The sequence below is a fragment of the Puma concolor genome, chromosome B4, assembly GCF_028749965.1.
Source record: "Puma concolor isolate L17-30 chromosome B4, mPumCon1.1.hap2, whole genome shotgun sequence".
Taxonomy (NCBI): Eukaryota; Metazoa; Chordata; class Mammalia; order Carnivora; family Felidae; genus Puma; species Puma concolor.
This window is the reverse complement of record NC_141673.1, coordinates 129674558-129918350: the sequence shown is the minus strand read 5'-3', so window position 1 is coordinate 129918350 and position 243793 is coordinate 129674558. Positions and strand designations below refer to the sequence as shown.

Below are 243793 nucleotides of genomic sequence, written 5' to 3'. Positions count from 1 at the left end.
GACCTTAGAGAGAAAACACTTCATTTCTCCTTATACCAGTAAATGTAAGCCTGGTAGTTGTATTCCAATACTTTTTAGCTGCAATTAGCATTTTAAACGTTCTCAAACACTTTAATTGCCCTCTGCTTTTTTCACATCTATTACTATTTACTCGAAGAAACAAGCAAGCGTAGAGTGGTTCGATGAAATGGAGTTAATGGCCTCAAAACTACCCCCTTGGGAAACTGCCTGGTTATTCCAAGAATGCAGCTGTAGCTCGAGTCGTGTTTGTAACCCATCTTCTGCACTGCCCTTTAGAACTCATGGTTTACCCTTGGATGTAGAAAATCTTCACTGCCCTGAGTACATTTCATTTTCAAAATAGAGTCTAATACAGCTGGGTAATCAAACTGAGTAATAACTCGGGGCTGGAAAAAAAAAAAAGGCACAGAGAGACTGGAATCTCCAAACTATTTTAACTAATAGTGCAGTATAATCAAGCGTACAGTTTCCCAAAGTCACTTTTGGAGGATAACATTAACCTAGTTAAATAAGCGGAATAATTTCATGGTCACACCTCAGATATGTTATATGTACTAGCTCATGGCATTAAAAAATGGCCCTTGCCAAAATACACCTCCCACTGTTCTACCAGGCTACTTAGAATTCAGAATACTTTGACCTGATGGACAGCTAGCTGCTGCTAAAATACCACATATTTTATACAAAAAGTAGCATGATCCCTTACCATGAATTTGTTTGACACAATGAATTGTCAGCCAGACTGATGCAAGACAGAGGACATAACTGATGGGGGCAGCGGGGGGGGGGGGGGGGGTCAAAGAGGAAAGTCACCAAAGGAAGACCCTAAAGCCACCTTCTACTGAAGGTGAACACAGCAACCCCCCTTCGGTTCCAGATATCCACCTCCAACAGATCAGACAAACACAGCTGCGTGGTCCAAGCGCGTGGTGATTTTTATTAAGAATAACTTTGGTTCTAAGAATTCCACCCTCAGTTCTGTAATACTTTCCATTAAAAACAATTATACAAGAGCAAATACAAAAAATATTAAATTATGAAAACAAATCCATTAAGGCTCCCTTTATATATATTATATACACTCAAACAAGTCAAGATTTTTCAGAGTAGAAGAATAAAGTCAACTGTTGCAGCTTAGAAAGCAATACTACTTTACTACCAGGAGACTATAAAACACTGAACTATTTTAAGAAAACCAGAGTGGAAAAATGGAGCCATTTCTGTCAAAAAGTGGCTCAAAGCACAAAACTGCCCGGATGTTCAGGAGTCCTAAGGGTTCGGACCGCACAGTATTAACGTGTGGAGGGGAGACTGGCACCCTTTTAAACTCAGGCCTGTGAGCTGAGCTGAGCTGATGGCTTCAGGGAGCTTCTCGACCTGTACATCCCACTGTTTGGTCATAAGACATCACCTCACGCTATTTACAAGTCTTCTGGCCAGACCTTGTACCACTCGCTACACGTAACTGTGCAGACTGGTGAGTGAGACCGGGAGGGAGATGCTTTTGTCCTTTTTCTTCCCAGTGAAGAACGAATTCTAGGTAAGTTCTAGGAACAGAATCGGTCCTTCTGAAGGAGTCTGTTGGGGACCCTTGAGCATTCTATCGAGTGGCAGAATTACTTCAGAGACGCAGGACTTAAGATCCAACATCCAGTTAGGTGAAAGGCTATGAGCTAGTCCTGAATCTTCATCCTGCAAATCTCATCATTAGTCCATATACACAAAGACAGCACTCCAGTCAGCGTGCAATCAGAAATGTACCTTCAAGAGGATCACGTGACATACCTTCTTCTCTCAAAAAGAAAGAGGATGGAAAAAAAAAAAGTTACCATTCCATCCTTCAAAAGTAGACTATGACAGAGCAACATTTTATCTTCAGCATCTCATGTTTCGTTCAAATAATACCCACTGGTGAGAAATCACCCACTGCAGGTGTGGTCGACATGTCCTCTAACTGGCAGTATGTGCTGTCTCTGTGTTTACCTTCATCTTGTTCACATGAGGACTGAGTATGAGCCTGTCAACTATGAAAACTAAAGCATTCCCACAGAAAGCTAATTTCTACTATGCTTATTAGGATTAAAAGCTTGGGATCCAGTTTTCTATGAGCCTTTAAAGGAGAGGACCCTGCAATGTAGAAATTACTGGCTGAATCATCTGGATGGAGAACATACTGAATCCACATGAATTCTTCCAGATCACCCCCAGTAAAATGGACCAGCGGTAATAAAACGTACTTTGCGTAAGGATTTCGCTGTTGTCCGCCTGGGACTCACTTACGATAGCAAGCTAGCTGGTGTGCGGAGGCTGGGCGGCCTCTCCCTTCACCTCAGCGTTTCCTGAGGTGCATACAGTGGTCATCATCGCTGACAGAGCAGCGAAAGAGTCTTTCTTCACCGGGAAAAAAACAAAAACAAAAACAAAAACAAGGCAAAGCAGTATGTGATCCTTGATCCGAAATTTCCAAAACTGGGAATTCTAATGACATCCAAAATGTACAGATGCTATCAACCTTCCACCTAGGCCTCCTGGAGACCGATCTACATTTGTTTCACATTAGAATACCCAGACAAGTCCTCCTTGCCTGGCTCCCAATGGGAGCTTCCCCCACACTGTTCTCAAAGATTTGGAGCCTCTATGTTTGACACTGAAGTTGGGTTATATGGAACTAGTTTTTATACTCCAAAGGAGCAGAAGGATTGTTTCATATAAAGGGACTAGGCTCGGCAAGAAATTCAAACACAAAACAAAACAAGATCCTAATAGTTATCAAAGCAAGAATTGGATTTATACAATGTGCCTTCTCTGAACTGGACTGTCACTATGGAGCATTCTAGTATCAGAGAACCAAAAGCAATTAAAATAAGATCAAGACGGACCTTTACGTGTTTTTTGTTTCCGTATGTTTTACATGTAACTTGTTTGCGTATTTTTAGGTATTTTTGTTTCCATGTTTTTAAACCTTCTCACCCTATTTCTGAATCTTAATGCCAACAAAGGTAACAGCTGTGCTCAACATTAACATCAACATTCTCAGGTGTCAACCTAACACGGGTGACAGTAGGACTACACAAGACAATTCTGGATTCTCAACAGAGAATTTACAAATATAAGATGTAACAGATCAATGCCTTTCTATGTGATCTAAATTATCTAGCAGATACCTAAAGGAAAAAACAAAACACGTTTTGTTTTTTTGTTTTAGATTTTAGAAGGAGAAAGGCCCTCTGCCCCACTAAACTTGGACTGAAAGAAAAACCAAGTAGTGCAATTCTGAAGAATTTATTCCAGTGTCCTCTTTCTTTTTTGCTGTTGTGGTTTTCTTTTTGTTTTTTTTTAAGTCTTTGAACACAGGTTCACTTATCCCAACTTAAGTGCTGGTCAACGTCCTTCATTTGGCGAATAGAAATCAACTGTCACAGGTCATTTATCCACCCAGATTGTAGGAAAACCAAAACCAAATCCTTTTTAAAGTAACAATTCTCTGCTGGCTGGGGTTCTCTCCAGGGGCTTCTGCCCTGAGCTTAAGTGCTGCGGAGACACCTGCACACGGCCTCCCCGTGTGGTGTGCTGGGCGCGCGGTCTCTGTGGCCCAGGCCTACGACTCCTGCGCTTGGGCCACTTCTTGGCCTGTTCTCCTGAGATTGCCTTTAACCTTCACAAACTCTGGGGTGTTTTCTTGTTCTTCTTGCAATTTCTGCTTCTCAAGTTCATGCTAAATGAAATTCAGAAACAGGAAAATTATTTACAAAATGAGAGGCTTTTCGAAACACCACTCCTCTTTCCAAAGTCCCTAACACCTTCATTTCCCAGTGGAGGAAATTCTCTCCCAGTCTCCACCTTAGGTGTATGTATGTACGGACATGTGCAGGCCCTGGGGTCATCCTGTGAGGGAGCAGCAGCCCCCCCGGGTGGTACTACCAGCAAAACCAAAACCAAAAACCCAAAAATCAAGGCTACGGAAACAGGATCCCGAGACCAATGTGCAGTTGGTTGGTGAGGCTGAATCTCACTCAATTGCTTGAGCTCCCCAGTGCTCTGCTGTGAGTTCAGTGATATTGCCCAGTTTGGGCTTTGCCTCCTGAATCCTTGTCTTTACCTCATTTGAATGTATTTTATGTAGCCCATTAGCTGACATTCTGTCTCATAGTTTCCTTTTGTGAAATCAGCATTTACATCTGACATGTCTGGCAAATTTTGCTTGTTCCAACATTCTTATTTCTCAGGACAGAAGAGATAACTCTTGAGAGGAGTCAACCAGAGAAAGTCATATACTGCATGATCTCCCTTATTTGTGCAATCTAGAGAAACCAAAACTGTAAACGCAGAGAGTAAAATGGCGGCTAGCAGGGGCTGGGGAAACAGGAGAGATATTGGTTAAGGGTAGGAACTTGCAACCAGTAGAGAAGTAATACACAGCACAGCACAGTAATTATAGCCACCAAAACTACACTATAAACATAAACAAACAAAAGTACACTATGAACAGAAACATGCTAAGTGACTAGACCTTTAGTTCCCAACGCTGAAATGATAATTACGTGATATGACAGGCGCTAGCTAACACTTCAGTGGCAAACACACCGCAATATAAAAGCACCAAGTCAGCACGCAGTACACCTTAAACTCACATGATACTGAATGTCAGATGGATCTGAATAAAGGAAAAAGACAACTTCCATCTCACTCTCACCTGCTCCAGCTTCTGCTGCCGTTTTAATAGTTCTATTTCCAAGTCAGATTTCTTCTTTTGTGCTTCTTCTTCTTTCTGCTTTATTACTTGATCTCGTTTTCTCTTTTCCATCACCTTTTGCAGTTCTGGCTTATTCTGAGGGGCAAGACCCCTGCATAAATAAGTAAATAAATAACAAAATTAGAAAGTCTTAATCTTAAAAACAAAAACAAAAGAAAGTTTTAATCTAATGGGCACATCCTTCATCAACAGAAATTTACAGCGTCAGCCACAGAAAAGGGGTCTACTGAATTGGCAGCATCACTATGATGCCTACTAGCTGCTAGTCAGCACAGCTCGTGTCAGAAATTCACGAGCATGGAAGAAAGACAAGAACAACTTCCAAGAGTAACGCAAAATGCATTCATTCAATAAAAATGGACTGAGCACCTACTGTGTGCCAGATACTAGGCTACGTAAAGGGTAGTGAGGATGGTTTGGAGGGGGGAAGGTCAGAATAGCAGGCTCATTCAATGGGTATTATGATCGCTTATGATGCTGATGGAGACGGAGAAGATGGAGATGAAGATGGTGGAGAAGACAGTGATGGAGAAGATGGAGATGACAGAGAAGAGGAGGACAGGAATGACACAAGATGAGGAAGGTGGAGATGGAGATGATGGGGATGGAGATGACAGAGGAGAACAGAGATGATGGAGATAGATAAAGATGGTGAAGATGGAGATACCCAGAATATGAGGTGCCTCCACCTGAAGTTTTAGGGAAACCTTCCCAAGATGGAGCCCCCGATCCCACATACTAAATATAGCCTTGAATCGAGTGCCTGCGTGGCTCAGTTGGTTACGCATCCGACCCTTGGTTTCACCTCAGGTCACGATCTCATGGTTCGTGAGATTGAGCCCTCCGTCGGGCTCTGTGCTGACAGCACGGAGTCTGCTTGGGATTCTCTCCCCCTCTCTCTCTCAAAATAAATATTAAATACACACACACACACACACATACATATTGCCTAGAGTTAGGCTAGCACAGAAATGTAAACAGCAAAGTGGCCCTGGACCCCTCTTCCAAAATTCTCAAATTTGTCATAGGGCTCTTGTATGCCAGAAGGCACGTCTAAGATTTCATCACTGCTGGGGGGGCAGAGAATTCTGATCCCTTGACTCCTAGTGCTCCATACAGTAGAACTGCTTCAGATGTGTAGTTTACTACTGATGATGCACGGAAATCAGGCTTCAGGGAAATTTTACTTTTCTAAGAGATAAATCAGGCTGCCTTCTTTGCAGATGGGGAGAAACAAAAGCAAAACTTAGACCATTTCCTAGCAACCCTGCACCCAAAATGTTTGGGGTAAGTCAAGGACATTTCCTTAGGTGGAACTTCTATGTTTAACTGTCAGCTAGGACATTGCTGGTTTCTATTTTTCTACCATTTCCTTAAGATTTCTTCAGTCCAGGCTTTCCACGGTGCTGGCTCAGTCAGCCTATCTCCTTCTGTCTTCCTTCTCTCTTTAGCAAGTCTCCACTAGCTCTCAAGTAATCTCAACTTGATACTAACATTTACTAAGAGCATTTAAAATAAAAATGAAACAAACCACAGAACAGGAAGAACATCATCAATTTCAGGCAGCACAGGGTGGAAGTGATGGTGGGCGTATTCACTCTCACGCATCCACACACATGCACATTTGACCTGTCAGTGACCCAGGCTTTTCTGGGCAGCAGGAAGGGCCCTACTGAATCAACTCAGGACTGAGATGGGCCCATGCACCTTCCCACGCACCTTCTGGTCCTGCTGATGGTGACTGCTAGTCTGTAATTCAGGAATGTCTACCTTGGTGGTGGTTCTCTAAACTATTTCAATCAACCAATGTGTCTGTCTCAGCATCTGGGAGTCATCTGAGTAACTGTTAAATCAAATAACAATTTCCCAAGTGTGGGCTCTGGCTGCAAGAAACTCGTCAACACACTCCTCTCAATGTCTTTCAAGTTCACACTGTTTCATCTGTAAACAAATCTTCAATATCACACTTCTTCATTTATCTAACTATAATTTTTTAAGATTCTGGCATCTCCCCTATCTCCATTTTTTTAATCACAAATGTTTCAAAGTTGTTTACAGAGTAAAGATCAGTATATGCCATCACTACAGACAAAGGATGCATAGTCAAAATAACATGTATCCTCACTTTCCCAATTTTCATTAGCAGAACTTTTAGTAAAAAAGAAGAATGAAAAACATTAAATTCAGCCAAAAAAAAAAAAAAAAAGAAACAAAGGAAAGGAGATGAGTTACTTCTGTGATTTAATTAGTGTGTTTTGCAGTTACTAAGATCTTATGATGGGGGCACCTGGGTGGCTCAGTCGGTTGAGCGTCCGACTGTTGGTTTCAGCGCAGGTCATGGTCTCACGGTTTTGTGGATTTGAGCCCCTCATCAGTCTCCTTGCTGACAGTGCGGAGCCTGCTTGGGGTTCTCTCTCTCCCTCTCTCTCTCTGCCCCTACCCGACTCACGCTATTTCTGTCTCTCTCAAAATAAATAAATTTAAAAATAAAGATTAAAAAAAAAAAAAGATCTTACGGTGTCGACAGAAGTATCGAGGAACTATTCTGGAAGTTAAATATGAAGTGTAATAAAAACTACTTATGGTACTTTGCTCACAATAAATGTAAGTGGCACCTGAGCATAAGAAAATTTGTTTGTAAATAATCTGAGTAAAGACCCACTCAGTTCCATGACTATTAAAAAGCTTCAGTAGGATACCACAGACAGAATTAAGGGACTTAAATTTTAGGATTAAGAATTTAGCTATCTACATGATTTAAATTTCAAAAATTTTCCTTTCCTTTTATTTCACTGGCAAAATTAACCTCAATGGTTATTAAATTCTTCTGGATTATGCAAAGGATGCTCAACAACTTTGATGTATGAACACTAAGCTGGCATTCCGCTGCAGCCTATAAATGGGTTTAACTAACATCCAGTATTCATTTTCTAGTCAAAGACTTTACACAATGGAGACAGTAAGATAAAATATTTAGCCACAGAAAGCTCAGGGAAATGGTGCTTATCTGATAAATGTTCTGCACTTACAGCAGTCAAAAAGTCATGCAAATTTAGTTAATATTTTATCACAGAAGATCACTTCACTTTCTGTGCTGAATGGAAAGTCAAGCACTGCCCATATGATTCTGAGTTGAAAACTGGATCAGCCTGTAGAGAGTGCCCAGAGACAAAAACAAGCCACTCCAAATCTCATGGACTACAGTGTCATTCTTTGCATGCTAACAGCTGATTTCTCTTTAATCACTTCTGACAGATACAATTAACAAGAACTTTCAATTCCTCTATGATTGACAGGTGCTTAAGTCCTGATGGCTTTGAACCACTCAACACCAACAGTTATTTCTGGGTCTAGTTCCTGTGACTATAATGTGACAGAGGGCACCCAAGACAGTTTTTTAAATTCGTAAGTGCTCTTTGCAAAAACAAAACAAACAAAAAAAAAGGTAGGTAACATATACACCCATATATGTAAAAGTAAAAGCACACCTAAACTCCCTGTTAAGCAAATCTTGGGAGCACCGCATACACTGTATTCCATGTGGTTAGAATTGTACAGAGTAGAGTCCTTGCCCCACGGACCATTTCCCATTCTTACACCCACAGATAACTAAGACTTTGGTCTGTCCTCTTCCATACTTTCTATGGCCTCCTCCTCATTCTTCTGAACATGTGCCTAAGATGTCATGGTACAGAAGTGCCATCATTTTCCCACTCCCCTGACAAACATTTAGGTTGTTTCCAATTGCTCCCTATTAAAAGCAATGCAGCAATGAACTTCCTTATACATGTATACCTGCCCTTTTATAGAACTATTTCTGTTGGCTAGATGCAAAAAAGTACAACTGCTGGCTGACCAGCACATTTTACGTTTCAGTGGGTATTTCCAAACTGCCCTCCTCCAAGAGAGGCTCCAACAATTTATCTTTCTACCACTAGCGATGAAATGTACAGACGACTTTTGAAGGCACATTTCACATTTCACATAAACCACTGAATACATCAAGGGGCAGACTGGAAGGGTCTATATTCATTCACTCCACCCCCACCCCAGACACATAAAACCCATAAAGGTGAAATTCCCTCTCTCCTCACCTGGGAGAGCACAGAGCCAGAGGCAACGGCTGGCTCAAACACTAACGGAACAGCTCTCCTCCCCACCCAGCCAAATATCTCCTGGCCGAATTTTTTTCTTAGGGTGGAAGGGGAGGGTTGCATTTGGATTTCAAGTCCTTGATCTTTAAATCTTGGAATCTTCTGGTTTGACCTGTCTTTATCTACATTTTTGGCTTGAGTCATTTCTACCTGCATGGATTCTAAATGCAAATACTCCTAACTCAACTTCCCATATTTTTTGCCACGTGGTACAGCAACAAGTATCTACTGAGGAACTATCTGTCCAGCAAAGCATATAAAATGAACTAAAATCACAGGAAACGAAATTGCTGACTGGAAGGTACAAGCCAAAGAACCAATTTTAAAATTTTTTTTTTTCAACGTTTTTATTTATTTTTTTTGGGACAGAGAGAGACAGAGCATGAACGGGGGAGGGGCAGAGAGAGAGGGAGACACAGAATCGGAAACAGGCTCCAGGCTCCGAGCCATAAGCCCAGAGCCCGACGCGGGGCTCGAACTCCCGGACCGCGAGATCGTGACCTGGCCGAAGTCGGACGCTTAACCGACTGCGCCACCCAGGCGCCCCCAAAGAACCAATTTTAGAGATGTGTTTAGGTGATTGGATATTCTTATATCTGTGGCCAAAAGTACTTTGTAGAGAAGATAGAATCTAAGTTATATAAGAAATATCCCTATATTTTTAAGACCTCTCAAGCACTTTTTTTTTTACATTTTTATGTTTGAGAGAGAGAGCCTGAGTGGGGGGGGGGGGGGGGAGCAAAGAGAGGCGAGCAGGGATGGGGGAACAGGGGATCTGAAGCGGGCTCTGCGCTTCAATCCCTACATTTTACAGCATCAAGACTGCTGTGGGGCTCAAACTCATGAACCGTGAGATCATGACCTGACTGAAGTCAGATGCTCAATCGACTGAGCCACCCAGGTGTCCCGAACACTCATCTTTCAACTACAAAAAGTAATTTCTCTTGAAATCTGCCAACTACAAAAAATAATGCCTCTTGAAATCTGCCTTTAAGCCACTGGGAACACCTACAGAACCTGAGAAGCTGACCAAAGGTCTTCATAATCAGACCTAATGGCAGACTGTAACCAGATCAAAATTTAAAAACTCTTAATCTAAAACTGATCTAGGTCCAAAAGACAGTAAGTAGAGGAGAATTATATCCTTGACAGGGTGTAGGTTTCAGAGTATTTACGAGTATCTACGAGTATTTGTTTTCCTAAACAGTGAATCTGCTTTTATCTTATGATCTCTAAAATGTAACCTGAAAAACTCTGTGAACCAAATGCTCCCGGGTTTTGAGCCAAATTTATGCCTAAGTAGAGCAAAGGTACAGGGCTCCATGGAATGCTTGCTTTGCGTTGATCTCATTTCTGTCTCCCTTTGTTTTCTCCACTTTTTATTCTGAGTGATACTATTACTCTATTTGGTTTATCTGTATGAATTGCTTTTTATTCTATGTTTATTCTCTGGGTTTTCTTGTATTTATATGTCAAATTAGGGTAACCCCAAGATAACACACACTGGGTTACTGGAAAGATCACTGGTTAAGATAAAATATGGGAAGGTCCTTTACAAATTGTAGAAAAGGAAGCAGACTTTCATTATGATTCAAGCCAAAAACCAAGTACAATTATCCTTTAACCAAATATATATATTATCCGTCTGAAACTTCCTATCATTTGGCACAAAAATTTCTTGATTTTCTAAATTTAGAAATTTTATTTCTAAATAAAAACCCCAGAGTCTCTAGTAAGTATATATGATAGAAGATGAATCAGAGAAGAAACTGCTTGAGACATTTTCACTCCACAAACCAACTGTATTTCTAATGTGAGGACCCCACCAAACTAAGATCTTATGTTCAAAAACCTGAAAACATAGGATGAGATACATGCATTGGATTTTGAAACCCACCTTCCTGCCTTTTCGGTTTCTTTTCCCCTTTCTTGATATACTTCAAAAGCCAGGCCACAGCCCTTCAGAGAAAAGGGGGAAGAAGCAATGGGAATTTTCAGAAGATGCTACATGGGAGGTGGAATATGGATGGGACTAACTGAACATTTATTTTTTAAATTTATTTATTTTTAATGTTTGTTTTTGAGAGAGAGAGAGAGAGAGAGTGGGGGAGGAGGAGAGAGGGAGAGAGACACAGAATCCAAAGCAGGTTCCAGGCTCTGAGCTGTCAGCACAGGGCTCCACTCAGGGCTGAAACTCATGAACCACGAGCTAGATCATGACCTGAACCGAAATTGGACGTTCACCCAACTGAGCCACCCAGGCGCCCCGAATTGAGCATTTGTTATACCCCAGTCATTTTAACAGGTATTCACACATGTTATTATTTAATTTTTTTTTTAAGTAGGCTCCATGCCAAGCATGGAGCCCATCGTGGGGCTTCAACTCACGATCCTAAGATCAAGACCTGAGCTAAGATCAAGAGTCAGACATTCAACCGACTGAGTCACCCAGGCGCCCTTATTTATTTTGTTTTTATTAGATGTTTTTATTTATTTTTGAGAGAGAGAGAGAGAGAGAGCGTGCGTGAGCATGATCAGTGGAAGGGCAGAGAGAAAGAGAGACACAGGATCCAAAGCAGGCTCCAGGCTCTGAGCTGTGAGCACAGAGCTGGACACAGGGCTCAAACTCACAAACCATGAGATCAAGACCTGAGCTGAAGTGGGACAATCAACCAACTGAGCCACCCAGGTGCCCCATCCCCTATTTATTTTTTGTAAGAAGGATATTTTTATCCCCGATTTCATAGATGAAGAAATGTGTATCAGGAAGGGGGACCTTGTCCAAGGTCATAAAGGTAAGTCAAGTTAAATGGCAAACCAGTATTGAGATGATTTCCCTCTAACCTCAGAGCAACATCCTCTCTACACCATGGTACTTGAGGGAACACCAGCATTCTCCCAAATTACTTGAGCTGGGCCTGGCTAAAGAGTCAGCTGTGTAAACAAGGAAAAGAAATCATGGGCCAGAGAAAGTCAGACAGAAGGAAGGTCTATTTTCACAGAAAATGACTATTCTAGAAAATTTGGAACCAGAATCGATTGTACAAACCTATACGTTTTAGATATAACCCAGGGTACTAAGTACATTTTTGTGGAATAATTTGTAGGCTATAATTCAGGGAACAAGTCTGCCAATTTTGGTTTTACCTTTGCCTCTCTTCTGACTTGGAGCCTTTTCATAGATACAATAGAAGAACAAAACCAAACCAAATAAAACAAAAACAGCTTGGGCCAGAATGTCTCTTACTAGAGATCAACCAAGTCCCCTCCTCCCACTTTACAGATAAGGCAACTGAGGACCAAGAGGTAAAAGATGATCAGAAAATCACTCAGTGGCAACGGCTACTCTTTTGGAGTACATTAAACTTTCGATCTTTGTACCAAAATGCAGGCATCATTTCCCAGGTAAGACTGCCTTCAAACTCTGTGGTCTATTTAGGAACGTACAGTTCTGCTTTGCTTTGGGCATGATATCAATTCTACATATTTTTTCTTTTATGTGACAAAGATGGTTAGAAGCTAAGCACTTATTCAAAAAGGATCAAACGTGCATTCAGTTTAATCAGCATGAATCTAACAGCATACTGGGGCACGTGAATAATGCGTGGCAGGGGTGCACTAGGGAAGGAGAACTGCTGCCAACATCTCTTCACATTTTTTTATTTTTATTTTTAAATTAGGCCTTCCTGCTAAAATATGACCCGGCTGCTTAACTTGGTCTGTATATCCTTCAGTTCAATGGGTACCTTAGTAAGGCTGAGTAAAGAGTGGGGCAATGAATGACCCATAAGGTCCCACAGTTAAGATCAAAAGTTTCATTCTGAAGATCCAAGAAGAGCTCCAAAGGAAGCTTAAAGGCTCTTAAATAAAGTAAGTAATTCTGTGTCCTAATAAATAAAAATAATTTTGTATCCTTGGCTCTCCCAGTCAACCTGCCCTGCCCAGAATCACTTAAAAAGCAAACTATACCAACCCAACATCCAAATTTTTTATAGCACACATGGAGCAAACTGTCTACAAAGAAGATAAAAGGTAAATGTTTTCTCTCTTCCAAAAAAATAATAAATGCCCCAAATGTAAGGGGCAAATTCAGAATTTTTACAAATCTAACAAATAAGGTATTCCTCTTCAACTTAGGATACTCTTTTATCCGTGATCGATCCCCTCACATCCAAATTCTAAAGCAGGTGTCTATTTTCAAAGAGGACACAGTTCTGCAGAATGCAGAGTCATTCCAGCAGATGATGGGACTTTATGGGGGGGGAGAGGGGGTGCCCTGGCTCAAGGACACCAGAAGGAACAAGGCAGCCTTAAAAACCATCAGGAAAGGTAAACATCTCTGAAGCTTAAGTCCCCAAAGGAAAATTCTGCTCAAGAAACCACCGTACCTTTTTTGATTCATGAGAAGTTCCCTGTGAAGATCCTGATGGTTGCGGGATGTTTTGACAGGATTGACTAGTTTCTGAGGCCTAATTAGCTCCGGATTGTCATCTTCCACATAGTCTGGCTCAGCCATGATGTTTCTCGGAATGAGATAGGTGTCCTTGAAGTCACTGTCCTCAGACGGGCCGTCTGAAAGAGAAAGGTGACACGGTCTCTGGTCTTTCCTGCTGAGGTGTGCCATCCCCCAGGGCCCCACTTCACTGCTTCACTGAAAAGTCCTCTGAAGCTTCGAGAAAGCAGGACGCAGAGAAAAAGAGACACAACAATGGCCGTGGTTTTCCGGGTGACTAAAGCAAAGGGGACCCACGATCTGACTCTGGTCACTACTGCTCACACTTTAAGTTTCAGGTCACACAGGATGCTTCCTGCCAACATGTCAAAAGACCAACTTAACCCCATAACAAGCACCTGGACACCTGACCGGGATCCTTCATTGCTTCTTTCAGCCCCCTCCCCCCACCCCCGCAATGAATGTGCACCAGTAAGGGGCAGACCCATGACACCCATCAATGTTGTGAGGCTTCTAGAGCACAGAGCACTGCTTCTGATGTTGCCACTGGCCGGGGTCTTCTCTCCCCTTACATGAGCACCCAGCTCACATTGTCCTCCACTCCCTACTCAAACGTCACCTTCTCAGTGAGGTCTGACCTCTCCCTACCCTACTTAAACCCAACCCGGCCCCCAGTTCTTCCCTGCTGTCAGTCCTGTGAGTTGGCTTCTTGGTTACTGGCTCTCGAAAGCAAATGCTCCCGAGGGCGAGAATTTTGTCTTACCTACCCCCTCTCCAGCTGCCCTACAACAGTGCCAGAAAAAAAGGAAGTGACAAGAAGGGAAGACAAAGGGAGAATACTTCGCGGCAAGAACGCGTCTGTATAGGTTTTTGGCGGGGAAGGCAGGCAGTCACTGGAGCACAGCGCAACAACTCCATGGAATGCCTGGGCAGAGTCCCACGGCCTTTCTGGGCTCAGACTCCTGATCAGTAAAGCAAAAGGAACAGAGGACAATCCCCAGGGTCCCTTCCCCCCCCCCCCCCCCACCGCCCCCACCCCGTGTTCAATTCTAGTCATTCATTCTATGATTTAAGTGTGTGTCCCCCCATAAGAGATGCTCAGGACACAGGTCTCCCCCACACACGCCCCTGTAGCTACGCAGGGGCAGTGTGTGGTGCACAGTGGGCAGTCCACAAACATTCATGATATTTAATGAGACAGAAGAACAAACTCAGCGAGGGCAAGAGCTGGGAGGAAGAAGGCTGGCTGGGCATCAGGCTGGAAGCTGATGGGTCCAGCCGGCAGGCACTCCATTGCTGTGGACCCCTAGGCACTTTTGGTGTTGACCTCAATCCTGCTCCCCTGCCCCCAAAACAAATCTGTCCAGTATTTCAAGATAATTAACATGCCATTTCATGCTTCCCTGTCCCTGTATGATGACTTTATTTCCCAAACCAAAAATGAGATACAGAGTCTGACTATGGCACAGTATTTGACACTGGGCCTTCCCTCAAAGTCCAGAGAACATGCTTACTAATTCTCTGGCCAGTTTGACGCCTCTGGACGGAACAGCGACCACAGAACAGGCCAAGGTTGGGGGAAGACCCGCACGTGCATGGGCTCACACCCAAAACGGCCACCTTCCCCCACCTCTCCAGGGACACGGAGAGAACGATCCCCTCCACGCGTCCTGGCCCAGCAGTGGTGCAGATGTACTTCCACCATGACACAGAGGAGCCGGGGGTTTCTGCCTATTCTCCCCACGAGTCAGAACCGCTTCTTTTACGGCTCTAAATCCCCAGGCCCAGCAAAGTGCCTGGCACATGGCAGAAGCTGAATAAATGTTAACTGAATCAAATCTGGTCTAAACTCAAAAAGTGGAGAGGTCTTCCAGGGATAAGCTCCTCGACGGAAGACAAGTTCCATCTTTATTTCTGCCCATGACATCAACCCACCGAGCAAACATGCAGTAAAAGCACGTATATTCACACAAGCGGGTGGGATGAAGGGAGGAGAGAACACACGGTGTTGTTTCCATGGACTCTGGGCACAGGAGTGAAGGGGTAAGCAGTGGAAAAAATAAAGATGTGTTTTCAACTAAAAATTTTAAAACAAAAACAAAAACTGGATCCAGTTGCAGTCAGTCACAAGCAGGAGTTTTGCTCTCAAGGTCATGAAGATGCTTTCCCAGATCCTGAACTATTCCAAACCACTGGTGTGTTCTTCCACACCCAAGGGGAAAAGATGTTCCAAGCAGCAGTCAGCAATCACCCAGGGCCCGGACGTGACCATATGTGAGCCTAGCAACAACCCAACGAACAGAAGAACTAGAATCTTCACTTTGCAAACAATAAAACGGGGAAACAAAAAGTAACTTGTTCATGCTAATATTACTAGTAATGGGAAGCTCAAACTAAAATGAATGTCTCTGGTCTCAAACCTGTTCTCTCTACCAAATTTGCTATTTTTTTTTTTTTAATTTTTTTTTTTCAACGTTTATTTTATTTTTGGGACAGAGAGAGACAGAGCATGAACGGGGGAGGGGCAGAGAGAGAGGGAGACACAGAATCGGAAACAGGCTCCAGGCTCTGAGCCACCAGCCCAGAGCCCGACGCGGGGCTCGAACCCACGGACCGCGAGATCATGACCTGGCTGAAGTCGGACGCTCAACCGACTGCGCCACCCAGGCGCCCCAAATTTGCTATTTTTATAGCAAAATCTCTTGAAGATTAATGTGAAAATCCAAAGAATAAAGAAATCAGCTAAAATAGAAAAACTGTGGATGCACTATTTGTTTATATATTTTAGGTTTAACGGCATAACTGAGGCTCAGAATTACTGAACACTGAGATGTGCGTAACAACTTATGCCAAATATTCCTTGAACGCTATTGACATGGATCCTTTAAATCAGAATGCCTGCAACCGCACTGACTGGAGAATTACAAACCTTGACCGTGGCGAGTCAGCAAGCCCATCATGGCCAGCCTGGCTTTAATACGCTGCCCCACACCAAAGTGTGCTCTTTGATATGTGAAAGGCACCATACACACCTCTGTGTGGCCCCAGAGGTCTTTCCATTCCCATTAATGAGCAGACAAGAAGGCCTACAGGATCCCATAAAAGGATCTGTTTCTCTGCTCCAAACCATGGATAATCTCCATGACACTGAATCAAAACAGGTCACAGCCTCCTAAGGTCAGTATTGAAAGGGCGGGCCTACGCCGGCCGACTCCATCTTGTTCTGTGTCCTTCACCTTGACCACACCTCCTCCCCTTGAGTAAACTCCCCCTCACCTGCCTAACAGGACTCGGACCCTTCCCCAGGACCCTTCCCCAGCCAATCGGCTGAGGCCATAGCCATTACCTCACCAACTGCCCCCAGGCCCCAATAAAACCTTTGTCCTTTTGAAACGCTCTCTCTCCCTGGTATCTCACCGCTGCCTCGGTGCAGGTAGGGGATTGAGCTCGAGCTAGCTCGAATAAAGGCTCTTTGCTTTTGCATCGGACTCGGCTCCATAGTGGTCTTTGGGGGATCACGAATTCTGGGCATAACAAGTATCACCTGGGGGAAGGGGAGCCCTGTGGATGTGGGGCAAAGCAAAGAACTCATGCAAAGGCCACAAGGCACGAGTGTGCCTGGGGGGTGTGAGGAGCTGCAAAGAAGCCAGCGGGGCTGGAGGAATGAGTGTCGGTGAGGACAGAGAGGTGACTCAGGCAGGGAGGGGTCACGTGTCATGGGGAACGTGAGGGCCACTGTAAGGACTCTTGGCCTTTACTCTGGAGACAGCAGAAAAGACATTCAGGATTTCGAGCAGAGAAGTGACCAGACCTGACTCCTATTTTTTACATCTTGATTTTGTTTTGTTTTTTTCCGTCTATAATTATTTTTTTTATTTTTTTTTAACGTTTATTCATTTTTGAGACAGAGACAGAGCATGAATGGGGGAGGGGCAGAGAGAGAGGGAGACACAGAATCGGAGGCAGGATCCAGGCTCCGAGCCATCAGCCCAGAGCCTGACGCGGGGCTCGAATTCACGGACTCATGGACCGCGAGATCTTGACCTGAGCTGAAGTCGGACGCTCAACCGACTGAGCCACCCAGGTGCCCCTATAATTATTTTTTTAAATGTAATTTATTGTCAAATCGGCTAACATACAATGTGTACAGTGTGCTCTTGGTTTAGGGGGTAGATTCCCGTGATTCATCGCTTACATACAACAACACCCAGTGCTCATCCCAACAAGTGCCCTCCTCAATGCCCATCACCTTTTTCCCCCTCTTCCCACCCCAAATCAACCCTCAGTTTGTTCTCTGTATTTAAGAGTCTCTTATGGTTATTTTCTTTTTTTTACAATTATTTATTTTTGAGAGGCAGAGACAGTGTGAGCAGGGGAGGGGCAGAGAGAAAGGGAGACACAGAATCAGAAGCAGGCTCCAGGCTCTGAGCAGTCAGCACAAAGCCCGATGCGGGGCTCAAACCCATGAACCGTGAGATTGTGACTTGAGCCGAAGTCAGATGCTTAACTGACTGAGCCACCCAGGCGCCCTAGAAGTCTCATGGTTTTAAAAGACCACTGTAGTTACTGAGTTTAAAACAGCAACAGCAGGCAGGGAAAAAACTGGGCAGAAACAGTGATATGGGTGACACATGGGTGACACATGGGTTAGACCAGGATGGTTGCAGCACAGGTCAGACGGGTCAGGATAGGTGCTGACTGGAAAGCCTCTGAGGTTTCCTGAAGGACTGGACAAGAGTCACGAAAGGCATGGGAGAAGCACGGGGGACTCCAAGGTCCCTGGCCTAAGCTACAAAAGGGTCGGCGCCATCATGCAGGGGTGCTGGGAGTGGAGGTGGACATGCAGAGTCTGATGTACCTGCTGGACAGACGTCTAGGTGATGACAGCAAAAAGGCGAAGGCAATCAGTGCTCAAACCCTGGCTGACTCTTTCCTTTGCCTCACTGGTTTGACCTCCATGGTCTCTCACTTGCCACCACCACCCCCCCCCGCCCCGCCTCCCCAGGCCCCCCTCCCTCTGCCCTCCTTTCTCACAATTCCTGCAAGCAAAGGCAAACAAACAGGGTGCTCACTCCCAGTCTCTCCTGGATGTCGGTGCCAGGGTACAAGCACATCTTGGGTCTTGATGCCAAGATAGAGGTAGAGCTTTCAGTGTGCAGAATGGGAAAGGCTTCGGTTCTGAATCTAGGAAACAAGCTCTAGCTTGGAATTTTCTTTGGATTCCTCTCTAGGTTTAGTATCTGGGAAGTGCTGCTTCTCCCAGGGGACCAGGCAGGAAGGCGGGCCTCAGCCTGTCCCCGCCTGGATTGAAGCAGACACACTGCTGCACACGAAGGTGCAGATGCTCCCCTTCAAACCCTTTCTCACTGGTTTGCCCTTCTGCACAACTGGGGCCAGAACAGGAGACACGAGGCGCCTCAGCCTCAGTCAAGTGTGACCTGAGGCCTGCCTGTGGACCAGGCTAAAGGAGTCCTTGTGGCCCCTTACGGAGTAGACCCTGCCGGGGTCTGGGAAAAGGTCACTTAGTAGGGTGAGCCCTGGGGATGAACCAGCAGGGAGCAACCTCTGTTAACCTCTAGTACTCATGGCAGTGGCGGTGGCCACTGAAGGATCTGGCGTCTGCATTCTGGCCACTTCTCAGTGACTTTCCACCCTCGAGCCATGACCAACACATGGAACGTAAATGACCTTCTTCAACTTTCTTCCCTCTGTCAACCATCTTCCTAATCGCTACTAAGTCAATGGCACTGGAAATGCCCATCGGATCCTAAAGGAACTCTTTCATTTCACGGATCCTATCCACCAATTAAACTGAAATGGAGGGTGCCTGGGTGGCTCAGTTGGTTAAGCGCCGATGCTCAGTTCCAGCTCAGGTCACGATTTCATGGTTTGTGAGGTCAAGCCCCGCATAGGACTTTGTGCTGACAGTGCAGAGCCTGCTTGGGATTCTTTCTCTCCCTCTGTCTCTGCCCCTCCTCTGCTCACTCACTATCAAAATAAATAACTTCAAAAAAAATTTAAGCTGAAATGAACACTTACTGCCCCCAAATGTTCACATTTCCTTGCCTTCCTCACCAGCATGCCTTTGCCAGCACCATTCTCTCCAGCAGAGATGCTGATCCTCTTCAAGTACCTACTCCTGAACTGCTGTAAAGCCAAATTTCACTCAACCTTTCAGATCCAGATAAATGTCAAATTTTCCAGGCTACCGTTCCTAATCCCCCAGTTGCGACTAAACTCCCTGACTTCTCAACCCCATAGGAATTTTCTCTGTTCCCTTTCCCTAACAGTCACCAATCCCCACCTTCTATTACAGCAATGTGTACATAATCGTCATCCCTTCACTGCAAAGACCACATCTGGTCTATGTTCACATTCCTCACACTCCCTGGACAGGGTCAATAAATAGTAGTCAAATGAAGTAACTACCAGTAGAGGGAGCCCCTGAGCTGTCCAAAGTCCTAGCAACAAGTTGTGTGTGCAGCGCAGAAAGTGGAGTTGGGAGGTCAGGGTTTCCTCCCTGAGCATCAGGTAATCCTGAAGCCTGACAGACAAAGAGGATGAGACAGAACTGTCTGGAAGGAAAAGTACTTTGTGCATCGACATTATTACTACACGACACATTCTTCATGAAGAATAACACGAAGATATTTTTGTCATACTCCCCTGATCAAATAAACTGATTTGTATTTTTTTTTAATTTCAATTCAATAAAGGAAAACTAGTGTTGGCTCAGTGTAGGAGAAATAAAACTGGCTTGAGATCCTGGATAAAACTTAACTTTCCTGACCCTCCGTTCTCCCATCTGTTCAAGTGAGTGTTGTAAGAATTGGTTGAAATGTAGATTTATTTAAGTACTCCATACAATCTCTGGCATGTCTATGGAAATTCAATAAATAGAAGCTATTATTAGATAAACTGTGTGACCAACACCACTAACACAGTTTATTGAGAGGTCTGAGAAACCTTACATACAAAACTCTACCTCTTTAGGCCTTGGTTTCTTTAAAAACATAGGAGTTCAACTAAATGACCCACAGCCCTTCTCACTGGTAACATCCAGTAATTCTAAGACCCATTCATGCTACAAACATTAAGAACCTTCCAAAAAGGGGCACCTGGGTGGCTCAGTGGGTTGGGCATCTGACTTTGGCTCGGGTCATGATCTCATGATTCGTGAGTTTAAGCCCGGCTTTGGGCTCTGAGCTGACAGCACGGAGCCTGGAGCCTGCTGCAGATTCTCTGGCTCCCTCTCTCTCTCTGGCCCTTCTCCACTTGCATGTTCTCTCTCAAAAATAAATAAATGACCATTTAAAAAAAAAAAAAAACCTTCTGAAAAGTGTAAAAAGGTCTATCCCACCTTCAAGGTGCTACATGGAGCTGTGAATGGCTTAGCCAGAGGGCAGGGTAGAGCAAGACATAGGCCCCAATAGCAAGGTCCTTTTATGCCACTCAGAGACCAAGGCAGCACTGAAATACCTTAACAAGTTGAGTAATAGAGAGCTGCATTTTAGACTGACCCTAATACTAAATACATCTTAGAGATTTGAAAGCAAACCTAAAAACTCTGCCTTGGACCAGGAGGAGACGGTGGCATCATCTGGTACCCAAAGTCATTCGACAAGAACCCAGAAGACCCCCAAGGCCACAAGCCCAAACACGGTGCACTGAAAAATACCACCTGATGAGAATTCTGCTTTAACTTCTGGAAATCCACAAACAGAAGTCATTATTAAACTCTACTATCCCAGGAGACAAGAAAATACCAACATTAGAGATGGATTTTGAGTCCTGGCTTTGTTGTCCCGATCAAAAAGGTTCACTCTGGGCCCACTTCATGCCTATTCGCAGGCATTCTGTGTTGACTGCTTTCCAGAGGTAAATAACCATTCCCACAGAAACACGTCACAAGTGGATTAATAAAAAATATTTATTGCATCTGAATTTTCTCCTCACACCGTTTTTGGAGTCAGCAGTTTTATCTACTATTTCTACATCAGAAAGATAAAATTTAAAACCTAATCCCATGAGATTTAAAAACCACATTTAGAAATTATGCTAAATTTCATGTTTACCTTAATATTTAAAATCATATTCTACCTAGAAGCACTAATAATTGAAGCCTTTTTGAAAACAACACCCGAAACATGGCAATGTGTGCAGGTATACTATAGGCTACAGGTGTCCTGTGACCAATCAAAGTGAAACAAGTAAACTTCTGAATTGCTACAACTACTTCCGGCAAGTTAGAAGTAATTCCAAAGCACTCTTGAGGAGCAATTGTTTCCCAGGCTGACTTTAAGAGATTCTAGCAACCCTCTAACAATACTCTGAAAGAGCCCGATCACTTAAGATAGCCCGATCACTTAAGATAGCCCGATCACTTAAGATAGCAGGCAGGCCAGCCCCAGGCCTAGGTCACCTGGCAATGGAAAGCCTGCCCTCAGTACCCACTAATCCCAGGAGGGAGGCAGGCTGTAAAGAGGAAGCTGAGAGAGCAGTGAGTAGTTAAGACAAGAACTGTTCCCCAACAGCCAAGGGTTTCAACGACAAACTCCTGACCTGCCTGGAACCTACAAATTCATCAGGGACAGTGACACCATCTGGCACCTGAAGGCATTAGACAAGAGCCCAGGGGACCTCTGTGGCCACAAACCTAAACTAAGGCTTAGAAATGGCGCCCAACCAGAGCGGTCTGCACACAGAAATGTCACTTTTTCACCTCTGCCTGGCCCCACGACTGCCGCCACTTCAAACTCTCGATCAAGTCGCTGCAAATACGCTGCTGTACAAACGCCAAATGGTGACGCCCTTGGGAAAATACCAAACTCATTTTCTCATCAGTTTTTTCATCCCCTAAAAATGTATTTTTATAAAAAAGGCACATATTTTATATTTAGAACATGGGAAAGGAGGCAAGAAACATGGGGAAGACGGAACCCAGGCCATTATCAAAGCTAAGCTGGTCTGGCTGAGGCGAGACCAACCAGAAGGTGGCGACGGCTCCACAAATAACTAGATGTCCGTCTTCCTAACAACCACCAGGAGAGCAGGGAGGCCTCACCCCTGACCCCCAACACTGTTAAAAGTGCAGAGATATGCCACGAAAGCAATCCACTCTGGGGTCCCTATGGATCTCCCCAGAAGGTGTACATTAAGCTTCTCCCCATCATTTAATTCTGGATGAGGCCCTATGAGGTAGGAGTTATTATTCCCTATGGCCTACAAAGGAGGCTCAGACAGCTTCAAGAACATGGGTTCCAGATCGTACTGACTGGGTCTAAATTCTAGATTTCTCATTTACTGTGTCTTTGGGCAGGTTACCTCACCAGTTAAAGAAAAAAAAAAAAAAACAAGAATGGCAGATTATCTCGTAGGGTTGTTAGGAAGGGTAAATGAGAAACGTATACCAAATACAGTGACTAGAAATCATAAATCTTCAGCAGATGTCATCTGATATTAGCGCCATCACTGGCAATATATAACAATGAGTAATAATAACATTGTTATTCCTGCACTGGGTCACACAGTTACTACAGGACAGGACTAGGATTTGAACTTGGGTCTGCCTGATTCCAAAGGGATGCTCTTTGAGCAGTCCATTCTTCTGGATTGGGATAATGGGAAGGAAGACTTAAGTTTCGCTTTTAACAGGATGATGATCTCTACCTCTTGAAAAGATTTTAGAAGCCTTTTAACATCACAGCTTTACAACCCCAAACAGAAGACATCTTGCAGAAAACTGCATTCAAGTGAGGAAAGAAGTCAGGAAAGACACATGTTCTTTCAAACACAAAGGTTTTTCGAAGAATGTTCGCAGCAGTGCTATACTTAATAGCTCCACACAGGAAGTGATCCAAATGTCCATTATCAGGAGGATGGATAAACAAACTGGGCACACTGATACACTGGAATACTACTCAGCAATGGGAATGAATGGACGACAAGGTTGAATCTCACAAATGTAACTCTGAGCAAAAGAAGCCAGACACAAGAGTCCATACTTCATTATTCCACATACATTATTCCACATACATAATGTCCAAAAACAGGCAAAACCAATCTTTGGTGTTAGATATCAGGGAGTGAAGGGAATACGACTTTCGGAGTGCTGATAATGTTCTGTTTCCTGATATAGGTTCTGGTTATACAGGTTTGTCCACTTGGAAAATGCACCACTCACTACATCTTTACGGCCTATGTCCTTCTCTGTTTATACATCACACCACGTTAAATACTGTACATATCAAATAGCTATTAAAATTACTATCTAGGAGATTATTTGGTTGCTGCTATGTTATTAGAATTTTGTCATTTCATCCATTTTAAACCTTGTTCAATCCTTGAGAAATAATACAGTATAATGGAAAAGAAAACCAGGCTTGAAGACCACCCATCCTGGATTAGAATCCTGGTTACATCATCTACCAGTTATGTGATTTTTGTTACTTAACCTGGGTCTTGATCTCCTCAACTGTGAATCAGAGCTCACATACCTACATTTGCAGAGCAGTTGTAAGCATTAAAAGAAAACTTCTGGAAAACATCCACCACACACAGTACCTGCCCCTGCGGCATAGGCTCAATAAATTAGACAGCTCAATAGTTCCAACAAATTAATTCATTAATCTACCTCTTCATTAACTAATGTTCTATTTAAGTGAAAATGGATGGCCATATGCCACAGGTATACTAGCTGAGACAAAATTTAATGGATAAACCCAATCTTGGTCTCTGCTCACCTTCTCGATTTGGACTCATGTGACAGAGAGGGATGTGGGAGGGGGGCAGATTGGAGGGGGTGATGAAGATCCCTGATAGACAAGGCCAAAGCACAGAGTGGAGCCTGCAGCTTGAGCCTGCCAATGCCTTGAAAATCTTGATAATTTCCCAATTACTACGCTTCAGTCTTATCTGCAGAACTGGATGGCCATTTCTCTCCAACTTCTCAGTAACCTGTTGCAAATAACTATTCTGAACATAGAGCAATTATATGAATATAAGGGGTCTCCAAAAACATAACATTTCCTAACTCGGCCCAATATAGAGTTTAAGTCTTCAAACATCAAGACAACTTTACTTATGTTCACAATCTGCTTAACCTCCCGTGGCCCTTCAGGTAAGACTTGAATCCTGCACATTCCCTCCCTCTACCTTGAGGGCAGATTCTAGAATTCCCTGCTGCCCTCTGGTACTACCCTAATTGTGTGAGGAGTGAATGGTGGGAGGGAGAAATCTCCTCAGCCCTGGCCAACAGAAGCATTCATCTGAAAGAAAAGAGAGTGGCAACCGGGTGACCGGCATCACCATCGTGGGCAATGACACGCAGCACAGCTGCATGACGGCAGCCCACACCACAGGGCATGTCCCAGCCTGCTTAGTCCTCTCTGAAGCCCCCAATAGCACAGAATGGTTTCTCAACCAAACAAGCACAAGAAGATGGTGAGGCTCAAGCTCTCATCCAGAGATATTTCAAACTGAGATGGGGGGTCTCCTTCTGGGCTGCTATCAAGAGGGTGGACTGTGCCAGGGGGTCGGTCAGACGTTCTTTCAGATAGGAGGTCCTATGCTCCGACCCTCAGGTCTGTCCACAAGGACAGTGATCCATGAGGCAGCCAAGCACAAAAAGCTACCAGTGGATCACTAACACTAACAGATCACAGAAAACAAATTCCGTGCACTGTGTTCCTATTTGCATAGCAGCCAGTGCACACGGTTCTCCTCAGGCCTCCTGGCTCCTCACCCACTCCATGGAATTCAAAGCTGTTGTCCATGTCCTCCTCGATGTGAAAGCCAGCCCTTGGACGACCCTCCCCTGACCCTCCCTACCTGTCTGCCCAAGCGTCCTCTTCCCTCCCACTCTCTCAGTGCCCACTGTTCTACAGAACAGGTCCCTAGCTCTATACTCTTGGCTCTGGTGACCCAACATGCCCTTGGCCTTTCTGCTATATGAGCCATTTCTGAAGGGTATACGAAGATTCTTCCTTTCTTCCCAAGCTCCAGCTCAAAAGTTTCAACTGCCAACTGGATACTTCACATCTGAAGCAAACATGTGTCAAGTTGAGCTCAACCTCGCTGGCTGGTTTAATAAGTGCCCCCTTTGGGCCAGATAAGAATAGAACACTAAACAGGACAGAGCCAACCCCTTATATTCTGGCGGAAATCCTCCGTGGCAAATTGGGAGTCGAAATTTTTGTTTTCAATAGCAACAGAGAGGACGCCACACACACCTGTCTCCCACTGTCAGAAATAATCCTGTGGCTGTCCCTTAACTTCCTAACTTCACCATAGGCCAGCCAGTTTTCAAACCGACGTTATCTCTGAAATGTCCTATACCTCAGCCTTGATAGGGAATCAACCAGTCAGTGTTTCTTTCTCATAATAAACGTCTTTGAGACCGTCACCCACTGCCCCTGCTATAGTCCTAGTTCACGCTTTCCTCCCCTCGTCTCCGAATCAAGCAGCTGGCCCTTCACCGGCCTCCACTCCTCCCGATCACTCTTCCCACTGCACCCCAGCCAAATCCGATGCACTATTTCATCAGATCAAGAACCGCCAGGCCAATTATCACTGCCACATCAGGATAAAGTCTTAACTTTCCACCTAGTTCCCAAGGTTCCCTACAATCTGGTCCTCAATCACCCTTGCAAACTTGTGGCTCCTCTCCAACACAAAGCCTCTACTCTGGCAAACCAGTCCACACAAAACCTGCACACATTCCCATCTCCACCTCTGTTCCTCATTTCCTCTCAGGTAAAATTCCCTCCTCAAGACCAATGAAAAGTCCTTGCAAAGACCCAGCTCAAAGCTTGCCTCGCCAAAAATCTTCCCACTGCCACTTCTCAGGAGCCCTCTTCCTCTCGTCTGCACCGATGTGGGCAATTCTGCTCGCTGACCCCTTACCCCACGAATCTGACACTTACCATGAATTAATTTTTCCTACGTATCCATGTTGTCTCCTTCAAGAACAGATGAGTGTCCTTTGGCAGGGAAGAGACCTTTGACTGACTTAAATCATCCCCACAGCTCTAGCACGGTGCCTCAAACATAAGCCACAGGAAGGAGAGTCAGACACACGGGGACTACATGATGCAAAAGAACCAGAAGAAAGCTGGGGCCGCTAACTCCTTGTGACTTTGGCTGTGGACCATGCAGGCAACAGATCTGTGTTTACTCCCTATTGTGTGCCCAGCACCATGCCTGTGTCACCCATGGCCACTCCATAAAAGTGGACTGAATGATGGGGGAAAACACCGAAGGGTGAGAGTATCCAAATTAAGTAGCTCCTTTCCCGAAGCTTTTCCTGACTCCTCATGAGAATTCCCTCTCTTCTGGCCCAACAGGACACTGTTCCTACTTCTCTGAGGCTACTTACGTCTACTTCTATTAAAACTGTATTTGAAGTTTTCTTCCCCTCACATTAAGCTCACAAAGGGGAAACCTGACTTTTACTTATTTCTCATCTTCAGAAACATCTCTGTGTGCTTTCCATATATCGTTCAACTAAAATCGGCCAGATGATATGCAGCAAGTACAGAGCTCAGATTTACAAAAAAGGGGCAAAAACAGAGGGTGGAGGGGAGGCCAACCCTTACTTTAAACAAATTCTCTGTCCTCATCTTATGTTGAAGGAGCACAGAATGAGTTAGAGTGAAGTCTCTTCTCTCAATAAAGATCAGTACAGGGAACCAAATGTCCAGCAGACATTTTCCTAACCCAGAAGATTATCCTCCCTCTTGAACAAGACGACCCAATAAAATGCTCACTAAAAGCCCACGACATCAAATGCTGTGTGTAAAAAATGAGTCTTTTGCCACAGAAAGCTAACTCAAATCGTTGTCTGGTGAGAAATAAATATTAATACATCGGCTTGCATAAATATTCCCAAAAAGCAATTAGTATTTCATTAATATGCAGCCCATTAATCTGCACAAACCTCTAAGCAACTGAAATGCTGTCCAATTAACAGATTTCTTTAATAATTAATTACCTTAAAGTCATTGGCCTTAAAATTGCCTTAGACAGATAAATTACACTTATCAAGTAACATTTGATACATGACCATTAAGTGACTCAGAGCTTCTCTCTCTCCTACATAAAGCAGCTTGATGAGATCTGAAGTTCAAGGACCCTGCTTTTACCAGAGAAGACTCCTCTGTGGTCTAACAGTGTCACCCAGTGGTAGAAGGCACAGCTTGTGTTCACAGCAGCTGTTGTTTTTAAAAAGAAGCATTTGACACATGTGTTTACTAAAGGGGATAAAAGAAAACCACTGTTTTGAATTGCACAAAGAAAACTAGTTATGTGTAAATCCTGGAAAACATGGAACTGGTACAGAGAGCTACCCTACAGCCAAGGTTACTTTGAAGCCCTCAGGGACCATACAACACTGTTCAGATCTGAAGAGAGGCACAAGTGAAGTTCCCTGACTCAGGGGCAGTGCACGTTTGACTCTAAATCAGTTCAGTCCTGGGGCTGAGCAACAGGACCGCAGTCACCAACCCCCACCCCGCCATCTGCTTTATTGTCTACCCTTCAGCCACTTCAGTTCTCAAAAACAGATCTTCCAGAACAAGGAAAGAACCAGCCAATTCTGTTCCAACGCTGACTATCTGATTTTAAATACTTATGAGGTGAAGTTTAATTGAAAATAATAAATTATTTAACTTCCTTATCTGTAAAAAGAGAAGGCTGGACCAGATGACCCTTGAGATCCCTTACTAGTTCTAACATTCTGATAATACGGAAGAGTTCGGCTTATCGGTTGCTCTAAACCACAGGAGCTTAGAGCCAAGAGCTGCAGAGGTTGGCCCCATCATTACAGCCAGATGGACATGAGAAGCTGCTCCTGTGATATTCCTCACGTACCCCACTTTGGCCTCCACTCTGGCTCACCCTTGTTCCTCAGAACCATGCACTTCTCCACATGCAATCCACAGTGAGTAGGTTTTCTGCTAGTGATACTGAATTTCCCCGGATGCAGCCACCTTCACCCCAAGTGCGCCTATAAGAGTCTCAACTGCCTGGCCCAGGGCTAGAGAGGTCCACATAGGAATGGAGCATGGGCCAGACTTTATTAGACCAAAACTCCAAATCGGGCGGGGGGGGGGGGGGGGAGCTCTGAAATATCATGGTGAAGAAAGAGACCTATACCATACAGGATAAATAAAAATGAAAAACTATTCCTCTTTGCATAAAGTCTCCTATATCAAGTACGTATTGTACCATAAATGAATAAATTCAAGTCTTGACCCCTAAAAACAACAGTGGAATCATGCCACAGTTGACCTTACTCCCCCTACCAGCTAGTTTCTCTTGACACGTCTTTGTCTTCTCTATAAATCCACAGATAATTCTTCTTGCTTATTCTCACCAAATCCCAAATACCTGTGACTTTTATAAAGTTATTAACAGCTTTTTCTCCTCATTCCCCTACATTTAGAAAACCAGCATCTACTCTCATGGACCACTTGTAAGAAGATAAACTTGTGCTGCTGAAGAAGCAGCCTTTCTGAAGAATTTGTTGGCAGTCTGTGGCAAAAGGCTTTAACACAAAGACACCATGGAACCTGATAATTTCACTTCTAAAAATTTACTCCAAGATAATAATCAGAGATGTAGACAAGAATGTATAAGAATATTTATCTATGATCTATGATAGCAAAACAAACAAACAAACCAACCAACCTTGAAACCACCTGGGACACCTGAATGGTTCAGTTGGTTAAGCATTTGACTCTTGATTTCAGCTCAGGTCATGATCTCTCAGTTGGTGAGATTAAAGCCCCTCATCGGGCTCAGAGCCCACTTGAGATTCTCTCCCTCCCTCTCTCTCTGTCCCTCCCCCCACTCACTGGTGCTCTCGCTCTCTCTCAAAATAAAGAAATCAACTTAAAAATGAAACTACTTAAATATCTAATAATGGGATAATGGACTTAACGGACTTAAACATCGTATTTTTAGAATACACAATAAAATTGGAAATATTCACAATATATCAAATAGGAAAAAAATACCAGGCTCCAAAACAGTATGTCCCCTCTTTTCTAGTATGCCCGTCTGCGTGTACAAGAGCTACTCAAAGTGTAGTGCAAGGATCAGATGTATCAGCACCACCAGGGAACTTGCTAAATGCAAATGCCCAGCCTTTGAGAGACTAAATCAGGACAGCTGCAGGCAGGCCCAGCAGTCTATGCTTTCCTGCTCACTATGTGCCACACAACCTTTGGGGTAAGATACTGAAATTCCCCCTGTCGGAGGGACGGAGACACTGAGGCGCACCGAAGCTAGCTAATTCACCTAAGGCTAAAAGGCTAGTAAGTGGAAGCATCACACAGCTACCTCCAGAGTCCATGCTTTTGAACCACTTTGCTCTAGTGCCTCCCCAGGTGAACTCATACTTGGAAGTGTGCACAGTGCTCTTTCCCTTAAATTAACAGCCTGATGCAGCCCACCTATTGGTTTTTCTTCTTCGTTGTGTTTTAGCACTTCTGTTACAAAAAGCTCCTGACCGGAGTGGGGGTGTTTTGACACCATCACTGGCACCTCCATTAACATACCTCGTGGTGAGCACCTGCCTGACACCTTTGAAGGCTATAAAAAGATCTCTACATTAAATACCAGCCCACAATGGCAGAAACCTCAATGCCCACCAGCGACAGCCAACGCTGACCATGATACAGACTAAATATAGAAGGCCCTTCTGTTACCACGTGGCAATCCCATACACACGCTTTACAAACCACGTGGTTTACCATTTACAAAATTATGCAACTTTTGATCAATTTCTTTTTCTCTTCTGGCTTCCGCGTTATTTCAAAATTCACACATAACACATTTTTGTATTACGCTATCTTATATTCACAAAATTCAAATTTGAAAAAAAAATGCTACCAGATTTTATTCCCAAACTGCAAGTTTCTAAATAAAAGAGACCTCCCTCAGCACTTTTATTGTGTATTATTTTCTAAGGAAGAAACACCTCAGTCGTTCATTTCAGGAAACTACAAAGGGAACGGACTGGGAAGATGGTTGATTTAGGCCTCATCACTCCTGAGAGGAAGGAAACTACACAGAACAGAAAAAATGTCCAGCTGGACTAGTTTTCAAAGTCCTCAAATATTCCTGTCTTCAAGAGCTGAATAATAGTTTCATAAAATTTATGACTTGGACCAACTAACCAAGTATTTTCAAAAGAGAAGACTATCTTTAAAAGGACTTAGTGACAAAAACTTTAAAGGAGCACGAGAGACCATTTTTCCAACTTCCTCATTACTAACAGATAAGGAAACTGAGGCCCAGGAAAATAAAATGGCTTGGCGAAGCTCACAGAGAAAGGGGCAATGCCTGGGCCAGAACCAGTATCTGACTGGTCCACACTCTGTGTTCCACATTGGCTCTCTCACTTCTGACGACTCTACTCAACTTTCTCAGTTCATTTTCTACATTTTCTACTGATTTGGCACAATCACTAATACCACCATGAACACTACCTCTTGATCAATAACTGGATAGCATCGTTAAAGATGGTATGTTTAAATTGCAAGTATGCTTTAATAACGGCACCAAGACTCTACCTCCTTTGGTATCCTGCCAGATTTCAAAAAAGTACAAATTCACTGTGGTGATTTAAAAAAAAAAATCCTCTCAAGGTAGGAGAAAACTATGTCTGCCCCCCCCCTTTTTTTGACCTGATACATTAGCGGTGAACTACAACGTAAACAACAACAACCACCAGTGACTGCTCAGACGCAGTAACTTCGGACATCCCCTTTAGACCCCCATTTACCTTCCCATCCTCTGTCAAATCCCACCCTTCGTCAACTATCAGGATTTAGGATAAAATTTTTTAAAAAACTACTGGAGAAGTGAAAATCTGCCCTACTGACAACTGGAGAAACAAAAGACCAACCTTATAAGCCGTCCCCAATACTGCCACCAGAACGTAAAATATGCTCAGAATGGAACACAGGCCCACAATGCCACCAGAAACACGACAAGACATCCCTCTTACCTCACTAAGAGGTGGGACTGCTAACTTTTTCCTAAGTGACAGCTCTCAGTCCACATTCACGTGCTGCCTCCTATGTGAGGGTTGTCGGTACACCCCATCACTGAACTGTGCCTGCTTCCTGACCACATCCAACCCAGGTCTGGCCCCATTCCCCAATTCCGCCTTCAAAACATGCAGCTCAAGCACAAACCCAACTCTGCTTTCCAAGAGAATCCCAACATTCTTCGGGACCACATTTGTCTACATCAGCGAGTTAAATGAACCCACTTTGACGGGACCATACCTAATCCTGGTGGTTGCTGGCTCATGGGATTCAACACGCTTTTGTCTTAATAAGTTACAGTAACAAGTGGTAGAGGAAAAAGAACCTGAAATAAAAGGCCCACAAACCTATAAATCCCGACATCACTCTTCTGGGTCTGCTTCCTTACTGATAAAATGACAGCCGTAATCCTACCATTTTCATCTCCAACTTTTCATCTCCAGTCGGCCACATTTCGGCCACATGTGCGTCCAACAGATTTGTTTCTATGGGAGAACGTGCCCTGGCTTCCGATCACTCACCTTCCCCTTTCGCTGATAGAGTTTGTCTGGAGAACTTCATTTTTCACCTTTAAAAATAAGGGGGCGGGGAGAGAGAACTTCGGGCCAAAAATAATCGTTACAATGACGTGTTTTTCTGAATGGTTAGAATGTTCCACAATTATAAGAATGTAAGTGGACTTTTATTCGATTCCTGCTTCCACAAGGAAAACGGGGCACGTCTCCCGTCTGGTTCTTGGGAGGATCGTCTGGCTCGAACTAAGCCCCCGAGAGCAGCTATGCACGTGGCCCAGTTACTTTGAATTAAAGCCTGTTTTCCCACTTGCTCCTCTTCAGGTTACCTCCTGGGCTTTCCGCGAACAACATCAGCCGGTCTTGTTACGGAAGCCACCACAACCAAGACCTTCGGGAATAGTAAAGCACCTGTTGTCAGCAGGGCCGGGGCCGGGTTTCCTCCCGTGTACTTCCCCCCGTCCCTCCTACGCGTGGGCCTCGCCTCAGGCCCCGAGGAGAGGGAGGGGGCCGCGGTCGCCGCCGTCTGGAGCTCGCAGCCGGCGGGGGACACAGGCACACGCCGCAAAGGCAGTGTGGTACGTACACCTGGAGGGCGAGGGGCGCACGCACGTCTCGGAGGCAGGGTCTTCCTAACACCACTTCCTTCCGACTCCAGGTTCTCTCTGAGGGCTACGCGCACATCAGTGAGGACCCTCTGGGGCACACGGGATGCCGCCTGACTAAAAGCGGCTGAAACCACGGGCGCTCATCTGTAACTCACACAGGAACCTGGCGTCAGATGCTCGGGGCTGCTCCGACGCTCAGTGGCGTCATCGGGGACCCGGGCTCTCACTGTGGCGCTCCGCCTCGGCAGCCCCAGACGGCAGCTCCAGGAGGAGACGCGGCTGGGTAAGCCTCCCGCTCAGAAGTCTCCCCCGCCGTCGGGGAGGGGTCACTCCCAGAAGCCCCTGGGGATCTCCCTGCTCCTGATTGGCCAGAACGAGGTCATGTGATCACCAGAGACAACGGAAACTGGGAAAACGGCAAGACGGCATTGCGGAGGGGGGAGGGGAGCACGAGGTCTGTCGCATGAACAGTCAATTCTGTCACACACAAGACTGTTATGGGCTGAATGTGTCCCCTCCCCCCCCCATATTCATATGGTGAAGCCCTATCCCCCAGGATAATGGCACCTGAAGGCAGGGCCTCCGTGAGGTCATGAGGGTGGGACCCCATGATGACATTAGCATCCTTGTGAGAGAAAGAAACACCAGATCTCGCTCTTCCTCCACCGTGTGAGGGCAGTGAGAAGGCAGCCGTCTGCAAGCCAGGAAGAGAGTCCCCATCAGGAACCAAGTCGGCCAGCACCCGATCTTGGACCTGCAGCCTCCAGAACCGTGAGAGACACGTCTGTCCTTTATGAAACCCGGACTGTGGTATTTTGTTATGGCAGCCGGAGCGAACACATCCTGACAAGAGGCTCGCTGGCCCCTCTGGGGGAGGTCACTCGTGGGCTCCAAAGCTGAAAGGGAAACCACAGCAACGCTAATTTCTTAGAAGTGTGTAGCCCTCACAGCATCAGGAGTAAAAGCTGCAATAAGCAACAAAGACAGGAGACTTCTTAACGGAAACCCTTTTATCCTTAGCTTTTCCCCCTACATAAAACCTCCCTTTTTAAACTGGGGGGCAGCGGGGGTTGGGGGGAAGTTTGGCAAGGGTTCAAATGTAAACACATTAGTAGTGGGTGTGGGCCCTGGAGCAAGGGAGTAGACTACTCTGCCTCCTAGCTTGCTCTGCTTGAACTCTGCGGATTAATTCAGTTCCCTCCGGAAGCTTGTCATTCTAAGACCCCAGCCCTTACCGTTTCCCAAGGCTGTGGCGGAGTCACAGGAAAACAGAACACGGTGTCCCCAGCTCCAGAAAGCATCTTACTTCCCACAAGCCACTACTTCGGTCACCCCATCTCACAGGCACACAGCATCTCCCACGGGGCTACTCCAAAGCCATGACTATCTCTGCCTACAGTTAACAGGCAGAGGAAAGCTTTCAAAGTGAGAATGGGGAAAAAATCAGAGCAACCTCCTTGGCAAACCAGGAACACAGGAAAATGAAAGCCTAAAAACAAGTGGCCAGCATTTACACGAGCAGACCTTAGGTGCCGCAATGTCTAAAAAGTGTAACGGCCTTTAGTCTTACTGGAATAGGAAGGAGGCTCACTGTTTTGTTTTAATGATTATATTTATTTTTGAGAGAGACAGAGACAGAACGTAAGGGGGGTGGGGGGCAGAGAAAGAGGGAGATACAGAATCCAAAGCGGGTTCCAGGCTCTGAGCTATCACCACAGAGCCCGAAGCGGGGCTTGAACCCATGAACCGGGAGATCATGACCTGAACTGAAGTCGGATGCCCAACAGACGGAGCCACCCAAGCTCCCCAGAGGCTGTTTTACAAAATATTCAAGATTTCAATAATGCATGTATTTCAGGAGTAGAGGCCTTAGAGAAATAATCACTTAATTTTAGTAGTGAGAAAAAGATACTTAAGTCATAATCCAGATCCTAAAGAACTTGAGAGAGTCCATTCATCATTCAAACACAATGCTTTTTTTTTTTTTTTTAATTTTTTTTTTCAACATTTATTTATTTTTGGGACAGAGAGAGACAGAGCATGAACGGGGGAGGGGCAGAGAGAGAGGGAGACACAGAATCGGAAACAGGCTCCAGGCTCTGAGCCATCAGCCCAGAGCCCGACGCGGGGCTCGAACTCACGGACCGCGAGATCGTGACCTGGCTGAAGTCGGATGCTTAACCGACTGCGCCACCCAGGTGCCCCTAAACACAATGCTTTTAAGGCCAATTTATAACTACTGCAATAGTCTCCTATTTACTTCGTAGTGTCTACCCTCAAGTAAATTCTCAAGGTAAATCACACCTTCTTCCCCCGCATGCAACTATGCAAAACTCAAACCACTTACCACTGTCTACACCGCCCCCCCACCCAGCCCCCAAGTACTACTATATCCTCCACTCACTCTGGCATTTCAGTCAAATCTATTACTACCTAATAATACCACAGTCAAATGGTGTCTTCCCCAACCCTGCCATACCGTCAAGCTACTTAAATCCTACAGCTGCAATACTGATTAAGAAAAAAAACAGGACAGGCTGGTAACAGTAAATGCTCTGCCCAACACTAGTTTCACATAAGATGGAGAACTCTGCTTCTCTCTCCCTGAAGTTGCCCAGGTTTTAAATGTTTTCCTTTCTCTCGTTGCAAGAGGATTCATTACTCAAGAACTCAGCATCCAGAAACCTCCCACCAGTTCTCAGAGCCCCTGTCAAGAACTTCAGAACTTGATTTGAACAGTATCTGTTTTTAAATCCACACGAATAGTAGCTACTGTAATTTAGTTCAATGAGAAGGGCAAGGACAAATGACATATCATCACATTCACAATGAAAACCTGTCCTTTACTTACAGCTGGTTATAAAGGAAATCATTCATTGCTTCCAGAAGAACAATTATAAAATCATTATCAAGAAACTACAGATGTATCACGATAGCTTAACTTCCCTTATGCCTTGGGGGGGGGGGGGGGGGCGGTAAAAACTTACCTGAAAAGCTTAATAAGGATAGGACAGCTTTACCTACTTAGATTAAGTATTCAAAGTTGAGTATACTAAAGGACCATGAAAAATGAGGTAATTTTTTCAAAATTTCTGCAAGGCAATTCAGGGTTCAAAATCTGGAAATAAATACTCTTTATAAAGTTTGTAATCTTACAAATGTCAAAATGAACACGATTCCAAGTTTTTGGGACCAAAATAGCTAAGATTTCAAATTCAGTTTATAATACAAAATCTGCAAACACAATGGTACGTGTGACATATTAGGAAGGACACTAATGACCTTATTTTCCTAATTTTATCCATGAATCTTCAGAAATGAAGTCATAAACCTCATTTGCTCTTTATAAAATGTATTAGTACTAGGGACGCCTGGCTGGCTCAGTCAGTTAAGCATCCAACTATTGATTTCAGCTCAGGTCATGATCTCATGGTTTGTGAGATCAAGCTCCGTGTTGGGCTCTGAGCTGACAGTAAGGAGCCTGCTTGGAATTCTCTCCCTCCCCCCCCTCTCTAACCCCTCCCCCTCTTCTCTCTCTCAAAATAAATAAACATTTAAAAAAAAACGTTTTGGGGCACTTGGGTGGCTCAGTCAGTTAATATGTAACTCTTGATATCGGCTTAGGTCATGATCTCGGGGTCCATGAGATGGAGCCCCACATCAGGCTCTGTACTGACAGGCTCCCTCTCTCTCTCTGCCCCTCCCCTACTCACTCTCTCTCTCTCAAAATAAACTTTAAAAAATAAAGAAATTTTTAAGAAAGTTTAAATAAAATATATTAGTTCTAGAAAAGATCTGTTACCATTCTTAAATTTCTTTACATCTGATAGCAATATACAAAAACCAATGTTAAAGATAGTTATAAGCATTTTCCTTCTATGTACTATCAGACTTGCTCTAAAGTTAATAAACTTTCTAAACTACCTCAAATCAATGGCTTTCAAACTTCTGTCTGTAATCCTCTTTACAGAGTAACCCAATAAACACCCGCACTAAAATCAGCTCAAGTAGAAGTTTCCAGAAGCAATACACTGCCTTTGCTATATGCTGTACACTCTGATGTTTTCACTGTTTTATTTTTTTGTAATGCTGGTTGTGACCGACTAAATTGACTTCATGACCCACTAATGGACACAGCTTGAGAAATCCTGCCCTGACTCATTTATGTGAACTTGCTACAATAATTTAGCGGCCCTCTCAAGACCAGAGAAGGCATCTGAAAATGTAAATTGGATGAGCTGCTGTATGCCAACTGTCATCATCCCTTCCAAATAGAAAACACTTAAAATCCATTACCTTTTCAAAATTTTATTTGGAAGAGTATTACTGATACTAGAGTCATCACCTCTCTTCTGCCTAATCTTTATCCTGACTCCAGTCACTAAAGAACAACTTCACATCCTTCTAGCTGTGTGTGAATGAGTAAAGGAAGACAAACTAAAGATTACTTAGAGAATTCTATCTGTTCCTGGTTAGGTAAGTCTTTTTCCCTGCTTATGACAGAACATGGGCAATAGAGGAAGTATTGTATTTTCTCAACTTTCTAAAATATTTTTAAAAAGCAGTTTCAGGGACACCTGGGGGGCTCAGTCAGCTGAGCTTCTGACTTCGGCTCGGGTCATGATCTTGCAGTTCATGAGTTCGAGTCCCACATGGGCTCACTGCTGTCAGCACAGAGCCCGCCTTGGATCTGGATCCTCTGTCCCCTTCGCTGCCCCTCCCCTGCTTGTGCACGCTCTCTCTCTCTCACAAATAAATAATAAAACACTAAAATTAATTAATAAAATAAAAAGCAGTTTCAATAATTTCTCTACCCACAAATAAAATTACATAGTACATCAATACTTTAATGTCATTTGCCTATTTTTTAAAAATGACAGTGTAACTCAGATAATATGTTTCTTAATACCAAAACAGTAATTCTATTTGCATAATCTCTTAAGAGGCAGAACAAAATTCTACACAGGGAGCTAAAGTCAACAATGAGTAAGAGGAAGGGCTGCAGTCCCGGGGACCCAGAACCAAACAAAGGCCATTTAGCCCCACCACAGAGGAAACGGGTGAGAAAATGTAAGGGAGAAACTAGAATTGATCTATTTCTCGTCCCGGTCAAAGATGGAAAGGCAACAGTAAGGGCAGTAGGGAACAGCAGAAGGAGGTTAAGCTCTAGAGTCTGAGAAGCTCAAACCAGCTCTACCACACATTAGCTGTGTGACCTTAGTTCAACAATAAAAACACTTAAAATAATTGCTCAATAAATATTAACAGTGGGCGGGGCACAGTCCTAAATGTGCACACCCACCAACTCACTGAATTTTCACAACAAAACTCTGAGGCAGGTTCGGAGGACGAGAGAGAAACTAGGAAACTTGCCGACGCTCATACAGTGAGTCATGGTAAGGCCAGAATTCAAACACAGCCCAACTCATCCCAAAACCTCCGTGGGGGTTGCCTTCTGAGCTCCAGGTTTCCTTATCTTTCCCTCTCAGGGATTAACACCTCCTGCCTGTCAGATAAGGACCCATCACCACCAAGATCCAGTGACACAGCTGCCCCAGCACAAGGCACAGGGTGTCTCACGCAAGCCGACTTCACCTGTTCAGAGTTACAAACTTTATCTCTTTTTCTTCTACCCTCTCACTGCCCCACCCCCTCAGACACACCTCCCCCACAAATACCTTTCACTGACCTTAGGAAATATGTACTGGAGGGTGGAGCAACGTAACCTGGATCATGAGTATATTTACTGAAGGAAAGAAGGCGGGGGTATCTAACGTTTATAAGACGAGCAAAGTTGTCAGGCTTAATTCAGAGCCAAGACAGTGACAGGCTGGAAGCCACAGAGGCTGGGACTCAGACAGCATGGCAGGAGTGTGCTGGAACAATCCTCCGGGTTATGCTCATTTTACCACGGACAGCATGAAGGCAGGAGGGAGCCTAGGCGGGTAGTGCCGGTGTGGAATGGACTAGGCCAGTTGTGGCTGGGGGATCTGGCAGAAATAAAAGGGCAGGGCCTCAGATATGCCAGGAATTCTGCTGAGGGCAATAAACCACCACACAATGCAAAGCAGGATTGCATTAACATTGGTTTTGGAAACAGGAAGTACCCGTACCAAGTAGCTAGTAAGTGTCGACAGAATTTTTCAAAATTGGGTTACCTTCTCCTTTCTTTCCACGTTAGTTGGCAAATGCCCTCCCCTCCAGTTCTTCGCACAAAAAAGGTGGGTAAACAGAGGCACTGACAGGCTGTTCAAAGGACATAACCACAGTACTACCGTCAAGTTAATTTAACCAAGTTGTTGAAAGACAGGCCAATGATACACCATCACCCGATTACTGAAATCAGACCATTTTTAAAAGTAAATATAGAGTAACTGTGTAGGTATGTATGCTCCTATGGTATAACAAGTCAGCTACAAACGTCACGCTCAATTTGTTGTTGTAGCGACAGCAGACAATGCCTGCTCAGACTACGAGTTAGCATTTTACCTCTTTGTTTCACCGTATACTTCTATCACTATTATAAAAACCAACTTCTGAGAATTAAGATATCACCAGTTTGTCAAACCAAAGGGAAATACAACCAACAGTGTCACCTGGAAAAAAAGCACCCAGAACCCTAAATGACATAAATTGAATTTATGAATGTTCAGAAAACAAGACATTGTTACTATAAAACTATTTAATAATCTCAAGAGATAAAAAGTTTGTTTTCAGACTTTGGCAAAAAATTAACCATGAAACTAACTGCCAGATTAAATAATATTATCTAAAAAAAGTAGTTTACTAATACACCTATTATTTTAAGGAAATGAAGGACTGATTACACTGTGAGCTTAGAATCATTAATGTCACTCCTACTGAAGTTATAATTTAATGCCTGATTATAAGATAAACATACAAAGTATCCCAGATTTTGTCTTTAATCTTTTATTTTGCCTCTTGTGCTTATTTTAAGATAAGTTCTATTTCCACCTCATTAGCAAGAAACAAACTTTGTTTTCTCTTAAAATGGTTCACTGCAGAGACAGAAATATTCGACTCCGTGACTTGGGATAATTGTGTATTATTTCCTTACTAAATCTGTCATTGCCCCTTTTCCCTACAATTAACTAAACATCACAGGTCCAAGAGCACAGGTCCAAACCTCAGAAATGCCAGGGCCTGTTCCTCGGTCTGCCATCCCTTAGGCTCCATGCATTCAGAAAATGTTCGTGCCCCTCAGGATCAGTTTCATCACCTATGAGCCCCGAACCAAGAGATCAGAGGTTCTGGGGCAGTCTGATCTAAACCTGAGACTTTTACACACACACACACACACACACACACACACACACACACACACACACGATGCAATGCAATGCACTGGGCAACACAGTCAGCCTCCATGAGACAGACTTTTCAAAGCCACACACATTCCCCTATCCCCCCCAAAATAGGAAACGTGAGAAATCTGCTATTTATCTATCTGCAGCTATAATACAAACAGGGTGACTCCTAAAAGACCTATGACCCATAAGGAATGCATACCACAGCCTGGCTATGAAATGCAGCCCCTCATTGCCACCTTGGGGTTTTCAATAGTCTGAGGTGATCAGGCAGCAAGAGAAAGTAAACTGCAGTAAAAGAACATTACATTCCTTTCTCACTACTCAAGGGCGGGGGTGAGGGGCACTATTTGATTAATAACCATTACTTCAAATGGCCTTCCAAAGAGCCCTTCCCTGTCATCAGAATTGATGTGAAAGTCAGTTATTTGATCTCAGAGATCTACAATAAAGTAGTCCGTGGTGACTCCTCCCAAAAGCACAGAAGATCTACAGGTGCTGATCACAGAGTTTCTGAATTGTTCCTGGCTCCGCCAGGATGCTCTGACTGAAAAAGGAAATACACCAGTCAGCACTCAGCCTGCCAGGTATCAGCCGGGTCACAATATTCTCATCTGTCACAGCCCTGACTGACGAGAGTTCTCCTCTTGACACAACAAAGCTGTGCAGAACCTCCAGCTTGATTAGCGACTCACTGTGTGTTCCTCTGGACTGCAGTCTGTAGGGTACGTGTGGGCCACGGCCACCGGCCTGGCTGTACTGGCAGCAGTGCAATTTCAGGGTAAAATCGGAGAAGGCCATCCCGGCACTGCCACTTGTCAGACACACCCAGATACCAACATTTCTGTGGCTAAAAAAGTAGCACCAAGAGGTTTATTATTAAAAAGAAAAACGCCAGAGCAGGAAGCCTGCACCAAGAATTGACTTTCTTCCCAAGTGTTATCCTAAAATGTAAATTAGGTCAGGTCACTGCACAATAGCTTCTCGGAACCCCTGGCAGCGGCCCCCCACTCCCCCCCTGACTGGACCAGGGACTGCTTCTCACCACACCCCAGGCTCCAAACTCACCTCGCTCCCTGCGCTCCAGCCACACTGGCCATCCTTTAACTCTTACCTGGCTGAGTCTTTGCACAGGCCATCACCCCACCCAACAGCATTTCCTCCCAACCCATCCCACCTTCTCCCCACACTGGCTCATTCTCACCCTTTTAACCTCTACCCAAACCTTTCCAGATCACCCCATCTAACCAGGGTTCCTCCACCATCAGTCCCTGTCCTGAGCTCGGGTCCCACCTCTCGCAGTCTGGAACTGTTTATCTAGTGCTGGACACAGGTTACTCGATCATCTCCCCTCCAGATACAGAGCCACCAGAGGGCCAGGGCCATTTCTCTTGTACACCACTGTATCTCCAGGGCTTAGAATATACTAAATGCTCAACCATCATTTCTTAAACTAATTCAGTATCTCAATAAATTTTGCATGGAGAAAAGATGCAACCCAGAAACCTTTTTATTTGTCCTTAATTGGTCATGATGAAGAAAAAAAAACTGTAGTCACTGGTATTGGGCTAAATTAACTTCTCTATTTCTCTCTACTAAATACCCACCCTTGGTTGGGTCTGTGCTCTCCTGCAATGTCTTGATTCAAATGGGATCTAAAAAAAATCATTTGAAATGGGTAGTAGAAACTGTATTATCAGTGATGGTTTGGTTCTCAGGTAATCCACAGAAATACTCCTACTACTAACATTTATTCAGTCCTTACTACGTTCCAGGCACCGTTCAAACACCGTGTATTTCATCTCATGTAACCTCCAAGACAGTTCCATGAGGGAGGTATTTTCACGTCCACTGACAGAGTAGGAACTGAGGCACAGAGACTTAGCAACTAGCTCAAGGTCATGCAACAGGAAGAGGTGGGTCAGCCCAGTGGGGGGTGCGGCCAGAGCCTTGGCTTCTTCAGTACCACAGCCGGCTTCTTTCCCTCCTAGAGAAGTCCACTCCCAGGGGAAAGAGACCAGGCAGTGCTGTCTCTTCTCATTTTGGAACCAGGCCATTATTTGCTAAGTTTTTAGGGAAAAAAGACAATTCATCTTTTGACCCACTCGGCCTCAGTCCAGCTAATTCTGTCCTAATTCTTCCAGCTTGCTTTCCTCCTATTCCTCAGCATCTCCCACTTCCCTGAACCCCCCATTCATGCATCTCTACCACTTTGCCATTCATCACACAGTCCGGAACTATTTTCCAACCCAGCCTACGACAAGTGTGTGAGCGTCTAAGTGTGCCCACGCACACGATCAAACATGCAAACCTCTTACATGCAGATGCAAACCTCTTTCTAAACTCCAATTTGCTCTCTCTAGCTTTCAGAAGTCAGAAGGTAGTAAGTTACCTGAACTATTTCAGCCTGAGATATCAAAGATAAAATAACTCCTTGACCTTCCTAGAGATCCTAAAATGTGTAACTTATAAAAAGCTACTTGTTCACAAAGTACAGTCTGAATTAATACACAGCCTGAACATGACCAAAATCAGGTGGAAATTTCAAGAAGTGTCCAGGATGATAATTAAATGATTAAATGAAGCAGGCCACTGGCAACAGTACACCTGACTGCGATTTTCCTATCTACAGTCCTCCTTTTCTGAACTCAAGAGTCCAAGTTGCTCACAGGTATACTTGTGGGGAGAACAGCGGGGGGACTAGAAAACTGGGTATGGGAGGGGCACTGGGCAGGGAGATTGTACATTCAGTGTTTGGAGCTGGAGACCACCTACATTTTGCTGCTGAATTTTTAAAAACCCTTCAACACCTTAATAGTATGTTGTGCCAGGTATAATAAAAGTATGCCCAAAGAGCTTCAATTCTTAAGCTGCCAAGAGCTAAATGTGAAAGGCAGCCCAAAGTAGCAGATGAAGATGTAAGGGAAAAAAACACTTCAACCACTGAGTTGTACAGCTCCAACTAAAGAGCAGCAAAATAACACATTCCTCAACAGGACATGCTGATTCTGCTTATTTACATGTGAACCCACTGGATTGACTTAACCTCCATTTCCCTTCAAACACTCCACAGCTGTGATTTACAAACCTGGCTTGCACATCGGAATCACCTGTGGCACTTCAAAAACAATACCAGGGTCTAGCTCTGGTCGAGAACCATGAAAGGAGGGTCAACCATGATCAGCCACACCCAGAACAGGGTCTGGGCTAGAACACGACCATGTATAGGGGAAAGGCTGGTAAGGGCGGCAAGAACCATTTTGTCCACTCGTCTCCTCTCCCTCCATCCCCAAGACCAGCCACCTGAACCAACCATCCATCCATCTACCCTTCCGTGAGCACCTCTTGTGCCAGCACTGAGTACCAGGGACACGTGGCAGACAACATTGGCAGACCTGCCCTCAAGGAGCTTCCATTCTAGTGAAACCACAGCATGGAGATTTAAGTTACCCCTTTAAAAGGAGGGTGGGGGGCAGCTGAAAAGGTCCCTCCAAGCAATTTCAATCCGTCTTACTGAACTTAAGTCCCTTAAGGCCACAGCTTCTCATTCAGTCCTCAGAACTAAGTTTTCTGTTGCGTTATGCTCTGCTTCAACTGGCACGACCCAACACACTGCTCTACTCAAAGGCTGGATCCAGGTAATCAAACCCTATTTCCTCAGTGCCCCTATGTGCCCCACATCCTCAGAGAGGGTGACTGGAATGTCCCAAAGTCAAGTTTGTCCAGTCAACATTCTGGGTCTTGTATTTCCTCGTTTCTTCACTGCCTATCAGGCTTGGGGGATACAAAGGATATACATGAGGGGCGTCTGGGTGGTTCAGTTCCTTAAACATCTCACTCTTGATTTCGGCTCAGGTCATCATCTCACAATTTGTGAGTTTGAGCCCCACATCAGGCTCTATGCTGACAGCGTGGAGACTGGGTCTCTCTCTCCCTCTCTCTCTCTGCCCCTCCCCCCCTCACTCTCTAAATAAACTTGTAAAAAAAGAAATATTATTTTTTTTTAATTTTTTAATGTTTATTTTTGAGAGAGAGAGAGAGAGAGAGAGAGAGAGTGAGTTAGTTCAAGCAGGGGAGGGGCAAAGAGAGGGGGAGACACAGAATCCAAAGCAGGCTCCAGGCTCTGAGCTGTCTGCACAGAGCCTGACGTGGGGCTCAAACCCACAAACCGCAAGATCATGACCTGAGCTGAAGTCTGGCACTTAACCGACCGAGTCACCCAGGCGCCCCTAAAAGAAATATTATCTAAAAAAGAAAAACAAAGGATACACAAGAGTCCCTTTTAAAAGTCTTTTGGTAAAAACTAAAGACACATTAATATCACATACTGATTCAGAACTAAACTGTGTAAACAGCAGGGAACACAGATTAGTCAGAGGGTGAGCACCCCACTGAAGCAAGCCCTGAAAGAAGGGTTTGGCCAGGCAGGGTCAGCAACGACCAAGCAGGTATTTTAAGGGACACCAGGGGACCCAGAGGCAAGAGAAATAATGGCAATAGCAGCCTGACCAAATTGAGGAGGACTCACCAGGTAAATAAATGGCAGGAAAGAAGGCTACATCGGTACGAGGACGAGTTTAACAAAGAGCTCTGAATCCAGATGTGGTTTACCTCTGACACTGTACGACCATTGTAGCAGGTCCCTGAGAAGGAGAAAGGCACTGATGGAAACTGTTTTTGTCACTAACTCTCCGATTTAGCCCAACATCACACCAGTTACTTTCAACAAGAACCTCATCAAAGTTGTTCATAACACTAGCATTAAAAAGCAAGTCAAAGTATTTACTCCAGAGTCCAAATATGTAAAAATTAAAAAATCAAACTGCTTCCCACCAATCTCTCAGGCTTTTTCGTGCTCCCATTTGCACTATCTACAGAGCACACTGGTGTTCTGGAAGCCACTGACAGACACGAGTATAAACAACTATCTGGCCACTCACATCTAATTTTGTTCCAGAACATGTGACCATCAACTGCCTGTCCGGGATGGTGTTTGGCACAGTTTGAATCAAGGTATAACACAGCAAGCCTTTCATCCCCTGTCTTTCAAAAGACATATGACATCAGGAAATTAAATGCAATCTGTTTATAGTAGCCCATGACAGAGAATCTGGTGAATTCCTTCTTCCCTTAACTCATCAAGTATTTATTTCATGCCTGTTAAATGCCAGACACTATTCTAAACAATGTGGAAGTAGTAACAGAGGAAACAAAGCCCCCGCCCTCATGAAACCCACATGAGGCGGGGCGGGCAAGCAAATAGAAATAGAGTAAAACCCTGGTTTGCAAGCCTAATTCATCGGGAAACATGCTTGTAATCCAAAGCACTTGAATATCAAGGTGAATTTCAAGAACCACCCGCTCAATTGTGATCCTGTGACATTTGCCATCAGGTACTACTCGTATTACAAGACGTCACTTTTTTATCAAATTAAAATTTATTAGAAATGTTTGCTTGTCTGGCAGAACGCTTGCAGCACAAGTTACCTGCATCACAAGGTTTTACCATATATGTATTTATCAAGGAGTAAGTAAGGACTAGGGAAAGCAAACACAGGGAAGGAAACAGAATGAAAGGCTGGGCTATTTGGGATATTCAGGGAAGATTTCATTAAGGAAAGAACAGACACCTGAGTGGTATTTGAGCAACTATCTGAATGAAGTTGCTGTGTAGGGAGAGATCCACTCCAGGGAGAGCCACCAGCATGAGCAAAAGCTGAGACTAGACACCAAGGGGGCCTGGGTGGCTGCAGCACAGGGAGCCAGCAGGAGGGAAGATGGAAAAGTGGTCAGGAACAGGATTTTGGCATCGATACCAAAGGCAGGCAAGGGTAAAACACCCCTGCAGTTCATGAAGTTTATGATTACGGTAATACAGTAATAACAACACTCCTCCTTCCTTACTTAGCCTGCAAATTCTTCTAAGCCCGCTCTATTACACAAAAGATGATGACAGATCTGAGAAATAAATGCAGTGCAAACAGCGGTTTCAATAACAACATGAAGAAATCACTACCTATATCTGGAGTGCATTCCCTAGCCTCCCAAATGTTCAACTCATAAAATATGATGGATATTAGAAGATTTCCAAATTTAATGATGACTTTAACCATTAAGGATGCCCCCGAGTAGAATATTCTCGACTGTTTTAGGCAGAGGAGAGAATGGCCTTTTAATGTAAAACAATATTAGAATAGGCACTAGTTTCCCATCACAGTTTACACTTTAAAGTGGGCTATGCCTTAGTAAACAGCCCTGGAGAGATTGCAAACACTGCAAGACGTCACCAGCACATTAACTAAAGCCACAGACCTGTATGCTCAGCTGGAAATATCAAAGGGATGTTCTCATCTTTAAGATGATAAGTGGAGGATGCAAAACTGCTAATTTCCTTCTTCGTGGATGCACCGTAGCTTCTGTAGACATCTAATAATCACTTAATTATATCATAAGGAACATAAACAAAGAAATGCCAACAGGATGCCAACATAAAACAAAGAAATGTCCTCCATTTTCAGAAAAAGAGACCCATCAGCAGATTTGGATTCCTGTCCACACACTGAGGACAAAAGCCTTAAAGCAGCAATATTTTTGGACAATACAACATCAGGGACATAATAGCGAGCAAACATCCTTTCTAAATCCATGGGTAAGCAGGGAACTAATCCCCAGATGTGGGCTGCCCTTTGCATTTCTCTGAAGCCACTTCAACTTCCAGCCATAAAACCGTAAAGAGAAAAAAGCCACACTCACCTCACTGACAAACTACTCAGAGGCAGTAAATGAGAGGTTAATTACACGCTGATTTCCAGGATATTTCTCAACTATGACAGTAGCTTTATCACCTAGTACAAGATCCTTTTGCCAATTTACCTAGATAAGAAACAGGATTTGCCTGAGGTGTGACAGAAATGAGGAAAAGCAAATTATGTCCCTGCTATAAAATTCAGCAATTAATACTTTCCTTGAATAATTCTTGAAAACAGTTTCTTTAATACATCAATTAATTGCCACTAAACTAAAAAGTTAAATTCCTGAGGCTTAAAATAGCCACAGAAAGGTTACATCAGTTCTGTTAAATAAACAAAAACTTGAGAGGAAGAAATGATCTTGCTATCACTCCAACTATACATATTGGGGTTCTTGTAACAGGTGGTCCAGGGATGAGGAAAATCATTTAATAGATACATTTATTCTTTATTAAAAAAAAAAAAACAACAACAACAAACCCTGGGGCACCTGTGTGGCTCAATCAGTTAAGTGTCTGACTTCTGCTCAGGTTACGATCTCGCCATTTGTGGGTTCGAGCCCCACACTGGGCTCTGTGCTGACAGCTCAGAGCCTGGGGCCTGCTTCAGATTCTGTGTCTCCCTCTCTCTCTGCCCTTCTCCCATTTGTGCTCTCTCAAAAACAAACATTAAAAAAAATTTTTTTAAGAAAAAAAAGGCCTTAATTTTTTCCCTGATTTTAGAAGCAATGTGCTGATTGTAGAAAATTTGGAAAATACATAAAAGTATAAAGAAAATCATCCATGAATGCATCAGGACACATTCCCATATTTTGCTATTTTCCTTTCAATTAGTACAACACACACCTCTTCAAAATTAGGATCATACTGAGTAGACAATTTATTACATTTAAAAGCATTTCATCTGTGATAAAATACTTTTTAAATATAGTTGCATAATATTTCATTATACAGATGTGTTGTAACTGACTTAATTATACCTCTTCTGTCTATTCAGAATGCAAGATGAACTACTGAATTGTAAAGTAACAAACCGGGAAAAGATCTATGTTATGGTTTCAGAACCTACATTGTACCTAACCTTTAAAAAACCACCACTAGTCATATATTAATGAAGTATCAAAGAATATCCATAGTTATCCGAAAAGGTTATTTCAATGCTCCTACCTTTCCCAGTTTGTTAGATATAATGAGGGTATTGCTATTTTTGTCATTTTAAGTACATTTTTTATTTTTTTGAGTTTTAATTTCTAACACAGTAAGAATCAATAGACATTACAACAGAAAAAGTTCTTTGGGGTCCTCAAATACTTTTTAACAGCATAAAGGAGTCCTGAGATCAAAGAGCTTAAAAATCCTGGGCTGTAGAATGAAGGCTCTCTTTAACAAATACACCCATGTACTATTTTGTTTGTGTGTGACTGATTTCTGCTTAAATGAGATTGCTCCAAGGCTTTTGAGAAATTCATCCTATCTGCATTGGGTGGAATTCTTCCTCTCCTGGCCCACATTTAGTCTCTAAAAAACTAGGCTCCCAGATACTTAATATATTTCAGCATTCTATTGCCAAACACTTTCTTCAAGCAGATACAGCAAGGAAAACAGGACCCCAGAAAGTCAGAGATGTAAGATCTCTAACGACAATTACCTCTCCCTTGCTGGTTAAACACAATAAGACAAAAAACTATCAAAATACATCTGGGTAAGAGCAGAGTGATTCAGATGATGGTATCTGACACACACTGTTTTTACTTCCTCTTATCAAAATTACACAGGCAATTCTGTGAATTCCACAGACCAAATTATACACACATACACCCTTCCACCTATCAGTGCCCAGAACTCAAGGGAAATAAGAAAACATGCACTTAGTTCCTGTTACAATGTTACTTTCTAATCAACAATCCAAAGCCCCAAAAACGATTACAGCACGATAGATATTCCTTATATTCAAGCACTGCAAGGCTACTATGCCACTGTCTTGTGTTTTTTTTTGTTTGTTTGTTTTTTGGTTTTTTTGAGAGTGAGTGAGAAAGAGAGAGAGAATGCACACATGCATGCATGGGAGAGGCAAAAGAAAAGAATCTCAAGCAGGCTCCACACCCCGCATGGGGCCCAGCACAGGGCTTGATCTCACAACAGACTGTGAGATCTTTTTTTTCTTTAATGTTTTTTTAGATTTATTTTTGAAGGAGAGAGAGAGAGACAGAGCATGAGCGGGGAAGGAGCAGAGAGGGAGACACAGAATTCAAAGCAGGCTCCAGGCTCTATGCTGTCAGCACAGAGCCCGATGCGGGGCTCTAACCCACGAACCACGAGATCATGACCTGAGCTGAAGTCAGACGCTCAATCGACTAAGCCACCCAGGTGCCCCTGTGAGATCTTGACCTGAGCCAGAATCAAGAGGTGGGGGCTTAACGACCGAAGCCACCCAGGCGCCCTGTCCTGTTTTTCTGTAACATTCAGTTTCTACAAAGAAACAAAATGATCACACTTTATTTTTTTTAACTTTCTTTTTAGAAAAAGAGAGCAGAGGGAGGGAGAGGGGGGAGGGAAGGAGAGAGGGAGATGAGGAGAGAGAGAGGGAGAGAGAGGGAGAGAGAGAATTCTAAGCAGGTTCCATGCCCAGTGTGGAGCCCCACACGGTGCTCAATCTCACAACGGTGAGATGGTGATCTGAGCAGAAAGCAAGAGTCAGGTGCTTAACCTACTGAGCCACCCAGACACTCCAAAATGATCACACTTTAAAAAATCAGATTGAAAATTTTAAATACTCTTTCATTATTAGAATATGTATTTGTAGCAGGTGCCCAGCACACTTCAACACCAAGGTTAAAGCAGTGAACAAACGAAGTTCCTACTCTCATGAGGTTTACATGCTAATGGGGGAAGCAGACACTTAACTAAGGAAGCAGCAGCAATGAACTACATTGGGTAGTAACAGAGGAAGCCCAGGAAACCCTGAGGCAACAGGCTGCAGATGTCGAGAAGACCTTCGGGATGAAATCAGTCCCGGTGGCCAACCCTTCATGGACATGTGGTAGCACAGATCTTAAGAAGTTTAAGATTAATCAGAAAAACAAAGAAGGAGCTCAAGGGCAGGGATTTATATAGAATGAAATCAAAACTCACCTGGGGAGACAACGAGGCCAGCCACCAAAATGGAGAAACAAGCTTGGTGGATCAGAGAAAACAGGAGTTTTAGACATGCTGCACTTTTGACGCCCATAAAACATGCAAGTGAATGTGTAAAGGAGGCACTGGCGTAAGTGCTTGAGCTCGAGAGTCACAAACAGGCTAGATACACGGACTTGGGAGCCAAAAATCTACAGGATGGGTGAAGAGGAGCCTGCAAAAGAGACCGAAGGGGAGTATCCAGGAAGAGCAGGGAATCCAGGGCTCAGGGCTCAGAGATAGGCGACTACTGCACAGAGGAACACGTTCTCAGCCGTGGTAAACTGTGTTCAGCAAGAACTGCTGAGCGGTCCATCGAGAGCACAAGCAAGCACCCTCTGAACTCAGCAATAGGGAGGATGACTTTCCTTCAAGGCTGGCTTCGCGAGCATGCACCTGGGACGTGGTTTCATGCTTTGCTGCCACCATCTTGAAATTCTTAATAATTTTTAAACAAGGAACCCTGCATTCTCATTTTACAATAAACTCAGCACACTATGTAGCAAATTCTGCCTGAGAGCAGTTTCAGTAAAGTGGTGGAGATAAGGGGGGGAAAAAAAAAGGAATACAGTAGTGTGAGGAGTGAATGGGAATGAGCAAATTGAGACATGAGGCATGTGGTGGAGAGACCAAGGAGGCCCCCATGAACCTCATCCCCCACCTCTCATCCCTAGTACAACCCCTTCCCTCTGAGTGGAAGTAGGACCTGTGACTCACTTCCACCCAACAGGATATGGCAAAAGTGACAGGATTATCACTCCCATGATTATTACATCTTGCTGGAGTCTCTCTCTTACCAGCTGTCAGGAGCTGCCATGAAGTAAGTGGAACCCCATGGACCATGAAGTACAGGGACCTCTAGGAAAAGAGGGCAACTTAAGTCCCATGACTGCAAAGAAATGAATTCTGCCAATAACTCCGTGAGCTTAGAAGCAATTCTTCCCCAGGTGAGCCTCGGATGAGACCACAGCCCTGTACACCCATGGACCGCAGCCTGAAGCACAGAACTCAGATATGCTAGGCCTGGATTCCTGACCCACAGAAATGGTGAGATAATAAATGCATGTCATTTTAAGCCACTACATTTATGATAATTTGTCATCCAGCAGTAGATAACAAAGTACAAACCTGAAAGGAGAATATCCTCTCCAGACGTTTCATCAAAGGGAAGGAGACAGAAAGTAGCAGCCAAAGTGCAGGGCACCAGGGAAGGTATGGGTTTCACGGTGTCCGTTGTATTCTGTTTTTAAGATGGGAAAGACGTGAGCATTGGCAAATCCTTATGATAAAGAAACACCAGGGCAGAGGTGGAAACAGGAGGTGGGAGAGGGTGGTGGGAGAGAAACTGATTTTCAGGAAGTGAGGGGGATACTTCTTGCACCATCAACAGAAAAATAAGAAAGGATCCAAGAATGGGCAGATTTGCAGAGGGGCAGTGGGAAGAAGAGGGCACAGCCTGGAAATGACCATTTTATTAGTGGTGGAAGGATGGTCTGCTGACAGCGAGGGACAAGCAGGGATGTAGCTGACTATAAAATTGGACATTTGCATGTTGAGAAGGTTGGACAGAGTCACCGTGGAGAGCAGGAGTGCTGAGGAGGAAAACATTTAATTTCCTAGCAGGGCTAAGTCCCTGGTGAAGGTGGGGACCAGGATCTTACAGTGGCATCTGTGACGTGGTCTGGCAGAAACTGGCAGTCCAGGCACAGACATGGGGACAGTGAGCTGCCCGATCCTCCAGGGTTGGGATGTGCCCTCACAGCAGGCAGAAGGGAAAAGGGGATTTGGTGTACTGAGAAGGGCACCGTGAAACGTTGGCCGTGGAGTCAGAAACCAGAGGCACCGTGACTGACACTGAGGGTGGGAGCAGGACAAGGTGCTCGCAATGGACCCAGAAGGGCAAATATCTGACGTCACCTGGGACAGCCCATCAGAGGAACTGGATTGGAGGTTCTGGAGGCTACAAATTTCAGACCCAAAGCAGCTCACCGTGTTAGCAAGATCTCGGACAGTGACTCTTTGAGGGTGATCCACCCGTTCCAGTTTGAGCATTGAAAGTCCCGTGTCTGGGGAATCTAGGATGGTTCTATAACTGAAAGTGATCCCTGAAGAAAGCCCCAGCCCCCAGTCCCAGGCAAATGAGGCCTGCTGGTCACCCACCTTGGCGGCCACTGGGATCAACTGATGAGCTCACACAACTCCTGAAGGCTGGAGCAGGAGACTGCCGCCCAGGGGCCAAAACTCTGGAGCTAGGACTAGTAAATGACTGCACAGACGGCAGGAGATGATCACTAACCATAGCAAGCCCAGAAGGCCAAGGAGTGAGAGAGGAAGGATGTGAAAGCAGCCACGAGGAGCCAGGGCGCTATCTGGGTGTGGCAGAAGGTGCCATCTGTGCCCACCAGGGCACAGACAGCAGCAAACTCCAAGAGCCGGGTTCCATTAGGACCAGGAGGTGAAGACTTCTGGAGGATAAGCAGGCTGATGATGGAGCAGGAGTCACAGCATGAGGCAAGTGCAAAAATCTAGGGTAAGAAGGGGAAGCACAGGACAGTCCTCAGAGGAAAGTCCCTGGAGTTCCAGGGCTACAGGAGCCCACGGAGGTAACTGCAGGGAGAGAGGGAATAGGGTGGGAGGTAACCCCGTGTGGGGTGTGGGGTGGCTGCTGGTGACATACTAAATGGCACTCCAAAGGAGCTGGTGTCCCATGAAGTCTGTGGGACACAAGCACAGGTGTACTTTAACACAATGAGACTGCTATGTGGTACATACACATTTATCCTGAAGAAAAGAAATTAGGAATTTTCTAAGCTCCACCATGGGTTCCTCTGGTCCTTATCTAAAAGTCCTTTCTGCTTGGGACTCAATACTCAGATGTCTGTTTCACAAATAATCATTTTTTTCTGATATTCAAACCTTCACCCAACCCTGAGATTCTCCTTTTTTTTTTTTAATTTTTTTTTTCAACGTTTCTTTATTCCTGGGACAGAGAGAGACAGAGCATGAACAGGGGAGGGGCAGAGAGAGAGGGAGACACAGAATCGGAAACAGGCTCCAGGCTCTGAGCCATCAGCCCAGAGCCCGACGCGGGGCTCGAACTCACGGACCGCGAGATCGTGACCTGGCTGAAGTCGGACGCCCAACCGACTGCGCCACCCAGGCGCCCCCGCTGAGATTCTCCTTAAACCTCTCACATTTCACTAATAACTTGTATGTTACCTGAATCCACAAAATCCTCATGGATTTAACTGATATGGAGGCCAATAACTAATACAGAAACCGAGTACAGAATCTATTTCTTGACAATCAAGTGCCAAAGTTATCACATCACCGTGGAACAGAGAAGGAGAGAATATGTGCTATGTTGTGCTGTGTCACAGGGAGTTGTGTTTTCTGGCGTGTGTGTGTGTGTGTGTGTGTGTGTGTGTTTATGCACATGTGCAAGCATGCATAGGTATTAAGAGTATATACCATCTGGAGATTTAAGTCCTGTAGAAGCTCGGAAAGACTCAATAATAGAACAGTTTCAACAAAACCTTTTTAGCCTTATTTACAAAAATATATATGCAGAAAAACTTCCTCAACTGAAGAACAGTTCGAGTACTTCTATTCAGTCTAACCTTGCTCTCAAGTTCTGGAGAAGACAGAGTTCAGCCAGGCCTTGGGTGGGGCGGGAGAACTAACCAAACAGAAAAGCACAGTGAGCTCACAAGTGCCAGGAGACCCGATGGTTACTCAACAGGTTGGGCCTGGGAAGGAAACCGAGGGCCCTTTGCCACCCCTCCCCCAGCCCACAAACAAGCTCTCTCTCCCCGTCCTCTCGTTAATTCAAGACCAGGCTTCACGAAGGAAAATGGGCCCCTGTTCTCATAGGGTAGCCTACGAGCCCCAGCACAGCCCCAGCACAGCCCCCACCACGCAGGCTGGTTAAGCCAGAACTCCTCAAAAACCAGCACACAGACCCTGAAACAGAAACTCCCACCAACCAGGTTCATTTCCTACAAAGGCAGTTACCAACAAATAAATATTTCTAAATTAGTTTCATTACTACAGAAAGAGAATTCTTTTATAAAGTAAAGCTTTCAAAAGTTAAGCCAGAACATATAAAATTTAATTTATATATAAATAAATGTGAATGTGAACAAGGAAGATAGGAACCCTATGTTAATAAGGGTAACTCATATTTTTTTTTCTCCAATGAAAAGACATTGCAAATGCACCTACCAAAAAACCAAAAACCAAAAAACAAAACCCAAACCCAAAAAAACCCAAAAGCCAGTATAGGAAGGAGACAGATCTATTGGTCTCTATCAACATTACACTGTCACCAAATATTTGTGCCAGGCAGCAGTGTGGTGCGGGAATAGGTAGCAAGACAAGTCAAAGCCACTGTGAAAATACTACACCACGATGAAGGAGAGCATTTACATCCCTTGTCGTCTTAGACAGGTATTGACAGAGACTGAACGGTTTCATGATGGACACCCAAGAACCCATCTTTCGTGATCCCACCAAGGAACAAGAAGCAAATTCAACTCGGAGCCTGTCAGAGCGGTTTGCTGTTCCTGCACACGTGTGTTTTTTCTATCCACAACTACTAGGGAGAAGGGGAAAGCAATGAGCAAAACAATTTCAAATCAAGTGCTATTTAGCTAAAATGAAATACTTCAAAATACTTATCCATCCTATAATGCCCATGGAATAGTGGCATTTTTACCAGAAGTGCGTATCTTCCAAAAAATTCCACAATTTAATCATCGGGGTCCCAAACATTGAATAGAGGATGAATAAATACATGGGGATAAAACATACTGGACACACGAAAGTTATTTTTAAAAGGTAAAGGACAACTCATCCAGAGTATGACAGAGATGGTTGGGCATTTGAAGAAATCTTCAGGGGGGAAAAACAGCCTCTTACAGAACGCTCTCCCTGGCAAAGACATGATGTCCAAAAACTGTAACAAGATGTCACTTTTTATTTAGCCTCGTATCATACAGGTCTGATGTTCTGTTAAACCCACAAGTTCAAGTTCACACATTTGAAAGACTAGATTATTCAGTGACCCATGGGAAGATCTCAACATTTATTCCTACCTCAGATACACATTTTCTTGTTTAGGCTTATTCATGATCATCCAAAGTTTTAATGCTTTTTAAAAAATTTTTTAATGTTTATTTCTTTTTGAGAGACAGAAAGAAACAGAGTGCAAGTTGGGGAGGGGCAGAGAGAGAGGAGACAGAATCCGAAGCAGGCTCTAGGCTCTGGGCTGCCAGCACAGAGCCCCACGCGGGGCTTGAACTCATGAGCTATGAGATCATGACCTGAGCCGAAGTCGGATGCTCAACCGACTGAGCCACCCAGGAGCCCCCCCACACCCCCCACCCGATCATTCAAAGTTTAAAAAAAAAAACCCAACCTTTAGTAAGATAAAGTTTACCCAAGAAATTGCACTACACTTGTCACCTACTCAAGGCACAAGCAACAATAGGTTACTGAAAACAAACAGGTTACTGAGAATGAATGCTAAACTCTGGATATTTGCAGGCTCCTCACTCAAGGCAACAGATAAAAAGATCCAGGCAAGAATGCACCTCCCAATAGCAGTGGTGCCTTGGAGAGGGAAGGAAAAGTCCCCCAAACAAGAATTTACCACCACCACTTGCCCCTCCCCAAGAAGCTTTTTTTCTGAAAATCAAAACAGACAAAGTTCAACTTCAAAGGGAGATGTTGTAGCAAGTCCAGAAGGCGGGAAAGTTGGCATATCCATCTCTGTGTGCAAATGAATGACCTCATGAGGCATAGAAACGAGCAAACAATGCAAAACAAACTGTTCCAACTCTGGTACCAGTTACTGACCTTCCAGACCAATGGAACATGCTGTCTCTGGCAGCACAAGCAGAATGTGCATAAGAGAGCAGCTACTCTGCTTGAAAGCAAATACCTTCTACACACATTCACTGAAATCTAATAACAAAAGCAAACACTTCCACCTATGCATCAGCGCCCTCTTTAAGTGGTGTGACAATACACATATATAAACAAGTCAAATGCATGGGGGTCTCCCCACGCCTGCATGTGCACCGTTCCCTGCCCAACACTCACACACCCTAACCATGCTCAGTCACCTTTCCAACTCAGTCACCCTCCCCAACTACAAGAGGTTAGGCTTTAATATTCATTGTAATGCCACCACCAATACCTATAGCATGAAGGCTTTAAGGCAACTAAAACTTGAGCTCCTAAGGATCATAATTCATGACATATGGTCTACTTGCGAAATGTGTTGGGAATTTTCTATTGTGGGGGAAATGTTTAACACAATGAAAAACTACAACCAGAGGAAGAAGGGCCTTGAGCTCTGGTCCCAATTCTGTCCAACTACCTGTGTGAAACTCTGGGCAAGGAATGGTCTACCTCTCTAAACCAGAGACATTTCCTTCTAGGTCTAGATTGTTATTAAATTATTAGGAAATATCAAATCTAGACCAAGGCACAGGGTGCGAAATTACCATTGGGGAGGCACACATGAGACATATTTAGTGAGCTAACTTCAGTGCTGGCCCACAGTACACTTGCTCCCCAATCAAGCTTGACACAGCAGTGACACAGAAAGAACCTGAGAGGCAGTACAGAAGGAGGCTCCATGGAAAACCCTGAAAACTGTTTACAAACCATGCTGCTTGGCTCACATGTGATTCACGAGCATTCCTTCCAAATGTATCACTGTGGACATGAGTCAGTCAGCTCTTCCTGCTCCTTCTTTCTATCTGCCCCTCCCACAGCACAGGAAACATGGCGCACCTCCCCACCTGCGAAGTGTCATAAGACCTGATACTTAAGATTTCAGGTCTATTCCACCTGTGAAAAAACATGGACAACCAACAGGGTTTAGTAAACCACACACACGTTTCGCCAAACCATACTGATCCCTAATACGGTACATATTTCCTATGGTGTTTTATGTTATAATAGTACTGATTGTGACCCGCGGTATAAAATAAGAGATCCATCAAAAATAGATATGTAAACAATATGTGTATAGACATACATAGTGGGATATTACTCAGCCTTTAAAAAGAATGAAATTCTGGGGCGCCTGGATGGTTCAGTTGGTTAAGCGTCCAACTCTTGATTTTGGCTCAGATCATGGTCTCACAGTTCCTGACATGGAGCCCCGCATCAGGCTCTGCACTGATAGCACGGGGCCTGCTTGGGATTCTTTCTTTCTCAAAATAAATAAGGAAGGAAGGAAGGAAATTCTGACACCTGTTACAACAGGAATGAACAATGATGATAGTATGTTGACTGAAATAAGGCAGACACACAAAGATGAATACCATATCATTCCATTTATATGAGGTATCTACAAAAATCAAATTTAGAGAGACAGAAAGTAGAATGGGGGTTGCCAGGGCTGGGGATGAGAGAGAACAGGGAGTTACTGTTTTGTTTAATGAGTACAGAATTTCCATTTGGGAAGATGAGAAAGTTCTGGAGAGGTATAGTCATGATGTCTGCACAACAATGTGAATGCACTGGGGCATCTGGGTGGCTCAGTCAGTTAAGTGTCCGGCTCCTAGTTTCGGCTCAAGTCATGATCTCATGGTTTGTGAGTTCAAGCTCTGCATCTGGCTCTGCACGGACGGTGTGGAGCCTGCTTGGGATTCTTTCTCCCTCTCTCTCTCTGCTCCTCCCCCACTCATTCTCTCTCTCTCTCTCTCTCTCTCTCTCTCAAAATAAATAAACATAAAAAGTTTTTTAATGTGAATGTACTAAATGGCATTGAACCATATGCTTAAAAATGGTTAAGATCGTGTGTCAACTATACTCAAAATTAAAAAACCATTTAAAAAATGACAAATTTTATGTTATGTTAGCACAATAAAAAACAAAGCTGAGAGTCAACAGCTGAGAAACTCCCCTAAAAAATGAAAGTCTTCTATATGACATGGTATTAATGAAACTGGAACAACTAGGAAAAATATTTCCAGTAGTATTCTGTAGCATTCGTGTGAGATAGTAAAAAATACACGTATTAGTCTCTGCCCCGACTTCCTGACACAGAGTTCCAAAAATCTAGCACTAGAAGAATCTCTCATTCTAGGAGTTGGTCTTTGACCCCACTGAACGGGGCTCTGAAACCAGGGTAAATTCCTAAGTGGTAAGAGCAATGGAGGCATCTTTTGTCCTACTGAGGCAACTCTGGGTGTACTCCTGATGGGGGCTGGTCACCAGAAAGACCAACCCATGATCAGAAACTTGGAATATTCAGCCCCAGCCCTCAGTTCTCAGAAAGTTAATAATTGATCATGCCTCCATGAGGAAGCCTCCATAAAAATTCCCAGCATTCGGGGCTCAAAGAGCTTCTGGGCTGGTGAATACACCCATACACCGGGGGGTGATGCACCTTGAATCTATGAGACAGAAGCTCCTGCACTCAGGCCCCTCCTAGACCTTGCCCTATGTATTTCTTCATCTGGGTTTTCATCTGGATCCTCCGCCATATCCTTCAATAAACTGGTAACCAAGTGTTTCCCTGAGTTCTGTGAGCCATTCTAACACATAATCAAATCCGAGGGGGAGGAGGTCACGGGAACCTCTAATGTGTGGCCAAGCAGGGCAGAAGTTGGAGGTAACCTGGGAACCAAATACTTGCAGCTGGTGTCTGAAGCGGGGTGGTGGCCGTCACGTGGGACCACATACAGGCAGAGAACGTCAGAACTGAGTTAAATTGCAGGACACACAGCTGAGGTCACTGAGAAACGCTTAGTGGGGAAAACCCCCCACACACCTGGTGTCACAAGTGGTGAGCGTGGCAGTCGTGTGTCAGAGTAAAGGAGAACCACAGGAGGAGAGACTGGGCAGTTTTGTTTTTCTTTACAGCTAGAATCCTAACGCTGCAATCAACATATACTACTGAGTCTTAGTTTGCTCCAACTATAAAACAGGAACAGGGATGTTTATTAATAAATTAAAGTCACAATGCCCCCAAAAAAATGTTTGTTGATGAAAAAGTTGAGAACACTGTGAAAATTTAGTTAAGAATAGACATTATCAGGGGCGCCTGGGTGGCTCAGTCGGTTAAGCGGCCGACTTCGGCTCAGGTCATGATCTCGCGGTCCGTGAGTTCGAGCCCCGCGTCGGGCTCTGTGCTGACAGCTCAGAGCCTGGAGCCTGTTTCAGATTCTGTGTCTCCCTCTCGCTGACCCTCCCCTGTTCATGCTCTGTCTCTCTCTGTCTCAAAAATAAATAAAACGTTAAAAAATTAAAAAAAAAAAAAAAAGAATAGACATTATCAGATCACTAGGAAAAGGGGATGTTATTGGAAAATTTAGAAAAATCTTCCCAAAGTATTCTGGGGTTAATATGTGTCACTGCTATTAAAAAGTAGGAAAAAGAATAAACACCGATTTCAAGCAGGAGCTCAAAAAGTGTATAATCATCCAAGGCTCTCTTTGATCAAAAAATTATTTCTTTTTAAAAACTCTTTTTATCTCAAAGACATGCTGACTGATACCACAGTGTCTGCCCCTGCTTTTTTTTTTAAAGTTGAGAGCTGAGGATTTCAGCTCTCAAAAAATGGTAGCAGGGGCCGTGTTCTCTTACCCTGATTTCACACCCAGTGTCCTCAAATGCCAAGTCCTTTAAACTCAGATCTATAAAGCTATATTTATGACAACACACATCCACAGAGGCAACTCTGGATAAGCAGGCCCAACGTCTTTTCCACAAATGTAAATGAACATATGCACTTACAATCCACAATTTTCTATTCACATATAACTCCAATGTTAAAGACATTTTTTCTCCCAATAACCATCTTTGGGCGACTAATGTTTTTATGGCTGCAGGCCAGGAGATACAAGGAGTTAAATTAAGTTTTATTAAAGGTATGAGCATTAACACCAGTAAGAATGGTGGCCCCTTTCCTCAGTTCTTCCCAAATGGCCTCAGTCCTAGAGCTGGCACCTATTTCTGTGCTTACACAGGGCGTCACAGGGGTCTCCATCTTTAGGTCCAAGTACAGGAAAGTACAAAGCCCTTTTCCAATCAGGCAAGCTCAATAAGCAAAATGGTGCCAACTTCACTTGCAACGAATGAGCAACTACTTTGTCTAACCTATTTGTTAAACCCAAGCATGGGCCTAGCCTCCCTAACAGATGTAAGCTCCCCAAGGGTAAATATCCTGCATACCGATCTGTGCCCGGGACACTGGGTCTTCCATTAGGAGTTTAATAAACCTAAGTTACTACATTTCCACAAACTCAATCCATTTTTATTTATCTTTCCTCACCTTGCCAAATCTCTCTAAGTGATATTCTCAAGGTTAGAAATATACAGAAGAGGGGTGCCTGGGTTACTCAGGCAGTTAAGCATCGGACTCTGGATTTCGGCTCAGGTCATAATGTCACAGGTTCGTAGACTCGAGCCGTACGTCAGGCTCCGCGCTTAGGATTCTCTCTCTCCCTTTTTTATCCCTCTCTATCTCAAAATAAATAAGTAAACATGTTTAAAAAAAGAAATATAGGGGCGCCTGGGTGGCGCAGTCGGTTAAGTGTCCGACTTCAGCCAGGTCACGATCTCGCGGTCCGTGAGTTCGAGCCCCGCGTCAGGCTCTGGGCTGATGGCTCGGAGCCTGGAGCCTGTTTCTGATTCTGTGTCTCCCTCTCTCTCTGCCCCTCCCCCGTTCATGCTCTGTCTCTCTCTGTCCCAAAAATAAATAAACGTTGAAAAAAAAAATTTTTTTTTTAAAAATAAAAAAAAAAAAAAAAAAAAAAAGAAATATACAGAAGAAAAGCATACAATAAACAAGTTCCTTCCCTATCAGGGGCACACATTTCCTTCTAAGATGCTGAAATAATACTACCAGCTTATAAATATGACCGGTCTTTACTCGGGGAAGAAAAATCCATCTCAAACATGAAAAGAGATGGGATCTTGGCAAACTGTTCACTTTTTGCTCCTTGCTATAAAGTCAATAATAGGATTCTTTATTTAGGATCTATAGTCAGTCCACTATCAGGAAGCAAGTAAGGGCCACTGATAAGGCTAGAAAACAAACCACACCTCAGTCACCAGAACAAAGCGTAGGGAGTTCCTGTTCAGTCAAAGACAAACATGACAATTTTGGAAGAGATTAAGATGAGGGAGAGGCAGAAGAGAAGTAGGCACATCATGCCTGACTAATCATTGATAACTAACAGTGACACAATCAAATGTCAACTCACAGAAGGCAGTGATTTGATTCACCTGCAATTTACCAACCATCCAAAATCCCTCTTCCAATCACTCTCTCCACAAAATAGACCATGTTTTTGTTCAAACGTGCACTAAAAAGGACAGCCCTGTTCACAAATCTTAAGACTTTACCAAAATTATAACAAAGCAAAAAAACAAAACAACAACAACAAACCCCACATTCACTTGCTATTAACTTCTACAGACATCTCGGAAAAACCCTGGAACCAGACACCAGGAAAGGACACCCACTCATTAAGTTATGCATTAAGCTCAAGTCAGTAAATAAACTGATTTTCTAAGAGAAAAGATATTTCCTTAATGGTTTATGAAACAGTTACCAAAGTGACACACCGATTTTGAAAACTAATTTATTAGAACGTAAGCTTCTAAGAACATAAGCAAAAGTAGGTTTTGCTATTTAAGCATCACTTCTCAACATCCACAGCAACTGACGTTAAGTCTCTAAACACAGAAAGGCACAGAGTTACTGAATAAATGGACTCCAATCTGTTGGAAACAGCAATGCTTAAAGAAACTGTATTTTAATATTCAGAAGCCAGTTATCTGTTTTCCCTATTACAGTGCAGATTCCTTCTGAAGCCTTCTACTGCAAAGTAACCAAAATCTTACCAGATTTAGAATACACCAGATAAAACCCATGAAAGATTCACCTCCAAACCCTACTCATGACTTACAAGTTCCTACCTCCCTGCCCAGCTGGCAAACGACCCTAAAATTGCTTCCCTGAGCTTATCAGCCGAACAAATGGAAACTCTAAGCGAACACAGAACTTTCCGTCAGTAGCACCACCCAAGCAAAAACACACAGAGGCAACAGAATCTCAAAACCAGGTTGACTACTCAATACCTGGGATGAGACACGGATAAAATCGTTTTGTCATCCCCCAGTTCTTCTTTCCAAAGAGATGGGGTACCTCAAAATAAATCATGTGTGCAACCAAATACATGGAATTTAAAAGTCAAGGCCACACTACAGAAGAAACAGCTAAAGTGTGAGCAATGAGCAACAGTGTAAACAGCATCCCCTGCTCATTTACCCACAAATAAAAGCCCACGGAACACATGGCTATTTTCAATTTAAAAACATGCAAACTGTTAAAGGCCAAAGCCATAGGATTATGCTTGGCCTTTAATTCACTGGCCTTTCATTCATTTTAATTTACCAAAAGGAAATGCTAATGTGATCCTCATACTTGGCCTCCCAAGACCCTGACTTCATACCAAAATGGAACTTAAAATAATGCATTCTGCAGAATTTTCTTCCCAAATATTTCCTTCCTTACTGAGAAGACAAACGATTTAGTTATACTCGAGGACTAAAACCTAAGGAACTCTTATCCCGTGTTGCTTGGGCAGTAGAGAAGGCTTAGGCATCGCCTCTAGTGGGAGAACACCTGGGGTTACAGCAAACCAAGAACAAAGCAGAGTCCTTGTTGCTGGAAACACCCGTTTCACGCACTTCATCTTCTACTGGGGGTACAGGGGGAGGGGAAAGACAGGCAAGAAGCAAAGGAGCTTATAAGGTATCCGCAGTGAGTCTGGTCAAGTGTTAGGAAAACGAATAAAGCAGGGTAAGAGGGTGCAGGTCAGGGGGCCGATTTTATAAGGGGTGATGGAGAGGCCTCTCAGTATCTGGGATGAGCTTTCCAGAGAGAGGATCTGGAGATCCCCACACACCCTGGGCAAGCGTGTGCTTGGCCTGTTTAGGAAAAACAGAAAAGAGGCCAATGTGGCTGGAGCGAGGGGAGGAGGAAAGCGGTTGGAAACTGGGTCAGGGAGGTGGCAGGAGCCAGACCAGCTTCTGATGCACTCCAACACTTGGAGAAATGGCTGATTCAGGAATCAGAGTTCTACACCACCAAACGCGGTGGAAATCAAGTCCTTACAGCGACCCCCCCTGCCCCAGCGTTATAAAGCCCCTGGGAGGTTCCAGGGACCATCTCACTTCAGCTGCACCTGCGGGTGTCCACGCCCATAATAGCTGTGGAACCAATGCCCAGTTCCTGTAAGAAGACACAAAGTAGGGCGCTCAGGATTAATGCTGGAGATTGTGCAGGCTGCTCGCCCAGGTGGGCAGTTTCAGATTTGGCATACTGACCACACACTGCTCGTGACAACCACTGAAACTCCAGGTTATGATGCATTAGAATAAAATCCAGTCTTCAGTCGCAAAGTACATCATCATCATCCCACTTGCCACAGGTTACCAAAGAGATCGGCTTTTCTGGGGCACTGCCGATCTCAAATACTCTTTGCCGTCGTCCCCAGAAACGCATGCCTCGTTCTCAATTTACCCTGGACATCATTAGCGAATAGACAGTGGCCTGGTAACAGTTCTTCTAAAAACAAAACCAGAATGGTGAGGCAGGCGTCATTAATAACATACCCACGTTTTTCAACCTTCGCCTGAGTGCTGGCTGTAGGCAGGCACACTATTAATGTGCTCGTTGTTATTTCTGTAAAACTCGATCAAGTGTACACTATTATCCCCATTTTACTGACAGAGCTGTAACCTGAAGACCCGGAAGGTGGGCCCAAGCACTCTGATCCCAGAAGATGCCAAATCACACTGCTTCTCTTTAAGGAACTGGACAGTGAAAAATTAAACATTTGACAAAAGTTACCCAGGGAGAGAGGGGAAGACATAGCCTTCCCCATTTGGCTAAAAAGACAACCTGTGCCTTAAGATCCAGAGTCAGGACTCTTTAGGGAGATATATGTAACCCAGAGCTAAGCATACAGGAGAAAGAATCTGCTCATTAATGACAAGTGACATGACATGCAGAAAACCACAGTACGGACCGCAGGACTCCAAAAACAGGATGTAAGCTCACCTTTCTGGGCAGACAGCCACCCACCCACCGGCTGCCCTCCTTTTACGTTTCAGTATTCTTTCATCCGGGGAAGATCGCAAGCTGGCTGTGTGTGGCTCTCCGTTTGTTTTACAAGGGGCCACGGAAGTTGTGGCCTGACACGCCACCCCACCCCAAGTCACAGGGTGAGGGGGGCTGGAGGAAGTAGAAGAGGCTCGGCCAAGCTGCCAACCTGCATGCTGAGTTGCCAACACCAGCCGCCAGGAAGAAAGGGGAAACGTTCGTGAAGGAAGTGAAGCAACAGAAGCAAAGGGCAGGCAAACCCACAACCGTACATTGTCCACTCACCGGGAGGGCCCTCTGTGTTCCAACGTGGATGGGACAGTCCTCAGGGTACCACTGGGCCCGGGGACACAGAACAACGTACAAGACAGTCCTTTCCCCCAAAAGGATCTGCTGTAAGGGGTGGTGGTGGTGATGGTGATGGGCGGGGGGAGGGATGTTTCTAGGGTAGTTCTTAGGAGGGAGGGTTTCAGCTCCGGAAATGTGTGACTAAAATGATATAAAACAGGATGTAAATGGAGGTCTTTTAAAAGGAACTTCTTGCTCCGCACTGGCAGTGCAGAGCCTGCTTGAGATTCTCTGTCTCCCTCTCTCTCTGCCTCTCCCCTGCTCACTATCTCTCTCTCTCTCAAAATAAATAAATATTAAAGAAAATAATAAAGGAACTCCTAGCACTCTGAGTCTGAAACAGGGGCCGAGCACTCCTCGTGTGTTTTATAGTGTGAACGGCATGACTGAAGCCAGCCCAGCCCCATCTACACGCCTGAACCCCATGGGCCCTTCAGTGTCTGACTCGCAACGGCAGAATTTAAGCAGCAGCACTCTGGAGGCCAAGATTAGGATGAGAGGGGCCCCAAACTCAGAGTTCCCAATCAGGCACGGAAACATGCAATCCGTGAGCAGCGGACCTCACAGAAATCCAAAGGAGGAAAAGCACCTGCCAGTAGGGACAATGTGCAGGAGAGCTCTGCCTTCTCACCCTGGGGCGCCCCAGTGCGCGGAACCTTTCACTCCGTTCCATCATAAACGAAGCAGTCTCAAACAGGACGACGTGCTGTGTGATGCCAGCACCCACATCAAATGGTGCTTCTGGAACTTCAAGAAGGAACAGCGACTCTTTTGGGGAATGGAGCTCTTAGCAGAAGGGACAGAGAACCCGTGCCAAAGGGAACAAGAGACACACACAGGTACGTTATCAACAGTACCCAGATGGCACTGAGTCCTGCTCCCCCCTGCCATTGCTGCACACCCCAACTGCCAGGCAGCCAAGACTTCCTAAGACCCTTCTAATCAGGCTGAGTAGTAAAAGGAGGCCAAGCGTCCTTGCCTCTCTCACTCCTTTCTGCCTCTCACTAGTCGCAGGCATTAGGTGGAGCTGAGGCACTGCAGGAGCCCCAGGGAAAGCACAGCCCCCCAAGGAGGTCCAGGCAAAGAGGTGCGATGATGGTGCCACTAGGTGTGACCGGATTACAGGGAACAGCTCGTGGACTGCTGCCAAAACAGTCACTGAAAAAAACATAAACCCAGAGAGAAAAGAACGCTGAAAACCGTAATGCAGGATGTTCTTTGGAATCCAAATAATAAGCAGACAAAGAGACGGGAGCCAAGCTCCTCCAATGAGGCAGGAAGCCGTGGGCTAACCAGAGAACCTCATGTCAGTCAACCCCTTAATGGGGACCTTTGCTCAAACACACAACAAACACTTACCTGCAGCCATGGACATGTACCTAGGAAGCTAAATTATTTGTCAATGATACCAGGTCATTTTGGAGTCCGGAGGAAGGCTCTACTAATAATTATACACGACACAAAAGACACAAACCAAGCTTATCCCAGACAAAACAGAAGGTACCTCATCCCTGTGTATGAACCCGGTGGGCTGCTCTCTCCTGCCATTAATCACTAACCCTGGACCCCTCACCCAGCAGTCAGTCCCTGCGCTCACAGGAGCCCATGACCCACAAACGAACCAGGCAAGGACCTCCACTGGGCATCACTGCCAACTCCAGGTTACTGGTGACCTACTGACCTGATTTTCTCCTCTGCCGGCTGACGTTCCCAGCCCACTCACCACGTCCTCCTTACTTCCACTTTGCAGGCTGCACCACTGAAATCGTACCTTCACTGCAGAACACATCCTGGTTTCTAAGAACTTTGCCTGTCCACAGATTCTAAACCTCTGTTCAGCTTGGCCGTTGCTCTGGGCTGAATGTTTATATCTCCCCAAAATTCCTATGTTGAAGCCCTAAAGTCCACTGTGATGGTATCTGGAGGTGGGGCCTCTGGGAGGCGTTTAGGTCACGAGAGTGAAGCCCTTGTGAATGGGATTAGTGCCTTTATAAGAAGAGACGAGAAATGACCTCTCTCACCGCCATGTGACGGCCATCCGTCTTGCATATGTGCAAACCAGGAAGAGGGCCCTCACCAGACACCATATGTCTCAGCACCTCGATCTTGGACTTCCCGCCTCCAGAATTGTGAGAAATACATGTCCACTGTTTATGCCACCCAGTCTATGGTATTTGTGTAGCCCGAGCTGACTAACACAGCCATATCCATACCTTCAGGTCCAGTGTTCTCTCTTCCACTCTCCAGTTAGGGCCCAGAGTCCAGCCTTGGCCCTTCACCCCCAACTTCCTAAGCCATCTCTCTGTTCTACCAGCACTTATAAAACTGGCTCAGCACTTCAGGTACAGAAGGCCCAGGATGATGGTACAGGTGAAGTGGGCACTCACCCCAAACCTTGGGCAAACTCTAGTGGAGTCCGATGGGACTGAATATTTTGTTCCACTGCGTGAGTGAAAACAATCACGTATAAGGTCATATCCAGACACCGGCTTGGGGGGAGCACACAAAGGAAGAACACTACCATTTGTGAATACCTACACGCAGGCATGGTGCCAGGGGCTTTACCTGCATTCCCTGCCTAATAGTCACATTGTAGAGATGAGAAAACTGGAGTTCACAGAGGTCAAGGAACTTACTACACTACACCAGGCCTACCTAAAATAAGCCTCATGTTCTTTCTAGTATGCCAGTGTTTGAATAAATGATAACCAACACTTTTTAAAATTTTTTATAATGTTTACTATTTTTGAGAGAGACAGAGTCCGAACAGGGGAGGGGCAGAGACAGAAGGAGACAGAGAATCTGAAGCAGGCTCCAGGCTCTGAGTTGTCAGCACAGAGCCCTACATGGGGCTCAAACTCACGAGCTATGAGATCATGACTTGAGCCAAAGTCGGACGCTTAACAGACTAAGCCACCCAGGTGCCCCAATGATAACCAACACTTTACAAAGCCTTGCAGGGAAGTAATGTGAACAGCATCTTTCCACAATCATGGAAAGAACTCATAAACTTGTTCCTAGAGAACTACATTCTCATATATTTACTTACAAAAATACATTCTTACATATTTATTCATTTAGAAAAAAATCATTAATTTATTCACTCCTAGGAAGTTGTTGCACTCAAAGTCAAAATGGGAACTGCCAAGAGTCCACAATAGTTGTCATACATTCAAACGAACTCCTAGGCTTTTGTTGGGGTCACAAATAACTAGTTTAATATCTCTAAGATTTTATATTAGTATGAACAAGCACTAAGAACCAACACATCAATAAAAAAGACAGTTTCTTAGGATGACAGAATTGTGAGTTGGTTTTTTTCCCTCTAACATTCTTTTTCTGCAATAAAATCGTCACCCTCCCCCCAGCAACTAGGAAATTTTGGTTTTGGTTTATATTCTTCTGTGGTGGCAACTGCCAGCACAGGCAGTAGGTAGGGCGAGGCAAGGCGAGGGAGAGCGAAGGAAGCCACACTGAATTGGGGATCAAGGGAAGAGAGTTCTAGTCCTTCACAGGCACTAAGGAGCTGTGAGACGCTAGTCTACTCAGCACCGGTGAGCTTCAGCTGCCCCGTGAGAGCTCCGTGTTCTGTGAGGCCTGAGCCTCCCCCAGTCAATCCTGTGACTACTGGAAACACTTTAGCAGGGGCTGGTGACTAGAGCCACACACTTCCGAGAAGATGGTGGGTGTGTATTTAAAGAGGATTTTCAAGGGAAACATCTATGAGTAAAAACTCATTTGTCTCCATTTAAAGAGTCGTGTTTATCTACATGAGGTTCGTAGAGGGAATATCTAACGTTTTACAATTATTCTGAAGAGGCTATAAATAGGCAGGATGTGAAGTTAGTCAGCTATGCACTAGGGCTCACCAAGAAGCACATGTATGCAACATGTTCCGGACTATTTGTAAGCTGTTTTGTTTCTGGCACAAATGGAGAAAGAAGGAAAAAAAAAGTCTTGGTAGATCCAATCATTACAGATTTCAGCTGTACAAATCAAACAGGAAGCTCACGAAGAATGCAATTTAGAAGCATTTAAATCAAACAAAACAAAAAAATCCCTATTCTGGGCATATATATGGACAGCTGCAAAGCCAACTGTGTTTTTGTTTTACTGCAAATTGTTTAAAGTCACCAACAAAGCAGAGTACAAGAGACATCCAAGGGGACATGTCCCCGGTCATTAGCAGTGTCTCCACATTCCCCCTCCCTGCGTACTCAGTTAACACAGACCAACTGGTCTAATGAACACCCCTGTGGCACCCACACCAGGCTCTTCGGGAACAGTGTGGACAGAGAAAAAGGTGAATCTTTCATTCATTAGAAGCAAGAGGCTAATGCTCAGAAAACCCAACATGGAAGAGGAGGAGCTGGAGAGGGCGAGCCTCTCAGCCCAGAAACTGCTGCTTCCCAGACCCCACCACCAGCCAGTGCCTCGGAGATGTTTTCAAGCAGTTAAAGGATGAGGGGCAATCTGTTGTGAGTAATGATCAAAGGAATTATGTCTTTAAGGCTGTGGGTTGGCACAGGGCATTTATCAAAAGAAAAAAGCCACCCGTTCAAACCTACCTAGGTATCTCTTAAGTCCTAAACAATCTATCACCTAAGAGCTCACCATGCTAAGAAGCCAAGCAGAACTACTTGCTAAATAAACATATTAATTACTTAAATACTTATTACGGCAAGTGCATCACTTTCCATTGGCCATATTTGCAATAAATTAGAGCTTATAGATTTTTAATGTAAATTTTTAGAGTATGTGGAAGGCTCTAGAACGGTAATGTTTATGGGCCATAAGGAATAAGGCATCCCTTTAGTAAAGAATAATGGTTTAAAAAATAATCATAAACAGGAAGGAAGGAAGGAAGGAAGGAAGGAAGGAAGGAAGGAAGGAAGGAAGGAAGGAAGGAAGGAAGAAAAGAAAGAAGGGGTGAAGAAAGGCGGTGCCACAGGTAGCTAGTACACATTCTCTGGAGCAAGCATATAAGAGTTTCATGTGATCTTGGATTAGTTACTCAAGGTCTCTAGATCCCAGCGTCCTCCTCAGTAAAATAGAGTCATGAGATGAGGATCAAAAGAGTGACACACATAAAGCATTTAGCATGTGCACAAGAAACACTGAGTATTACTGACTGTCATTCTGGACTGAGCTCAGTTCCGTCTCCACCCATAATGAGCTGTGTGGTCTGAGGCAAGCTAGTTTTCATGGCTGAGTATCAGATTATTCACTAACAAAGGAGGAGTCTGGGTTAGATGATCTCTTGATCTCCATGGCTTCTCCAAGCTCAAACCCTTTCTGACAACGTGATGTGGTTAACAACTTCAAACTCTTTTAGGCTTCTGGTACCCACACCTTTCTTTTAGGATTTATCGTTCACAGCCATGACTTGATTGATACCAAGTGTGTGGTCATAAACACAACTGCACAGTGTGAGACTGTGACTTATGGGAACCCCAGAACCTGCTTCGTGACGATCCCTCTCACAAGTGGTTTCCAGGAACACACAGTGGCAAAAAAGGAATACGTGGCAAAAGAATCCACGTGTTGCCCTTCCAGTGGCTTTCAAATGAGGCTGTCCCCAAATCAGAATGCTGGTATAGTGTGTCTGCTGTGTCCTGGCAGCGATGGAGCATATGTAAATTAAATTCATTTGCCATAACGACCCTCCTTTCAAAGGAGCTCTCAATTACTTCCTGTTGGAAACACTGCAAGAATCTATCCCTTCTGAGCCTAACAATGAAGTCAAAAAGTTGCCACTAAATCTACTTCTCTTAAATCAGGGTGGAAGAGAAACTAAACTAATTCAGATTTATCATTCTCCTCCCGCTGTTTTAAACTCATCAATGACTTACCTTTTCTAAGGAAAGATGGGGCTTAAATGTCCTTACACGTCAGGAGATTTAAAGTGACTATTCAGAAGGATAATCTGCCATGGTGTGCACCATCACATGGAATTCGATCACAAACCCACGTTATCAGCTCCTAATTTAGGCGGCGGCCAGGCACCCAAGTTATGTAAGCAACAGGACAGGATTTAATGCTGCTGCTAACTAAGCAAAACTTACAATAAAATTAACCTGACGCAGTAGCATTCATAAAAGATTGTGCAAAAGGCAATTCGCTCTAAAGATAAGAAGTATTCACGCACAATACCTGGATGAAGCCAGACCAATTTTGCTTCTCTATTAATCCTCTAGATGTCCCTAAGCTGCATCAACATGGCTGGCTTTCCCTGATCCCTGGCCAGTGTAAATTCCCTATCCCTCTCACTAACCATGTTCATGAAGAAAGAAGAATCAACAAACTCTCATGAAATACGTGATTTGGGTAAGAGTCCTCAACAGGGACTAACAGACATTAGGGGAAAGGACGAAGTGGAAATTCACAGTGGAAGGATCAAGTAGTCACCCCGTGAACACAGTGACCCGCCACGGTATCACCGAAAGGGAGACAGCCGTTTTCCTGAGATGGTGCAACGTGAAATACACAACCCCACCAACAAACTGACCCTACCCAAATAACTGGACATGAATCTAATCCAGCTCGAGGGCTAATTTCCGGTGTACAGACCTACAGAGACGAGTGGAACAGGTTTAATGTTCCAAGTCCAGAATGTGGGCCACTCTCCAAGACAACTGACCTGATTCTTCAACAAATCAATAGCTTAGGGAGAGAAGGGTGGGGCAGAAGAGCTCTCCAGAGTTAAAAAGCTTCAGGATGCTCACAATCAAATGCAAGTGTGGGCTCTGTTCTGAACCCAGTTTGAAGAAACCTACTGTAGAAGACATGTTTAAGTTAACAGGTGGACAGCTACCCTAGGGAGTTGGGAATTCTACAGGTCCCTGGGCTTCCACCACCCTTTGCCGTCTGATGCTTCTGGAACTGCATGTTCAGGCGCCCCGCGATGAAAGGGCACATCGGCAGAAAGTAGGGTACGGATGGCTGGGCCCCACCAGGTCCTGTACAGGAAGAGGAAACTCTCAGGTAGGAAGACTCACAAGATTCACAGTTGGTAGAACAAGAGGCAGTTCCTGGGGTTACCCAAAGAAGAAGTTTACAGGTTCTTCTAGTTAACAATTTTTGCCAATAGGTTTCCAACAGCCCCCAGCTTCATCTGAAACCCATTCATGTAAAAAGCATAAAGTCACTGCTCTGAGCAGGAAAATTAGCATTCGAAGCAAGTTACCTGTGTACTGGGAGAAAACATAGGACCAACACCCAAGTGGCAAACTCCCTGTTGCAGTCTTGAGCGGTCCTCTACCTACCGCCTTGACTCCCTGGAGAGTTCTGTCGCGTTTCTTTTGGCTTCTCGCCTTTCTTTGTTTCAATATATCTGATGGAAAGGCACCTGGGTGGCTCAGTCCAATTCTTGGTTTCTGCTCAGGTCATGATCTCACAGATTCGTGAGATCAAGCCCCAAGTTAGTCTCCACGCTCACAGCACAGAGCCTGCTTGGGAATCTCTCTCCCCCTCCCTCGCTCTCTGCCCCTCCCCCACTTGCTCACTCTCTTTCAAAATAAATAAACTCTATAAATAAATAAATAAATAAATAAATAAATAAATAAATAAATCTATTGGAGGTATAACTTACATAATGTAAAGGGCACACAGCTCCATCAATTTTTACTCCCTGAAATTTTAATTTTATTTGATTGGCCTTTCCGATATAACATCCCCTCTCCTCGAGACTAGTAGGGCCAGTCAGAAGCAAGCCTGGAATGGAAGAACAAACAGGTCAGGGCCTGTTTACAACTCCCAAGCCCCGCACGCTGGTGGCCTCCACAGCTGACGAGTGCTGTCCGGCCAGCCAAACAGTGAGCGCGAGCCAACGGTGATGGCAACTGAAGATGCGGCTTCTTTACTGCCACCTGTGAGTCTCTAACTCTGTCCCCAAACCCCACTTTCCCAAAGCTTCCAGCTCAAGGCACAGGGCTTTTCACCTGCGGCTCCGCGGAACCCCTCCCAATGGGTGCAGAACACTGGCCGTCCCCTTTTGCCAGTTCCAAACACCTGCCATTTCACCACTTAATCTTCTTTTAAAACACAGCAGACGCCCCTGTGGTTCTAACCCTATGGAGACTTTTAAAGATCAGAGGGAAATCTTTTCAGATCCAAATGTAGTATCATTGTTTCACTCTTTAAAACCATGTGTTCTAAAATAAAGAGCAGATTTTATGTTTGCTATTTTGAACTTAGTAAACAGGGACCATAATTAAAAATCCCTAAAAAATGAAAGGTACTACACTTTCCCACAGTTAGTTTAACGATGCCGTGATCCCATTTTAGAAAGTAAGGAAGCTACGGGGCCAGTAAAAAGTGTCTCCCCAGAAACGAAGGGCAGAATCCTGGTGTAAAGTTAGTCCTTATGCCAAAGAGGTTATCACTCATGATGGCTAAAATTATATAACCAGCTCCTACCAAGCTCCTTGACAATCTAGGGGAAAAAAAAAAAAAAAAAGATAAACAGAAAAACACATAGGAGGTGTTTAAAACAGTTTGAAAATTTTCAGGATATTAGGGATACACAAAGAATTCTTCAATAGGGAATATGAAATCCTCCAATACTAATTATATGTGAACAGGGAAAAATACTGTTTAAATACAGATTTTGTTACAAAGAGGGGAAAATGTATTAATGTATAATATAATTATATAAACATCTTGAAAAATGCATGATGCCTAATTAAATTACATCCATTAATAAGGCAGTAGCCTGGGGACAGTTTGTACAAAAATGGCATTTCTGGTAAACATAATATTTAAAATACTACTCAAATACACAAGCTCTAATGACATAATTATGTGTTTTTAATTTGGTGCCATCCTTACATTATGCCTAGAAGAAAGCAACTTCACAAATGAATCACTTTAAGACGCTATAGTTTCCATATGGCAATGCCAAAATAAAAATGCAGAGCAGATATTCTCCTTAAAGCTATAGTTTTGGATTTACCTGGCAAGTACACTACCCCCACTGGGATCCCAAACCCCTTCTGAGCCTAGAAAGTCAAAAGTGTTACAACAGAGTCCAGGGAAAACAGACGCAGTTCTGCAGACAGAAGCCCCGAGTTTGATCATCGTAACCTTGGGCAAGCTTTTAAATCTCTCTGTGCTTTAGTGTCTCATTTGTCAAACACGAATAATGCTACTTGCCTCACAGAATCACTTAGAAGATCACAGAAGACCATGAACACCACCACGCCCAGCGTAACAGTAAATGCTCAGTAAATGCCAGCTATTCCGATTTTCATCATCTTCTCAAGGCCCATCTCCGTGGAAATCATTCTCATCAGCAAAAAGCACCTCTTTCTGACAAAGGCAAAAAACACTCCTCAAAAGCAGATGCGTTGTGCAACAGTGGGTGAGCTGCAAACACATTCTGTTAAAATATACAAAGCAGGACACAACGGGCCGCATATTGTGTGATTTCTTATGTGTGGATGAAATTTCTACAAAAGCGAAATTTTAGAGACAGAAGAAAGATGAGCGGCTGCCGAAGACTGGGGATGGGAACAGGAATGGACTGCAGAATCCATTTAAAAAAAAAATTTTTTTTAATGCTTATTTATTTTTGAGAGAGAGAGAGAGAGAGAGAGAGAGAGACAGAGCATGAGCAGGGGAGGGGCAGAGAGAGAGAAGGAGACACAGAATCTGAAGCAGGCTCCAGGCTCTGAGCTGCCAGCACAGAGCCCAGTGTGGGGCTTGAACTCATGGGCTGCGAGATCACGACCAGAGCCGAAGTTGGACACCTAAATGACTGAGCCACCCAGCTGCCCTTGGACTGCAGAATCTAAAACGGGTCTGGGGTGATAGTTGTTCAAGCACATAAACTACACACTATAAAACTGCACACTGACAATGGGTGAATTGTGTGAATGTAAATTATATCTCAATAAAGCTACACTACCATAAAATAAAAGAGGTGTGTTTCCAAAAAGTTTGCACAGGCATTTCATACCACTCCGTGATAACAGCAAATTCAGGTATTTTACAGAACATAGCAAAAACAGGTCAGAATGCAAGCCTGGCAGGATCAGACTTGGATCACAATCTTGACCCAGCTTCCTTCCGGGGCAAACTTTTCACTTCTCTAAGCCTCAGTTTCCACATCTGTGAAATGGGAACCTAAAAGGATTACTTTCAGAGGCTGCTGTGAGCATTGCATCATCCTCCCTTCCCCTCTGCCCCCACCCCCAGGGTTTTGCATATCAATAAATGGAGTCACCCTTTGTACAGTTGCTGAGGCTAAAAGTGTGGATGTTATTGAAGATTCCTTTCCCTCTTGAATATTAGCTCCAATCCATTAGTGAGTCTTGATGGTTCCATCTTTTTTTTTTTTAAGTAGGCTTCACGCCCAGTGCAGGGACCAACTCCCTGAGTTGAAGAACCCACCAGCTATAGAGCATGCAAACTTGACCTCACCCACAAGACAGCTCTAAGAGGTAGTCAAGTGTGACTGCCTCCATTTTACAGATGAAAAGCAAATAAATGACCTGCTCAGAAACTGTACTAATTAGTGGGGAGCTTGCGCTTAGGATTCTGATTTTTTTTTTTAATTTTTAAAAATTTATTTACTTTGAGAGAGATAAAGAGAGGGAACAGGGGAGGAGGGACAGAGAGGGAGGGAGGGAGGGAGAATCCCAAGCAGGCTCTGCACTGTCAGTGTGGAGTCCAATGTGGGGGTGGAACTCATGAACCCATGAGATCATGACCTGAGCCGAAATCAAGACTCCGGCCGCTTAACCAGAGCCATCCAGGCACCCCTAGGATTCTGAACATTTTAAAAATCTAGGTCTCTCTCTCTCCAACACACTACACTATTCTGTGTGTCCATTAAAAAAAAGGAAGAAAAATAAGAAATCTGACCACAGCATTAGCTATTTTAAATGAAATTAAGTTATAAGGGAAAAGAATATTATAAAGAACGTCTTTCTACATAGACATATCCACCATGACATTCTTAACTTCCTCCAGGACATGGGAATTTTAATTCATCCACATTAGACATTCATAAACAACTTCTGATTATTTACACTGCAGGAGTTTATAACACAACTCACTGTACAGTTTCATAGACTCATCAGCATACAGCAGGCCCAGGTGCCTGGATAAAATGTTAAGTTTTAACCTTAACTCTTATGGAGTGTGCTCTCCGTTTGTTATGTTAATAATGACTCAGAAAGGTATATACCAGAGTCACAGCCCTCTCTCCTATACACTTCATTATGACAAACCTTGTGTCCAAAAATAGAATAAAACATGTCATTTCTAATATCAGAGCCAGGTTATCTTTACCAGGAGCCAGGTAAGGACAGGTGAGGAGAAAAGGGAGAAGGAAGTCCCTCCCCCTTCCCTACGGGTCCCTCATCTTGGCACCACTGTGGGGGGGGGGGGAGCAGAAGGGGGGTGTCCCGCATCTTGGCACCACGGCCACGGAGTTACTAAAAATCAGAATTATAAGACTGCAGGCAATGGCACAACAGCCTCCAGTCACGTGTCGGGAACCATGACCCTCTGGGGCTTCATGACCTTGCATTTGCCCCTGCCGTGCCAGGAGGTACGTCTTACTAAGTTCATGTCACACATTGAGAATACCAGAGCTCCTAAGGGTTCTGTAACTTGCTGTAGGTCACAAAGCTGGGGCCTGGATTCTAACTCGGACATGTCTGGCTTTAAAGCTCCAAACCTCTCCCCTACCCCACATTAAGAAATGCACCCCACTTCCCAGTCCCCCCTCCAGCCCAGGGCCAGGAGTGAGCAGGGTGGTCCCCGCAGAAACTTCGGAGCAACACAAGCTGGCACTGACAACAGCAAAGATCATCAAGAACCCTCCAAATCACATGTACCTACAACCAGCCAGGAAGCAGACAGCTGGTCTCTAACCCGCATTTTCTCATTCTTGTTTTCTGAGGAGACATCACAACACGTCTTCAACCCAGAAAGTTGCCTAGGCTGGGCATCCCCCCTATTTAAGACCTCTGGTTCTAACGACGGAGTTTATGATTCAGTAGCACAAGCAGGAAAAGCACTGTGGGCAGCCCAGAGGCCCCTGCTGTTTCACGGACTCTACAGGAGGGTTTTCTTCGCACCGCAGAAGCCCAAGACTTTGCTACATTGCTGTCACCAAACCACGCCTCCCTCCTCTTCCCCACCTACACATCACCACAGAGCATAGGCGATGGCTACTGCTTTCCAAGTGCTATGCGCCCACTGCTTCCCCCTAAATGAAATCTTTAGAACAGCTAAGGTGTTCACCTAGTTTTATTTTATTTTTAATATTTTTAAATTTATTTTGAGAGAGTACACATGCGCACACGGGTGGGGGAGGGGCAGAGAGAGCCTATCTCTCCAGGCTCCACACTGTCAGCACAGACAGGGCTTGAACCCATGAACCGTGAGATCATGACCCAAGCCGAGGCGAGATCAAGAGTCCAACTCTTAACCGACTGAGCCACCCAGGCGCCCCATGCGTTCACCTAGTTTTAAAGCAACATTCCTTTCTCTGAACCTCTCCCCTCCGTTTTCCCTCCTAGAGCTCACCAGAGTTTGGAAAACATTCTTAAGTCTTCCCACAAGTTCCCCACAAACCCCATCTTATCTTCTCATCTGGAACAGAACTTCTGGTCACCACAGTCATAGTCAGTGCCCCTCCCCCCTCCCCGCATGACACTAGCCCTCAGCTCCTGGGAATCCCTCAGGTCAGGACCCCATGTCCCCAAACTGGTTTCTTGAGGTTCACCTCCAACAAGAACATGGGGACAACACCATCCTTTCCCCGTTTCTCCTGGATCAGGGCCACAAAGTGCCCCGACCCCTCAGCCACACTCCAGACAAAAATGAAAGGTCCTCCTCCTGGGTTCAGCCCCCACCCCTACCACCCTGCTCTTAAACTGCTCAGCCCTCAGCAAAGCACCCTCACTACCCTCCCATGCCTCTCCCCAGCCTTCGCCTTGAGTTAGCAACACGACCCCTCAGCCTTGGCCAGGATTTAGTCTTTCTTTCGGAGACACCTTAATTCACCAAGAGCTACTTTCCCCTCACAGCCCTTAACATGACTGTCATTAAACCATGTCTGTGTAATGTTGTGCAATTCTTTAAACAGCGTCCTCACCCGTCGCGCCATGAGGACAGGGACCGCATCCACTGTCAACTACAATACACCCAGTGCGAGGCCAGAGCTGGCACAGAAGAGGCTCTAAGTAAATGTCTGTTATGTGAAGGAGTGAATGAAAAGCAAAGCTTCCCCCACCAGCCTTAGAAACAGCCCCTCGCAGATTTGCCAAGGCTAAATGGCAACCTACCCCAGCTTGCCAAATTATTTCTTTTACTAATGGGAAATGAAATCAGAAAGCTTCAACTCCTTTTCAGCCGAGTGTCCTAAGTATTGAGCATAAGGAAAACTTCAGATGGATAAGGCCCGGCACTTCCTGCACCAGAAAGGAAAAGGGGAGAAAAATGATTTGCTTTCACAAAGGAAAAGCAAAAAGGCCAAGATAAGACAAGGAAATTATACAAGAAAATGAAGCCTCATCGGGTCATTTGAGAACCACGTGGCCTTGGGCTGTGGTTCACACAGACTTCTCATTGGCACCGAAGCTTTCTCAACACAGATGCCCAAAGTGAGATGTGAAATAGGCCAGTGTCCACAACTACTTTCTCTAGACTTCAAGAGGGGTGGCCACCCCCCAACATATCTGGGGACTTCCACAAATGCCTGAAATCTAGATCTTACTGAACCAAATTTCCTGATCCATTTTTAACAACATTCTGCACAGAGAATCCTGGAAGGAGGAAGGTGCAGACCGGACGTTAACAAGAACACTAAGCCACAACAGGACTCTACTGTAGACGTTCTTTTCAGAGAAAAGTCTTCTACCCTGAAACCACTCCCACAGAAAACCAGTATAAATCTTTTCCATAAATTCTTTCACTTGTGACATTTTAAACAATTAAGAAATCAAAGAAATGAATGAATAAGAGCACCCATCCTACCACAGTTCAGGAACAGGATTTCCCATAGCACTTCCCTAAAACATAAACCAAGTCTACTTTTAAACATCCCCAAGAATGGTTTCTGCAGTCCACAGGGGCAAGAGGCTGGCCGTCACAAACAGCCATAGCAAGCCCTTAACACTGGACCACTCCCAAATTTTACGCCCCTCCCGGCCCCACCCCCAGAAACGTTATTGAAAAAGAACAAAGCTACTCAACTCTGACCTCTAGTCCTGCTGGGTTTACGTTGCGTTTACAGTGCTTATGTAGTCTAAGGCCACAGGAGGGTTGAAAAATAATATCTAGAATTCTGAAATGTCCTATTTGAGTTTCTTTTGACTTCTGTACGTGGAAAGGCCCCATTATTTCTGAAGGAACGCTGATCATTACAGCAGACAACGTACTTCTCCCGATAAACTTCACACCTTGACTTACAGGTCACTACTGAGCTGCAAAAGCTCCCTCTAAAGCATGTGTGCAGATAAAGGAGCCCCAAGTTAGAACAGGAACAAAGAATGCACCTGATAGTTCATAGCCACAACTTCCTTCTCGTAAGTTCTTCTAACTTCGAAAAGGACTGCATCATCCTCACGATCAATCTACTTCTAAACAGTTGTCTCCAAGACCTCTTTTTACTTTGCATGGAGTAATGAAGATGTCCAGAAACTTTCCAAGTGGAAATTGTAGAAATGAAATGTCCGAAAACTTTACAAGTGGTAAACAGAAGTACGTAATAACAAAAGCATTCAGTGCCAAATCTGTGGTTGAACAATGTGTTGTTTTTTGGCTTTTTTTTACAGAACACATGCACTCAAAACCACTCACTACTCACAGGGAAATCCTTTTTTTTACTTTCTCAAGGCAAAGTCTTTCTGAAGCAAACCTATATCTGGCTATAAAACCTCTATCATTCCTTGTTCTACAAAAAAGGTGTCCTTCCATCAACATTTCTTATGAAATCAGAGAATTTTACTTTTTAAATATTTTAAAAGCTGAAATATCTTTTTTTAAAATAGTCAAACCAAAACTAGTCCTGAAACCTGAATAACACAGTCCCTAAAACTTTTCTGTCAGTTCATTCTTCCAAATTAAGTGGAAACTACCTTGTTTTTCCTATTTCTTCCCTCCCCCCTTCTGTACAGGTGGTTTCTTGTAAGGCTATAAGAAAATATATTTCAGACAACTTGTTGGTATTAATTCTGTGTGAAAGTGGCTAACCACTATTGTAGACTATGGATATATTTCAATCTGATGTGACTGGTAAGGATTAAGAATCAGTAACTCATTTATTCTCTCTCTCTCTCTCTCTCTCTCTCTCTCTCTCACACACACACACACACACACACACACACACACACACCATGGCTGCCAAGCCATAAATCAAGCTAAAATCCCTTCATCCTCAGGGTGTGTTTGGGCAGTAGACATAAGTGACCTTCTTTTCTGTTTTTTTTTTTTTCAATTTTATAATAAACGTACACAATTCTATACTTGAAAGTTTTCAACTTGAAACTACTAAGAAATCTCCAGACAACCATCCCAGATACTATTTCAACTTAAAGCAACTTGGATAACTAAGATCTCCAAAGTCATGGCCAGGGCAACGTGGTCAGGGGAGAAAACAAACACCCCCGTTGGTGAGAAATCCTCAGGTTAAAGAATGTAAAGTCTAACAAGCATCCCGTTTTTCTGTATTTCCCTTTAATATCATACTCAAATCACAGAACTTTGCTCTACCGTCACTGACTTAAGTCTTTCTGAGGAAGGAAGGGTATGGTATCTTGCCGCTCAGAGTAAGATCTGCAATTTATACCCTCAACAGGATTCCTCTTCATATTTCAGAAGTGGCTCTTACCATCCCCTACACAGCGTGTCAAAACTTGGCCACACATATCCATGCGATCCCCGAGGCACCCGAAGATGCTTAGCGAGATACTATGGGAACCAAATTTCTAGGACTTCATGGGTGCAGACGCCGCCCAAGATACATACCGGGTTGACCGGATGAGTAGCAACGGAAAGGAGTCAAAAATGGAAAAGTTACTTGCAGACTGTTTGGAAACAGTGCGACAGTCACCTTTAAAGCAACGGGGCAACCCCCACCCCCCTCGGCCCCTCCTTTGTCTGCCCAGGCACAGGCTCGCTCGGGCCCCGGAGCCCGCTCCGGCCACCCCGAGCGCGCCCGCGCAGCGAGGGGCAACCGGGCGCCGAGGGCTCGGCATCTGGCCGCGCGCGGCGCACCCGGTGGGCAGCGCATCCCGCTCCAGGCAGGGTCTCTCCATTTTCAGGGCCGAGGAGGCAACAATAAGCCGAGCCGAGCGGCCGCCTGGGCTCCCCTTCCTCGCGGCGCCCCCCGCCTCCCCCAGCACCCCTCGGGCGGGGGGGCACGGCACCGGGCCCTGCCACGCCCCAGCCCTGCACCCCAGGCCCTCACCGAGCACGGCGCGGGGCGACCGGGGCTCCCCGCACGCCCACCGCCCTGCGCGTCGTCCTCTCGCGCACGCACGGACCCCCGCCCCACCGCGCGCGCCGCTCTCACGGCCGGCCGCGGGGAGGGAAAGCCGGCGGCCCCTTCCGCCCTGGGGTTCCCCCGGGCCGGGGGTCGGGGAAGGGCGGGCGGCCGCGCAGTCTCCCCGGAGCGCACCCGCCTCCCCCGAGCTCCCAGTCTTTGTGTGCAAAGTAAGTGCGGGAGGCGAACCTACCTCGGCGCGCTCACAAAGGCGCGCGGCTCCCTCCCCGGCGCTCGCTCCGGGCGGCCGCGGCGGCGCCCAGCGACCCTGCAGCTCAGAGCGGCCCCGAGGCGGCGCGGGCGGCGGCTCTGACGACGGCGGCAGCGGCGGCCAGTCCAGCGCTGGGCGGCTCTTTCACACCCCGCGGCCCCGCGGCTCCGAATTAAGCGGCGGGGCGGGGCGGGGGCGGGGCGCGACTGCGGAAGCCCCGCCCAGACCCCGCCCCGCCGCGCTGGCTGCGGGCTCAGCGCTTGGGACCGCCGCGGCCCGAGGGGAGTGCGCCACGCCAGGCGGGGAGCTCGGAGAAAGTCTGGGGATTTGGTTCCGGGAGGTTTTCCTTCTGTTGTTCTAGTTTGATTGGCTTCAGAAACTTGGAAAGAGGAGAGGGAATGTTGGGAGAAAAAAAACTAAGTGTCACCAGATGAGAGAGAGAGAAATGGGAAATCGAAGGTGGCGGGAGCACGTTCCCGGAGCCCACAATTAAAGATCTCTCTCTCCCCCACCTCTCTCTGTCTCGGTCTCTCCCCTGAACTACTCGGCTCTCGGCTCGTGGGTGTCTGGCATCTGTCTTCACTCCACGCTTGTGAGGTTTAGCGAGACTGTCCCTATTGAAATCCTACAAATATGTCACAGAAGAAATCAGGGAGGAAACGGGTTTAATTGTATAAATTTACTGTCAAACCAGGACTTGAAACCCGGTGACCTGGAAATTTACCTAGATTCCTTCCCTGTCCCCACCCATCAAAGAGTAATTGGAGATTTGATTTGTGCACAAGGAGGAAAGGTTTGTTTCACCTTTTTTTTTCCTTCTCTGATTTTCGTTTTTTACAGCTCTCTTACAGCAAATTGCTTCTCTGCCCAACCCTAAGACTCTCAGATTACCATGTGCCTGAATCACAACAGGTACAAAACTAAGAAATTGAGAGTACCAAACAAGGACAGGTTGATGGATTTTAAATCAAAAGCTTTTTAATTTTCTTGGCAACAGATGCATAAGGTTTTATTTATTGGGAAGTTTTTCAGACTAAAGAGCGTGGGTCATGATCACACAGAACAGTCATATCAATTATGGATTTCAGTAAACAATTACTCCAAAGATGCTCTAAAGCCAGCCCTTTAAGGGCCTGGCCATCCTTAGGTCCCTGAAGCCCACTGAGGGGTGGAATCACCTACCACAGGATTTAGAGAGTAAGAGGCTGTGTGAACTTTATCCGTAGTGTTTCCTCTGAGTCTTTCTTTTCTCCCTGTCCTTGGATTGTGTTGTTTCTGTAATTAACAATGGGTCCACCAGTCACCAAACCAGAACTGGGGATCCAGACTAGATTCTCTATTCACTCCTCACAAGGGAGCCAACCCCAAGTCCTAGGAATCCTACAGGGATCCTCCCCATCCTACCCGCCCTGCCACAACTGCCTTTGGGGTGTGTAACCATACCCTGGCAGTGGTCTCTCTCCCAACTGTCCCCAGCCTCCAATTACACACACTTTTTCCCTCCAAACTGCTTCCCAGTGAACTTTCCCAATACAAATCTGTTCAAATTTAAACCCTTTAACAAATGCCCAATTCCTACTACATAATCCAGTCTAAGCTCCTTGCTACAGTACCCCATAGGGCAGTATACTTCTTGATATCACCTTGACCTCCTACATCCCCCAAATGCCCAGGGCTTAGCTCAGCCAGAATGCTGTATTTGCTGAATGGCCCTGCTCTGTGGACACAAGAATAGAGGAAAGAATCTATCACCTTGCATAGTCTGGTAATTATTGCACTATATTGTAAATATGTGTCTTCCTTGAGCAGAGTTTGTGCTTGATATATACATATATCTTTACCCCTCACGCTTAACATACTATCTGGCATATAGAAGACATGCTTTACCCCTCATGCTTAACATACTATCTGACATAAGAAGTGTTAGGAACTGAATTATGTCCCCCCTAAATTCCTATGTTGAAACACTAACCCTCAATATGACTGTATCTGGAAATAGGGCCTTTAGGGAAGTAATTAAGGTTAAATTAGGTCATAAAGGTGGGGACCTAATTTGGTAGGACTGGTGGACCTTTTAAGAGGAAGAGACACCAGAGTTTTCTCTCTCTCTAAAACATGCAGAGGAGAGGTCATGTGAGGACACAGCTGAAAAACAGCCATGTGCATGCCAGGGAGAGACCTCACCAGAAACCAGCCCTGCGCCCATGTCTGTTGTTTAAGAAGCCACCATTATGGGGGCACCTGGGTGGCTCAGTCGGTTAAGGGTCCAACTTCAGGTCAGGTCATGATCTCAAGGTTCGTGAGTTAGGCCCAGAGCTGGGCTCTGTGCTGACAGCTCAGAGCCTGGAGCCTGCTTCGGATTCTGTGTCTCATTCTCTTTCTGCCCCTCCCCTGATTATGCTCTCTCTCTCTCTCTCTCTCTCACTCTCACTCTCTCTATCTCTCTTTCTCTCTCTCAAAAATAAACATTAGGGGCGCCTGGGTGGCGCAGTCGGTTGAGCGTCCGACTTCAGCCAGGTCACGATCTCACGGTCCGTGAGTTCGAGCCCCGCGTCAGGCTCTGGGCTGATGGCTCGGAGCCTGGAGCCTGCTTCCGATTCTGTGCCTCCCTCTCTCTCTGCCCCTCCCCCGTTCATGCTCTGTCTCTGTCTGTCCCATAAATAAATAAAAACGTTGAAAAAAAAATTAATAAAATAAAATAAACATTAAAAATTTTTTAAAAAAGAAGGCACTATTTATGGCATCCTGAGTGAACTAATACAAGGAGCATGCTTTAAATTCTAGATTCTAACCTTGGAAAAGCACTAACCCACCAGTGAGCCTGTAATGTCCCCTTAAAGCAGCCTGGGACACCTGTATCATGCCAACAGAGTGAGAAGAGTGTCTGGATGTGGTAAGTAACTACATGGCATTTCCCCTGCCCTCTGAGAGGAATGGGAATATGTAGCTCATTCCATAGTCTGGGGTATAAATGTCCACAGGTTCTTAGCCATCACCCTACCCTTGTGTCAGGAAACATAATTTAAACAAAAACAGTAAGAGGAGATCAAATGTTTTCTTTGAACTTCTTGAGTCAAAGTCATTAAAAGAAAGGACACTGGGGCGCCTGGGTGGCTCAGTGAAGTATCAGACTTTGGCTCAGGTTATGATCTCACTGTTCCTGGTTTGAGCCCTGTGTTGGGCTCTGTGCTGACAGCTTGGAGCCTGAAGCCTGCTTCAGATTTGGTGTCTCTCTCTATGTCATTCCCCTGCTCGTGTTCTCTCTCCCTCTCTCTCTCAAAAATAAAAATAAAATTAAAAAAAAAAAAATTAAGGGGCACCTGGGTGGCACAGTCAGTTAAGCATCTGACTTTGGCTCAGGTCATGATCTCACGGTCGGAGAGTTCAAACCCCATGTCAGGCTCTATGCTAACAGCTCAGAGCCTGGAGCCTGCTTCGAATTCTGTGTCTCCCTCTTTCTCTGTCCCTCCCCTGATCATGCCGTCTCTCTCTCAAAAATAAATAAACATTAAAACAATTTTTTAATTAAAAAAAAAGAAAGAAAGGACATCAGTTTACTAAATCCACTATTTTGGGATTAGCTCGTTTCTGCTCCATTCAGTCTCAGCGAGGCTCTGTCATGCATTTGCCAGAGACCAGCTTGTTGTGGGTGGCCTCAAAGTCCAGATGTTGACTGGAGCTGTCTGCTTGGGTACCTCAGATGCCCTGTACATAGCCTCTCGGGGGGATGGCTGGGACTTCCTCACAGGTCAGCTGTGTCCAGTGGGGGTGAAAGAGGAAGCCATAAGGCCCCAGGAGGGGCCTAGCAGGAGGTCTAGCAGCCAGGTCATTCTGTGACATCCTATCATTTGAAAACAACACAGAGCCAGCCCCAATATGAGGTTCAGAGAAACAGACTCCACCCCTTGGTAGTAAAAGCAGTGGTCACATTACAAAGGGACCTAAGTACCGGGATCCTAGGACAGGAGGAATCATGGCGGTCATCCCTGCAAATAATCTTCCCTCGAATCAGAGTTGAGGAACCACATAGTGGAGGGTAGCTGCGACAGCCGAGAGCGGTAGTCTCAAGGGAAATCATTCTTATTTATAAACAGGCAAAAGCCACTTGGAAGTTGAACATAAAGCCCACAACAACAGATTCTATAATTGGTACTACTGGCCTCATGTACTGAACTGATAGATCAAAGTAAATACTTCAGTTTTGCTTATTTGTCTTTGCTTTCAAATAAGAATGAGATTAGAAGGAAAAATGGCTTTAGGTCTCTAAAGAAGCTAAGCTTGACCCAATTCCAAATCAGTGTATTAGTTATCTATTGCTGCAAAACCAATTACCATAGACTTAATAACATAATACAATACCCACATACCAGCTCATCTTTGCTTTAGTTCAGGCATGGCCGGGCTGGGTTCTCTGCTCAAGGTCCCCCAAAGCCAAATCAAGAACTTGGCAGAGCCCATGGCTCATCTCATCTGGAGACCAAAGGTCTCACTGGCAGAATTCAGTTCCTTCTTTGTCCGGTTTGTCCAGTCTGTAAGATTAAGGTCCCCGCTTCCTGTTGGCTGTCAATTAGCAGCCACTCTCAGATTCTGAAGGCTGCCCACATACCTCCCCATGTGGCCCTCTCCATTATCAAGTCAGCAACAGCACATCAAATCCTTCTCAGGCTTCCTCTCTGTGCCTCTCTCCACCTCCCTCTCCTTCCATCTCTGCCTCTCGACTCAGATTTACAGGGCTAGTGTGATTAGGCCAGGCCCTACCCAGATCACCTCCCTATCTTAAGGTCAACAGATTTGAGAACTTCTTCACCTCTGCAAAATCCCTTCACAGCAGTACCTCGGTGTGTGTACCTTTTAAAATGAGGAGCATCTAGAAAGGATCAGAATGATACATCTAAATCAAAAAGTATGTGCTATAAGCAACATCATGAGCTGTTACATTGAAATAGCTTCTTTGCACGAGCATTTGTGAGCAAAAAAAGTGGAACCACTTTATTAAATATACTAATGGCACCAACAATAAAAATGAATATTCTCCCCTTTAAGAGTCATCCACTGCAAAGCATTTTACAAACTCTACAACAGAGCCACAATTCCTATTGAAACTGAACCCTCTGCCATTTCTAGGGAGCTTAAAGTTTAAGTTTTAATTTCAAAATCTTTAATATATGTGTTGCCTAAAATACTTAATTTGGCTTTTACAAAACACTTGCTCTTTGTTATTGACAATTTTAAAATCAAAGGGACTATAAAATAGTGATTAGAAAGCTATAACTAAATATCACATCAGAATCAAGAGAAACCGCTGTTAGCCACATCAACAACTCCTGAATGGTGCAAAGATCTGAGTTTTATGTCTTTCTCTTCACATGAATCCAACACCAGGAAAGAGGATTTCCTGAGAGTCTTCCTGTATAGTAAAACAAAAATCTCTAAAAAGCAAGAGGGAGAAAAACCCTGAAACCCTCATCCTGCCAAAAATATTAAGACATTTTAGTAGTAGATATTAATAAGTAAACAAACAACTTCATGTTTGAGCACAATGAAGATAACTCCTATATGTTTCCCAATTCAAATAACTAACATGTAAAATAAAGAGCCAGTTCACTGAGAATATTCTACATTTTGCTCCAACTTTCTTTTCTTCTAATATGCATTCCAGATACATACATTTCTTTTAGCAGAAAGTATTCCTTAAAACTCTTGCATTGGTAATAACTAGTTAAATGCCACTTATATATTCTTATCTACCTTTTTTTTGAGAGAGAGAGAGAGAGGGAGAGAGGGCACAAGACAGAGAGCACATGTGGGGAGGGGCAGAGGTAAAGGGAGAGAAAGTATCAGAGAATCTTAACCAGGCTCCACGTCCAACACAAAGTCCACAACTGTGAGATCATAACATGAACCAAAATTAAGAGTCTGAAGCTTCACCCACTGAGCCACCCAGGCACCCTTATTCTCATCTACCTTTTAGGCGATGCATAAAGTTCATGGAGTAATGGAATAAAGACTAAGTTGGACAGAAAAGATTTCAATCATGGCTCTGTTACCAACTAGTTTTGTGACCTCGGATGAGATATTCAACTCACCAGAGGCTGTTTCCTCTGGCTTTGATGGTTAGTGATGGTATAGCAATCTATATCCCTATCTATATCTACCTATATCTTAGGTAAACTGATGGTTACCAAAGGGGAGGTAGGCAGGGGGGTAGCTTAAAAAAGGTGATGGGGGGGGGGCGCCTGGGTGGCGCAGTCGGTTAAGCGTCTGACTTCAGCTCAGGTCACGATCTCGCGGTCCGTGAGTTCCAGCCCCACGTCGGGCTCTGGGCTGATGGCTCAGAGCCTGGAGCCTGTTTCCGATTCTGTGTCTCCCTCTCTCTCTGCCCCTCCCCCGTTCATGCTCTGTCTCTCTCTGTCTCAAAAATAAATAAACGTTAAAAAAAAAATTAAAAAAAGGTGATGGGGATTAAGGAGGACACTTGTTGTGATGAGCACCGGGTGTTGTATGTTAAGTGTTGAATCACTAAATTCTACACCTGAAACGAATATTACACTAAATGTTAACTAACTAGAATTTAAATAAAAACTTGGAAAAAATTATGGCACTTTTATATACATATAGACAGAGGTGCATGTTTCTTCTATAGAAATTATAGTATTAATGGTGTTTCTGTTGCTGTCCAGGCTTGGCTGGATAGGAAGACTGCTCCATCCACTTTGAGTTGACAACTAAAGTCCAAACTGCAGCTAATGTTAAATCTTGACAGAGAAAGTTTGCTTATTAACTCTGCTTAGAGAATCATATCACCACACATTAGAAATGCTAAGGATTACTGGGCTTTAAAAAATGCTCTTCGAGTGATAACATTCTTTAAGTTGTTCCACCAAAATTTAGCATGAACTCCAATTCTAACTAATGTTAATGCTCACTGGATAATGTTGATAAAAAGCTAAACTGTATAAGGAAAAAGAAAGGAAGAATGAATAGCAAAAGGACAAGAGCCCTTGTCCGACAGCTGAAGGCAGTTCCTGGAAGTGTTTTGTAATGCTGCCTGTTCACCTCAGACAGCCACCCTCATAGCTCGGGACAACCTGGCCTGTCCTGATTCCAACTTGCCCCAGTGACCAGCCTTTTGCAAGTCAACAGCTGAGACACTTGGCAGGAAACAGAACTTTGACATGCACTTTACCTCCCCAGCTCATTTCTCTCTACAACAACTGCTTATGGCATCTGCCATTGCCTGCATGAGAGCATAAACAACTACTTAAAAGGATAAAAGAAAGACTCTGCAGAAATGTAAGAAACTATCTTTTTGTCTGAAAGACCAATACAATTGACAAACCTCCGTCCAAAGTGATGAGAGACAGACACCCAGAAAACAAGTAAAAAATACATCAGGAATGAAAACGGACACATAACTATTGATACGCAAAGGCTAAAAAGTAAATGCAGAAACACTATGAGCAACTTTATTTGAAAATTCAGATGATATAGAAACATCCCTGCAAAAATACAACCAACTCAGGATTACATAGGAAACTTGGAGGGTCCCATAAACTTCCAATGAATTGAATTAGCAATTAGATTTCTCACAGAATGGGAGGAATCTAGTACTATGGAAATTGATTTTAAGAATTATTTGCTGGGGCAGCTGGGTGGCTCAGTCACCTGAGCATCCCACTCTAATTTTGGCTCAGGTCATAATCTCACAATCCTGAGACGGAGCCCCGTGTTGGGTTCTACACTGACAGCCCAGAGCCTGCTTAGGATTCTCTCTCTCCTTCTCTCTCTGCCCCTCCCCCCCACCAAGTAAATTAATAAACTTAAAAAATTATTTGCTAATGACAATTCTTAGCTTGGTTAGAAATATTATTAATCTCTTTGACAGTTTATCAATGGGAATAATGAAAAGCAAAACTCCTCTTTTCACTGCTAACTTCTCTACTTACCATATGCCTGTCCCCTTACCAAGAGGACCCATGTTGGTCTTGAACCCACAGACTTCCAGATATTCTTCATTTCCTCTCTCAGGCCCCACCTCCCTGTAGGTCACAAAACCAAACCATTGCTTTCTCTATTATTTCTCTCAAATCCCCATTTTCCTCTTCATTTCTATCAAATTCTGCCCAGATTATAGATACTTCATACTCACTGAATGGACACCCACAATACCGTCCTTCTATCTGCCCCACACAGTGAACACTGCCTCCCAAGTCATAGCTCCAGCAGGCCACATCCACCAGACTAATACAGCACAACAAATTATACAAGGCTTCCACCCTCTGATCCAGACCATGGGCTTTTATTTTACTAAAATTCAAAGTTACTGCTTTCTTTAAGAAATGGCTCTCTCAAAAACAGAGCTACCATACAATCCAGCAATCCCTCTTCTGGGTATATATCCGAAGGAAATGGATTCAGTACCTTGAAGAGATACATGTATTCCACATTCATTGCAGCATTACTCACAATATCCAAGATGTAGAAACAACTTAAGTGTCCATCAACAAATGAACGGGTAAAGGAATATTACTCAGCTATAAAACAGAAGACCATCCTGCCATTTGTAACAACATGGATGAACTGGAAGGTCATTTTGCTAAGTGAATAGGATAGACACAGAAAGAAAAGAACTGGGTGGTCTCACTTATATGTGGAATCTAAAAAAGTCAAATACCTAGAAGCAGAGAGTAAAACCATGGTTACCAGAGGTGGGGAAGCTGGGAGAGAGGGGAGGTGTTAGTCAAAGGGTACAAAATTGCAGTTATATAGGACAAGTAAGTCTAGACATCTGATGTACAACATGATGACTATAGTTAATAATACTTTAATGAATACTCGGAATTTGCTAAGATAATAGATTTCAGATGCTTTCATCACACACACACTCACACACACACACACACACACACACACACACAAATGGTTTAAATGGTTTAACTATGTCAAGAGATGAATTAATTGGTTTGACTGTAGTAATCATTTCATTATGTATATGTATACCAATCAGCATGTTATACACCTTAAATATATACAGTTTTTATTTTTAAAAAAGAAATGGTTTTATTTTTCCCTAACCAGTTGTCCTGAAAGACAATGCTAACAAATTCAGCTGAGCTGGATCTATAAAGGCAGGGGAAATTCACTCTTATAGAATAATGAATTCTCCCATGAATTATAGTTACTGATCAGAAATGAGAGAAGAACTCCACACATCCTCAGAAATAGTAGCTTCTTAAGGGTTTAGAAGGAGCTGGGTCTCTAATATTCTGACTTATAAACAATTATCAAAACATGTCTAGCTAATGGTTTCTGAATTAGCTCTTTTCTTTGTATGTTTAGGATGAAAATAGATGAGCTAGATCATGAAGAATTCTGAATATTTATTCTTTCATGAAGTTTTTTTGATCTATTTTACTACTTTGGATAGCAAATTTAATTCAATTCCTGATTTTTCCTATCTGAGCAAAATAAAACTGAATCACAAAATAAAACCTTTAGTAATCGATAATCATGTGGATTTGGAATGAATATTTTCTTCTATTCTCCTTATTTACTTTTGAACAAGTCAATAGTCCCAACAATGGGAAAAAAAATCAGATTTTTTCACAATCATAGAGAAGTCATCAAATAAGATAATACAAAATGCTTTGGAGAACAGTGCCGCACTTTGTGTAAGATAAAGATACTTGGTTTGCCTACAGAGAGCCAAATATTACAGTGATTAGGCCCACAGTCCAACAGATTTGATTATGTGTTGTGTATCCCCTGTTCCCCAGCTGAGTGAACTTGGCCAAGTTATCCACTTCTCTAAGATTCAGGTTCCTCATTCGTAAAGTGGTGATTTACTCATTTATATTTTTAATTTTTTTTAATGTTTACTTATTTTTGAGAGACAGATAGAGTGTGAGTGCGGGAGAGGCAGAGACAGAGGGAGACACAGAATCCGAAGCAGGCTCCAGGCTCTGAGTGTCAACACAGAGCCTAACGTGGGGCTCGAACCCACAAACCGTGAGATCATGACCTGAGCCGAAGTCGGACCCTTAACCAAATGAGCCACCCAGGTGCCCTAATTTACTCATTTATTTAACAAATATTTCTCAAGCATGTTCTTTGTCCCAGGTACTATTCTACTCCCTGAGAATACAATAGTGAACAAAGCATAAAATATCGCTACGATTATGGGGTGTATATTCTAAAAGAGGGAATCAAGCAGGAAAGGGAGAAAGGAGGAAGGAAGGAAGAAAAAAGGAAAAAAAAACAGAAAAGCATACAGTATGTCAGATAGCATTCATTATTGCTATGTTAGAGAAACACATAATAAAGCTGAGACAGGGATGAAAAGTGGCAGTAGGACTGTGTCATTTTAAGCAGGACGGCAAGGAAGGCGTCTCTGAGACAACGACATTCGAGCAAATACCTGAAGGACGTGAGGGGGTTCCTTGTGCAGGCTTCTGGGGGACAGGCCCTCTGGGCAGCTAGACTGGTAAGTGCAGAGGTCTTGAGGCGCCCACGGAGCAAATTCCAGGCGCGGCAGGAGGCCAGTGTGGCTGGAGAGCCAGAGCCAGGAGGGATGATAGATGATGAGGAAGGAGAGGTGCAGAGGAAAGCAGAACAGATGGTATAAGGCCCTGTGGGCTGTGGCAAGAAGAGCCTGGCCTTTTCTCTGAGCAAGCTGGGAAGCCACTGGCAGGTGTGGAGCAGAAGACAGACCTGTTCTGATGCACATTTTAAAGGGATCACCAGGCTGCTGGGTTGAAAACAGACTGCAGGGGAGCAAAGGTGGAAGAACACTTAGAAGGCTTGTGTACCGGGGAGGCTGGGTGGCTCAGGTCATGATCTCGCTGTTCCTGAGTTCGAGCCCCCCTTGAGACCCATGTTGGGCTCTGTGCTGACAGCTCAGAGCCTGGATCCTGTTGCAGATTCTGTGTCTCCCTCTCTCTCTCTCTCTCTCAAATAAATAAACATTAAATTAAAAAAAAAAAAGAAGAAGAAGAAGGCTTTTGAATTAATCCAGGAAGGAAAAGGTGGTGCTTTGAATCAGCATAATGAGAAGTGGCCACATTATAGATATTTTGAAGGTGGAGCCGACAGGATTTGCTAATGGATTAGATGTGGAAAACAGGAGGGGGAAAAAGAGTCAAGGGTGATTTCCAAGTTTTCAGCCTGAAGACCTGAGCGAATGGAATCCCTTGTTCCGAGAAGGGGAGGCTCTGAGAAGAACCACTTCGGGAGAGAATATCGGGAGTTCAGTTCGGGGTGTGCTGAATCTGAGGTGCCCTCAGTGAGCCAAAGGTATGAAGCCAGTGGTTGGAGAGGAGTTGATAGCCGAGAGAAGGGTGAGGCCAGAGCTATACATTTAAAAGTCATCAGCGGGCACATGATACTGAACGTGAGACTCCATCTATCACCCAGGGAATGACTGAGGTCTGGGCCTGGGCCACCCCCACATTTTGGGCTCAGGGAGATATGTGGAAACAAGCACAAGAGAATGAGAAGCACCTTGAGAAGGAATGGCCGTTGAGAGAATGGAAACCAGGAGAGTATGGACGACAGGTGAGGCCGGGATCCGAGGAGGAAAGAGTGGTCGCCGGTCTCAAACACTGCGGGCAAGTCCGGGTCCAGGGAGGTGGGAGCTGGGGCCTGACAGCTGGATTTACCCGCCCAAGTGTCACTGGTGGAGCTGTGGGCACAGAAGCCTTACCGTGGTGACTTCAAGAGAGAGTCAAGGGCGGGATAATTGGAGGCAGCTGGCGACTTTTTTTTTTTTTTTTTTTTTTTTAGGGAGGGGATTATAGAGCCAAGAAAGGTTCTGTTTCGTTTTGTTTTAAAAATGGAAGAAATTGAGGGGCGCCTGGGTGGCGCAGTCGGTTAAGCGTCCGACTTCAGCCAGGTCACGATCTCGCGGTCCGGGAGTTCGAGCCCCGCATCAGGCTCTGGGCTGATGGCTCGGAGCCTGGAGCCTGTTTCCGATGCTGTGTCTCCCTCTCTCTCTGCCCCTCCCCCGTTCATGCTCTGTTTCTCTCTGTCCCAAAAATAAATAAAAAACGTTGAAAAAAAATTTAAAAAAATAAATAAAAATGGAAGAAATTGGGGCACCTGGGTGGCTCAGTCTGTTGAGCATCCGACTTCAGCTCAGGGCATGATCTCACAGTCCGTGGGTTCAAGCCCCGCATCAGGCTCTGTGCTGACCTCTTGCTCAGAGCCTGGAGCCTGCTTCCAATTCTGTGTCTCCTTCTCTCTCTGCCTCTCCCTGGCTCACACTTTGTTTCTCAAAACTAAATACACGTAAAAAAAAAAAAAAAAAATTAAAGATGGAAGAAATTAATGGCATATCAAGGCCTGTGTGTAATCCTTGGTATGCTTTTTCTAAGCTGATGGGAATGATCCTGTATCTAGAGGATTAGTGATTATCTTTATTGGCCTTCTAAACATTAAACCCCGGCACAACGCTCTGCTCCAGCTGATTTGCCTTTTACCTGCTCAACATACACGCTCCCACCTCTGAATCTCCTTCGTGCTGTTTTCTCTGGCAGGAATGCTGTGGCTCTCCCTTTAATAGAGCTGATTTTTACCCATATATTAAGTTTCAGCTCAAGTCCTATTTCTATGAGTCCTTCCCTAACTTTTGTAACCCAGATTAATTGCTTCCTTTATTTCCTTTCTATTTACTTTATTATTTTTTAATGTTTATTTTTTTAAGTTTTTTAATGTTTATTTTTGAGAGAGAGAGAGAGACAGAGAGACAGAGTGTGAGCAGGGGAGGGGCAGAGAGAGAGGGAGGCACAGAATCTGAAGTGGGACACTTAAGTGCTGAGTCACCCAGGCGCCCTTTTATTTCCTTTGTATAACACTTAGTATCTCTAACACACTTATTAAGTATCTCTGTGTGTAAAGGACTGAGCTAGATTTGGGAGGAGAATAAGTTAAATGGAAGGCACAGAATCTACCCTCAGGAAGTTAACAAACGTGTTATCTGTTGTACATGATATTTTTTGTGCGTATCTTTTTTCCCCTAATTCTCTCATGAATCTTGAGGGCAGGCAGCGTTTTCACCCCCTTGGGGCTTAGCACCATAAGTGGAGCTATAGATTTTTGTTGAATTATATTAAAAAATCATTATGATAAAGTATTATTAGATCACTTCCCAATTATATAAAATGGTCACAAAAAAACTTTTCTTAACATCTTATTTTTTCAAATATTTTTTTAAAAAATTTTTGACGTGTATTTATTTTTGAGAAAGAGAGAGAGCACAAGTAGGGGAGGGGCTGAAAGAGAGGGAGACACAGAATCCAAAGCAGGCTCCAGGCTCTGAGCTGTCAGCACAGAGCTTGACACGGGGCTCAACCCACAAAGCGTGAGATCATGACCTGAGCAGAGGTTGGATTCTTAGCCAACTACACCACCCAGATGACCTCTTCAAATATTTTTATAATCATTATTTTAAACCTTTCTAAAGGATGTTAGGTATTTCCCTCCTGTGTTATTCAAAGGTCCTTAGAGACATTATTTTAAAAAAATAAATGCAATCTGTTTATGGAAGGCAGAACTGGGTGTCTTTACTGGGAATTTTGATAAAGCTGAACTTAGGGCACACTGCATGTTTGCTAGAATAACTGTTCTTAAGACTCAGTTTTATATATAAGAGAAGGATCTGATTAGCGGTTCTATGGAGCAATTGGAAACTTGTGCTTCAAAAAATATCAAGGCCAATAAAGAGACAAGGGGCATTGTCTTAATTGAGATTCCCACTATTCTCAGTGCTCTCCTGATGACACAGAGTAAGCCCAGGGGACTACTAATGAGCTAGGAAATATGAATATGCATCAGCTGGAACCTGACCAAGAAGCTGATAAAGGGTATTGTTCCTCGCCTAGGTCTGCCTGGTATAAAAAGTAGAAGGGTCCCATGAGTATACTGTGGGCAGGTTTGTGGAGATTTTCTGCTGCTTATTGGAGAACACCAAACTTCAGTAAACAAGAACAGCACTGATGAAAAATACGCTTGAGTCCCTCATCACAATCAGTTTAAATAAACTGGGGAGGGAAGCATGGGTGGCTCAATCGGTTAAGCATCTGACTTCAGCTCGGGTCATGATCTCACTCCCCATTAGTTGGAGCCCCGTGTTGGGCTCTGTGCTGACAGCTCAGAGCCTGGAACCTGCTTCGGATTCTGTGTCTCCCCCTCTCTCTGTCCCTCCCCCACTTGTGCTCTCTCTCTCTCTCTCTCTCTCTCAGTAAAAAAAAATTAAATAGAGTGGGGAAAATACAAAATACAAAGCAAACACAAGATGGTCAGCGAGCAGGAGGAGGAAGAGAAGTGAGGGGGGAAGGAAGGATAGAGAAAAGGAAATGAGAAGAAGGAAGAGCTGACCCGGAACAAGAGGGGGGCAGGAGGGAGGAAGAGAAAATAGAGAGGGGATGAGGAAAAGGAAATTGGCAGGAGAAAGGCATAGGACATTTTAAGATGGTTTTTGAAGGTCAATCCCTAGTTTTCACTATGGATGAAAGCCTCAGGAAACAAACCTTCCTGTTGAGGCATGTGTGTGATTCTTGTTAGGTTCCTTCTCAGCAGTTGCTGAGTATTAAGAGAAGGGTGTCTGTAAAGACAGGGGGGGTTGCACCTGAAGGCTGGGCCCTCTCTAGTTTCAACCCCTAAGGAAGACACAGGACTTTTTTTTAATTAAAGTTTATTTTTGAGAGAGAGCAAGAGAGAGCACAAGTGCGGGAGGGGCAGAGAGGAGGGAGACAAGGGTCCCAAGAGGGCTCCTTGCTGACAGCAGAGAGCCGGAAAAGGGGCTCAAACCCACACACTTTGAGATCATGACCTGAGCCGAAGTAGGACACTTAACTGACACCCACGACGTGGGTGGAGCCCACGACACAGGAGCCCCATGACACAGGACTCTGAACCTTGGAATGGAAAGTGAGAGAGAGCCCTGGGCTTATTCAGAAAGGAGCCATGCTGTTCAGGAGACACAGTCTTTTTTTTTTTTTTTTTTTAATGTTTTATTTATTTATTTTGAGAGAGAGAGAGAGAGTGGGGAAGGGGCAGAGAGAGAGAGAGAAAGCAAGAGAGAGAATCCCAAGCAGGCTCCACACTCAGCGTGAAGGTGGACATGGGGTTCGATCTCACAACCATGAAATCATGACCTGAGCTGAAATCAAGAGTCAGATGCTTAACCAACTGAACCACCCAGGCGCCCCCAGGAAACAGAGTCTTTAAAAAAAAAAAATGGCCCATGTCAAATATGATTTAACATAAAATTGTGCATTCTATCCTGTGAAGCTTGATGTATCATAATTTCACAATACATAGGAGACATGAAAGTCGTTTATCTATATTTGAATGCAGACAACAGCAGAAGGATAAGGCCAGAGCAAGACGGATGAAAACTGAGAGAAAGTTGTCCTGGTAGGGAGCGCAGAACACAGCCATGTCCCAGAAGGGCTGTCTGCAGAAATAGGAAGGAACATTCAGGTAAATGCCAAAGAAACAGCCTGAGGTGCACACAGGAGCCAGTGCTGGGGGTCTCACTGCTGTTCAACGTGTAGGTTTTCTAAATCTCTGATAGTCTAGAAGATACTAGGAAGGATACTCCCCTACAAATTTCGGAGGGGGCTCGGCTCTCCTGACACCCTGATTTCACCCTTGCAGCTGCCAGCAGTGTCTGTCACGTGATAAATTTCTGTTGTTTTAAGCCACCCAGTTAGTGATCCTTTATTACAGCAGCCTAGGAAGTTAATACACACGGTAAGTGTGTGTTTTGCTTGATAGGAGCTGCCAACTGTTTTCCAAAGCACCTGAATTTACATTCCCACCAGCACTGCATGAGGATTTTGGTCATTCTACACTCCGTCAGCACTTGGTGTTGTCAGTGTTTTTTATCTTAACCATTCTAACAGGTGTGTAGGGATAGCTCAAGTGCTTTTAATTTTCATGTCCCCAACGGCTTATAATGTCAAACATCTTTTCATGTGCTTTCTTGCCCTCCATATATTTTCTTTAGTGGAGCACCTGTTCAAATCTTCTATCCTGTTTTTATCGGCGGTGTGTTTTCTTAGTGATGAAGATGTAAGACTGTTTAAATCCCTTATTAATTGTATGTCTTGCAAGTATTTTCTCCGTGTACATAACTGTTCTTTTTTATTTTTGTAACAGTGTCTTCCAGAGAAGTAAAAACTTGAAGTGTGATGTCATATTCACTCACTTATTTTCTTTTACGGCTTGTATTTTCTGTGTCCTAGGTGAAAAAGACTGCCCAAGCCAAGGTCCCAAATAGTTTCTCTTATGTTTTCTTGTAGAAATTTTATAGTTTTTGTTTTTACATTTAGGTCAATGATCTATTTTTGCATGTGGTGGTAGGTAAGGGTGAGCTTGTTGTTTGGGCTTTTGTGGGGGTTTTTTTTGGCATAGGAATGTTCAATTGTTTTGGCTTCGTTTTTGAAAAGACCATTTTTCATACATTGAATTTCCTGGGTAGATTTGTGGAAAATCAATGGACTGTATAAGTTCGGGTCTATCTCTGGAATTTCTGTTCTATACTACGTGTCTATGTATCTCTCATTAATTTTATTTTATTTGCCTTTCCTTTACAGTAAGTCTTAAAATCAGTGTGAGTCATTCAAATTTGTTTTTCCACAAAATTATTTTGGTTATGCTAGGTCATTTGCTCTTCCATATACATTTTAAGATTTTTTTTTTAATGTTTATTTATTTTTGAGAGAGAGAGACAGAGCGTGAGTGGGAGAGGGGCAGAGAAAAAGGAAAGCACAGAATCTGAAGCAGGCTCCAGGCTCTGAGCTGTCAGCACAGAGCCCAATGCGGGGCTCAAACTCATGAACCGTGAGATCATGACCTGAGCTGAAGTCAGATGCTTAACCGACTGAGTTACCCAGGCACCCCTTCCATATACATTTCAGAATCAACATGTTGATTTTTTTTTAATTTGCTGAGATTTTAATTGAGATTGTATTAAATCTATAGATCAATTTGAAGAGAGCTGACATCACAATATTTAGTCTTATAATCCATAAACATGGTATATCTCCCCATTTATTTTGGTCTTTATAGATTTTGCTCATCAATTTTTATATTCTTTGGTGCATAAAACGTGCACGTATTTTGTTAAAGTTATTCCTAAGTATTTTATGCTTTCGATGCTATTATAAATGATATCTTTTTAAAAGTTTCGGTTTTCTGGGTACCTAGGTGGCTCAGTTGGTTAAGCTTCTGACGTCGGCTCAGGTCATGATCTCATGGTCTGTAAGTATGAGCCTGACATCAGGCTCTGTGCTGACAGCTCAGAGACTGGAGCCTGTTTCAGATTCTGTGTCTCCCTCTCTCTCTGCCCTTCCCCCGTTCACTCTCTCTCTCTCAAATAAATAAAACATAAAAAAAAATTTTTTTTAAGTTTCAGTTGTCAATTACTAGTTGCTAGTGTACAGAAATACACAAGTTGATTTCCTTGTTTCCTATGAACTTGATAAGCTCTCATATTGGTTCCAGTAGCTGTTTCTGAGAATCCTTTGGGATGTGTGATGCAGCTAATAATGTCATTTGTAATACAGAGAGTTTTATTTCTTAGGTTCTCTGTTTTTTCAATTTGCAATTGCTTTCAGGGGACGCCAAGGGAAGGGGCATGCCTGAGGCAGATGAGAAGAATAGGATCCATTCCTCCTTTCTATGCTTTGAAAGCACACCTTAAACTTGCTTATATTACAAAGACTCATTGTACAATTTTTCTGTTAAACTGTGCCTGTGTCATTGGTGTCTGTGACTGACTCCTACCGCAGACTATTTGGTTCCAAACTCTTCAGCGTTCAAACTGTAATGCTCACTTTGGATGAAATATTTCCTCTTGCTGGCCACTTTTTAAAACGTACACAAAATGGAACATTTTGTGGCTAGACATAAGCCAAATGCCGCAGGGCAAGGGGAAATTAAAGCAAGACATTTGATTAAAGAGTTAAGACCAAAGAATTAAAGAATGTAAAGGACAAAAAAGGAAGCTAATGCTTAGCTTAATCATGCTACAGGTCTATTAAAGGAAACAGATACAGAGCCTTGAGACCTCCCCCGGATTCCCAGACTAGAAGCATATGTTGATTTGAAGTTGGGGAAGACAGAAGGAGAATAAACAATATTTGAAATGGAAGGATTCAGATTCTTTGAGGTTTTCCCAGCTGATATGGGGTGGCACCAGCCCTGTTCGGCAGCTTGCTTGTTAGCTGCTGGAAATAATATAGCACATGGGGAGCTAAAAGAAAGAGGAAGAAAAATCCTGCAGGGTGAAAAAAATACATACCAAAATACCTTGCAGTTGAGAGGAGATGTGTCAAGACAACATACACTGACAATGAAGTATATTCAAGTTGCTCTGTGATCCCCAGGTAGTTTCTCTTTGCTCATTACATAACACATCTTAAATACAGGAGGAAAAACCCCCTTATACCCACATAATTTTTTCATTAAGTAATACCTGGTTTTTCAAATCTTGGTTATTTCATAAACACCAGTAATGAAGTCTGTCTTTCAACACGCATTTCAACGAACATTTGTGCATCCACACGGGGGCCATGCAGTGTTTCCAGAGAATATTAACATGACAATATTTTAATAATACCAAATTAAAATATGTAGAATATTACAAATGAGGTCACTGCCCTCAGCAAGCTCATGGTCCAGGGGAAGAGATAGACAACTAAGCAAACCAGTTATGAAGTAATAAAATGCTGTGATGGACAAACAGCTGGGAGCCAGGATGAGGGATTTTGAATCCAGATTGCAGACGAGAGTCAGAGGAAGCTTCTAGAAGGATCCAGCACATAAGAAGTATGTTAAAGGATCTGTACACTAGGAATCCTCTTATTGGCTATTGGTTTGGATAGATGGTCAGTTGATCAGCACAGGGAATTCTTAAAAAAGTCATCTTTGCCTTACACACTTAATTTAGTGTAAACATAACTACAGGGCATTTGTTCACTCATTGACTTGATTGTACGGTCAAGGATTCCTTTTAAATGTAAGCCTTTCTAATTGGAATTCTCTTGTTTTCTTTCTCACACAAATCATGCTTACAATGCATTAACTACACAATTTCCCATTTGTTTCTTCAAATGGAAGCAAGAATGTGGAGAGAATTGCAAAGCAATCTGAGTAAAGAAGCCTTCTTGATTTTTACTACTTTGCTCGTTTTATATAATTCTCTTGCCCACACCTAATTTGACAGCAGTTTGTCTCTCTCTCTTTTTTTAAGTTTATTTATTTACTTTGAGAGACAGCACAAGCAGGGGAGGAGCAGAGAGAAGGAGAGACAGAATCCCAAGCAGGCTCCATACCTTCAGCACACAGCCCCATGCAGGGCTCAAACTCACAAACCGTGAGATCATGACCAGAGCCGAGATCAACGGTGCAACGCTTAACCGACTGAGCGACCCAGGCACCCGGACAGCAATTTGTCTTAAGCAGCTCATCTTCGTTCTTTTCCAAGCACTTGATCTGATTTTCATAATAATAACCCTTTCTTCTGACAGTCATATTTTGTTGATTTACTTAATGTTTAATCATATTACAGTATTACAATAATAAGTACTCTAGGTGTAAACCAGTGTGAAGCAAACACATCTTAGTAAGCAGACAACTCAATCAGTAGAAGCAGAAGTGTGTGGAAAAGAGGGTATCAGCTGCAAGCATCTAGCCTATACCGGGCCCACCCGGTATATCCTACAGGGAGAACTTAGTGACAGTTCATCCATGAGGTGCTAAGTTCAGGTTCATTAAAAGGATATCTACTAGAGAAAAGGCACAGACATCCCAAGTAGAGTGAGCAGCACAGAGATATGGAGACGGGCACAAAAGCGACACAAAGGCATGTGCAGGATGGTGGTGGGTTCAGACTTCAACTAAATATCTCACGATCGGGCTTTGAATTGTAAAGGCATATAAGACAGTCCATTTTCCTTAATATTTCTATCATCCAAAACCTCATCTTTCCTTAATATTTCTATTATCAAAAACCTCATCTTTCTCAGTATTAACGCTCAACATTGCTGAGGATACCCATTTTTAATGAACTTGCCAACATCAGTTACAAAGCATTCTTCTGAGTAATGGAGTATTGTAAAATGTCAGTTGCCTGTGTCATCAACTGCCATGGTACGAAGTGGTACCAAACAAACAAACATAAAACAATGTAGAGTCTGGTGAAGCCAGCGCCCAATTCAGAAATGGAGGACCATTAAAAAAACCACTGGAAGTGCTGAAAGAGACCTCTAACAACACAAACAATCTAGTGGTCGTAAGAATCAGGACGCCTGGGTGGCTCAGTCGGTGAAACGTCCCACTCCGGATTTTGGCTCAGGTCACGATCTCACGGTTCATGAGATCGAGCCCCGCATCAGACTCCACGCTGACAGTGTGGAGCCTGCTTGGGATTCTCTCTCGCTCCCTCTCTCTGCCCCTCCCCAGCTCGTATTTCTTTCTCTCTCTCAAAATAAATAAATAAACTTTAAAGAAAGAATAATAAATACAACCATGAAACCTATCAGAAGATGTGAGAAGCGTAGAAGAATTCAAACATGGCTTGGAAAGGCTGCAGAAAAAATAGAGGAGCCAGCTCCAGTGGGACCATGGAGTTGTTTAGCCTTTATTTCAAAGTAAAAAAAATAATAATAATATACATATACATATGTATGTATAATATATGTATATACATGTAATATATGTGTATATATGAGTAATATATGTGTATATACACACATAGGGGTCAACTCCCAAGGAGCTTGAAGCGCCCTGAGTAGTGTTCCATATTTGGGACAAGCTGCACTTCTGACAAACGCAGTAAAACAACACAAGCAGCTGATGATGTAGGGAGAAGAACACAGGATAGTGGAACTATTAAATCAGTAACACAGACATCTTATAAACCCAAAGCACACACATAAAAAAAGTGTATTAATCTTGATCAGTAAGTAATCAAGAGTAAGAAACATTTGTTCCTGGTGGCCCATTGCCCTTGACACAAGACAATAATTCTGTTGATCGGAAAGTCACTTCCATGTGTGTATGTGTGTGTGAATGTCTTCCGGCCCTGCCAGTTTTCCAACCTGGCACTAAATCTCTGCCCTGTCTCTAGGTCATCCTTCATTCCTTCTCCTTTGACCCTCTGACAGAGCCTCCTGTAGCCCCCACACCTCCCCAGGACAGCGAGCAGAACTTGGCCCTGGCTCTGGAGAAAGGACTTTGTGACCGCTCCAGCCAGGGCCTGACGGTCATCGATATGACTGTTCTGGCAGCCCTTCAGGGAGCTCATAAGAACAGGCAAACAGGAGGGAACAGCCCTGTTTTGCAGCTGTGACATGATGTGCCAAAACAGGCATTAATGTCGCGTGGAAGAAAAACAGGCGTAAGGAACAGAAAGGATTTGCTTCCTGTTAGAACTGAGCTGTGGTTTACAATCCAGATCAAATTTCTTGGTCATTTTTATGGTGACATTCTAGTTTCAGGATCTAGTGCTATTGCTTAGAAGAAGAAAAAATCGACACAGAGGAATAATTGAATTAAATAAATATTCAGCAGTGCTTTAGCCCAGACCCACTCAGTTTGACACTACAAGCAAAATCGTCCAACCCCGCATGCAGCTGCTTATGGATAAATGAACAGCTAATTTCAACAGGGCTGCTGAATAATCAAGGCTTAAAAGGAGACGTCCTAATGGAATCTGCTCTCTTGCCTACCTCATTAGAAAACCTCCAGCTGTACATCAAAGGGGCGCACATCCTCCTCTCTCATTAGGGCCGGGGGGAGGCTGGGGACACAGGGTCCCCCAAAAGTACACTCGGGACTCTTTTAAGACAGTGGCTGTTTTGAAGCTGGCAAAGGAGAAGAGAAGAGAAGAGAAAAGCGATCTCCTGTTATGGTGATGATTTTGTTTTGTGTTTTGAGGGCTGGTCACTGCTGGCCACTGCCAGTCCCTGGGTGGCCTTCGATTTATACAACACTCTTCTTGTAGCATGAACTAGCCGAGACTCCCCTCCCCTCTCCTCTGTCTTCAATATATAATTCATTAGAGAACAATAAAAACAATGCTGTCTTATATTTGAATGGCCATTTAGAGTTTTCAATTGTACTATATTATCCAAGAGCTGGAAATCTTGGAATTTAGATGCAAAAGTGTATTCTCCTCTAACACTTCTGCTATTTGGTTTCTCATTTGGGGTCACAGTTATCACTGGACCTGACTTTCATGGGAACAGATGGTGGCATTTGGGATGGATCCTTTTATAGCTTTAGGTGTCTTGTAAGTCTTTGTGTACCTTCGTAAAGCTCTTTGGGTTGTGTATAAACAGTACCACTGAACCCATGTGGTTCATGTGGTTTTTGATCTGCTCTGATATGATGTATTTGAACCTTGCTCTGTCTCTTAGCCGTCACATTATAAATCCTCACGTGCACAGATTTTCTTCCCTACCAATTGCCTATGCTCCCTGTTCTCATCATCATCGCTCTCCTCACAAGACACTCCTAATTAGATATGACCATGGCCTGAAGGTGATCTTCAGAAAGGATATTTACGAAGCAGGCACCAATTATCACCCAGGCAATTTAGATAAACTGCCACTGCTCAAACACTGTAGTCTAAATTGTGGTCATATGATTAAAAAGGAGAATTTTTGAAATGAATGGTTATTAATTTATATAGTATGGCAATCTGATTGTACCAAAAATATTTTTACCACAGTCCAAAATTTCCTACCTCCCAATATATTTAATATTATATTTAGAGTATTATAGTTAGAATGACTTTAGAAATTGATCACATAGCTGAACAGACAGCAGAGACATGCAGAATCTTAAGGATGTCATCCAAATACCAGTTTAAAGTAGCAGCTTTGCCAGATAGAAAGAATGCACAAAGAATGCAGAGTAAAAGGCACATTAAACAGATTGGTTGAATCCAAATAGGTTGTGAGGCAAAGAGGGGGAACAGAATTGGGGTTTGGTGGAAGGGTCACATGATATGCCTTAATCAGAGGACACAACTGAAAGTAATTAGAAAAGAATGAGCAAAGGGGAGTCCGGTGGCTCAGTAGGTTAGGCGTCTGACTCTTGATCTCAACTCAGGTCATGATCTCAAGGTTCATGGAATGGAGCCCCACACTGGGCTCTGTGCTGACAGTGCAGAACCTGCTTGGGATTCTCTCTCTCTCTTCCTCTCTCTCTTCCCTTGTGCCCCTCTCTCCCTCTCCCTCTCTCTCTCTCAAAATAAATAAAGGAACTTTAGAAAAGAATGTGCATGAATTCAGGGGACCTAGAACATACGTAGGACATCCACTTTGAGTCCCATGGTGGCAGAGCCATTAATAAGAAAGTCTAAAATATCATTAGTCATCTGAAATGCAAATCCAAACCACCATAAGATACCACTTCCCACACAAAAGGATCACTATATATATATATATATATATATATATATATATATATATATATGTTGGAAAATAACAAGTGCTGGTGAAAATGTGGAGAAATTGGAACACTAATATGTTGCTAGTAGGGATGTAAAAGGGTTCAGCTGCCGTGGAAAACAGTCTGGTGGTTCCTCAAAAATCTAAACCATCTGGGGGTGGGGCGGCGTCTGGGTGGCTCAGTCAGTTAAGCGTCTGACTTTGGCTCAGGTCATGATCTCACTGTTCGTGGGTTCTAACCCCCCTGCCCCATTGGGCTCTGTGCTGACAGCTCAGAACCTGGAGCCTGCTTCGGATTCTGTGTCTCCCTCTCTCTCTGCCCCTCCCCTGTTCACGCTCTGTCTCTCTGTCTCTCAAAAGTAAATAAACATTAAAAAAAAATTTTTGTTTTTAAATCTAAACCATCTCTTTAGCCATCACATTATAAATCCTCACTTACATAGATTTTCACCACATGACCCAGCAATTCCACTCCTAGGTATGTACCCCAAAGAAGTGAAAACAGATATCCACACAGATTCCTGTACAGGCACATTCATAGCAGCATTATTTGCAATAGTCAAAAGGTAGAAACAACCCAAATGTCTATCAATGGAAGAATTAATACACAAATTGTGGTATATTCATACAACGGGATATTATTCAACCATAAAAAGAAGAAAAGCCTGGCACATGCTACAACACGGATGAACTTTAAAAACACTATGCTAAGTGGGGGTGCCTGGGTGGCTCAGCCGGTTAAGTGTCCTACTCTTGGTTTCAGCTCAGGTCATGATCTCAAGGTTTCATGGGTTCCAGCCCCATGTCCGGCTCTGTGCTGCTGGCACAAAGCCTGCTTGGGATTCTCTCTTCCTCTCTCTCTGCCCCTCCCCCACTCGTGCTGTCTCTGCCTCTCAAAATAAATAAATAAACTTAAAAAACAACCAACATTATGCTAAGTGAAAGAAACAAGACCAGAAGTTTACATATTGTATGATTCCACTTATCTGAAATATCCAGAATAGGGAAATGCATAAAAATAAAGGGCAGGTGGTGGTTACCTGGGGCCCGGGGGTCATGAGTAATAGGGAGTAACCGTTCATGAGGACAGAGCTTTATTTTGGAGTGATGAAAATGTTTCAGAACTAAATACAGATGTCACTGTATAAAGGTGTAAGTGCTAAAAATACTTTATTTTTTTAATTTTTAAATTTTTTTAGAATTTTTTAAAGTTTATTTATTTTGAGAGAGAGACCACTTGAGTGTGCACACAGGGAAGGGGCAGAAAGCGAAGGGGAGAGAGAACCCCAAGCAGGCTCCGTGCTAACAGCACGGAGCCCGATCTCACGAAACAGGAGATCATGACCTGAGCTGAAATCAAGAGTCAGATGCTTAATCGACTGAACTACCCAGATGCCCCTACAGTGTAAGTAGTTTAAGTAAAATAAGGACAAGGGTGTAAATGTACTAAATGCCACTGATTTTTTATTTTAAAATGGTCTATTTTCTATAAGGTGAATTTCACCTCTTTTCTTTTTTTAAGGCTCAATGTAGCAGTTTATTGGTGAGAAAAATTATGCTGAATTTCTATAGTTTTTCATTGCACACCCAAGCTAGTCTCTCTAGTTTATGTGTGGTCAGCCTCTGAGAAGTTCGCCCCAATGCTCCTGGGATGGAAATCCCACTTCCTTGGAGTAGCATTCCCCAGAATACTTAGAAAAAAACACTTGGAAAGAAAAATGACATCTAAGTGGTCTACTGGAATTGGTTCTTCGGTGGATATGTTTATTTTGACTGCAGGCCAGCTTAGAACTAAGTCTAAAGACCATTACATAAGTAGAAGTCATCGTATTTCTAATTTTTTGTTTACTTTTGTGTACCTTGTATTTGAAATGTTTGTATTGTTTAAAAGAATAATTGGCATGGATAATTAATTTAGACTTATGATTTTTAAAAAATTATTTTTTAATGTTTATTTATTTTTGAGAGAGAGAGACGGAGCATGAACTGGGGAGAAGCAGAGAGATAGCGAGACACAGAATCAGAAGCAGGCTCCAGACTCCAAGCTGTCAGCATAGAGCCCAACACGGGGCTCCAACTCAAGAACTGCAAGATCACGACCTGAGCCAAAGTCGGACACTTAACCGACTAAGCCACCCAGGCGCCCCTAGACTTAGGATTTTTTTTTTAATTTTTTTTTCAACGTTCATTTATTTTTGGGACAGAGAGAGACAGAGCATGAACGGGGGAGGGGCAGAGAGAGAGGGAGACACAGAATCGGAAACAGGCTCCAGGCTCTGAGCCATCAGCCCAGGGCCCGACGCGGGGCTCGAACTCACGGACCGCGAGATCGTGACCTGGCTGAAGTCGGACGCTTAACCGACTGCGCCACCCAGGCGCCCCAAGGATTTTTAAGTTGACAAGGTAAAACCTGGTTTGTAAGCAGCATAAAAAATTTAGAAGAATTTAATATTATTTGTATAATTTCTATATTATGCTATTATATGTATTAGATTTATATTACTTAAGTAAGTTTTGGGAAGATTTTGGTGTTATAGAGACAAGGCAAGGCCTGAGAAATAAAGCTAAAGACATAAACAGTAAAAATATTAAGTGTAACTTAAAGGATTTAAATGGGACCAAAGATTAGTTGAAGAGCCTTTAAAGTGACTTTTTTTAGAAACGTATCAGCATTATATATTGCAAAATGAGACTTATAAACTTAATCATTACTTTTAAATTTACTCTTTTAAATCGAGTATTAATATTAAAAAGCACGTAAATCATAGAAATGCAATCTTTTTACCTAAGATGCATGAAAATACATACAGTACGTTCTTTGAGGTCTCACTGTAAATGAACAATGTGTATCATGGTGAAACTCTTTGATGGAACTTTATCTTCTTCCGCAGGATGCCGCATATGGATAGGGGTTTCCTTGGCTGCAGAATTTCCTGTTCTTTATGCCTCAAGCTCAGGACAATAATCAAGACTTTTAAGAAAACATGCAAAATGCACTTATCTTGCTCACGTCAGCAGGTTGTATTAAATTTAGCACTTTATGCCCCAAATGCAAAGTTAAAACTTGGTTGTTGAGTTCAATACGCCATCACTTCTCCCTCAGTGTTAAAAAAAAAAAAAAAAAGACTCACTGGAAACAGACTTGCAGAAAAAGATCTGAATTGCAAGACTGACCATCAGAATCATTAGCAAAATACATGATTGCGTACAAATGCCTACTGCTCCCGAAGAATCCCAACCAATAAAAAAATAAAACAATGCACCTGAATTTTACATACATATGTTTTACTTGGTGCCCATTTTCAAAACTGTGTTTCATAAAGAACTCTCTCCAAGAGCAGTCAATTCTGTGTATTAAAAGAAATAACTTCGGCAAAGGGCTTTCGAATGCTCTGGTTTGAAACTCCCTGAATGGGATCTAGTCTGTCTGAAATGGTTTACTTCATGGATGGTTATTATCATTTAGCATTTATTGAGAGCCAGCAAAACGCCTGAACAAAAGGAAACAGAAAGGCATGAATCTGCAATCTCAACTCTGCCTTCTGTCCTGTTGTACAGATCATTACAAAGCCCTTTCTACTTAAATTGAAACAGCCCATCTGTTTTCTGGGACAGGTTGCAATGATCTCACATATGTTCCTTTACTTCCTTGTCACATATGAATCTCAGCGTTTCCCCCCTTCTCTGCCTGCCCACCATCCTACCACTTCTTCAACAGATCACTTCTTCAACAGATCACTTCTTCAACAGATCCGCGCCTTGATCCTCTCCCCAGGCAACTCTCCCAGGATTTCCTTCCTGAACCACCACAACATCTCCTTACAGCCGGCATCCATAAAAAGTGCCTTATTGCCATTGTTCATTTCTGCAGGATGACCTTGTGCTCATGGGATGAACTTGGATAAACTTGGGCTTCCTTGTCCATCTTTTCTGTTAAGTTACCTGTTTAGATGAAAGAAATGAGCCAGCGTGTATATACTATGGGGGGGGGGCACTTTTAGAATCTATCCATTTTTTAAAGATAAATTCCTTTTCTAGAATTTGGCACGGATTCCTCAAGAGTAGATCAGATTGACTATGGTCATGTGAAAAGTTCCCTGATTGATTTACAAGAGGGCTACCACCATGCTCTCCCACTCTGGCCTTTCAATTTCAGGAGATTCCCAGAGAAAGGAGAACATTCCTGAAAGATGATCCCATCCTTCCTCCTTCCACGACATCTTTGTCTCCCACCCTACTGACATCATAAATAATCCTGATTGTCCCTTTCCATCCCTCATTTATCACACACTCCTAAACCCATTGAGCACTTCTAATGCAGGACTGGCTACATACATTGTGGGATCCAGTGCAAAATGAAAATACGGGATCCCTTGTTTTTTAAAAAAAGATGAAGAATTTCATTTACATTTTTTTTAATGTTTTATTTCTGAGACAGAGAGAGACAGAGCATGAGTGGGGGAGGGGCAGAGAGAGAGGGAGACACAGAATCTGAAGCAGGCTCCAGGCTCTGAGCGGTCAGCACAGAGCCTGATGCGGGGCTTGAACTCACAAACTGTGAGATCGTGACCTGAGCTGAAGTCAGTCGCTCAACGGACTGAGCCACCCAGGCGCCCCAAAGATGAAGCATTTCAAGACGCCCACAGTACCGCATGAAGTCCAGTGCAGGGCCCTTCTAAGCTCAGGCCCCTATCTGACTGTGCAGGTAGTATGCCCATGAAAATAAAAAGTGTAGATTTCTGACCATCAGAATCAGAATCCCCTCCATAGGATTCAAAAATGGGCATATGAAACTAATTATGTAAAGGAAATCCAAAAGTAACTTTTTCTTAGGGAAAGAATGGGGAAGAACAAAGGCCAGGAATAGAGGATGGCAGAGAGAGAGAGAGAGACACAGAATATGGCAGAGGAATGGAGAGCCTGCCCAGCAGAAGATAGACACGAGGGGGTGCAGGAGAAGAAGGGCCAGAGAGGGGAGGGGTTCAGAGAAGAGCTGGAGGCCCATGTTCAGGAATAAATAACCCACTAGTCAAAAGCACCTTAGTGAATGAAGGCCCCCCTCAAGAGACCACCAGTAGTTTAAATAGATCTCTAATTGTGAAACTGACTGACAGACAAGAGAAACTTTACTTTATAGTGTAAGAGAATCTATATGCATACTACAGGTGGGCTCCTGGCTCTTGAATAATAATGCAAGAAGATACAATGATGCCGAAACTGGCCCAAGCAAGACAATCAACTTTATATTACAGGAGGCATGACAAGATCTTGCAGTGCCTTGGCATAGAAATTCATTAAGTGCTCATTGATGAATTACATTTTTTCATTGATGGATTCCTAAATTAACTCAGTTAAATTTGTGAATTCATTTCTTTTTTTTTTTTTTTAATTTTTTTTTCAACGTTTTTTATTTATTTTTGGGACAGAGAGAGACGGAGCATGAATGGGGGAGGGGCAGAGAGAGAGGGAGACACAGAATCGGAAACAGGCTCCAGGCTCCGAGCCACCAGCCCAGAGCCTGACGCGGGGCTCGAACTCACGGACCGCGAGATCGTGACCTGGCTGAAGTCGGACGCTTAACCGACTGCGCCACCCAGGCACCCCATGAATTCATTTCTTGATGAACGAAAGTGTGAAACGACCAGCTAATGCCTAATCCACAAATTACTAAATTAGCTTCCACCGAACACATGAAATTAAATAATATATACTAAGGCTCCAGCAAATAATTGTTGAACGAATGAATAAATGGCTAACCTCAGACAAATCCCCTATTAGCCCCCAAATCTCAGAATTGTAATTTTCCATTCTGAAACGCGACTCCTTCTTTTCACAAGGCAGCCAGAGAAAATATTGATTCAAAAGACGTTTGATTGGCAGCACTAACCTCCTATTTCTTCTACTTCCCACACGGCGAGAAATTTAAAACATTTCTGGTCAATCGTTGTGCCACAAAGTGGCACAAATATAAAACTTAGGGAAGAGATGAAATGAATAGAAAGATGAAGCCTCGGCTCACATTCCCAGAAGTCAGGAATGTGAGGCCTTGCAGCGTTCTTACTGAATGCGAAGAAGCAGACTGTGATGTTTTTTCTGTGATTGAGTTATACTTTTAAGGCATCGTTAACTGATTTTCTAAGCCATACAAGACAGCGATCAAGGTTTCAAAATATATGCCCAAGTGTCCAAAATTTGGAGACCAGGCAGATAAGCCGGGGCTTATTCCCACAGCAGTAGCAGCCTTGCAAGAGGATGAGAGTGGGTAGTGAGAGAGGTGAGAAGGTTCTGCTTCTCGGAATGGCGGAGTCACATCTCCCAACGCAAACAACTGTCAACTTCAGGGAAAATCCAAAAACAGCCCCCCTGAAGGCGTGGCGAGTGACCAAAAAAGCGGGCAGAACTTGGAGAGAGGTCCACATTTGAGGAAGGAAAGGCACCAGCTGACTTTCCCCTTCCACAGCTCACAGCTTCAAGTTAGGTGGTGCCTTTGGGATGACGGGGAAGGGGGAGGTGGCTAACACTTGAACAGACACCCACAGTCTTTCTGGCCCTGGGAACCAGAGGACAGAAGCAGGGGAGCCACGGCAGCTTCAAAGTGAGGGGAAGAAACCTGAGAAAGGAAAGCAGGAGAGAGGGAGCCTCGATTTCTCTGCATAAATGCTGCCCGTTATCTCTGGGCTGAGCCCTGAACTCTGTCTTCACCGTTAGACTTCAAGGCTCAAAAGAACTAAACAAAGATTTTAGCTGCTGCTCACTACTTCGGGAAACAAAAAAATCAATATTCTCTGTCCGCGGTTCTCCATTGAGCGGGCTGGGGAGTGGCTGGGATGTTACCCTCCGCCTGTAAGAGACAGTGCTACGTACTGAAGTACTGTTTCACTCAAAATGTCAGTTGCCACTTCACAGCCGTGGGGTGGCAGAGAACACAGCCACAGGTTATCACCCTATCTGCACCCACAGATTATCAGGAAAACAGAAAACAAGTGTTGGCAAAGTTGTGGAGAAACTGGAATCCTTAGGCATTGCTGGTGGGAATGTAAACGGTGCGGCTGCCGCAGAAAACAGGCTGGTGCCTCACAGTTTGACAGAGATTACTACAGGATCCAGCAGTTCCACTTCTGGGTGCATGCCCGAAGGAACAGGAAGCAGAAACTCGAACGGATCCTTGTACTCCCATGTATATAAGCAGCATTATTCACAATAACCAAAAGGTGGAAACAACCAAGTGTCCGTTAATGGATGAGTAGATGCCCAAAATATAGTCTGTACAGACAATCGAATGTTAGTCAGCTGTTAAGAGTAATGAAACTCTAACACCTGCTACAACGTGGATGAGCCTTGGAGACCTTATGCTGAGCGAGGTAAGCCAGACACAAAAGGACAAAAATGATTTCCATTTTTATCCTATTTCCATATAAATGATTCCATTTATATGCGGTATCTGTAATAGTCTCAAATGTATAGAAACAGAAAGTAAACGGTGGGCACCAGGGGCTGGGAGGAGGCGGTAACAGAGAGTTAGTGTTTAATGGGTACAGAGTTTCAGTTTGGGATGAGGTCTGGAGATGGGTGACGGTGATCGTTGCACAACAGTATGAACGCACTACTGTCACTGAACTGTGCACATAATAGTGGTTATGATGGTAAATTTGGGGCACCAAAATGGCAAATTTTAGGTGGCTCAGTCAATTGAGCAACCAACCCTTGATTTTCACTCCAGTCATGATCCCAGGGTCGAGGGATCAGGCCCCGTGTCGGGCTCCGTGCTGAGTGTGGAGCCTGCTTAACATTCTCTTTCTCCTTCTGTTCCTCCCCTGCTCTCATGCTCGCGCTCTCTCTCTCTCTCTCTCTCGCTCTCTCTCTGGAAAATTAAATAAAACAAAAATTTTTTAAATGGTAAACTCTATGTTATATACGTACATTACGTTTTTTAATACACACATGTCAGTATCTCCTTAAATGCTGCTCTAAGATTCAGAGAAGTTTCAGACCTCCCTTGTTAGAACTGGCACGTATTTTCCAGGTGAAACATTGTTATGAATGACAGTTAATTCTGATTTAGGCGCAAGATGACTTAGCCTTTAAACCAGGTCTAGAAACAATACCATTAGTTGTGATGTTGCTTCTATGCAAGAATACATTCTGATGTTCTATTTCACACAACTCACTTTGAAACATCCGCAACATAACTGTGTATTAGATGCTGCTTCTGCTTCAAGCTCAGGTATGCTCACCAGTTTCTCTGGCCATCCCCTCTGATCCTGAACACACAAGAGCATCATCTCCTACCCAGTCAGGATAGAATAACTATGCTGTCAGGATTTTGCCATGACGTTACTCTCTGAAAAAGAAAACAACCCAAGTGTATGTTTCAGACAGAGAAGTAGAGGAGAGAGAGACTTACTATCACATCCCCACAGAACTAAACTTATAATGCATTCTGCCGTTTCTCTACATGTCTCCAGCACCTTTTGGAGGGAATGATCTATTTAATAACTCAAAGTAATTATTTCTCTTTTTAAAAGAAGAATCGGTAGTGGGGCACCTGGTTGTCTCAGTCAGTTAAACATCCGATGTCGGATCAGGTCATGATCTCCTGGTTCGTGGGTTCCACTCCCGCATCCGGCTCTGTGCTGACAGTTCAGAACCTGAAGCCTGCTTCGGATTCTGTGTCTCCCTCTCTCTCTGCCTCTCCCCTGCTCACGCTTTCTCTCTCTCTCTCAAAAATAAACATTAAAAAATTATAATAAAATAAGAATCGGTAGAGAAGCAAAGCATTGAACACTGTGCAAAATCAAGTTCTCAACTTAACTCAATTACCTCGCTCCCAACTCATCTGTTTCATTTTAAATAGTCCAGTGTTACATTTGAATTTACTCTCATGTTCACCAATGTACTTGTTTGTCTTATTCTTACAGTTTATTCTTTCTTATTCTTTCCTCCAGTTTAATCTCCTTCTCCCTTGAACTCGTCCAGTTGCCCTTTTAGTGCTGGTTTGTAGCAGCAAACTGTCATTGTTTGCCTAAAATGTCTTTTATATTTTGTCTTTATTTTACCCTCACAGTTGAGTAACAGTTTACTGGGATTCAAAATTCCAGGTTGACAGCCGCTGTCTCTTATTCTCTTAACACACTGATGATATGATTTGTTTGTTTCTTCTTTCTCTCCTTGTAATCAATAAGTCTTCCCCCAGTTTAACAGTGGCTCCTTTGTAAGTATCTCCACCCCACCTCCTCCCCATCTCCTCTGGTTTATTTCAAGACCTAGTTGTCTTTAGTGTTCTGCATTTTCACCTTCATATGCCTAGGTGTAGGCTTACTTTTTGTTATCTTGCTTAAGACTTCTTTTGACTTCTGCATCTGAGGATCCATGTCTTCAGACAATTCTGGAAGATCCTCAGCCCTATCTAACTCCGCTGCACTCCACAGCCCAGTACAGAGTGCCTATAGGTATCTCCTGTCTTCTCAGGCTCCGTTCACTCCCTCTCAACTTCTCTTTCACCTTCCACATGCCGTCATCTCTCAGTGCTCTACATTACCTGTGTAATTTCTTTAGATTTATCTTACTATTCAGTAATTCCTTAATCATAAAATCTGTTAACTCATCCTTTTCAACAGTATGTTGCATTTATAGAAATTCTATTTGGTTCTTCAATAAATGTGCCTATTCCTTTTTTCCCCTTATCTAATTCTTGTGTTCTTCTTATTCCTTTGTTTATGCTCTTAATCATTTTTTAAAATATTTATTTATTTTTGAGAGAGAGAGCACAAGCAGGGGAGGGGCAGAAAGAAAGGGAGACACAGAATCTGAAGCAGGCTTCAGGCTCTGAGCTGTCAGCACAGAGCCCGATGTGGGGCTCGAACCCACAAAGCGTGAGATCATGACCTGAGCCAAAGTCAGACGCTTAACTGACTGAGCCACCCAGGCACCACCACCGCCCCCCCCCCTTTTTTTTTTGCTCTTAATCATTTTTAACATTCTTGTTTTTTAGCCTTTCCCATATTGTATTAATTTTCCAGGACTGTCATAATAAAATGCCACAGACTGGGTGGCTTAAACAACAGAAATTCATTTTCTCACGGTTCTGGAAGCCAGAAGGCCAAGATCAAGGTGCTGACAGAGTGGATTTCCTCTGAAATCTCTCTCCTTGGCTTGTAGATGGCTGTCTTCTCCCTGTGTCCTCACATGGTCTTTCCACTGTGTGGGTCTGTAGCTTGTTAAAAAAAATTTTTTTTAATGTTTATTCATTATTGAGAGAGAGAGAGACAGAGCACGAGCAGGAGAGGGGCAGAGAGAGAGGGAGACACAGAATCCGAAGCAGGCTCCAGGCTCTGAGCTGTCAGCACAGAGCTAGATGCAGGGCTCAAACTCAAGACAGTGAGATCATGACCTAAACCGAAGTCAGATGCTTAACTGACTGAGCCACCCACGTGCCCCTGTGTGGGTCTGTATCTTAATTTTGTCTTCTTATAAGGACACAATCAGGTTGGATTAGGGCCTACCCTAGAGGCCTCGTTTTGAACTAATCACTCCTATAACGGCCAAATACAGTCATCTGCTGAGATAGTGGAGTTAGAACTTTAACGTATGGATTTGGGGGGTGCCTTGGTGGCTCAGTCGGTTCACCGTCTGACTTCGGCTCAGGTCATGATCTTGAGGTTCACAAGTCTGAGCCCCTCAGTATATGTACAGCAGTATATGTAAAGATTAAGTGTATGTGATTGGACATACATGATGACATGTGCGAGATTCTAGGATCCATCCTGTGGGAGGCTGACAGTCCCCTCCTTTGAAGAAGCCAGCTGTCCTGTTGGGGCTGTCTCTATGAGGAAGCCCACAGAGCAGATGAGGGCAGCCCCTGGCTGACAACCAGGAAAACCCTGAAGTCCTGCAGTCCTATAACCACAGGAATTGAGGTCTGCCACATGTGGCTTGGCAGCGAGGACCCCTGTGGAGACCTCAGCCCAGCCGACACATTGAGGACAGCCATTGAAGGCTCTGTGCAGAGGACCAGTTCAGAGGCTTGACCCACAGAAATGTGAGTTAACAAATGCATGTCATTTTTAGACAGGTCTGGGCAAATTGTTACACAGTAGGCAATAACTAACATACCCCACGCCTCCCCAGCTCATGTAGGTGTCCAGCCCAAGTCCTGAGATTCCCAAGACCTCCCAGCCCTGGGGCACCCATAGCACCAACTTACACCACTGCTATCTGGTTTTCTGTTGCCTCTCTTCACTCTGGGCTCCTAGGACTGCCCGTTATTTTAACAATTAGCTGTCCATTCACCAAAAAATCTTTGTTATTTTTGGTGCAGCATATTTAGGTTGTGTTTTAAAGTTTGTTTGTTTGTGTTTAGGCTGGATGGCTTTGGGGTCATAGTCCTCCTTGTGGTTAGAAATGGAAGGACTCCAGTCAAACCGGAAGCTCATGTTCTTTTCTCTTTACATTCTTCTCACAGAACATGTATCTGCTTCCCAAGTTCAAATATGACCTCTCTGGGGAAGACGCTCAAACTTTCATCTCAAAGTCTAACTTTTCCCTCAGAAACCCAATCTATATCTTCTTTTGCCTTTTTCAAATACCTTTCCCTTGGAAGTCTTATCTTGACATTAAGGCAGCTTACTTCTCCATTTTTTTTTTTTTTTTTTTTGGCCAGTCCTTCAGATTGATTATCTCCTAATCAGATTCCAATACACCCTTTTATTCACCCCTTCACCCAGTTGGCAGCCAAGAGCTCTTTATTTGTCTTTACAACACTTCCCACATCTGCTTCTTCCCTTTCACAGCTATTGCCAACCGCTCACTGTGGGCTCACTGTCTAGATGCCTGTGGTATTTTCTCCGTGCTTCCTCATTTCCTCACCTTGGCTAACGCTGCTACCTCCATTCAGTCTGCTCAGCCTGTCAATATCTTACCTATCTTTAATTTTTTTTTCTAATGTTTATTTATTTTAGAGAGAAAGAGAGAGAGAGCGCGCGCACACACAAGCCGGGGAGTGGCAAAGAGAGAGAGACACACACAGATCAAAAGCAGGCTCCAGGCTCTGAGCTGTCAGTGCAGAGCCTGATGCGGGGTTCAAACCCATGAACCGTGAGATCATGACCTGAGCTGAAGTTGGACACTTAGCCAACTGAGCCACCCAGGTGCTCCTTCTTACCTATCTTTAAACATCCAGCCCAAAGACAGCTTCCTCCAGGAAGCCTTCTCTGACTCCTCGGCACTCAAACAGTACCTGAAACCTTAGATCTGGGAACTGCCATGCTTTACTTCCCTGTGTCTTTGCCTGGTAAAGTGCCTTCCAGAGACTGTGACTCAGATGTGAAAGACTACCTGATCCCTGGCTCAGAAAAATTAGGAAGTGAGTCAGGAAATCTGGTAGTAGAAAGGGCCACAGAACTGGGATTCACAAAATATGCAAAAAGCCACAAGATTCTTACTGCCACCAGCCTAACTCAGGGATTCACCAGACCCTGGGTCCGAGCCCAACCCCATGCCTGACTTCTTTCTTATTCCAATTCCAGCCCTGCTCCCAGAGTGGCTCCAAACCAGAAGGCTTACTGATTCTAGCCGAAAACCCCAGCTTCAGTGGCATAGAGTACCCTCTTTTACTGAGCCCTCCATAACCTCACCTATTCTTCCAGCTTCGTCTGCCACAAGCTTTTTCCTTTTTCCTAAACTCCAGCCATTGCCAACACAGGCATCTGAATGTAAGGAGAATTTGCACCCTCCTGCTTTCACTGACACTGCCTCTACAGCCTGGAATCACCTTTCTCCTTTGAACCACAAAGGCTTATCTCAACATTAAGACTCAGCTGGAAAGGGAAGGGGAAAAAATAGTTACAAAGAGAGAGGGAGAGAGGCAAACCAAAAGAGACTCTTAAATACAGAGATCAGACTGACGGATGATGGGGGCTGGGGGAGAGGGGAAAATGGGTGATTGGCATTGAGGAGGGCACTTGTTGGGATGAGCACTGGGTGTTGTTGTATGTAAGCGATGAATCACGGGAATCTACCTCCAAAACCAAGAGCACTCTGTACACACTGTATGTTAGCCGATTTGACAATAAATTGTATTAAAAACAAAAGACTCAGCCGGAGTCACCTCCTCCATGAAGTTTTCCCCAACTGCCACTCCCTCCCTCACTTACCTGTCTATTGCTATCTTGTCCATCTCTCCGAGTCTCCATTTGTATCCAGCATAGAGCATGGCCACGGTAACACACAGCACTTACTGAATGATTTCTATGTGTCAGGCACTATTATCAATATTTTACATGTATTAACTCATTTATCCCTGACAATGAGCTTTTGAGATGAAGACTACAGATGAGGAAACAGAGCAATTAGTAGTTTCCTTCAGGCCATGGAGCCTTAAGGAAGGCCACTAAGAAGTGGTCGAGCCAAGCTTTGAACTGAAGGCATCTGACTCCAGAGCCGGAACCATTAACCACACACTATCCTGCATCTCAGGAAGTGTTGACTAAACAAATGTGTGCACCGATGAATGACTTCTCTAGAAAGATGGCAGGTAATCGACTGTCCTTTTTCTTTTGCCTTCATTGCTCACGTCAGCACATCCTACATGACCTCTTCTTGGATCCACATCTCTCAGGGAGGTTCTTATTCAAACCTTTATTTCTAAGTTCTCTTGGGAATAAAGCAGAGGACTGACCAACTGTAGGCCACTAGAGCTCTCAAGTGCCCAATGTGACCTGGACGGATGTCCTCCCAAGTGAAATAAAAACAGCGAGTTTTTTTTTGCTTGCTGAATTTTCTAGGATAGCACCTTGCATAATTCCTAGCTAGGATTATAGAATTTTTTTTTTCAGAGAGAGAGAGAGGGGAGAGGGGCAGAGGGAGAGAAAGAATCTTAAGCAGGCTCCACATGCAGCATGGAGCCAGACGCAGGGCTCAGTCCCACAACCCTGTGATCGTGACCTGAGCCAAAATCAAGAATCAGATGCCCAACCAACTGAGCTACCCAGGTGCCCCAAGAATTATGGAATTTGAGAGCTGGAAGGGTCTTATAGATGATGCATTCCAATCCCTTAATTTAATGACAAGGAGGCCAAGGCTCAGATCAGCAGTCATCAAACTTCCCACAGCCACAAAACTAGTTAGTGATTCCCAGGCCAAAGGCCAGAGGAGACAAAATACTCCAAAATCTGACATTATTTCCCTATCCTTCTTTTTTTTTTTGAGAGAGAGACAGAGTGTGAGCAAGGGAGGGTCAGAGAGAGAGGGAGACACAGAATCCGAAGCAGGCTCCAGGCTCTGAGCTGTCAGCACAGAGCCCAATGGGGCAGGGGGGGGCGGTGCTCAAACCCACCAGCCATGAGATCATGACCTGAGCTGAAGTCGGCCGCTTAACTGACTGAGCCACTCAGGCGCCCCCCCCCCCCTTTTTTTTTTAAATAGAAAACTTGCTTCAGGGCACCTGGGTGGCTCAGTGGGTTAAGCGGCCGACTTCAGCTCAGGTCATGATCTCATGGCTGGTGGGTTTGAGCCCCCCCCCCCCCCCCACATTGGGCTCTGTGCTGACAGCTCAGAGCCTGGAGCCTGCTTCGGATTCTGTGTCTCCCTCTCTCTCTCTGCCCCTCCCCCACTCATGTTTGCTTTCTCTCCCCCTCTCTCTCTCTCTCTCAAAAATAAATAAACATTAAAAAAATTTTTAAATAGAAAACTTGCTTCAAAGGAGTTGTGATCCAATTACAATGATTTCACCCTTTACTTAGCATAATTTGCTCCCACTTCCAAGGGGGATTGGAGTCAAAAGATTTATGGTGGTTCTATAATATCCTATGAGAGGAATGTTCTTTTGCTTCACAAATGAAAAGGTTACTTTTCTTTACTTCAGTAGCTCTAGCTGAAGGGCAAATGTGCTTTAACAAAATGTGCTTTCTTAAATAATATAATTAATCATCAACAAAGTTCTACCACACTCTGTAGTTTCTTCTTAGGTAGATAAATAACCAAGTTGATACTTCTTAATGGCCCTTATCCAATACACACACACACACACACACACACACACACACAATGTATTACTGTACATACAATACTTGTATATTATCTATAATCATTATATATAATATACATAATATATTATTATATATAATGAATATGTGTTGTATATAATAAATACCAATAATACAATATAGAGTAACTACCAATCATGTATAATAACTACGATTTTGACAGGTAAACCAATAAAACACGTTTTTGGAGTTTGTGGCCCTCTGCCACATGAGACCCCTGAATAACTGAAGCCAGCAGTGGTTTGGGAACATATAAGTTGCTGCACTGAGGACCAACACTGGGTTAGACAAACTGACGCAAAGCCAAGTTAGGCCAGTTTTAGATGACTGACCCTCGGGTACAGGACCTCAGCAGACATTCCAAGCAGCCAGGAAATAATTCCAAAGGGCAATTTAAGGTCACCGTGGGCAAAGACATAAGAAAACAGCTGTCCAATGTGAGATTTTTTTAAAGCTGTTGTCATATGACTTATTTGGAAATTACCTAATGGTGCCAGTAAGGAGGAGGAATACGTACCCTCCTTTGTCTTCTTATTCTCTCTCCCTCTGTCTACCCAATCCTGTTCTGAAATAAGGCAGAGCTGTGAAGGGAGAGGCCAAGAGGTACTGCGAATCTATAATGATTCAACAATAGTCATAACGCTGGCTAACATTTATGGAATGCCTAATATTCCAATTTAATTCTCCATTTAATCCCTTACTGTGTACCTGGCATTGTGCATTCCATGTATTATATTGTGTTATCCTCATACCTCGCCAATGAGATGGTTTTAGTTCTCCAATTTTAAACCTAAGGAAATTTCCTGAAGTCAAACAACAAACCAGAGGTTGAGCTAGGAACCATAGCCGCCTTGTCTGATTTGGGGACTCATGACCAGGTGTCCCACTCACTCTGCCTGCCACTGCAAAGCCCATCAGCACCGTCCACATGAGCAGACACACATACATACATACTGCAAACATGGCCAATGTTTTCCTCTATGCTAGAAGCCAGAAAATGTGAGGGTCTTGTCCTGTTTTGCTTCAACTTTGCCATATAATCTTAAGTCATTTACTTTCTCTATGACTCAGTTTCTATACCTGTACAGTGAAAATTACAGTGAATTAAATTATAATTCTCCTCTACAGTGAAAATTTACCTGTCCTACTCTAGGTCAAGGTATTTTAATCACAGATCGAATAAAATAATTGTGAAAGCATCATGAAGGATGTAGCACATATATAGCATTGGTATGATTGTGTTTACTACAAAACACAAAAACAAAATACAAAAACCTTTCTTTCTCCTTGACAGACAGGAAAGGTCTTTCGTATATACTTCTTCCATCCCATTATTTTAATGACTAGTTACACAAAGCTGGCAATAAATTACCCCTTATTTATAAGAAGGAATAAATGCAGAGTGTCTGGTCTAGTAGATGTTCAATAAATATTAACTTCCTTACTTTGTTTGAACGGGCCTAGGAGGCAAAGCTTGTGCAATGGTTAATTATGTGTCAACTTGACTAGGTGAGAGTGGCCAGATATTTGCTCAAACACTATTCTAGATATTTCTGTAAGGTTTTTTTTTTTTTTTATATTTTAAGTTCCAGTATAGTTAACCTACAATGTTATATTAGTTTCACGTGTACAATAAACTGTTTCAACAATCTGTGAAGGTGTTTTTAGATGAGATTAACATTAAAAAAATTTTCTTGGGGCGCCTGTGTGGCGCAGTCGGTTGAGCCTCCGACTTCAGCCAGGTCACGATCTCGCGGTCCGTGAGTTCGAGCCCCGCGTCGGGCTCTGGGCTGATGGCTCAGAGCCTGGAGCCTGTTTCCGTTTCTGTGTCTCCCTCTCTCTCTGCCCCTCCCCCGTTCATGCTCTGTCTCTCTCTGTCCCAAAAATAAATTAAAAAAAATGTTGAAAAAAAAATTAAAAAAAAATTTTTCTTTAATGTTTATTTACTTCTGAGAGAGAGATAGGGACAGAGCATGAGCAGGGAAGGGGCAGAGAGAGGGGGAGGCACAGAATCTAAGGCAGGCTCCAGGCTCTGAGCACAAAGCCTGACGTGGGGCTTGAACTCACGAGCCGTAAGATCATGACCTGAGCTGAAGTGGATGCTTAACTGACTGAGCCACCCAGGCCCCCCATAGATGAGATTAACATTTAAATCAGTAGTCCCAGCAAAGCAGATTGCCCAATTGAATGTGGGTGGACCTCATCTAATCAGCTGAAGGCCTGAAAAGACCAACAAGTCTGACCTTCCCCTGAATGACAGGATTTTTTTCTACCTTTGAACTCAAACTGAAATGTCAGCTCTTTCTGGGTCTCCAGCCTGCTGGCCCTGGACTGGCACTGAACCACTGGCTTTTCTGACCTCTAAATGACCTAAAATAACCTCTGGCCATTTTACCCTGCATAGCTTCTAATCTTGGGTCTTACCTCCAAAATTATTTTATACTAAATCTATCTCCTCCCCCTGTCTCTCTCTGTGTCTCTCTCGAAACAGACACAGACACAGACACAGACATAGATGTATCCTATTGATTCTGTATCTCAGAGAACCGTGACTAACGGAGCCTGCTACATGCTCATTCAGTGCCATGGGAAAATATGTTTGCAGCATTATAAAACAATCATCAGCCACGATCTTCCTGTATGCCATTAGGTTCAAAGTTGAAAATCCTGAGGGTGGTGGAGGGGGGAATTATGCCCCAGGACTCACTTAGCTATATCACAGCCCTACCTTCACGATTCAGTACATATCCTTGGGGAATCCAGTTCTTTTCGTGGCTAGGACCTCACTGTCCTTTCTGTCCTAGGGTGCAAATCACTTATTTGGCTGCAAAAGACTCTTTTATTGCCTGTCTCACATTCTCCACTTCATCAATCTTGAATAGGTGTCAACACCACAGAAGGCAGTGGCTTGATTCAGTAAGTCTAAAATGGTCCCCAAAGGCTTGTCACCTGGGTACATTATGAATGACTTTTAGATTTTTGCTCTCCTTTGGTCTAAGCCAGCCTGAGAAAGAACACACCGTGGTTGCCAGACTTTGGTGCTTTCTTCCCCTCCCCCACATCTCCACTGATTTATAACTCATTTTTTTTCTGGTTAACCGTGACCATGGTCAAGACCACGCACAGTACCCTCAATAGACTCCTCAGCTTGTTGGAGGGGATATGGCTATTAACAAGACAGCCTGGCTCCCAGAGGGTTTGGCTACTGAGATGCATTTTTCTTCCTTTCTCAATTCCTAGTGGAAAATAATGCCTGAGAGGAAAATAAGACAAACAGTGGCAATTCAAATTTCCCCTGAGCTAGGGTTTATTTTTTATTTTTCCCAGATCCCAGATAAATTTTCTTCCTGGTTTCTGTTTTATGTCACATTGGCTGACATATGTCAAGCTCTTAACATTGATTAAAAATAGACCAGTCGGATAGAAACAGACTATCGCAACACAAGGGAATTTTGCTGTTTCATTCCGTTGTTTTAATAAGTGTAAGGGTAATAAAAGACCTAGATAAATAGTCTTGGACACCGAGTCCCCTGTTTATCTACAGAACAGACGTAACTTCTCAGCTCCCCTTCCTTACACTGTAGTTGATTACTCAGAAAGGTAAGGTCACACTACCTTCACCTCTCCCCTCTCATAGAAAGAGTCAATTAAAGAGAATGTCTAGAATTGCACGGATTATCTTTGTTTAGGCTACGATCTTGCTTGACAGTTGTGTGGGTACATAACTTACTTCCTCTGTTAGATTGAGACCTCCCTGAGGTTCCAGACAGTGTCATTCATGTCTTTCCCACAAGACACAGTGTGGTCTCTTGACACACAATAGGAGACAACTGGCTGCAAATATTTGTCGGTTGAACAAATGAGTGAATACAAATATTTTAGTAGGTGTAGATGACAAGCCTTCTAGGAGCTGTTAGGCTCAATTATACTTAGGTGCAGGCTATCATTCGTCACCAGCAGTCTTGGCCAGATATTCAGGACTGCGAATTATACTAGCCAATTGGTAGGTATGGTTGTATAACCACTTCCTATAAGATCACTATTCTCATCCAGATTGCTGTTTGAAAATGAACCAAGACATTTCCACTGTAATTCTGACTCCATGCTAGCACTATGTGATACAGTCTGTGCAGATTTACTTTCTCAGATACCTCCTGGGGCTGGAAAAAGAACAGGATCAGTGCCCCCCTCCCCCGCCACCCCCCCCCCCCCCCCCAGTAAGGGTATCTATTGCTAGAACCTAGTAATATTTTGCTAGACTGAGGCGATGTTGTAAGGAGATACTTTAGGGGCACCTGGGTGGCTCAGTCAATTAAGCGTCTTACTCTTGATTTTAGCTCAGGTCATGATCTCACGGTTCATGAGTTCGAGCCCCAAGTCATGCTCTATGCTGATGGCTTGGAGCCTGCTTGGGATTCTCTCCCTGCCCCTCTCCGCCCCTCGCCCACTTGCGTGTGCACTCTCTCTCTCTCAAAATAAATAAACTTTTTTTAAAAAAGAAGATACTTTATTATTGCCCCAATCATCTTGCATATTCACTATCATATTGAGATGCTGACATATATAAGGAATGAAGAATTCATTGGGCTTCTGTCAACAAAGTAAGAATGGGGTGAGAATAAATGCTTTAGAAAGTAAAGGCCTACTAAACTTTTTCTTAAGAGATTTAGCACATTTGAGAAAAATGTACAACAACTAGATTTTTGTCCAAAAAACACTCAGTTAAAATTTTCTTCAGGCATCTCAATATTTTCCATTTCTGGTCAAGATCTGAACAGCAAAAAGGAAGTATGATCTGAGGTAATTATGGTCTGCCCAGGAGCAAGACAGGCCCCAGACCTCATGAGGAAGCTTGACCAAAAGAGGAACAGAGCCGTTTGACTTAAAAAAACTGAACTGCTGGAGTTTTTTACTGACTGGCCCTAATTCAGAGCAGGTGCAATCACTCGGGCTGTTTGCTGACAGGCAACATGGAGGAGAGAAAACAAAAAGCAGGGAGAAGCACTGAACGCTCAGAGGCTTTCAGAGGCTCCTGTTGCTAGGGAACCACTTCCTCTGTGCTCATACCCAGCTAACTCAAGCTATTCAGATATCACTAGAATAATCTTTCTTAGGCTTAGGAAGAAAGGAAACAGCTCTCAAAGCTCAGACGTCATGGTAACACCAGGCAAGGCCTGGCTTTTCCAGCAGACGCTAACGAGCCAAGGATGCCGGGAGAGGACAGAAGTGAATGGGCATCTTGTTTTTACTCAGACGGTCAGGGGGCTGACTCCCTTCTCTCCTCTGCCTACCTAGGTATATCAGTTGCAAAGCAGCGACAACATGCGCACACGAGCACATCCAGCAATTGTATCATCAGTCAGAGTGGAGAAAAGGTTTTATTCATCTTCAGATGCCGACATCATCCAACGCGGTGCTTTACGCTCAGTTCTCCACGTGCGTTGAATTCAATTCTTTTCACAGAGATGACTGAGGATTTGGTTCTATGTGCACTGTGTGGCGTGCTATGCTGCGTACAAAAATGAACGGATAGATTCCTCCCCGCGAGAAGCTTCCTGGTCTTGTAAGAGAAACACAAGCCTGGATGGACTTTGGCTACAAATGGCAGCAACACACACAACAGCAGCATGAGGAAGATAGAAAGGTTTTTGTTGTTGTTGCTGTTCTTACACATAAAAGAAGCCTGCAGAGAGGTAATCCAGAGCTGGTATTGAGCCCCCTGGTCACAGAGACCCAAGTGTCTCCTGTGTTTTTCCCCCACTATCCTCAGATGGCAGTTTCATCCTCAGTCACCCTGTGGTCCAAGATGGCCATCATGAGATCCGGTCAACATTCTAGGCAGGAAGGAGGGGAGGAGGGTGCTCTCTTGAGGGAGATTTCCAGAAGCCCCGCAGTAGTAGACACCGCATTTGAAATCTTTCTATAAACAACGTGAAAGCCCTCTCTCCCTGTGTCATTGTTTGGGGGGTGTGAAATCAGTCTTATTTTGTACAGTTATATATTTTTTTCATTGTGAAAATTATAGCATCGTATTACAGCAAATTTGGAAAATAGATTAATTTGTCCCCAAGACCAACATTTATTTAAGAACAACAAATACTTATTGCACACTCATTGCACTAGGAGCTAAGGCTGTGAGCTGAAAAGCCACCACAAGCATTCAGGATTTTCTTCTCCATTTTGTAAAACTATGCATCAGTTTTTGTGTTTTGTAGTTGTAATAAGTAAATAATTCTATATTCTACTTTTTGCACTTCACATTAAATCATTAGCTTTTTTTCCATTTTATTATAGAACTAAATTTTAAATAAGTAACATATGCTTATAGTAAAAATGAAATGTTATTTAAAAAAAAAAAACAGCCACAGCGGCGCCTGGGTGGCTCAGTCGGTTAAGTGTCCGACTTCGGCTCAGGTCATGATCTCGCGGTTCGTGAGTTCAAGCCCCGCATCAGGCTCTGTGCTGATGGCTCAGAGCCTGGAGCCTGTTTCCGATTCTGTGTCTCCCTCTCTCTCTGACCCTCCCCCGTTCATGCTCTGTCTCTCTCTGTCTCAAAAATAAATAAACGTTAAAAAAAAATTTTTTAAAAAAACAGCCACAAAACAATAATGAGATGCCACTAGACACCTTCAGAATAACCAAATCCAGAACACTGACAACACCAAATGTCTGTGAGGATGTGGACAAACAAGAACACTCACTCATTGCTGGTGGGAATGCAAAGTGGTTTAGCCATTATGGAAGACATTATACTCTAACCATGGAGTCCAGCAATTGCACTCCTTAGTGTTTACCCAGAGGAGCTGAAACCTTATCTACCAACTTCATCCACATAAAAACATGCACACAGATGTCTATTGCAGATTACTCATAACTACCATAACTTGGAAACAATTAAGATATCCTTCAGTAGATGAGTAAACTCTGGTCCATCCAGACAATGAAATATTATTCAGTGCTAAAAAGAAATAAGTTATCAAGCTGTGAAAAGACAGGAAGGAATCTTAAATACATAGTACTAAGTGAAAGAAGCCAATCTGAAAAGGCTATATACTGTATGATTCCAACTATATGACATTTGGGAAAAGCCAAAACTATGGCGATAGTAAACAGATCAGTGGTCACCACGGGTTGAGGAGGACGAAGGGATGAATGGGCAGAGCACAGAGGATTTTTAAGGAAGTGAAAATACTCTGTATGATGGATATATGTCATTGCACATTTGTCCAAACTATAGAACGTACAATACCAAGAGTGAACTCTGATGTAAACTACGGTGTTTGGGTGATTATGATGTGTCCGTGTGGGTTCGTCAATTGTAACAAATGGTCCCCTCTGGTCGGGGATGTTGATAATGGAGAAGGCTATGCATGTGTCAGGGCAGGAGACATATGGGAAATATCTGTACCTGTGCTCAATTTTGCTGTGAACCTAAAACTACCCTAAAAAAAAAAAACTCTATTGAAGATAAAACTCAGCCATATTCCTTTGCTCTTACCATCTTACACACTGTCCCAACTTGAAACCGCCAGCACCTGAGGTACATCCCATAGTTCCCTGGTAGGATGAAACTCTAGTCACCAAACATGATTATTTTCTTAATAACCAACCCTTGATTGACTGCCTACCTTATGCTATTTCACTTCCCCTCCACTACCTATGCTTCCTGGGATCTCCTCCAAAGAAGTTGTGCTAGAATCCTTGTCCCAGGATCTACTTCTGGGGGAACCAAATTAAGGTAAGTCCTGACAACTTAGCTTATATAACGTTGGCAGCCCTATCTGTAAGGGAGCCCTATCTGTGTTTTATAGCTGGGCATAAAACCACACCCAACAATATCACGATCCTGTGGCTAAAGAAGAGAAGATGAATATTGGATAAACAATTGGCAGAGATAAGTCATGTCCACACATAATTATAAGTTATGGGCCATAAGAGAGGTGTTGGGGAGATTACTTCTCAGTATGTACTCCATTATTTCATCAAGACCTCAGAATTTGATTTGGACCTTTTAAGCCTAGGTATGATTTTAATAGATGAATAAGTACTCTGACAGTGATGTGTGGGATGGACAAGAGTAGGTAAGATCCAGAGGCAGAAAGATCAGTTAGGAGGAGACTTGGGTGGCTCAGTCAGTTAAGCATATGACTGTTGATTTTGGCTCAGGGTCGTGAGATCAAGCCCCGTGTCAGGCTCTAGGCTGGGTGTGAAGCCTGCTTAAGATTCTTTCTCTCCCTCTGCCCCTCTCCCACATTGTGCATGTGCTCTCTAAATAAATAAATAAATAAATAAATAAATAAATAAATAATCATTAGGAAACTATTAAAATACTTGGGGCATGGGGGTGGGGGAATAATGACCTAAACTGGAGTGTGACAGCAGGACCGGAAAAGTTGGAATAGATATGAGAAATACTGCAAAGAAACTCAATACAGAGGTTAAGTGGAAAGTAGGAATCAAACATAACATTGAAGCTAAAAACCAAGATGGAGGGAAACAGAAATTATACAGTTGGAGAGAAGAGTCAAGTTTGGGGGGAGTTTGTTCTTATCTGCTTCTTCTAGATTTCAACATAATATCTTAATAGAGTGAAGCAGATTAAAAAACAAAGATCCTCAACTTCGCCAAATCTTGGGCAGGGGCGGGGGGAGTCAAGACTCATTTATTTCATCTCAACCAAAGCATGACTTCATATACCCAGGGGAAATTCCAGGAACTTGCCCTACTCCAGGGTGCCCTCCTTACAGGAAACCAGGAGCATTAGCCTTCCTAAAGGGCACCAGATGTAAGATCCCTGCTGATAAACGTGCTCAAAGCAGAGACAAAATCTATTCCCTCAGTATGGTAGTGCTCAGAAATTCTCAACTCTGTTCAGAAGACATATTGGTATTTGCAGAATTGCTGAAATGGCTAAGGGTATAGGGTATTGGACTCAACTGGGCCTATGTTGGGATAAACTAAAGTTTTAAGGTTGAGTTTCCTTATCTGCAAAGTGGGGACAATGTAGTACCCACTCCATAGGGCTGTTCAGAGGATTACACAAGAAATTCACATAAAGCACTTAGCATAGCACCTAATGCATTGCAAGTACTTAGTAAATACTAGCTAGTGTCATTGTTAGAGTATCCGGCAAACATGTGTACCAGACATTTCATGTTCAGTTGTTAGAAAAGGACAATTCAGAGCATGCGATCCTGAATACGCTCAAATCAAAAATGGCAGCTAGACCAGATGAACTCCGGATACACTCAATGGGAGCAGAGAAAGTGTGGACACCTGAAGGAAGTAACATGATGTTCCATTTTCCTTAAACATTTTCCAATGGTTGGATGGACCCGCATCCTATGAACCCACTTTATAGCAGAGCAGCCATGAAAAGAATGCAGACACAAGAAAAATGTTAAAGCTTGAACTTCTGGAAACGTGGCTATTAGGGCTGAGGGCATAAAACCAACAAGGCGAGACTTGAGGCCCTGTATCGGTGCTCAACACAGAGGGCAGGCTCCAGAATGTTCGTTGAACACATGGATGAGTTAACCATGTAACCAAATGAATTGATGCCACAGTATTTACAGTGATGGCCAAATACTAGCACTGGGCCTCTGCCAAACGTGCCCTGACTTTTCAAGTCCTTGATCTGGTTCTGCTTCTAAAAGCCAAGGGGGCAGTGTGTCCCTCTTGTCAGTTTCTCCTTGGATAGAAAAGCTGAAATTTTCCATGATTACTATACACACTGGAGTCATGCTTGATCGAAATCCATCTAAAAGGTGCCAGGCACACGGCCAGATGAGGAAATGCTCACAAAGGGAATGTGACATCAGTCTTGCTGAGCAAGAGCAGAAACAGAAGTCCTTTACCACAGCCCTCTCAGTGGGAACACCGTGACCCCTTAGCTCCCGTGAAAGGAAAAGGACTGGAGAGGCAGGTGTGGCCCCAGAGCTGTCCCTAGTCCTCCAATGTCCTGTGTCATTAAGGTGTGAGCTGGGGCTGCACTTATAGCTGTTCAGCCACACCCATCCATTAAGTGGTTCCCCTTCCCGGTGGTACCCTTCAGAGTTGCAAAATGTTTGTACCACTCCATTATCGAAATCACGAGAAGCCTCTGAAGAGTATGGAATTAGCCTCTGACCCAGAAGAAAATGTAACTGCGGGGAGCTTCAGGGAACTGTGTGAAGATCGCTGGCTGAGGTCAGTGCTCACCAGCTTGATGCGAGCTAGCATTTCCTGCCCTGTTTCCATGGCAATGGCCCCCACACAATCTCACCTGCTCCTCAGACACAGGCAGGATGGGGATGTAACCTCTCAGGGATGCGACACCAGCTGATTATTATTTTTTATCACTTAGGCAGGCAGGCCGGGTTTGGCCAGATTTTTCAATTTCTCAAGAGATATCAGAACCTAGATTTTTACAGGAAATTTTCCAGGCTTTAAACACTGGCAATCATTTTTTTTTTTTTTTTTTAATTTTAAAGACTGCAGGCCAAAGAAAACATATCTGACTTTGCCCTATTGGTAACGCCAGTCCTAAGCAGTTAAAAATCACCATTCAGGCTTTCAGAATTACTCACTGTTTTTGAATAGCTGTGTGGAACACAGACCACATACCAACCCTCAGCCATAATTTGTTACAGAAAATTCATTTAACATTTTACTTTGGTATTTTATTGTCTCTTTCTCATCATCTCTCTGTGATGAAGGGTAAGGAAGCAGAGGTGTTCTTTTCTAAGCTGTTTTTTAAAAACAGGCTCAAAATAAGGTAAATGATTATTCAAGTTCACATAGATCCAATCAATAACTCAGCTGAACATTAGAGCTCATGTTTGGGACTCAAAAATAAATGGTTTTGTGACTCAAATCCACTCTTCAACTCATGTCAAGTGAGTTCAAAATGAGTCACAATGTGGCAGTATCTAAGCAACTATGCTTTGTGATAGTCAACTTCAAGATGGAAAAATCTTATTCCTTCTTAGTAATCATTCAACACCCCCCAATTAATGGGTAAGGACAGAATGCTGCATTCAGAAAAGGTTGGAGAATTTTTTTTTTTTTTTGAGAGAGAGAGAGTGCACGGCCACACAGGGAAAGGGGAGGGGGTGGGGGAGGAACAGAGGGATAGAGTGAATCTGAAGCAGGTTCCATACCCCAGGTGGAGCCCAACTTGGGGCGGCACCGCATCACCCTGAGATCATGACCTCAGCTGAAATCAAGAGTCAGAGGCTCAACTGACTGAGCCACCCAGGTGCCCCAAGGTTGGAGAATTTTTAAGAAGCTTAGGAAGGCCGCCATTTTGACCAGTTAATGAGGTAGTAATCAAAGCAGCTAGTTTGCATTTACATTAAAAAAAATATTTTCAGATTTTTTTTGTTTGTTTTGTTTTGGTTTTGTTTTGGTTGTGAGATCTTAGGCTCACTGATTCTTTTGAGTACATTGTGGTGTGTTGAACGTGGTGCCGGTGCCAGGGGCCCCTGTCTCGTTATGGATGCCCCCAGAAGCCGTGTATGTGGGAGGTGAGGGCAACAGCGGGGGGGGGGGGGGGGGGGCAGTGGGAGGAGAAGCCAGGAGGAAGGGCCACCAGCTACTTCTGTGGGTGACAGGGGGCTTGGCGCTCGGCGGCAACTCTGGGGCGCCAGGGCAGGGCGTGTGCCCCACAGCTGGCCTCCCCAAGGGACCAGGGAGCAGAGGTATTGCTTCACTAGGTCGCAGAAGCGCTTGCTTGAGGGCTACTGAGGGGGGTCAGAGCAGGTTCTGGAACAGAACCCCTGAGGCAGACACCTGCAGGCCTGGAAGTGGGGCATGTCCGCAGAAGTGGAGGTGGGGGCACGGTGGCCACACCCCCCAGCTTCAGCAATCCTGCACTGCCACCATCCCCCCTCGGAATCTGGATGATGGCATTTTCTCAATGAAGTGCCATACAAAAATGACTTTAGAACAAATCTTTTTAACCATATGGCTTGATCTGTGCTCCTCCCATATACAAATTCTGGAGCAGTGGCTGACCCACCAGGAATCCTTAAGTGGGTGGTGGGGTCTGACTGCCATGAAGCCAAACTGAACCCGGCTGAGTGAGTGAGGGAAATAAAGACGCTCACCTTAGGGGACCCCCTAGGACCAAAGAGCCACTTCATTTAAACGTTTGCAGGGATGGCACAAAAACAGACACATAGACCAATGGAATAGAATAGAAACCCCAGAACTAGACCCACAAACGTATGGCCAACTCATCTTTGACAAAGCAGGAAAGAACATCCAATGGAAAAAAAGACAGTCTCTTTAACAAATGGTGCTGGGAGAACTGGACAGCAACATGCAGAAGGTTGAAACTAGACCACTTTCTCACACCATTCACAAAAATAAACTCAAAATGGATAAAGGACCTGAATGTGAGACAGGAAACTATCAAGACCCTAGAGGAGAAAGCAGGAAAAGACCTCTCTGACCTCAGCTGTAGCAATCTCTTACTCGACACATCCCCAAAGGCAAGGGAATTAAAAGCAAAAATGAATTACTGGGACCTTATGAAGATAAAAAGCTTCTGCACAGCAAAGGAAACAACCAACAAAACTAAAAGGCAACCAACAGAATGGGAAAAGATATTTGCAAATGACATATCGGACAAAGGGCTAGTATCCAAAATCTATAAAGAGCTCACCAAACTCCACACCCGAAAAACAAATAACCCAGTGAAGAAATGGGCAGAAAACATGAATAGACACTTCTCTAAAGAAGACATCCGGATGGCCAACAGGCACATGAAAAGATGCTCAACGTCACTCCTTACCAGGGAAATACAAATCAAAACCACACTCAGATATCACCTCACGCCAGAGTGGCCAAAATGAACAAATCAGGAGACTACAGATGCTGGAGAGGACGTGGAGAAACGGGAACCCTCTTGCACTGTTGGTGGGAATGCAAATTGGTGCAGCCACTCTGGAAAACAGTGTGGAGGTTCCTCAGAAAATTAAAAATACACCTACCCTATGACCCAGCAATAGCACTGCTAGGAATTTACCCAAGGGATACAGGAGTACTGATGCATAAGGGCACTTGTACCCCAATGTTTATAGCAGCACTCTCAACAATAGCCAAATTATGGAACGAGCCTAAGTGTCCATCAACTGATGAATGGATAAAGAAATTGTGGTTTATATACACAATGGAGTACTACGTGGCAATGAGAAAGAATGAAATATGGCCCTTTGTAGCAATGTGGATGGAACTGGAGAGTGTGATGCTAAGTGAAATAAGCCATACAGAGAAAGACAGATACCATATGTTTTCATTCTTATGTGGATCCTGAAAAACTTAACAGAAACCCATGGGGGAGGGGAAGGGAAAAAAAAAAAAAAAAAAGAGGTTAGAGTGGGAGAGAGCCAAAGCATTAAGAGACTCTTAAAAACTGAGAACAAACTGAGAGTTGATGGGGGTTGGGAGGGAAGGGAGGGTGGGTGATGGGTATTGAGGAGGGCACCTTTTGGGATGAGCACTGGGTGTTGTATGGAAACCAATTTGACAATAAATTTCATATATTGGAAAAAATAAAAAAAATTAATAAATAAACGTTTGCAGGGAAACGTGGGTAAATACCAACAAGAACACCACCACCACCAACAATCTTTGAGATTTAAAAACTTCACCTTTTCTCTCCTACTTAAGAGCCTTTGTGACAATGACCAGCTGGAAACTCTACGTGATGATTTCCACTGTCCGCAACCTGAGAACAGGAGGAAGGGGACACCCCAAGGACAGAGTGGGCAGGGCATCCAAACACGCAGCATGTGACACAAGCCCCAGCTTTCTAGTCTGGGAACAGGACATGAGCGGTAGAAGTGGGGAGAGAGGTTCCTGCAGGATGGAAACACTGGAAGACCACCATTTTGTGGTCTTGTGTCTTTCCTGTAAGTGCTACTTCATCATTGCTGCTTTTGTGTATTAGTGTTGCCTTCGCAATCCTGTCTACAAACACCCAATAACAAATTTTAAACAAACAATGAAATAATAGAGGAAAGTAAAATAGCATAGAAACATCTTGTGACACACACACACACACACACACACACACACACACACACACGCACGCACGCACACGCACACAAATTAGGCAATTCTGCTCCAAGTATTGCCACATTGAAAATTCATTCCTAGTAACTGATTCATTTTATGACCTGGATAAACTTCTGGAAAGCCTCATGTCTCCAGAAGTGCTGAGGGGACTAGTACTTGATAAAGCTACCAAAGTGTCTTCTGGGGTGCGTGGGCACAACACCAAAACCAGGCATTGCCTCTGCAGGTGCATTTCAGCTCCTCTTCAAGAAACAGGTGCCTGTTCAGTCAACCATACATCAAGGGTGCCTTGAGCACAGAGACCTAAATCAAACTCTCACTTTTATTTATGTTTGTGTTTTCTCATTTATGAACAATAAATGGTCTATTTAATTTCCTGAATAAAAGAAATCTGGAAATGATTAGCTCTCTGCCCATGGAGAGGGGAGAAAAACCAGAAACTGCTCTTGGGTGACCCTGAGGAGGATGGATGCTGTGGTTTCAGAGCTGTGGGTGGTAGTATCGCTTACTGGCTGTTGCCTAGGACAGCGCTGAGAACTCAGAAACCGGATTTCTTAAGTCTGACACGTTCTCAATGCAAAATAATATTGAGCTAGGAGCAGAGTGGTACATCTCTAACAGGCAGGCCAGGAAGTGTCCTTTCCTGCGTGAAGGAAAACCATTGCTGCCTTGTGTTGCCAAAGACAAGAATCATCCCCACTCCCTCCCCACCACCGCCCACCAGAGAAGCATCTTCTTGGATTTGAGGGCAAGGCCAATTGATTTAACAGCAAAGAAAATCTAGCTGCACTCTCCCCCCACCCCATGTCTTTCTCCTACTTACACTGATAATGCAGGACCTGTGAATAAATTCTAGAAACATCTTCCTCCTTATGAATATCTGTTAGAGCCCAAACATGGCCTCCCCATCCAGTGGTGTTTTCGTTTTTGGATTAGGGATTATATCACTTCTGCAGGTGCTTATTCCTCTGATAGACCATCACTTCTTGGGAAGAATTTATATGACAGTGAACATTCAGTCAACTAGTATTTGAAGTAGAGACAAAATAGTGGGACTCCTTAGGCTAAAACAAAAGCATGGTATCTAGGTCCCACACAGGAGTGTAGGGATCAGGACTTGAATGGAAGTCATCTGCAACCCAGCAGCATTTTCTCTAATAAAGGGCCTCCCAGAACCCACAGACTGTCCTACAGGCAAGGGAATGGAAAGAAGGTAAACTCAGGCACAGGAAGTACATTTAGCTCCTTGAAGGCAAGCCTCATGTCTCCCTCATCTTTGACCACCACCCCCCACCCATGGTTCTCTTCATGTTTGTTAGAGCCCCAGCTGAAAAACAGTTTTGATATTAAAAGTTGTACTATAAGCCAGACTTGATCATTCATGCATGCACTCATACTTTAGTCAAACAACCATTTATTTTGAGCTCTTTCATATTCCAGACATTGTGTTGAGAGCTGGGGGAAAAAAACAAATAGAAAAATGCACTCAGCGTTCAGATTCTGGCTGAGCTCATTGCTTCAGCGAAAGTTTAAAAGAAAAGAGCAAGCATTCCCTCTTCGTCCAACAAACATTTATTGAGCACCCACTATACATAGGGCTCTGTTGTAGGCATTCCTGATGTACACAGTGGCCTATAAAATGCTCAAACACTGCTGCCTTCATGGAGCTCATTCTAGAAGGGGAAGACACACAAAGAGTAAATAAAGGACATGGTGCGCCAGAGTGGTAAGTGGCTTTCAGACAAGCAAGATGGGGCAAAGAGGTTAGAGTTGAAGGACAGATCACAGTTTTTTGCTCAGGGTGGTCAGGGAAAGGCTTGCTGAGAGCAGAGCCCTAACAGGAGGTAGGGACGGAAGCCATGCAGACCAAGACATCCAACCATCCCATATAGAAATTTAGTGATCGGGTCATCTACAGCCCCCAGCAGCATCTTCTGTGATTAAAAGGCTTCCTAGGACCTCAGACTGTCAGTTCTAAGGTCAAGGGGATGGAAAGAGAGTAAACCCAGGACAAAGGAAGTGTACAGCATCTTCTGTTTTCTAACTTCCTTATCTGAACAGTCCTCTATTCATTCTTTGGCCTGCGCCTTGGAAAAATCGGTAAGGAAAATAAATAACCTTTTTTTGCACAAAGTGGGATGTGACTGAAATACAGTTGGCTGGGTGGAAAGCTCATTTTGACTGTTCTACTGTGACATGAAAGTTAAGACCAAACACTTTATTTGTCTGAATTGCCAGAGAATAGGTCATTTTCTCACCTCCCGAGGCTCCCCGCCAAAAGTGTCGCCTTCCCACAGGGGGCCAGCCTCACACACATGCACACACACACACACACACACACACACACACACACACACACATGCACACGCACACACACACACACGGCGACATCATGTCACTTAAGCAGCTGTTCAGTGGAACCCTAGTCTCACTTCCTCATAAAGGTTACAAAAATACATACATTTTTTTTTTCCTTATTGCATTCATTTTTAGTTGAAGAATTTTAACCGTTTGGGGTTTACTTCACACACAAGAAACCTACAAACCACAGGAAATGAAAACTTGACAAAATGCAGATGATACAGACAGCCAACTCTGAAAGCGTGCCGGGCCCCACTCAGCCGCAGGTGACCTTTAGCAAAAGGAGTGTTCCAATGAAATGTTCTGACTGTCATAAAATAGCTTCGACTTACAAGATTCTCCCATTATGATCTAAGTGTTGTGATCTTGGGGCCCCCAAAAGCCCCAGCTGAGTGCAACCAAAAAGATGATAAGGATTCAGCAAAGTGTTCTTGAATTTTAAACACATTTGGAAGTTGCTTTAGCATTCAAAAATATTTGGCCTGCTTTTAAAGCAACGCACGGGCAAGAAAAATGGCAAGACAGAGCCAACATTTTAAAAACACATTTTACTTTCTTTTTGAAATATAGTCACCAGAAAGGGTGCAATTCATTAAAAAAAAAAAAAAAAAAAAAAACTCTCTCAAGAAAGCATAGCTGCCCATTCATCTGTCTCCCCGTCCACAAGGGAATGAATGAATAAATGAAGATAGGATGTGCTAATCTCCGAAAAGTGGTACTACATAATTTCTATCATTTAGCTAAAGATAAGACTAGTTTGGGCAAGATCTGGAGTTTCTTCATGTCAGCTTGTAAACCTGAGTCTCTGTACCGAAAAAGCTCACTTTTAACCTTGCTCAATATCGATGCCTTTTATAGGCTGTTGTGTGTACGTGCAGTGCTTGGCTTGTTCCAAGGGCCCTTCCATGGAATAGAAAGAGATTAAATTAAGCCTCATGGCAAAACTTCTCCATGGGAATGCAAGCTGGTGCAGCAACTCTGTAAAACAGCATGGAGATTCCTCAAAAAACTAAAAATAGCACTATCCTATGACCCAGCAATGGCACTACTAGGCATTTATCCACGGGATACAGGTGTGCTGTTTCGAAGGGACACATGCACCCCCATGTTTATAGCAGCAGTATCAACAATAGCCAAAGGACAGAAAGAGCCCAAAAGTCCATCGATAGATGAATGGATAAAGAAGATGTAGTATATATATACAATGGAGTATTACTCAGCAATCAGAAAGAATGAAATCTTGCCATTTGCAACTACATGGATGGAAGTGGAGGGTATTATGCTAAATGAAATTAGTCAGTCAGAGAAAGACAAAAATCATATGACTGTGTCACTCATATGAGGACTTTAAGAGACAAAACAGATGAACATAAGGGAAGGGAAACAAAAATAATATAAAAACAGGGAAGGGGACCAAACAGAAGAGACTCATAAATATGGAGAACTGAGGGTTACTGGAGGGGTTGTGTGTGTGGGGGGGGGGCTAAATGGGTAAGGGGCATTAAGGAATCTACTCCTGAAATCATTCATTGCTTCACTATATGCTAACTAATTTGGATGTAAATTTTAAAAAATAAAAAATAAAATAAAATAAAAAACTTCTCCAAAAGTCAGAGCAACCACAGAAGGTTCTGGGAAAGGAACACCTCTCATGGCAATGCAAAAGGGAAAGAAAACCTACAGAAGGAAAGATCTGGGAGCAGATGGCAAAGTGAGCCATAGAGACCAAAATGTCTGCCAACTGTGATGTAGCAGCCGAGAAATGAGGCACCAAATCAGGTGAGAACATGTAAACCCTCCCCCTGTCCTTGGATACTTCCAATAACTGGCTTATCTTCAGAGGGTCATATTGTCAGCTCCTCGCTGACATATAGATCCTTCTGCTTGGAATTATGTTGTCCTTCTTGTCACAATTAGTAAAGTATCATTGTTTTTCTCTGTTTTTCACATAACACCATGGCCACCTCAAAGGAACTGTTACATATGGAAATCTTTCCTTCACAATATCTCCACTTATATCACCATTTTTCATGGGTCCATTACCTCATTCTTCCTTTTCCCTGTGCAGTTATAAGCAGAATGTTGTAGGAGAATGATGCAAGATATCTCCAAAATTGCACCTTTGCATAAAGGATCTAGCCTCACTTGTGCACAGACATAAAACTTGGTTTTAAGGAACACACAGTCTGATGGAATCTTCACTGAGCATCCCAATGATTCAAGGCCTTACTCAAGAAAGTGACTAACCATACATTGTGTCTGTAACCAGAAAGCACTCCTCTTCTTACCTGTTTGCTAATGTTTAAAGTCCTTTTAACAGCCACCAAATTTTTTCATTCCATAGGTACATTTGCACCATAAAATACCAATAGGCTGTAGAAGAGGCAACATAATCAGGTAAATTAATTACGTACCAATGTATACATGCCTGATTGCATGTTCTTTTCTTTTAAAGCTTATTTATTTATTTTGAGAGAGAGAGAGTTCACATGAGCAAGGGAGGGGAGAGAAGGAGGAGAGAAAGAATCCCAGGCAGGCTCCATGCTAGCAGGTCATAGAGCCTGATGTGGGCTCAGTCTCATGAACGGTGAGATCATGACCTGAGAGGAGACCAAAAACAAGATGCTCAAACCACTGAGCCACCCAGGAACCCTGCATGTTGTTTTGATGGTAGCAGAACTGGGGACCAAAGGTAGTGAGGAAGGAACCCCACTGTGGAGGGGCAGGGCCTGGAAAGGGCAGTCTTGAGGCAAAGGTAAATTTTATCTATCTGATGATGAACATGCCTAGCACTGGTCTTGCTAAAATGAAGCACCAGCTGACAGCCACTCATGGTGTATCACATTAAAAGAGACTTATTATAAATGGGCACTCTATCCACTCAGCTAATATATCCATAAAGTCAAGGGGAAGTGCTCCCTGATTCTGAGTAGGCATTAGGGTTCTATTACACGCAGGTCACTTACTTAAAAAAAAACCCTCAAATATACACAGACACTGAATTATTAGAGAGCAAATGACAGGTAATGATGACGGTAAAGTTTAAACACACTCCCAATTAACCTGTTCTAGCCCCTGGGTAGACCCTGCAAGTATAAATTATAGATCTCAGGATAATGTGACTGATGCTTGAGGAATAGGTCAGCGGCCACAAAAAGAGGCTGAATGCCAAATAGGTATTGCTTAGATTCATTATATAGTATTTGGATTTCACTTTATAAATATCCTGGCTAATGTGTCTTTCTTCACAAAAAGGATTTCATATCTATTCTTCAAGACCCAACTCGTATGCTGCAATCCCTTGGATAACTTCCTGGATCTGCCAAATTGAGTTTCTCTCACCTCATCCCCCCACTCCTGTCTGTGTTTTAGCATGCACTGTATCAGACCTGTTGTCTTAGCCCTCTATGTCCATGTTTTAGAGACATTATTTAAGTACAAACTCTAAAGGCAAGACTTCCACAGAACCCTGCTTTCTCTAGAATTTACATTTTACTTGTTTTTTAAAGGGTACAATTTCTCCATAATTTACATTTTCCTTTTATTTGTTTAATGGCTGCATTTCTCATTTTCCCACAAACTCCATGAAACATGGAGTCATGTCTGTCCTAGTTACCACTCTAAATATGGCATTATTCCTAGTACAATGTCTAGCACATAGTAGGCATCCAATAAACATTTCTTAGTTATTGTATTTTATGTTCATACTTTTCAAATAACCTGGCAGACACAACTTACACATAATATGATTTCAAAGAATGGTTAATAAACACAGTATATCTGAACTAATGGACGAAAACTAGAGGCAAAGTACACTAGTGCCACAGTGTAGAGATGCACTTTTGGGAGTAAATCCTGAATAAACGAAAGGGGCTCTGTAGTAAGTCCCAAAGTTGGTGAACCCAAGCACTTTTTAGAAGTAGTGAGAAATTTTTGCATTTCCTTCTCAAAATTTCTACTTAGAGAATAGCATTATTTGGTGTTTTTTAAGAAAATAGATGAATATTTATTCACAATCCAAATTCTAAAGCCATACAATTCAATCACAAAGCAATGTGGATTATAGATTTCTAACTAAACTGTGTCCCTCTTTTTCTGCAGAATTATGTTCATTGGGATCTCTGACTCCAAATGTATTTCTGGAGGAAAATCTTTACCACTATATACATTTCTAGTAACACACTCGAAGGACTTAAAGATTGAAGAATGCTAGCAGACTGTTTGAGAATGGGATCCCTGATTTCTCACTCAGAGGTGTCATGGTGGGATGTGTTGGAGTCAACTCATGTCTTAGAAAAGCTTTAGTGAGTAGTTGTGCCTTCACAACATGTGAGGTAGTCAAGTCTTTGGATGTGAACAAATGCCTTCAAAATCTAGTGGGCACTATACCAAGAGAGCAAGTGATACCATTTATAACAGCAACCAGGAAACTCAAAATCTCTTGGCCAAATTTGCATTGACCCAGCAATGGCCATTATCCCAGCCTTCTCTAGCTGAGGAACTGAAAATCAAGAGTGAGTGTGCAAAAGTAGCATTCAGAACAATTTTCATGGGTATGATACACAAGCTCCAACTCTGCCCACTCTATACCGCTACTTTCAAACTCCAAAACTCCTTACAAGCATCATCAACTCAAGGAAGCTTCTTAGATTCTACTTCCTCAATGTAATCAGAGGGCTTTGGTTGTATCAGTCTTTTCACATTATTTCTTGTGTTCCAAACACATCTATGCCTTAGACTTTTGTTTTCTTGAAGGCATGTGTCATGTCTTATGCTCCTTTATAGCCCAATCCAAAGGGTCTACATCTAAAGTAGCTACAGAGTTGGCTCACATCAAACCCACCCTACCTATATCTCCATTATACAGAGAAAGAAAATACCTTGCATATAGTGGACACAAAGGACTCAAGTAAGAATTTACTGAAGGACTACCAGGTTCCAGCCACTGTCCAAGGTGCTAAGATACTGTTAAATAAGACAGGCAAGGTTTCTACTCTCTAGGGAACAATAAGTAACCAAACCAATCCATAGAAAGATAATTTTAGATTGTCAGAAGAGTTATGAAACAAATAAAAATGGGCAATGACATGAGGAGTGGTAGGAAGGAATGACAAAGTGGCCTCAGGGAGTAGACATTTCAGTGGATACCTGAATGATGAGAAGGAGGCAGTGAAGCAAGGATCTGCAAGGGGAGAGTGTCCTAGGGAGAGGCACCAATATAAAGCAATGTTTGTTATTGTTGTGGATAGACACTTGGGAGGGGTATAGAGGGAGATGGTGGAGATGCTTAAGTGTTAATTCTCTTTCCTCCATCTATATCAGAGCAGGGTGCCACCTCTCCCCCCACTTTGCATTTTTTTCATTACCATTTCCATTTTCTCAATCCTGCTCTCTGATTTCCATTAAAATGTAAGAAAACGAGCCTCTGCCAGCAGCAAACACATCTGGATCCCTCTTCTAACCCCTAAACATCTAAAACACCAAGCTAAAATCCATTTGAATACAGAAGCAGAGACTTAGCTTTCATTATTGTTAGGTCCATTCAACTAATGTTTGTTTTTATGAGCATTGCTTGTCATTATCCTTACTGATCACAGTCAAAAACTAACTTATGAATTTACTCATCACTGTTTCTTTCCATAGTATCTCATAGGGAGTCCTATTATGGGGTAAATAGTCTTAGCAAAGCAGCGTATTTCACTATGCACTAACATAAAAAGAAACCCAGCAAATGCAACTAAGTATCATTTCCCAAGGTAATCATAAAAACTTCAGTGAACAGCTACGCTACTTATTTTAGTATTCCCAAATTTGAAATTTCTTCATCATTATCATCATTTACTTCATTGCAAGTATTTGTTCATCAAGAACTGGAATCAATAAAAGAAAGAAGAGAAGCAGCTAGTTTCGGCATGATGACCAGATTGTCTAGATATCGTGCCTGGAATACATCACAAGTGACATTTCTAGTCATGTTTCCAATCATTTGGAAAGTCACACAGACTTTCTCTGGCAACATGCAAAGCTTTTGGATGCTGCAAGCCCTGCTGTCAGCAACAGCAGCCCAGAAAAGGAGGCGTCGCACTGAATGTACTCTACCTGATGCCATCTTCTGTTCCGACTCGAGACATTTAGGTTCTTCCCGGGAGTCCTCTTCTTCCTGAGTTACAGCCCCACAAACCAGAAAAATAGGGAGACATTAAAAATATGCACAAATTTACATAAACACTTTCTGCAAACCTACTGAATTAATATGAGTTCAAGATCTGAAAAAAATTAGACCAAACACTTAACGAACTGAGTCTTTGGACAAGCAACAAATTCAACACCAGATGTTGAGTAGAATAACTACAGGGGTGCTGGGTTACAAACTCTAGGGTGCCAGCACAGGGAAGTGTCTATGGATGTGGTCCCTGAAGCAATACAATCCAGGGGCCCTCAGTGACTAACATGTTTGGGAGCATCGATTACTTAGGCAAAGTTGTGGTAGGTTCCTCCACAAGTCAGATATTCCACCAGCATGGTGTAACAAAGATAATTATGCTTTACTCTTCAATATTCAAAGAGCTGATTTCACCTATTTTTGAAAAATCTATCACCATTCAGTTATTTTTTATCTCTGGGAAGTTGAGTAAACACATTCTTCTCTGAGTTCCGGTATGGTATTTTTTAATGACATTGTGACTCCTGTAGCATTGCTGAAGTAGACCGAGCTAGGAGTGAGGGAGGTAAATTAAAAAGAATGTCTACAAGATGCTTTTCTAATTCTGTCTGCAAGATGACTTTACACTGATTCCCTCACTTATTTTTTTCTTTCCTTGAACAAATATTTGAGCCTCTTATAGGCTATTTCTGTGGGACCTTAATTTCTATGCAAGATCCCTTCAATTACACTGCAAGCAGTTGTCTACTCAGCATCCTTCCCAGACTGGCACACTTTCTGCACATATTTTTTCCTCCAAAGAATGTAGCCCACTAGAAGATGTTTTGGACCACAACAAAGCATGGGGGTGTGGAGTTCCATAAATGATAACCGAGGCTACTCTGTAACCAAAGTGGAACAATGGAACTCAAAAATTGATATCATCCATGGTAGGAGTACTCCCCCATTTGTTGTGAGTTTGCAGCTCCTAAGTACTATTTCATCTAGATGAGAATCCATCATACTCTCAGGCTTAGTAAGATAAAGAAGTGTTCTTTTCAACTCATGAAGAATAGTTTCTTTAAACTGTCATCACACTCAACTTACAAGGGAATTGATTTCACCTATGTTGGGAACAAATGCTTTTCCAGAGATCAAAAATCATCTTCAAATGTTCATCAGGGAGCAGTTCCAAAAACTTATTCTACTTTTGAAATCCATGAACCAGTATTGGCATGGGTGATGTGAGTAAACACGCGTTCAGTTCAATTATCTCAAATTTAAAAGTTGTAAGAAATTTTAATGATAATTGCTTCCAAAATTATATTTCTAAAAGGGATGTGAATTAATACTACACCAAAGGGCATGTAAATGATATAAAGCCCCATTATACATAAACTAACTATAGCACCTAATTTCTTGTTTCACAAGGCCAAACAGGACTGTATATAATGAAAACACAGGAGTTATTTTATAATACAGCTATAGGGAAAGTCTCTCAAAATGCCCAAATAACCAAATAAAATTGTTTCATAGATGAAAGTATTCTCCTTTGAGCCTGTAACAGTGTTTACTTTTTATTGCTTTGAATTCCAGAATTGTGAAATAATGTAGCCCTTCAGCTTTCCTCCGAACATATTATTTTATTTTAAAGTGCCCCTCCCCCAATTTTTCTCATTAAATAGTAAAAATTGCAAAGCCCTGGAATGATCTGCAGATGGAAGGATATTTGGAATACTCTTGGCTGGAGAGCTCTCAGCATAGAATAAACAAGCATCTGTCTTCGATAGTGTAAACTATGTTCTATTTAGAGAAAAAAGACTGAGCTTCTTAGATTCTTGTGTTTCTTCTCTTCAGTGCAAGTCTGTGATTTGCTGAATTTGTTCTCACTGGCTTTTCCCCAGCAGAGCTAGAATAAAATGACAACAGTCCAACTGTAGTAGACATCTGTTGATTTTGCTGCCTGGCATTCACTCACTCTATCTAGTAAGTGTGACCCGGTTTCCTCTTTAAAGTCATCCTCTTCCACTCTTCACCAACTGTGGCTCCTATGAAACCAGCCAGAGCTCCATGGACCTCCCTCCATACTACTTACTCCAGGGGTGGTCATGTGACTCAGGGCAGGCCCATCAGTCCACTGCATTTCCGTGTGATTGGTTCGCAGTAGTCATGTGACCCAATCAAGGCTAATGATAGATTTCCTCTGGACTTTGGAATAGGAATTTGACTCCTACTCTTACCCAGTAAAACCTGAAGCTACTTTGAGGTTTGGAGCTGGTGCTGTCACACGCAGCTGAGACAGACATCCACACAAAGAAAGGCAGAGCCAAGAGATGGACTGATACCGAGTCCCAGTGATATCATTAGAGCCCCAAATCCAAGCATTCCAGAAGAAAGCTTAACCTTGGACTTTTCAGCCTAAGTCAGCTATTATGTTCCTTTTTCCTAAACACACACACACACACACACACACACACACACACACACACACACACACACATTTAGGGGCACCTGGGTCCTCAGTCAGTTAAGGGTCAGACTCCATTTTGGCTCAGGGCATGATCTCTTCCTGGGATGGAGATCTGTGACAGACTCTGTGCTGTCAGTGTGGAGTCTGCTTGAGATTCTCTCTCTCCTTCTTTCTTTCTCCCCTTCCCCCCCACCCCGCCTCAAAATAAATAAATAAATAAATAAACATTTTTTTTAAACCACGATGATTTAAAAAATAAAAACCCATTTCTATAAGGTTTTCTGTCACTTCTAACAGAACCAGCCAATGCACCTCAGCTCTGGGCAGCCAGAGTGGCTGCGTTGGTCAATAGCTTCTGTGACTCACACACTATCTTGTATTTTAATCTATTTTTAAATGGAATGTGACAGGGTTGATGCACTGACAAAGTGCTCAGAGGAAGTGCTAATACAATTTGGCAAACAACTGAGCTTTTCATCTATTTCTTCTGAGGTCTAATTCCAAGATGTTTTACTGAGAGGTCATGAGTTTTGTATTCTTTATGAGATGGTCAGTCAGGCTCGACCACAAGAGGAGTCAGAGGAGAGGAAAAGCAGGAAAAAATAAGTCTATCACCCTCACAGGTCCTAGAAAAGAGGCTCAGCCCACCTCGGAGGGCCACATGGGAAAGACACCAGAGTGGTTGGGAGCAAAAGACAGGAGCTAGGGGAGTCTTTAGGACACAGACTTTATTGGGGTTTCCACAAGGGAAAGGCAAGGCAGGGTGCAGTAAATAGCTTAGGATTGGCTACTTTAAATAATTTCAGTGGGCTTTGAGCCATAGGGATGGTCACTAGTTGCCTGGTACCTGGCGCTGAGATAATTAAGGCAGAGGGATATTGCCTCCTGGGGTACACAGGCCAGACAGAGAAGGTCCAACTCTGGATTGGTTAGTTTGCCTCGTGCAGGCACAGTCCAGGCTGGACGCTTTGTTGTCTCTAAGAAATGGCTAGCAGAAAGGTTTTTGAGATATGTCAAAACATTACAATATACAGAAAATTTAAAATATTTGCAATACATCACACTAAACCACAACCTGAGTATGTTTACAATAAGTGAGTTCAAGGTATGTTTTAGTACAAATAAGTTTTTTTCCCCTAAGATTCACCTGTTTGAGCAATAGAAAATCAGTCAATCAACCAATCGATCAATCATTAACTGTATAAGCTCAGTGACATACTTTGGGTCATTTTAAGCTGGCCTCATAGTGCAACACTGACAGCTGGCATTTCACTCTAGGAGAGCAAGTTTAGAAACAAGATGGTAGTTCAAGAGAAAAATAGCATTCTTGACCAAGAATTAAGGAGATTTAGTCCCATTCGTCTCCACCTGTTGGAACAAGTACATGACTGACTCTTGGCGTCAACTTCCTCCATCTGGAAAATGGATTCCAAATATAACCATCCCTTCCCAAGAAAGTTGAATTCTAATTTTAAATAACTGCTTCCCTGTCACCAAACGTTTGAGGAGTCTTCAAGTCTTCTCTCTTATGGACTGTACTACAAAGAACGTCTTTCAGTGTAAGGGTTTTTGTTATTTCAAATTATTTTGGATTAAAGTTTCAAAGGTAGGATTTTGGATCAAAGATCATGAATGTTTTTGAGGCTCTTGATGTAAAACTCCCCCCCATACAAAATATTACAGTAAATTAATGTGTTAAAATGTGACAGTTCTGTTACATCCTCTCTAGCAGCATCTAAGTCCACATTTTGATGGATATGAAGTCTCCCATTGGAGGTAATTTTAGAAATGGATATCCAACACTCACCATATTCCAGTGCCAAGAGTATCTCTCATTTCACTTGTTTTATTTTGGTACTGCATTGCTACTAGTAAATACATTTTTAATCTTCCATGGAATCCCATATCTAAGCCTTATCTATCCCACTATTTTGTAGGATCTTCCAGGGCAAAAACTATGTTTCCTCTTCAAGCTTCATTCAGGCTCTACCCTCTTTGTCAACAGGTGCTTGTCAAACAATTGTTGAATGGATTCAATTGTTTCCCTACTTTACACTTTTGTTTAATATCCAACCCAGTAACACAACCCACAATGAAACTTTGAACATTGTCCCGCCTAATAACAAAGATCAGGTCATAGTTTCTATAAGAAGGCCTTCCTGAAGCAGCTCCTATCTCCATCCCAAACTCTACCCCACTGTGTAGTAGTTCATTAGTCCTCAACAACTCTCTGAGGTAGGTGACCTTATTATCATCAGTCCTTTTTATCGATGGAGAAACAGAGGCTCAGAGTGGCTCATTCACCCTGTAGTGGATACTATGATGTGACACCTGGAGGCTCCCTCAGGACTGAAAGATTTATTCTCAGAGCTACAAGAAATGTGGTTAATAGACAGCACTCAGCTGTCAGCATCCTGGAAGAGAGTTGCCAGGGCTGGTGGCACTTGGACTTGTTGACTTGAAGACAGAGAGGCCCAGCCCCCTCACTTGATCTCAAGACAGCTCTGAAGGACCCTCCTAGCTCCAGAGCTGCCTGTTAGTGGAGGGCTTCATTGAGAAACTTCATTGTATCCCATCATTTCTCTCTGCCTAATCCTTCATCCTTCTCTTTCTTTCCACAAGGGTTGATCCCCAAAGCACTCCCTAATGAACTTTGCATATGCTACTCTCCGTTTCAGAGTCAGCTTTCCAGGAACCCACCAACAAACCCAAAGTAACATTTCCTGGAAGTGCCAAGAGGGAATTCAGACCAGGTCTACCTGGCTCCAAGTCCGATGACATAAACCACTATACTAAAATCCCTCCTTAATATCAATCAGTGTCTCACCCTTGTTCAAGCTATGGATGCCTGGGCCCCAGCTCAGTTTCTGATTTGCTAAGAATGAGGTTTGGGGTGACCAACCATCCTGATTTGCTTGGAACTGAGGAGTTTTCCAGGATGCAGGACTTCTGGTGCTAAAACCAAGGAAGTCTTAGGGAAACTGAGATGAATTGGTCACACTAATTGGAGTGTGACCCTGGTATCTGCTATTTAAATGACCTCTAGATGTTTCTGATGCACTGAAAAAGCTTTAAAAATATCGTATATTTGGGGCGCCTGGGTGGCGCAGTCGGTTAAGCGTCCGACTTCAGCCAGGTCACGATCTCGCGCTCCGTGAGTTCGAGCCCCGCGTCGGGCTCTGGGCTGATGGCTCAGAGCCTGGAGCCTGTTTCCGATTCTGTGTCTCCCTCTCTCTCTGCCCCTCCCCCGTTCATGCTCTGTCTCTCTCTGTCCCAAAAATAAATAAATGTTGAAAAAAAAAATATCGTATATTTGTAAAAGAGAGTCCTAATTATGGATGAGTGTTTTTAAGCTAATATTTTGAACTCTCTGTTAGGCACTGCCTGTAAGAGCTTTACAATCTGTTTAGCAAATATTATTGTCCTCATTTTACAGATGAGGAAACTTAACAAGAAAGATCAGAGAAATTAAGGAACTTTCCCCAAGTCACACAGCTAATAAGTGAGCCTGCAGAAAAACCCCATTGGTCTAGAATCTATGCTCATAACCACCTCTCCATAATGTACACCAAATGACTTGTTCTCTCTAAATTTCTTCATCTGAAGATGGAGATAATATATATATCCATGGGTTTTTGTGAGGATAAAATAAATCTGTACAGCATCTATTCCAACGCCTGCTGCAGAGGGAATATATATTATGCACCTTTCCTTTTCTTCCAGTGTAAACACTTTGTTGGGTTGTATGTCCATTTTTTTGGTCCACTGGACCACTAAGGAAAGGATTACAGGTCATCCACCAAAAGCTCTTTCCTGACTATATTTAGAACCTAGAAAAATTCCATTTGTGTCAATATATATTTACTGAGGAACCTCCATGTTCATGGAACTATGCTAAAAAACGTGGGGAATGCCACAGTGAATAGAATATAATCTTGGGCCTCCAGGAACTCATAACCACAGGAGAGACATATGACATTGATCTTAGTTTTCTTAGGGAATGAAAAATCCTAACTCTAACAAATAACTTTCTCTCCCTTCCTCTTCATGTGGTGTTGTGTGTAAATCATGTAGGATAAGGAGTAGAAAGAATTTCAATATTGGAACATGAGAGAAAGAGCTTGGTTAGCACTTAGGACTAAGGGAAGGGTAATATAAACAAGTTGGTTCACCCATGTCCTCAGCTTCCTCTTTCTGGGTGGGCAAACACAATTCCAAAGCTATGAACAAGTCTTTGAGCCTTCAGAGAAGTGACTCTGGACCCCAGTGCACAGGTGAGGTGGCAGAAGCATCCAGTCAATTTTAAGACATGCTACACAGTTGTCATTTTAAAGAATTAATGCAGCAGATACAACTATTCTGAAATGTGCCAAGAACAATAGAGCAAGTGGGTGGAGACAGAAGCAAAGCCCATTGTCATCTCACAGCGTGGTGGAAGGATGTGGGCCTTGGAGTTAGGGAGACCAGGGTTCAAATCCTGGCTGTGCCTTGTAGGAACTCTGTGAGCCTCAGTTTCCTCATCAAAATGTACAAGTAATCACTTGATGTCCTTGCAGGACTGCTGTGAAGGTTAATGAGATGACAAGTGTAAGAATATCATACTGGTCACTACTAACATGAGATAGAGTGGTGACTGTCTGCTCATCCAGCATCCATCCACCCCATCTGGTAAGAGCTGCCATCTCCTGGCCTCAAGGATTAATCTAGGTAAGAGGATGTAACTTAATTTAGGCTAGTCATCCTGACTTTACTGGGACTTCTCTGCTTGGTTGATGGATGTCTTACAGTCTTAGGTAGGAGCCTCAGAGCTAGTGACAGTCATATTCTCTGAGATAGCCTAAGAGAATGAACCCAATGCTCAATGAGAAGCAGAGGCAAAAGGCAGAGTGGGAGCTATAATGGATGGTGGTCCTGTGTCCTATTCTGTGGTTTATTATTTCTATATTCCTCTGCCAAATCTATCAGTTTAGGCTACCCCTAACTTCTTGCAGCTCAGAGAATGCCCTTTCAGATAATTGTAGATGAAGGGGAGCCCAAGAAGGGCTGGGCCCATAGAGGATATTCTTCGGGAGCAAACACTGCAATTCACTAAGTTACCTAAGATCAGGGAGGCTCTGGGACCTTGACCAGAGGCTTGGTTCATTTACAGCCTACCCTACATGGTGCCCTAGAGTGCTAAGTGCTTTTCTGCTTTTCTTCATCTCTACTTATAGGAAAACTAAGTAGTTACAGGGAAAAGAAAAAGAAAAAGAAAAAGAAAAAGAACAAGAAGAGGTATTAGATCTCATGCTTGTAAACTTGTAGTTCTCAAACTTGGGTGTGTATCCAAATCATGTGGAGGACATGGCAAAAATACGGAGAACCCAGCCCTTTTCCATTTCAACAAGCCTGGGTCTCTGGATTTTATTTTTATTTTTATTTGTTAGTGCTTTATTTGTATCATATTAATATAGTGGAAAAGCATGCACATTGGAGTCAGACGAATAGGTACAAATCGCAGCTCTCCCACTTGTGAGTCATGGGATTTTAGCAAGTTCCTTACGTCACGTGTGCCTGCATTTTCTTGTGGGACAGTGTAGCTAATAATAGCTCTTCCCTCGGAGGGCTGTGGTGTGGTGAGTTTGTTAGTGGGTGTAAATGGAACGATGCCCGGCACGTGAGGTGGTGGTCGCGGATGGTTTCCCCTTTTAGGGAAGTGACTTCCTGCAAAGGCACCAGCTCTATGTAAGAACAGTTTTGTGTCAGCTCATTTATCCATTCATTGTTTCCACGAATAGGACCCTGGTCAACTGCTTAGTTGTGTTTAGATATATACTGACAAACGCTTTTAAAAATCTGGTGTTTTATCTCCTTTTGTGGTCCTTAAAGAGATCCCTGAAAGATGATAGTACAGATGGAAAGATGTTAGGAGTCATCTGACATCTCCAAGCGAACCTGTTTTATTTTCTTGTGTATTTGCCAGTTTCTAAAATGTCATATTCAAAGGACTTTCCTTAATTCATTTTAGGTACATGGTTATAGTTCAGTTCATCTTACCATCTGGAAAGTTCCCTAACAATCAGACTAAAATTTCTCATGTTAACATCTCATTACTTCTTTTTTAATTTTTTAAATTTTTTTAATGTTTATTTATTTTTGAGAGAGGGAGACAGAGACAGAGCACAAGCAGGGGAGGGCAAAGAGAGATAGGGAGACACAGAATCCAAAGCAGGCTCCAGGCTCTGAGCTGTCAACACAGAGCCCGACGCAGGGCTCGAACCCACAAACTGTGAGATCATGACCTAAGCCAAAGTGGGACACTTAACCGACTGAGCCACCCAAGAGCCCCTCATTCCTTTTTTAAAACATATCCTAAATTTTTATTGAGTTTTTAATTTTAATTCCATGATAATTAACATACAGTGTCATATTAGTTTCCAGTGTACAATATAGTGACTCTACACTTCTATGCATTACTCAGTGTCCACATGACAAGTGTCCTCTTAATCCCCTTCATCTACTTCCCCCACCCTCACCCTCCTCCCCTCTGGTAAGCATCTGTTCTTTATAGTTAAGAGTCTGTTTCTTGATTTGTCAGTCTCTCTCTTTTTTTTCCTTTGCTTGTTTGTTTCTTAAATTTCACATGAGTGAAATCATATGCTATTTGACTTTCTCTGACTTATTTTACTTAGCATTATACTCTCTAGATCCATCCATATTGTTGCAAATGTCAAGATTTCATTCCTTCTTATGACCAAGTGATATTCCATTATATATATCTATATCTATATCTATGTGTATATTTCCACATATATGGATATACCCACATATATATCTATTTATATCTACATATGTAGATATACCTATTTATATCTATATCTAATCTGTATCTATCACTTCTTTATCCATTCATCTATCCATGGACACTTGGGCTGCTTCCATAATTTGGCTATTATAAATAATGCTGAAGTAAACATCAAGGGTCCATGTATCCCTTTGAATTAGTGTTTTTGTATTTTTTGGGTAAATACCCAGTAGTGCAATCTCTGGATCATAAGGTAGCTTTACTTTTAACTCTTTAAGGAACCTCCATACTGTTTTCCCCAGGGGCTGCACCAGTTTGCATTCCCACCAATAGTGGACGAGGGTTCCTCTTTCTCCACATCCTCACCAACACTTGCTGTTTTTTGTGGTTTTGATTTTTGCTGTTCTGACAGATGTGCTATCTCCTTGTAGTTTTGATTTGCATTCCCCTGATGATGAGTGATGTTGAGCACCTTTTCATGTGTCTATTGCCCATCTGGGTGTCTTCTTTGGAGAAATGTCTGTTCATATATTCTGTCCATTTTTTAATTGGATCATTTGTTTTTTGGGTGTTGAGTTGTATCAGGTCTTAATAGATTTTGGATACTAACCCTTTATCAGATATGTCATTTGCAAATATCTTCTCCCATTCAATAGGTTGCCTTTTTTTTAATCATTTTATTTTTTCACCATTATGAGTATATTTGATTAGCTCTCCTGGTGATGCTAATACACACCCAAGTGTGAGAATCACTATTGTAAAGGATGGAAGTTTGGCCCAGAACTCAGAAAATATCATCCAAGCCCTCTCTTTTTCTGTCTCCCCATTTGTCTGTTTCTATGTGTCACTTCTCAGGCCCCTCTTCACTGCACAGTCAAGACCACCAGGAGCTCTGGAGCTACATCCTTTCAGCTCATGCTTCAAAGGGGGACAAGGAGTATTTTAGTCCCTGCGCTCACATTCAGAGTTCTAGGGGAAGACTGTGACTTGTCTATCTTGATTCACATAGTCACAGCACACGCCTATCAGGGAACGGGGACTATGATTTTCCAGACCCATACTATTGCCCCTTCCAAGAGCTGCTAGAGGGAGAGGTACTGTGATTGCAAGCCTCACTAGAACCTCAGAAAACAGAAAGGCACAGTTCCCTAAGGGAAGGAAGGCCACGTCCTGAGGTAGGGGAGGAAGGATACTGGCCACATTGCTGTTGAAAGTATATACTCCAGGGGGCGCCTGGGTGGCGCAGTCGGTTAAGCGTCCGACTTCAGCCAGGTCACGATCTCGCGGTCCGCGAGTTCGAGCCCCGCGTCGGGCTCTGGGCTGATGGCTCAGAGCCTGGAGCCTGTTTCCGATTCTGTGTCTCCCTCTCTCTCTGCCCCTCCCCCGTTCATGCTCTGTCTCTCTCTGTCCCAAAAATAAATAAACGTTGAAAAAAAAATTTAAAAAAAAAAAGAAAATATATACTCCCAAGTAGGCTGAATTCTCCAAAGCCACAGGACTAAAAATGCCTACCATGTGCCAGGAGCTTCATATATGTTACATGTAACATGAGACAATATTTAAAACATTTAACAGTATGGATTAGCCACCAGCTGACCAGAATGGGGAGGGTCCTGGAGGTCCCAGAGGGAGAGGCCTTACTTAGCCCTTTAGTTCCTGGACGGTGCAGAGTTTAGAGGTCCAGGAAAAGGGGTGATGTGGAACATGGATGCCACTTAGGGATTGGAGAACAGTTATTTATCAGTCAACACAATGGTATTTTGATACTGGAATAGCCAACATGTTCTTCCTGATGTATACCTGCTGAACATTTTCAACCCTCAGTATCATCAGCCACGCTTCTAAAATAGAAGTACATCGTGGAAGTAAGCTATAATACACCAGAGGTATGCAAACCTCTCTCTAGAGTACCATTACACTCAAAGATTTGGGAAGGAAAGGGGCACCTGGGTGGCTTAGCTGGGTAAATGCATGACTCTTGGTTTCAGCTCAGGTCATGATCTCACAGTTCATGGGATCAAGCCCCATGCTGGGCTCTGCACTGATGCTGTGGAGTCTGCTTGCAATTCTCTTTCTCTTTCCCTCTCCCCCCTTCAAAATAAATAGATATTTTAAAAATATTTGGGAAGGAAAACATTCCTTCCCAAACAAATCTGATGACATTGCAGAAGGGTGTGTAGAACAGACATAAATGTTTAGGATGATCATGAAATGTCAAAGAAGTTTGGATGCAGGGTCACTGACTTGGGGTTACTTCTATAGACAAGATTGGAAAGCATTGTCAGGGGAACTGCAATGTTGATATTTGTGCCCCCATTATACAGAAGGGGCCCTGGCAGGTTGAGGACTTTGTCTAACGGTGCATGTTTTAAATGGGGGCAAGAATTCACACCATCTACCTGGGGCAGAGGCCCAGGTCTCTCAGCAGTATCACACTACCTTTAAAATCTGCTCCTTGATGGTGTTATTTTTAGAAAATTCCATCTTAAGTGGCAACAGCTAGTTATCACCTAGCTATACTTGTGAAAGGACCAACTGAAGAGAATTTTGGATAAGGAAGAACTTTGCAAAGGAATGAACAAATGTTCCTCACAGTTAAGGAGGGCCATTTCAAAGACAGGCCATTGTCTGTTTCAAGGTCTAGAGAGCCCCAGGCCAAGAAAACCACAGAACCGATACTACATTTGTCACATGGTGGAAATTTCAGAACCAGGAGCAGAGGGAAGTTTGACACAGTCTTTACAACTGTAATTCAGCACACTGGTCCAAAATTTAAAGCTGCAAAATGAGTGCAAAAATATTCAAATTAAAATAAACTGTCAGACTCCTGGCAAATGGAAGGAGTAAAATCTGGTTGCCTGTACATGTTGCTATAGACTGAATGTTTGTGCCCCCCTCAAATTCAGATGTGGAAATCCTAACACGCAAGGGGATGGTATTTGGAGGGGAGGCCTTTGGGGGTGATCAGGTCATGAAGGTGGAACCGTTAGAGGAGATGAGTGCCCTTATAAAAGGGACCCCAGGGAGTTCCCTTGCCTTTTCCACCTGTCAGGACATAGTCAGGAGAAGGCCATCAATGAACCAGGAAGCAAACTCTCACCAGACCCTAAATCTGCTGGTGCCTTGATCTTGGACTTTCCAGTCTCTAGAACTGTGAAAACTACACGATCATTGTTTAAGCCACCCAGTGCATGGTAGTTTGTTAAAGTTGCGTGAGTAGACTAACACCCTAAATTACTGAGGGTTATCATACATCCTGCGTAGACATTTGTATTACAGATCTTGAATGAGTGACAAGAGAATCATAAAACTCTTCAGCTACTTACAGCATCTAGTTCTACTCCAGAAACACTTGTTGAATGAATAAATGAATAAATAAATGAATGTTTTTTAAGAAAAAAATTTTCCAAAATATCATCCGTCCTTCCTTCCTTCCTTCCTTCCTTCCTTCCTTTCTTTCTTTCTTTCTTTCTTTCTTTCTTTCTTTTCTTTCTTTCTATTCTTTCTTTCTTTCTTTCTCTCTCTCTTTCTTTCTTTCTTTCTTTCTTTCTTTCTTTCTTTCTTTCTTTCAAACTGAAACTCCAGGAAGCTATGCATCTATCATGTGGCTTCAAGCACTAGGAGGCACACTGCCAAATAATCCTGGGAGAAGATGTAAGTTTGAGAGATCACGTACCAAAAGGATTTCCTACATACGCTATGAATGAGAGAAGCAGGATTTATGTTGGAAATCAGGGCACTAGTTTTTATTCTTCTCCATACTGGTTCACAAAATTAGCAGTATCTCATATCTGCCTAGTACCTCTCAATTTATAAAGAGCTGTCCAATACATGGTTTTATTTGACGCCTTCAAAAACTTTGTGTGCTGGGCAGAGCATTATCTCCCTGTCTAGGGAAAATGTACTGTTTCCTCTGCTCATACTTACACTTCTGACCCAGATGTGTGGATTTTGTCCCACACTGAACAATTCTCTGACACCAGCTCGGTATTCACAGTTCACTTCGACACTAACCAGAGTTAGCACAGACCCCCCAGGTTGGTCCCACTTGAAACTCCAATCAATAGTAGGTCTCTGTGTTACCTACAAATTCTGTTCAACTTGGTTACAAATTGGAGGCTCCCACAACTCCCTCCTTGGGCTTGATAATTTGCTAGAGATCCCAGAACCCAGGAAAACAGTTTACTTACTACTGCTGATTTATTACAAAGGATATTTTAAAGGATATACATGAACAACCAGACAAAGAGGTACATAGGGCAAGGTCTGAAAGGGTCCCGAGTGCAGGAACTTCTGTCTCCATGGAGCTGGGGTGCACCACCCTCCCAGCAGGTAGATGTATTCACCAACCTATAAGATTTCCCAAACCTGTACTTTGGGGATTTTTATGAAGCCTTCATCATGTAGACATGATCAATTATTAACTCCATTTCCAGCCCCTCTCCTCTTTCTGGAGAATTGGTTGGCAGCAGGGGTGGAGGGGAAGGGAGCGGGAAGCTGAAATTTCCAAGCTCCTAATCATGGATTGGTCTTTCTGGTGAGCAGTCCCCATCCAGGACCTCAGCTAGTGTTGTCTCATTAGAACAAAAGGTGCTCCTATCAGCCAGGAAATTCCAAGGTACTTAGGAGCTCTGTGAAAAACCGGGGCAGAGAACAATATCATACACACGTGTGTGTGTGTGTGTGTGTGTGTGTGTGTGTGTGTGTGTGTGTGTACATATATATTTCTTACTATCTCACACCCCCATTTTCCATTTGAGGAATTTGGACTCCACAGTCACAACTGTAAAGAAAGGCAAGGCCAGACACTGTTCACTAACCACTAGAGTTTTCCAGAGCTCCCATCCATCCCTCAGAGTTTAGGCAGAGGGATCAGAATATAGGAGGGGGACCCAAAAGCAGAGAGGGGGCAACGGTGCTACCAGAGACCCACACTGAAGCAGTGTGAACATGTTCTTAGAGCTATCACAAGAATTCTAGAGGTGACTTCTCAGCCCTGGGTTTCATGTCCTGATCAGCCTTACTTGCAGAACTTATTCTAAGCTGAGACATTTATGGAAGCTGGAATTATGTTTGTGTAGAGGTCACACCCCTAGGTAGTGACACCCAACAGCTCTTTTGATTTCCTGTAGAACCTTCCAGAATAACTGAAAATTTGATGGTGGACTTTTTTTGGGAAACCTAAATTTTTCTAGTCCTAGCTGAAACTGAAGCCAGTGGTAAGGAAATTTAGGCTCAATGTCCGGCACCCAACTGCTTTTCCTGAAATTTGAATCAACAGAGAGTATTTATAAATTGCCCAAATGAACTTAAAATTTTGTCTAGATTCATCCTGGCGAAAAAAAGGCTAAATTGGGGGTTGCTTGATGTCAACTAAGGAACGGAAGAGAGGGAGGAAGGAGAAAGCCGACCTGCTGTCCTGCCTTCTCCTGGGCTCCAGCACTATGCAGGGTCCTGACTAAGCATACATCTTAGTGCAACATCATTTTTAAATATAATTGCACCAGCTCTTTTAATTACAATAGTGTTTTGGAACTCATGGCTTTTCAGTTTCCCTCCCAGAAGCTTTATGCTCAAAAAAGACCTAGCAAAGCCAGAGAGGACTAAGGATTTCCCTGGGTCTATATATACCTCTCATCTTTCCGGCTGTGGTCCCAATAAGAGAATTTTTGGAAAAAAAATTTTTTTCTTCCACGCATCCTCATTAATATCATTTTAGAAAGACAATGACATCTGGTGGGAAATGAGAGCCACCTGCCAGTCTCACAGAATTGTGTGAAGTTGACGAGGTTCACACGGCCCTGGCCTTCACTTCCTCCTTAACAAAATGGACAGAAATGCAGCCCTTCTCCAGGCCAGGGCAATGCTTCCAGATCAAATAAGGGAGGGATTGCGAAAAGCATCCCGAGCTTTTTTACATAACAGAAGGCTCAACATTCTTATTTGGAAAGAGAATTATGAAGGTCAGTTATCTTTTTGCTTCATTAAAGCCCAGGCACTTCCGCGTATATACAAAATCAACACAAATGGATAGAATTCTGTCACCTTGCACACAATGATCACTCAGCAAATATTTATATTTTGTGGGCTAACCTCACCATATAGACAATTGCAGGTCTGCTTGGAATGCACAGAAAACTCAGCAGAAGGAACAGGTTGGGGGTAGGGCAGATTATAATGAAAAGTGCTGCTCAGAGTTCTTTTCTTCCCTTTTCATTCCCTTTTCTGCCTATAAATGCTTCTCTGCCCAATTCTTACTTGTGGATAGAGCCTGATAGACCCACTCCAAGACCATAACGGTCAATGTCATACACATGCACACTCAAACATAAATACACACAAACACACACATAGACAAACACATAAACACACACATACACAAATACAAATACACAAGTATATCCACACAAATGCACACATATGCACACAATTGAAACACACACACATATACACATAAATACACAAACACACATACATGCACACTTAAATACACATACATACACATAAACGTAAACACACAAATGCACATGTACACACATACACCAACACACACATAAACACACATACACATACTACTCAAACACACATACATGGACAAATATAAACACAAACACACACATACATACACACACAAACACACATATATAAACATATACACATAAACACATATACATGTAATGACACATGCATGCATGTACGTACACAAACAAGTACACATACAAACATGCACACAACCTACCCAGAGTGGACAACACAACAAGGAATGACCTGGTAACGAAATCCTTCGGTTGCTAAGCCTTCCATGCCCCCTGCCCCTGCCTCTGACCTTCATATTGGGAACCATGCTGTCTATTTCAGCATCTCTTTTGTCAGAGCTTCCAGAAAGAGGAGTTACTGGGAACTTGAGTGTTAACTTAAGCGATGCCCAAAGTTCCTTTACAAGGAATTAATAACCAGAGTTCCCTTCTTCCAGATGTTCCTCCACAGTCGGGGCGCCCCTCCACCCACCTTCCTGCTGGCGGACGCTTCCCACAGCCGCTGCAGACGTGCTCCAGATGGACCGCTGCCCCAGCGCTCTCAATGAGCCTTGCCTACTCTTCTAAGGGAGAAGAAATGTGCTTCCTGGGGAAGGGGTCAATAGTGGGCTTTAATCTAGAAAACCAGGGAAGAAGTACTATAGTCGAATGGCAAGCATTTTTAATTTCATGGGAAACTGAGTCATTCAACAAGCAGTGATTTGAGCACCCACTCTGTGCCTGTCAGTGGATTCAGTGTGGAAGAGACAAGGGGGACCAACACATGGCCCTGACCTTCAAGGACTCCCTAGAGCAGGAAACCAATCATTAGAACAGGAGAAGCACTAGGGAAGGTAAAGAGGAAGGGACTCAGGAGTCTGCACGTGACAAGAGGGGAGAGAAGGACAACTTCTCAGGGGAGATGACACCACGTGGGAAGGGGTGGTTTTCCAGGTAGGGAACCACTTTGAGAAAGAAAAAAAAAAAAACACCTCTGATATTTTTTGCTTTCAATGTCTTCCTAAAGTTTTTAAAGTATATTTATAACTTATATCTCAGAGACAGCCTATGTACCCTATGTCTTCCACGGGTCCCATTGTTCTCTGCCTGCCTGAGGATAAATCACAGGTTCCCTTGCCCTCTGGCCCCCCACTGGAGTCAGTCCTGGGGAACAAGGTGCAGGAGGCCTGAGGGAGGATGGTGAGGTCAAGGCTCTTATTCCGCTCTCCCATCAAGGCAGTCTTCTCTAGGAAATGCTCTTTTTTTCTAGGTTCCTGTTGCGGCTTCCTCTCCACCCTCATCCCTTTGGGTTTAGGAGCGGTAACAGCTCTTGCCCTGAGACTAGTATCCCTTGCGGTTCCTCTACATCCCACCCACACCTAACAAAAGTTGCTTTATTAAGCTCTCCTTGAATTATTCTAATTGGAGGGCCATCTGTTTCCTGTTGGGATCTTGACTGATGGAGCAAATAGCAAATATATCAGGGAGGGCAGGATGCAAAAACTAAATAAACGTGTGTGTGTGTGTGTGTGTGTGTGTGTGTGTGTGTGTACATATATGCCAGTGACAGTAGTGATAGTGTCTGATTTAGTCATTTATTCCACAGACATTTATTGATGACCAACTATGGGAAAAATACAATGGATAAGGAAACCACACTTTCTGGATTTTATGAGAGTGTCAGTTACAACATTTTTTGTTATGGTCAGATTATGTATTTTAATTTGGAGTTCATTAAATATGATCTCAATAGCCATGGGCAAGGGGAAGATGAGTACGATGAACCAGTTCTCTTAGTGTTTATACTCAAGCATAGCTTAGTTCTCTACAGTTCAAGTCAATAAAAGAAAAAAGCAAGTGGAGAAAGTCTGAGATATGATCAAGTACCAGATGTACATTTTTCAGGTTACACTATGGGTAACCTCACCTGCTAGGAGGTAAGTCTGTTGCTTTGGGGTCAAAGCAGTGGTGAAAATGAAGTCTCAACATGAGCCAGACAGCAGAAGCTTCACATACAATATTGAATCTATTCTTCAAGGAAACCCCTATAAACCAGGCATGGTTTTTCTCATTTTGCAGAAAGCTGAGGCTTAAAACATTAAGCAGTGAGCAGTACTAGTTAGCATCTGGATTCAAATTCAAGTCTATATCCAAGACCCATTCCTCTTTATTCTACGTCTCTTCCAGGAATAAACCACTCACGGCCAAGACCAGAGGGTATTTGGTGAATAAGAGACAATTACAGCTTTGAAGGCAAAGGGCTATCCTGCAATTTTGGCTTACTCTCTGTTATTATATCTGCACAGTGAGAAATGGGCTGGGAAACCAACCTTACAGGAATTTCCTTTTGATTCTGCATGGTAGAAATAGACCTCAGCTAACAATCTGCTCTGAGATCAGAAAGAAGGTCAAGGGACAAACAAAACAAGCTGTACTCCAGCGGCACACCAAGATTTGTTTCCGTGGAGTCTATGGCTCCCTTTGAACTATCTAATAATTATTAGTTTCAGGAGGTAGTAGAGTTTAGCATGTCAATGGGAGGGTATCTAAGGGACACCTTTGAAACTTAAGGCTGTCCTGGGGCGCCTGGGTGGCTCAGTCACTTGAACGTCCAACTCTTTACTTCAGCTCAGGTCATGATCTCATGGTTCATGAGTCTGAGCCCCGCATCAGGCTCTATGCTGGCAGCGTAAAGCCTGCTTGGGATTCTCTCTCTCCTTCTCTCTCTGCCCCTCCCCCACTCATTCTCTCTCCCTCTCTCTCAAAAATAAATAAACATTAAAAATTTTTTTAAAAAGAAATTTAAGGCTGTCCTACCTGTGATAAGCTACACTGGGGCTAAGAGTGAGCAGCTTTGCTCTCTGCTTCCTTTAGGTACAGGGCAGCCAATCTAATCACACAAGAGGATTCTTATGAGTGGCAAATAATACAAATGCTTATAAATTTAAAGTAATCCATAAATTTTGAAGAATTCAAATTTAAGACCTGTTGATGCTCTTATAAAAGCCTACCTTCCCTTCCCTTTAAGTACCCATATACCACAGTTTATGCCCATTGTCCCAGAATGATTATTAATGCTGTCTTCTTTCCTTCTCAGAAGTGTTGTTTTAGATGATAAATTATCACTCTATTTTTGCTATATATAAGTGATTGATAAAAGAAAGTGAGGCAGTGGGATCCTGAGCTTCAAATACCCCAGGTCTAGCTTCAGAATAAGTGCTGTCTTGCTGCGTGTGCCTAGGTTATTCAATTAACCTCTCTGATCCTTTATGTGCCAAATGAGAAGAAAACATGTGGCCAGTGACTTTTATGAGCAATAACAAGCAGAAATCATTCATAAAGTTATACATCCTGGAGCCAGAAACAACCTGGAGAGATCATTTAGCACACCGGGGCTATGAAGAGCCATCCAAAAATCACAATGATCTAGTCAGTTTTCCCCAAAGATTTCTATTGTTTTGAAGAAGTCTAGCAACTCAACCCAGCCAAGGTAAATGAAATGATAGAGAGCTGATGGCCTGGTGACTCAAGTCTTTTATCAAGTGGAATTCTAACTACTAATCACGCTTTGTCTGTTTGTTGCATTTGCCAGAAGAAAATATCTAGTGGCCCCAGTGCCCTATTAACAAACATCAGAAAGGTGACCGTCCTGCATTCGGCAGCGGGTTTTGAATGGGGATTGTACTTGCCACTTCATAAGCAGATTTCACAGAGAAGGGTGGCATGGGGGGACCCCAATCCCAAGGGCCTGTCAGGTGTAACCAGGGGCACCATGACTGGATCCAGTGATTTGTTTCTTCAGTGTCCCTGAAGACTGTCACAGTCTGCTCCTCTCTGTCTTGTTTGCTCTTGCCTCAAGTCAGCTATGTCTCCAATCCCCACTCCTCAACAAGTCCTAGCAATTTTATTCAGATAATGTCTGATAAATTATCAGTTTAGAGGGATACAGGGGGTGGGGAGGTACAAAGAAAAAATAAGCCACCAAAGTGCATGGTATTTGGCCCAAAGCCTAGAAAGGGAGCTGATCCCATCCTTAGGCCTCTACTGAGGGTATAGACAGAAAGGATATAATACCTCAGCCACTTAATGGACAAACTAGAAAAGGCTCCCATGGTCCCTCTGCTCCTTCATCTTCTTGTAACTTCTCCTTTCCTCCTTGTCCTCATCCTAGACCCCCAACCCTGCCTCCTCCAAGCCCACCTCAGTCCCAGAAATGACACCGGGAAGTTCCTTAAGATTTGCCATGGCTGGAATCTGGAATCATTTCCAGGGCAAGAGTCCTGGGTTTTTTAAATAACACAGGGGTTTGCATTTGTGGAATTGGAAAGTCTGCGATGCCTGCACAACAATTAATCATAGGCCAAATTCAAATTTGTGTGCCAAAAATTTATAAAGTACTGTGTTACAGAATCTGTTTTTCTCCCTCTTATGACAGCTTTAGAGGAACGGAGGAGGGGCAAATAAAAATAGCCACTTTCCAATGCCTCTACTTCTAGGGTAACATATAAGGGTGTCCTTGAAAGCTATATTATCCTTCTGCAAAATGGTTGCCTGTGGGCTTCAGTGTGAGCAACTACTGTTTGAGCATAGAGTTTGTGACATCCATCTCAATGTACTTTCATCCAGACTATTTCTACGGTTTTGTGCCTTTATCGCCATGGGGCCAATTGCCACACATTGGCCCAGTCCCAGTTCAACTTGTGGTCTTGAAACACAAATACCAAGATTAAAAATAATGTCCATAGTGGGGCACTTGGGTGGCTCAGTCAGTTAAGCATCTGACTCTTGATTTCGGCTCAGGTCATAATCTCAGAGTTGTGAGATCAACCCCACATTGGGCTCTGCGCTGAGCATGGAACCTGCTTATTCTCTTTCTCTCTCTCTCTCTCTCTCTCTCTCTCTCTGCCCCTCCCCCACTCACGCATGCTTATGCATATGCATTCACTCTCTCAAAAGAAATAAACATTTAAATAATAATAATAATAATGTTCACAGTATTTTGAAAATCCATAAAAACAAATCATTCCTATAGTAATACTCCTAAGCCAACTTCGATCATGGTGGATTTGCCAAGAGAGAGGCAGAAACCCACTGTGGGCAGTTCCCTGTGTCTTTTTAATTTAGCAATCAAACGCCCAATTGAACGAGTTATTTGAGTAAAAGGAGAAAGAAGGGATAACGTCAAGTGTAGGTGGAACTAAAATGCAATGCCTGGAGGGCTATTGGAGAATATTGGAAACTATTCACCAAATAGTTACCGCTTACACTCACACGTCTATCATACTTAACAATTATAAAAGATAGTTCACATACGTTATCTCACATGAGCTGTGAAACAGCCCTTGGAGGAAAACACTATCATACTCACTTACCACTTGGACATGCTAGGGCTCAAAAAGGTTATTATGTGATTGACCAAGATCGTAGAGCTAATACTCAACTCCAGATCTGTCTGCTTTCCACTCTGGGGTTTATCTCACTATAGCCTGGCTATATGCTCCTGTATACCGTGTATAAACTAGTACGCCAGCTTTCAGGGAATTACAGATTAGAAAGCATTGCCCTGCCCTCTTTGAGGCTAAGTCGTAAATGCAAATAACTCTAATACAAAGCAGATGTGACCACTGCAAAAGTGGCATGAACACATGCTGTGGAGGTTTTGAAAAGGATACAACCGTAATTTGGGGGGAGATTCGGAAAATCTTGGTGACAGAAATAGGTTTGCGTTGAAGCATGGATACCCGGCATACTGTGATCAGGGAGGGTGGGTAGGTCGTAGAGTCAAGGGACAACATGAGGAAAAGCAGGCAAAGTATGGTGTGTGACGAGAATAATAAGACATGGGTTCTACTCACAGACCATTTGTACCTCCTAAGGCTTTTGTACCTCCTAAGCATGAGTACCTCCTAAGGCTTTTGATTTAATTCTCAAGGCTTCTGGGAAGCCCACTTTGGAACAAAAACATTGCCCATCCTGAAGATTAGTCTGCAAACTGTGTGCAGACTGGGTTAACATGGGGAAAGCCTGTAAGCGGGGAGGATAGGGAAGAATCCATTTAAAAAAAAAAAAAAGGCAGTAATGACAACTGTGATGCAGGGGCTAACTAAATGAGGTCATGCAAAATCTAGAGAAAATCAACAGAGTCAAGAAATAATCCCCAGTGGAAAGGCTATTCTTTGAAGATGAGCCATTTCTTTGGGCAAGTTATGAAGCTGGAGGGAAGCACCATCACAATGAATGGCCATTAAGCCTGGCATCCCCCAGGGCACCTTGCGAGATAAAGGAGCCTGGCTCCCTGACTTGTAACTTTCAGAACTCCAGAAAAATTGACTGGATGGCTTACTTCCATATGGAAGCCTTGGGGGCATTTCAGTGTCTGCAGAGAATTTAACGTAGGGAGAGTAATTGGTGCCGACATCAGACGAGATCCAATAAAAACATGAACGTCCTGATTCTAAAATGACAATAAAAATGAGGGTGAAGAAGGGGGTGGCAGCTAAAAAAAAAAAAAAAAAACCAGCCTGGGCCTATCTCTGTATCCTGACCTGGATCCATGAAGCACAATCGGCTGCAGCTCCCAGGTCATCCATTTCCTGCCATAAACAGCAATGACACTCTCCTTCCCAGATGTCGAAACAGACTAAATAACCTCCACTTGCCACTGGCAGCTCTGACAGCAGAAGTTACCTGAAATCGCACCAGCCCTGGATGAACTCTCGGCCCAGCCGGTCACTTGGATGCTACAAGCAGGCCGGAAACAAATGGCGCTGGGAGCTGGCACAAAAATTTAGCCGTGCTCACTAATAACCTTCACCTGGGGGTCAGGAACCCATCGGACGGTGACAGACGCGTGCGGCGCAGGCGCCTATGCACGCGGACGTGCACGCGCACGCACGCGCTTACGTACGTACCCGCACCCACATCTCCCCTCCCCCCTGACGTGGCCTCTCCGCATGCTGTAAAGCAGCGAGCGCGTCGTGTCCGTGCCAGGCTGGAGCCGGAAGTGGGACCCAGTCATACTTGCCCTGGAAAAGTGCCCTCTGCTGCTCATTTCTTGTGGAGGTGAGCGCTGAATTCATCTCATCTGAGTGGTATTAAAACATTCTTGGGACACCTGGGTGGCTCAGTCGTTAAGCGTCCTTCGACGTCTCCTCAGGTCATGGTCTCACAGTTCGTGGGTTCGAGCCCCCCCCCCCCCCCCCCCCAGGGCTCTGTGCTGACAGCTCAGAGCCTGCAGCCTGCTTCGGATTCTGTGTCTCCCTCTCTCTCTCTCTCTGCCCCTTCCCCACTCGTACTTTGTGTCTCGCTCTCAAAAATAAACATTAAAAAAAGAATTAAAAAAAAAACCTTTAAAAATTAAAAAAAAAAAAATTCTTTAATGTCCTAGTTTAACCTCATGTTTCCTGACATCTCGTTAATCTCTGTCGACTCTAACAGATGTGTTTTTAAAAACCCTGGGGCCAGGCCAAGCCCTCCATTGTAAGTGGTAAGGACAGCCCAATCGTATTTTCGGACTCTCCCAGGATCAGCGAATGTGGGAACAGAGAAAAAGAAGACAGCAAAAGCCTTCCAGTCCATCAGCTCGGGCTACGCGTCAGGAAGGGGAGACCCAACAGCATGGCTGATCCCAGGCAAGGAATTACTTAAATTATTATTATTCCTAACACAGTGTGTGAGAGAAGAGGGAATTGTGTGGTGCCATAGCGGTGACCTTCAGTAACACTAGCCCATTGCAGACTTGTCCCTCTGGCGGTGTTTGGAGACTCACATTAATGAGGGAGGGCCGAAAAGGTGTAAGGAAGTAGGTAAACACACTCAAACGTACCTCTTAGCAAACGAAACAGAATTTAAAACTGTCATACCATCAGCAGGGCTTTAAAGCCGACTCTTAGAGGTCCATGAAAAAAAATTGGCAGAAATAAAAACTCTTCTAATTCTTCTTTTCAAATGAAGAATAGAGAATACACTGGTAAGTAAATGCAAGAGGGACACCTGGGTGGCTCAGTGGGCTAAGCATCTGACTCTTGATTTTGGCCCATGATTGGTGAGTTTGAGCCCCGTTTGGGGCTCCATGTGCTGACAGCGCAGAGCCTGCTTCGGAGTCTCTCTCTCCCTCTCTCTCTCTGCCCCAGTCCTGCTCATGCTGCCCTCTCCTTCTATCTCAAAATAAATAAACTTAAAAAAAATAATTATGACCACTGTTCCCACAAAAAGTGCATTTGTTCTTAAGGAACAAAGAAATACATGGTTTATTTATGTATGTACACAATATTCTATGTACATTTAATATATATAAACATGTATGTGTGTCCATGTCTAACCCATATGTGATCAACCTTCTGTCATAGATCCTCAAAGAATGTTAAGTGGTTGAACGAAATCCACCTCCCAAAATCAGGATTTGAGATATATTAAGGCTTAGAAAGAGAAATCTAATCACTTTATTTTCTCTAAATTTGTAAATAAATTTGTAAATATTATAAAAGACTACTAGTAAAGTTTTCAGTAAATTGCTGGGCAAAATAAGTACAATAAATGAATCATCCAAACAAAGTAACAGGTTTGAATGGATAGCTAACAAGGTGTTCGAAGTCATAGAAGAACCTGCTAACAAATGGTTTTCTAGTCTTTCCTCTAAAAATGTTGAGAAGTTATAGCCCATCCTCAGGAAAGTGGGTCCCTAGAGATAAGTCCCTGACAAAACCAGGAAAAAATACGGGGGACACCTGGCCCAGTTGGGTGGTTAAAAATTAAACTGGACGTATCTGAAGTGAAATCAAAACAGTACAGCCCATTGAATGGGAGAAAATATTTGCAAATCATATATCTCATCAGAGCTTAATGTATATGGAATACCTACAACTCAACAACAAAACCAAAAACTAATAACCCAATTCAAAAATGGACAAAGACCTTGAGTAGATATTTCTCCCAAAAGATATACAAATGTCCAATAAACACATGAAAAGACGCTCAGCATCATAAATGATTAGAGAAATGCAAATCAAACCACAATGAGATACCACTTCACACTCACTATGATCACTGTTATCAAAAAAAGAACAACAAGTGTTGATTTGGATGTAAAGAAATTGAACATTTGTACATTGCTGGCAGGAATGTAAAATGGTGCAGTCACCATGGAAAACAATATGGTTGGTCCTCAAAAAATCAAATGTAGAAGTGTTACATTCCTCAGCAATTCTCCTAGGTTTATACCTAAAAGAATTGAAAGCAGGGACTCAAACAGACATTTGTACACCCATGTTCATAGCAGTCTTGCCACAATAGCCAAATATGTCCATTGATGGAGAAGTGAATAAACAAAATGTGATATATACATACGATGGAATATTATTCAGCCTTAAAAAGGAATGAAATTCTGACATGCTACAACATGGATGAACTTTGAAGACATTATGCCGAGTGAAAGGAGCCAGACACAAAAGGACAAATACTGCATGATTCCTCTTATATGAGGTACCTAGAATAGTCAAATTCATAGAAAGCAGAATGGTGGTTGCTAGGGACTGAGGGGGAAGGGGAAACAGGGAGTTAGTGTTTAATGGGTAATGAGTTTCAGTTCCAGAAGAGGCTCTGGAGGTGGATGTTGGTTATGGTTACAAAACAGTGTGAATGCACTTAACGCCATTGAACTATACACATAGAGTGGTTTAGGGGCCCCTGGGTGGCTCAGTCAGTTAAGCATCTGACTCTTAATTTTGGCTCAGCTCATGATCTCATGGATCATGAGAGAGAGCCCTGCATCAGGCTTTATGCTAAACATGGAGCCTACTTAAGATTCTCTTCCTCCTTCTCCTCTGCTCCTCTCCTGCTTGCCTGTGAGCACACACTGTCTCTCTCCAGCTCTCTCTCATAATTAAACAAATAAATGAAAAAATTCTTAAAAGAGTGGTGTAAATGGTAGGATTTAAGTTAGCTATATTTAACCACAATAAAAGAGTAAAAAAAAAATAATTTTACACATTCTAGCTCCGATTCTGTCACAGCCACTCCATATGTGAGTTCGTAAGCTGTCATAGCTACCTCTCTCTCATCTACTTCCCTTCATTGTTGCCACAGTGAGATTCTTCTCAAGGATACAGAGACCGGACCTCTGGGTCAGGTGCTCATCACATGCAGCAGCTCAGAGAATTTGTGCCTCCAGGTGACTTCCAGGAGCTCTCTACTTGGAACCAGGATAAAAAGAACAACGATCGCCATCAGAGTGTCCCTGAGATTGAAGAGAGGTGAGCCCAGTACCGCAGAGGAAAAGGCTCTGTTCTCACGGCTGTGATCTCCACGGGCTGCTCTTGCAACTGGGGGAAGTCCGGTCTCCCAGGACATACTCCCCTCCCTTCTGTGAGCTGTGGCATCTGGGATAGATTAAGGAGCTACATTACTGCAGTAAGTAGGAGGCCCCCATATTTGTTTTCTTTTTCATTTTTCATTCTCTTAAAATCACTTTATTCTTTCTGGCCTTAAACATGGCTTCCTACCCTCACTTTACCATAATAATGAGATACCAATACATTTTGGATTTTTTAAAACTTCAAGAGCATCTCAATGAATCCCATCTTGTGGAGGAGATGGCAAACTTATAAGGAAAAAAAAAAAAATACAAATTCAGACCAGGCTGTGGAAGACACAGCACATGTTAATGGCTAGGAATGGCAGGGCCTTCAGCCCCTGGAATTGCTGAAAAACATTCCAGCTGAAACACTCTGTCGCATTCTCCCTTCCATTTCCCATTGTGCCATACATTTTTATGACTCCCCAGTCTCTCCACCTTAGGAAGTTTGAACCCAGATTGATTCCCACCTATTTCAGAATCTATGGAACTGAATTTCCCGTGGAAACAGCCTCTTCTGCAAAGAGGCAGCCAGGCCATATTTACTCTTTTCTTTAGGCATCAGATCTCAACCCTGGCAGTATGTTTGAAGACAAATATGGGTAAGTTGGACTTAATTAAAACGTAACTGGTTGCAAAAGCCACTGCTAGTAGAATGAAAAGACAAGCAATAGCCTGGGAGAAAATATTTACAAAACACACCTCTGACAAAGGACTGGTATCCAGAATATACTCTGGATAAAAGTACTCTTAAAGCTCAACAATAAGAAAACAAACAACCCCATTTAAAAATAGGCTAAAGATCTAACTATCTGAATGGAAACCTTTCCAAAGAAGATATCCAGAAGGCAAATCAGCACATGGAACATATTTCATCAGGGAATTGCAAATTAAAACAATTCAGTACCACTACACACCTATTAGAATGGCCAAAATCCAAAACACTGACAATATCAAATGCTGGCAGGGATTTGGAGCAACAGAGACTCTCATTCATCACTTGTGGGAATGTAACATGTTGCAGCCATTTTGAAAGACACTTGGGCAGTTTCTTACAAAACTAGACAAACTCCTACCACATTACCCAGCAATTGCACTTTTATGCAAATGAGTTGGAAACATGTCCACATAGAAACCTGTACGTGAATGTTTATAATAGTTTTATTTATAATTGCTAACACTTGGAAGCAACCAAGAGGTCTTTCTATAGGTGAATGGATAAACCAATTGTGGCACATCCAGACAACAGAATGTTACTCAAGTATAAAAATAAATGAGCTACCAAGCCATGAAAAGACGTGGAGGAATCTTAAATGCCTATTACTGAGTGAAAGAAGCCAACCTGAAAAGGCTACATGCCGTACGTTTTACTACATGACGTTTTGCAAAAGGGCAAAACTGAAGGTAGTAGAAGATGAGTGGTTTCCAGGGGTTCTAAAGAAGGAGGGAGAAATACGTGAAGTACAGGGAATTTTTAGAGCAATGAAACTCTTCTATATACTACTTGGTGGATACATGTCAGTATGCATTCTTCAAAACTCATGAAATGTACAACACAAAGAGTGAACCTTAATGTAAACTATGGACTTTACTTAGCATAATGTTATCAGCCTTGGCTCATCAGTTGTTACAAAGGTACCATGTCAAAGCAAGATGTTAGTGGGTGAAGGGGGGATGAGGAGAGGGGGAGGAAGGGCCGGGAGGTATGGGAACTCTCTGCTTTCCACTCAGTTTTTCTATAAACCTAAAACTAATCCCCCAAAAAAGTTTATTGATTTAAAAAATATATATACATATATTCGGGAGTGTTTAAAAAGTACTGATTACTAGGCTCTAATCCAAAGATTCTTATTTGACACATGGGTTTCCCCAAAGTAGTCTTAGGCTTAAATCCACAGTTTGCTGCCAAAGAGCAAGAAATCCCCCAAGTTACCAAGTCAGGAAGACATGATTTTCCAGACTGGTCCATCAGCATCACTTAAGAAAAGTATACACATCTACTGATATTTTAGGAAGTCACAGAAGGAAGGGGGACTGACTGGAAGCCAAGGCCATTGGTACAGAGTCTGAGGCTTAATGATTTATAAACTCATTGCTGGAAAAAGGTTTAAGGAGAAAAATTGTCAGAGCTTCAGATGACAAGTGGCTTTTATACTAAATTCTTTCTCAGAAGTTCTTAAGAAAGGCTTTGTTTCAGAACATGAGTCCAGAATTCATACTTGCTTTGGGCTACAGTTTCTAGAGATGTCCTTAGTGGTGACCGAGACTAGCAGTGTGCCCCCCTTTCCCTTTAGGGCTTCTTATCTCCTTGGACTTCTCTTCCTAAACACCGGGTTTCTGGTGCAGCCCTGGTCTTGGCTGCTGAGCCTCAGGATGGCCCTTCCCTCCTCCCACCACTCCCCCAGAAGTGGACACCCTGCTGCTTCTTACTGTACAGACAGGGTTAGAATCTCACTCAAATCCATGGTCACTTCTGGCTAACCAGATTAAGTTAACTACATTGTTGTAATGGGGGATAATGGACTATTATGTTACCCTCTGTCAACAATGACACTATGCATCAAAAGCCTCTATATGGTTCATGTCCCTTGGCCCTGCAATTCCATAAATGTCAGCAAAACTTTAGCTATAAGGATGTCTGCTTTACAGCGTGGTTAATATTACACAGAAAACATTTTGAAAATATTTTACAGGGGACTCCTTCTCAAAAACTTTACCTGTAACCATCACCTTTATGTCCCCAAGGAGAGGAGGGAGGGAATGCTACCTAGAGCTGGAGGAATTTGTGACAGGAAAGTCTTTGAGCAGGAAAAAATAATGCAAATCACTTGACATTTCTGGAGGAGAGGGAAAGAGAATAGGGAACTTGGGAAGGGGGGGGTTGGGGATAGGCAGATGTGGGTATTCTGTTTTCCTTATTTTGCATCGGAATTCTGGAGTAAGACTTGTTAAATGAGTTGAGCAGAAAAATCAGAACATCAGGGTTCATGGTTGTCTAGCTTAGGGGCTCCTGCAAGCATTTGGGAGAAGGTTCTTATTCAGTCATGTCCCAAATGGGGCTGGAGAGCTGCCATCTCAGCACTGGTGGTAGGAGGGGGCTGTTGGGGTACCCCAGGGATATATTCCTGGACTCCTTCAGTCTGTTAGCCCAGAGACTTTACAAGTGTCTATGTGCCTTAATGTGGGCACAGAGGATTGGTAGGCTAGTGTTCTTGGCTCAGGACACAGAGGTGACAATGTGCTGGGACTTTAACATAAGATTCAAATGGCTGGTACCAGGAAATCCAGTAGTAGGAGCCACATAATGGCTCCAGAGGTCATAAGAGACTGTTACAGCTCAACAGACATCAGGCCCAGGACAAATCAAACCCACTAATCTTCGTTAGAGGGCAATATGGATCCAAAGCCTTAAACCACAACCCCACCTGTCCTACCAGAAGTCCAGACTCAAACTCAGGGAGGAAACTTGGAAACTGAACATTCATTCAAAGAAACTGACCTGAATGGAATTACTTAATCCAGAAAAAACAGAATTTTCATTTTCTTCCTACAATAGTGTTGGAGGCCAGATTACATCAATGATGGAAAATAAATGACATTTCTTGGCTCATCTGTGTAGTGCTGTGTTAAATTTTCAAACCACTACATTTACCATATAGCCAAGTTACCCTTAGGCAGGAGGTTGGAGGACCCTTCTTCAGAGACCTAACCCAGGGAAGGGAACATTGATTATTGTTGTTGGAGTGTTTATGATACAAAGCTGGTGGTCCACCCATTATCCTGTAGTGAAATCACTAATTGGCAAACTCCAGATCTCACAAAAAGAGTTTCTGACCTCCTTTTTACTACTTTCTTGTAACTATGAATGGACAATCAAGGCTCAGCAAAGCTCACTTGAGAACTTACAACATTAGAGAGAAACAAACAAACAAAAAAAGATGGGGAACTCAGAAGAATCAGAGATAATACAAAGAGTAGGGGGGGAAATTTTTAGAGTCATTAACATCTTCAGAGAGAAAGGAGAAGATCTTTAAAACAACAGATGATATGCAGAAAGGAAATAATCAGAGCTCAAGAAAGAACCTTTAGAAATTACAAATATGACAGTGAAATTAAAAGAGGCCAGAAGATAAAAATCAAAGGTATCTCCCAGGAAATGAAACAGAAAGTTCAGTAGGATAGAAAAGTAAAAGAAAAAGATCAATTCAGGGCTGTTTTAGTTACCTATCACTATGTAATTAGTTACCCCCAAATGTAGTGGCTGAAAACAACAATAAACATTTATTATCCCACATAGTGTTTGTGGGTCACCCAGTAATTAGCTGAGTGGTTCTGGCTTGGGGTCTGTCCTGAGCTTGTGGTCAAGCAAGATGTTGGCTAGGCCTGCAGTCACATAGGGCTTGACTGGACTGCAGGGTCACTCCCAAGATGGCTCCCTCATAGGGCAGCTCGTCGCTGGCTGTTGGCAGGCTGTCCCTGGTCATGTGGGCCTCTGTATAGAGCTTCTTGAGTGTCCTCGTGACATGGCAGCTGGCTTGCCCCGGAACAAATAATCCAAGAGAGAGAGCAAGTAGGAAGTTGCAGTGCCTTTCAGAAGTAACATACCAATCCTTCCATCACATTCTGCTTGCTAGAAGTGAGTCACTAAGTCTGTCCCAGGGAAAGGGAGCTAGAAAGGATTAATGGTAATGAAATGACTCATAGTTTTGCCAGGCAGTGGTTCATGAGGTGGAAAGAACACAGGTGCTGATGTCAGATGGTCATGGGCTTGAATCTTGGCCCCTCCTCAAGCAAATTAACCTCTCTTCAGTTTTCTCCCCTCTAAAATGCATATGATACCACTGTACTTGGTTTCAGTGAGTTGAGAATAAACCATTTAAGGTGACTTGCACAGTGTCGGTGACCAATAAATTACAGTTACTATTATTAATATTGTAATGCCTTTGAGTAAAATAGAAAGGATGTGGTTTATTCTGATGTCCTGGCTACATCCCAAACCAGAACTCAGAAAAACAGCAAAACCCCCTCTGGATGGCCTCACTAATCAGCAGCTAAGCAAGTGCAGTGCTTTGCTCTATCATTTCTGAATGATGATGTGGATTCTGCCTAGAGCCCATAAAAAAAGCCCTCTGGCATATGGGTGTGTGGATTTGGAGGAAACTTCAGCTAGTGAAGGTCATGTTTTAGTTTTTAGTTCTTGGCAGGTCTTTTGCCAAAATATGTTTGAATCTCCAACCTCACAGCAGAGTCAATAACAGCATGATTTAGTGAGTGGCACAAAGTCATCAACCATCCTGACATCAAAACTCCCCTAGTGAGACCAGCATTCATTGGTAAATTTAGGCCTAATTTTGGTTCTCCATCCACCCCTCGGTAAACGAAGTGCATTCCTGTTTATAACCTACCTGGCTTTTATGAAATCAGTGATGTGGGACATGGAAAAACAGTACAGCTTTTTGTGACGTTGGTTTGGATTTTTGAGGTAGGTGAATTACATCAGTAATAATTCCAACTTTGGTTTGTGTGCACCATCCCTATTTTATGCGGCCATTACAGTTGTTGATCAACAACTTGAAAAGTGGAAGATTGGGGCGCCTGGGTGGCCCAGTCGGTTAAGCGTCCGACTTCAGCCAGGTCACGATCTCGCGGTCCGTGAGTTCGAGCCCCGCGTCAGGCTCTGGGCTGATGGCTCGGAGCCTGGAACCTGTTTCCGATTCTGTGTCTCCCTCTCTCTCTGCCCCTCCCCCGTTCATGCTCTGTCTCTCTCTGTCCCAAAAATAAATAAACGTTGAAAAAAAAAAAATTAAAAAAAAAAGTGGGAAGAATTGAAATTTTCATTCCTAGTTCTACAGATGAGGAAACAAACGCAAAAAAAAAAAAAAAAAAAAAAAAAATGAAGCAACATTCCTGAAATCATACTTGTTTGTGCAGAACTAAGATCAGAGTTCAGGTCTTCACAGGGTCCAGTGCACGTCCCATCACCTCCCATCCCATGGCACTTCACTAGTGATAGGAGGGGAGGAGCCTTCACTATCAGATGGTGCATCAAAGCAGGATCCCTGGCCCTCTGATTTGAGGTTCACTGGACAAAGCCTGCCCCAGTGACACATGCTCAGGCGTGGGCCTTAGGCCTCAGTTTAGCCAGGGACATATTCTCTTTTGGCCATGGTTTCTTGGCTCTAAAATGAGAATCCTGACCTACTTTGTTCGACTGTCCTCAGGGAAGAGATAAATATTTTTAGAGAAAATTAGAAATGTGTTTGTAAATGTCCTGATACAATATAATAATACTTTGCCTTCAGTGACGCATTTTTTTTCCTCTTGAGAATCTAAAAGAAATTCATAATATTTCCATTAACATAAGTATCTTGTGGAGGATGAAAGATACAAAAGTGTCAATAATTTGCTTTGGAGGATGAAAGATACAAAAGTGTCAATAATTTGCTTTGGAAAAACCACACAAGTCATTTGCCCATTTGTTTTCAGATTCATTCTGTCCTCTCCCCACTACATTTTTTGGGCTCCCTTGCTCTCTAGGTGGGAGGGACTACTGGGGACAGTTTATACTCCCCCTCCACCGTGAAAGCACAGACCAGTACCATAATCAGCCTGCCATTTCAGTAAACCCTGGAGCCCTAGCCCACGCCAGCCCCAATTGTCCCACCAAGACAGCCACAGGGCAGTATACCCCCTGTGGGTATACCAGGGCAGTATATACACAGGGACACCCCTGGTTAGCTCCCACTACAACCCCAGCCTTTGCACCAATGTGACAGGTGCAAAGCACCCAAGAACTCTCCAGGACCACCCCACTTTGGCTCTAGACAACTTGCTAGGGTACCCTCAGTACAGAGCACCCCAAAACATCTTGTTTGACATCTGCTTCATATTCAGCTGCCTTGCTAGGGTGCCCCTTGTGAGGAGTGCCCCAGTACCCCAGGCCCATGCCTACATAGGTTTCAGCCACCCCACAGGACACCCCCTGTGGAGAGTGCCCCAGAACACTCTCTCCCATGCTGGCCTCAGATCCAGCCACGCAGCTAGGCTGCCTGCTGTGCTGAACAATTTGGGCCACTCCAGCTTGCACCCAATTCAGCTTCAGCTGACCTGCCAAGACACCTCTGTGGAGAGCCCTGGGACACCTCAGCTTGCACTTAATTCAGCTTCAGCTGTCCTTCCAGGGCACATTTTGCACAGAGAGTCCCGGGACCACATTGGCCCATGCCCAGTTTAGCTCTAGCTGCCTGCCAGGACATTTCCAGTGTAGAGTGCCCTAGGACATCCTGGTCTGAACCTCACTTCAGCTTCAGTAGCCCCTTCAGGGTACCCTCAGTGTGGAGAATCTAGGAACACCCTGATTTATATCCACTTCTACTTCAACTATCCTGCCAGGATGCCTGTGTGTGTAAAATGCCAGATCTCTCTAGCTTGCATCCACTTTAGTTTCAGCTATCCTGCAAGAACACTCTCTGTGCAAAGAACTCAGGGACTTCCTGGCTCACACACTACATCAACTCCAGCCACCCTACCAAAGCACCCCCTGTGCATTGCACCCTGGGACAACCTGGCTAGCACTGGTTTCAGCTTCAGCTTTCCTGTCAGGATACCTTCAGTGCATAGACCCTGGGATACTGCAGCCTATATCCAGTTCAGTTTTAGCTGTCCTGACAGGGCACCCACTATGTGCAACGCCCAGGATGCCCAGCCCATGCCGGTCACAGCTCCAGCCAGCCAGCAAAAGTCACCGAGCACATACAGTCTACATAGGACACAACCAAACACATGACCATTCCTTCAAGTTTAGGAGAAGTAGCTGTTCTGCCTAATCTGTAGAAAAAAACAGAGAAGGGCAAGTAAAATGGGGAAACAGAGGAACATGCTCCAAAAGAAAGAACAAGAAAAAACTTCAGAAAAAGAACTAAACGAAATGGAGATAAGCAATATGTCTGATAAAGAATTTAAAGTAATAATCTTAAAGATACGCACCTGGAGAGAAGAATGGAAAAACTCAGACCTTCAATAAAAAGAGAAAATGTTAAAAGGAACCAGTTAACATTGAAGCTTACAATAACTGAAAAAAAAATTCTAGAACACCTAGAGGGAATCAACAGCAGAAGAACGTATCAGCAGTCTGGAAGACAGGGTAACGGAAAGCACCCAAGCCGAACAGCAAAAACAGAAAAGGACCTTAAAAAAATTTTTAATAGGTTAAGGGATCTCTTTGACAATATCAAGCGAACAAACATTCACATTATAGGGGTCTCAGAAGAAGAGAGAGAGAGAGAAAGAAATGGGTAGAAACCTTACTTGAAGAAATAATAGCTGAAAACTTATCTCATGTAGAGAAAGACATAGACATCCAAGTCCAAGAAGCACAGAGTTCCAAACAAGATGAACCCAAGGAGGTCCAAACCATGACACATAGTAATTAAAATGTCAAAAGGTAAAAACAGAATCTTAAAAGCAGCAAGAAAGAAACAAAAAATTACATACAAGGGAAAACCTATAAGGCTACCAGCTGATTCAGCAGAAACTTCGCAGGCCAGAAAGGAGTGGCATGATACATTCAAAGTGCTAAAAGGCAAAAACTTACAACCAAGAATACTTTACCTAGCTAGGTTATTATTCAGATTTGAAGGAGAGATAGTTTCTCAGACAAAAAATAGTTTATCACCACTAAACCACCCTTACAAGAAATGTTAAAAGCACTTATTTTTTTAAATTGTTTATTTCTATTTGTTTGTTTGTTTTGAGTAATCTCTGCACCCAATGTGGGGCTCAAACTCACAACCCCAAGATCATGAATTGCACATTCTACCAACTGAGCCAGCCAGGTGCCCCCTTAAAGGTACTTCTTTAAGTGGAAAAAAAATGGCCATAATTGGACATAATAAAATTACAACTAAAAGGATGTAAAATATGACAACATCTACATAAAATGTGGAGGAGGGAATAAAGAGGAAAAGAACAGTAGAGAAAAAAGAAAAAAATTATTGAAGAAAAGAAAAAAATGACCATCAAATTAATATAGACTGCTATTTACTTAGTATGGTATATATGGATCTCATGGTAACCACAAATCTAAAACCTGTGATAGATACACAAACAAGAGAAACAAAACCAAACATAACACTGTAGAAACTCATCAGTCACAAAGAAAGAGCAAGAGAAGAATAAAGGAACAAGGAACATAAAAACAACCATAAAACAAGTAACAAAATGGCAATAAGTATATACCTATCAATAATTACTTTAAATGTAAATGGCCTAAATGCTCTTATCAAAAGACATAGGGGAACAAAATGGATAAAAAGCAAGACCTGTCTATATGCGGTCTATAAGAGACTCAACTCAGACCTAAAGACACATACAGACTGAAAGTGAAGGGATGGAAAAACATTACCATGCAAATAGAAGAGAGAAAAAATCCAGAAGAGCAATACTTATATCAGACAAAATAGACTTTAAAACAAAGATTGTAAGAAGAGACAAAGATGAGCATTATGTAATGATTAGGGGGTCAGTCCAACAAGAGAATGTAACAGTTGTAAATATCTATGCATCCAATACTAGAGTACCTAAATACATAAAGTAAATATTATTGGACATAAAAAGAGAAATTGAAGGGGGCACCTGGGTGGCTCAGTCAGTTAAGCATCTGACTCTTGATCTCTGCTCAGGTCATCATCTCATAGTTCATAGGGTAGAGCCCCACGTTGGGCTCTGTGCTGACAGCACAGAGCCTGCTTGGGATTTTCTCTCTTCCTCTTTCTGCCCCTCCACTGCTCGCTTACTCTAAATAAATAAACAAGTAAACAAACATATATAAAAAAAGAGAAAGTGATGGTATTGATGGTAATAAAGTAATACTAGAGGCCTTTAATATCTCACTGATATCAATGTATAGATCATCCAGGCAGAAACTGAACAAGGAAACTGTGTCTTTGAATGATACATTGGATCAGATGGACTTAACAGATATATACAGAATATTCCATACAGAACCAACAGAATATACATTCTTTTCAGATGCACATGGAATGTCCTCCATAATAGATCACATATTAGGTCACAAAATAAGCCTCAATAAATTTAAGAAGATTGGAATCATACCATATATCTTTTCTGATCACAATGGTATGAAACTAGAAATAAATTATAAGAAAAAATCTGGAAAAAACACAAATACATGGTGATGAAACAACATGATACTAAACAACAAGTGGGTCAACAAAACAAGAAAAATTTTTTAAAAATACATGGAGACAAATAAAAATAAAAACATAACAGTCCAGGGACACCTGGGGGGATCAGTTGGTTAAGTGTCTGACTCTTAATCTCTGCTCAGGTCATGATCTCACAGTTCATGAGACTGAGCCCCACATTGGGCTCTGCACTGACAGCATGGAGCCTGCTTGGGATTCTCTCTTTCCCTGTCTCTCTGTCCCTCTCACCTGCTCATGCACACACACTTTCTCTCTCAAATAAAATTTTTAAAAAGAAAAAAAAGAAGACACAACAGTTGAAAATCTTTGGGCCATAGCAAAAGCAGTTCTAAGAGGGAAATATATAAAGATACAGTCCTAACTCAAGAAATAGGAAAAAGCTCAAATAAACAATTTAACTTTATAGCTAATAGGACTAGGAAAAGAAGAACAAACAAAGCCCAAGGTGAGTAGAGAAAGGAAATGATAAAGAACGGAGCAGAAGTAAATGACATAGAAACTAAAAACAGAAAAAAAAAAAAAATCAATGCAACTAAGAGCTGGCTCCTTCAAAAGATAAATAAAATTGATAAACCTGCCACCACACTCATCAAGAAAAATAAATAGAAAGGACCTAAATAAATAAAACCAGAAACAAGAGGAGAAACAACATCTAACACCACAGAAATACAGAGAATTATAAGAGAATAGTATGAAAAATTATATGTCAACAAATTGGATAACCTAGAAGAAATGGACAAATCTTAGAAACATACAATCTTCCAAAACTGAACCAGGAAGAAATAGAAAATCTGAAGAGACTGATTACAAGTAACACAATTGAATCAGCAATAAAAAAAACTACCAAAAAGTGCAAGTCCAGGACCAGATGGATTCACTGGAGAATTTTACCAAACATTTCAAGAAGAGTTAATACCTATTCTTCTCAAACTATTCCAAAAAGTAGAAGAGGAAGAAAAGCTTCCAAATACATTCTATAAGGCCAGCATTACCCTGATATCAAAACCAGACAAAGACATCACACACACAAAAAAAAGAAAACTAGGGGCGCCTGGGTGGCGCAGTCGGTTGGGCGTCCGACTTCAGCCGGGTCACGATCTCGCGGTCCGTGAGTTCGAGCCCCGCATCAGGCTCTGGGCTGATGGCTCGGAGCCTGGAGCCTGTTTCCGATTCTGTGTCTCCCTCTCTCTCTGCCCCTCCCCCGCTCATGCTCTGTCTCTCTCTGTCCCAAAAATAAATAAATACATTGAGAAAAAAAAATTAAAAAAAAAAAAAAAAAACTATAGGCCAATATCCCTAATGAACATAGACGCAAAAATCCTCAACAAAATATTAGTAAACCGAATTCAACAGTACATTAAAAAGAACATTGACCATGATTAAGTAGGATTTATTCTGGGGATGCAAGGATGGGTCAATATCTGCCAATCAGTCAGTGTGGTACACCACATGGACCAAACAAAGGATAAAAATCATATGGTCATCTCAATAGATGCAGAAAAAGCATTTGAAAAATTCAACATCCATTCATGATAAAACTCTTAACAAAGTGGGATGAGAGGGAACATCCCTCAACATAATAAAGGCCATATATGAAAAATCCACAGCTAACATCATACTCAATAGTGAAGAACTGAGAGCTTTTTCTCTTAGATCAGAAACAAAACAAGGATGTCCATGCAGAAAAATGAACCTGGACCACTTTCTTGTACCATACACAAAAATAAACTCAAAATGGATGAAAGACCTAAATGTAAGACAGGAAGCCATCAAAATCCTCAAAGAGAAAGCAAGCAAAACCTTTTTGACCTTGGCCACAGCAGCTTCTGACTCAACACATCTCCAGAGGCAAGGGAGACAAAAGCAAATATGAACTATTGGGACTTCATCAAAATAAAAAGCTTCTGCACAACAAAGGAAACAATCAGAAAAACTAAAAGGCAGCCGACAGAATGGAAGAAGATATTTGCAAATGACATCAGATAAAGGGTTAGTATCCAAAATCTAGAAAGAACCTATCAAACTCAACACCCAAAAAAACAAATAATCCAGTGAAGAAATGGGCAGAAGACATGAATAGACACTTCTCCAAAGAAGACACCCAGATGGCCAACCGACACATGAAAAAATGCTCCACATCACTCATCATCAGGGAAATACAAATCAAAACCACAATGAGATACCACCTTACACCTATCAGAATGGCTAACAGTAACAACTCAGGCAACAACAGATGTTGGCAAGGATGCAGAGGAAGAGGATCTCTTTTGCACTGCAGGTGGGAATGCAAGCTGGTGCAGCCACTCTGGAAAACAGTATGGAGGTTCCTCAAAAAATTAAAAATAGAACTACCCTACAACCCAGGAGCTGCACTACTAGGTATTTATCCAAGGGATACAGGTGTGCTGTTTCGAAGGGACACATGCACCCCAATGTTTATAGCAGCACTATTAATGATAGCCAAAGTCTGGAAAGAGCACAAATGTCCATCGATGGATGAATCGATAAAGAAGATGTGGTACATATATACAATGGAATATCACTCAGCAATCAAAAAGAATGAAATCTTGCCATTTGCAACAATGTGGATGGAACTAGAGGGTATTATGCTAAGTGAAATTAGTCAGGGAAAGACAAATATATGACTTCACTCATATGAGGACTTTAAGACATAGAACAGATGAACATAAGGGAAGGGAAGCAAAAATAATATAAAAACAGGGAGGGGGACAAAAAACGTAAGAGACTCTTAAATATGGAGAAGAAACAGAGGGTTACTGGAGGGGTTGTGGGAGGGGGGATAGGCTAAATGAATAGGGGGCATTAGGGAATCTACTCCTGAAATCATTGTTGCATTATATGCTAACTAATTTGGATGTAAATTAAAAGAATAAAATAAAAAATAATAATAAATTTTAAAAATAAAATTAAAAAAGATGTGGTAAATATATACAATGGAGTATTACTTGGCAATCAAAAAGAATGAAATCTTGATATTTGCAACTACATGGAAGTAGAGGGTATTATGCTAAACGAAATTAGAGAAAGACAAATGTCATATGACTTCACTCATATGAGGACTTCAAGATACAAAACACATGAACATAAGGGAAGGGAAGCAAAAATAATGTAAAAACAGGGAGGGTGACAAAACATAAGAGACTCTTAAATATAGAGAACAAACAGAGGGTTGCTGGAGGGGTTGTGGGAGGGGGGATAGGCTAAATGGGTAAGGGGCATTAGGGAATCTACTCCTGAAATCATGTTGCACTATGTGCTAATTAACTTGGATGTAAATTAAAAATAAATAAATTATTAAAAAGAGAAAAATAAAGAAATGAAACAAGGATGTCCATTCTTACCTTGTTTTATCCGACATATTACTAGAAAGTCCTAGCCACAGCAATCAGGCAAGAGAAAGAAAGAGGCATCCGTATTGGTAAAGAAGAAATGAAAGTGTCACTATTTGCAGAGGACATGATACTAATATATGTAGAAAATCTTAAAGACCACCAAAAAATATTAGAAGTAATAAATGAACTCGGTAAAGTTGCAGGATACAAAATTAATACCCAGAAACTACCAGTGGTTTTTTACACACATAACAAAGGAGCAGAAAGAAAGATTAGGAAAACTACACCATTTACAATTGCATCAAAAAGAATGAACTACATAGAAATAAACCTAACCAAAGAAGTGAAAGACCTGTACTTCAAAAGCTATGAAACATTGAGGAAAGACATTGAAGATGATACAAACAAATGGGAAGATTTCCCCTGCTCATGTATTAGATGAATTAATACTGTTAAAATGTCCATTTACCCCAATCAATCTACAGATTCAGTGCAATCCCTGTAAAATTACCAACAGCATTTTTCACAAAACTAGAACAAATAATCCTAAAATTTATATGGAATCACAAAAGACCCTGAATAGCCAAAAGAATCTTGAGAAAGAACAAAGCTGTAGAAATCACAATTCCAGGTTATAGGGAGGAAGATGGCGGCGTAGGAGGACGCTGGGCTCACCGCGCGTCCTGCTGATCACTTAGATTCCACCTACACCTGCCTAAATAACCCAGAAAACCACCAGAGGATTACCAGAACGGAGTCGCCGGAGCCAAGCGCAGACGAGAGGCCCACGGAAGAGGGTAGGAAGGGCGGAGAGGCGGTGCGCGCTCCACGGACTGGCGGGAGGGAGCCGGGGCGGAGGGGCGGCTCGCCGGCCAAGCAGAGCCCCCGAGTCTGGCTTGCAAAAAGCGGAGGGGCCTGACGGACTGTGTTCCGACAGCAAGCGCGACTTAGCGTCTGGGAAGTCATAAGTTAACAGCTCTGCTCAGAAAGCGGGAAGGCTGGAGGACAAAGGGAAGGAGAGCTGCTGAGCCCCCGGACGACAGAGCTCAGTTTGGTGGGGAACAAAGGCGCTCGCCAGCGCCATCTTCCCCGCCCATCCCCCAGCCAAAATCCCAAAGAGAACCAGTTCCTGCCAGGGAACTTGCTCGCTCAGCGCAAACACCCAACTCTGCGCTTCTGCGGAGCCAAACCTCCGGCAGCGGATCTGACTCCCTCCTGCTGCCACAGGGCCCCTCCTGAAGTGGATCACCTAAGGAGAAGCAAGCTAAGCCTGCCCCTCCTGCCCCTGTGCACCTTGCCTACCCACCCCAGCTAAGACGCCAGATCCCCAGCATCACAAGCCTGGCAGTGTGCAAGTAGCCCAGACAGACCACCCCACCCCACAGTGAATCCCGCCCCTAGGAGAGGGGAAGAGAAGGCACGCACCAGTCTGACTGTGGCCCCAGCGGTGGGCTGGGAGCAGACATCAGGTCTGACTGCGGCTCCGCCCACCAACTCCAGTTATACACCACAGCACAGGGGAAGTGCCCTGCAGGTCCTCACCACGCCAGGGACTATCCAAAATGACCAAGCGGAAGAATTCCCCTCAGAAGAATCTCCAGGAAATAACAACAGCTAATGAGCTGATCAAAAAGGACTTAAATAATATAACAGAAAGTGAATTTAGAATAATAGTCATAAAATTAATCGCTGGGCTTGAAAACAGTATAGCGGACAGCAGAGAATCTCTTGCTACAGAGATCAAGGGACTAAGGAACAGTCACGAGGAGCTGAAAAACGCTTTAAACGAAATGCATAACAAAATGGAAACCACCACGGCTCGGATTGAAGAGGCAGAGGAGAGAATAGGTGAACTAGAAGATAAAGTTATGGAAAAAGAGGAAGCTGAGAAAAAGAGGGATAAAAAAATCCAGGAATATGAGGGGAAAATTAGAGAACTAAGTGATACACTAAAAAGAAATAATATACGCATCATTGGTATCCCAGAGGAGGAAGAGAGAGGGAAAGGTGCTGAAGGGGTACTTGAAGAAATAATAGCTGAGAACTTCCCTGAACTAGGGAAGGAAAAAGGCATTGAAATCCAAGAGGCACAGAGAACTCCCTTCAGACGTAACTTGAATCGATCTTCTGCACGACATATCATAGTGAAACTGGCAAAATACAAGGATAAAGAGAAAATTCTGAAAGCAGCAAGGGGTAAACGTGCCCTCACATATAAAGGGAGACCTATAAGACTGGTGACTGATCTGTCTTTTGAAACTTGGCAGGCCAGAAAGAATTGGCACGAGATTTTCAGTGTGCTAGACAGAAAAAATATGCAGCCGAGAATCCTTTATCCAGCAAGTCTGTCATTTAGAATCGAAGGAGAGATAAAGGTCTTCCCAAATAAACAAAAACTGAAGGAATTTGTCACCACTAAACCAGCCCTCCAAGAGATCCTAAGGGGGACCCTGTGAGACAAAGTACCAGAGACATCACTACAAGCATAAAACATACAGACATCACAATGACTCTAAACCCATATCTTTCTATAATAACACTGAATGTAAATGGACTAAATGCGCCAACCAAAAGACATAGGGTATCAGAATGGATAAAAAAACAAGACCCATCTATTTGCTGTCTACAAGAGACTCATTTTAGACCTGAGGACACCTTTAGATTGAGAGTGAGGGGATGGAGAACTATTTATCATGCTACTGGAAGCCAAAAGAAAGCTGGAGTAGCCATACTTATATCAGACAAACTAGACTTTAAATTAAAGGCTGTAACAAGAGATGAAGAAGGACATTATATAATAGTGACAGGGTCTATCCATCAGGAAGAGCTAACAATTATAAATGTCTATGCGCCGAATACCGGAGCGCCCAAATATATAAAACAATTACTCATAAACACAAGCAACCTTATTGATAAGAATGTCGTAATTGCAGGGGACTTTAACACCCCACTTACAGAAATGGATAGATCATCTAGACACACGATCAATAAAGAAACAAGGGCCCTGAATGAGACATTGGATCAGATGGACTTGACAGATATATTTAGAACTCTGCATCCCAAAGCAACAGAATATACTTTCTTCTCGAGTGCACATGGAACATTCTCCAAGATAGATCATATACTGGGTCACAAAACAGCCCTTCATAAGTTTACAAGAATTGAAATCATACCATGCATACTTTCAGACCACAACGCTATGAAGCTTGAAATCAACCACAGAAAAAAGTCTGGAAAACCTCCAAAAGCATGGAGGTTAAAGAACACCCTACTCACGAATGAGTGGGTCAACCAGGCAATTAGAGAAGAAATTAAAAAATATATGGAAACAAACGAAAATGAAAATACAACAATCCAAACGCTTTGGGACGCAGCAAAGGCAGTCCTGAGAGGAAAATACATTGCAATCCAGGCCTATCTCAAGAAACAAGAAAAATCCCAAATACAAAATCTAACAGCACACCTAAAGGAACTAGAAGCAGAACAGCAAAGGCAGCCTAAACCCAGCAGAAGAAGAGAAATAATAAAGATCAGAGCAGAAATAAACAATATAGAATCTAAAAAAACTGTAGAGCAGATCAATGAAACCAAGAGTTGGTTTTTTGAAAAAATAAACAAAATTGACAAACCTCTAGCCAGGCTTCTCAAAAAGAAAAGGGAGATGACCCAAATAGATAAAATCATGAATGAAAATGGAATGATTACAACCAATCCCTCAGAGATACAAACAATTATCAGGGAATACTATGAAAAATTATATGCCAACAAATTGGACAACCTGGAAGAAATGGACAAATTCCTGAACACCCACACTCTTCCAAAACTCAATCAGGAGGAAATAGAAAGCTTGAACAGACCCATAACCAGCGAAGAAATTGAATCGGTTATCAAAAATCTCCCAACAAATAAGAGTCCAGGACCAGATGGCTTCCCAGGGGAGTTCTACCAGACATTTAAAGCAGAGATAATACCTATCCTTCTCAAGCTATTCCAAGAAATAGAAAGGGAAGGAAAACTTCCAGACTCATTCTATGAAGCCAGTATGACTTTGATTCCTAAACCAGACAGAGACCCAGTAAAAAAAGAGAACTACAGGCCAATATCCCTGATGAATATGGATGCAAAAATTCTCAATAAGATACTAGCAAATCGAATTCAACGGCATATAAAAAGAATTATTCACCATGATCAAGTGGGATTCATTCCTGGGATGCAGGGCTGGTTCAACATTCGCAAATCAATCAACGTGATACATCACATTAACAAAAAAAAAGAGAAGAACCATATGATCCTGTCAATCGATGCAGAAAAGGCCTTTGACAAAATCCAGCACCCTTTCTTAATAAAAACTCTTGAGAAAGTCGGGATAGAAGGAACATACTTAAAGATCATAAAAGCCATTTATGAAAAGCCCACAGCTAACATCATCCTCAACGGGGAAAAACTGAGAGCTTTTTCCCTGAGATCAGGAACACGACAGGGATGCCCACTCTCACCACTGTTGTTTAACATAGTGCTGGAAGTTCTAGCATCAGCAATCAGACAACAGAAGGAAATCAAAGGCGTCAAAATTGGCAAAGATGAAGTCAAGCTTTCGCTCTTTGCAGATGACATGATATTATACATGGAAAATCCGATAGACTCCACCAAAAGTCTGCTAGAACTGATCCATGAATTCAGCAAAGTTGCAGGATACAAAATCAATGTACAGAAATCAGTTGCATTCTTATACACTAACAATGAAGCAACAGAAAGACAAATAAAGAAACTGATCCCATTCACAATTGCACCAAGAAGCATAAAATACCTAGGAATCAATCTAACCAAAGATGTAAAGGATCTGTATGCTGAAAACTATAGAAAGCTTATGAAGGTAATTGAAGAAGATTTAAAGAAATGGAAAGACATTCCCTGCTCATGGATTGGAAGAATAAATATTGTCAAAATGTCAATACTACCCAAAGCTATCTACACATTCAATGCAATCCCAATCAAAATTGCACCAGCATTCTTCTCGAAACTAGAACAAGCAATCCTAAAATTCATATGGAACCACAAAAGGCCCCGAATAGCCAAAGTAATTTTGAAGAAGAAGACCAAAGCAGGAGGCATCACAATCCCAGACTTTAGCCTCTACTACAAAGCTGTCATCATCAAGACAGCATGGTATTGGCACCAAAACAGACACATAGACCAATGGAATAGAATAGAAACCCCAGAACTAGACCCACAAACGTACGGCCAACTCATCTTTGACAAAGCAGGAAAGAACATCCAATGGAAAAAAGACAGTCTCTTTAACAAATGGTGCTGGGAGAACTGGACAGCAACATGCAGAAGGTTGAAACTAGACCACTTTCTCACACCATTCACAAAAATAAACTCAAAATGGATAAAGGACCTGAATGTGAGACAGGAAACCATCAAAACCTTAGAGGAGAAAGCAGGAAAAGACCTCTCTGACCTCAGCCGTAGCAATCTCTTACTCGACACATCCCCAAAGGCAAGGGAATTAAAAGCAAAAGTGAATTCCTGGGACCTTATGAAGATAAAAAGCTTCTGCACAGCAAAGGAAACAACCAACAAAACTAAAAGGCAACCAACGGAATGGGAAAAGATATTTGCAAATGACATATCGGACAAAGGGCTAGTATCCAAAATCTATAAAGAGCTCACCAAACTCCACACCCGAAAAGCAAATAACCCAGTGAAGAAATGGGCAGAAAACATGAATAGACACTTCTCTAAAGAAGACATCCAGATGGCCAACAGGCACATGAAAAGATGTTCAGCGTCGCTCCTTATCAGGGAAATACAAATCAAAACCACACTCAGATATCACCTCACGCCAGTCAGAGTGGCCAAAATGAACAAATCAGGAGACTATAGATGCTGGAGAGGATGTGGAGAAACGGGAACCCTCTTGCACTGTTGGTGGGAATGCAAATTGGTGCAGCCGCTCTGGAAAGCAGTGTGGAGGTTCCTCAGAAAATTAAAAATAGACCTACCCTATGACCCAGCAATAGCACTGCTAGGAATTTATCCAAGGGACACAGGAGTACTGATGCATAGGAGCACTTGTACCCCAATGTTCATAGCAGCACTCTCAACAATAGCCAAATTATGGAAAGAGCCTAAATGTCCATCAACTGATGAATGGATAAAGAAATTGTGGTTTATATACACAATGGAGTACTACGTGGCAATGAGAAAAAATGAAATATGGCCTTTTGTAGCAATGTGGATGGAACTGGAGAGTGTGATGCTAAGTGAAATAAGCCATACAGAGAAAGACAGATACCATATGGTTTCACTCTTATGTGGATCCTGAGAAACTTAAGAGAAACCCATGGGGGAGGGGAACAAAAAAAAAAAAAAAAAAAAAAAAAAAAAAAAAAAAAAAAAAAAGAGGTTAGAGTGGGAGAGAGCCAAAGCATAAGAGACTGTTGAGAACTGAGAACAAACTAAGGGTTGATGGGGGGTGGGAGGGAGGAGAGGGTGGGTGATGGGTACTGAGGAGGGCACCTTTTGGGATGAGCACTGGGTGTTGTATGGAAACCAATTTGACAATAAATTTCATATATAAATAAAAAAAAAAAAAAAAAAAAAAAAAAAAAAAGAAATCACAATTCCAGATTCCAAGATATACTACAAAACTGTAGTAATGAAAACAGTATGGTATTGGCACAAAGATAGAAACAAAGATCAATGGAAAAGAATAGAGAACCCAGAAATAAACCCACAATTATAAAGTCAATTAATCTATGACAAAGGCAAGAATATACAGTGGAGAAAAGACAGTCTCTTCATTAAATGATATTGGGAAAATAGGACAGCTACTTGTAAAAGAATGAAACTGGATCACCTTTTAACACCATACACAAAAGAAAACAAAATGGATTAAAGACCTAAATGTGAGACCTGAAAACATAAAAATCCTACAAGAGAACACAGGCAGTAATTTCTCTGACTATAGCAACAGTTTTCTAGATATGTCTCCTAAGGCAAGAGACACAAAATCAAAAATAAGCTGTTGAGAATACACCAAAGTAAAAAGCTTTTGCATAGCAAAGAAAACCATCAATAAGACAAAAAGACAACCTACTGAATGGGAGAAGATATTTGCATGTGATATATACGATAAGGGGTTAATATCCAAAATATATCAAAAGTTTACACAACACTGAAAAAACAATCTCATTAAAAAATTGCCAGAGTACCTGAAAACAAATTTTTCTAAAGAAGACATTCAAATGGCCAACAGATACATGAAGAGATGCCCAACATCACCAATCACTAGGGAAATGCAAATCACAACCACAATGTGATATTACCTTACAGCTGTCAGAATGGCTAGAACAAAAAAGACAGGAGACAACAAATGTTGACAAAGATACGGAGAAAAAAGGACCCTGTGTACTTTTAGTGGCAATGCAAATTGGTATAGCCACTATGGAAAACTCTAAGGAGGTTCCCCCCAAAATTAAAAATAGAATTACCATATGATTAAATAATTCCACTGTTGGGTATTTACCCAAAGAAAACAAATCACTAATTTGAAAATATATATGCACCCCTCTGTTTATTGTAGCATTATTTATAATAGCCAAGACATGGAAACAACCTAAGTGTCCATAAATAGATGAATGAATAAGGAAGATGTGGTATGTAAATGCAAAGGAATATTATGCAGCCATTAAAAAGGATGAGATTGTGCCATTTGAGACAACATGGATGGACCTAGAGGGTATTATGCTGAATGAAATAAGTCAGACTGAAAAGATAAACACCATATGATTTCACTCATAAATGGAACCTAGAAAAAACAATAACTAAAACAAAAGAATAAATAAAAAGCAAAATCAGACCTGTAAATACAGAGAACAAACTGATGGTTGACAGAGTGCAGGGTATAGGGGGTTGGGCAAAAATGGGTGAGAGGGAGTGGGAGATAGGGACTTGCAGTTATGGAATGAATAAGTCACGAGGTACAGTATAGGTAATATAGTCAATGATATTGTAGTAGCAATGTATCAGGAGAGATGGTAGCTGTACTTGTGAAGAACATAACATAACATGTAAATTTGTTGAATCACTATGTTGTACACTTGAAACTAACATGACATCGTATGTCAGCTATACTCACATAAAAAAAGAAAATCAGGAAGTGTGAGCCTTCCAGCTATATTCTTTTTTAAAAATGATTGTTTTTGGTTATTCTGGGTCCCTTATGTTTTTATATAAATTTTTTATGTTTGTTTATTTTTGAGAGTGAGAGAGACAGAGTGTGAGTCGGGGAGGGGCCGAGAGAGAGAGGGAGACACAGAATCCGAAGCAGGCTCCAGGTTCCAAGCTGTCGGCACAGAGCCCGGCACGGGGCTCAAACCCACAGACCGTGAGATCATGACCTGAGCCGAAGTCAGACACTTAACTGACTGAGCCACCCAGGCACTCCCTCATTTCTATACAAATTTTAAGATCAGTTTATCAATTTGTGCAAAAAACGTGGCTAGAATTTTGATATTGTGTTGAATCCATAAACCACTATGGGAAGTATTAATGATATAAAGTCTCCCAATCCATGGACATGGATGTCTTTCCGTTTGTTTAGATCTTCTCTAATTTTTTTATTTTTTATTTTAGAGAGAGAAAGGAGACTGGAGGAGAGGAGTGTGGGGAGGTGGAGGGTGGGGAGAGAGAGAGAGAGAGAGCACGCGCAAGAGAATCTTAAGCAGTCTCCACGCTCAGCACAAAGCCCAATGCGGGGTTGAATCCCACACCCCTGGGATCATGACCTGAGCCAAAATCAAGAGTCAGATGCTCAACCATCTGAGCCACCCAGCTGCCCCTTCTTTCATCTTTTCAATGATATTTTGTAGTTTTCAGTGTACAAGTATTGTGCCTCTTTTGTTTAATTTACTGCTAAGTATTTTCTTGATTCTCTTATAAATGGAATCATTTTCTTAATTTCATTTTTGGAGTGTTGATTGCTTATGTATAGAAACAATTTATTTTTATATATTTATCTTGTAACCTGCAACCTTGTCATACTTACTCATTAGTTTCAATTGTTTTTTAGTGGATCAGTTAGATTTTTCTATATACAATATCATATCATCTACAAATAGAGATTATTTTACTTCCTCCTTTACAATCTGGATACTTTTTATTTCTTTTTCCGGCCTAACTGCCCCAATTAGAACCACCAGTACCACGTTTAATAGAAGTGGCAAGAGTAGACCACTTGGTCTTTTTCCTGATATTAAAGCAGAAGCTTTCAGTCATTCACCATGAAGTGTGATGTTAGCTGTGAATTTTTCAGATGCTTTTTATCAGGTTGATAAAATTCCCTTCTATTCCAAGCTTTTTTGATTGGTTTTCAGTGTTTTTGTTAAAGGAATATACTTTTGTGCCCTACCCTAACCCATAAATCTTTTAGTCTCTACTAGTCTAAATTATTCTTCTAGTTCCATGGAAGTGACAGCAAATAGCTACATTTGATCTGTTCCCACTAACTGGCTTATTCCCTCAGATTGAACAAAGCAGTTAGGCTGCTTAGAAAGGTATTTAGGATGTTCTATAATGTATAAAGCGTTCATGGTACTAAAATGTAAAAAGAAAAGTATACTGTGGTAAAACTGAATCTATTTATTGATACCACAAGTCTATTGGTGCTTGAGTCCCTTCTTCCTGTTATCCCACAGCAATTGACATTAGTGTGCCTTTCTCTATATTTGTGGAAGGTGGGTAGGGATTGGGGTCATGCTTTCCTCGCTGTGTAGCCTGGAGCCAATTACTTAATCTCTCTGTGCTTTAATTTCCCCATCTGAAATGATCTGAGTGTAACTTGTGGAGAGGCATACATCTGGGTAAAGTACTTAAGTTAGTGCCTGACACTTGGACAGTTAGCTCCTATCGTCATTATTATTACCAAGCTTCCCAAACTTAGCCACATCTGAGCTCTGTGTCTCTATTTCACATCTCACAGGCTGTTTGGCATTTGCATAGGAATAAGAACAAGTCATTTAGAAAGCAGAAAGGAAGTCCGTTAGTTAGAGTCTAATAGCCATCACGACAGCCCCCACTTCCAGTTACCGTAGCTTGTCAAATGTTCCACCAGATCTGAGTCTGTGGGTTTGAAGATCAACTTAGACACAGAAAGAATATTTGAAGGTCATTTTGAAAATCCAGGCCTACAGCAGTTTTACTTTATCCTCAGCATTTTAATGAGCTTAAAAAGATTTTCTAGAAATAAAAGAAAAAGTAATGTGCTGTAGATACTGCTTCTCAACGTTATTAAGTAGACAGAGACATTGAGCATGAGCCTCTTTTCCTGTCCCAGAGGGAACAGTTCCTCCCACAGACGTGCTTCCCGCCACCTCAGAGGTGGACCCCTTGCTGCCTGCTGCTGCCGTTTGTGCAAGGCTGGGAGTGTGGGGGAGGGGTCACGGACTGTCCTTGGGAACAACCCATTCTCAAGCTCTTGTCTCTTCTATTTTCTTAACTCTCAAGGTGGGTACTTTCCCTACCACCCCTTATGGGAATTCGGGCTGAACTTTTCTTGACTTTTTTTTTTTTGCAGAGACAGACAGTTGTCCCCCCCAAAATACATGCTCCCTTTCCCTCGGCACACTTGTCCCTGGAAAGTGGCTACTCAGCCAGGCACCACCGTTCATGCAGGTGGGTGCCACCGTGTGACTGAGTTCACTAATGGAGCGTCCACAGAGGCGATGCCACTTCTTGGGCCACTCATAAAACGTTGTGGGGGCTCTCCATACTCTTATTTCATCCTGGATGGAATATAGATAGATAACTTCTAGAGAGTTAAAGGTGGTAAATTGCATCACCCCTGATCCCTGAACAACTCTTCTACCAGCACTGTTATCTGAGGGAGAAATAAAACTCGGTTGTATTAAACTTGTGGAAGTTCAGTGTTTGTGTCAATGGCTGGCATCACCCTAATTCAACTTCTCTCACTTTAACAAACCCTGAATATTTATATAATCAGGGTTGTTTTACACTGGGCATTTGTCTTAGTCCGTCTGGGCTGCTCTAACAAAATACCACAGAGTGAGCAGCTTACAAACAACAGAAATTTACTTCTTGAAAGTTCTGGGGTTGGAAGTCTGAAAGCAGGGTGCCAGGAGGGTCCGGTGAGAGCCCTCTTCCAACTCAGAGACTCCTTGCTGTGTCCTTACATGGTGAGAGGATCTAGCTAGTTCTCTGAGGCGTCTTTTTTTAAGGGCACTAACCCTAGTCAGGAACGCTTTACCCGCATTGACCTAATCTCCTCCCAGAGGCCCTCAGGCATTAAGTTTTCAATATATGAATTTTGGGAGGACACCAGCATTCAGACCACAGCAGCATTTATACAGGGAGAAAGTTTTCTTTTTCCCTTAACAGTAAAAAATTTAAAAAGAAGAAAGTAAAAAACCTTGATTCATTTTAGAACCTAGGCTTACTGGAACATGTTGAGAGATTAACATGTATAAAAGCACATGCGTGAATATGTATTTGTAATCATATATGTTTATATGGATTTCTCTTACCTTCTGAGTAGTCATCAGTTCATTCTTTAAACATAAAATGCCTACAGTATGCCAGGTAGTGTCTGCACATAGTAGAACATAAAGGTTAGTAAGATATGATCCTTAGCTCCAAGGAGATCACAGAGACCTAGGCTTAGGTTCCAGAGACCTAGCACCTAGTCCTGCAGCGATCCCATGTAGTCAGATAGTTCATCTAGAGTGACACAGAACTCCAGCTCCACTCCATATTTTGGATCAACTTTAGAAATTGTCTGGGGCGCCTGGGTGGCGCCGTCGGTTAAGCGTCCGACTTCAGCCAGGTCACGATCTCGCGGTCCGTGAGTTCGAGCCCCGCGTCGGGCTCTGGGCTGATGGCTCAGAGCCTGGAGCCTGTTTCCGATTCTGTGTCTCCCTCTCTCTCTGCCCCTCCCCCGTTCATGCTCTGTCTCTCTCTGTCCCAAAAAATAAATAAACGTTGAAAAAAAAAATTAAAAAAAAAAAGATTGTCTGGAGCGTGTGCTCACATTTCATTTTCAGGAGGAGAGTATCCTCTAGGATGAGAAGCCTATACCAGAATCCTCCCGGATGGAAAATTGGCCCTCACACAGTCTTAACACAAATTCCCAGGAGGCCAGTACTAGTGAAGACAGGGAGAAGAGTAAAGGAGGAGACAACAGAAACTCATCCACATCTGAAGAATAGACAAGTCCTTGGGCCTCAAATACACAGAGGCTCCAGTTTCTTCCGTTCCAGGGTCACTGGCTTGAGAAAATGAAGCATGGACATTTGTAAAGCTAGTTTGAGAAGGAAATCACAAAAATAAACGTTGTGGAATCCATGTATAAGGCTCTCATAACTTCAAAGGGTTGTAAGGAAACAACATTGCTATGAATTTGTTGCAAGTGAAACAGACACATATGATTTAGATTTCCATGAAAATAAACCCAGCTCCACAGAGGGAATAGAAAAAGCACCTGAAGGCCATATGCCTTTGGGTGGGCCTTTGTGTTTGTAAACCCATAAGCCTTACAGAAAGAGTTGGGATTCTCAGACCCTAAGCAATATTCTAGCTCCCTGCAGGGCCTGTACTGCCTCACTAGGCTGGGTAATGAAGCTTGGTTGGATTTTCTAGAGGCTAGAATCTTGATTTGAAATGAGAGATTCTTAGGGGGTCTCTTAAGACAGTAAGATGGGGGAGGTGGAGAAGGAGAGATTGAGATTTACTGCTTAAAAGGCAAGGTTTATGAACCACAGAATATCTTTTACTCTAGATTTTATGATCAATCAAAGCTCTTGTCTTAATCAGTTTGGGCCACTATAACAAATACACCATAGATGGGGTGGCTTAAACGACAAATATTCATTTGGAGACTGGGAAGTCCAAACTCAGAGTGCCCACAGATCCAGTGCCTTGTGAGGACCTGCTTCCTGGTTTGTGGATGGCCATTTTCTTCATTGTATTCTCACATTGTATTCTCACATGGGGCGAGGGGTGTAGGGAAAGGAGGAGAAGCTCTCTGGAGCCTCCTTTTATGAAAGCTCTAATCCCCTCACAAGGGCTCCACTCTTCGGAGATAGTTACCTCCCAAAGATCCCACCTCCTAACACCATCATATTGGAAGTGAAGATTTCAACAAATGAATTTTGAGGGGATAAAATTCCTAAACATAAACATTTAGTCCCTAGCAGCTCCCAATTAAATCTGGGGGGAAAGTGAACACAGGAAAATGTTCATTGGGAGGTATCTTCTGTTACAAAGCAGGTACAATGGTTTGATGTGTGTACTGCCTCAGAGCTGAGAAGGGAAATATAGCAGGATTGGATGTCTGGGCTACCCTTAAAGAAAGAAAGGACTGAATCCACAGTATAGGATAACCTGGAACTAAATTGTAAACAGTTGTTTGTTAGATCTTTGAGGGTACACTTTTTAAAAAACATTGCACATTTAAGGACAATAGTGTTACACTTCTCCCTAGAAACCATGTTACCTGCATGGCAGCTAGAAATCTGTACAAACTTTCTGCAAATGGCTTGATCCTACACAGGAGGTATTACTCAGAAGGACAAGTGCAGCTTAAATGACTCTTTCATTCTTTCTTTTTGTGCCTTCTTCCATAAAAAAGTCCTGTAAACTGTGATCATTCTCTGATCTTCAAAAGCAGAGGTGTATTATTCTAAAGATAGCACCATCATGATTTGGGCTTTGGTCGCATTGCTGGAGCCATGTCTCTTGAATCTTAACTATGACGGTTTGTTCCAGCCTGGACTTCCAACTGTCAGTAGATATATCTCAGTGCCATGGGACTTTTTCTAGAACTAAGGCATCCTGTAGCCTGAGACTCAGCACACCATAGTTACCAGGCAATCAACACCTCCCATTAGCAACTCTCAACTGATGACTCTTGGGAGTTGATGTGTATATACCCCATCTCCCTCAGTGGGATCATGCTGAGTCATGTGTTTTACACACTTCCCAGACTTCCTCTGTGGTATTAAACTCCAGTTTGTCCACTGTGGTAGTTAATTTAGTGTCAGGCTTCTTTTCCTTGAATCACTTCCTCCACTTTCTTCCTGGGGCTTCTGGGGAAAACCTACACTAAAATAGGCGCTAAAATGCTTAGCTAAATCTCCATACTTTAGCAGCCCAACTCACTTCCTAATTTTAAGCAAGAAGCTTAGAAAGTGATTACAGATGGGGTGCCTGGGTGGCTCAGTTGGTTAAGTGTCCAACTCTTGCTTTCGACTCAGGTCATGATCTAACCGTCTCTCTCTCTCCCCCCTCCCTCTGCCTCTTCCCCACTCGCATGCTCGCTCTCTCTCTCAAAGAAAAACAGAAAAGAAAATGATTACAGCAAATTTTGGGTACATCAAAAAGCTCTAAGCAGGTGTAAGAAGACAAAATATCCTCTAGAAAACTCTTAAATTCCAAATAAGTAAAGAGGGCTGGGCATGGGCATTCCCTGTCATCACTCCATCATTCTCTCTCTCCCTCTCTCTCTCTCTCTCTCTCTCTCTGTGTGTGTGTGTGTGTGTGTCTTCCCCCTGCTTTCTTATTCACTGTCACACTCACCCTCATATGGAGCAAGAAAGGTTTACGGAATAACCCCTAATGTAAACTTAAATGTCCAGCCAACACAATGCTTGTGAGCTACTGGGTGGTCTGAGACCTAAGCTCAAAGCTATGGTCTGGGTTATTATTTAAACCTTTAAGATCAACTTCATTTGCACTGTTTTCTTTAGCAAAGGTTTTCCGTTGATCAAACTCACTTCAGTCTACCAACTTTCTTAAAGAATAATCGACAATTATCTTTCTCCCTTTTTGGTTATTTCTTTGGTGTTGCGGTTTTTACTACGTGTGTGTGTGTGTGTGTGTGTGTGTGTGTGTGTGTGTGTGTGTGTTTTCTTTTTAACTGCCAATGGTAGAAGTCATAACTTGAAAGTAAAGCAGTGAGAAATATAAAAACAGAACACACTAGGGGCGCCTGGGTGGCGCAGTCGGTTAAGCGTCCGACTTCAGCCAGGTCACGATCTCGCGGTCCGTGAGTTCGAGCCCCGCGTCAGGCTCTGGGCTGATGGCTCGGAGCCTGGAGCCTGTTTCCGATGCTGTGTCTCCCTCTCTCTCTGCCCCTCCCCCGTTCATGCTCTGTTTCTCTCTGTCCCAAAAATAAATAAAAAACGTTGAAAAAAAAAATTAAAAAAAAAAACAAAAAACAAAAACAAAAAACAGAACACACTAAATAGAGATGAAGGAGAAAGGAGAAGAGAACCACCCCGAGGGTATCAATTCCAAGTGGTGTGGATGCCCAGCTGGGCCAGCAGGGGTCATTTATGTGAGCCATCCATCACTGAGGGCCTCAAGAAATAGATTTCTTTCTTTGTCAACAGCTTCGCCACCCTGATGTATCCATATAGACTAGAATATTGGATTAGGAGGTCATATTTTCCTTTCACTGCATGGTAATTTATTTGCAAAATTCTGAATCACATACAAGCTTGCAAAGCAATCAGCTGAAGAGGACAGATGCTTTTAAAGTTTCCAGTGATCATATAACACTACTTACATTCACCTACAGCTTTTTTTGGAACATGCTCACTTTCCAATACCCAAGAGAAAATCCAAACTGTCGATAATGGTATCCAAATACCAGTCAATTTATTGATTTATTTACTGAACACCTACTAGGTGCCAGGCACTGAAAAAACAAGACCGAGAATGCCTGCCCTTATGGAACTCTCAGCCCAGTGGAACAGAGGAATTAAATCAATAACTTCGCAAAAAATATTTCTTTCTCAACACATAACATATACTCCTCTGTTTTTACCGCATCATTCCCCTTAATCCCATTATATCTAAGGTGACCAAATGTCTGGCTTCCCTGGAACATTACCAGTTTACTCCTGCTGTCCCAATGTAATTATTAATGATGACACCTTCCACTCTCAAAAGTGCCCCAGTTTCTGGGGTAAATTACATGAAGACTTAACTGTAACTACCCTCTCTACACCCCTTCAATCCCACTATTGATTTTCTGTGTTCCATTTTCTTACAACAGCTAGCTCTCCAGACAGACATCATCATTCAGCAGGTATTGACCACATTCTGAACACCTCATGAGCAAGAGTGAGGAAGCAAGGCAAATCTCTTTCTTCACTCTATAAACCAGTCTGTCCCACAGATAGACAATCAGTCAACTTGTCAGGCAGGCAGTGCTGTGTAGCGGGAAAATATTGATTGGGCCAGGAGTCCAAGAGCTGTTTTCAGTGATCGCTTTGCCATTTACTAGATGTCATTAAACTTGCTGGAGCCTTAGTAAGTGGCCTTGTCTTCAAAATGGGGATAGTAACACCTGCCTGGACTACTTTTAGAGGGTTGTTTCGAGAAGCAAATATACGAGAAAGTATCTCTAAACTGTAAAGTGCTATACAAATGTAAAGTGTTATAAATATGCAAGTAGAACACACTTGATATTTTATGTTGCAATTGACATAGTTAATCCAAATTATGATTCTTGCTAATAAAAACATATACTGTCGGGGTGCCTGGGTGGCGCAGTCGGTTAAGCGTCCGACTTCAGCTCAGGTCACGATCTCGCGGTCCGTGAGTTCGAGCCCCGCATCAGGCTCTGGGCTGATGGCTCAGAGCCTGGAGCCTGTTTCCGATTCTGTGTCTCCCTCTCTCTCTGCCCCTCCCCCGTTCATGCTCTGTCTCTCTCTGTCCCAAAAATAAATAAACGTTGAAAAAAAAATTTAAAAAAACCATATACTGTCTGTGTATAAAGTACAAATATTTTGATGGCATGATAATATTAAAATAATATTAGGAGAAATTTTGATATTTAATATATTACATATAATATATAACATTAGATACTCAGAATAAATTACTGAATCATACAGTATTCTAACTAATCACAGCCATTATGCCAATTTCACAGAAAAAAATACAAGCAATAGTATCAGCAGTCAACCCCACCCAACTTTTTAAAATAAAATAGCCCCAGAGTCAGTCTAATATATCTTATTTAGTTTTGTCAAAGGACATCACATTTTTTTTTCCATCTCTGTCAGCCGCATGCAGAGATCTCTAAGGTATTTTGTTAACAAAAATGCCATCAAGTTGTATACACACCTGATTAAAGTTACATGTTAAGCAAAAAGGATATTCACTAAGATAGTATTTTTTACACATGACGACAAACTAGTTCCTAGATGCAGGGTATCGTGACAACAGTCTGCCTGTCACAACCAGGAAATTACACTGGCAAGTGATATATCATGGGGCTCTTGAAATACTAGAATAGATACACATAGCACTGGAGAAATTTGTTCATATGAATGATAAGGCAAGACTGTGGTAAATTCAGCTTCTGTTATCTCACTTATTTGTCTTACCACCCTGAGAGGTGGGTTTTATAATTCCCATTTAACAATGAGAACACTGCAGTTCAGAGAGGCTGTGCAACTTGCCCAACATCAAACAGCAAGTAGCCAAGCCAAGATTCAACTTCCAAGTCTTTCTGATTCCAGCGTTCATGTTCTTTCCAGAAAACCACACTGCTTGTCAACATTTTCTTCTTCAATAGATGACTAATTTGATTATATTAACTGCATAAACTCTTCAGAATTAATTTCCATGGATGTCCCTATATTAGTCAGGATTTTCTAGAGAAACAAAATCAATAGGATGTAAAAAGAATTGGTTCACATAATTATATAGGCTACCAAGTCCCACAATCTGTCATCTGCAAGCTGGAGACCCAGGAAAGCCAGTGGGGTGATTTGGTCTGAGTCTGAAAGCCTGAGAACCAAAGTTGATTTAAATCCTCACCGAAGGGTGGGGATGAGATGAGATGAGATGTCCCAGCTCAAGCAGTGAGGCAGCAAAGGGGGGCAATTTCCTCCTTCCTCTAACTTTTTTTCTGTTCAGGCCCTCAGCAGATTGGATGATGTCCACCCACACTGGGGAGGGCAGTAATCTACTCTACTAAAATACTGGTTCAAATGCTAATCTCATCTACAGACACCCTCACAGATATACTCAGAAACAATGTTTAACCAGGTATTGGGATATCCCTGATCCAGTCAAGTTGACACATAAAATTAACTATCCCAGTCCCTGAAAATACTGGTCCCCTGGTGTTTATAGAGGACTTTGGCAAGGAAAACTGGTCCTACACCAATGTTGTCATCACTTGAGCCATTGATTCAAATAAATGGACTGCTAGCCACCCCCATAAATTTGGGACTAGATTTGTTCAGGCACACACACTTAAATTCATTTCAATAGAATCTTCTTCACTGAAAACAACACTGATTCATTTGTAATGAATTAAAATGTTAACAAGGAGAATAAATGTCCTGCCATACATAGTCAAAAATCCATTGTTTTATTGCTTATTAAACAATGGGAGGGAGGGGAAGTATATTGAATGACAAGATGAAGACTTTCCCTGGAGCGCTCACGGATACCAACATTGTCAAACACAAGCTATATAGCCATTACACTTTTCTTATATTGGCCCTTCTGGATCAGTAGGGAATTGGAAGCATCTACTAAAATGACTGTCAAGGTGATTATTAGGAATTAGCAGGACTTGTTTCCCAAAGTTTAGGCCACATCTTCATTGTTCAAGCTGAGTAACAATTTGAGTCTGCAGATTTACCACTGCTCTTGGCATTTCCTTACAGCTCTGTGCTTTTAAATAGTTCACTTTCCGGTACCTTAGTAGTGAAATGCAGTGGGTATGGTTTTGCAAATCTCTCAAAGAAAACAAATTAATATACGTCATCTCCCCCTGTGGCACATGGAAGCCCATCTGTCCCAGCCTAACCTGCCAAGTCAGCTCAGTCCTGAGCCAGCTAGTGTTGGCTGCCGTGCAGGCTGGTGTCCAGAAAGATGTCGCCAACCTGCTGTCTCGAGGCTTGTATTGCAAAATTGGGTTGTATTTCGGTGTTTGTTCATTCTAAAGTCCTGTGTGTGCTGGCGGGAAAAATAGGTGGAATTCATCCCCCCAAATCCAATGGCCTTTCATGATGGTCCAGATACACACATCTGTTGGAGCTATTTAAGGGTGGTCTTGATTGAAAACCGGGTGATGGCTGGTTAGATGACTCCTCAGGGTGTCTGTCTGTTCAGTAAAGGAAAAAGAACTTGAATTCCAGATCCAGAGAAATGAAGCATTGAAAATTAGCAAGAAAATTTGGGGCAAAAAGACTGTGTTTTTAGAATGATTATAGGAAGAATTCCCCAGTTTCAAGGGGCTAACACATTGTAGTGCATTATTCAGGGAGAGGAGATTGAGAAGACTCCTTTCCAGAGGGTTTAAAGCAAAAGAGCATCTAATGTTCTGTCAAGCTTCTCTGAACCAGGACATGGACTGAAATGCCATTCATATTCAGCTTCCACAGATCTGTTGATATCTAGCTTAATAGGATTCTAGAATCCCTTCCTAGGAAATACAGTAATGCTAACATCTAATTTGCATATTACTCTATAATTCCCCAAAGTACCGTCAGGAAACCTCCGAGGAAGGTAGGGCATGATAATAGTTTAAATGAGATAAAATACTGCAAGGGGGGAGTAGTATGGAGAGGGAGCAGATAGCAAAGATAGCAGTCCTCCAAAAATATTCCTCTCTTTGGCAAAGCATGTGTGTGCCTCTAGAGTATGTTAGGAAAGCCAGTCTTAAACTGGACAAGCTGAAAGGGACCTGAGCGATCATGAAGTTTATCCTCGTTTTTAAGTAAAGAAATGAGTCCATGAAAGGGAAGTGATCAGACCAAGTTCACATGTCAAGAGAGAAGCATAACTGAGGAAAAACACCAGTCTCATAACTTCCAACGCTCTACTCTTAACACTTGTCCACACAGTCTCCCCTGTAATCCTGATGTCTTTCAGTTTCATACCTCATTCTTACCAGGAACCTGAGTTTAAAACTGATCATAAGTGATCAAGAAATCATTTTAACCTATTTCCTATATGAAAAATACTGTACACATCATTTTAACTTTTAAGTGCTAGTTTTAAAGAACAAATAAGTAGGAAAAATCGTTATGGATAGTAAGACTGATAGTAAAAATTACAAAAACCAAGAAGGTTTTTGAATTAGAAGGCAATACACCCACATTCACTATTTTTATGCCATGATAAATTTATTCAGCTAGTCATTAAATATTTCTGAGTGCCAGGCATTTGCAGCAACTATGTAAGGTATAAGGGATGGAACAAGACAACAATGAACAAGATAGGTCCCACTAGAGGGACATATATGTGCAAAACCACAGAAGCATAAAGGAACAAAACACTCTTGGGTGTGGCTTGGTGTTACTATAGCCTAGCAAGTGTGAGTGTAGCAAGAGATAGGGCTGCAGATGTAAGTGTGACCAGATCGTGGAAAACCTTCACTGCCACTCTAAGGGATTTGATGTTGACTTTTAAGGAGAGACAGATATGGTCAGATTTATATTTCACAAGGAATAATACAGTGATGGGGGTAGGATGCACTGAAAGACTGGAGACCTTTTGGAAGGCTGAGGAAATTGTCCTCTAGATTCTTTGGCCATTCCTTTTTGGTGGCTTTTGCAGCCTCCTCCACCTTATTCTTGACATGGTAGAGAATTTATTGCTCTGTCCTTGCCATTTTCTTTTCTCTAAGCCACACACTTCCTAGGTGATCTCATCCTGCTCTGTGACTTTTAATATCTTAATATTACTTTTAATATTTAGTAATATTTCTGTGCTCATGATCCTCAAATCTTTATTTCCTATGAAGACATGCTCAATGCCATTGGTCATTAAGAAAGTACAAATTAAAACTACAGTGAGATACCAGGTCACACCTACTAGCAAGGATGTCTATAATCAAGAGGATGTACATTAACAAATATTGGCAAGGATGTGGAGAAGTTGAAATGCTCCTACATCGCTGGTGTGAATAGAAAATGGTGCAGCCATTTTGGAAAACAGTTAGTTTATATGATCCCGCAGTTCCACTCGTAGGTGTCAACCCAAAAGAAATGAAAACTTACATTCATACAAAGACTTGTATGTGAATTTTCATGGAAGCCTTATTCATAATAGCCTGAAAGTAGAAACAAATGTCTTTCAACTGGTGAATGGATAAATAGAATGTGGCATCATAATGCAATAGAATATTATTCAGCAATAAAAAAGAAAGAAGTATTGATGATTATTGATACAAGTTACAACATGAGTGAACTTCAAAAATATCATGCTAAGTCAAAGATGCCAGACATATAAGACCACATATTATACGGAAATGTCCAGAAAAGACAAATCTATGAATATAGAAAGATTAGTGGCTGCCTTAGGCTAAGAAGGGGAACAGAGGTTAATGTAAATGGGCATGAGGGATCTCACTGTGGTGATGAAAATGTTCTGAAACTGGGTTGTGGATATACGACTTGGGTAAGCTTCCTAAAAATCATTGAATTGTACACTTAAAATGGATTAATCTTACGATATATAAATTATACCTCAATAAAGTTAACTTGAAAAAAATCTGTTTCCAACCCTGACATCTCATTGGAATACAGACTTCTACATCCAGTCAATTATTTGGCATCTTTAGACACCTAATAAGTATCTTAAACTAAACATCGCCCCCAAAAAAGTATGTTTTAAAATGAGGTGTAATTTATATAGTTAATACAATTCAAGTGTATAGCTTGATGAAGTATACCCCTGTAGAGCTACCACCTAGATTTCATGTATTTCTGTCAGACCAGGAAATTCCTTCATGTCTATGTCAATAGACAATAGACAAATAGAAATAGACACATTTCTAGTCAATATTTCTGTCCCTCCAGAAATCATCGCTTTTCTGATTTCTGTCACCATTGATTAGTTTTGCCTCTTCTTGAACTTCTTACAAATTGGGTTTGTGTTCTTTCACTCAATATAACGTCTATGGGACTCTTTCAGGTCGTTGTAGTACCTGTTGTTTCATCTTTTTCATTGGTACGTGTATTGTGTGTTCTGCATGTGATTTTATCACAATGTGTTTATCCGTGCTCCTGTTGATGGGCATTTAGGTTAACTACACTTTGAGTTATTACAAATAAAGCTGCTATGAACATTCTCATACATGTGTTGGTGGCTATAAGCACTCATTTCTGTTGGATATTTTCTTAGAAGTGGAATTGCTGGACCAAGGGAGAGAGATCCTTGATATTTCCCCCTAAGCCTCTCTTTCTTGAATTTCCCCCACATCATAAATGCCACTGTACCTACCTAATTGTTCAAGCTCCAGATGTAACTGTTATCTCACCTTCTACCCCATTACTTTTGTCCTCAACTCCTTCTCTGCATAGCAGCCGAGGTTTTAGAAAAATAAGTCATACCATATCATTCACTTGTTTAAAACCTTTTTGTTTTCAAACTTCCAGTGAAGTCTAAATTCCTTTCCTGATTTACACAACCCCATTTTTTTATCTGACCATTACCTACTTTTGAAACTGTATCTCTTGGCATGGTGTTCTGGCTGCCTCTGGACTTCCTTTTTGAGTACACCCAGCTCGTTCCCAGGGCATTGGTACCAGTTCTCTTCTTCAGCTAAGAATGCTAGTCCTCTGATCTTTGCATGACTAACTCCTTCCGTTCGTTTGGGTCTCAGCCCCAATGTCACTACATCTGAAAGGCCTTCTCTGAACACTGAATTTGGGATAGCTATTTGGTCACTGGATTTCACGGCAATGTAGTATAATTCATTGCTGGGAAATTATGGCTATCCTATTTTTATTTATGCCTTTCTTTATTGTTCATCTCCTCACAAGAATGTATGCTCGGGAAAAACAGGGACTTCATCTGCCTTGCTCATCGCATGCCTGTGCTTAAACCATGCCTGGCATGTAGAATGAATGTATGATGTCAGTGACAACGATGGTCCAATTGTCACTTCCTTCAACAGTCCTCAGAAACTCACATATAGAGCTGGAGAAAGTAGATGGTTGGAATAACCCATATTGTGGATCTGCCAGGTAGATGCACACTTTGTTCAGGAAATGAGGGCGTTGAGGGTCTTGTCAGGAGAATGCCAGAAGTGACCTACCCCAGAACCCAGGTTGGATAGTAAAGAGAAGAAGCTATGTGGGGGGAAAATATGATACGGAGGAAACGAAGGCAGTCTTGACACAGTAGCAGAATATTTATATCCAGATTATGTTCACAACTGAGTCAGAAAGTGAGGCCCGAAAGACTGAAGAAGCATTGGGACTTCATTGCTCTGTCAGTGGTTCAGTAACATGATTGAGTCTTCTGTATAAACTTATTCTATGTGGTCAGTGCTTGGCACTAGTCAATAAGTATTTGTTGAATGGTTTGATAAATTAATTGAAGGAAAAAGAAAACAACAAAGAGATAGTAATAAATGAATGAATGATAGAATACAAAACTCATGCTCTGCTATGTTGCTTGCAGACGTTAAAAGAAATAATACCTTGCCACAAATTTGTCAACCTACTTTCAGGTCTCTGATGATATGCGTAGTCTCTCCCTCCCCACTCCCACTCAGTCTAAGGGACAAGGCAAACTGTTTGGGATAGCTTTCTTATAGACTCATGGATAAGACTATCCATTTGTATATTCTTTCACTTCCTATTCCACTAAATTGAATAATACTTTATATAAGTACAGTAAGTCTGCTGCAAAATAAAAAACCCAAACCCCATTTTCACTCAATTCTCCTTCACTGGCTCTATAAATCACCGCTATTTTCTGAGTCCAAGATACACTAAAAACATTTACTAAGTACAAACATCATAAATCATTAACTGTTCATTTCCAAAAATTTATTTTAACTCCAGCCAGGGTTAACTATTACTTGGATTTATTTTTACTCACAAGCATGCAATATTATTTCAGGATAGTCAGTGCTGTAATGTCGAAAAGATCAACTAAAAATAAATTTTAAACGAATGCAATGGGAAATGTTGGCAGTAGAATACAGAGTGTATGTTATGGCTTAAAGCTGCACAGAACCCACTGGAGCCTTGATAATGTCATCCCCCAGCCCTCAGAAGGCAGCACAGGGTAGCTCTGTTGACATCCTGGGGAAAGACTTCACTGCCTGAGAAAGAGTGAGAAGCAGGAAGTTCTGTGAACTCACAGAAGGACAAAGGAATAAGGGAAGGAGAAATAAAGGAGGCAGTAAAGCAAATGAGCCCAGAGGAATTCCCAGAGCACGATGGAGCCAGAGATCTTGTCAGAGCTCTGAGAAAAAAGCAAAGAGACTCCATTCATTTCTGCTTTACAGTAGGCTCTTTTGTTTTGCTCACATGGTTTCTTTTTTATTCATATGTCACAGAGTTGGAGTCAGGATGATCTGAGGAAAACAGGGAAGTAGGAGAGAGAGGAGAGGGGATAAGAATGAAGAAAAGCACTTCCTTTCATCAGAAAAAAGCATTTTATTTCCACAGGGAAATGTTCTAAGATAAATTTATCTTCCCCAACCAAGAGACTTCTCTGAAAATGCTCCCCAGGCCAATAGGCCAGTCCATCCCTGTGGAGTACAGTTCTTTCCAGCTGGCTCCTTGGCTTTACTTCGACTAGGTACCAATTCAGTGCCTCGGCTTATCTTTTTTCTCCATCTGAAAATGTAACTTACACCACCGACTGATGGTGATGTTGTAAAACATGCTGAACATTTTGGAACATAACTTGTTCATGGACAAAAGCTCTATCTCTGGGAATTTCATTCTCCTGACACTCCGCACCAGGTAGTGCCACCCCTGTGGAACATTTACCGTGTGCCAGTATTGTGAGGAGCAATTTACACACAAAGCCTCGGTGGAATTGAACAGTATACACACAAATGTGTAACAACCAGGGAACAAGTTTTCCACATTCTGCAGCTAAAGAAGCTGAAACGCAGGAAATGTAACTAACTTACTACAAAGGTAATAAATGTCTGAATCCAAACCGGTATCTACATCTGACTCTAGAGCCCAGGCTCTCTTCAAAACAGCCTTAAATTATATGAGATAAAGCAATGAGAATAATGGGTTTGTTGGGAGTGAGAGATGAAGTCTGTTTCAAAGCAAAGCTGGAATTATCCACCCCACCACTGAGCACATGCATTTGTACAGAAACTTGATTATTGACTAGACCGTGATGTAAGTGATGGTTTTCTTGGATGCCAGGCCAGGCTATTTCTCCTGACCACAGCCACGCCTCTTAACCTCCTTAGTCTCCTTAAATCTTATCTGTAAAATGAGATGGTCTCTCAGGGCCCTTTCAGCTCCCAAACATTCCCTTAGGATTCCCAGGGGTAGCCTATTTCTGGGTAGCCGGAAGCATGTCACACACCATTTGAAAAAGGAGGTTAGATGCAAAAATACAAAATTAGGTCAACAGCACTTGGAGGACCTATAGGACTAGTGAATACAGGGTGTCCGGACATTTAGACTAACAAATTATTTGGGCTGAATGGGTTGGTGTGCTAAGTTTCAGTTGAATGTGTTGCTATACTAGTTGCTGTCTGTTATGGATATTATTGCTGTGTAACAAGCAACCCCAAAACTAGTGGCTGAAGGCACCTATTTTATTTTGTTCACAATTGTGGAGTCAGAAATTTGGAAAGGACTTGGAATGAGCTGTTTTAACTCTGACCCACATGCATTAGCTGGGGTAGCTGGGGCTAGAGGATACCCTTCCCAGATGGCCTTCTCATGCACATGTCTGGAGTCTCTCTCTCCACATGGCTTCTCATCTACTTGGGCCCCTTGCTCTGGCTTAGACTTCTTCTAGCATGGTGGTCTCAAGTTATTCATACTTCTAATATGGCAGTAGCTTCCAAAAGACCAAGACAAACCTGCTAGTAGTCTCAAAGGCCCTGCCTTGAGGTAGAATAATGTTACTGTTTTGTGAATCAGAGTAATCACAGAGTAGTCCAGATTCAAAGGGAGGGGAAACAGCTTCCACCTTTCAATGGCAAAAGTGTCGATCTCCCATGGTGTCTCACCTGAAGATCTGACCAGAAAAGAGCCAGATAACTACTAGATTTGGAGGAAGTGGAGTGATCCAGGACAAAGAATTACAACCACCCACAACATATGGCATGCCTAGCAGTTTTGGCTGCCTGGCATTCTTGATTCAACCAGCTGTCTTCTGGCAGCAGCACTTTGGGGAACCTGACCTCCTCAGCTCTCAGTTCATATGGTTTGGCTAGAAGATAGCTTTTACCCCTGAAACATGTGACTTGGGCCTGACCAAGCATCATCAGTGCCTAGAACAGTGCCTGGCACATAGTAGGTGCTCAATATGAATGAATAAAAGAGGAATATTGCATTCCTCTGGCCACAAGGATTGTTTCAGGGATACGTGATTCAAATTCTAGGACTTCTTCTGGAACGACTAGGAAAGAGGTATCCTCCTTATGCTGGACTCGGAATTTTAGGCATGTAATGCAAAGCTAGTGACAGACACCATGAGGTAAATCCCTGCAAGGGAATGGAACTCACCCAGGGGAAACAAAAGCTGAGAGATGAAAAGAGACAGAGTCTTGATGACATTGTTTGACATCCAGCTGTGCCTAAAGTTAGTCTGACCCCTAAGACAATTCAGCTAATTGGCTAAAATCCACAACACTGACACCACCAAATGCTGGCAAGGATGTGGAGTGACAAGAACTCATTCATTGCTGAGAACGCCAAATGGTACAGCCACCTTGGAGAGGGGAGTTTGGTCACTTCTTAAAGACCTGAATATCGTCTCACTGTACAATCTAGCAATTTTGCTCATTTACCCAAATGAGTTAAAAACATGTTCACACAAAAACCTGAACATGAGTATCTATGGCAGATTTGTTCATAATTGCTTCAAATTGGAAACAAGATTTTCTGTAGTAGGTAAATGGGTAAATGAACTGTGGTTCATCCATACAATGGACTATTTTTCAGAAATAAAATAAATGAGCTTTGGAGTCACAAAAAGTCATGCAGGAAACTTAAGTGCATGTTGTTAAGTGAAAGCAGTCAGAGTAAAGGGCTAAGGTCTGCATACTGTATGATTCCAACTATATGACATTTTGGAAAAGGCAAAATTATAGAGGGGTTCAAGTGGAGAGAGAAAGGAAAGTATGAATAGGTGGAACACAGCATTTTTAGGGCAGTGAAAATATTCTCTATAACACTATATTGGTGGATATGTGCCATTATACATTTGTCAAAACCCATAGAATGTACAACCCAAAAAGTGAACCCTGAGATAAACTATGGACTTCGTTAATAGTAGTGTATCCATATTGGTTCATCAGTTTTTACCAATGTACCACACTAATGTGAGATGTTAATATTAGAGAAAGCTGTGTGCAGGGGACAAATAGTGTAAGAGAGGTTATATGGCGATTCTGTAATTTCTGCTCAATTTTTTTGAAAACTTAAAATTTCTGTAAAGAATAAGCTGCAAGTCAATAATCTCCTTTTTAGCTTAAGCAAGCTTGGGTTAGTATTCTGTCACTTGCGATTTTAAAAAGTTCTGATAGGGTTTTGAGATAAAGCCTAGCTTAGTGGCCAGGAAGTGACATGAGAAGACTATGACAAGACTTGATGGAGCCACAACAGCAGTTAGCATGGGATGGGAGGATTTCCCAACAATAAGGCAGCACTATGGTGGGGCTCCCCATGGCTTTGGCGATTAGACAATATGCCAGCCGGAATTAGGGTGCCGAGTCAGGGGTGGGACTCTGGACTAGATAATGGAGAATGGAAAGAGCAAGGTGGGAGCTGAAGTATTGAAGAGATTGCCAAGACAGGCCCAGGGAGCAGGGCAAAAACCAGATACCAAGAAGTGAGGGCAGCTTAGAGTGACAGAGTAGTGATGCCTCCAGCCAGGCCCTGATCTGGAAGTGGAAGGCCAGTGAGCCTGCAAGTTGGGATTGTCTGCCCCACCCTCAGGGGGAGGGAGGAACAAGGGAGGAGAAGAGCTCTATGTTTTAGGCCAGGCAGAGAGCATCCAGTTTGATCGCCACACTAGCCTACAAAAAAGTCTATTAGGGAAAGCAAACTGGGTGGAGAAAGATGTGAATCTCTGTATCTCCAGAAAAATCAGAGGGCACCCTCTGGCCCACCAAACACAGATTCCATAAGAGTCCCCTTTAAATAGAATTCCTGAAAACCCGCTATTTCCTTTAAACCCAGATTCCAGCACTGTTAGTTCTTTTCTGATGTCACATGTGACATGTTGATATTATTCTTCCTCTCGTCTTCTTTCCACACTTAACTCCCCAACTTTCTGAATAAATTTTGTGTGACTTAACAAATGTTCTATAATCATCTGTGAACAGTGTTTTAACTCTTTCTTCAAAGAAGCTTGGACAGTGAAAAGAAGCTGGATCTCAGGACCAGGCTCAATGTGAATTTTGACATCAGGTGATGCTAATAAAGTGTGTTATTGATCTTGGTTGTAATTAAGAGCTCTCTCTCTGTAGGCAGCCAAACTGATCCTCTCTTCTTTCTCGTTAATGGGTTTAATAAACTGATGGTCATCTTTAGAGAGATAGGTCAAATAGCCCATCAACCCCTCATTCTTTCCTTCCCAAAAAGAACTGAGTCCAAAATATAAAGACACACACACCATACAGATTGAGTAACGTAGGCAGGATGTCTCCAAGTGAAGACATAGCTTAATCAACAAGGGGAAGCTTGACCTGAATAGAAGTTCTTCACATTTTAAGGTTGAGGCATTTTAAGGTTGTGACATGGTTCCCCAGGGAGCTTGATTGCGTAACAAAGGGAGCTTTGGGTCCCAAGAGTGGCTCTGTTTTTGTCTGTTTTATGTATTGGGATTTCAAATAAAATTTCCTTTGAAAAGAAGGTTTCCCTAATTTTCCTTGGAAAAAAAATTTAAAAGACATGAAAATCACTGCCCAAGACAAATTAGTTGAATAAAGACACATTGCTACTGAAATTCAGGAATGAAAATGAACACCTTTCTCAATGGTGGTCTTCTTTGAGTCAGTAGAAGCACTGGCACCATGACCTTCCATCCATTCTTTGACTTCTGCTACCTGTCCAGTGACAGTTAAGTTTTCCTGAACTTGACTCACCTTCAAGGTTTTGCATGAATGTCACTTCTCAATGAAGCCTACTCTGACCAGACCATTTAACATGTCAAATGCATGTTGCCCAATAGGGACTCCCAGTTACATTACCTTGCCTACTTTTTCTTTTATTCCTTAGCATTTTATCACTAACATACTGTATAATTTACTTACTTATTATACTCCCCTTGGGACAACCTTAGCTTAATGAAAATAGCAATTACTGCCTGTTTTGTTCGTTGGTGAACCTAAAGCAGTGCCTGGAATATGGTAGGTTCAGGGCACCTGGGTGGCTCAGTCAGTTGAGCGTCCGACTTTGGCTCAGGTCATGATCTCACGGTTTGTGAGTTTGAGTCCCACATCGGGCTCACTGCTGTCAGCATAGAGCCCACTTGGATCCTCAAAAAAAACAAAGCTATATATATATGATATATTTATATATACATGCATATATGATGTATGTATACATACATCTATGTATACATACATCTATGTATACATACATCTATGTATACATGTATATATATATGGTAGGTGCTCACTAAATATTTGTTAAGTGCTGGATGAGTTGTTTCTCCCTTGGCTGAATCATGGGAGAGTAAGTGAAGAGTGATAGTATGTTGTATGCATTGAGAGCTCAGTATCTGGCCAGGTAATAAAATGCTGGATTGGTTGTATGGCCAAACTTTAGCAATTCCTCCCTGGATCCTATATGACTCCTTAGCTCTTGTTCTCCTTCTCTCTCTCTCTTTTTTTCTCTTTTGTAATCAAACTTCCTGAAAAATATTCTGCATTTCTCATCTCCACTGTTTAACCCTCCTTATCTCCTAGACTCATTATAGTCCTTGCAGCCACCACTCTAATTGAAACAAGTCTCTTAAAGGTCACCAATGATGTCCTTCTACCAAAATCAAGTGTTACTTTTTAGCTCTCCATCTCTTGACCTTTCTACTCCCTCCCTTTAAAAAGTATCTCTTCTTCTGTCTTTCGTACTCTTCTGGTTTTCTTTCTGTCTCTGTTAGTTTGACCCCTTTCACATTCTTCACTGGCTCTTAAAATGGTGATAGTTTAAGCCCATGCAGTATCCACAGACCTCCTTCCTCCCTCTGTTCTGTTTCTCCCTAAGTGATCCAGCCACTCCATGACTTCAACAATGACCAAGATAATAATGGTTTCTAAACTTTATCTCTGGCTTAACCTACCCTTCTAAATAAAATTCAGTTCTACATGTTTCTCTGCCTCCCAGCTGTCTCTACTCTAGTGCCTCAGAGGCACTTCAAATTCAACGTGTCCAAATTCAAACTCATCGTCTCCCTCCCAAATCTATAACATCACTTTCTCCATAATTGTCCAACCCTTAAGCTACAAGTCATCTATAATTTCTCCTCCTCATGTAAATGCCATATTTAATCAGTTTCCAAGTCCTGTCAATTCTGTCTCCAAAACATCTCCTTAATCATATCATTCTTGAATCTATCATTATTTATTCCCTAGGTTTCTATAGGAACTTCCCAAGTGATCTCCTTAGCTGAACAATTAATTTCCCATGATGAAGTGATGTTCCTAAAATGATTTTCCTTAAAATTCCCTAGTAATTCTCTATGATCTTCAGTATAAAATCCAGTCTCGTCAGTAAGGCATGCAAAGCCTTCATGATCTGTCTCTACCTGTCACTCTACCCCTATTCCCCACCAGATTCCTCCATGCATCCATATGCAGCTATAGTGAAGTGTTTCTTTCTGAAATACCCTCACCCACCTTTGCTCTGGCAATTTCCACTTATTCTTCAAGATTTCATTTATGTGTCAGCTTCTCTGATTAAGTACCTCAGTGCTTACTTATGTCAAAACACCTATTGTTCCTTCCTTTTTTTTTTCTGTTTTGTCTACCTTCCCAACCATATTGGGGGCTATTTGAGAAGAACATCATTCTCTTTTCCCTGCGTATCCACCTCCCCCCCACACCCCCATGCCAAAAGCAGTCACAATGTCTTCCTCTTAACAAGTGCTTAATAAATGTATGTTGAATGAATTAATGTCTTCAAGCTGGGATAAGTACAGGGAGGTCAAGGCAAGATCTGACAAAGGGTAGTGGACATCTGTTACTGTTTTTGGCCACCCAGTATCTGAACCTTCCTCCCGTGTCTAGAGAATTTCTCTGATTCTCAGTGGGAGTCAGAGCCTACTTCACACTCTTGATGCTGCAGATATCAGTAGCTCACTCTCCAAGTCTTGTAGCTGTGGCAAAGGCTCTGGTCTGACTTCCTGCAATCAGATGGACACCTTCTCCCCCAAGACTTTGAGTGGGAAAGTAGCATCTTCAGATAGATGGAAGTGGAAACAGTGGCCATTAGGCGTAATTTGCATTTCACGGCCACAACAGCAGCAGTGGGAGTAGCCACATGGAGAGCCCGGAACTGGCAGAATCAGGAGTGGCATCTACCCTAGCAGTGCAGTAGAGCTATCTTCCCAGGACAAGTTTTCCAGCACTGCTTGGGATGTTGTTCCGGGCTGTGTAGCTATCCCTTGGTCAGTTTTGTTTAAATCAACCAGAGTTTTTTTCTGTTGCTTGCAACTACAAACACTGACTGGTACCTAAAGCTTTCAAAGGTACAACATTTAACCAAGATGCAGCACAAAAGAAGGCCCAAGTAAAATTCCAGGGGCATCAAAGTCTAGCAGTACCCAGTGGGACTGCATAACCTGCTTGCTTAAGTGGCAGCTGGCCTGGATTTTACCCCTGTCCTTCCTCAAAGCAAGGTTAAGAATAGATTTGATTATTCCTTTGGGATCTAGAATAACTTTTCTTTAAAAAAAGAAAAAAATCTGAATGCTTGTTGTAGAGTCAAAGCCTGCATGTTCCGTGGCATGCCTAGAGTTTAGCACCAGATGAGACCTATTAAACGGCTACAAGACAGATGGAATTTGGTTCCAGGCAGCCTTTCTGGGAAGGATGAATCGCTGAAGTAGAGTGGCTATGTTTGTAAGCCAGGGAACAATGCCATTAAGAAACAAAAGCCCAGACAGACCATGTGATCTGCCAGCCCTTTGGAAGCCAGTTTGTCTGAGGACTTGGAACTGAGTGACACTCCAAGGGGTGGCTGGTAAGTGAAGTATTTCCGTGCTCACATGACCTAATGCATTGTTTGCTCAGCACACCTCAGTAAGATCCTCGTGTTTTGACATTCCCCTGACACCCCCCCTTCCCTATTCAGTCAACCTGGCTTCATACACTAGTGCCTTCAATACTAGTGCCTCATTCCTTCTTCCTGGTTAAAATCCACTAGGTAGATCAAAACTACACTGTGAGTTCATCTGCTAAGTAAAAAACATATTTCATCATATAATAATTTTCCCTAGTACCAGCACCCTTACTCCCTGGCCAAATGAATAATGCAGTGGCCTTATTAGAGCTGAGGTATAACCAAGTTCACATCTTAGTCTTGGTAACGTCTATACAGAGATGTGAAATGAGTTAGAAAGACAGTAGTTGCAATATACCAGTATTACTCTATCTGGAGCATTTATCAACATGGGGCTCTGCCATCACAGGGAGCAGAGACATCAAGGGCCCACCCTCTCCAATAATACACACTCTACTGTTATACTGCAATGCCTAAAATCAGCAGCAATAATGTCTTTGAGACAATGCATAGCTCCAAAGCTACTTATAACAATGCAAATGTGTTACAGGAGGAATCATTAACAGCCACTGACACATCCACAATAGTAGACCTTGAGGGAATGAAATCTAAGATAGGGAAGAGGACAACCTGAAAAAAGAAAGGTCTAATCCCATCATGGAAGCCAATCATGGAGGAGGTATCTTAGTGATCATCTTGAAGAGCCCAGGCACTTGAGAACTCGGAAAGATGAGAGTCAACAGCTCAAATAAGGAGTACTACCTAGGAAAAAACCCTGGGGCCAGGAGAATGATTTGGAGACAAGACCAGTCTGAAAATCCATTGGTAGCATCTCCAAGACCTTTCTTATGGAAGTGAATGGGTTTCATTCACAAATGTCTTCTAAATACATCTTCCCCAGACAACTACTGACTGTGGCCTGAGCCACATCTTGGGATATAGGACGTCTGAGATGCTGGAGGAGATCATCAAGAGGAATGACCACCAGTTGACCCAAGAGCTGGACCTGGGTAATTGGAGGCTCCTCACCCTATCCCTTCCCTTGGAATGTACATTCTGCCCATGTTGCTGCACTAGGAGCCACTTCAAGGATGCATTACTTGACAAAGTAATGTGTTTTGGCACCATCTAGAATGTATACGTGGCTGAACCCCACTAAGGCCTTTATATAAACTCTGAAGAGTCTGGCTCCTGGGTGGGGAGATCTATTCTTCTTGCAGCTGTCAAGACAAACCACATATTTAAGTTCCTTTGCTTATTAAAATGGCCAACTACCAATCTGGAATGGTCTGCCTCTTTATTTGGTCTCTCCTCGCCCTCCATGTATGGGGACCAGTGTCCCCATTGGATTTCATTTGGGGAACTCCCAAGCTTGTGAACCAACAGAGGAAACCATGGAAACTGTATCATAATGGAAAGACATTACAAAAAATAGAATTCCCTGAAAAAGCACTTTGCAAGCACTGTAAAGCTATCACGGGTGACAACATTCAAGTCTATGAAAAGTACAAACACAGCTTATGACTTTTGCTGATACTATCCCACAGATATCATGAAACTGAATGTGTTATGGGAGGAATCATTGAATTCATAGGACCCTGAATCTATCCCTTAGACCCAGGCATCAGGTCCTCTGCCTGCAACACTTTGCTCTGGAGAATTCCACTCAAGGAGTCCTAGGCCAGGAGATGTACCCATTCAGCACCTCTCCCCTTCTAGATCATGATGCAGGTTCTTGGGACCCAAGAATTCCTGAATAGGCCATCCTAGGTGGAGCCTTCTTCCACAGGCCTATACTACTGAAGGACCACAGGGCAGGTGTGTGCACTTCTAGTCAGGAAGAGGCAGGATGGGAGAGTAGTAGGACCTGCTTTGGGGCAGGATGGGACAGCAGTAGGACCTGCAGGCTGAGGAGTACAAACGCATGTGCTAGTGGCCCCTCAAGGTACAAGACAGAATCAGGGGTGGCACAAAGAGAGAACTTGGTCTCAGGCTCTTTTTAACTCTTGCTCAAGTCCTGCAAATATTAGGAGCAGATCTGCCTAAGGCATTATTTCTGTGTCAGCACATCTGTTAAGGGACCAGCTCCGTGCCGTTGGACATCCGCTAGGTAATGAGAAGGAGGAAGATGACTGACCTCAGCTGGGCAGATGGGATGTGCACATCTGCTCCCTTCCTTCCTTATTATGATCTCTGGGGGAAGGTTAAATCTAAACACAAAGACTCCCCCACCCCCAAGTCTTCCCAGGAGAATGTTCCAAAGCAAACCCATAAATGTGGATTTTTAAGGAAACTCTTCTTGCTGTTAAAACTAGAGGACATTTAGGGAAACTATTCAGTTTTTCTATAATTTCTGATACATGGCCCTTGTCCTGCAAGGAGCAGAGCGTGCTATGATAGCTTGTCTTCTGCATCTCTTTTTGAGCTTACCAATCAAGGCTGGGAAACCACCAGGGAAAAGGAAGTCTGAACAAGGCTGGGATATTAAACATAGAGCAGTGTTCTTTTTTTTTTTAATATGAAATTTATTGTCAAATCGGTTTCCATACAACACCCAGTGCTCATACCAACAGGTGCCCTCCTCAATGCCCATCACCCACTTTCCCCTCCCTCCCACCCTCCCATCAGCCTTCAGTTTATTCTGTTTTTAAGAGTCTCGCATGGTTTGCCTCCCTCCCACTCTAACTTTTTTCCCCTTCCCCTCCCCCATGGTCTTCTGTTAAGTTTCTCAGGATCCACATAAGAATGAAAACATATGGTATCTGCCTTTCTCTGTATGACTTATTTCACCTAGCATAGCACTCTACAGTTCCATCTACGTTCCTACCAAAGGCCATATTTCATTCTTTCTCATTGCCAAGTAGTATTCCATTGTATATATACACCACAACTTCTTTATCCATTCATCAGTTGATGGACATTTAGGCTCTTTCCATAATTTGGCTATTGTTGAAAGTGCTGCTATAAACATTGGGGTACAAGTGCCCCTATGCATCAGCATTCTTAAGGGAAGCAAGTCGAGTGGAGTGACCTGATATGCTAACCCTTTGAAAAACTGTGGAAAGTCCTAGAACATTGGTATTTCCCTAGACCATCCCAGATACCCCCAGAGTTGTCCCTGGGTGTCCCTCTGCCCTGGTCTGTGGCTCTGAGAGCTGCAGGGACAAGTGGGCAAAGAAATGCCAGGTTCTTGGGGCACCTGGGTGGCTCAGTTGGTGAAGCATCTGACTTTGGCTCAGGTCATGATCTCACGGTTTGTGGGTTTGAGCCCCGCGTTGGGCTCTGTGTTGGAGTCAGAACCTGGAGCCTGCTTCAGATTCTGTGTCTCCCTCTCTCTCTGCCCCTCCCCTGCTCATGCTCTGTCTCTGTCTCTCAAATAAACATTGAAAAAAAAATTTTTTTAAGAAATGCCAGGTTCTTAAGAGAAGATTATAACATACCTAGACTGAAGTCTACCTTCCCTGTGCCCCTACCTCCACCTCCAAAGAAGGTAAAGACTTGTGAATAAGACCAGAAAGCTTTTCCCAGTGGCTGGGAAGAGAAAGAGCTTACAAAAATAATGAAAGGAATTAGAAGAGAGATTTAATCCACAACATCTCTTGCTCTGAGCTCCAAATGTTTTTTTAAATACCCACCAGTCTCCCTATTTTAATATTTACAGGGCCACAGTGGATTTTTCCATTTCAGGTTGATGTCATTCCCAGGCTACAGGTTTCCCGATATCCCATCTGCTAATGCAGTTGACTCCTGCAGACACAGGCCCATTCACTCTGGTCTGAGAGGGCATCCTTCCTTCCTGTTTTTGCTGCAGCCTGGAAAGTGATGCCTGGAAAAAGGGACTGAACTTATTGCCCATGAAATCTCCATGACGTGAGAGTTTCTTTCCTGTTGCTCCTCACTCATCTCTTCAAAGGTGGCCCTCTGAACCACCCTGGCCCATGTCCCTGGAAGGAACAGAGTGCCTGGAATAGACCCAGCTTTACACTCCAATGTTTCCCTCTTCCATTCTACCTGCAAAAAGTCTAGACAAAGAGTTTTACTTCCTCTCAAGGGACAAGTCCAGATGCAAAGACATATAGCTTCTAGTAAACCGTGGTTGTTGATAATATGAGTATGACATAGGAGATAAACATCCAATTCCAATGGAACTAGACTTGTGCTGCATTTTATAATCTCATCATGTGTTTGGAGACCCCCTTGTGTGTGACAGTACCTGTTGACGATTCTAAGATGGGATGGATAAGGCCAATGCAAACTTAGCCATTAAAACAGAATATTATATAAAAGAAAATTTTAAGAACAAGCAATTTTTATCAGCCCAAGTATAATTTTAATAAAATACAAGTGCTCCCAAATTACAAAGCTGACTCTTTAGTTTCTAGTTCAAAAGCTACTTATGACATTATCAAAAGAGTAGCAATGAAAAGAGTGGTAATAGATGTCCATTCATGTGCGTGCACACACAGACACACACAAACACACGCGCCCACTGAGACATGCATGTAGAGTTTTTATGATTACCCCTTTCCTAACAAATCAAGCTCTACTATTTGCCCCTAATGAGGATGGTGGCAGAAACTACAAGTTAGGAATAGGAGTTTAAATTCCTATTATACTGGAAACATGGGATTCCATTACAAAGTAAGTTCTCCCTCCGGATGCCCACACCTTAACTGTGGGCAGGTCTTCCTCAGACTTGATGCTTGGCCAAGATTCACAGCATATAGAAGGAACTTTTACATTTACCGTAGAGAGCCACCGTAATTATCCAATACTTAATGGTAAAATAAAATGCTGTTTAAGTTTTCCCCACACTCATGTTAAATTTCCTGTGTGTGGATGGATGGAAGAAATGAGAAGAAAGGAATGGAATGAAGGGGTGAGGATAAATATTTAAATGACCGACTTTTCAGTTTATTCCAGTTTTTTACTTCACATATACTCTTCAACTTTTCCATTTTGATAACCAAAGAATGTATTTTGTGAGCCACTTTCCAAATGTTCAACATCTTCCTCCCCCATATAAAATTAAGGTATGTAAAGACTAAAAAAAAATTACCTTGAATTCAACTAACAAATTTTTTCATATTTTTTAAAGGAAAAGTGAATCCAAATAATTTCTGAAAAATATGTGTCTGAGACATTGAGCCTCCCTTGAATTCATTGTGCCCCTCTGCTAATGAGCAGCAACATGCTGTTGAGTAGGATGGTCTCATATCCAGCCCAGAAGTAGGACTTAGTTTGTCAAGCCAAGCAGAGTAGTTCGATCTCCTTCCTTGGACATCGGGGTAATAAAACTCCCAAGACTTGTTTTATGGTGGAAAAGAAATACTCCTGTCCCCTGCCTTTCTCCTCCAGCTAAATGAGGATGGGAAAGCCTGAAGCCCGGGCAGCCATGTGGTGACTATGGGGAGCCAGCCTTTAATACCAAATGACATTGTGAAAAGCAGAGAGGCGACATGCAAAGAGCTGATCCTTCATGCACTTTGAGCTACCATATCAGCCATTGCAAAGCCTGCCCTGACTCCAGACTGTTCAGTGATAAAAGCTGTACTTTTCTTTTATTATTTGAGTTGGGGGTTTCTTCCACTAAGACACAAATGCACCATCCCAGATAATAGCATATCTGTGTGTTGGCAACCATGTGGGTAATTTTAGGAAGAAATCCACTATATACTGAAAATGATGAACTTCTTTCCTTTTAAAGTTATTCAGTCAAAGATGAAATGCAGATCTGGAAAAAAAAATGAAAAATATTTCTCAACACCAAAGGTTGAATTAAATTTAAGGACACAAGGTAGTGAGTAAACAGGCCTGAGGTAATCTTTGCTTGCCAGGGCCAGGGCTTGAGTTAAGAGCTGTTTTATGACAGTTTAATTGATCTGCCAACATTTTCCCTGTCAGGGGAAAGCATATTTTAGAGGAACAGAAACTTAGGAACTGACCATTTGAACCAAGTCAGCAAATATATATAGGTTTGGCGACTTGTCACTTCCAAGGTCTTTCTAACCATGGTCTAAATTAAGCTTAAAATGATTCAGCGGTCCTAGAGAAATCATTTTTGAGCAAGAACAGGTGAAACTAGGTAAAGGGCCCACTGTTGACTCTAGGAGAGTAAAGTTACCAACAATGGAAAAAAAAAGAACTCGGAGATTCCCAAAACAGAAGTTCTGTAGTCACACTGCTACAGCATCATCCTCAATGGACATCCATCCAATCAATTCCTGCTTTCTCCAGGAAGCATTCCATCAATTCCTTTTCCATCCATTCCTCCCTGGAGAACAGCTTTTCACCCACTACAAATTCCTAGTGGTAACTAGCACAAAATCTGTAGCCCAAGAGCAGGTGTACTTTTAAGATGACAGTGGGGGAAACTTTCAGGATACTGAATAAGCTTGAAAGGCTCTGAGAGTTTTAGAGACAAATGGGACATCACTGCCTTAGAAACTCCCGTCTATGCCCTACCCTCAAATTTCCAGAAGAGCAAAATCAGGCTCTGAAAGTTTGTGAGATGTGCTCAAGACCCATTGAGCAAGTTGATGGGTGAATTTGGACTAGAGACCAGGTCTTCAGACTCCAAAATCTGATGTTTTTCTCTTTATCAAACTTTTTGTGGTATCTTATGTGTCAGCTTGGTTAGGATATGGCCCCCACACATTTAATCAAACACTAATCCAGGTAGTTCTGCATAGGTATTTTGTAGATTCCCTTAACATCTACAATCTCTGACTTTAAGTAAAGAATATTACCTTTGGTAGGGTGAGTAGGCCTCATCCAATCATTTAAAAGCCTTAAGAGCAAACACTGAGATTTCCCAAAGAAAAAGGCATTCTGCCTCAAGCCTGCAGCAAGTCCTTCCTGAGTTAGCCTGCTGGCCTGGCCTGTGGATTCAAATTTGTAAGTCCCCACAGCTTTCTGAGCCAATGCCCTAAAATCTGTCTACATAGATAAACAAATAGATAGATAGATGATAGATATACAGAAAGTAAATAGATAAATGATAGACAGAAAGTAGATAGATAGATGATAGACAGAAAGTAGATACATAGATGATTGATGGATGTATGAGAGATATATAGATTGATAAAATACATAGATACATAAATGGATAGATACTGAAATAGATATAAGTATATAACTACAACACACATGCACACACACGTGCGCGCGCGCACACACACACACACACACACACACACACACACACACACGCCCTGTTGGTTTGTTTCTCTGGAGAACCCTGACTTATATACTATTCAATAAGTGAGATAGGGCAAATCCAAAATTGCCCTGATGAATATCAATAAATTGAGAGAGAATCCTTGAGATGGAAAATGGAATATATGAGCTCCAAAGGCACAGCTGTCATAGGGATAGTTCAATAATACCTGGGGCCCCAGATTCTTTCTTTCTGCTCTGTCATCTCTGGCTCCTTTTTTCTTTTTTTTTTTTATTTTATTTAAATCCAAGTTAGTTAACGTAGAGTGTGATAATGGTTTCAGAAGTAGAACCCAATGATTCATCACTTCCATATGATACCCAGTGCTCATCCCAACAAGTGCCCTCCTTAATGCCCATCACCCATTTAGCCCCTCCCCCCCACCTCCCCTCCAGCAACCCTCAGTTTGTTCTCTGTATTTAAGAGTCTCTTATGGTTTGCCTCCCTCTCTGTTTTTATCTTATTTTTCCTTCCCTTCCCCTATGTTCATCTGTTTTGTTTCTTAAATTCCACATATGAGTGAAATCATATGGTATTTGTCTTTCTCTGATTTCACTTAGCATGATACATTCTAGCTCCCTACACGTTGCTGCAAATGGCAAGATTTCATTCTTTTTGAACACCAAGTAATATTCCAGTGTGTGTGTGTGTGTGTGTGTGTGTGTGTGTACCACATCTTCTTTATCCATTCATCAGTCGAAGTGCATTTAGGCTCTTTGCATAATTTGGCTATTGTTGATAGCAGTACTATACATCAGGATGCATGTGCCCCTTCAAATCAGCATTTCTGTGTCCTTTGGATAAATACCTAGTAGTGCAATTGTTGAGTTGTAAGGTAGCTCTATTTTTTATTTTTTGAGGAACCTCCATACTGTTCTCCAGAGTGGCTGTACCAGTTTGCATTCCCACCAGCAGTACAAACGTGTTCCCCTTTCTCTACATCCTCACCAACATCTGTTGTTTCCTGAGTTGTTAATTTTTGGTTCCTTTCTTAGAGGCAAGTTGTGGAACTTGAAGGTAAGTTTTGAAAGATTTCCAGTCTGTTGCCTAATATATAACTGTGCTGTTGAGCCTAATATATGAAGGATGCCATTGATTCTATTTGCAGAGTAGGAGTGAAAAATACATCTACATAAAGTGCAGATAAGGCAATTTTTGTTTTACATTTCAAAGATGATTTGACAAGGCATGACTTACTGAGTGTGTAATAGTCATTTTAAAGCACTTAACACATCACAGAAACTTCCTTTCCCCTTCTTACTTTGTCCTGCCATTCACTTTACAGAGAAACTACCAAGACTCCTTCACACCTGGTAATGAGCATTGTCTACCTTAAGGATCTTAGAACATTGAGGGTGCAAGAACATAAAGAAGAACATCTTGTTGCAGGACGTTGATTGGTTGTTTTTGTTTTTGTTTTTGTTTTCATTGCTTATTTCACAGAAATGCTATCAGCCAGTTCTTAGATTCTGGCTTTCACAAATTCTTTGGTCTCTATGAGGTAGAGCAGCTGCACATTAGAATTGCTGGAGAGAGCTTTTTAACTACCGATGCAATATTCCCAGCTCTGATCAATTAAACTCAGGTTTCTCAGAGTATCAACATTAGTATTAGTAACTTTTTAAAATTTCCCAAGTTATTCTGGATGCAAGTAGGGTTGAAAACAGCTGGGACAGAGAATGGGATCAAACTATCAGTTAAACAAGAGCATGAACAGTAAGAATGGCAGCAGCCGTAAAATGGGTATAATGTTTGTGTGCCCCCCAACCCCTAAAATGCACATGTTGAGACCTAACCCCCCATGTAGCAGTATTTGGAGGTGGGGCCTTTGAAAGGTGATTAGGCCATGAGAGTGGAACCTTTATGAATGGTAGTAATGCCCTTATAAAGAAGACTCCAGAGAGCTCTCTTGCCCCTTGTGAAGACACAGCAAGAGGTCTGTGGGTGGGAAGCAGGCCCTCACCAAACCATGCTGGCACCCTGATCATGGACTTGCAGCTTCCAGAACTGTGAGAAATAAACTTCTGTTGTTTGTAAGTCACCCAGTCTGTGCCATTTTGTTATAGCTGCCCAAAGGGAATAAGACAGCCATCAACCCAAAGTAAGAGAGAGAGAATTTATGGCCACTCTCCTCAAAATCTCTTCACCCACTTACTTCAACATTTTATATCCTTTCCTTAAGTTGCTAATTTATCTTATTTATTGCCTGCCTTCCTCAGTAGACTAGAAGCTCCACAAGGGTGTTTCTTTACAACTGGATAGATTTCCAACTCCTAGGCCAGTGCCTGATCACATTTTATGTTCTTAACTATTTGCTGGAAAAAGGAATGAATGGATGGGAATTATGTCTGGTTTGGGAACTGTCTGTGTAGAGCAGTTGGAAAATACAATGGTGACTGAAAAGATGCTCAACATCCTTCCTCATCAGGGAAATACAAATCAAAACCACACTCAGATATCACCTCACGTCAGTTAGAGTGGCCAAAATGAACAAATCAGAAGACTATAGATGCTGGAGAGGATGTGGAGAAACAGGAACCCTCTTGCACTGTTGGTGGGAATGCAAATTGGTGCAGCCACTCTGGAAAACAGTGTGGAGGTTCCTCAGAAAATTAAAAATACACCTACCCTATGACCCAGCAGTAGCACTGCTAGGAATTTACCCAAGGGATACAGGAGTACTGATGCATAAGGGCACTTGTACCCCAATGTTTATAGCAGCACTTTCAACAACAGCCAAATTATGGAAAGAGCCTAAATGTCCATCAACTGATGAACGGATAAAGAAATTGTGGTTTATATACACAATGGAGTACTACGTGGCAATGAGAAAGAATGAAATATGGCCCTTTGTAGCAATGTGGATGGAACTGGAGAGTGTGATGCTAAGTGAAATAAGCCATACAGAGAAAGACAGATACCATATGGTTTCACTCTTATGTGGATCCTGAGAAACTTAACAGAAATCCATGGGGGAGGGGAAGGAAAAAAAAGAAAAAAAAAGAGGTTAGAGTGGGAGAGAGAGCCAAAGCATAAGAGACTCTTAAAAACTGAGAACAAACTGAGGGTTGATGGGGTTGGGAGGGAAGGGAGGGTGGGTGATGGGTATTGAGGAGGGCACCTTTTGGGATGAGCACTGGGTGTTGTATGGAAACCAATTTGACAATAAATTTCATATATTGACAAAAACCATTTTAAAAAATTTAAAAAAAAATACAATGGTGACAATGCTAATGCTATGCTTGGGAGAGCTGGTCAACCTTAGTTTGGGACTTGTCAACCATCTGTGTCCTGAAAATGAGCCACACTGGAAGATCCCTCAGGAATAAATAACCTAGTACGTCGTTCAACAAGGAGCCTCTGGAACTCAAGAAGGATGATTTCACCTTTGGCCTTTGGAGGAAATTAATAGAATTCAGATGGTCAAGCAAGAGAGATGGTACCACACAAAAACGTGAAATGTACAGAAACTCTTTCTAAAGTGAAGAATTCACCAGAACAACCAGCTAGTGATTATCTTAAGCAAATATAGATTTTAAAACTAGCCTGGGACAAGAATAGTTTGTTTCAAAGGCCTGAAGCTGATCAGGCATTTGGGAGATAGGCTAGTGGTGGTGCATCTCTAAGAATGTCTGCAAGGGAGAGGAGTGGAGTGATGGACAGCTTGCCCTGGGTGCTGGGCATGGGGTCCCCATCTGCAGGACATGCTAGCCGGCTGGTTGCCGAAGAAGTGAGCAATGCAAAAACTTTCATCTAAAGTTAAAAGTCTGTGCTGGGCTGCTGGAGCTACTGACATGCATTCTCAGGTTAGTTGAAGAAAAACATACAAATAGTGCCAGCAAATGGATTAAAAAAGAAAATCTAAGCTCTCCAGACATTCAACACTGTCTGTATTTGTTTCATTTCCCTTAACTTCTTTTTTTTTTTAATGTTTGTTTATTTTTGAGAGAGAGAGAGAGACAGACAGACAGACAGACAGACTGCAAGTGGGGTAGGACCAGAGAGAGAGAGGGAGACAGAGAACCCAATGCAGGCTCCAGGCTCTGAGCTCGAACCGTGAGATCATGACCTGAGCCAAAGTCGGACGCTTAACCGACTGAGCCACCCAAGCACCCCTCCCTTAATTTCTTAATAAAATTTCATTGAAAAAAATCTAGTCATATGTTTTGAGATAGGTTTATATGCCCCAGGGTGCTAAATGGGCTGAGACTGCAAGAGGGGGTCTGCTTGTGAGCCTGTCTGTGCTATCTGAGTACCCTGATACACTGTACAGAGCACATGTCTTTTCACAATTCTGCCCCTTTGCCTCTTTCAGCAACTATGAAGGCAGCTGACCTCTGGACTTCTAGTTCTGTGAGATAAGACATCTCCTTCCATTTAAGCCAATCAGAGTCAGGTTCTTGGTCACCTGCTGCTGAAAATGCCTCTGTCTTTTTCACCTAGTGAACACCGTCTCAGTTTTGAGACCCTGCTCTTGTGTAGCATTGATTCACTGACTCCCTTCTTAGTGCTCCAGATTTCTGTTGTGGCACCTCTGCTCTATCAGCTGGACAGCAAGCCCTTAAAAGAAGGGTTTTCCCCCCAGAACTGACAGAGACCCTGACACAACAAAGGTGAATGAATGAATGAATGAATGACCTTGGAGATAGAGATTCTCTGTGACAGCAGAAATGCTGAAACATAATTATAAGTCAAGAGAAAAAGAGAAAGGAATGATAAAGGAGAGTGTGGAAACAGGACGTTAGGAGAGAACAAAATGGGAAAAATATGAGACTGTGAGTATGAGAAGCTGATATATGATCAAATTAAGGTTTATGAAAATTTCATTGGATGGGAAAGAAAAATCTGTGTATAATTGTATAAATTATTTTAACAGTAAGCCATAGAAATAACCATTAATGCCATTTTGGCATTTATCACCTCATAATGCAGCTGTCAATTTGCCTGAGTCCTGTCCTAATGGCAAGCAACTCAAAGGCAAGCCTAATGCTTGGGTCTTCATGGCATGCCCAGCCCTGAACCCAGCACGTGTCCAGCGCCCATTAAGGGCTGTTGAACTGAGGACTGAATGAAGACTTGAAGGCTTCAGAGTTAGATGTCACACCGATTACTGAAAGCACAAAAGAAATAACCTGCTGAACATTTTATTTGAAATTATTTTTCCCCATTAAATCGAATTACTTTTTTTCTTCTTTAACACTCTCTAGCTTAACAATAACATGTAAATCATGAGCTTTTATCTTGGATTTAGAAAGTGACCCATTAAGTAGGAAATCATGTGCTTGATACTTAAACCAGATTAACTAAAAAGGTCTTTAGATATTGGGTTCTCTGCAATTCAACAGAAAAAAAAATTTTTTTTTTTTTTTTTAGCCAAAAGCATTGTAAAGCCAGAACTAGGGGAAAACATTAAGCCATTCTTAGCAGTGTCTTCAGTACAGCTTGGTGTCTTATTAATGTGAACAGTATTATCCATACACTTCTCCACATGCTATTAAAGTCACACAGAGTAGGAGGTAAATGCATCCCTTTGTTCTCCTCCCATTTTAATGGCATCATTATTTATATTATTAATATCCTATATTTTTTCCTGTAATGCTTGAAGTTCTATATAAATAGTCATTCTTTCTAATCTAGTACTAGAATCATAAAAGCTCTCATCCTCATTTTGCAAATAGGAAAACAGAAGCATGAAATGGCTAATGCTTTGCCACGTGGGAGATTAATTGAAAGGTTCAAAAAATGGACTACAAGGACAGTTGAAAGGAAACTTCCTCTGGCCAAGTTCACTTCAGAATAAATTTTTCTGGGTCTCTTATCTCAAACCTGAATAATAAACAGCTCGTTCTTCAAGGGGAAATATCTTTAACCCTTCTCCCTAGTGTAGTCTTAAATTATTTCCATCAATTTCTAAAATAATAGATAGACCACAAATATATTGGCAATACAAAACAAAATACCCATGGTAAAAATACATGAAGGCTCATAAGCCTCTCCCCTAATTTTTATTTTATTGATTCACCCTTTATTTAATAAACATTTGTTAAGTGACTTCTATGTGCCAAGTACAGTTTTTGATGCCACCCATTATAGATATAAAGGAAAAAAAAGAGATATAGCCCCTTCCCTTCAAGCTCTTCACAATGAGAGTCAGACACATAAACATGGGGCAGTTTAATAAGTGCTCACATAAGTGAGGTAAGCACCAAGTGCCAGTAGAGGACAGGATAGGGCACCAACTGGGAACTGGTGTTGAGGATGGTGTCAGAAATGGGGGACAGAATAGGAGCAGAATGAGCAGGACATGTCCAAAGTGTGTGGTGGGGCGGGAGGGAGAAAGCACATGGCCCGGCTGCTACTGGTAGTCATAACCACAAATGGAACCACTTGTAGGGTGAAGCCCATGTTATGGATGGCTGAGCAGAGAGATGGAAGAATCTAGGTGGTCAATGGCTTCATTGAACTGAACTGCTGAATCAGTCAACACTAAAGTCACCCTATCTCAGAGCTTGTTTTTAAGTGAAAGAATACATTTCCATATTGTCTAAATTTAAGTAGGGTTTTCTGTCTCTTGCAGCTAAAAGCATCCTAAGCGATTATGTAGAGGAGGTTTAGGGGGAAAGATAGTTCATTTCTGCACGCATTGAATTTGAAATGGCTGTCGGTCCACCTGGAGATTTCCCAGGGACAGGTGGGTCTGACCGTCCTTGTCGAAACAGTCATTGTTTTAAAATAACCTCAGCATAGGGGAGCCTGGGTGTCTCATTCGGTTAAGCCTCCGACTCTTGATTTCCACTTGGGTCATGATCTCACGTTCATTAGATCGAGCCTCAGGTCGGGCTCTGTGCTGACAGTTGGACCCTGCTTGGGATCCTCTTTCTCACTCTCTATGCCCCTCCCCCGCTTGCGCTCTTGCTCGCTCACTCTCTCTCTCAAAATAAATAATAAATTTAAAAAACATAACCTCCGCATAAACACTTTGAATATCTATCCCATGAGGATAGTTAGTTGCACTTGAAGTAGCTCCATGGCGTCCTCAACAACCCAGATGCTTTCTTGCCTTCCTGCCCTGCCATCTCTAGATTACTTACTTTTATTCATAGGTTTGTTCTCTCCTCTCACAAGATGGTGACAGCAGCACTAAGCATCCCATTCACACCCCAAAATGTCCAAAGGCCAAATTTGGGCACATTTTTCCTTGTTCTTTCTTGAGAGCAAACAGAGTCTCGGAGTTGATGCTCAGAGGTTGTCAGTATGTGAAGGACTCTAATCAGGGGTCTGTATTCAGACGAAGCTACACCAAGCACTTCAAATGAGGTTAGCTACATCTGAACAAGAGGATCCACCATATGCCTCTTTTGGGGCCTGCTTGGCAAAAAACATCTGTACCTGTGGCAGAATTCATGTGAAGCTTTCTTTATTGCAACATATCATCACAGAGCAGGTTGTGAATGGGTAGGCATAGCCCCTACCTGCCTCTAATAGTTGGAGGATACCAATGTTTACTGGACAATTTTGAATGGTCAAAAGAACTCAGAATAACTTGTAACTCCACTACACCAAGTTACTTCTCCCTACAGAGACTCAAGTATTATACATCCAGCTCAGAGGAGTCCTGGTAGAAGTTCAGTCATAAGAACAATCTTTCCTGCAGGCAGACCTCCTGGAATCCTAGGAAAGGGCCTGAGAATGAGAGCCTTCTGAGAGAGCCATGGCTTCACTCCATACCAGGGTCTAATCATTTAGTCTTTTTTGTCCATCGCTGCTTCAGGTGTGTTTCTCCTGAAACACCCAGATCAGTCAAAAAGGCAAACAATTCCCAGATAAGAGGACTCTTACTAGTTCAGGGTATGTTCATGGATGCTCCCCCTCAAGTTCTTCCTTAAATAGCCTCCCATGTACCCTTTATGGGGCTTCTACTGCATAATTTTCTCACACCCTCTATTCACCATCAGCACTTCCTGGCCAGCAACTGCCCAGCTCAACACCTCCCCTTATCTCCCCCTAGGTCTCCAGAACTTACCCACTTTATAACTGAAAGTTATACTTTTCCCACCATCCCCAGCCCTTGGCAACAAGCACTCTGTTAGTATGAGGACAACTTTTTTAGCTTCCACATGTAAGTGAAATCATAAAGTATTTGTCTTTCTGTGTCTGGCTTATTTCACCTAACATATGTCCTCCAGGTTTATCCAGGTTGTCACAAATGACAGAATTCTACTCTGTTATATACCTCTGTGTGTGTGTGTGTGTGTGTGTGTGTGTGTGTGTGTGTGTGTGGTTATATTTTTTTTATCCATTCACCCATTGACAGACACTCAAATTGTTTCTATGTCTTGTGTACTATGAATAATGCTGCAGTGAACATAGTGCAAATATCTCTTCAACAAAGTGATTTTATTTCCTTTGGATATGTACCTAGAAGAAAAGATTGACGGATTATATGGTAGTTCTAGTTTTAATTTTCTGAGGAATTGCCATACTGTTTCCCTTAATGCCTCTACCAGTTGACATTCCCATCAACAGTGTGTAAGTGATAAACATTACCTTTTCTCCTCTCCTTCTGGCTTTTTGATAACTGCCATCCTAACAGATGTGAAGTGATATGTCATTGTGGCTTTGATTTGTATTTCCATGATGATTAGTAGTACTGAGCATCTTTTCATATACCCATTGGCCATTTTTCCATCTTCTTTGGTAAAATGTCTATACAGGCAGGGCCTTTGCCCATCTTTTAATTGGGTCATTTGGTTTTTTGCTATTGAGTTGTATGAGTGCCTTATATATTTTGGATATTAGCCCCTTACCAGATATATGGTTTGCCAATATTTTCTCCCAATCTATAGATTGCCTTTTAATCTTATTGACTATTTCCTTTGTTATGCAGAAGCTTTTTAGTTTTATGCACGGGCGTACCTTAAAGATATGTAGGTTTAGTTCCAGACTACTGCAATAGAGCAAATAGCACAAAAAATGAGTCAAATGAATTTTTTTGTTTCCTAGTGCATATAAAAGTTAAGCTTACACTGTACTGTAGTCTATTTACAGTGTACAATAACATTATGTCTAAAAAAACAATTCCATAGTTTAATTAAAAAATACTTTATTGCTAAAAAATGCTAACCATCATCTGAGCTTTCATCACATCATAATCTTTTTGCTGATAGAGGGTCTTGCCTCGATGTTAATGGCTGCTGACTGATCCGGGGGGGGTGCCTGTGGCAATTTCTTAAAATAAGACAACAATGAAATCTGGCACATTGATTGGCTATTCCTTTCATGAATGATCTCTCTGTATCACGTGCTGAAGTTTGAGTGCATTCTACCCATTGTGTATTCTTGGTGCCTTTGGCAAAGATTTTTTTGAACATACATGGGCGACTTTTAAAAAAAGAGATAACTTTGAATTAGCTCTAATGACAAGTGTATATATATCACATTTGAATTTTTATAAGAGTATGCATTGTTTTATATAAAAAAAGTATTAAAGGCAGTTTATGATTTCCAAATTGCAGTACATTAATTACCCTTAGTAATAAGTAATGTACGACACATCTTTTTGAGATTTGGTGCTTTAAGTTACAGAAACTGATTCTCCTTATGGGGGTGGTCTATTTGAGGGGAAGTTTCTCTTTTTCTGTGGACAACCAAATTATGCCAGTGTATTTAGTTTCTAACAGTTGCCTGAGTTGTCATTTTCTCTTTAACTAAACGGGGGATACCCACAAACCATCTTGCCACAACAAAATCATAAACACTTCCCATGGCAGTCCTATGCCCCTTGTAGAGACCCTCCCCCTTCCTCTAAATCCCCAAATTTCCAAACTCTCACCTCCCCTGGTACAGAATTACAAAACCACGTGTGTCAACCTCATGTCAGGAGTGTTAACTTAGTGAGCTCTATTTTCTTTGGAAAGGAGGAACTGTGAATGTAAAACTAAAGGCAGTTCAGATCAGGTTAACATGTGTCCTTGGCTGGGGGAAAAAAACCACCTCTAATTTACCATGATTAATATAGCACATTCTTTCAACTAGCCCCTGTGGGTCCTGGAGCAGAAGAAATGTTCATTTCCAGCATACCCAGTGAGTAGAATAGTGGAATTTTTTTAACTGAGGTACAATTGCATGTTATATAATCAAGACAATGGAAATTCTAACACTACAGATCCAAGTATTGAGGGAAAATGGGTCTAATCAATGAATTGGCATCTTTTGGTAGCTCTTTGGTGTGACACTCCAGGCCAGTGACTATGAACAAAGTAAACCTTGCTCTTTTGTTAACCACCTGTGAAAATGAGGTCAAAAGATCAAGTAGGTCATGGGCAGATTGCCAGATTCTCTCTGATGAGCTAGAAATAGACGCTGCTCAAAAGTGGGCTGACCTCTTCCTTTTGTACTTCTCTCCCTCCAACGTATGTACACCTACTTAGATAATATTTATCATTCTTATTTGAATTGTAAATGCCAGAGTAACCTCACTTGAAAATTATGCTTTAAAATTTGATGAAATTATACACTCAACTTTTATTTCTTAGCTTGGAATATATATGCCCCTCAGCTCTAAATTTTCTGAAAATTTTGCATTTTTACCATTCTCTGTAGTCTTTTATGGACAGTCTCCAATAGTCAAAGCTGTGCAATGTAAATTTTCATGGTGTTATGAAGATAATTTATTTTCTTTCATTCTAAGAGAAGCCAGGAAGCTATCTCTTTTCCAGTTGGAATGAAACTGAATATCTGGATTGGAAAATTCCTAAGTACACTGGGTATATCATGCACTGTCATGGCACTGTGTTTAACGTCTTTTGAAAGTAGAAACCTAGTGTAAGAAATTGTCAGACCCTAAAATGAATGGGATGGAGTCCCCAGCAGCTCATATCCCCCCTTGTTGGGAGGTAGGGAGCATGAAAAGGAACTAGAAAAGTAATATTTGCATGGATTTATAAGTTTTTTCTATTAAAAAATTTTTATATAAAATCATCTGCCTAGCAGAGAACTTCCTTAATAGGATATTTGTTTTTATATGTAGTCTAAAATTGTGTTCTCTTCTATTTTAGCCCATAAGAAAAGGAAGGGAAGATTCCCTTATAAAGAAATGCAGGAAAACTGGTTTGTACCAGAAAATGGAAATGCAGCGTAGCAGAGTTGCTACCAATAATGCTTATAGAAGGGGGATGTGGAGTTAACAGTGGGATGAGGGATGATAGATGTTCACACACAAGTTTAAAATTTGCTTCTAAGTAGTACTACCCTCTGCAGATGGTACTCTCAAGGATCAACTTCAAGATAACTTTAAGACATTAAAAATAAAAATAAATTTGTTGAATGAGATCACTTGCCTGTAGAGGTGAATAGCTCCAGGAGCTTTTCTGTTAATAGGTATCCAGGAGTCTCTCCAACACCAAATTCAAATTAGCGTGGCCTTGATGTAGCTCCAACAGAACATGACTGGAATCTGATTCTAACCAAGAAAGCTGAAACCCAATTAATTAAACTATCCCAGGTCTTAACAAAGACTGTGCCAAGAAAAGAAGGGTGGGCATGGAGCCTAGACAAGGAGAGCTGAATAAGCAGCTATTTAGTTATTGGTAGCATGAGTTCTGCACTGGCCAAGGAAGTCTTGCTTTGACTGGTTGAATTGAGCTTCCTATCCGCTAAAAAGGTTACCCTTAGAGTGGGAATGATTCAGATTTCTTACCTCCACTGAGTCCTAGTTTCCCCATCAGTAAGAACAGTAGGAGATAAGTTCCAAGAGGCAATAGGGTATACTTTGTATAGGATCTGCGGGCCACCATGAAGACATGATTAATATTTTAGGGAACCACAGAGGCTTTGGAAAGTTTTGAGTAGAGGAGTGATTGGGATTATCAGGAACTAACATTGCAAAAGGATTAGAAGTATCAAATTAGCTAATCCATGTAAGGCCTTAGCACCATGCCTAGTCTATGAATAGTGCTCAATAACTGGTAATCATGATTATAATTACCATACTTCAGTGATGCTATCAAAGTAGCTCCTCTTCACCAAGACTAAATCATGAAGAAATAGAAAATCTGAATAGACCTATAACTAGTAAGGAAATTAAATCAGTAACCAAAAAACCTTCCAACAAAGAAAAGCCTTGGACCAGATGGTGTCACTGGTGAATTCTACCAAATGTGTAAAGAATTAACATCAACGCTTCTCAAACTCTTCCAAAACAAATTGAAGAGGAAGGAACACTTCCTAAATAATTCTGTGTGGCCAACATTACCCTGATACCCAACTTAGACAGAGGCATTGTAAGAAAAGAAAACTAGAGGCCAATATCCCTGATGACAATTGATGCAAAACTCCTCAACAAAATCATAGTAAGCAGAATACCATCCACATATTAAGAAGATTACACCATGACAAAGTGGGATTTATCCCTGGAATCTAAGGATAGTTCAACATATAAAATAGCAATCACTGTAACACACCATATTAACAGAATAAAGAGGAAAAATTATCATATCAATTGATTCAGAAAAAGCACTGACCAACTTTAATTGTCTTTCATGATGAAAATACACAACAGAATAGGAATAGAAGGAAACTACTTCAACACAATAAAAGCCATATTTGAAAAACCCATGTTGTGCTCAATGGTAGCATCAGACCCAATAATGAAAGACTGAAAGTTTATCTTCTAAGATCAGGAACAAGACAAAGATGTTAACTTTTGCCCTTCTATCCAACACAGTATTGTTGAGTAGCATTCCAAATTCCAGTCAGAGCAATTAGACAAGAAATAGAAATAAAAGGCATCCAAATTGTAAAGGAAGAAGTAAAATTATCTGTTCACAAATGATATACTCTTATATGTAGAAACCATAAAGATTACACACACACACACACACACACACACACACACACCCCATTAGAAGTAATAAATGAGGGGCACCTGGGTGGCTCAGTCGGCTAAGTGTCCGACTCTTGATTTTGGCTCAGGTCATGATCTTGTGGCTCATGAGTTCAAGCCCTGCATTGGGCTCTGCACTGGCAATGTGGAGCCTGCTTGGGATTCTCTCTCTCCTCCTCTTTTCCTCTCTAAACCTCCCACTCCCCCACTCTCACACACACACTCTATCTCTCTAAAAATAAATAAATAAATTTTTAAAAAGAAATAATAAATGAATTCAGCAAAATTGCAGAACACAAAACACATGGACAAAAATCAATTGTATTTCTGTACACCAACATGAGCAATCTGAAAAGGAAATTAAGAAAACAATTTCATTTACAATAGCATCAAAAAGAATAAAATACTTGGAGATAAACTTAGCTGAAGAGTCAAAAGACTTTTATACTATAAACTACAAAATATTGCTGAAAGTAATTAAAGAAGACACAAATAAATGGAAAGATAAACTGTGTTCATGGATTGGAAGACCCAATATTGTTAAGATGTCAGTGCTACTCACAGCAGTCTAACTAGTCACTGTAATCCCTGTCAAAATCCAAATGATGTTTTTTTGCAGAAGTAGAAAAAAAAATCCATCCTGAAATTCATATGGAATCCCAAATAGCCAAAACAATCTTGAAAAGGAAGAACAAAGTTGGAGGTCTCACACTTACTGGTTTCAAAACTTACTACAAAGCTATAGTAATCAAAACATTGTGCTACTGGCATAAAAAACAAACACATAAACCAATGAAATGTAACAGAGAGTCCAGAAATAAACCTTCATATATATGGTGAATTGACTTTTCACAAGGGTGCCAAGATCATTCAATGGAAAAAGGACAAATTTTTCAACAAATGGTGTTGGGAAAATTGGATATCCATATGCAAAAGAATTCATTTGGACCCTTACTCAAAATGGATCAAAGATCTAAATGTAATAGCTAAAACTATAAAACTCTTAGAGGAGTACATAGAGAAAAAGCTTGATGGTATTAGATTTGGCAGTGATTTACTGAATGTGACACTAAAAGCATAGGCAACAAAACAAAAAATAGACAAATTGGACTTTGTCAAAATTAAAATTTTTGTACATCAAAGGACACTATCCAAAGAATGAAAAGGCAGCCCACAGGATGGGAGAAAAATATTTGCAAATCATATATATCTGACAAGGGATTAATATTAAAAATATTTAAAGAATTCCTATAATTCAACAACAACAAAACAACTCAATTTAAAAAAAAAAGGCAAAGGCCTTGAATAGACATTTCTCCAAAGAAGATCACAAGTGACCAGTAAGCACATGAAAAGAAGCTCAATATCACATTAATCATTAGGGAAATGAAAATCAAAACCACAACAAGATACCACTTCATTCCCATTATCATAGCTATTGTCAAAACAAATGAACAAAAACTTTAGAAACAAGTGGTGGCATGAATGTGGAGAAATTGGAGCCCTTGTGCATTGCTGGTGCATTTGGTACAACCACTATAGAAAACAATATGTCCGTTCCTTGAAAAATTACGGATAGAATTACCATGTGACACAGCAATTCCACTTCTGGGTACATACTCAAAAGAATTGTAAACAGGGTCTTGAAGAGATATTTGTACATGCACATCCATAACAGCATTATTCCCAGTTGCCAAAAGGTAGAAATGACCCAAATGTCCATTGACAGATGAATGTGTAAACAAAACGTGATATATACATATGATGGAATATTATTCAGCTTTAACAGGGAAGGATATTCTGACATGTTTCAACATGGATGAACCTTGAGGACATTATGCTAAGTGAAATAAGCTGGATGCAAGAGGACAAATACTGTCTGATTCCACTTACATAGGTACTGAGAGTAGTTGAATTTCTAGAGACCGAAAGTATAAGGGTGGTTGCCAGTGGATGAGAAGAAGGGTAAATGGTGAATGGGGAGTTAGTGTTTTATGAATACAGAGTCTGAGTTGGAGAAGATGAAAAGAATTCTGGAGATGGATGGTAGTGATGGTTGCACATCACTGTGGATGTCCTTAATGCGACAGAACTGTATATGTAAAAATAATTAAAAATGTAAATTTTATCTTACGTATATTTTATTATAATAAAAAAAAATGTAGCCCCCACTTCCTCTGAGTTCGTACTCTCCAACAGATTTCTGGTTATCATTTCTCTTTGTGTATAATTTTCCTGTAGAGAAAATAAATGGATGGCTTAGTAAGTCCTACCCTGACAGTCCTCCAGGCTGACAACTAAACGGTCATTCAGATTTATACATCAGGCTCTTGTAAGGGTGGGTATCAAGGAACTAGGTCTTACAGAAGGATGACTGCAAAACTGTGTTTCTTGATGGCATAATGGAGACTCAGACCCTAAAAAGCAGTGACAGCCTAAGCCTGGGGTCTAGGGATATCTTGGCTACCACTTCTCTGTCTAGCAGCAAAACCAGCCTGTTACTAAAAGCAATGGTGTTTTCAACTCCAAGATAGGCCCTGTTTCCCTTCCTTTTTATAAAACTAAATTTTTTTCATTTTATTTATTTGAGAGAGAGACAGAGCAAGAGTGCACAAGCAGGGGCAGGGGCAGAGAGACAAGGCGGGGAGAGAGAGAGAGAAAGAGAGAAAGAGAGAGAGAGAATGAATCTTAAGCAGGCTCCACACTCAGCAAGGAGCCAGATGCAGGGCTCAATCCCATGACCCTGGGATCATTATCTGAGCTGAAATCAGGAGTCAGATGCTTAACTGACTGAGCCACCCAGGCACCCCCCCTAAAACTAACTTTTAGTTAAAAATACCCAGGAATTATTTTCTCTTCCTGTGTCAGGCAGGCTACCTTGTTGAAGTAAGAACTAGATAAAACTTACCACTGTTGTAGAAAGACTTGCTTAGTGTGGGAACTGTGTCCTTACACTGCCAACATTTAAGGGAGAGGGAGGGAGGGAGGAGGAAAATAGCACCTTTCAACTAGGAAGCAAAGTTTAAAAGAATAAGGTAGAACCCCTTCTTCTCTGTATATTCCAGCCTCCCTTGTCTTCCCAAGAGTAGGAAAGGAGTCTTTTCCTTGTGCTCTTATGGTGTCTATTGTTGACCCATAAACCTTCTCATATTGCATTGACACCACCTGTTTACTGTATCTCCCACTGGAATGGAGGGAACTTCATAAACTCTGTCTTCAGTCTTTGTTTCCTCAGAGCTAGGGCTGTCCTGGCACACAGTAAGAACATGATAACTCTTGGCCAGAAAAATAAACAGCATACTGCTGTGTTTCATTAACTCTACAATCCCACCAGTTATTAGACACTTCAATTGCAAGACCACCAAGAAAGAAAAAAAATTGCAATCAGAAGAAAACCAGGAGTCATAAAACATTCCAATTTTAGGGTTATTATCACCTTGATTGCAGGCCTGGAACATGGAAGAGATGGCCACAAAAGGATTGAAGACTAATTGATATCACTTCATAAATACAGATATGTGCACATACATCTACACCACCAAAAACCTGCTTTTTTAATTAGTTCACTTGGCCTCTCTATCTTCAGCTTTTCCTCTCAGACAAGGCATTGTTTCAGATTTTTAAAAATCACTTTCTTGTCTGAATACCAGGTAACTAAAAACAGATAGAGGGACTTGTCCCCATTTCTTAGCTTTGGTTATGTTCTGAGGCTCAGCTCTAAAAAAGAGTATTATTTGTTGTTTCCACCAAGGCAGCTTAAATGATGAGGATCAGTGTATCACAGTGGGAAGTACTTTTGCCTCCAGGCAAGACTATAATAAAATAAGCTCATTCGTCATCTGCCGAGGGAAAACATGTCACTACAAAATTACTAGGTAATGAAAAATCTGGGCAGTCTTATGGCACTTTTAATCAGAAGATCTCAAAACAGCCCCGCACTATCATCAACAAAGTCTTGTCATCAGCAGGATGCAAACTGGAAAGTGTCCCTTTCCATTGTGTTATACACCATGAATCTAAGTTGTTTTTTTTTTAAAGTTAAGCAAATGAATAAAAAGCAAATAATAATGATGATGATTATATACATAGATACATTTACATATAAATACACGTACACACACATGAAATTTTAATTTAATTGCATGTCTAGTGAGATCATGGACGAATATTTCATTGTAAATCCTCAAGCACCACACCAGTAATAATAAGGATCTGGGCTTCAATCCTGGCTCTTCCTCCCTTCATGACCTTGGGCAAGTGTCCTACCATCTCTAAGTGTCAGTGTCCTTATTTGTAAAATGGGACTCATAAGGATATGCACCTCACTGTAACTGGGGTCCATGGAATATTCCCTGTAAAGCAGAAATACGGTGAGTGCTCTATAAATATTAGCTCCCTGCTACAGAAAGAACTACAATAGAGGCCCATTTACCATGCCTGCAGACCCACTTTCCCCCCGACAGCCCAGTCTTAGTTTCATAATGCTTTCATTTCACCACTGCCAGTTTGGTCTCACTTCCCTCCCCACCCAGTTTGGGACCTGGGCAGCTACTGCATTTACTACCGCAGTGTCCATTCTTCTTTGCCCCACCCACCTCACCTTCCTCTCTTCTTTCTATGATATCCCTCAGGCCAGGATTGTTATGATGACCTCAGCTCCAGTCTTCTCAACTTTAATCCATCCTACATAGCTGTACCTGTTCATGAAATCCTAAGCATGACATTTCTCTGTTCAAAATTCTTAAAGCTTCCCCACTGCCTACTAAATTCAGTTCTGACCACAGCATTCAAGACATCCCACTTTTGCCTTCAATCTACCTTTCCAAGGTACCTCTCCAGTTTAGCCAATCTGATGTACCTATCCCTATGCTACATTTCCCCACATCATTTTACTCACACAATTTTCTTCTATTGCAATGTCTTCCCCTTCGTCTCTACCTTTAAAAATCCTAACCCACCTTCTAAAAAACCAGTCTCAAATTCGACCTCCCCTGCAGTGTACCTTTCCAACCTCCTTTCAACTGTCTCATGTGTGTCTTCTTTGGGACACTTATATTTCATCTTGCACTGAGGTTGTTTCCATCATAAGGCCTGCCTCACCTCTGTAGTCTATCCATGCCTTTGCTCATACTAGTGGGCAATTAATATGGATGTTACTCTGCTGTGTTTAATTGGTTATATTTGAATATACATATTTACTCTGAGTCCCTGTATCACATATGCCACTAAAACAGGAAGATAAAATAAAATCAACCCTTTGTATGTGCTGCTGTATTTAGCAATAGGGTGGGTCCTAGGTTGCTGGAATCAAATGGTACATCATTGGTTCCTTTAACATGCAACAAATAAAAACTTGGCCATGATGTCCACTCAGCTAACTACAGTACTACTAAAAATATCTTAATCTGCATGTGTATATAAACTGAAAATTGACCAACAAATGTTTTGGTTTTTGTTTATTTTTTGAGGTTTTGATTTAGTGGTGCTAGGGGAAAAACAAAAACAAAAACAAACCATTACAGTTCTTGCTATAACAGAGGGTTTGGTGAAATCCTCTGTCCAATCTCAGAATAGAAGGATGTAGAAAATAGAGCTGAGCTTCAGTAATTTAAGATAAGCATGTAAAATATCAAATGAAACTATTTTCAAAAATATGTTTTAACCCTATCTTCATTGTTTTGCAGTTTTCAATGCTAATGAGTCTTCTTGGTGAGCAAGTCAGACAAAATATGTTAGACTAGATGGAAAAAAAATGATTTTTGAAAAATCAGAATGTCTTAGTAATGGATCCCCAAATAGTTCCCAGTTTTTTAAGTCTGGTCCTAAGCTTCTTGGCCAGGAATATAACCAAAAAATGCTCAAGAGGTATCTCTAGAAAACACTATTAAAGAAACCCTGCCTCTTGGGATTACCAAGAACTTTGACATGGCTGTGCAGCTAAATCCAATCAGAATATTCAACAATTAAAAATTCAGTAATGCCTCTAAAAAAAATAGATAAATATATCAAGATTATGCCTTTTAAGAGCAGCAGCACTTTTTTTTTTCAAATAACTTCCTTCTCCTGCCTCTAAGTCTTGGAAAACTGTCAGAGGAACACCCATATTATGAATAGTTTTATAGGTCGCTTCCTTTCTTTACTGCTATGCATAGGGTTCATCATTTCCAAATTTTCCCAGACTGCTTTGATACCATGTGATTCCTTTTAAGTAGGGGCAATTTCTTAATTCTGTGATCAAATCTTCTATATTGTGGGTTTTCATATAAATAAATTCATGTACCAGTTAAAGAAAAGAAAAAGCTTTCCCAGACTACCTTACCCTTAATCTTTTATTGAGACACCGTTGGCTCTGAAGCACCATGGGCAGTTAATTAAAGGCCAATTTTGGCCATTATTAAGGCCCCAGTGCTTATTGTCATTGCTTCCCTCTACATCCTTTAAGAACCTTATGAGAATTTAAAAGGCTTCACACACTTCCTCTCACTACTAAGAGTTCCCCTCAACATGTTATTCACTAATAACATTAACCATGTTTGTTTCCTGAAGGAATCCACCAATGATCAGAACTCTCCTCCAACACTATTCCTTCTATAACAGCATTGGGAAAACTCACCGTTGGCATTTCAATAATTGATGGTCTGGGGATAGAAGTCTGGAAAGTAACTGCTTCACAGTCCGATTTACCTTCTAAGGACCCAGACGAATCCTCAGGGGTCTCAGCAGGCTGGTTGGCACTGTGATTACTTGAACTCAGATTTGCACTGCCATTTCTCTCTGAACGGATGCTGGAATCTCGCCTTTTCTCTGGAGTTCCTTCTTCCCCTCTTGAGCGACTTGGGTGCTGGTCTGCTTTGGCCGTAGGCTGAACATAGATGGTGGAATGAGGATCAGCTGTGCTGGGCTGATCAAAGGGCGCATTCTCCCTTGTATTCCCGAAACAAGCAAGCAGAGCTGAGCATGGAAATGGATGCATCCTTCTAGATGGAGATTTCAGTCTCTTGGTGAGCCTTGCTTTCCATGTGGACATGACCTGCAGTGAAACATTGCAAAGTTCAAAGTGGGGGAAACTTTTCCAGGGATTCAGATCACCTCCGGTTTCCTTCTAATAAGTATCTCCTTGTCTGAGAGAAGGACTTACTAGTGGTTACTCCTAAATACAAAATTAAGAGATGGCAATTCCACCCTCCCTAGGAGTCCCTTAGCAGCCAACTCCCCTTGGAAGCATCCATCCCATCCCGGGTGATTTCATGCTCTTCCTTCCTTGATGCCGTCAGTGGCTAAAGAAAGCTGCCTGTGAGGCATGTGTTGGCTTGGGTTACAGTCCCAAGGCCGGGCAGACGCTCCAGTGTAAGGTAGTGCCAAGTCAATAGACAGTTGCTTCAGGTTACCTTGGAGGCATAAAGATAACGTAGCCTGATAGCGTCCACCATAATAGCGTTAGCCGTGTATCAATAACATCATAACAGCAACATAACCTTCTTCGGTTACCCCCTTCAAATATTGATTCCCCCAAACAAAACAAACACCACCCATTTATCCATCACAAACGAAGACCCCCAGAGGGTCCTCGACCCTGGCAGCTGTTTCATTATTAAAATAGGAGGTACATTTGAATCTTTTGTCTGGAGAGATCCATGTTTTTGGGGATTAATGTCACGGGGACTTATCTGGATCTTTCTCCAAACAAGCTTCCTGGCTTCAGGATCCATATTACTCCTTCTGGTAACTATAAATGAGTCTTTGTTAATTTGCTTTTTCACTACCCATCTAGGTCCTTGATTAATTTTCAACAACACCAAAACAAAAAACTAATTAGCCCAAATGAACAATTAACACAAGTATTATGTGTGAATGCGTGTTCCATTCATTTACTGTATATATTACTTAATTTTAGAAAATAACCCCCTTTGGAACATAGATCTTCTATTTTTCAGTGCATCAATATGTGAATGGTGAAAAATAACAAATTATAACCATATTCTAAGAATACGCTCAAAATTGAGATTTTTCCTTAGCCAAACATCTGCTAGAAATGTTAGAGAAATATAATACTGTAATGGTTTTACCATTAATAGTGACTTTCAGATCAAGATTTCAGGGTATATTACCTATTCTAATTTATTCATTTTCTCTCTCTTTTAATTTAATGTCAAGATGTTCTTTTAAGTCCAGACAGGTGGTGGATATTATAGCACTAATCCTCCATTTTACAGAGACAGAAAACAACTCTTTGAAATCAAGAGACTAATGCTAGGTTATACTGTTGAGAAGGGCTGGTAGAAAGTCCGAGATCACTGCTCCCTATCTGATCTGTGAGTCTCATTCAACCTGACAGTCATCGACATAACAGCTATACTGGGAACATTGCTCTGAATGGGCAGTCATAGCCAACATACACCAAGTCAGATATGCTTGAGGAAGGCAGATACAGCATCAATGCAGACTTTGCTTTAGTCTTTACCAAAATTTAGAAATAAATGAGGCCTCTGGGTGGCTCAGTTGGTTAAGCGTCCAACTTCGGCTCAGGTCATGATCTCATGGTTTGTGAGTTAGAGCCCCATGTTGGGCTCTGTGCTAACAGCTCAGAGCCTGGAGCCTGCTTCAGATTCTGTGTCTCCTTCTCTCTCTCTGCCCTTCCCCCACTTGTGCTCTGTCTCTCTTTCACAAAAATAAACATCAAAAAAAATTTTTTTAAATAAAAAGCCACAATTTTTGAGAGGTTACCATGCAGCAAGCCTGTGCTAACTTAGGTATACCAGATTTCCCAGTCTTGAGAGATCATTCTCTTTTTAATATCCAAGTACAAGCAGTGTAAATCCCCCCTCCCCATGATAGCAAGAAGTCCAGGCTTTCAGCAGGCTCCCTCACTAAGTGTTTTGTCTCATTTCTACCATGGTTGCTATCGTCCCCTCAGGCAGGGTGACTCCAAGATGCGTCCCTCACATGGGGCCTTCTTGGTCCCCTCTCTACCAAGTATGTTTACAGTCAAGCGAATATGTAATGATTAACAATGGTTTCATGGTTTATTGAAGGCTTGTGGATGATAGGAGGAATTAAAGAGAAGTAAAAATCATTCCTAAACCTGGTCTCATTCACTCATTCATTTATTCCCTCAACTACATGCCAAGCACTGTCTAGAACTAGAGAGACAACAGTTAACAATGCAGCTTTCAAGTGGCTACAGTTGGTAGACTTCTGGGCAACAAAGTTCTGAGCCTTCCTCAGACCCATTGTATCTCTCTTCTTGGCCCTGAGTTTGCAGCCTGGCCACAAGGACCACCTCGTCTCCCTTAAGGGGCACACCCAGGAACTCTGGCTAAAGTGCCAGCCCCAGCCCACGAAGAACAGTGACTTCTTTTTAGCTAGCATGGTAGCTAAGTCTTACCTAAAATAACAACATTAACAGATAATGGTTATTGAGTGTTTATTAGCAGTCATGAGTCTCAACACATTAACTCATTTAATGCTCACAACTCTAGGAGAAAGGTGATATTATTAATTTGCATTTTTACCCATTAGAAAAACAAGACACAGAAACTTAAGTAACTTGCCCAAGGTCACAGCATTGCTAAGGAACAGAGCCAGGATTATGAGCCCAGGCAGCCCAGCCCCAGAGTTCATGCTGTTAATCACTATACAATATCACTTTCCAAAAATACACATCTGCCCCAAAGAGGAACTTTC

General features: G+C 42.6%; 1 protein-coding gene across 4 annotated transcripts; it reads right to left on the bottom strand.

The window, feature by feature from the left end:
• Nucleotides 1-933: 933 nt before the first annotated feature.
• Nucleotides 934-241136, bottom strand: FAM107B (family with sequence similarity 107 member B). 4 transcript variants are annotated; one of them, XM_025930721.2, is made up of 5 exons: nucleotides 240723-241136; nucleotides 142038-142098; nucleotides 13317-13500; nucleotides 4715-4865; nucleotides 934-3736 (listed from the first exon to the last, which is right to left on the bottom strand). In XM_025930721.2, exons 1-5 carry the CDS (start codon nucleotides 241134-241136, stop codon nucleotides 3620-3622), a joined length of 927 nt encoding a protein of 308 aa, XP_025786506.1. In that variant the 3' UTR covers nucleotides 934-3619. The 4 variants fall into 4 exon arrangements, with proteins under 4 accessions (XP_025786506.1, XP_086571004.1, XP_086571005.1 ...); XM_086714878.1 differs by lacking the exons at nucleotides 142038-142098; nucleotides 240723-241136 and adding exons at nucleotides 31959-32005; nucleotides 32713-32825; XM_086714879.1 differs by lacking the exons at nucleotides 142038-142098; nucleotides 240723-241136 and adding an exon at nucleotides 80990-81161.
• Nucleotides 241137-243793: the final 2657 nt, after the last annotated feature.

Bases quoted from the DNA above. Each gene is read 5' to 3' on its own strand.
- FAM107B (XM_025930721.2), bottom strand. From the start codon at position 241,136: ATGTCCACATGGAAAGCAAGGCTCACCAAGAGACTGAAATCTCCATCT. The intron at 142,099-240,722 runs GTGAGTTTTCCC...GCTGTAACTCAG, and splicing joins CAATTATTGAAATGCCAACG to GAAGAAGAGGACTCCCGGGA. The intron at 3,737-4,714 runs GTGAGAGTGAGA...AATTTCATTTAG, and splicing joins GGCAGCAGAAGCTGGAGCAG to CATGAACTTGAGAAGCAGAA.